General features: G+C 42.3%; 3 protein-coding genes across 8 annotated transcripts; 2 read left to right on the top strand and 1 right to left on the bottom strand.

Annotated features, from left to right (window-relative positions):
• The first annotated feature begins 13,396 nt into the window (after window positions 1–13,396).
• Window positions 13,397–86,765, top strand: RNF149 (ring finger protein 149). Its single transcript, XM_077482650.1, has 7 exons — window positions 13,397–14,029; window positions 52,320–52,570; window positions 54,817–54,885; window positions 63,590–63,672; window positions 65,170–65,266; window positions 78,211–78,406; window positions 83,629–86,765. The coding sequence occupies exons 1-7, from the start codon at window positions 13,597–13,599 to the stop codon at window positions 83,688–83,690; spliced, it is 1,191 nt and encodes a 396-aa protein (XP_077338776.1). The 5' UTR covers window positions 13,397–13,596; the 3' UTR covers window positions 83,691–86,765.
• Window positions 86,766–124,065: 37,300 nt separating this feature from the next.
• Window positions 124,066–160,410, bottom strand: CNOT11 (CCR4-NOT transcription complex subunit 11). 2 transcript variants are annotated; one of them, XM_077482648.1, is made up of 7 exons: window positions 159,951–160,409; window positions 148,407–148,571; window positions 147,831–147,983; window positions 147,398–147,600; window positions 146,040–146,242; window positions 134,680–134,776; window positions 124,066–126,132 (listed from the first exon to the last, which is right to left on the bottom strand). In XM_077482648.1, exons 1-7 carry the CDS (start codon window positions 160,264–160,266, stop codon window positions 125,935–125,937), a joined length of 1,335 nt encoding a protein of 444 aa, XP_077338774.1. In that variant the 5' UTR covers window positions 160,267–160,409; the 3' UTR covers window positions 124,066–125,934. The 2 variants fall into 2 exon arrangements, with proteins under 2 accessions (XP_077338774.1, XP_077338775.1); XM_077482649.1 differs by lacking the exon at window positions 134,680–134,776 and having other exon boundaries at window positions 125,947–126,132; window positions 159,951–160,410.
• Window positions 160,411–169,323: 8,913 nt separating this feature from the next.
• On the top strand, window positions 169,324–286,860 carry TBC1D8 (TBC1 domain family member 8). Of its 5 annotated transcripts, none has more exons than XM_077482643.1 (21): window positions 169,324–169,557; window positions 169,874–170,031; window positions 198,714–198,857; window positions 205,707–205,825; window positions 209,410–209,638; window positions 216,271–216,511; window positions 246,655–246,862; window positions 247,733–247,915; window positions 250,132–250,281; window positions 262,306–262,456; window positions 262,677–262,891; window positions 265,809–265,926; window positions 270,002–270,287; window positions 270,539–270,668; window positions 270,936–271,034; window positions 276,366–276,434; window positions 280,192–280,432; window positions 280,625–280,690; window positions 282,009–282,098; window positions 282,602–282,702; window positions 285,538–286,860. In XM_077482643.1, the coding sequence occupies exons 2-21, from the start codon at window positions 169,905–169,907 to the stop codon at window positions 285,979–285,981; spliced, it is 3,411 nt and encodes a 1,136-aa protein (XP_077338769.1). In that variant the 5' UTR covers window positions 169,324–169,557; window positions 169,874–169,904; the 3' UTR covers window positions 285,982–286,860. The 5 variants fall into 5 exon arrangements, with proteins under 5 accessions (XP_077338769.1, XP_077338771.1, XP_077338772.1 ...); XM_077482645.1 differs by having other exon boundaries at window positions 169,327–169,557; window positions 198,714–198,824; XM_077482646.1 differs by lacking the exon at window positions 205,707–205,825 and having other exon boundaries at window positions 169,327–169,557; window positions 198,714–198,824.
• Window positions 286,861–288,358: the final 1,498 nt, after the last annotated feature.

The raw sequence follows: 288,358 nt of genomic DNA, 5'->3' as shown, positions 1-288,358 counted from the left end.
AGGATCACAGATTTTGTCCAAATTGTACAAGGACTGTGATATGTTGATTTCCCAATTGCCCTGGTATGTTTTATTACAGTACAGTACTCTATATAAGCCTTTCTGCACCAGGGTTTCTCCAGAGGTTTATAGGAGTTCTTTAAGTAATCAACATCAGACTTTTAACCACTTGAGCTCCAGTAGATTTTACCCCCTTCATGACCAGGATATTTTTTGCAGTTTGGCATTGCTCCATTGCGTGGTCATGCAATCTTATACACAAACACAATTTATATTATTTATTTTTTTCATACAAATAGAGCTTTCTTTTGGTGGTATTTGATCACCACTGGGTTTTTTATTTTTGCAATATAAATGAAAAAAGGCCCAAAATATTGAAAAAAATAAAATATTTCTACTTTCTGCTATAAAACATATCCAATAAAAAAAAAGTCAAAAATCGAATATCTTCAAAAAATTGTCCAAAATGTATTCTGCTACATGTCTTTCGTAAGAAAAAAAAAAAATCCCAATAAGTGTATATTGATTAGTTTGCGTGAAAGTTATAGCGCCTACAAACTATAATATAGATACTGGAATTTTTATTTGTTTGATTTTTTTATACTACTAATGGCAGCAATCAGTGACTGTGCGGCAAGCAATCTGACACTAACTCATGCTGGGGGGAACTAACTGCCACTGTCATCTCCAATGACTAATACAGTGATCGGTGCTAAAAATATACACTATTACTGTACTAATGACTCTGGCTAGGAAGGGGTCAAGGGCGATCAAGGGATTGAATGTGGGCCTAACAATGTTTACTGTGTGTATTATGTAGTGTTTTACTAAGCGGATGATTATAAATCATTGGCTGCGATCTGTTGATCAGCTTGTGCTGCAAAGAATGGCAAAAGGTCTTCTGGGTATGTGCGTGGACCCGGCAGAAAGCAGCAATGTACAGGTACAGGATTGTGCCTGTACAAACCGACCTGCCTTTCACGACCTGCCTTTCACACTGGGGCGCTTTGAAGGCGCGACAGCTTTGCAGGCGCGACATCGCTAAAAAGAGCGCCTGCAAAGTGTCCTGAAAGAGCCGCTCCTCACACTTCAGAGGGCTTTCACACTGGAGCGGTGCACTGGCAGGACAGTAAAAAAAGTCCTGCTAGCAGCATCTTTGGAGCGGTGAAGGAGCGGTGTGTATACCGCTCCTGTGCATTGAAATTAATGGGACAGCACAGCTATACCACCGGCAAAGCGCTGCTGCAGCAGAGCTTTGAGGTGGTTTTAACCCTTTCTCGTCCTCTAGCAGGGGGTAAAACCGCCCCCGCTAGCGGCCGAATACCGCCGCTAAAACAGCGGTAAAGTGGCGCTAAAGATAGCAACATTTTACCACCGGCGCCCGCAACGCCCCAGTGTGAAAGGGGCCTTTGTCTTTTATACTGAGGCTGTTTTCAGGCATTTTAGCGCTAGAATAGCTAAAATGAGCGGCACTTTACCGTGAACTCACTGTGTGAAAGGGGTCTTAATATACTATGGCGGGTCGGCAAGCTGTTAAATGAGTAACCACTAATACCAATGAACTTTTGTAGCTATCTGTAATGGGAATTCTTCCCAATGACTACAAATGTAATGAGTATTTTTCCCACTGACCATTTGATGTACACTGAACTGTAGATATAGTATTTATTAGTTGACGCTCCCTGAGGCCAGAACATTGTTTCAAGGTTTCCCCCATGTTAAAAAAGTTGAGAAAGGCGTCTCCATATACTAATATTAGATTATTTTATTTTTTTCACTCTTTTTGTTTCATCTTTGTTTATAGGTAACTATGTATTATTTATTTTGTCTGTTTTCACACATGACCAAAGAAACAGACACCACTACATTAGAAAACCTGATTATCTAGTCTAGATGACAGATAAGCAGGTTGGAATTATAATTACAAGGGCTACCTGCATATTTTCTTTCAGGTACAGCAATGTATACAAAGGATTCCATGACCCTTCATGCAGCCTAGTGTTTTCATTCAGAGTAAACCACTAATAATCAAATTCCCAAAGGCGGGTCAATGTTCTAAACTAGTTATTCAGAATAAAGCTTTCAAGTCCATGGATGCCAACTTCAAGTCATTTACTAAACTGTATTATAATTTATTTATTTTTTTTAACAGAGATAAAATGTTTTATTTACTGTTAGGACCGGTTCACACTGCGGGCGATGCGAGGCGACACGACTTGCCTCGCCGCAATCTGACAAGTCGCCCCCGTTCTGTACAATGGAACCGTTCTGAGAGGAGCGACTCGAGTCGCTCCGACTCAGAAAAAAGGTTCCTGTACTACTTCTGGGCGACCTCGGGGCGACTTGCATTGACTTCTATACAGAAGTCATTTGCAAATCGCCGCTGAGGTCGCGGCAGGTCGCGGCAAGGCAAGTCGGTGTCGCCTCGCATCGCCCGCAGTGTGAACCGGCCCTTAAAATGTATGTATAAAATTGTTTTTTTATTGGATATAGTCAGAGAGAACTAAATTGTATCTCCAGACAAACTTTTGTTTTAGGTTTAAATGGCATAGAGAGAGGTGGACCCTCTGTTAAGTTTTCAACATTCCAAAAGTCAACATTTTGTTTCTCCTGAGGCTATTGTCACCATACCCCCAACTTTTTGAGCTAGGAATGAGGGACATCTATCAGCATCTATCAGCAAAAGTATGCAGGTATAGGACACACCCATGGCCGTGCCCCCTTAAAGGAGAATTGTACAAAAAATATGACAAGTGCTTTTTTTTACCACTACTATTCCTTTATATTGGCTTTTGGAATTTACAAATGCAGCAATTTCGAAAATAAGACAAAAAGTTCAGCACTGAGAAACACTTTTTCATAGATAAAAAGTGCATTTTATATACAGCTAAATAGATGACCAAAATGAGGGACAAATGAGGAGGAAAGAGGGACATTACTCCAAATCAAGGACAGTCCCTTGAAATCAGGGACAGTTGGGAGCTATGTTATCACTGAAACAGAAAAAAAGAGGGGAATCCCAAAATGTTCGAGTTGTCCCCACAACAAAAGGAAAAGAGAAATCCTCTAGTGGGGACGTTTGTTACAGAGGACAGTGGTCTAAAGCTGGCCATACACTAGTTCAGCAGGGGCTGTACGAATTTGAATCAGGGGTATGTGGCTTTAAAATTTTCCCTCATTTTCTTTCTTGGTGCCACCAGTAAAAAAGAGGTGTCAAGAGGAGTACTGAGGAGACAGACAGCAATACAAGGGTGTAAACCTCCCCCTTTTCCGATTAAAAAAAAAAAGATTTTGCTTAGAGATACAACTTTTAATGAATGATATAGCAAACAATAAACAATATGGTTAAAGAAAAATGGGAAAGACTTTTTTTGCTGTTTGTGTACCATTGACCAAAGACTTACCAAAGACTGGCACATGGAGAAAAATATGCCATTTCTATATCCTCACTAATTTAGTGTTAAATGTGCCAAACAATTAAAATTGTTGCATGACAATGTGTTCATTTGCTGAATGATAGTGGTGTGCTGGTTGTCCATACACATGCTCCTCACTGTCCACTCTTCACCATTGTGGAAATGGTGTACATTTTACAATTTTTTAACTTAGAACATTGGTACAAGTCCTTGATTATTTTGATGCTCTCTATTGGACAATAGAAACTGTTGCATATCTCTTTAAAGGCAATTTGGTGGGGCTGGCACAACAACACATTGCTATGTTATGGCTTGACCATTATACTATATCATCTTGGGCATCAATAACGATACTGCTACTGTTGGTTCCTTTATGTATTACTCTTGGCATTAGACTAATCATAAGAATGAAACCAAAACTGAAACTGTACTCATGCTGGAGAATTCAAATGCCCTGTACACACTGTCGGACTTTCTGATTGAAAATGTGCGATTGGATCGTGTTGTCGGAAAATCTGATCATGTGGGGGCTCCATCGGACGTTTTCCGTCGGAATTTCCGACACACAAAGTTTGAGAGCTGGATCTAAAATTTTCTGCCAACAAAATCCGATCGTTTAAATTCCGATTGTGTGTAGACAACTCTGACGGACAAAGTGCCACGCATGCTCAGAATAAATTACGAGACGAAAGCTATTGGCTACTGGCCTCTTTATAGTCCTGTCGTACGTGTTGTACGTCACCTCGTTCTGAAGAATCGGATTTTCCATGAACTTTGTGCGAACGTGTGTATGCAAGACAAGTTTGGGCCAAAATCCATTGGAAAAAATCTGACAGATTTTGTCGTCGGAAAGTCCGACCGTGTGTAAAAGGGCAATAGAGTGTCTATGACACCTGCACAACAAATATCAGAGACAGGTGCATGAATATATCGAGGGCATGGGGGGAGGGGGGGGCACTGAGGTCTGACAATCCTGTCCTGAGTGCATGTTCAGCCTTAGTAGCACCATGTCACTGGCTAGTTAGACCCCATCAGCTGTGAGTGTGACAACATAATAGCTGCTGGATGGGAAATTCCTTTGATTACCCATATATAGTCATTAAAAGGAATTTGGGTAATGATGCAATAAGCATCCTTAGCACTTTTTTCACATTCAGCTATAGGCCAGAAATCTCCAGGTCCACATCAATAGAAACACACAGCCCTATAGGCTAGGATGGCAAGGCATACCCCTGCTCCTCCTTCCTCCACCCTCCAAGCTAACAGGTTGTTTCCCGCGAAGACTGGAAGTTCAATGAAGCAGCACTGAGAGAGCAGTAGTCATGTGCAGTGAAATTTGTAAATTGCAATCGCTATGGTAGGAATGTTAACAGTTTACAGGAAATGTTTATTTTTTGTGCTCAATGTGTTAAACTAAAAAAACTCAACTTTAACAGGAGTAGGCTAGACATAATTGAAGTAAAATGTGGAAATGAATGTATTCTTTTACATTTCAAGATAGATACAGTTTAACTACTCCTCTATCAAGGTACATTCAAAAAAAAAAAAAAGGTAAGCAAGTTTTTAACATACTGTCACCAATCAGTATCCCTGATTGCTGTCACACCAGTCATATAATGACGCTGTACTGCACTGGTGACAGTATGTCAAAAAATTATAACTTAAAAAAGTGCCATTAATCTTACTATATACTTCAGAATGTCTACTTTCCAAAAAGGGGTAATTTGGGGGGGGGGGGGGGGTTTATCTGTACTTTCCTGCCATTTTAAGGCCTCAGGAAATGAGATAGGCCATCAGTACATCGGATCAATATACACTTACTGGGATTATTTTTTTTTTTTTAGCAAAGACATGTAGCAGATTACATTTTGGCCTACAGTAAATTTATGCCAAAATTAGATTTTATTGTTTTATAACAGAAAGTAGAAAATATTGTCTTTTTTCTATTAATATAGCAAAAAATAAAAAAGCCAGTAATGGTCAATTACCACCAAAGAAAGCTCTTTGTGTGAAAAAAAATGGTATAACTTTAATTTGGTTATATGGTTACATGACCGTGCAAATGTCAGTTAAAGTAGCACAGTGTTGGAATAGCAAAATATGGCCTGGTCATGAAGGGAGGTAAAACCTTATGGAGATCAAGTGGGTACATCAAGCTCACAATTGCAGCTAAATACTGGTTTTAAAGTGGAACTCCAACCAAAAGGGAAAGCTTCACTTGTCTGCCTCCTCTCCCTTCCCCATCCACATGGTACCTGGTTTTGACAGTTCGGCCCCCTCCTTTCCCCACAGCCTTCTGGGACTTCACAGGTTCTAGAAGACTGCAGCCCATTCACAAAGCACATCGCTCTTCAAGCATGCGCAGTAGGAAACCAGCTATGAAGCCACAAGGCTTCACTACCAGTTTCCCTTGGCCAAGAGAGTGGCACCAGCCCCCAATAGCCGACTGAAGAATCGGCTCAGGTGAGGACACCACTGGATGCCTGGACAGGTAAGTACCCTAATAATAAAAGTCAGCACCTACAAATACTTTTTTGGGGGGGGGCCTGAAGCTCCTCTTTAAGAGCCGGTGAAAGGCTTTCCAATAAAAGTGATTTGGAGCTTCTAGAGCCACTTGATCACTCTCCCACCCCTGTCAGGAGTGCCAGCAACACCCGTAGTGGTCTAATGACCCCAGAAGTGATGTGTATTATGTCAATTCTGGGCTTGCACTTGCCATTCCTCGGCTAGTGTATGATCTGTGTTTGAATATTTGCATTGGAGGGCAGGAGAGACATGGGGTGTCTAATAGATCTCCCAATGTCTCCGTAAACAGTAAGTATCATCTGCCCATGCTATCATATTGCTTGTTAGCTCCTGTGATAGCAAAAAGTCAATGTAAAAAAAAAAAAAAAAGGATTGTGTAGCATGGCCCCCTTGAGGACTGCTTGGATTTACCTGCTCATCTGCATCGCCATGACCATGTGAACATTCCAACCCACCTGACACTCTGGGTTCAGACATCCTTGTAACACCTTTGAGTGATAAGACAACTCTGAATATGTTTATATCCTGTTAATGTTTACTGGAATGCTTCAGATAAGATATAATTGTACAATAAGGGTAGTGGTTCAACAGCACAAGCTCAGTAGAATGATTCCCCGTGAAAAAGAGTTAAGACAGTTGGCAACAACAGGATACTATATATATATATATATATATATATATATATATATATATATATATATATATATATATATATATATGTATGTACAATGGACTACCACTTGAACATAGCCTAAAAGGATAAGCAAATATTCTGACAATACTTCTAAACAGAGAAAACTAGGCCGTCCCATTTAACCTTTTATCCTAATGAGAGATGAAGCTAAACAAGAATTGTATAAGGCCCCTTTACTGGCAGTCGGAGCTCATTAACTGTATACAATAAGGTGTAGTAACAGAGTGGTAGTATCTCTTACGCTTACTGCAGCCAAGAATGCTTGTATAAGTGTTCAAATAGAAGTTCAGTGAAGTGTTCCCAAAGTAAAGCTGTCTGTGCACAGTGTCCCAGTAAACAACCAAGGAAAGACTTGCAAAGGTGGGCAATTGCCCTCTCACTAATGACCAGGTCAATCAAGTGCCTTCCAAATAGCGACTCCCGAATGAACGTCCTGGCTGCAGACCCGCCTGTGATGATCACCCGTAGCGTGGGTTGCTGTATGGTCAAGCTGGTGCTGGTCAGATGTCCGATGAACATATATATAACTCAACATTATCAGATCCCTATTATTCTTCCCACAAATGAGGCCCGGGAAGCAAGAGACCCCGGGGCGGACTTCTGGTTTCTTTTATAGCCCTTCCCAGCAGTCTCCCTGATAATAGCAAAGATCCCTGGGATATGTGGTCCGGGTGTTAAGCCATGCAGGGGAATAGCCATCTGGCAGAACTACCAATCCCACAATTCCTTTGGTTAGGTTTACAAATATGATGTCAATTCAGTGTAACCGGGCACTAGAGGGATAACAAAATGTACAGATAGTGCAGGGAATAACTGTTTGTTGCAATTGTAGTCCATATTGCTACAATTGTATAAAATAAATAAAAATAATTTTAAAAATGTAAAGCACCCCTATGACCCCAAATTCACCCCATATAAAGAAAACGTAGTGTAGTGTGAGCATGTGCATGTGAATATCAGTTGTGCTGCACCTAGGAGGTACCATCGCAAAGTCATATTGTTGGAGTGAGAATAATAATTCTAGGGCGCTATTTCACAGTTACTGCTAAACCGATGACCTATAAATGATTTTAGGACTTGTTTACGCTTGTGATTGAGGAAGGTAAAGCCCCCCCCATTTTACCAACTCTCAGCCGCTCCCCCTGCTGCAGAGGCAGTGGGGGGGGGGCATATACATGCTGTAGCTGCAGCAGAAATGATGTGCTCAGTGGGCTGTACTGCCTGCTGAGCACAACCCAGTCAAGTCAATAAGGCTGCACTGCACTGTCCCGCAACCTCCTCATTGCATGTCAAATTCTGACCCGTAGTGATCTGCGTTCAGATCACACTTCAGAAAGCAAAGCCCTTAAAGGGGAAGTAAACCCTCCTGCAAAAAAATAAAAACACACCCTGCAAGATAAACCCTAGAGATAGTTGTATGTGAAAATCCCAGTAGATCAGCAGTTTTTTAAATACTTAGACCAACCACCTGTGTGGCACCAACAACCATGTTAAATCCCCTTTCTACCCCATTCTGATGCTCGGTTTGAACTTCAGCAAGTTATCTTTGCCACATATAGATGCCTAAATGCATTGAGTTGCTTCCATATGATTAGCAATTTGCATTACCAAGCAATTGAACAGGTGTACCTAATAAAGTGGCTGGCGGGTGTATATGTGATTTTGCACAGAATGACTGCTCTGTAGCGGTATAGCTGCCATGGGGCGGTTGGAAAGTTGTTAAAGAGAATAGAGACCACAGGAATGCACAGTTGGGATTATTGCGATTTCTCAGGCGTGCACAGTTGTGATTATTGTGATTCCACAGGTGTGCACAGTTGGGATTATTGCGATTCCTCAGGCGTGCACAGTTGGCAATTTCACAGGCATGCACAGTTGTGATATTGCGATTCCACAGGAGTGCACAGTTGTGATTATTGTGATTCCACAGGCGTGCACAGTTGTGATTATTGTGATTCCACAGGTGTGCACAGTTGTGATTATTGTGATTCCACAGGTCTGCACAGTTCGGATTATTGCGATTCTATAGGCGTGCACAGTTGTGATTCCACAGGCATGCACAGTTGTGATTATTGTCATTCCACAGGCGTGCACAGTTGTGATTATTGCGATTCCACGGTCATGCAGTTGTGATTATTGCGATTCCACGGTCGTGCAGTTGTGATTATTGCGATTCCACAGGCGTGCAGTTGTGATTATTGCGATTCGACGGGCGTGCACAGTTGCGATTCGACAGGCCTGCACGGTTTTAAGACTTGACATATTTGGTATTTATTTACTTGATGCAATCTCATCTTTTATATTTTACCAAACAATCTGGTATATTACTGTTTGTGTGCACTAAAATTAATTTTAGTGTATTTGTTCTTAAAGTGACTGTAAAGCTTACTTTATTAAAAAAAAATACTTACCTCCATCATACAGCTCGTTTTCCACAGACACGCTGTCTTCTGGGGTCCTCCAGCGGCTCTTTCCCACATCAATTAACCCCCTTGGAGAAGCGCTCTCCCGACGGGTTACCTTGGGGGCGCGCTCCTCAGTCCATCATTCGGCGTCCATAGCCGCTGAATGTATTACTCAGCCCCGCCCCCTGCATCATTGGATTTGATTGACAGCCAATGGTGGCGCTGCTATCAATCTATCCATTTAAGAGCCGAGAACCCCGGGCAGAGGAAGAGCGCATCCCCACCATGGGAAATTCCAGTGCTCAGGTAAGTAAAAGGGGGGTCCGGTCACTGCTAGATGTTTTTTCACCTTAATGAATAGGATAAAGGGTTAAAAAAAACGAGGGTTTACAACCTCTTTAAAAAATATGTGTTTGATAAATAGATGTGTAAATATTGTACGACATAAGAAATTGCAATTATAGCCATTTTCCTCTCCAGGGTCTCTGCTTTCAGAAAATATCTAGTTTTTGTGAGAGGGGTTACAGATTTAACCACTTAAGGACCGCCGTATTGCCATTGTACGTCATCACAATGGCACAGGCAGGCACAAGCACGTACATGTACGTGCCTGCCTTCCAGCGGGTGGGGGGTCCGATCGGACCCCCTCCCGCTGGATACGGCGGTCCGGATCGCTCCAGGAGTGATCCGTGATGAGGGGGTGGCCGTTGGTTTCTGGCCACCCCCTCTGGATCGCTCCTGGCCAATGACAAGCTTCCTCCCACTGTGTATTGTTTACACAGGAAGGAGGAAGTGATGTCATTCTCCTCGGGGCGGTCTTTTTGACCGGACTACGAGGAGAAGACTAAAAGTAAGTGCACCAAAACACTACACTGACACATAGGTACACAAACCCCCCCCCCCCCCCCGATCGCCCCCTGCCCCCCCCCCCCCCAGTCACAGTGACGTCACTGATTGCATTGATCATTTCTTTACTGATCACTGCATTCAGTGTCAGTTGTAACAGTTAAAACTGTCAGGGCAGTTAGTGTTAGCTCCAGGGTAGCCCCCTATCACCCCCCAATAAAGATTTAACCCCCTGATTGCCCCTAGAGTTAACCCTTTCACCCCCTTTTGCCAGTGTCACTAAGCGATCATTTTTCTGATCGCTGCATTAGTGTCGCTACTGTCGCTAGGTAGCTAGTTATTTTTTTAGGTTCACCGCCAGGTTTTTATATCGCTAGGTACCCCGATATACTACCCAATAATGGTTTTAGCCCCCTGATTGCCCCTAGTTAACCCTTTCACCCCCTTTTGCCAGTGTCACTAAGCGATCATTTTTCTGATCGCTGCATTAGTGTCGCTACTGTCGCTAGGTAGCTAGTTATTTTTTTAGGTTCACCGCCAGGTTTTTATATCGCTAGGTACCCCGATATACTACCCAATAATGGTTTTAGCCCCCTGATTGCCCCTAGTTAACCCTTTCACCCCCTTTTGCCAGTGTCACTAAGCGATCATTTTTCTGATCGCTGCATTAGTGTCGCTACTGTCGCTAGGTAGCTAGTTATTTTTTTAGGTTCACCGCCAGGTTTTTATATCGCTAGGTACCCCGATATACTACCCAATAATGGTTTTAACCCCCTGATTGCCCCTAGTTAACCCTTTCACCCCCTTTTGCCACTGTCACTAAGCGATCATTTTTCTGATCGCTGCATTAGTGTCGCTACTGTCGCTAGGTAGCTAGTTATTTTTTTAGGTTCACCGCCAGGTTTTTATAGCGCTAGGTACCCCGATATACTACCCAATAATGGTTTTAACCCCCTGATTGCCCCTAGTTAACCCTTTCACCCCCTTTTGCCACTGTCACTAAGCGATCATTTTTCTGATCGCTGCATTAGTGTCGCTACTGTCGCTAGGTAGCTAGTTATTTTTTTAGGTTCACCGCCTGGTTTTTATAGCGCTAGGTACCCTGATATACTACCCAATAATGGTTTTAACCCCCTGATTGCCCCTAGTTAACCCTTTCACCCCCTTTTGCCAGTGTCACTAAGCGATCATTTTTCTGATCGCTGCATTAGTGTCGCTACTGTCGCTAGGTAGCTAGTTATTTTTTTAGGTTCACCGCCAGGTTTTTATAGCGCTAGGTACCCCGATATACTACCCAATAATGGTTTTAACCCCCTGATTGCCCCTAGTTAACCCTTTCACCCCCTTTTGCCACTGTCACTAAGCAATCATTTTTCTGATCGCTGCATTAGTGTCGCTAGTGTCGCTAGGTAGCTAGTTATTTTTTTAGGTTCACCGCCAGGTTTTTATAGCGTTAGGTACCCCCATATACTACCCAATAATGGTTTTAACTCCCTGATTGCCCCTAGTTAACCCTTTCACCAGCGATCACAGTATAAGTGTCACTGGTGACGCTGGTTAGCCAGTTAGTTATTTAGGTTCCCCGTCAGGTTTTTATATAGCGCCAGGGACCCCCATATACTACCTAATAAAAATTTGAACCCCCTGATTGCCCCTAGTTAACCCTTTCACCACTGATCACCGTATAAGTGTTACGAGTGACTCTGGTTAGTTTGCTTTTTATAGCATCAGGGCACCCACCATTTATTAGTCAATAAAGGTTTAACCCCCTGATCACCCGGCGGGTGATATCAATTAGGTTTTAGGGTCAGGGTCTGCGTCGCCCCAGGCAACGCTAGGTTAGTGCCAGTACCGCTAACACCCACGTGCAAAGCATACACCTCCCGTAGTGGTATAGAATCTGAACAGATCAATATCTGATCTGATCAGATCTATACTAGCGTCCCCAGCAGTTCAGGGTTCCAAAAAAACGCATTGTTAGCGGGATCAGCCCAGATACCTGCTAGCACCTGTGTTTTGCCCCTCTGCCCAGCCCACCCAAGTGCAGTATCGATCGATCACTGTCACTTACAAAACACTAAACACATAACTGCAGCGATCGCAGAGTCAGGCCTGATCCCTGCGATCGCTAACAGTTTTTTTGGTAGCATTTTATATTTAAATCCGGAAGGCAGTGCTTGGTTTCGGGGTCCCGTACGTGGCTAGGCTCCCAAAAAGTCCCCCACATGTGGTATCCCTGTACTCGGGAGAAGAAGCAGAATTTATTTTGGGGTGTAATTTGACTTATGCCCATAGCATGTGTGAGCAATATATCATTTAGTGACAACTTTGTGCAAAAAAAAAAAAGTTTGTAATATTCCCGCAACTTGTGGCAAAATATAAAATATTCCATGGACTCAACATGCCTCTCAGTAAATAGCTTGGGGTGTCTACTTTCCAAAATGGGGTCATTTTGGGGGGTTTTGTGCTATTTTGGCATTTTATGGCCTTCGAAACTGTGATAGGTAGTGAGGAGTGAAATCAAAAATTTACACCCTTAGAAATCCTGAAGGTGGTGATTGGTTTTCGGGGTGCCGTGCGCGACTAGACTCCCAAAAAGTCCCACACATGTTGTATCCCCATACTCGGGAGAAGTAGCGAAATATATTTTGGGGTGCAATTCCACATATAACCATGGCATGTGTGAGCAATATATCATTTAGTGACAACTTTTTGTAAAAAAAATGTTTTTTGTCATTATTCAATCCCTTGGGACAAAAAAAAAAATATTCAATGGGCTCAACATACCCATCAGCAATTTCCTTGGGGTGTCTACTTTCCAAAATGGGGTCATTTGGGGGGGAGTTTGTACTGCCCTGCCATTTTAGCACCTCAAGAAATGAGATAGGCAGTCATAAATTAAAAGCTGTGTAAATTCCAGAAAATGTACTCTAGTTTGTAGACGCTATAACTTTTGCGCAAACCAAAAAATATACGCTTATTGACATTTTTTTTACTAAAGACATGTGGCTGAATAAATTTTGCCCTCAATGTATGACTAAAATGTAGTTTATTCGATTTTTCTTATAACAAAAAGAAGAAAATAACTTTTTTTTCAAAATTTTCGCTTTTTCCATTTATATCGCAAAAAATAAAAATCGCAGAGGCAATCAAATACCATCAAAATAAAGCTCTATTTGTGGGAAGAAAAGGACGCAAATTTCGTTTGGGTGCAATATTGCATGACCGCGCAGTTAGCAGTTAAAGCAGCGCAGTGCCAAATTGGAAAAAGACCTCTCGTCCTTAAGGTGTTTATTGGTCCGGGGCTGTAGTGGTTAAACACGTGTGCAGAAAGGAAAACATTGTCCCAGCAGAGAACTGGTTACATGTCACGTGAGGGCAGTGGAGGAATGCTGGCACTGTGTTTATGTGGTAAGTCCCGGAAGTCTTGCAGCAATACACATGATGACATAGACGTGTTGTGAAATGAGAGCGTGTTGACACAAGGAGGAAGGGGAGGAGCCAGCTGTGTAAGGGGGAAGTGGAATGATAGAGGCGGAGTGATGTTTGTTGTACCTGTCTGGGGAGAGCGGTGACAGGACGGAGATCGGAGCTAGCACTGGGTGGTAAAGGGGGTGAACAACACAGCGCCCCCCAGCGTGCGGAGACCCCCTTATGCCGGCTTGCCAGGAAGGGTCTGTGACAACCCTCGGCCAGCTATTGTGTGAGGATGTCCGGCTGGGTGGCTGTGTGCTGCCTGCTGTACTGTGCTGTATGGCCGGGCTCCTCAGCACACTCTCTGGAATGGTTCACTGCCCTGGTCCGTACGGAATACACCGAGCCTCTCACTAACAGCACGGTGCACGGATCCACCGAGAGCGGCCGCTATGGGGACAGCTCCCCCAAGGAGAGCGTACAGGGGCTGGTGGGTTTCCCTCGGGAGCCGGACCATGTGGAGGGCTGCCACCCCGATACCCACTACGTAGTGCCCGGGATGAGCCCCCGGGCCATGGAGGAGGGCGAGCCTTGGATAGCGCTGGTAGCCCGGGGAGGGTGTACCTTCAAGGACAAGGTAGTGAACGCTGCCCGCAGGAAGGCATCGGCTGTGGTCATCTACAACGAGGCCAAGAGCGGCAATGCCACCGTGCCCATGGCACACCTAGGTAAGACATGGCGCCCCGTGTGTGTGTGGGGAGGGGGGGGGGGGGGGGGTCTGACCTGTGTATGGACATACATATTGTTCACTTTATATTCACCCATAACATTCTGACAGCTAGTCAATAACATTGATTGTCTCATTACAATGACCTCTGAAAGTGGGGGGCAACAAGTGAACATGTTGTCCCTGAAGCTGATAAGCTGAAGCCATAAAAATGGGCATGTCTAGGGATTCCAGTGACTTGGACAGGCCAAATTGTTGTTAGATGTCAGTGCAACTCCAAAACTGCAGCTGTTGTTTGATGTTTCTGGTCTGCAGTGGTCAGGACTGACCAAAAGTGGTCCAAGGAAGGAGAATTGGCAACAGGGTAAAGGGCGGTCAAGGGCAGCCAAGGCCGATGGGGAGGAAAGGCTGGTCTGTATAGTCCAATCCAGTAGAACAATGGTCTCCAAACTGTGGCTCGTTGCTTGCTTTTGTCCATAACTTGCGGCATTATTCCCCCCCCTCCCCCCCCGTCGGCAACCAATGATGTGGCACTATTCCTTCCATTGATACCAACAATGGGTCTCTATTTCTTCCACTGACTCCAATGAAAATGAAGTGCTACTACCACAACTGATACCAATGATGGGGCACTATTAATCACATTACCATTAATGATTGTGCGGAACCCCCCCCCCCCCTCCCATTGATGCCACCAATGGAGCACCATTAATACCAATGGTGGGTGGGCATTTCGTCTCCCTGTTAAAGTCTTTGGGCATTCCTTTTAGTATATCCCCAGTGGATACAAATGATGGCACACTGTTCCTCCCATTGATACCAACAATGGGTCACTATTACTCCCCCTAATACCAATCGTGGGCAATTGTTTACTCCCACTGACGCCAGGACATTTTCTACTCCTATTTTGCACGGTCCAGTCCTCCTAATGTATGAAGGACAGTAAACTAGCCCTTTGTTTAGAAAGTTTGGTCCCCCAGAGGTGCTCTTCTTCTCAAGTGCCCCCATGGAGACCCGCATTGCCTGGGGGCATGCGCGCTCCTGAGTCCTGCTTCTGCGTCCATTGACACAGACAGCAAGACTCAGCCCCACCCCCTCGGCTCCCGTGTCACTGGCTTTGATTGACAGCAGTGGGAGCCAATGCTCTTGCTATCAATCCAGCCAATGAGGACCCGAGACAGTGGCTGGAGCTGCTTTACTAGTCCCCGTCATGGGAACAATCTGGTTCAAGTAAGTAAAAGGGGGGCTCTGGGGAGCTGCTGCATTCCAAAATGTTTTTCACCCTAATGCATTAAGGTGAAAAACCTCAAGGGTTTACAACCCCTTTAAGGTTTCTTGTCTGTCGCTTGGCAACTCAGTGTTTCGGCACCCTACATAAATTTTACATATGATTAAGGTCCGGAGACTGGCTAGGCCACTCCACGACTTTAATGGGCTTCTTCTTGAGCCACTCTTCTGTTGCCTTGGCGGTATGTTTTGGGTAATTGAAATGCTGGAAGACCCATCTTTAGTGTTCTGGTTGAGGGAAGAAGGTTTTACAATACATGGCCCGTCCATTGGCACCTCAATGTGGCAAAATCGGTCTGTACCTTTTTTCAGCAGAGAAACAGCCCCAAAGCATAATGTTTCCACCTCTGTGCTTGACTGTAGAAATTGTTTTCTTAGGATGTTCTTAGGGTCATAGTCTGCATTTCCAATGACAATGAGTTAATGCCAAAGAGCTCCATTTTGGGCTCATCTGACAACAGCACTTTCTCCCAATCCTTCTCTGAATCATTTAGATGTTCAATGACAAACCTCAGACAGGCCTGTACATATGCTTTCTTGAGGAGGGGTACCTTGCGGGCACTGCAGGATTTCAGTCCAAGGGAACATATTGTGTTACCAATGGTTTGTTTGGTGACTGTGGTCCCAACTGCCCTTGAGATCATTCACAAGCTCCTCCCATGTAGTTCTGGACTGATCCCTCATTTTTCTCATGATCACCCTTACCCCATGAGGCGAAATCTTGCATGAAGCTCCAGACCGAGGGTGATCTAGTTATTTTGTATTTCTTCCATTTACGAATAATCGCTCCTTCTCACCAAGCTTCTTGCTAATGGTATTGTAGCCCATTCCTGCATTGTGCAGGTCTACAATCTTCTCCCTGACATCCTTTGACAGCTCTTCGGTCTTGCCCATGATGGTGAGGTTTGAATGGGAGAAAGATTCTGTGGACAGGTGTCCTTTTTTTTTTTTTTTTTTTTTTTTTTATACACATAACGAGCTGTTGTCAGGAGCACCTTCTTAAGAGGGCTTTCACCGTTTTACCGGTGGATTTTACACCATTGTGTTTACATCTGACCACACATTAAACTACTTTTAGGCTAGGTTCACTCTAGCCCGTACAGTGACAAGTGTTCTGCAGTGGATCTCTTTTCATTGTGCAACAATTACAATGGGGCTAAATTTGACAGGTTAGTAAAGTGGTTGTAAAGGCTAAAAGTGTTTTTCTTTACTGCATTTAAAGCGGGAGTCCGCCGGGACTCCGCGTTTTTTTTTTTTTTTTTTTAAAAGCCAGCAGCTACAAATACTGCAGCTGCTGACTTTTAAAATAGTGACACTTACCTGTCCAGCGCGCCCGCGATGTCGGCACCCGAAGCCGATTTCTAGATAATCTCTCGGGTGCTGCCGCCGCCATCTTGGATATGGGAATCAGGAAATGAAGCCTTTCGCGAGTCGCGCTGCGCAATAAGGACGGTCCCTGCTGCCTTTGGGATCTGTGTGTTTCCTAGCAGGCAGCGGGGCACTTGCGGAAAGGGGCGGGCACTTGCGGAAAGGGGCGTAATCTACGCCCCTTTCCGCAGAGAGCTATCCCGGAAGTGGGTACAGATACCTGTACTGTACAGGTATCTGCACCCCCCCTCCCCCCTGAAAGGTGGCAATTGTGGCGCCGGAGGGGGGGAGGGTTCCGATGAGCGGAAGGTCCACTTTAGGGTGGACCTCCGCTTTAAATAAAAAAAGCTTCAACCCCCCCAATACTTACCTGAGCATGATCTTGATCCTGCCCTATGACCAGGAGCATGACTGTGTGCATCAACAGACACACAGCCTGGCCTGGGATCGATTTTTTTTTATTTTTTTTTTTTTTTTTTTATTTATTTTCCAGAATACAGTGGCCACAGTAGGAGATCAGTCCACCTGTCCTGTTTTTCTGGGATTGGGGTGACCGAAAAATCTTCCCCCATCCATACTAATCAGATCTTTATCAGTGCTGAAGGAGGAAGCTTTTGCATTGAGCTCAAAAAAGTGATCCAGGTACTGGAGGGGTGGAGGTACATTGTACCCAAGCTGTCCATCCCTCTGTGCATTGTACAGTAGGTGGGTAGTGTTAATGATCCTTCAGTTATTAGACAAGATCTGTTCTTGCAAGGTTTGTTTTAACTTTCTGTAGCGTGTTCCGTGACAGTATAGAGATACATTGTGGTGTGAGACTTTTCACAGACCTTAGTGGAAGTTAGCTCATAGTACTGAGTAATTGTGCTGCAATAGTGTCCCTTGTATAAGTAATGTGTGTGTTTTGTAGTCTCTGCTGTATACCTGATATACAGGGCACAGTACTGGTGTTCACTTGTACCCTTTGTTCATAGACAAGTAAATACTAATAGATAAATCTGGGATTAAGAAGAGAGACTAGCAAGCAGGATGTAAATTCCAGATTTGTCAAAGCTCATGTTTACTAATAACATGATTGATATTATTAGTAAAGTCAGATGTGTGTGTGTGTTGTTTTTGAAGTAGTGTTTACAATGAATGGGTTATAGACAGGTTAGATGGAAGCTTTTACTGTTATGGCTTTAACGTGGTTATATAGTCAATTTTTTTTACTTTTACCTACAGGAAAGCCTGTAATAAGGCTTACCTGTAGGTAAAAAAAATATTCCCCTCGGTATGCGCAGCTGACTGCAGCAGCGCATGCGCACAAGGGGATTCTCAACTGAAAGCCCGGCAGTCGTCGGACCCTGCCGGGATGAAATCTCCCACACGCATGCGTGGGAGTGACGATATTGCGGCTCCGGCCACTCACAGCGCCTGAGCCACGATACCCGGAAGAAACGCCGATGGAGCATGTCGGCTCCCTCGGCGTGGATCGGGCCAGATGTCGGGGCCTCGTTCTAAGGTAAGTATTTCATAATGAGCTAGTATGTGGTGCATACTAGCTCATTATGCCTTTTCCTTTGCAGGTGGCAAAAAAAACAACACATTAGCAGGTATACAACTCCTTGTTTTTAAGGCTATACTCCAGGTATGATCTTTGTTGCTCAGTTCCATTGGTCCAGTTTTTAGATGTAATGTAAGCATTTATTATATGCCATACCTGGGGTACCACTGGAAGCAGAGAATCCACATAGAAGTTGCCCCTACTACAGTAATCATCCTGGTCCTGTACTAGAAGCAATCTCTAATTTGGATGCGATGGATATTGGGACATCATTGCCCCTGCTTCTCCACCTCTTCCAATAAGAGAAAATATAAGGCATTCTATAAATGTTGCCTGCGCCAAGTAAAGCCACGAACACCCGACCGGACTTTTTGACAGCAAAGGTCTGACGGAATGAGTCCATCGGACAATTCGATCATGTGTGGGCTCCATCAGACCTTTTGCTTGCCAAAAATCTGGCGGACTTTAGAAAAAGAACATGTTTTAAATTTTCCCACCGGAACTCCGCCGGACCGAGAAATCCGTTCGTGTGTATGCTAGTCCAACGGACAAAACCGACGTTAGTGTAGCTACTGGCTGTGAACTTCCTTATTCTAGTCTAGTCGTACGTCATCAAGTTCAAACATAGTCCCTCAAAGTCCGGTTGTGTGTACAAGGCATTAGTGTCTCTCTGTGGTTACCATGCAGCAGGGAAGCTGCTTGATCTAGAACTTGCAAGAAAGGGTCATCGCTGTATTAGTGGTCATTACTACGATGGAGCATGCGAGGTAGTGATGTCATTGCTCAGCCATTCATCTCACCGAAGACTGTGAACCCGGAAAGACGAATGGAAGCACCTTCAGCGGTGACAGTGGAGGAATCCTAAATAGTAATTGGCAGCTGCAGCCAGCTGATTGAGAAAAATTATCCAACATGCCTGTTTGACAAAAGTAAATTTATTGATAAACTTCCATTGACCAGGCATGGTCACACATAAACTTTAATTTGGCTGGTCCCTGTTGAGCTGGCCAAATTTCAATCCATCTGTGGCCAGCTTTAAAATCCAAAACTAGCTGGAGGAGCCTGGAATTGCATCTGCAGTCCACTGATCTTGGTTGTAATGCTTTTCAGGCTCATTTACAAAAAAGAATAAATGCACTTTTTTGAATGGGGAAAAAAAAAAATGTGTGCAATTATTTGCAAAAGGTAGAGTTGGCTTTGAACTCTTCCTGCCGATAGTATGCATATATGCAACTTCACTGAACTGGGCTTTTTTTTTTCCTGGGGCCGCTTATATGCGTATCTGTCTTTGTGCTGGGAGCTTGTCGCACAGAGACTGGGAGCCCAGTCCAATAGTAACGTTCGGGACCCGAAACTCCTGGTTCTAGGTCACCTGATAGCCAATGAAAGGCTATCATAGTGATCAGTCTCTGTGAAGAATGCCCATGTGTTTTCGTTCTCTCTGAATGGAGGAGAGAGGTATATTGTGTGTCTCTCCCCGCAGGGAGGAAAAATAAGCAAAAAATACCTAGATCAAGGTTTGATCTATGTCTAGTATTTGGGTCAAAGGTCATGGCCAGTATATTTTGGGCGGGATTATTTTTTTAAATACGTGTCCATGTGTTTTTAGGTAGGATTAAAAAAAAGCAAAATGTGCATTTTCTGGGCTGTACTATGGGTACAGACAACAAGAAACACACATATGTGGTATTTGGATTGATCTCTGTTGTTGGGTTATGGTAGTAGCAAGAAAAAAAAGTGTGTATGTGTATATATATGTGTGTGTGTGTGTGTGTATGTATGTATATATATATATATATATATATATATATATATATATATATATATATATATATATATATATACATACATACATTTCTTACAATTTTATTATTTTTTTACAACTTTTGGGCCAGTTTTCCTTTGATAATGCACAAAAAAATTAACAATCTGGAGATATCCAATACCATTAACCACTAAATGAAAGCTCAATTTATCCTGAATAAAACAAGGTATGATCTGCCTGGATGCACAAATTTAGTTGAGGTGATCTGTGCGGTTTTATTAACACATTTCAAATTTGTAAAATTGTGCTTGGGCATTAACATTTGTTTTACCCTTAGGCAGGAAGGGGTTAAACTGTGTACACGGAGCAAAGCATGATGCACCTCTGCATTGTATTTTTGCAGCTATGATAGTGTTTTGTTTATGAAACACTGCTAACTCCAATTGAGGAACCTCAAACGGTTCTACGATGATAGTGCTATGTAAGAATAATAACCTTTTGGGGAAAAAAGGTCCTATACAAAACGGGGAATGTTTGTGTTCTTTAGGAAAAAAGTACCGTACTTGTTGAACTCTGGTCAGATGGCTGGCTGTGAACCTTTTGTGTGTGGTTTCTAGGACTATCCTGCGTTTAAAATAACTTGTGCCTCTGCCAGAAAAGGTAACTACAGCTATGTAATGAAGTTGCTTTAAGTGGTTGTAAACCCTTACAAACCACTTTGACCTACAGGTAAGCCTAGATTAAGGCTTACCTATAGGTCCAAGAAATATCTCCTAAACCTACACGGTTTAGGAGATATTTACCCGAAGACAGCGGCATGCAGGTGCGCTGGGGAGGCCGCAGATCGCGGCGATATGCCGCTCGTGTCAGCTCCCGTGTGCATGCGCGGCTCCGGCGAATCACAGCGCCGCAGCAGCAAGACCCGGAAGTCGCTACGGGATACATGGCAGCAGCAAAGAGGAAGATGGAGGACCGCTTCGTTCTCGGGTAAGTTATTCATAATGAGCTAGTATGCTATGCGTACTAGCTCATTATGCCTTTGCCTTACAGGGTGTTTTTTTTTTTTTTTTAATACATACACCTAGGCATAAGGCTTACCTGTAGGTAAAATGGATATCTCCCTGCATGCATCCGCTGACGTCAGAGGTGCATACGCTCTGAAGGTCCGGCGGATCATGGCAGAAATTCAGAGCTCCTTGCTGGAATGGAAGACTCCTGCACATGCGTGGGAGTGACGTTGTCGCGGCTCTGGCGATGCATACTAACTCATTATGCCTTTGCCTTACAGGTGTGTTTTGTTTTTGTAAGGGCATACAACCACTTTAACAAAATGTAAGCTAGGCTAGAATATCAGACTGTGAAATCGAGTGACACCAGACGGCTGGTCATTGTGTGTGGCAATCATTACTTAACCCTGTTTATATGTTCTGTTTGTTGGACCTTCTCCATAGAAAACAAAACTGCATATATGAATGTGTGTGTGTGTGTGTGTATGTATATATATGTATATATGTATATGTATATATATATATATATATATATATATATATATATATATATATATATATATATAGATTTGTTTGTCGTTTTTCGCTATAATTAGGAGGTCTGTCAAGTTGGTCTTGCAAAGCCATAATTTACGCTTTGCAGGCTGGAAACAAGAATGCTATTTTGTATTGCTGCATTGTGTTTCTGTAATTTTGTTGCCAAGAGACTTTTTTCACATTTGTGCAGTTTTAGATTGTCGTGCATTTAACGCTAGTAAAATGACAGGAGGCAATGGGGTTAGTTCACACACTGCACTTGAGTTCCAAAAACATAAAAGAAATCAATCTGTACATGCTACAGTTTGGCTTGGATTTCAAATGCCTTCAGACTCAAGGGGAAGAATGCCAATAAAAACACATGCATGATAATTTTTCAATGCATTTAAAATGCCAAATGGTGTATAAACACACACTGAAACTGCATGTGGTATACTGTGCCTTAGTCACCAATGATGTTACTAAATATCAGTGGAAAGGCAGATGATTATGTACATTCTTTTTTGGTTGGCAGCTGTCATTGGCTTTTACAAAATGACGGTCTGGTGCAGATTGAGTCGCTTAATGAGAACCGTGCATATCCTCTGTCTCATTAGACAATCCATGTTATCTGGTAGCCAAGGTACATATTATGGATGTTACCACAGTGTTTGTGTCGCACTGCAAAGCACTTTTTACTATACCCCCTCCATTCACACTAGTGTGACTCCAAAGTCGCGTGTTTTTTGAGTGTAAGTTTGTAATGCAACTTTGATGCAACTACACTCTCTGGCACTCAAGTCGCATCAAAATGTTCTAAGTCGCTGTGACTTTAAGTTGCGTAAATTTGAACAGGTTCCATTGCAATCAGTGGGCTGCAACTTGCCATGCGATTTATTTTTATTTTTTGTCCAAAGTCGCATGACAAATCACACAGGTGCGAACAGAAGCTAAGAAGATGAATTTGATTTAAAGTGATTGTAAAGTCTCTGCTTTTTTTTTTTTTCTATAAAAATAATAAACATGTTCTACTTGCTTGCCCTGTGTAGAGGTTTTGCACAGAGCAGCGCAGATCCCTCTCTTCAGTGCTCCTGGTCCCTCCCTCCTGTTGAGTGTCCCCACAGCTCCGTGTATTCAATCAGACATGGAGACTTGGTTCTGCCTTCTTGCGCTCCCCTCCCTCTCCCCTTATTGGCTAATAGACTTTGACAGCAGCCAGAGTCGATGGTGTTGCTATGTCTGGGAGAGTCAGGGATGGCCAAGGCCCTCATGGACATGGCTGGATAGAGATGGCTCTTGGGTAAGTATAAGAGGGGCTGCTGCACACAGAAGGCAGCCCCCCTTATGGGCCTGCAGAATTGAGTTGGTGCTATTGACTTCCTGCCTAGCCACATGGATTGGTTATGGGCTTACCAAAAGCTCCGGTAAGCTTGGATTTGACCGGAAAAGGAGAGTGGGGGGGGGGGGGGGTTGCACCCGGTGCTGAGTGCAACATTGCAACAGAAGTCAACCCTGCATCGGAGGTCTGCACGAATGCTAACATTTTATGTTGGGTGACAGGGGAGGGATTAGCTGCAGTACAGATGCACTTTAGTGTTAATTCCAGTTTTCTCACTGTGCTTACTTTTGATTTCCTGTACATGTCTTGAAGATGTTTTAATAAAGTTGCTCTTGAATGTGTTTGTTCACAAGGGAGATGGCAAACAAAGCAGTTTGGAAACTAACAAAAGAAAAGCAGTAAGGAAACATCTGTGTCATAGTTCCTTGACCTGAATTCATGGATGTAGACAGGATAAAATTCCTTCATCCAAAAATGAGTCCTTTGTTTTCTATCTGTACATTGGCTGGTCTCAGACTGATGGAGGTCTGCTTTGGGGCAGGCCAGTGTACAGGGAGAGCTGGCCTGGTCCCTGTACATGAAATGGCTTCCATGGAGTTAATAATTATAGGCATCCAGGGTAGGTAAGGACATGTCAAACAACCTACATGTCTTGGTTCTGACTGAGGCTGGTGAAATAATGTGCCCCACACTAGAGGTCACCTAATTATCGGAGTGGCCAATTTTATTATGACCGATATTTGAGAATTTTCGAAGAATCTGTATCGGTCAGAAACTTACCGCTTATTACCAACATTCTCCCTCTGCTGTGGCGGCCATCTTGTTGGGGCCTACTATGTTATCGGCCTGGGTAGAAGAAGGCTCAGGTGGTTTGCAGTGCACGGACTGCAGTTCTAGTGCTTCCGTGCACTGGGCCTGCAAACGTTCTGAGTCTGACCGAGTCCTAGCTTCTTCTACCCAGATGGGGCAAAGGCTCCCTCGCCTCAGACAGTGCTTGCCACGGAGCGGCGAAACTGGACCAAAGAGAACCCCCCCAGCCACAGCAGGGTGCACTGTGCCAGCCAGAATATCGACCTGAAAAGCGCTATTGATATCGGCCTTACAAAAACTATATCGGTTGACCCACCTATTCCACACTTTAATTGGTTGACAGATTTGCTGTATTAATCCACAAAGGACCAGTTACTTAAAGCGGACCTCCACCCTTAAGTGGAAGTTCCGCTCATCTGATCCAGGTATCTGCACCCACTTCTGGGACAAGCTAGCCGCAGATGCCCCGCCCCCCATTGTGTTCTGGGAAACGCACAGTTCCCAGGACACAGCGGGGACCAGTGGAGATGCACAGCGCGACTCGCGCATGCGCAGTAGGGAACCGGGCAGTGAAGCCGCAATGCTTCACTTCCCGATTCCCTGACAGAGGATGGCGGCGGGGGCAGCGGAGAGACTAGCGATTGCTCGTCATCTGCCGCCGACATCCCTGGACCCTGGAACAGGTAAGTGTCCATTTATTAAAAGTCAGCAGCTGCAATATTTGTAGCTGCTGGCTTTTAATATTTTTTTTTTTTTTTTTTAAAGGTGCAGCTCCTCTTTAATAAAAGTGTCTGCTGCTTAGGGCCCCATCAAATCTTTGTCCTGCAGGGAGGCACATAGGTTGGGGTGCTGTGATGCCATTAATGACTGGCACCTCAACACACTTCCAGAACACACTGCAGTGCAGAACAAGGCATAGTTCCTTGTGTGTTGCATTGCTATAAAGTACAAACCACACCTACATTTTTGTGTCTTGAGGTGCGTTGCTACCCATTCATTTTGAATGTACTGTCTAATACAGCAAGCTGCATCTGGTGTCAGCACATGAAGATACATGCACCTCACTGTATTGTGGTGTGAATGGACCCTTACTAAATGGGTCAGATATATATATATATATATATATATATATATATATATATATATATATATATATATATATATATATATATATATATATATATATATATATATATATATATATATATATATATAATTTATTTATTTATTTTTTTCTCTTCCCCAAAATCTGGAAATTTGTTATCTCCCTTGCTGGTTTGTGCTGTAGCTCAGGCCTATGCCATATGATCTTGGTAATTTCAGTGTTGTTCAATCGCATTTTTATTTTTGCTTTTGGGGATTGGGCCCCATAAGAAAAATACTATTGGGCCCTGTGCTTTCAAGTTATCCACCTGACTAAGCCCCTTATTTATTTTCCTTGTTGGTTAGGTGTAATTGACATCATGTACAGTTAGGTAATGTAAAAGGGGGTGGGCGGGTATCATTGGTGGAAGAGGACAAGGCATGCTACATGCACCTTTGTGTGCTTCAGTTAAGTGTTTTTGGTTGTGTGTAGTATGCCAAAGCTCTACGACAGATCAAAGGCCCATTCATCCTTAACACAATTTTGGTGTGTTCATGGCATGCCTCAGTGTGCCAATACCACCCAACAAAGCTGAAGTTTACTGATTGGGTCAGCCCTACAAAGTGCAAGATAAATGGTAGTGCCCTGCTAAGAAAGGGTTAAAGAATCATACATTTTTACCCAAGATGGTAAACTAGCCCCTTTTTTTTTATTTTTATATTATTGTGGTGGCTGAGGCTTATGCTGTATAGAGCACAGGGTTAAGTCACGGTTATAAATATACTTGTTTTCCACAGTGACAATGGGGTGGTGACCACAAACGCCTGCGTACTTCTTTCAGGAAACCCAATCTATAATGAATCTGAGGTGTACAGCATTGTTTGTTGAACCTTTTCTTAGTAACCTTCTGCACACACCAGAAATTATAGCTGCATGGAGTATCCATATCCTATATAAGGTAGTTGTCGTGTGTTTTATTTCAGTAGTTTTCTCCTGGCAGCTTGTACGGAACCTTAGGGAGGTGGTTGTTGGTGGTGACTGTATCTGTTATCAGACTGTGCAGTTCACCAGCTAACCATTCTGTCTCTGGAGAATCTATTCATATGATAGCTAGGATTGGGCTAATGCCGCTGTTTCCTTGTGTCATTGGATTTCAGCTTTGGATAACAGAACTGGGATCATAGCAGTTTCAGTGTCTGTCTTCGACACCAGTGTCAGGGATTCGCTTACCTGTACGCCTGCATGTGAACTCAATGGCAAATACCACTGTTAAAATATTTATTCAGCTGGCAGCAGGGATCACAGGGCTTTTATCCTGAATTTCAAATTCACAAGTGTTCTGTATATAAATGACACATGGGATGGGCATATATAACAAAACCTCTATAGTTGGGTCTTGTTGTACAGGTAAGATATTTACAAAACAAAAAGAGGGGGAAAACACTGCGCTCCCTATATAAGTGACAAAAATTGTGATCTAACACAAAACAGCAGCTAACATACAAACAAACTAAGTCAAAATAGCAAATGATAACAAACAATGTAGCGCTATAATATCAAAAAATGTAAAAAACCTAGATATAAATCACCAAATAATCTGGTAGTGAAATCAAACTTAAAAGGCCAGCATACTACATATCACATGTTGTGCAGTCCAGTAAAAAATAAAAAATAAATGTGCTAAAGTGAACTAACAGCATGAACATAAAGTCCAGCTATGACAAAATAATGTGAAACGTGAGTCCAGATATTCCGTTGGTATGAACTATGTATAGCCTTCCGTTCACAGCCAGAAATTATTATAGAAAACGGTGGATACCCTTAATGAAAGTGATGGACACAAACTACTATGTAGTAAATGTGTCATGCAGGCTTATGTGAGTCACACACCATTTGTATACATCAGGTCATGGATCACCAACCGAATAGTCGCTGCCCACTTCAGGATCGATACACCTCAGATCTCCAGGGGTTCTCAACTCTCTCTCAAAGATTCCGGTCCGCTAGGAGCTCGGAGCGGGTTCACCATAAACAAAGTAAGGACACAATGCCTCTCATAGTGAAAATCCACCATTGAAATCTTTTTTCCAAATGACATATAAAAAATAACATAAAAAATATCCAAAAAAAATCACGTGATCCAATAAAAAAGAATGATAAAAAGAGCAATATGGGGAGCAGGAAACGCTATCCCGACGCGTTTCGACTAATAAGCCTTCTACTGGGGCATGCCCCAGTAGAAGGTAAGATATTTGCCTGTTGTTCTCTGGCTCTCTGTAGCTCAACAGTAGCCCACTTACATGTCTGTGGGACCCCAGATTTTAGTTCAAATCTCAGGACAGTGCTGCAGCAATATTGTGGGAAATGGTGTAAACTGTAAAGCCTTATTTACACAGTATTTTAGTGCCAGCTGTTGCAGAAATCTCACAGGACCTACCATCCCATGGGATTAATGCAGGACTGTCCCAGGATTTGAACCAAATCCTGGTGCCCCATAGACGTACCCTATGTTCCAGTGCTTGAATACTCTAGCCAACCCCAGTAGTGATATCTGACAGTACAAGAGAGTGGAGAAAACCTATCCCTACTACCAGTTTCTGGTCATGTAACAATAACTTCTGACTCGGAGTCTCAAGTAAATCCTGGGATAGGTTCTTTTTATTTATTTAATATTTTTATTTTTTAAGCTCTGAGGCACCTTGTTTGGAGAATTGGAAGGGGCTGGGGACTTGTGGTCCTTTTTTATTGGTCATGTGTAAGTGGTTCACTGTTGGGGGTGGCATAATAATACATTCTGTTAATGGAATGGTAGTGGGGACCCCTAAAGAAAACAATGGGAGGAGAAACCAGGTTTTCATTGGCCAAACTTGACATACCACATGTTGTAAATTCTAAGATGTGGCACATAGTGGCCAATAATACAGATTTGTGCTGCAAGACATACTGAGCTGGGTACAGTTCAGACTCCTGGTGCCTAATGTGCAGCCCTTTGGTCCACATACAGCACTATGCAAATACCAGCAGTCAGTAGGGGAAGCCTACATTTGTGACCTAGCAGTTTTGAGCATGCATGTTTGCTTTACTGTACACACGATAGGACTTTGCTCCATCGGACTTATGTTGTCAAAAAAGTTTGTCCGTTCACACAGCCAACAAAAGTCAAAAAACCCGAAAAAGTTTGTCCGATGGTGCGTACACACGGTCGGATGTTGCTTCAAAACAGCTAATTTGCATGTTTGTTGTCAAAAAGTCAGATCGTGTGTACGTGCCTTTTACAATTTCAGAGCCAACACCCTTTCTACAGAAGTCCACGGGAAAGTTTGTATAAAGTCCGATCGTGTGTATGAGGCTTTAGTCAAACAGGGTGGATAAAAATCCTATATAAAAAAAAAAAATGTTTATTTATTTTTTTAAATCTGATTATTTTTATTTTACTAAAAATGCGTTTGGAGTAAAAATCTATCTAAAGATAGTTTTCTATTTAAGATGCATTAATTTACTTTATTTAGCATGAAATGGAGCTTTGTTATGTAGAATGAGGCTGTATATTCTGCAATATTTACATTTTTGGTAAAAATTTTCAATGAATCCAAGCTCTGCAAGCTTAGATAACATGCACTGCATTCATACAATTTCACAGTAACCATGAGATAAAACAAAGTTCAGGAATATTCCTTTATCCCATTGTTTTGCTAATCTATGTACACTACAAACTGTATTAATGTTTGAAGTGAAATGCATCTGTACCAGACTCTAAGTGTGAGGAGAAAGGGCAAGCAGTAAAAATGAAAGTGAAACCTTCTAAGCTGCTTATAAACCTTGTGATCTTTCTGCACATAGCTTGAAGTGCTTTATTCCTTCCTTGAGGAGCAAAATGGCAGCAGGCCATAAGAGATCCAGTTTGGGAATATTTACTAACCCAACAGTTTACGATTCTAAATCGGAAACCTTTTGTTTGCAAATATTAAAGATTCTAACTACCAGCAAGAATGAATCCTTACATTTAAAGAGCACCTGTCATTTCAGTTCCATCATGGCAGTGCCTGTTATTGGGCATCCACTCTCCTGCTGCTGCCGCCACAGCCCTCACCTTGTTTTGTCACTGCTGCATCACCAGCCATCCCATTAAAAAGAATAGGACTGTCAGTGAGTCAACAGCGGGTCAGAGGAGGAGCCGCTGTGGGACAGAGATGACAGTTCTTTTTAAAAAAATGATTTAAATCGAGTTGATTTAAATCAAGCCTTTTTACTAGTGATTTAAATCCAATCTACCTAGTCATTAAACTACAGATCACAGTGACTTTATGTGGCTATTTCACTCAGGTGTGGAACCAGATTAAGGATTATCATTTAGGGCAGGGATATGCAATTAGCAGACCTCCAGCTGTTGCAGAACTACAAGTCCCATGAGGCATAGCAAGACTGATGGCCACAAGCATGCAACTCAGAGGCATGATGGGATTTGTAGTTTTGCAACAGCTGGAGGTCCACTAATTGCATATCCCTGATTTAGGGTCTCGAATTATTTGCAGAAAAGCCGATTCAAGCGATCAACCTCTTAATTGTAAGCTAGCTGTCATATAACCGATACCTGTTCTTGGCCTTCCAGGTAATATTTGCTGATAGTCACACTCTCTAAGTTGTTACTCCTTCTTCTTTTTTTTTTTTTTTTTAAACCTTAGTGCACCATCGCTCCACAATAAGTCTTTGAGGCTTAGCCTCTCCTTACACATTACAATCTCTTTCAATCTTCAGATTTAAATTTGAATGTTAAGAGGCCCTGACATTTTAAAGTTTAAAGTCCATGCAAAAACTAAAACCCCTGCATCTATAGTCATCAACATTCTAACACTTAACCTCTCTAGCCCTGAAAATAAAACAAAAATCTGTATACATAAAAAAAAAAAAAAAATTCTGCAGGCGATCTGACCCGATCTCCAGCGGCAGAAGCTATGATCCCATGCCAAGCTGTTAGCCGCAACTTCGCTGTGTGGGCAGATGCAGAGGACACGTCCGTCAACGAAAGCCCCATAGGTAAACTCTATGGGTGACGTCCCTTACCATTCATTTTACAGCCGTTGTCGGACATGTACTCAGCAGAGCTTCTGCCGCTGGAGATTGAGTCGAATCACCTCACTCCAGCAATGCGGTTTCCAGGAGCTCCCTGCCAAATGTTGACACCTTCTTCCAGATTCTGATCTTTAGCCGTTATGATTGTCTGTGCCAAGATGACGTCATTCCAACACATACAGATGAAATAAAACCAGAAAATACTCCTATAAGAGAAGAAGCAGTGTATTCCATGTTTTGATAATGATCAATGATTTAATAAAGGGCTGTGCCCGAAACGCATTATAATGACTACAGACTTCCATCTACTCTACAACTGCATCCGCTTTCCATCCCAGGCCTCGCTGTGGTGAGTCGGTCCATCCTGGTCCGACATCGCTCCGCGTTGGTGATGTCCCATCCGGCGTGCCGCCTGACTGCACTATCCGGCAGTTTGGAGTCCTCTGCCTGGTCCATTGGGGGCCTCTATTGTGTGTTTGTTTTTTTTGTTTTTCTTTATTTTTTAATTCACATTGCCACAAATACAGTAGAAGAGTACACAAGACCAGGTACAATTCATTACATTGTTAAAAGCAGAAGTCAAACCAAAAGATCAGCAAAGGATAAGAACTTTGTTCAAAGTCAGGTACAGAACACACACACAATTATATCAAAGACACGTATCAAAAATGAGCATAATTAACAGGTATCCCCGACATTTGCCCAGCACCTGTGCAGGCTAGAGAGACAGTACTTGAAGTCCAAGCGGATCAAGCTTTGTCATACTTGCAAGGGCAGCCCCAAATGATATAGGTTAGCTTGTACATACCAAGGGTTGCATTCACCATTGGGGTTGAAAATGACCACTTCATCAAGATTTCCTTATTAGCATAAAAAATAATAAGCTATCAGCAACTTAGTAGTGTGAGAATGCTATTAATCATTTGGGATACCCAGTAGTTCTAATAATTAAATGAGCAGGATGGTCAGCTGTAACCTAAGGTTCATCACCACAAAGACCTCAGCCCAGTATTGTGCGACATAAGAACACTCCCAAAATATGTGTAAATAAAATCCAGGATAAAGTCCACAATGAGGGCAGATAGGATCTTTATCGGGAAAGATGCTATGCAACCTACTAGGGCTATAGTAAACCTGGTGTAAACATTTGACTTGAATCAACTTATTTTTGGAAGATATTACCAGTTTAGGACCCTGCTCTAAACAATCCTCCCAGTCCTCCTTATCCAAAGATAGAATATCACTCTCTACCTATATTCCCACAACTGTTCAATTTTGGGCAAATCAACAGCAATGAGAGCACCATACAGGGTTGAAAGGGGTTTACCCAGACCCCCGGGGGTCGACAGTTCCTCAATGGGATCTATCTTGAGGCTAGGCAACTCTGGAAATTGGGACCTGACAGAGTGATGAAGCTGGAAATAACTGAATCTCCAACCTGGTAGATGAAACCTTTGAGAAAAGGTCGACAAGGAACCCAAGGGCATAATGTCTTGTAGTGTCTCTCATTTTTTACAGTTTTTTACTTTTTTTTTTTTTTTTCTCCTGATTTTCTTCAGGATCTTTTCATACTTGGAGCAGAATGATTTCTTATAGCCCAAATATTTTTTGGGGGGAAAATTATTTTTATTCCATATTTTTATAATAGCCTCAATATTTTTGAATCCTGAAAATTCGAGTAGCCCTTCTACAGTTGGAGTTCATGGTAACTATGGTTAAGTTGTTGAACAAAAACATATTGATTTCATATTTCACATTATAATGTATGCCAAGTCCACTGTCTTACTGCTGAGTATTTCAAGATTTCCCATAATTCCTTGTGGTGAATTCCTTGTCATCCTTCCACCCTTTAAGGTTACTGAAACTTTTAATACATAGTCAAGGTTATTTTCAGCTACTGATTGCTAGTAGTTAAGCCATGTTCATTCTCTATGTACCGTATATACTCGAGTATAAGCCGAGATTTTCAGCCTCTTTTTTGAGGCTGAAAGTGCCCCCCTCGGCTTATACTCGAGTCATCGCTGTCTGCCCGCTCGATCAGCATGTCGAGCAGACAGACAGCGGCCATTCTATTCAAAAGCCGCGCCTCCGGCTCCGCCTTCGCCTGTGATAGGCGGAACACTGAATTTCCCAGCAGCCTGTGTTCCGCCTATCACGGACATCGTATCATCCTCGTACTACGGACGAGGATGATACGACGTCTGTGATAGGCGGAACACAGGCTGCTGGGAAATTCAGTGTTCCGCCTATCACAGGCGAAGGCGGCGGCGCAGCTTTTGAACTTTACAATGGCCGCCGACGAAGAGGGCACGGGACGGCACGGCACGGGACGGGACGGGACGGAGGCAAGGCACGACACGGGACGGATGCAAGGAGGCAAGGCACGGGACGGAGGCAAGGAGGCAAGGAGGCAAGGCACGGGACGGAGGCTCGGGACAAAGGTAGGCTGGACACACACACACACACACACACACACACACACACACACGGATGGAGACACACACAGGGATGGATGGATGGATGGAGACACACACACACAGGGATGGATGGATGGATGGATGGATGGAGACACACACACACAGGGATGGATGGATGGATGGACACACACACACACAGGGATGGATGGACGGACACACAGGGATGGACGGACACACAGGGATGGACGGACACACAGGGATGGACGGACACACAGGGATGGACGGACACACACACAGGGATGGACAGGCATGTCTCACCCTCGGCTTATACACGAGTCAATAAGTTTGCCAGTTTTTTTGGGGGTAAATTGGGGGCCTCGGCTTATATTCGGGTCGGCCTATACTCGAGTATATACGGTAATAATAATCCTGGGGAAGACTGAACACATAATTGAGGCACTTAGTCATAAAATCAAACCACTTAATGGTATCATATTAAAGTCACCCTTCTCTAAATATGAAATAAAGATTGTCAGCAAATGGCCCTAATAACCCTTATTTTACATTTCGACATAATAAATCAGTGTGTGGTCAAGAAGGTGTTCTGCTCTGACTTTACTGATGATCTTGGTGGCTGTTCATATCTAGAAAGTATTAAAAAATATGTACAATCTTCAATTTAAGCATTGACATAAGGGTTTATAGATTCCACACTTAAGCATTAATGCTACAATGATAAATCTTGAGCTTTATAATATAATACATGAAAACCCAGCTCCTGCTAAACTTTAGTGTATCTGCTGGGCAAATATATATATATATTTTTTTCCACAATTGTTACTTTCATACTGTATAATTGGCAATCCTTAGAACTCTTTGCTTCCCTCCACTTACCTGATGACTGATCCTGCTATCGTGGCTCATTTCTTCTCACTTCCTGTAAAGGACTGACGATGTTGAAAGACTCCTGATCAGATATTTCTTCTCCTTCTGATCAAATTTGGCACTACCTCCCCACAGTACCTGCTCTTTCGGACTATGTTGTCACATAGACATTGCGCTTCTCCTGATGTATGAGCGTTGTCACGGTGGGGAAAACACTGACAACACCTACTACTATGCAATAATTGTAGGGCTGCAACTAACGATTATTTCCATAATCGATTAGTTGGCCATTTTTATTTTTTCGATTAATCGTATAAAATCATTTAAATAAAAGCGATTTTTTTTTTTTTTTTTTTTTTTTTTTTTTTTTTTTTTTTCCCCCGTTTACTTAAAATGAGAAAACTGAGTGTTACACTCAAACTGCATCACAACATAACTATTAAAGTAAATTCCTCATTCATTACTGATAATGCAGTGAGGGGGCTGGACCTGAATGGTAGAGGGGACCGTACTGGAGGGAGGGTGTTTGGAAGAAGAACCGGACCAGAGGGGGTTGCGATAGAAAGGGAGTTTGGTTGGACAAAGAACCAGACCCAAAAGGGGGGAGTGGGCTGGGGCAAGGGACCGGACCAAAGCGGACTTGAGGAACCAGGCCGGAGTGTGGGAAGGAGAGGTGGCAGCTCCAGACCGGAGTGTGGGTTGGAGAGGTCTGTTTATGCTTCAAACTGACACCAATGATGGGGCACTATTCCCCCCCCCCCCCCCGAACACCAATGATAGGGCACTATTCCTCCTAGGAACACCAATAATGGGGCATTATTCCCCACCCCCCAGGAACATCAATGATGGGGCACTATCCCCCACCCAGGAACACCAATGATGGGGCACTAGTTCCCCCCCGGAACACCAATGATGTCATAGACTCTTTACCAAGATCGTAGTTGCGGGGTGTCGGACTGACACACTGCAACAACGATCGCCGCGATGCACGCCCCCGGGGGCGTGCAGCGGCTTAATGTCCTGACCACTTCATATGATGTCCGGTCGGGATATTAAAACCACTTTGCCGCCATCATTTTGCTATATGGCGGGCGGCAAGTGGTTAAAAGCGGGCTACTATTATGAAGAGACCATTGTTGGGTGAGAAAAAGGCATGTTACGGCCATTTTGGTTTGTGTGTGTGTGTGTTTTATTTTATTTATTTTTTTGTTCTTTCAGATGCTCCCATTAACCACTAGCTGACCAACGAACGACTATGTACGTTGGCACAATGGCATGGCTGGTTAAATGGATGTACAGGTACACCCCCTTTAAATCGCGGCATTGTGGTCGCGCGCCCACCACTTACCACAGGTCCCGCAGTCGTGTCACGGAGCAGAAGAACATGGCGATGCCTTTGTAAACTACTACTCCCTGTGATCGCTGTTGTTGCTAGCCAACACCCCCCCCCCCCCCAGTTAGAACACCTCCCTAGGACACGTTTAACCCCTTGATTGCCCCTTAGTGTTTAACCCCTTCCCTGCCAGTGTCATTTACACAGTAATCAGTGCATTTTTTATAGCACTGATCGCTGTATAAATTACAATGGTGTCAAAAGTGTCTGCCATAAAGTCAGTCATGATAAAAATCATTATATATATATATATATATTCTATATCAATTTTGTTTGGGTGCAATATCGCACGACCGCACAATTGTCAGTTAAAGCGACACAGTGCCAAATCGCAAAAAGTGGTCTGGTCAGTAAGGGGGTAAATCCTTCTGGGGCTAAGGTGGTAAAGAAGCTCCTATGCTTCTTTAGTGTAGCTAGAGCCTGCACATTGCTCAAATGTGACTGGGACTATACAATAAAATGTAAATCCAGTGTTGAGTCCTGACTTACTTCTGGAAAAGCACTTCAAATCAATCAGGAGTGCATGGGGCCTTAAAGAGGTACTAAAGCCAAAGTAAAAAATGACATATGTAACGCAGTCTGTTACTGACATTTTTATAGCAGTCCTTCCTGTAACTTTTTTGTTTTATTTGTTCATCCTGACAATAAGTAGGGTTTTTTTTATTTTTTTTATTGCTAAACAAATATAAGACCTAAAGTTTTAGAAAAAAAAAAGTTTTTCTTTTGTTTCTGTTATAAAATTCTGTAAAGTTGTGTTTTTTTTTTTTTTCTCTCTCCACTGGGCACTGATGGGTGGCATTGATAGGTGGCACTGATGGGCATTGATAGGTGGCACTTGGCACTGAAAGTCTGCACTGATACGTGGCACTGATATATGGCATTGATTAGGCTTCACTGATGGCACTGGCAGGCATTTGGGATGGGCACTGTTTGGCAGCTGCCTGGGCACTGATTGGCATTTCCCTGGTGGTCTAGGATGGCATACCTGGTGGTCCAGTGTGGTGGCAATACCTGTTGGGCATCCAAGTCGGGGCTGCACTGATAAACACTGTCAGACACGAGTGAGGAAAAGTCGATAAACAGCTCTATCTGTTTACATCGTGATCAGCAGTGATTGGACACAGCTGATCACATGGTAAAGAGCCTCTGTCAGAGGCTCTTTACCGAGATCGGTGTAGTGGTGTGTCAGACTGACACACTACTGATCGCTGCAATGCGCGCCCCCCATGGGCATTGGAGAGCGGTTGTTCTGGAGGGCCATCATAAGACGTCCACCCAGAACGAGAGCCATTCCTACCCAGCCGTCATTTGACGGCCGGCAGATGGGAAGGGGTTAAAGAGATGAGACAAACCATTTTACACTGAAGTGGTGCTTACAATGGTCATCTTTGTTTGTTTGTTCTAGTAATGACAGTGCAGTAAAACACCAGTCACTATAGTGTGAATTGACCCTAAAAAGTGTTGGATGCTATTTGGCTATAATTTGTTGGTCCATCTAACACTGCTGGTTCCAGACAATGCTGCTGTCCAAGAGTGTCTCTGTTGCTCCTCCCTAGAGCCGCAGGCTCACCAGCTGAAAATAAGAGAAATCTAAGAATGTATAACTGATGCAGCCAGCCACCACATCTAACAATTGGTAAGCTGCAATATATAATTTTTACCTTTTATGTTCTTGGATGGAAGCAGTTATACCAGGATCATAGCTGCAGGTAAAAGTAATCAGACTGGTTATACAGCTGCTTGATCCCTTTTACAGGGCTTGGAAGTGCTGCTGTTCATCCCTTGTGATGGCAATAAAGTTAAAAATTTACAAGGGGAAACAAAGTTGTGATCTGGTTTAACCAGCCCCCACTTCTAACATGGCAGCTTGAGGGGGTTGAGCACATGCTTCATTTTGCAGGGCTGCAGAAATTATACCCCTTCTCACAGGACTGCTGCCATCTCAACAGCCATGTAACTGAGCACAGTGATGCAGGCTTTTTCAAGATTAAGAACTGCTTTTCAGAGGGCATTTGACTTGTGGCTTGGAGGCAATGTTACCTGTGCACCGCCTGTCTTAACCCTTAAAAATTGATGCAAACCTGGCCTCAGGTGTAAAACGGGCCAGTCTCTGCACAGCTGCCTTTGTGCATTTGAAATATGCCTGAGGGCAGCCTTGATTGCCAAACGAACCTGGTAAAAAAAAAAAAAACTTTTCAGATTTGTGGAAGAGGACAAATACTTATCAGGACCTGGCTCCGATTTTTATTATAGCAGTACTAATGGATGGTAATAGACAATAATTTAGCTTTAATTTCCCAGAATGACATTTCAGAAGCCATCTTCATATCCATGTTTTTTCAGCTTGGTATAGTATTCGTAGCCATGTAAGCAGACGTAAAAGTGAATGTCAAAGAAAAGTAGAACGTTTTAATTCCCCCAGTGTTGTCTTATAAAAGAATATCCCCACTCAGATGAATATAAATAAAGGAGCAATCTTTTTTTTTTTTTTTTTTTTTAGCTCTGATCTGTTTTGATGTGCCAATTAAAAGGGGAGAATCACATGAATAAAGCTAAGCTGCAGGGCTGTGTTCTGCTTTTCTCACATTGGCTTTTGTTCCTAGAGCATTTTAGAACAGTCTGCTCCAAGGAGATTAGAAGGCACAGAAAAGAGTGACAACCTTGTGATTACAGTATCTGTAAGACTGGGTGGTACTATTAGAAAATAGTCTAGGCTGTTTACAACAATGCATGACTAGGCATGATGGGGATTGCAGTTCCTGAACAACTGGACGGCCATAGTTTTGAGACCCCTGATCTAGCTTGTGAGTACTCAACCTGTGGCCCTCCAGCCATTGCAAAACTACAAGTCCTATGAGGCATTGCAAGGCTGGCAGTTACAAGCATGAATCCCAAAGGCATGATGGGACTTGTAGTTCTGCAGCAGCTGGAGGGCCACAGGTTGAGCACCTATGATCTAGCTTTTTCCCTCGGTGTTGACTTTTTTTTTTTTTTTTATTGTTTATAGGAAATAGGAAAAGGCAGGTCCAAGATTTCACATCTACGTTGTACAATTGTTCACATAAACATGAAAGGTACATATGTAAGCCAGACTGAAAGTCAGTATTAAGGAAATTACAGGTCATTAAAACTTTACTGATATTAATTTCGCAATAGATATCACTCTTGTATCTCCAGGTGGGTATGTATATTAAAACAGCCCTATGGAAGGGGTATAGAACTACCTTTTCCCTATTTTTAAATGGTATAAAAGAGTGAGAAAAAATTAAGAATTAGAACTGCTAAGAGAAAAAGGGGGAGGTGAAAGATATAAAAAAAAAAGTGAGATGGGGTCAAGAGAGGGGATATTGGGGAGGCCAAGGAATACCATGGCTCCCCCTAAAGAAAGGATGCCAGTGGTAATGGGTTTTGGGCCTGTTATGGGCTCAGCAGGTCTTTCCCTTCATCAGAAAAAATGAATATATTCCAAAGTCTCCAAGTCTTGGAATAATTTTCCTGTTTGTGTTGTGCAGTTACAATCAAATCCTCCATTTTGTTAACTTCTTCCACCTTTTAAATCCAACAGCCTATAGTAGGGGGATTAGAGTTTTTCCAATTCAAGGGTATGCAGGATTTGGCAGCATTTAACAGGTGACATATTTTGCATTTGTTTTTTTTTATATATTTTCTCTGGAATGGACGACACATGCTACAAGAAGGCCGGGTTGTCCAGGATCTCAAAGTCAGTGAACTGAGTGATCCTCCGCACCTCCTTCCAGAAATTTTCAATTTTAGGGCAGGACCAAAAAATATGAAGAAGTGTTCCCTTTCCCTCCTGGCATGGCCAGCAGTGATCAGTGCTGGTAGGGGTGGAACTTATTTAAAAGGTATGGTGTGCCCTACCTCGTTAGGATTTTTTAATTGGTTTCTTGGGTTTTTGTGCAAATGAATTATTTAAGGGCGAACCTTATAATGTTGCATTTTTTGCTTTTATTGAGAAACTGCAGCGTAGATCTGTTTCCCAGTGTTTCAGATAGGGTAGACCTGGTTGTTCAATAGGACCGTTCAGTAGATTGTAGGCTTTGGAGAGGACCCTTGGTAGAGTTCCTTCCTTGCAATATTCTTCAAAAGTGGTCAACTGGCGACTAAAGCTTCCAGGGCTTGGTAGAGAAAGTAGGAAGTAGTGCAACTGTAAAGCTGTCCAAAAAGTAAGGCAAAAAGGCCTGTAGCAGCCATTAAAGTGGTTGTAAACTCTCCCCTACAACTTTGTCCAATGCAAATCGGCATAAAAAAACCCTTATGAACACTGCTTGTAGATATCTCCTTACTTAGTATTGTTGTAATCCTTTTTGTTCTTTAGAATGACGTCACTGATCTCCCCTGATTTATGGCACACTCTCTATGTGCTTGTCTATCTGTTATCAGGACTTCCTACTGCATAACACTGATCCCAGGAGGCTGCAGAATCCTTCAGAGCTGAAGCTGATAAGACTGACAAAGGCAAACATTAGACAATCGGCACAAGTAAATACTATGAACTAAAACAAGACAGCTATGAACAGTGAAGCAGGGTTGCCATAGAAATGTTGGAATGAGGAGGTGGCTTGGTTAACAGTACAGGAAGTGCTCAATGTAAGGGCAGAAAATCACTCCACTGTGGACTCAGAAAACAATACTTAAGATGGCGCTGCCTAACCCCTGGAAACAAGTTTTTTTTTTTTTTTTTAAAGTTTCTTTAATCAGTAAGTAATATGCGATTTGGGCTGGATTACAGTGGCTATAGTTTGATAATTACTTATTATAATGGACTAAATGAAAAGAAGCATCAGAGTGGGAGAGTTTACTTTAACTTACTTTTAAGGATGCAATGGAAAGCCAATTGCCATTCACCAAAAAAGGAGATACTTGGTGATGTCAGGATTGGAGCAAGTGCCGGAGTCGTCGATCATGGGAGCCTGGCAGGAATTGGGGTTCCCTAGTACTGAAAATAGGGGAGAGTCACACGTAGACAGAGAGGCTTGTGAGAGAAGTTATGAGCAAGTTCGCAGTGTAGGTCCGATCAGGGGTTGTAGTTTTAAGATACGTGGTAGGTCTTGATAACACCCAGGGGCTCCTTGTAATGAAATATCTGTTTGGGCTTGCTGGATTTGCGCCCAAAGTTTGTTTGTAGAGTGACTGTGCCAATCGATCGATCTACCAAGGAGAGTAGCCTGGTAATATTTCATCATGTCAGGCACTGCAAGGCCCCTGTATGTTTTAGGAAGTGATAATTGGAGTTGGGGAATACGAGGACGTTTATGTTCCTAGATGAACTTGAGGAAAAGGGAATAGACTTGTTTCAAGCATTACCGATCGTCATACCCCCACTTTTCTTTAAAGAGATTTACTTTGGTAAAATGTACATCTTGAGGAGGTTACACCTACTAAACCCACAAGTGCAAACCTTAATGCCATGCCTCTAGTAGGGAGCGTATTTTGGTCAGTAAGGGGGGAAGTTTAAGTCAAACCTTTGAGACAAGTCGGCACTAACCAACGTCCCCATGTATTTCAGGGCTGTATCCACCCATCAGAACCTAAAGTTCCACTTCAGGGTCCGAAGAAGGGGCGGGAGTATCTCAACTCCCGTGGCTTCCGACTTGCCGAAATGACTTGCCGAAATTAATTTTCAAATTGGAGATTTGGCCGTATACTTTATACTTTAAATTTCATGAAGGAGGTTCAGGAGGGACACCACTGGGTTCGTGATGGAAAAGAGCATATTGTCGGCATATGCCGATATTTTATGTTGTGAGTTCCCCAAAGTCAATCCCATGATATCTGAGTTTAAACTGATTTTACACAAAAAAGGTTCTAGAGAGAGTGCAATAAGCAGAGGGGATATAGGGAAAGATTTTGAGGACCCCATTAGCTTTCACCTGAGCCGCTATGGTAAAGTAAATACTGGCAATCCAGTGAATCATCTTATCACCTAGGCCGGTGATGGCGAACCTTGGCACCCCAGAAGCTTATAATATTGTAGGGTGAGGCCATCCGGCCCAGGGGCTTTCCTCGGATTGGATGAGTCAATTGCCTGTTGGACCTCCTCTAGGGTTATGTGGTTCTCTACCTTGTCTCCTATGTCAGCAGGTAGTTGAGAGAGTTTGGCTGAGATGATATAGTCAGCAAGTTGGGCCTCTGACAGGGATTGATCTGACAGATTATATAAGGAAGAATAGAAATCCCCAAACTCGCCTGAGATTTGTTTAGGTAATGTCACTTTTTTACCAGACCGGGATACAAGTTGAGGTATATATGAAGCCAATTTTTGGTCTCCCACTGTCTTAGCTAATACTTTGCCACACTTATCTCCCGATTCAAAGCATATCTTGTGGCATCTCTGTAACTCTGCCTTGGCTTTATATCTCAGCGGGTCTGTTACTTGACGGCGGAGAGCCATGAGATCTCTCTCCAGCTCCAGAGTAGGGTCCTGTTTATGCCGGAACTCGATGGTGTGGATTTCAGATAGAAGAGACGCAAGTTTTTCTATCCGTTGCTTTTTAATGCGTGCCCCATGCTTGATGCGTACTCCTCTGATTACCACTTTATGTGCTTCCCAGAGAATGCCTGATCACAGTCTTATTGGTAATTTGTTTGGAACTAATACTGCAATTCCCTGGTCACCTCCTCCAGAATCTCCGGAGTCTGGAGAAGACTCTCATTTAGTCTCCAGATTCGTATCCCAGAGGAGTGCACTTCCGAGAGAACATAAGTCAAAACTATAGAGGCATGGTCCAGCTACGTCATGTTACCTATAGCGGTATCTTTTATGGCGTGTAGTTGACCATGTGGGATCAGAAAGAAGTCTGTGCGAGTGTATACTTTATGAGAGGAAGAGAAAGTGTAGTCTCTTTCCCTTGAATGCTGCAAACGCCTCACATCCACAAGTTGCGCCTAAGATTTGTGCTACTCTTTCTGGAGCCAGGAGGGAAAGAGAAAACACCTAAGGTAGATTTAAGGGAACATTAAAATCGCCACCTAAAATCTGTTGGCCTGTAGCAAATGTTGTGAGCTTGTCTAGAGTATTTCTAATAAAGAGATCCTTACGATCGTTCGGAGCATATAAAGTTGCCAGAGTCACCTGTATTTCAGATCATGTACCAGCATACGTCTACAAAGTAGAGGGAGTGTCAGAAACCATGAACCAGGCCAAGACAGAAGTACAATTAAATCACACTTGTTTATTAATAAAAAATAAAAAGGTAAATAGAGTAAGAGTAGTCAAAGCATAGCCAGAGTACAGTAACCAGATCAAGTAGTTGGCCAGGCCAGTGATCAATAACCAGATTGGGTAATCAGCCAGGCCAGAAGTCAGGGATCCAAGTGGAGGAACCGCAAGCAGGATAAGGAGCCAGAAGGGATGTTAGCAAGCCAGTCTTTAACCTTTTCAATACCAGGCACTTACGGTAAACACCTTCCTGCCCAGACCAATTTTGAGCTTTCAGCGATGTCGCACTTTGACAATTGAGCGATCATGCTACACTGTACCCAAATGAAATTTTTATCATTTTTTCCCCCACAAATATAGCTTTCTTTTGGTGGTATTTGATCACCTCTACTGTTTTTTTATTTTTTAGTTTTTGCTAAACAAATAAAATACAGAAATATTTTTTTTTTTGTTTCAGTTTCAAAACTTTGTAAATAAGTTTTTTTTCTCCTTCACTGATGGGCACTGATAAGGCGGCACTGATGGACACAGATGAGGTGGCACTGATGAGGTGGCATTGATGGACACTGATATGTGGCACTGATAGGCGGCATTGAGGGGTGGCACTGATGGGCGACACGGATGGGCAGTGATGGGCGACACGGATGGGCACTGATAGGCGGCATTGTATTATACTGTACTAATGGATGTCAATCAGTGCCAAACAATAATGCATGCCAATCAGTGATGCCCATCGTGGGCACTGATTGGTATCCATTATGGGCACTGATTGGCATCCATTGTGGGCACTTGCTGGAATCCCTGGTGGTCTAGGGTGGCATACTTTGTGCTGGGCATGTCTGTGGTGTCCCTGGCGGTCCAGTGTGGGCATCCTGGAGGGGGGGGCTGCGCTGATAATCGATCAGCACAGACCCCCCCCCCCCCCATGTCAGAGGAGCAGCCGATTGGCTCTCTCCACTACTTGCGAGTGAGGAAAAGCCGATCACCGGCTCTTCCTATTTACACTGTGATCAGCCGTGCTTGGACACCGCTGAGCACGTGGTAAAGAGTCTCCGTCTTTAAAAAAAAAATTGTCACTTTTATTCCTATTTCAAGGAATGTAAACATCCCTTGTAATAGAAAAAGAAGCATGACAGAACCTCTTAAAGCGGTAGTAAACCCGCACATTTTTTTTTTTTTTTTTTTATAAACCTGCAAAGCAAAAGGCATAATGAGCTAGTGTGCATACTAGCATACTAGCTCATTATGAAATACTTACCTTAGAACGAGGCCCCGACATCTGGCCCGATCCACGCCGAGGGAGCTGACATGCTCCCTCGGCGTTTCTTCCGGGTATCGCGGCTCCGGCGCTGTGAGTGGCCGGAGCCGCGATATCGTCACTCCCGCGCTTGCGCGCGGGAGATTTCAGTCCGGCCGCTCGGCTGCTGCCGGATTTTGACGGCGAGAAACCCCTTGTGCGCATGCGCCGCTGCAGTCAGCGGCGCATACCGAGGGGAATATCTCCTAAACCGTACAGGTTTAGGAGATATTTTTTTTACCTACAGGTAAGCCTTATTATAGGCTTTCCTGTAGGTAAAAGTTAAAAATGTGGGTATACAACCACTTTAAATATGAGATCTGGGGTCAAAAAGACCTCAGGTCTCATTTTAACTAAAATGCAATAATAAAAGAGAAAAAAAGAAAAGTAATTTGAAAAAAATTTAAAATACGTTTTATTTCAAGGGCGTTTTTGGCCTCGTTTTCACAATTGTATGGAGATGAGCGGGGGCCATCTTCCCCTCACTCAGCTCCATACCTCATACGGAAGAGAACACGATCGTCTCTGCCGCTGCTGGCGGAGGGCACCAGAGAGCAGCTGGGGGGGGGGGGTTCTTGCTCTGCTGCCACCGATTTTAAAAGCTAGCTGCTGCCATACCGACGATACTCCACTTCAAAGTACCGCTGTATAATGACGGCGGGAGGTCGAGAAGTGGTTAATAAGAGGCACTTTAAATGATTGCAGGTGTTTACTGGCTCCTATTTAACATGATTTGTAGGTGATTGCTTAATTATGAACACAGCTACAATCCCCAGTTATAAGAAGGTGTGCACACAAAGGCATCATAACGTTTTATTTATTGCATCATAGAAAAGTTAAAAACGCCAATTGTTGCACTTACTGTTATACACCCAAATGTAGTGTTGTACATGGTTCATACATAAGATAACAGTATGTGCAAAATTTTTTTTTCTTTCTTTGATGTAATAACAATTTTTATGATTCCTTTTATATTTGATGTGGTACCTTTTTGAAAGTCCTGTGTAGTCTATTTTATAGGTATTTTGTTTGCATCGTATAACATAAAATGGGGAGTGAAAGACAATCGGCGCAGTCACTAGTAATGCAAAATACCATAAACTATCTGTGAAATATAAACCTAATGTACATAAATCGCAAACAGATCAACATGCTCACAAATCTGTTAATCCTTAGTTGCTGCCCAGCACCGTTAGGCGTTTTCACTCCATCCCTCTAAGATGTGATCAAAATAATAATGTAGCACAACTAAAACAGTCTGTTCAATAAATGAGTTCCAAATCATGAAACAAAAAGTCCTTAAATATGTATGTGTGGCCAACCACCAGTGAATTTCAGATACCACAGCCTTCTCCAACGTATCCCCCTACGTGTCGCATGCATAACACCCAGTGAACCAAATGTACTCACCTCCTGGACTGGACCTTAATCAATAGTCATGATCAAACGAACTTTTGCCTTGGGGCTATACTCCAACTGGATCCTGGCTCCCAGTAACAATCACAGGCCCCGACACATGGACTGGAGCTTCTGTTCAACCTTTTCCCTTCCATGTGACTTGTACTCCTGCAAAAGGAAGAAAAAAAACAATAGTGCTCTTCATATGTTTTAAAATCTCAAAGGGACACTCAAACAAATTCACTCTGCGCATAGTATAAAAGGAAGCTGAATTCTCACTGCAGGGTCTCCACATGGTGGCCTGAGGAAGCCTTTGGAGGTTTAACGCGTATAGCAACTAAGTCAAGTCTGTATATTTGATGCCACCAGCAGGCGGTGTGGAGAGTGAGAATGCAGTTGAATTTATACTATGCGCAGAACATGATACTGAGAGTGCATTTATTTGTGAGTGTCCTGTTTTTTTTTATAAAGTTTATTCAATTTTTTTTTTTTGTTCTTTGTATTATTTCCGATTTTTTTATTTTATTAGTTTATTTTTTTTTCTGATGTGATTCCTTTAAAGAACCTTTGAGAATAAAGGGCTGCAGATTTTTAGTACAACGTGGTTACTGGTCAAATGGTAGGAGTGGCCCTGCCATTTGGCAATCGGCTTGCTAAAGGATCCTGCATTAAAATGTTGTGAAAAGTAGTATGTACCTAAAAGTGATATAGATAGATATTATGCAATTTTTTTTTTTTGGTTGTTTTTTATCAACAAAACGAATTTTCAATACACACTGATATCAGATAAAAACTTGAAGGTATGAACTGGCTGATTATCATTGTCGTAATTTTATTTTCTGTCAAAGTCCTCAAAGTGTACATACTACTGTTTAAAAAACAAAATCAGCAGGAGAGAAGCTAGAAGCCCCCAGCAGCCACTTTTATCTCTAGGGAGACGATGCCAGTTAAAAAATAAAAATAAATAAAAAACAGTCCTGCCCATCTCTGCTGATACCCATATGTGTGAGTCCTGCCAGTTTAGGCCACATTGATTAACAATTCAAGTCTGTAGACATGCATAGCTAATTCATACCATGCAGTGGTACAACCCCAGACAACCCCAGACCGACAGAATGACACAACTTTAGGAGTTGTCAACAGCCTGGGTTCAGAGAAGGTGAGTTGAATGACTTTGAATCTAGACGTCATTCAGCTCGGAAGATGGGCTCTGATCCACGGAGCAGTGATTCTACAGGGGGAGGTGAGTATTGAAAAGCAGCTTTTTTTTATTTTTCTATAACTATGCTGGACACCTATTTTTTTACTTTTATTTATTTATTTTATTCTAGAGTTAGGCTTTCAAATGTAGCTAAAAGCAAAAGTGCTGATGTATTTTCCCTGCTTTTTTTTATTTTATTTATATATATATATATATATATATATATATATATATATATATATATATATATATATATATATATATATATATATATATATAAAAATTTATTTAAGCTATTTTTCTGTCATGCTCTTTAACAGCCAATCATGTTTTTAGCTTTCCAAGCACTGTGAAACAAGCCCTGAAATCAGATTATATTTTATGATGGCTATTTTTCGTAAATTTTAATTTTACTCATGGAATCCTTGTTTTGTTTGCTAATGTGTTTGTTTTCAGATATATAATGCCATATAGTGTATACGGTTTAAACAGCTGTGAATGAGTTAAAGCTCCCCTTATGGTATAATAAACGGACACCGCAATATGACGTTTTCCTGCTCTTTACGCACAGTGAGTGTCCCTGGGGGTTTGCTGACATAGTTTTGCCAAGAGAGGTTGAGTTAAGCTGTTCGTGTGCTCAGCTCTCTCCCAGCACCTGTCTGGACATCTGCCTTCTTCATGAGCCTGGCCTATATGGATGGAAGTATATGTATGCCTCATTTATTTAGAAGCACTGTATTTTTCCATTTGTACACTGTTGTTGCAGATTCATATTTTTTAGTAAATGGATTCCAGCTATCTTGGTGCTTTATTAGAATACGTTTAGTTAAACGTCCTAGGGCATTTTCCTCCCTTGAGGTTATGCCTGAGTTTGCAGTTCCTGCAGTGCATCAGCAATAAATAATTATTCTGTTGCCAGCTCTTGTGTTGCTAAACTCAACAAAACTTCCATTGTCTGTCAGATTAGAGGAACCTCGTGTTGTCTGGCCTGAAACACAGAGAACAAGTTGGCTTGGCTCATTTTCTTTTAAGGTACCAATTTTGGTGTTCATTGTAAGGGCATTAATAGCATGGTCATTAATTATCCAGGACTGGTCTGTTGTGGTATTTAACTTTTGGAGACTATATTTGGCAGCTTTACACATCTCAGTGTTGGCAGATGTGTGTTTTAAAAGCAGCATTGCTTAAACCCTTGAAGACGGGTCATTTTCTGGCACTTTTCGCTTCCATGTAGAAAACCTGTGTTTGTTTTTTTTTTTTTTTTTTTGTTTTGTTTTTCTTTTTGCTAGAAAGTGAGTTAGAACCCCAAATGTTAAACAGCAGAGGCCTTAGAGAATTAATTGGTGGGTTTTTCATTCTTTTTTTAATGTCACACGTTATTTGTGCAGATGCAGTTTTTAGAAAATTACACTTTTTTTTTTAATTTTAATGCAAAACAAAAAAACCATACAGAACCCATTTTTTGCTTGTACAATGTAAAAGATGTCACGCCAAGTAAATGGATACCAAACATATCACACTTTAAAATTGTGCCCGCACAACGGCAACAATTAACGTAAATTTCTTTATAGTACATCACAGGACACAGAGCCACAGTAATTACTGTATGGGTTATATGGCACCTTTAGGTGATGGATACTGGCACACCCTAGACAGGAAGTTCAATTCCCCATATAACCCCTCCACTTACTGGGAGTACATCAGTTTTTTTTTTCACCAGTGTCTAAGGTGTTGATCATGAGTAAAGATGTGCTGTGCTGAGCTCCACATATTCCTTGCTGGGGCAAGCCATGCAACGGGATCCATTCAAAGGTTTTTTTCTAGACCGAATTGAATAGTACCTTGGCCTCGTGTCCGAAGAAACAAGGTTTTATCTGTAACGCTTCTCTTTTTAGAGAGCTGGACCCCTGGATCCAGTATTGTTTTTTTTTTTCAGCCATATTCCTGGCGGGGTGCTTTTTACAGGCCCAGGGCTGTGGATCCCTCAATTAAAAAGGGGGCCCCAGTCCCTAAAGGTTTTTTAATGGAACACACCGTGAGAGCTGAAGCTTGGGTCTTTTACCACAGAACCCTGCAGCTGGATAAGTTAGGGGAGATTCCTAAGGAATTTTTCTAATTCTTGTGGGTATTTTGCCTTTAAAGTAAATGCTGTCATGCCTATAGTCACCACTGGGGGCTGTCAAGAATATGTACCATATTCCATGCTTGTCGGTCTCGCCTCTCTGTCAATCTGCATACTTCCTCCAGCCCAAGCCCCAAGTAAGATGCAGGGAAGGGTTTTTTTTTCCTTTTGGGAATGTTCCCCCACCTGAACAGCATCACCCCAGGAGGAAGAGGGAGCGTGGCTCAGTTGGCGGTGTGCCGCGCTGCTGCTGCCATTACGGCGGTCCTCCATCCGGTGGCTCTCCTCCACCCCAGCCCTCCTCCATATACGATCAGAGGTGGGTGGTCAGAGGAAAGGGGGGCAGAGCTTAGTGGCATCGGCGTGCTTCAGCCCCCACAACATAGTCTGTGTAGTTATAGAGTCCACTTTTTTTCAGGTGCATACAGAGCGGATGGGTCGCATGTGAGTGTTGATTGACACAGGCATTCCCAGGACACATTTACTTTGCATCAGGCTGAGCTTAATAGCAGCAGCAGTTGCTGGACTATTGCTCAGCAGTAGGTGCATTTTTTTGGCTTTACCTCTGCGTTTGTGCTCAGCACCATAACCAGAGGGAACGGTACATATACCACAAAAGATAAGGGCACAAAAGGGTCACCTTCAGGCCCTAAGGAGGACCCCCCCCCCCTCTGCAACACCACCCCCCCTGAAAAATCTAGGGAGATTGGTCAGGGTGAGCCATCGGGGTCATCAGGGGCTGCAATTGCTTCCGACACTTCAGTCCTTGTCTAGGTAACTGAGAGTTTTTTCCTCAACTATATCAGTGGATTGGAGGAAAAGTTAGTGACTTTAATAGCGAAGCTTCATACGATCATTAAAATGAACAGTGGCCGCGGTTGACGTCACGTGATCCCCATCCTACACCGATGAAGTCCTGCCCATTGGGACATAACGTATGGACGGAGATCAGGTGACGTCACCCGCGGCCACTGTTCATTTTAACGATCGTATGAAGCTTCGTTATTGTAAGTGTGTTTTTTATGTATATTCATCATTAAAACGTTTTTCTATGGAGAGCACTATGGCTTGTCTTTCTATCCACATGGTTTGAGGAAATGTGACTACTGCCATACAACTATCCAATGTGGGTACTCCACAAACTTGTCAGTTGATTTGACTCTGAGTGGGAGAAAGCTGTATCTTCGATTGTGAACCGGTCGGATATTATCTGTGAGGAGGAATGCAGCAATTGGACGAGTTGATAAGCATTCGCTGATATTAAGTGCATGTGACCCTCTGTAATTTAAAGGGTCCACACGATGAGGTAAGCAGCCAATTCTACCATTGGTGGGGGCCCCCCCCTGGCACCAAGTCACTTTATGCATGACCTGACTTTATACCACTGAAGATTTCTCACATGGATTATTTGACACATAAGCTATTTTGGACTTTTAATGAATTTTAATACGTTAGAAATTATTTTAGTTAGAGCGCTGTACCATCTGTTTGATATATTGTATTTTGGGATTTGGTAATTGACCCTTGGTGTTCAGCATCTTTCTGTAAAGGGGCTGTACTGCGCTGATTTTTTTTCTGTTTTTACATCCTAGAAAGTATGTCATAGGTAGAATCCTTGCCTTTCTGTAGATGGGGTTAGAGATGAATCTGGCCTTGAGTACTATCAAGGGCCAAGTCTCAGCCTTATCGGTATTGCTTCAACGTCCGCTTGCTTCGCATTCTTTGGTCCGAAGCTTTATACAGGGAATAACGCAGCTTAATCCACCAGTTAGAGCACTCCTGAACCCTTTTCTGGTAGCCTTTTTTTTCTGCAAGAATGGTATCAGAGTTGGCGGCTCTTTCTTGTAAAGAGCCATATTTAATAATTCGCAAGGATAGAATAGTATTGTGTCCTCATCCTAGCTTTCTGCCATAGTTGGTTTCAGGTTTTCACCTAAAACAGGATATTTATTACCTTCATTTTTTTCCAGAACCCTGTTCTAAGGAAGACAAGTCACTACATTCTTTGGATGTAGTGAGAGCAGTCAAAATCTATTGAAGATGACTGCTCAGGTTCACAAAACAGATGTTTTTGTTTGTGTTGCCTGAAGGTCCTAGGAAAGGACAGGCAGTGTTGTAATCCACGATTGCCAAATGGATTCGGCAAGTAATTATTCAAACTTATGGTTTGAAGAGGAACCTTCCACCTTTTCAAATCAAAGCGCACTCAACCATGCTGTTAGTGCTTCATGGGCAGTGCATCACCAAGCCTCCATAGCTAAAATCTGCAAGGCCGCAACTAGCAACTTGGTCTTCAGTCCATAGAATCTGGTGAATGTATCAGGTGGATGTAAGAAGGCATGAAAATATCAACTTTGGGCGCAGTGTACTGCAGGCAGCAGTATAGGTCCTCAGATCTGATTGCACCCTACTTTTTGTTTGTGTTCCCGCCCCTCAGGTGGCATTGCTCTGGACCATCCCATCCAGTAATTACTATGGCTCTGTGTCCCGTGATGTACGATAAAGAAAATGAGATTTTTTTATAACGGCTAACCTGTAAAATCCTTTTCTTGGACACAGAGGTCCCTCCCTTCTTTGGTTACACATGTATTGCTTTGCTACAACACTGAAGTACTCCCAATAAGGGGAGGGGTCATATGGGGAATTGAACTTCCTAACTAGAATGTGCCAGTGTCCATCACCTGAAGGTGCCATATAACCCATACAGTAATTACTGTGGCTCTGTGTCTTGTGATGTACTCCAAGAAAAGGATTTTACAGGTAATCTTTTTACTAGCCATAGGCGACGCTTTAAAAGCCTTTGCAGGTTATCACTTTAGTTGTACAGAAGGGGTCTAGTGCTAGAATTACTGGCCATGATCCAACGTTTGTGGCGATACCTCACATGTGTGGGATGATTGCGATTTGCGTGCATGAACGACGTGCACATTTTCCTTTTTTTTTTGTATTATATAACGCTTCAATGAATAGAATGCTTGAAGGTAAACCTTGAGCCTTTAAAACCACTTTAAACCCAAAAACATAAATGTAATCTTTGGCAGTTTACTAATCCTAAACTGTGGAGGCTTGCATTACTTTTCTAACAAAAAATGATAGAGCGTTTTCAAAAGATCTGTCGGATTTACCACTCAAAGGCTCCATGGGCTTAAAAAAACATCTGTTATCTCTGGAGTAAAAAACACTCATATAGAGCATTTTTTTGTACAAAGTTTAGTTGGGTTTTTTATGTGGTGTGTTTTTTTTTTTCTGCCTCCAAGATCCAATCGGAAACGCAAACCAGAAGGTTTTTTTTTTTTTTCCCTGCCTCGAAATGGTAAACTCAAAATATGCCTCTTAATGTCCTAATGTGCATGGACACATAGGATAACACTGAGCTGCTTCTACAGGCAGAACGCAAAACTCCTGAAGAAGCAACTTTTTGTTTAGCCAGCGTGCATGGAGCCAAAACTTATGCCGCGTACACACGGGCGGACTGTATGGCGTACTTGGTCCGTCGAAACACATTTCAGCGGACAGTCTGCTCGTGTGTGGGCTTCAGCGGACTTTTTCAGCGTGCAGTCTGGCGTACTAAGAATTTCGGATTTTTCGAAATTCTGTCCGTCGTACTTTGGTTTCAGCGGACAATCCGCTCGTCAGTATGCTAGTTCGACGGACTAAGAATGGCGCATGCCCAGAAAGGATTTACACGGCGGAAGGGTGCTTTGCTGTGTATTGGACTTCCTATTTATAGTCCCGTCGTACGTGCTGTACACGTCATCGCGCAAGCTTTCGACGGACTGTTTGTGCATCCGTGTGTGGTCAAGTCCGTTCAGTCGAAAGTACGACGGACTGTCCGTCGGATTGTATGACGAACTAAGTACGCCATACAGTCCGCCCGTGTGTACGCGGCATTAGGTGCAATGAAAAGTGTACAGGGGCTGGTTTTATAGAGTGTAGTATTCCCACAGCAAAGTGGGAAAATGTAAGCTTGTGGTTGTGATATTAGAATAGTTGGCTGGGATGTTATATCCCATGTATGTATGCATGTATGTTTGATAATCTGTATTATTGTTTCATTGTAGCTGCTTTCTAAAGTGTGACCACATTGATTTACTGCTGTGCAAAACAAATATGTCACTTAGGTTTGTGTGAGGCTTGCCGCCACTGCTGCACATGGCAACCATCAGTGGTTGAAATTCCTGGGTATTTGGTTATATTGATAAATAATAATGACATTAAAAGCTACACATGTTTTTGTTCAGAGCTAGTGGACTGGCTCTTTACAGAATAACTTCAAAGATATACTTTAATTAGAAGTACACTCTACACATGCAGTTGTTTTGTTTTTTGCTTTATTAAAATGTCTGCCTGTATATCTGGCTTTGTTGCCGTCTACCTAGGTTTTCATGTTAAATTTGTCATCGGCTTCCTCTGGAAACCAGAAGTACTCCTAATGTTTTCAATACTTTCATTTTACATGTTCTTTTACCCTTCTTTTTTTAAATAGACAAATTGCAAAAATGATGTTTATTTTATCTGTGGATCCAAGCACCATGAGTTGTATTGCAGTTCTTTGTGTTGGCTTTGACATTAATTGTGTCTTATTATTTGGTCATTTTTGCAGGAACTGGCAATACAGTCGTCATAATGGTTGGCTATCCTAAAGGCATGGATATTATGGAAGTTCTAAGACGACAAATTCCAGTGAAGATGATGATTACTGTAGGCACTCGCCATGTCCAAGAATTTATTAGTGGTCAGTCGGTAGTGTTCGTGGCTATTGCCTTCATCACCATGATGATCATATCCTTGGCCTGGCTCATTTTCTACTATATACAGCGTTTTTTGTATACAGGAGCTCAGTATGGAAATCAGGTGACTATGACTACTGATTTAACTTGTGTGTGTCTGTTAATGGTAAATGAGAAAGGTGCTATGTTACTGACGGTTTACATCATATTAGGGAGAGAACCATTGTGTAAGGCAGGGAGTATGGGATTGGAGCAAGTGCTACTTTTAAATAAAATGTGGCAGTAAAATGAATGCACTAGTATTGCTGATAGAGTAGAAAAGACAGGGAATGGGTGCATCATTGGAATCATGTAAGACTAGTTCTGAATAAACGCATCCAAACATGGAGTCCCATAACGAACTGACTGTGCTTGAATTTTAATGCTGCAAAGTGAAATGTTAACAACCAAGAATGAGATTCTTAATATATGTAAGATTTCAACGATAAACACTTTAACTAGGACATAGAAGGTTATTGACTAAAGGCAAATCCACTTTACACTACAAGTGCAAAGTGCATTTGGGAGTTCGTGTGCTGTAGATCCGAGGGGGACATGCAAGGAAAAAAAAGCATTTTAGCCTGCACGTGATTGGATAATAAAATCAGCAGAGCTTCCGCTCATTTCAGATCTACCCCTCAGATTTACAGCAACTGCACTTCCAAGTGCACTTTGCACTTGTAGTGCAAAGTGGATTTGCCTTTCGTAAATAACCCCCAAAGTGATGCTAGTGGTTAATGTAAAGATTCAGATCTACATTGCACATAAAACATTTTTATACAAATAATGAACCAAATGGAGGATAAGATATACTGTAACAATATGGTAGTACGCACGTATACCCTAGCAAGTGAACCTTGAATATATACTTATATGTTTGCTACTGTCTAGTGAGAGCACTAATATTAACTGTTGAGTTGCTCTTATCCAATGGGGTGGGTGGGCAGGGCCAATTAAAATCTCACATTTGCTGCAAACTGAATATGTAAGACAGGGCTCATTAGAATAAAAGATTAGAGACTATTCACCAAGCTTAGTAAATAAGTGGATTAAAAGCAAATTCATTATGTGCTAGGAAAACTCTTGAGTTTAAATATTTCCTTGCATTGCTGTAAGGAACAAGCCTTCACTCGATCCAGCAATCTGCCCTTCTGCAGCAGCTCTCTCCCTCCCTTCCTGTGGCAGCCATCATCTCCCACTGCTGTCGAACAATGCCAATGATGAGGGAGCTGGGCTGAGCCCCATTGTCTGTAGACGCAGACAGTCAGGCTCAGGAGCGAGCCTGCATGAGTGCCCCTATAGGAAGCGCCTTCCTATGGGGGCACTTGCAAAGAGGAGGCAGAAGTACCAGTGGGGGACACAAGAAGAGGAGGTTCGGGGTAGCTCCATTGCACAGAGGCACAAGTATAAACCAGTGTTTGTTTTTTTGTTTTTTTTGTTTTTTTACATTTTTCTTTAAATTTGCGTTTACAACCACTTTTAACATTTTAAAAGAGATTCTATTAGGATACTTTAGAGTAAGGCTGTTCAAAGGATTAGAAGTCTATTGTGTTCTAAATAGTTTGCTGTATTGAAAATGAAACATTTTGATTTGCTTGATCCTCTAAGAAATATACAAGTTTTGAATTTATTAAAGCAGCTGGGATTTATTGACTCTGTGATTTTTACTAAAGGATATTCATGAAAAGTATGAATTCACAGAATCAGACAGTTCACACATCTGCAATCTTTATCTTTTTAAAAGCCTCAGAAGTATTATATTGGGTCTCGACAGCTTTGAACGTTTCTCCCCTGCAGGAAAAGACAACATATACTCTCCTCTGCAGCAGCCTGTTTGTCCTACCTCTCCTCTATTCCAGTGCTGCAGACTTGGAAAGCCTCTTTAGCATGTGACTTTCAGATGCATGTGTCCCTCTCTGTGCACCGTTTTTTTCCTCTGACCCCCTACATCATTGCTGAGTCCTGTAGGGGGCGGGCAGAAAGAATCGGCTTGGCGTGGGGGACATGGGCATCCAAAACTCCTGGTCCAGGTATTGAATTTCTTAACAGGGCTGCAGTGCTGGAATGGAAGAGAGGTGGGAGAAAGGATTTACTTGCCCCTCTGGCATCTTCTATCTTTTCTTGCAGGGGAGTAAAACTGTAGAGACCAGTGTCTCTTAATGAAATAACCTCATACGGCAATCATTCTCCATCCTAATATCCAAAATTACTAAAATAGCATAACGTTATAAAAAGCTTGTTTTCTTAGCATCAAGCAGTGCTGTCTATATTTCTGAAGGTTGGCTTTTCGGTGTTAAATATTGATCCTTTTTTTCTCCTCTGCTTTTCAAGAGCAACCGCAAAGAAACCAAAAAAGCAATTAGCCAGCTACAGCTACACAGGGTGAAAAGAGGAGAAAAGGTAAATGGATTTTTTACTATACTTATCAAGTGATATTAAAGCGGTTTTCTCTGATGAATAACTTGGCCTGTATTTGCCCTCTAAGATCCTTGATTTTTATTTTATTTTTTCTGCTGACCAAGAAATGCAGTATGCAAGCTAAAACATCTTTTTACATTTACATTTTACATCAACTTTGTACTCCATTTGAGACATTTGTCTACAGGATGGACATTTTCCTGCTAACATTGCCTGCTTTAATTTGTCAAATATAGTATACATTTAGGGAAAAATGGATTTGATCAGCTGCTGATTTTGTACATTTGCCCACTGACAAAGAAATGATCAACAAAAAATACAGAAAAATGCATTTCAAAAAAGTTATAAATTGATTTGTATTTTAATCAGTGAAATAAGTATTTGACCACTTCGCAAAACCCTTGTTTGCAATCAGAGATCAGACGTTTCCTGTAGTTGGCCACCAGGTTTGCAAACATCTCGGGAGGGATTTTGTCCCACTCCTCTTTTCAGATTCTCTCCAAATCATTAAGGTTTCAAGGCTGTTTGTTAACTCGAACCTTAAGGCTCCCTCCATGAATGAAGCCCATTCCAGCCTTGTTTAGGTCTACAGTCTTGTCCCTGACATCCTTGGACAGCTCTTTGGTCTTGGCCATGGTGGGGGGATTGGAATCTGATTGCTTCTGTTTACAGGTGTCTTTATACAGGTAACAAGCTGAGATTAAGAGTACTCCCTTTAAGAGAGTGCTCCTAATCTCGGCTCATTAGCTGTATAGAAGACACCTGGGAGCCAGAAATCTTGCTGATTGATAGGGGATTAAATACTTATTTCACTCATTAAAACACAAATCAATGTAATATTTTTGAAATGCATTTTTCTGGATATTTTTAGATATATTAGATCAGCCTGGAAAGGCTGGAATTATGTGCTTGCAGAGTGTAAGCAAGTATCAAGATGGCACATTAAACCTCCATGACATTATACAACAGAGAATTATGTATAATGGCACTTTGTAAAGTAGTAAAAAAGGAATTTAATAATATGTGGCCTGTTCTGGTAGTTGATTCTGCCATCTCGGTCATGAAAACTATTACCTGTTAAATTCTATGTAACTGTTCACACTGTAAGTGTACTGCGATTTTTAAAGCCCTGCATGCTGCATCTTCGGTGCGATTTTTTTTTTTTTAAAAGAGCACCAAAAGGCACCTTCCATTGTAATTCAATAGGAAGGTGCATCGGTGTGAAAGAGCCCTTAAAGTGGTTGTAAAGCCACTATATTATGATGCTACTACCCCCTCTGCTAAACAGACATGCGCCCCACTGCATGTGTTTTATTAAAAAGATGTTGATTTCTACCTGATTTCAGAGCGGCTCCCAATGCTCATGTGATTCCTCGCTGCTCTCCTATGCTGTGCTGACAGCTCCAGCGGACGGAATTGAGAACTCTGGCTGATATCAGCCAGGAGGAGAGTGGCCAGCAGTCACGTGAGCTCCGGGAGGTGCTCTGAAATCGGGTAGAAATCGGTATCTTTTTTTTATGCAACACATGCAGTGGGTCACATGTCCTTATTTAACAGAGGGGATTGTATCATCAAAATATAGCTTTATTAGCAACAGGAGGGGAGGGGGCGGACACTGTCACAAGCTTACAGGCAGGGAGGGGGGATAGGAGGACAGAGGAGAGCTGCAGATAGCTGTGGATGACTGAAGCACGTAAACTGACAACGGTGTTGGGGCTTAGCAGCCATGATAAACTATGGTCAGTTTACAGGGGGGAGGGCAGAATCGGCCAGGTATTTCAGGTGATACAGGGGGCCATATTACACAGCACAAACACTGTATTTTTTTTAGGTTAACAAACGCTTTAAGCTGCACATAAGCACATCGGTGTGAAAGGGCCCTTTACACTTGCAGGCCCAGCTCTGCAACCAGCTTTTTCTGTCTGTCAAACTGCACTGTGGCAATGAACAACCAACACTATCCTGTATTACAGGACCATGCTCTATGTGAGCAATTACAATTGCCTTCAGTCTTGCTCTTTTTTGTGGATACCCTAGAACGGGGATCTCCAAACTATGGCCCTCCAGCTGTTGCAGAACTACACATCCCATTAGGCATTGTAAAACTCTGACATTCAGACATGACTAGGTATGATGCGAATTGTAGTTCCTGAACAACTGGAGGGCCATAGTTTGGAGATCCCTGCCCTAGAATATGTAATGGAACAATTTCCCAGGATGGTTCCAAACTCTGTTCACATGCACATGTGAAACTTGTGACTCAAAGCCTGGATTGCTAAAGTTGTCTGTAAGATGCCTTCTATGCGTGCCTTTTGAAGAAGGATTTCTTTTTGGTGAGGCACTTTACAAATCCATTCCCAGGTTGGAGGGTTCTACTTCCACAGCAAAAGATTCAAAAACTCCCATAGGGACTTTCTTTCCAGCAATTTCTGTGAAAAACTAGAATGTGGATTACCTAAGCTGCCACTGCCTGGATCAAGGGGAATGTGCCATTCACCCTGACCCCTTCCATTTGATATGTCAGAAATGGGGGATCCCGGATGTGGCTATCCTAGCTTCCAGATTCAACATCAAGCTTACCTGTTTGTGACCAGGACCAAGGATTCTCTAGCACTGTCACCAGATGTCTTTATATTCCCCTGGTCTCCATTTAAGCTAATCTATCCAGTGTGTGTTCTACCTCATCTAATTTCATAAAATTTAGCAAGAGTAGAAATGATTGTTATTGCACTAAACTGGCCCAGGAGAACCTGGTACACAGATGTACTCAGACCATTAGGAGGCAACCTATGGCCTTTCCCAAACAAGTCAGACTTGATGTCTTAGGGCCCTTTATTATATCCTGCTTCTTATTCACTAGCTTTAAAAGCATGGCTGTTAAAGCCCAGCTCTTAAAAGAGAAGTATGGCCAAATCTTTTTTGACCATACTTCTCTTGTGGGTCACAGGAATACATTTTACTTTTTGTTCTCAGTTGGTTATTGCCAACTATCAGATGATGAGGCAGAGCTGCTTCAGGCTCTGAAAGGATCTGGACAGTATTGTTGGGATCCATCCAGATGTCTGACAGCTGGCCCCATCTCTCAGCGTGCTTCTTAGAGTCAGAGCCGGCTGCATAGCCCTTTCCCTAGCCCCTCGCTCCAGAGAACACCCGTTGAATCCATAAGATCTATTCCCCTAAATATCTCACCTGCAAAGTGACCTTTTTGATTGGTGCTACTAGCCTTCAGTGCAAAGTATTTAGCACTAACCTTTAAACTGCCTGTACACTGGTACATTTTTAAACGCTCGTATGAAAACTCTTGTCAGTGCATTTGATGAGGCCAGCAGAGAATTGATAAATGGTGTGCAAAAGTACAGTGTACTTGAAAAATTTGTTTACCGTATTTTTCCGTGTATAAGACGCTACTTTATCCTTAAATTGTTAGCCTGAAATTCGAGCAGCGTCTTATACACGGTCAGTCAGCCTGGGAGAGAGCCGTGCGGGTGCCTAGATGGTCATAGCTTGTGAACGGCTTCCTCCAATCACGAGCCATATGTTAGTGACGTCAGCTGGAGGTAGAGGAGGAGGTGGAGAGTGCGCATATACGATCCCGTTCGACGTGGAGACTGCGCAGATGCAGAGAGCAGAGCGTTTTGAGCCCAAGATGTCACAGAATAATAAAAGTAAGAGACTGTCTTATTCTGCAAAATTAAAACTCAGTGTAGTTAGCTATGCAAAAGAGCATGGGAATAGAGCTGCAGAGAGACAGTTGACTGTGACTCAGAAGACAGCAATGATGCAAAAGAAGAATTCTATCTGGAACTAGTGATGAAGAAGAGAACATTGATGCAACAGAGGTTGAATAAAGTGATATGATGCATAATATACTGGTATGTAAAAGTTAATTACTAAATAAAACTGTGTTCTGTTTTACCTGTTTAAAATATGGATTTCTTAATTCTGGGTTGCAAAAGTGGGGGGCGTCTTATACGTGGGGGGCGTCTTATACATGGGGGCGTCTTATAGACGGAAAAATACGGTACTTTTAACAGTTGATTTTTCAATATGAAAATATTTTTTTCCCAAACTAAAAGACATTCATGCAAAATAATTTGTTCTAGGAAAGCATTTCCATCTTGCACCTTTCATTTTTTTCCATATCACTGTTGAAAACAAATGTCGTTTTGACCTCACTAACTATAACAAAATCAAAATTTCAAAAGAAAAAAATTTCAACCAAAAATTCTACTAGTGTTTGTCAAGCTTTACTGTAACACTTACAGAACATGTCCAATTTATTTACACAACATATACCATCACAAGCATTTAGGGGGGTTTGTGTTCCTTGCACTTGAATGAAAGTTGGTAAGTGAGTATTGGAGATTGGATTTCTACAATACACTACACAGTTTGGTGTACTAATGTGTTCTGCAGTACGGGTGCTAAATGAACCTAGGCAAACAGGTCTCCTTTCTTCTAGGCAGCTTCCACTTCTCGTCATCAAGGTCTTGTCCTCAGAAATATTTGCAGTGTGATCTGTGCAGATTATGACTTACTCCTGCTGATTTCAAACTTTCAGTCACTGGTGTTTATGTGAATGAATGAATGAATGAATGAAATACTTATATAGCGCACAATGCGAACTGAATCGCCTCTAGGCGCTGTGGCAAACTTTGATCATCTGCTAAAAGAGGAAGGTCTTGAGTTTTTTCCTAAAAGCCAGGTGATTTTCTTCCAGGCGGATGTTTATTGGTAGAGCATTCCATAGCCGAGGCCCTTGGACAGCGAATCTCCGATCCCCCTTGGATTTATACCGGGCTTTGGGCACGAGGAGGAGGTTTTTGTTGGCTGATCGAAGACTGCGGTTTGGTGTGTAATGATTTATTTTCTCCATTAGGTATTGCGGAGCTTCTCTATGCACGCATTTGTGGGTGAGGCAAAGGGTCTTGAACGTGATCCGATTTTTTACGGTTAGCCAATGTAAGCTCCTCAGTGAAGGAGAAATGGATTCCCAGGGTTTTTTTCCTGTTATCAGCCTTGCCGCCGTGTTTTGGATCAGTTGTAATCGCGCAAGTTGATATTGTGGTAATCCTATGTAAAGCGAGTTTGCGTAGTCCAGTCGTGAATTAATGATTGTTCCAACTACCACTGCTTTGTCATTCTTTGGGATAAAAGGGATGAGTCTGCGAAGCATGCGCAGCAGATGGTGAGATCGACTGACTACTGCTCCTATTTGCGCATCCATTGACATTTGTGCGTCTAAAATAACCCCGAGACTCTTGGCTTTGGTCTTTGGGGAGATAGTCTGCCCAAAGACGGTTGGTGGAGACCAGGAGGTTTTGGTTGCGGGCTTATGATTTGGGTGTAAGATAAGAAGCTCTGTCTTTGATTGGTTCAGCTGGAGGGAGTTGGTGGTCATCCAGTCCTCTATTGATTTGAGGCAGTTTTCAAGTTGTTGTTGGTGATCTTTTTTTCCATTGATCCGGAAATAAAGTTGCGTGTCGTCAGCGTAAGAGTGGATGCAGAGATCTGAGCATCTGATGATTTGAAGGAGTGGGCGAATGTAAATGTTGAAGAGAACGGGTGACAACGGAGAGCCTTGAGGGACTCCGCAGGTGACTGCCCGAGTTTCGGAGAGGAATTTTCCTAGTTTCACTGTCTGTGACCGATTTCCTAGGAAGGACGCGAACCAATGGAGATCTATGTCTTGGACTCCGGCTACTTCTGTGAGGCGGACGAGTAGAGTATTGTGATCTACTGTATCAAACGCTGCACTTAGGTCTAGCAGTACGAGGAGACACGGCTCTCCGTCATCTGCCGCTTCGAGGGCGTCATCCCAAATCTTGAGGAGAGCTGTTTCTGTTCCATGACCCGGGCGGAAGCCTGATTGCAGCGGGTCCAGGAGTTTGTGAGTATCCAGGTGAAGTTGTAGCTGATGTACTACAGCTTTCTCCATGATCTTAGAAATGGTGTTGAGGCTTGTAATTGGCCTACGGTTGTTTGGATCCTGAGGGTCCAGGTTTGGTTTCTTGAGTAGAGGTTTGACGATGCCTTGTTTGAGGATGCTGGGAACAATCCCTTCGTGGAATGATCGGTTTATGAGGTGGGTTATGGTTGGAGCCACGATGTCGGAGCATTCTTTCAGTAGTTTTGTGGGGATGATGTCAATAGGTGAGGTACTGTCACGCAGTTTATTAATGATGTTTTTTGCGGTGTCTACGGTAATTGGGGATAGTGAAAATTTTGGCGGTTGCGGTATGTTGGTGCGGACATCCTCTTTATGTATTTGCTGGCTGAGGTCGGATGTTTTCTTCTGACAAATTGTTTCCCTGATGGTTTTGACTTTATCGATGAAAAAATCTGACAGTTTGTCACAGTAATCCTGGGATTCGCTTTCTGGGGGTTCTAGGCACACCGGATTCATTGATTGATTAACCAGTTTAAACAGTTCCCGTGGTTGGTTTGCGGCCGTTGAGATTGTATATGAGAAGTGATCCTTTTTGGCTTTGAAGATTGCTTTCCGATAATTCTCTGTCAGACCTTTGTAGTTAAATAGGTTTTCCTCGGTGGGATTTCTTCTCCATGTTCTTTCCGCTCTTCTGCGTTCTTGCTTTAGTACGGAGATGGAGCTATTAAACCATCCAGCATTTTTCTTCCTGATGAGAGCCCTGCGTTTTGGTGCTATCGAGTCTGCTGATTGCAGTAATGCCTTGTTCAGGGAGTTGAGTGTTTCCTCCGTAGAGTGGTTTAAGGTTATTGTAGATATTTTTTTGGACAGAGTGGTTTTGAAGGCTTCGGAGTACAGTTTTTTATGCGATCTGGTCCAGTGCGTTGTTACAGGTTTCTGTTTTGCGTTGGTGATGTTGGTAGTGATTTTGAATTTGATGGCGTGGTGATCCGTCCATGGCAGAGTTATGTTGTCGCATATGTTGACGTCGATGTTCTGTTTGAAAATGAGGTCCAGGGTGTGTCCTGACCCATGCGTGGGAGTCTTTATCAGTTGCTGTAGACCCAGTTCTTCTAGTTGATTGATGCAGGCAGTCGCGATGGGGTCTTTAGGCTCATTTGCCCAAAGGTTGAAATCTCCGAGTGCCAGGAAATTTTTGAATTTTAGGGTGTGCATTGCAAAGATTTCCGTGAGGGGTGAAAGAAGATTGGACTTTGGTCCCGGTGGTCTGTAGCACAGTAGAATATGAGTGGTGTCATGGGGTGTTGGTTGAAAATGTAGCGTCAGGGTTTCCATAAAAGACACTGGGTTCTGAGATGATGGTTTAGTGAGATCCAGGTGACCTTTAAAGATCACTGCTAGGCCTCCTCCTTTTTTCCCTATCCGGTGTTCGGTTAGGATCCTGTAGTTTTCCGGCACCAATTCGGTGAGGATGGTGTTGCAGTCAGAGGTTAACCAGCTTTCGGTGATGAAGAGACAATCTACATTGTTCTCGATGATGAAGTCGTGTACTTCCAGTCTATGTTTGACTGCAGACCTGGCGTTAATCAAGGCGCAATCTAATTGTAGTGGTCGAGTAGATGTCTTCCTGTGGTTGGGAGCTGCTTGTCGTCCGGTTTTTAATAGTTGTTCTCTTTGAAGTATTTTTTGTATGGAAGATGGCAATGTGGTGTTGATGTTCCTTAGTCTGTGCAGAACTTCAGCTGAGTATTTGAAGTAGCACATGGTTTGTGGATGCTGTTGATGGTACTATGGGCCTAAGATTATGATCCTGATCAGGGTATTGATCCTGAGGTGGGGCTAGGTATCAGACTTGCCGCCGTGCTTGAGGCTATTAGCGCGCAAGTTGATCAGGGGATGCCTATATGGATGCGGAAGGAGTTGTTGTATTCGGTTGCTGGCTGTTCCAGCTGCCTTTACTTAAGGTGGAGGTCTCCGCTTAGAAAAGAAGTCTGGCTGTGATCTGGAATAGTCGTCCTAGGATAGCGTAAAAAATGGAAAGGAGGCCGGAGGTAGGGGTATGCTAACCTATGGTTGTTCCAGAGGAAGGCAAAAAACCCCCTGACAGTAGCAGCCAAATGCACCAGTGGGGCAAAAATTCCTTCCTGATCCCCGTAGGCGGTCGGACAGAGTCCCTGGAACAATCACTGGGGGGGGGGGGAGTGGAGGTGCGAGCTTACCTGGCTGCGGTTGTCCCTTTAAAACACTCTGATCCGGTGAATCTGGCTTGCTGTCAGCCTGACATTTCTGGAAAGCTGTCTGGTTGCCCCTTGCAGTGGGATCTTTAAAATGGAGGGGAGGATGGATGTAGGATAGAGGTTAGAGACTCCTGTCTTAACTCCTGTTTTCAACTCCTGGTTATTAACTCTCCACTTTAGTTCAAAAAAATCCACTTATGTTCAGAAAATCCACATGCAAGCCACAATCAGGGAGCAAGCTCAAGGGGGAGTTTGTATAACTACCTTTATACACCTGTGAACAATTAACCCCTCCCCTAATTTGGGAGGAAGAAAGAGGGGAAAAAAATGCTGTTTAAAAAGTGTCAGCAAAAAAGGTCTTTTAAAAACTGCTAGCAAATGTATCAAATAAAGGAGGGGAGAAAATAAAACACCCCCAAAAACAACACTTGCAAGCAGAAGCAGTCAAGCAGAAGCAGTCAAAGCACAACTCCTGGTTATTAACTCTCCACTGATGTGATGATCTATTGTTATTGATTTCCCTCCACTTATTGTTTTGTGTTTCCTTTCCTCAAACTAGGGTGTCGATATTGAGGCAGAGAATTGTGCAGTATGTATAGAAAACTACAAACCCAAAGATGTTGTGCGCATTCTTCCATGCAAGTATGTATTTTGTAGTTATGATTTAAGTGTTATGATCTGATCTCCTTTTTTTTTTTTTTTTTTTTTTTTTTTAACTGTTATCATCTAAACAGTCAATCTCTCTTTAATTTTGTTTTTTTTTAATTCTTTACTTACAAAGGGCATTGGTTGACAGTCATATTTTCAGTATCAAAGCAGCACAGAGGCAGCTGAGGGATACAATTAGAGATCAACTTGTACAACTATTACAGAGTTAGGAGTTTGACCCCTGATATTAGTTACCTACCAGTATGCAAGAAAGGTCAATGCCAGAAAAGCTTACTATCGTGTATGCATCCGATGCTGCAGCTGTCCCCTACAGGCTCCACACGGAGAAAAACCACTGATCACCCAGTTCTCAGGTCCTCTTTGAACAGAGAGTGTGACTTTCAGTCACTGCTCTGCCCCTCCAGTGCTTGCTGGAGCCCTGGGTTATGTAGAGGTTGAGCCAGCTGCTGGTAAGGTATCTGGCTGAAACATGACGTTATTGTCTGAATCCCTGCAGAGCATGGAGCGATAATGTGACGTCAACAGACAACAGACTTTAGCCTGGTGTCAGCTGAATATGGGTCACAGGAGTGCACTTAATTCTGTACTCCTGTGACCCATATTCAGAGAAGAACAGGTGAAGTATGGCCAAAGAGCTTTGGCCATATTTCTCCTTTTTAAACAGCAATTGAGAGGTATGAGCATAAGTTAGATCTGTATCGCATTCCTCAAGAAACCAGGTTTTATACTGTGTTTTACAGATATTTTGGATGTTTTGGAGCATCTAAACATAGAGTAAGATTGGTTGTCTGGTTTCTTCTATGGGCCCAATCTGCATTAACAGTAAAGTTTTTCTAATTCCTAAGATCAGATATGTCTCAGCAGAGTCATAAGGGCCTATGGGAAAAATAAATTGTGCAGTCTAATACAAATGTAGTTTTAGGAGATGTGCTTGAATAGGGGCTGTTCTAATCTACTGCATGTTAATCTAACCTTCTTTTTTTTTTTTTTTTTTTTTCTGACAATAATTCAAAAGAGATATGAAAATGATTTTATATATTCTATATGTTGTAATTGGCAATTGCCATACATGGGTGGATGTATTTAAATCCATACTGGGTTTGACTTTATCATAGTGGATAAGGTAAAATAGGAGGTTATCTATATTTCCAGACCATTGCAAATTTCAACTTGTTAAGAGTCTATTGAAGGGATATAGAATAGAAATGTATGTGTGAGGTGGAGAGAAATATATATATAATTATACATTTTATCTTTCTTTCTCTCTGTGTGTGTGTGTGTGTGTGTGTGTGTGTGTGATGAGTTGGCTGGAGGGGATGACCAAGGTGCCAGTCTGGACTGAAAATATTGGTATGGCGACTGCGTTGCATCCATATGAATCTGGAGAATGGGGCCTTCTTCAACCTGAGCCTAAGGCCAAAGATGAATGACCATATGATATCTGACACCTTTTGTTCCTTCTTTTCTCAGGCATATTTTCCACCGGTTATGTATAGACCCATGGCTACTTGAGCACAGAACATGTCCAATGTGTAAATTGGATGTTATTAAAGCGCTCGGATATTGGGTGAGTCAGAAATGCATTAGATCAGTATGTCTGATAATGGCAAACCCTTTTTTCCCTTTGATGCCTAATGTACAAGCCTGCAGTACTGTGCACCCTACAGTGAATGCAGAGTGCTGTCATGTTTTTTAGTAAGGTGCCACAATATTGCCATGACTGTATATTAGTGATTGATTATTATCCAGTAGGCAAAGTAAAATTTTAAGTTTTGAAAATTGTGCCCTTGTGTGTAAATGTGAGTGCCGGCACTTGTGCACATATAGCCACACACAACTTTTTCTGAAATGCATTACACTGCATTTGTGGCTCCTGGGTGCCATAACACTTGGTTGTATGCAAGACCCCTAAAGGCTCGTTCACACCAGAACGTGTTGTGGGATACCCACATTCCGTGCGTGTTACCAGCTCTGGGTTTAAACACACTGGGTAAGAGTTCTGCGGGTGTCTGTGTTTTCCTACCAATGCCCCAAACGTGTTTTACTGTACTGGATTGCATAGTAGCACTGTACCATGCGATCCGGTGCAATGCATTTTTGAAGAGTAGTGCATGCGCTACTTTTGGTGCGATCCATTGCAGTTTCGGCCTGTTTAAATAAATGAGGTGAAAATCGCACAGGAACGCATTCTGTTTGATTCAGGTGTGAACAGGCCCTAAATGTCCTGTGTGTTAATACATTTTATTATTGGCATAATGTTTACCTTAAATTAATTTTTGGGGATATACTGTATAAAGTGATAATAACAGAGCAGCTGTTTTGTTTGTTTGAAGAGGAGGTGCATTTTACAGCAGAACAGATATAATGCATTGATGGGAATTAACATTAAGGGTGGCTTCACACTTCCCCACTGTGCTTTTGTGTCGTTTTTTTTTGCGGGCTAGCAGTGCTTTCTCATAGATTGCTATGTAGTCCTGTGGTTTTGGTGTGGTTTTGATGTGGTTCTAGAAACTGCATCCTTCATCTTTGGTGCGCTATCTGAAACTGCACCATAACAGGACCTCTAGGCCCTAAGCACAGTGGGACTGGATCAAGGCAGTTTGAAGACAGTTACATGTGCTGTCAAATTTCCACATTTGTTCAATTCATACTTCTTTTATAGAAGAACATTTGTGTAAAATGAGAAGTTTGGGGTTCCAGAAAAACAAATATTGATAATTGCCTCCATGCTACAGTATCAGTGTGGTGCAGCAGCTGTCCTCTGCCAAGTGATCAGTTCTTGGTCAACTCTGAGCAGAGCCCAGTGACTATTGGTCACCGTCCTCCATTCTACCCCTTCAGCGTTTAATGCAATGCCTGGCTGGAGAGGAGGGCAGGCACCTCCTGGCTTCGGCTTTCAGCCGGATGGATCCCAATTTAATATGGTTGGCATTTTTACAGATTCTGGAGTACGTCTGTGATGTCAGCTTTAACCTACTGTCAGATGACTGGTTCAAAGGAGTGCAAAAGTAAGTGCACTCCTATGACTCACGAGAAGTATGGCCATATTTCTCTTTAGCAAGATCAAAATCCAACTACGGTAGATAAAATGAGTGGAAAAGGCTTTCCCTGTCCAATATTAATGCACTTACAAGTTTAAAATATTCATTTGGATCTACAGACACAGATAGGCACACAGACACACGACCCAAATTCCAGAAAATGTAAAATTTTGATTCATCTGCCAACAGAACAGTTTTACACTTTGCAACAGACTATTTTAAATGAGCTTTGACCTAGAGAAGACAGTGGTGTTTCAGGATCCTGTTCAGATATGGCTACTACTTTGCATGATAGTTTTAACTTGCATATAAATAATAAAGATAAGTCTTCAGTTTGTACAAAGTAGCTGAATTCCTGGAGTTAAAGCGGGGTTCCACCCTAAAGTGGAACCTCCGCTGATCGGAACCCTCCCCCTTCCGGTGTCACAATTGGCACCTTTCAGGGGGGAGGGGGGTGGAGATACCTGTCAAAGACAAGTATTTACACCCACTTCTGGGCATAGACTCCCGTGGGAGTCTGTCATTTCCTGTCCTGCCGCTCTGTCTGCTGGGACACACACAGGTCCCAGAGACAGCGCGGACAATTCCTATTGCGTTGCGCGACTCGCGCATGCGCAGTAGGGAACCGGGAAGTGAAGCCGATTCGCTTCACTTCCTGATTCCCTCACCTAGAATGGTGGCGGCAGCAGCCGAGAGCCGATCGATCGATCGGCCTCGGCTGCCGGCATCGCTGGACCCCGGGACAGGTGAGTGTCCATTTATTAAAAGTCAGCAGCTGTAGTATATTTATAGCTGATGGCTTTTAATTTTTTTTTTTGTAGGTGGAATCCCTCTTTAAAGCGGAATTCCATCCACATTTTTCACTCCTTACCATGCAGCACTAATGTGCATCCTTATCCACTTCAGCCCGGAAGATTTGGTTGCTCAATGATCAGGCCATTTTTTGCGATACAGCACTGTGTCGCTTTAACTGATGGTCGTACGACTCTATACCCAAATAAAATTGATATCCTTTTTTTCTTACAAATAGAGCTTTCTTTTGGTGGTATTTGTCACCTCTGTGGTTTTTATTTTTTTGCACTATAAACAAGAGTGACAATTTTGGAAAAAAAACACTATCTTTTACTTTTTGCTATAATAAATATCCTAAATAAAAACATTTTTCCCCCTCCGTTTAGGCCGATATGTACTCTAATACACATTTGGTAAAAAAAAATCGCACTAAGCATATATTGATTGGTTTGCATCTACAAAATAGGGGATAGATATATGGCATTTTTTTAGTGATGGTGTAATCAGCGATTTTTATTGGAACTGCCATATTACGGCGGACAGATCGAACACTTTTGACACATTTTTGGGATAAATACTATAAAAATGCACTGATTACTGTACAAATGTCGGTGGCAGGGAAGGGGTTGACACTAGGGGACGATCAAGTGGTTAACTGTGTTCCCTAGGCATGTTCTAACTGGGGGGGGGGGGAATGACTAGGAGGTGAGAGAGCTCGTCGTTCATAATTAGTGTGAACACAGTCTCCTCTCCCCTGAGTCAACCGGGATCTGTGTGTTTACACACAGATCCTGGTTCTCGCTCTGTCACGAACAATTGCGGATACCCAGCTGTCATAGCGCCCGCCGGGCAGTCGCATCAGCTCTGGCGGCAAGCCACAGGCACATGTGTGCCCCCTAGTGGTCAAAAGGTGAACCAACGTAAGGTAACGTTATTTCGCCCAGGGGAGCCAACCTACCACAGTACGACTGCAGCGGCTGGTCGGGAAGGGGTTAAGGGGCTTTTTCTGTTCACTTACCTGATTTAAGCCTATATCTAATTAACACTTCCTTCTTTAGCAGCTGCGGACATGGATGTAATTTCTGGTTTTGCATTGGCTCCTGGGAGTATTTCACATTGACATCTATGGAAATTCTTGGTCAGCTTGGCATGTCACAAGCACAATATCAGCAGGTGCATGCTAGGTAGCCAGCATGTATGGAATCCAGGAAGGAGGACACTGTGGCTTCAGATACTCTCCACACTGGAGATGACCACACTGTGCAGGAACTTTCCAAAGTAAAAAAACGATGCTGCACAAATAGAAAACTGGGCATAGTTTACAGCGCATACCTTTGTTACATTGCGCGAGGCATTAACAATCATATTTTGGCCGGAACTCTGCTTTAACCACCTCATTACCATGCTGTAGCTGAAAGGTGGCTACGTCGCGGCTCTCTAGTTCTGGGAGAGGGTCCATGGGTAGCCTCATCAGAGCACATCAGTGAAGAAAATTTACTTATTTGCTAGATTTTATAACCGAAACTAAGAAAAACATATATTTTGGTTAGAAAAAAACTTAAATACCCAGTGGTGATTAAATACCACCAAAAGAAAACTCAATCTGTCTCAAAAAAATTTCATTTGGGTACAGTGTTGCATGACCACACAATTGTCATTCAACGTGTGAGAGCACTGAAAGCTGAACATTGGCCTGGGCAGGAAGGAGGTGAAAGTGCTCGGTATTTAAGTTGCAAAAGTGATTGTAAAGGTTCCTTTGTTATTAAAAAAACGAAAAAATATATATACTCGCTTCCGTTGTGGCCCCAAACCTAGTCTTCTGGGGTCCCGTGGGGGCTCTCGCGGCTCCTCCCAACATCAGATAACCCCCTAGGAGAAGTGCTCCCCTGGGGGGTTACCTTGCTGGCACGCTCCCGAGTCCAGCATTTGTGTTCCTAGACACGAATGCTGGACTTGGCCCCACCTCCGGAGCTCGTGTCATTGTATTTGATTGACAGTAGCGGGAGTCAATGGCTGTGCTGCTATCAATCTATCCAATTAAGAGCTGGGACCCCGTGGAGAGAGGGAGAGCGCGTCTCCGCCAACAGAAATACGGGGCTCGGGTAAATAAAAAAGGGGGGGGGGGCTGCCAGGTGTTTTTTAAAGGGGTTGTAAACCCTCATGATTTTCACCTTAATGCATTCTATACATTAAGGTGAAAAAACATGAGGGCTTAAAACCCCTTTAACCGAATTAGTTGAAAAATGTTCTTCCTGCTCTTCCTTGTTAGTACCGTTTACTTTGTCAGCTTTTTGTTGCCCTGTCCCACATGTTGCTGCCAGCAATTTCAATATTGCCTTATTTTTTCTTTAAAATGGTACATTTTCTCAGTTTAACCACTTGGCGCCCAAGGTACATCCTGGGACATCCTTTACTTTCCGGGGTTATATCTGAATGATGCCTGAGGCTACAGACATCGTTTTCAGCCGGCGATTCCCTGCACCATAAGAACGATCATGGCAGCTGTTCTGCCGCTTGATCGTTCTTACGGGCGGCGGGAGGGAACTTCTCCTGCCGCCCTCCGGTGCTTCTACACAGACACAGCATCCGCCGGCCCCCGGATGGTGATCATAGAGATGATGGTCGCCGGAGTCTCTATGATCGTTTGGAGGCGGGGCGCGATGTTATGACGTCACGCCTAGCCTCTGCATTCAAATAATGGCGTTGCCTCGGCTCGGAAGCCGTGATCGTTTTTTTTTTTTTTGTTGTTGTTGTTTTGATTTTAGGCTTCCCAGCCTAGAGGTGAGTTGTGGGGTCTTATTGACCCTATATCTCACTGTAAATAGGTCCGATCATGCCATATTCCTATTACAAGGGATGTTTACATTCATTGTAATAGGAATAAAAGTAATAATTTTAGTTTGACACTTTTAAAAAAAAATTTACAAAAAAAATAAAAATAAAAAAAAATGTAAAGCGCCCCTGTCCCCGTGAGCTTGTATGCAGAAACGAACGCATACGTAAGTCCCGCCCACATTTGAAAACTGTGTTCAAACCACACATGTGAGGTATTGCCGCGAACGTTAGAGCGAGAGCAATAATTCTAGCCCTAGATCTCCTCTCTAACTGAAAACATGTAACCAGTAAAAAAAAAAATTAAAGCGTCGCCTATGGGTATTTTTAAATACCAACGTTTGGCGCCATTCCACGAGCGAATGCTATTTTGAAGCGTGACATGTTGGCGTATCATCATCTTTCACATTATGCAAAAAAACTTTATTTTTAAAGCATGAAACTGTTTTTTTTTTTTTTTTTTTGTTGAAAAAAAACGTGTTTTGAAAAATTGCTGTGCAAATACCGTGCGAGATAAAAAGTTGCAACAACCGCCATTGTATTCTCTAGTGTCTTTGCTAAAAAAACATATATAATGTTTGGGGGTTCTATGTAATTTTCTAGCAACATGTAGGAGAGAAATGTCAGAATTGACCTGGATGCAAAGTGGTTAAACATTTGATATGTTTTCTATCGTGAAAAAAATATGGGTTTGATTGTATCTGAGACCATATACTCACTGGTTGTCGTCTAGCTATGTACACCTTATGCAGCTGCACTTCCTTGAGTTCCTACACCATAAAGAAAAAACAAAATGGCTGATGGCCTTGCAAGGGCTTAGCCTGTGAGACCTTGAGACCTGGAAGTGAGGACAGCCGCGCTGCAAGCCAGGACAACACAGGAATGGTAACTCGGTCAGGCAAGTGTTTGGGGGTGGTATTGGAGTGTTTTTACCTTAATGCAGGGAATGCACTAAGGTGAAGAAGAAAAATGGTTTTCTCTAGGATCACTTTACACAGTACAATCTTGCACAACAATATATGTGCAATCAACTTGAGGTTTACAAAAACTATTTAAAAGGCGGATCTACCTAAACTATAGACCACCCCCGTAGCCTGAAATACAAAAAAAGGACATTTTGAGCAGTGCCTCACTTAGCATCGGTACTCGTCTTTTCTTTTTAAATCATCTTCCTTCATCCACGTTTCTTGGCACATTTTCAAATAGAAGAAAGGGATGTAGAATGTTGAGGCTTAGTCAGCATGTTTGTGCCTAAATAGTAAAACCTTTCATGAAGATCTGTCATTATAATGTTTCTATTACAGCTCTGTTCCCCTTGGGACAAAATACAAGTAGTACTTTTGTCTCACGTTGCTAAGTGCTTCCTAACCCTAGTTAAGAGGTCTGACCTGCCCCCCTCCCTTCCTGCAGTGGCTGATCCAACAACAGCTTTGATGGCTGCTTTTATAAGTGCTGCTTCTGTTGACTGTGAGCACTTTCCACAAACAAGCCACGGCAAGAGGAATGCAGAGAGGGGGAGGGTGTGTCCGTTTTTGCATCCCTGTGCTTGTCATGGGAAATTGCTCACAGCCGAGACGAGCTGCACTTATGAATCTGCCATCTTCTTCAAAGCTGTTCTCAGCTCAGCCATGGCGGGAGGGGTAGGGGACAAGTTGGATCTTTAAACTAGGGTTAGGCAGTCCGTACGCTGATAATTCAACCAGCAGGTTGAATGGGAAAAAAAGATTCCATTCACATATTCAATATGGATGGGGAATCCTTTAGAAGGGATGTGCTAGAACTGGAGAGAGTCCAAAGAAGGGCAACAAAATAAGGGGCCTGGACGACCTCAATTACAAGGATAGACTACAAGCACTAAATTTATTCTCGCTTGAGAAGAGACGCTTCAGAGGGAACATGAAATACCTCAATGGGGATCCTAACATGGGAAATAAACGATTCAGTCTCAGAGCATGTAAGAGGACACTGGGCCACAATGAGATTGGAGGAGAAGCGGTTTAACCTTAAACTGTGCAGAGGGTTTTTCACTGTCGGGGCAATAAGGCTGTGGAACTCTCTTACACAATTGGTGGTGGCAGCAAGGCGTATGGATATTTTTAAAAGACTCTTGGATGTGCATCTTAATGAATACAACATACAGGGATATGGGAAATAATTATAGACACGGACACACGTACACCTACACAGGTTGAACTGGATGGACTATTGTCTTTATTCAACCTTACCAATTACGTAACAGCAGAGAGCCTTCCCTGCTGTCAGAATACATTGATCAGTGTTGCCGGCTATAGTTGGTGGCACTGATCCTTCAGGAAAAAAACAGGCTGGTTGTACACATGTGTACAACCAGCCTGCCCATATATGGATCAAACATTTTGTAGTTCCTGCTGAACTGGCCAAATTTTGTTACATTTATGGCTGATTTTTAGGAAGCACTTGGCAGCATTGAAAAAATATTATATTTAACAAGGGTCGTCAACCCCTGGGCCGCGGCCCACTACCGGGCTGTAGAATCTTTGCAGCCGAGCCACGGCGGGCTGTAAGGCACCGGTGGATCAGAGAGGAAAGCAGGTGGGCGAATAAGAGAAGTGGGCAGGTGAGCAGAGATGACATCTCTCTCCGCCCATCTAGCATCACCACTCTTGAGCCCTCACAGCATACAGAATGTTGACAGTGCAGCGGGGAGCAGAGAGATGACATCATCTCTCCCTACCCGCCTAGCATCAGCCCTCACAGCATACAGAATGTCGGAGGTGCGGCACGGAGCAGAGAGATGGCATCTCTGCTCTCCTGCCCTCACTCAAGAAAAAACACTGAATCAGTGTCACCAATGCAGTGACAATCCTCATTTGGTGGCACTGGCAGGTGATGTGGCATTCCTCAACTGGTGGCAGGCGTGGAAAGTGGCATTCCTCATTTGGTGGCAGGCAAGCATGGCAAGTGGCATTCCTCATCTGGTGGCACAGGCAGGTGACCTTGCAAGTGGCATTCCTCCTCTGGTGACACAGGCAGGTGATATGGTATTCCTCATCTGGTGACACAGGCAGGTGATGTGGCAAGTGGTATTCCTCATCTGGTGGCACAGGCAGGTGACGTGGCAAGTGGCATTCCTCAACTGCTGGCAGGCAGCGTGGCAAGTGACATTCCTCATCTGGTGGCAGGCAAGCGTAGCAAGTGACATTCCTCATCTGGTGGCAGGTGACGTGGAAAGTGACACACGCAGGGCTCCCACTGATTCTGCATTATGGTGAGTTGAACTATTTCATTTATATTACAATGTAATATAAGAAATGGTGCACTTCTATCATTCTGACACCATACGAACCATGGTGTCGTTATGATTGAAGTACCATCAGCAGAACACCAGCTATTGGCTGGATAAATTGCCCGCGAAATTCACTTAAGTGCGTTTGGGTACATCATACCCCCTCTCCCCTCGCATAGCCTTGGCACAATTTTCTTCCACGCAGCTGGTCCCCAGGGCCAAAAAGGTTGGGGACCACTGATATATAACATACAATTACAGCGCTCACAATAACGTCACAAGTGAATCAAAATAGTAATTCACAAGAAACCTCAAATGTGAAAAACGTCCATGTACTGTATATTATGCAAAGGTGTTCCAGTCAATAAAGTGCCATTGTGCTCCAAACTTCTGTGTGCACCACACACCCCTCCTGTGTCCCCACTCACTAGAGGGAATGGACTTCTAGGGGTCGTTCAAGCTAAAATGCTGGCCATACGTGGCAATTCACAGAAGGGTCCAAGATTCTTCCCCAGATTGTCCAACGCATTTTGATTCACTCGTGATGTTATTGTGAGCGCTGTAATTATATGTTATATATAAACATTTTTCTTTCATTCAAGTGAATAGCACTTTGTGTACAGCAGCTGCAATCACTATTATATATTTTTTAGTTAATATTGTTTACTTCCAGCGAAAGTGTATGTATGTGTACAAGTAGTACTTTGCCCAACGAGATAGAGATGGAGATTATATATATATATATATATATATATATATATATATATATATATATATATATATATATATATATATATATATATATAATTACAAAAAAATGCAGCGTTGGCCAAAGAATTACTTGTACTTTGTCCTGTAGTAGACAGGAGTGTAACAAATGATAGATTTTTAAAATGCCACAAAAGCAAATTTTCCTAATATATCAATTTGCATGATGGATATTCACCAGAGAAGCAGGCCTTGCGTTCGCCATACATAAATCGCCAGCAAAGCAAATTTTGCCTTTCCTTATTGCTGTAGCTGTACAATTTGGCATCTGATGGTTCTTCTCCATGTGTTTTCCAGAAAATGGAACACATGGTCTGTGGTATAATAGAGCTTGTGAACATTAAAAAAAATGAGGTCTCCCTTCATTAAATCCCTGGTTTGTTTGCTTCCAGGTAAAATCAACTACCATCTGTGCTGATGATTTTAGTGAAATAGCTGTGGTTGAGAAAGTTGTTTGAAGTGAGATTTCATGAAGGGATTAAACCAGGCAATTCTTGCTCAGGAAACCCTTCTAGACTCTGAAGAGCATCTGTTCATTGTTCATCGGGGCCTTTGTATTCCTTCCCCTCCAGCAATGGCAAGCACACAGCAGTTCATTAGAACTCCAGCACACCTTTCCTCTTACTGTGATCACATTATCACAAGGTCACAATCTTACAACTTGTTACATGGAAACCACAATAAACAGTACCTAGCTTTCTTAAATATCTTGGATGGATTTATTTTTTGTATGTTTTTTGTTAAAAAGAATTTCTAGCCACACTGATTGTATCATGCATTTATGCATTCAAGTCATTTTTTGCATAACTGGCTCCTGCACAGATTATTATATAGTTGATGATGATGGTCAAGTTTTATGCCCTAGAATTCACACAGGAATCGATGCTTTTCCTGCATTTGTTCTTCCTTTTTTTAAATTTTTTATTCTGTTAAATATGTAATAGAAAGTGTTTTGTATCTAAAGGTGATAAGGGCACAGAAAAAACTTTTTCGTCCTGCTAGAAGTTTTGTGAGGTGTTCTCTAGTCCTAACCCCTTTGTAACTGAGGGTAAAAAAAAACGTAAAGTGGTTCTAAAGCCTCAACGTTTTTTACTTTAATGCATTAAGGTAAAAAACCTTCTGTGCTGCAGGAGTTCCCCCTATGCTTACCTGAGCCGGATACAGCGGCATGCAAAAGAGCAGTGGCTCTCGCTGCTTTTTCCCTCCTCATTGGGCAAATTTATAGCAGCTTGAGCCATTGGTTCCCGCTCCTGTCAATCGGCTCCAGTGACGGGGACGGGGAGCAGAGGTAAGTCTGTCTGTGTCAATGGATGCAGCAACAGGGCTCAGGAGTGAGCAAGCACGGGTTCCCCCAGGGAAAGTGGTTTTCCCTGGGGGCACTCGGTGAGAAAGAGGGGCCTGGAACACTGGTTGGGGGACCCCAGATAAGGAGGATTGGGCTGCTCTGTGCAAAACCATTGCACAGAGCAGTTAAGTATAAAATGTTTGTTAGTTTTTCAATTTTTTTGTCTTTTTTTTTTTTTTTTTTGTTTTAAGCTAAAATAAGGTTTAATATCACTTTAACGCCCAGACCCAATTTTGACATTTTAGTAAGACTATACATATGATTGCAACTACTTTGTGTATCCCGGTGGGATTATACCTTGTGTTTTTGTTTTTTTTTGTTCTCAAGACAAATTGGGCTTTCATTTGGTGGTAAAGTGTAATGGATATCTGCTGATTTTTTTAATTTTTTTTAATTTTATTTTTTTATCAAAGAACTGGCCCAAAATATAAAATTTATATATAATATATATATTTTTTTTATATTTAGCTGTATATTTCTTGCTACTACCATAAACTACTACCAAAGAACAACCCAAAATACCCTATCATACCAATACCACATGAAGCGCTGCGTAAATTGATTCGTCTTCGTCGTCGTCTTCTTCGTCGTCTTCTTCTTTTTCGTCTTCTTCGTCGTCTTCGTCGTCTTCCTTTCTTTCTTTCCTCCTCCTAACACACTTTTGCATGTTTACATCTTTCTTCCCTGCAAAGAGCGAAAGATGCAATCTATCTCTATGTAGAAGAGAGAGAAAACACATGGGCAGGCTGCACAGTGATCACTGTGATAGCCAATCAGGGTCTCAATTGTTGGTAGGAGACTTCAGGCTCCCTGTGCTGGGAACATGCTCACAGCACACTCACAACACACATGCTGCACCCAGGTTTAAAGCTTCCCTCCTGGATGCTACATATATATGTTACTGTGTTATGGGGTTAGCACACTTCTGTTCTAGGATGACAACCCTGCTCTTCCAAAAATACAGTGCTGTGTTAGTTTTCACTCTAAGAAGTGTGTTGCTGGTAGGATAACCTGTTGACAGTTGTTAAAGGAACAATGCTGGAAAAAAAATACTGCAGCCATCCCATGCAAGGACTGGTAAGAAGCAATATATTACATTACATTTTTGGATTTAGATACTTAAAGGAATTTGGATAGGAAACCTGACAAAGGCAGACAATAATATTTGTCTAAAGCTTAGATTGCAAAAAATGCATCTCTGTGAGAGGAGAACCACTCTGGCTGATACTATAGTTATCTATGTGTTGTTAAGATGGGATTTTATTTATTTCTTGAGGGCTACACCAGTGCATGTATGCAGCTCTTGCGTGTTGGGGGTAATTTATTGTATCTGGAGCAAACAGAATCTGTAGCTGCTGTTCGTGGCAACCAATCTGCTTCTGTCTTCAACTTGTTCAGTCAAGTTTTGAAAATGAGCGATAAAAACGAACTGGTTGCTGTGCCCCATCTATTCCAGATGCTGGCTGCCCCAGTTTTGATAAATTCCCCTCCTTGTGTTTCGAAAGATATATGGGTGGCTGTGGTTACAAATTACAGGCTTCATACAGCAGGGGAGGAGAAATCTTGGATAGTTCAAATTGTCGCCAAACTGTATTGGTTGCTTGAAGTGGTTGTAAACCTCAGACATGAAATATGAACAAAGCGTACCCCTCTATAGTGTGTGCTTGTCTCAATTAAGAACACTAAGTGTAATTTCTGTCTGCTGCTTTGTTCCTCTATGGGTATGAGTAATTTCTGACAAGTTTTCCTGACACCAAGAGAAAAATGGTGATGGGGAGGGATCTTCAGCAGATTGAAAGCTTCAGTTTTGTACATGTGTGAATTTGGGGGGTGTCCCTTCCCTCCAATCAGCCCTTTGAGCTCTACCGAGTGTAATTTCAGCTCTCCGCCCCGTTGTCCTGACAGCTCAGACAAGCTTTATAAATTCCACACTTTGAACAGATGTAGAGAGGAGAAGACTGCAGATAAACTGGTAAAATTTATGTAGGAGGATTTGTTCCATCTTTGTATCACCTGAGACCAGTCGCTTCACTGGCTATATGCAAGGGTTTACAACCACTTTGCATGGAAATTCAAGAGTTTGGCTTCTCCAGGATGGTAAATATTTACTTTTATTTTCTGTTGTGCTTGAAGAGCAGTGTTTCGTAATGTTCAGAATTGCCTGTGGGAAGCAGTACCAGATTTATATATGTGCAAATCAGGTGAGAGATGAGTGATTACATCCTCTTTTACAGCATAACTCCAGCCAAAATGTTTTTACTTTGTTTTGGATAGAGCCAAGAAGTTTTAAAATCTCAGTCAAATCTGTATTGCTGTCCATGTAATTTAACTATGCTGCAGCTCTGTTTTCTACTTCTGTGTGCAGAGATACTGATGTAACATAAGACTGTGCAATCGATATGTAAGCCTTAAATCTGATATATATTTCTGTAGCAAGTTTAATAAATCTCTAAAAAAAATTATTACAGGTGGAGCCTGAAGAACCTCTGGAAATCCCTGTCCCTGAATCCATTGCTGGCAGCAGCCTCTCAGTGGGGACTTTAAGTTTTGCCCAAGAGGAGAACCGAAGTGAAATAAACAACTTGCCTACTTCTTCGACAGGTGACACTCTACAGCAGTGTAGTAGTGCCAAGGAGGATGCAGAGGAGACTACGGCATTGCTTGGTGAGTGCTTGGCTCCTGGCAACCCAGTGTTGTGTGTGTGTGTGTGTGTGTGTGTGTGTGTGTGTGTGTTTTTATATCCAACCAACATTTTCTATTAGGCTTAAATCGTCATCCTATGCAATAATCACTACTAACTACTTGTCAAACTGTCGTCATCCATACTTTACTGATCAATGCAACTATCCTTTAATAGCTATTACATGGGCAGGAAGTCTTAGTCATCAGCTGTATTCACAATACAGCACTTAACATGGCCATCTAGCAATGGTAAATGAAGGATCAGCAATCATGTGACCACTGTCATTGGCGGTCACACTGGTCACACTGGTCACATGATCTGAGCTGGTCCTGCTGACTATCAATCATTAGTCTGGACTTAGTGCTGTCTGTGACAGTTCAGTAAGAACTCTCAGCACAGAATAATTGGCTGCACAGCAATGCCTATCTGCAGCATCTAGGCTTTTAAAGCCCATTGTTTTGCTGCTGCACGTATGTGTTTTGCAGGCAGCAACAGGTTAAGTGGGGTTGTAAACCTTCTTTTATTTATATAAAAAACAAAACAAAAAAACAAACATGCCTATACTTACCTGTACAGGTAAGATCCTCCTCTTCTGGTGTGCCTTGCCGATGGTCCAGGCCCATCCTCATCGAGTGCCCCCACAGAAAGCTGCTTTCCATGGGGGGGGGGGGCCCATGCGGGCTCGCTCTCGAGTGCTGCTGCGTCTCTGGAAACAGCTCTCGTGTCACTGGATTAGATTGCTCCCACTGCTATCGCTTGTGCACATCGCTGGCTCTCAAACAATACACTATAGCTCAAACAATAGTATAGTGAAAGAAAAAACGCACCCCTTATCCATGACACTGAACACATCTGGTGTGGTGGAAGATTGCTTCAAGTCATTTCAAGATTACCTGTTCACCTTTGGAGTATAATCACTTGGATGTTTTAATTAATTTAATTAATGACAGACTTGAGTTTGAATTTTATGGACACTATTATTGATCACTTTTCTCACAGGGTGATTATTTAGGTTTATTCATTTAGTTGTGATTATTAGCGCTACTATTTTATTAATTTGAAATCGCACATTAATACACTATAGCTGGCTGATTCAGCAGGGGCTGATTTTCGATCAGTGTGTGGCTTTCCCCACTTAACAGCAAATTTCTCGATCAGCTGCTGCTAAGCAAATTCTGACAGTGGGTGCAGGATTCACCAGTGGATGGATGTTTTCAATGTTCTATGAAGTGAAAAAAACAAAACAAATCTGTATGGAAATATTTCCCTCTGTACACATTGTTTATATTCTTTGTGGTTGCTTGGTTTTAGGTGGTAATCACTTGCTTGGGTTGGAAAAATCTTAATATATGTTTTGTGCATAACTGGTGGTGTGTTTTTTATTTTAAGGATTTGTAGAGACAACTAACTGAGCAAAGACATCTGCTTATAATTTATTCAGTTCCCTGACAGAACAGCTTTTGAAGTTAAATTGTGAAATTTTGATCCTAGCTCCCTTACAAAACAACTTTCAGCATGTTTTAAAAATTTAGAATTGACCATATGTCCCCTGCTAGGAACACTTTGAAAACCTCCAGTAGATTTACTGAAGAGTGGTTTGACAAAGAGCTCACTATAAATGTTCCCTCCTAGAGGGGAAATTGGTGGATGCCTACGAATGTGTTGCAATAGCTCATACTATCCATGTTCTGTTAAAATAAAATGTGCTAGGGCCAAGTCATTATGAAATTACAAGTAATGGCTCACATCCCACAAAGGCTGCTTAGCAGTCTTAAAGCCCAACTCCAAGGATTAGACAAAATCAACCCTTGCAGTGGCCCCACCCACCCCAACCCTCCTTTTCATCCTCCCCAACCCTCCTTTTCATCCTCCCCAACCCTCCTTTTCATCCTCCCCAACCCTCCTTTTCATCCTCCCCCCAACCCTCCTTTTCATCCTCCCCCCAACCCTCCTTTTCATCCTCCCCCCAACCCTCCTTTTCATCCTCCCCCCAACCCTCCTTTTCATCCTCCCCCCAACCCTCCTTTTCATCCTCCCCCCAACCCTCCTTTTCATCCTCCCCCCAACCCTCCTTTTCATCCTCCCCCCCAACCCTCCTTTTCATCCTCCCCCAACCCTCCTCCTTTTGATCCTCCCCCAACCCTCCTCCTTTTGATCCTCCCCCAACCCTCCTCCTTTTGATCCTCCCCCAACCCTCCTCCTTTTGATCCTCCCCCAACCCTCCTCCTTTTGATCCTCCCCCAACCCTCCTCCTTTTGATCCTCCCCCAACCCTCCTCCTTTTGATCCTCCCCCAACCCTCCTCCTTTTGATCCTCCCCCAACCCTCCTCCTTTTGATCCTCCCCTACGCTCCTCCACCCCACCTTTACCCCTGTGGAACCAGCCTGTCAGATTTTCCCTGCTCGATCAGAGCCGTCCACAATAAACATCAGTGCTGATCAGTGTATTCGGATAGTGAGGAAGTCTCCCCATGTCAGAATACAATGGCTCAGCAGGAAGGATTTCCCCCATCTCCCGCCAATGTGTGGATGAGGGAAAAAAAGTCAGCAGGAGGCAGAGAAGCAGTGGTACAGTAAAGAGCCCTGCAGGAGGGGTGTCAGCAGGAGGCAGAGCAGTAGATTGATTTTCAGTGAAGAGCTGTGCATGGGAGTGTGTCAGCAGAAGTGTGACCACTGGATTACAGGCAGACTGTGCTCCCAAGTAGGAAGCAAAGAAGCTAACTGACCATGTGGATGGATGTGCTTCCATACCTGGTGTTGTCAAATTAAAATAGGAAAGCGTAGGGCCTGGCAGGATCACCAGGCATTTCGCACAAACTAAGCAATTCAAAGAGAACAGGATACGTTCTACTATAAGTACATTTTAATACACATCTATAAAAGAAATCTGAAATCTGATTGGTAACTGCCAATATATTACATTTTTATTTTTAGGTTTAAAGTGGTTGTAAAGGGAATTTAAAAAAATAACTAAAAATAAATAACAAACCTGTTATACTTGCCTCCACTGTGCAGCTTGTTTTGCACAGAGTGGCCCAGAACCTGGTCTTCTAGGGTCCCTCGGCGGCTGTCTTGGCTCCCCCCCCCCCCCCCCCCCGCAAGTACTTCTCACATTCATGCGAGCTCCCTTGCATGGTGAGAAGTACTTGCGGGTGCACTCCGTGATACAGCTGGCGGCTATAGCCGCTCACTGTATCACTTGGCCCCACCCCTGGCACGCCGCGTCATTGGATGTGATCGACAGCAGCGCGAGCCAATGGCTGCACCGCTTTCAATCCATCCACTCTAGCCAATCAATGGGCAGGCTGAGCGGCGAAGATTATGTTTGAGGTGAGCGCGGGACTTTTCGAGGGGTCAGGTAAGTAAAACGGGGGGGCTGGGGGACGCCGGCACTGTCAGATGTTTTTTCACCTTAATGCATAGAATGCATTAAGGTGAAAAAATGTTTACCTTTACAACCCCTTTTAATACTGCTTTCATTCCGTTTATGTTTCTATTTACTTAAAATTATTTACAAGAATATTTTTTTTTATCTTGCCATACTTTGGCCTGATGTTATGATATGTTAATTGTTTGCCATATATGGTTGGTTGGTTGGCATGGGTAGCGTAGCATACAGTTTTCTGTGTTGTGTATGTAATTGCACATGCAACAGTTAAGCAATGCATGTAATTGAAACAAAGTTTCTTGAGTTTATTTTCCAGGAAAACATGTCCTGAATATTATTACACTTAAAGTGGTTATAAACTCTTACAGATCACTTTTCACAGGTGAGCCTATAATAAGGCTTACCTGTAGCTACCCAGGTTATCTCCTAAACATGCACGGTTTAGGAGATATCCACTGTATTTGCATGTGCCGATGTCATTGGCACATGTGTACTGAAGCAGTGGCATGTACGTGCCGATGCTTCAGTGAGTGTGCCGTCACTGGGGGCTCCCGCGCGCATGCACAGGTGTTGTGTCATTGCGGCTCCAGCCAATCACAGCGTCGGACCCGTGATACCCGGAAGTAACCCCCGTGAGTGATGTCACTGGCCGGTGCTGTGTACTGGCACCGCAGCGTGGGCTTCGATCTCAGGTGAGTATTACATAATGAGCTAGTATGCTATGCATACTAGCTCATTATACCTTTGTCTTGCAGGTGTTAGTTTTTTTTTGTTTTTTTCTTCCTTTTTTTCAAAGTGGGTTTATAACCAGTTTAAGGCCTCATGCAGAAATCTTACCTTGAGGGCCTTTGTCCTTGGGAGAATAAGACCCTAAGGGCTAGTGCTGGTCAGTGCCCTGTCCAACTCGGTCAGCTTCTCATAGTTTTACAGGCTGCCAGCAGCAGGCTGGATGGTGCACCTGTGACATCTACCTGCACCTAAACTTTGGATCCTCATGTAGACCTAAAATGTACAACCATGTCCAAAAGTTTTGAGAATGACACAAATATGAATTTTCTTTATCGTACATCACATTCATGTTTGGGGTTGCTTCAAAGCCAAGGGAGTGGGCTCAATCACAATTTTTCCTGAGAACACAGCCATTAATAAAGAAGGGTACAAAAACATCCTCCGAGCAACTTCTACCAACCATCCAAGAACAGTTTGGTGAAGAACAATGTCTTTTCCAGCATGATGGAGCACCTTGTCATAAAACAAAAGTGATTGGGAAACAAAACATTGAATCTTTGGGTCCATGGCCAGGAAACTCCTGAGACCTTCATCCCATTGAGAACTTGTGGTCAACCCTCAAGCGATGGGTGAACAAAAAAAAAAACTCCACAAATTCTGAGGAACTCCAAGTATTGATTATGCAAGAATGCGCTGCCATGAGTCAGGATGTGGCCCAAAAGTTGATTAACAGCATGCCAGGGAAAATTGCAGAGGTCTTGTAGGAAAAAAAAAAAAGGGTCAACACTGCAAATATTTACTTTTTGCCTAAACCTAATGTAATTGTCAATAATTGTCAAACTGCCTTTGACACTTATGCAACACTTGTAATTATACTTCCGTATACCATACTAACATCTGCCAAAAAGTTTTAAAAACACTGAAGTAGCAGACTTTGTGAAAATTTATATTTGTGTCATTCTCAAAACTTTTGGCCACGGCTGTAGTGATGAGACCTCAGGTTCTCGGGCTGTGAATGTTGAATTGGTGAATGTATTGGGATTGGTGTAGAAAAATTTGTATAACGTAACTGTTTCTTCCTCTGCAGATGATCCTGGCACCGAGGATACGGGGGAACAGACACAGAATTCTGGAAGCTCTTCTCACTAGCCTTCCTCACCTAGGACCTTTCAAGACTGTGCTAGAACTTGTTTCTAATTTTACGGGTTTAAACAAGCCATGAACAGTTGGTTTAATGAGAGGAGGATGGCAAGCCTACAACCTCCTGATGCATATCCTCTGTTTTCTTAATATTCAAACCCTTTCCCCAAGAAATGCATATGGCACTTGTTACATGTTCGTTTTAAGGTCAAATGATGACACGTTAATATGCAGATCAGTCTCTGATTACACAGGGGTAATCATTGGATTTAGTGCTTCTTTTGGAGGTAATATATATATTTTGGCTGAAATCTGGAATCTATATTATTTTGTACTGGACTGTAGCAGCATGGACGTTGGTTATGTTTACGTTAAAGGCTGCTCTTGCCTCCTCTTACATGTATTCATGAAAACATGAACAAAGACACATGTAAAGCACTTATTAGAGGGGAAGTTACCTGTGTTCTGGTACTTTAATCCTCTAACATTTTGTTCATGATGGCGCTGATTCTGGATGTCTGCCTCAGGAATCTGTATAGACTGCAGCAATGAACAAGTTTTGTTACTTGTGATCCACCTTCCGGTCTGGACCCCTACAGCGAGGAACAAGTTCTCTTCTGCTGGATTCCACTCAGGAATCCAGGCCCCCCTGCAGAGATAATGCTTTGTTTTGGATTCAGCTCAGGAATCTGTGTGATTGCAGTGATTAAGAGGTTCTGTTGTAGTGGATAAACCTGTAACATTACAGCACTGCCCAGCTTTCTGTGGATATGCTCATAACTCACTGATTATTTATAGGTTTCATTCATTACATGAGGGCATATTTATAAAGACCTGTCTAATCTAGGCACATTTTTGTAGCACATTCTCTGGTAACATTTAGCGCACCTATAATTTGACGAATGTGTTAGAAAATGTTTTTAATGGCAAATAATTAAATGTACAGTAGAGATCGTTTTCAAATGGCACAGGCTAGAGCAAGTTCTGTTTTAGTTCAGTATAATTATTATCTGGCCTTGGAAATTGCCCCTTATGTTTGAGATTTTATAAGATAATTTTTACATTTTACAAACTGGAATATGAATTTAAATAGTACCATTAATTCATAATGGTTTATGATACTAAAAACCTTTTTTACATTTTTTATTTTGTTATTACAGGTATTTATATAACAATTTGCGCAGTGCTTTACATACTGCCCATTCACATCAGTCCCCGCGCTCAAGGAGCTTACAATTTTTGTCTCGAATACACTCAGACATATACTAGGCCCAGGGAGAGTATGCAAGTACTGTGTATTAATACAAATTGCGTGTCAAATCAAAAACATTAAAATGGTTTTATTTTGTATTATGTAGAAGTGCACTGTATTCTTGTTGCCCTATATTTACACATTCCTCAATATGCATTGGTCATCTCATGCAGCAGTTATAAAATGCAGGGTTCTTTGTGGCCTAAGCAATGTTATTTATGCAATTGGTAATGGCACCTCTGTTTTTTTTTTTTGTTTTTTTTTTATTGCTTTAACTTGCTCTGAGAACATGTGTAACATGTATTCTTTAATTTAAAAAGATGTTTCAGAATCTTATCCAAAATCATCCTAGAGATGCGGAGCTGACTGAAGCCAATAAATCTAAATTTGACATTCCCTGCAAAGTTCAAAATCTACAAACAAAGGCAATGCCCTATTCCTATACATCTGTAGCTCTAGATCCTCTCTGACAAAGTCTAAAATGTCCTTGGTTGTAGGACAGGAGTGCTGATGCCCTTTGCACTAGTTAAGAATCGGATGCCTTGTCTTGAGAAAAAGCACACTCTTCAAGTAGATGAGACTATCTGAGCCTAAAGCCTGAATATCAGCCGGCTCAACAGAAACAGTCTGACATTCAGCCCGTGTGTAAATCAGCCTGTCTGACAGAGGCTGGCTGAATGTCCAGCTTCTGTCAATCGGGCATGCTGGAAAACCAGCATCTGATCGGCGCTGGCAGCCAATGAGCTGCGAGTGTTGACCTGTGTGTTCTGGTGGGGCACAACCAAAATAAATATCTGCCGATCGGCTCCCGATCACTGCTCTTGGCCAATGATTGAGAGCACTGACCAAAGTGTTCTGGCAGGGAGCAATTCCCCTGTCAGAACACAATAGCTCAGCGGGATGATGGCTGTACTAACATCAGTTTTTTGTTTGCTTTCTTTGGGGGGGAGGGTGTGTTTCAACCCTTGGCTGAAGGGGAAAAAAAACATAGTGTGTCTACCAGGCTTTACTGAGGATAACGTAACCTGGCTTCTGCCCGGAGACACCTCTTCACCAATTTCACTGAAAAAGCAGCATATCGTTGGATATGATAACCATCTTTGAGCTTTTAAAGAGCCTGCTACACCAATGAATTGCCTAGTAACATCTGTTTGAACATTATGGATAGCAGGTTCATATGCTTGCATTGACAGCGTTTATACTGTCAAGCTTTGAAATGTCTTTTAAAATGTAATTTCAGCTAAGCGAATGTACAAGACGAAAGGTTGCATTTGCCACTTTAAAACTAAGGTGAATAGTACAGTAAGCACCTTTTTCCATGAAATGACAGATGTTGGTGAACGTAGAGCACATGTACAGTATCCTTGAAACCCTTACAGGGAACCTGTACTGGGTGAAATGCAAAGGCAGACCTTCTGAGAACACTATTCACCTGGATGCCTCTGACGTCAATATCTCTAGACACTGACCCGGAACAGATGCAGAGAAGAGGGTCATATTGAACCCAGGAAACCTAATCTCCATCACTGTTTCAGGTTAGTGTAGCAAAGTGTTGAAGCCATGAGACTGGTATTTTCAGATGGGAAATGAACAAGACTTCCATATTTTCTCATTGCAGGTTTCATTTGACGCCTAATTCCATTCTAGAACTAGGGTGAATATGTGGTGAATGTCTTTATAAATATGCCCTTTAGTCTGACCAAAGGCTGCTGATTTTTTTTTCCTTCCTTGTTTACATTTAGACTTAAAGCAAATAACATAATTATAGCGTTATGTACTGTGCTGAGTATATACATAAGAGGAATTAAAGCCTTTTTAATGGGTTTAATAAATCTAAAGTGTGTTTTTTATTTTATTTTTTGTAACTTATTTAAGCTCTAGTCTGCATACCTGTCATCAATGAAAGGATTTTCTGATTTTGTGTCTACTGAAGTCTTTTGTTTATGTCAGTTCCTACAGGATTTGTGTCACTTTCCCTCTGTGGGTACCCTTGCTTTCAATGATCTATTTCTTCTGTACAGCATGTGTTGCAAATTTCTAGACTCATGAATATCATTTTGTTCTTTATGGGAGATTGTCCTGTATTTCCTATCATGGCGGCTACAAAGAATTATTCTCTATAATATTACAGCACTTAAGCTTGACTAGAGCTGCACGATTTATTGTTAAAAAAATCGTGATCTCGATTCAACCCCCCCATGCGATCCTAATCCAGCATTTCCATGATTCATGTAACAAATGCAGAGCAGTTCCCTGCTCACAGCTGTAAAACAAAAAAACATAGCACAACATTGGTCAGTGCTGAAAGAGATAAAAAATAAACATTGTAAATCTCTGTTCATTTACAAATCAAAAGAATGCTCTTTGGTCTGTAAATGTGGTCGGTTTAACCACTTAATGTATAAGCCTTTTTCTGACACTTGATGCTTACAAGTGTTTTTGCTAGAAAATTACCCCCAAACCATTATATATATATATATATATATATATATATATATATATATATATATATATATATATATATATATATAATATATAATATATAAATTTATTTTAGCAGAGACCCTAGAGAATAAAATGATGGGCATTGCAATATTTTATGTCACACTGTATTTCCACAGTGGTCTTTCAATATAATATTTTGGGAAAAAATACACTTCAATGAATTAAACAAAAAACAGTAACGTTAGCCCAATTGTTATGTATAATGTAGAAGATGATGTTATGCCGAGAATTGTGATCTTTAGTCTAAGCAAGAAAAATTGTGATTCTCATTTTATCCAGAATCATGTAGGTCTATGCTTGACTGCTGAAATTCTAGCACTGTTGCATGGGGTGAGTCATTAATTATTTCTGATGACCCTATAAATTGTTGGGAGAACCAAGGGTAGGCAAGTTTATCAGATTTTTCCCTGTGAGCAAATGTCTTGTTTCAGCCTGCTATGTGGAAAATGAAATAATGAGATGTGTGGCACATGTGCTAAAGTTGGCATTGTGGAAGCATAATGGATGTGTGAATAATTACTGCGCTATCCCCAAAAAAACTAAAAAAAAAAGCAGCTACATAAAAATGTGAAAACCATAAAGGATCAAAATGGTGAAAAATGTAGTGCTAACCAGTGTACACAAATATGATATGTGTAAAATAATACATAAAAAGAATAATGGAAAAAACTCAAAAGTCCATCTGTGAACAGTTGTGATTGACCAAAAGTAAACCTCTAACACTGAATAATAATGTGAAAAAGGTATGCAATAATATCCAACATAACCAGCAGTGTAGAACGAAAACTCAAACGTCCAACACCAGATGATGGAAATTCAAAAAGTGGAGTGGAAGTGAGACTCTGTCCACTAAAGAAACATCAAGAATGGTAAATCATCAACAGCAAAATAAGATATGAATGCTCTTACCGGGACAGGTGGACTCCAATTTCAGCGACAGAGTCATACAGGCAGTCTGCCGCAAATGGCAGATATATGGAACTCAAGATGATTGGGACCTCTAGGATGGGATCCAGGGGAACCGTGAGTAGCCTCCAAGCCGACCTCCAATCCAAAGACTGTCAAGGCTGGATCTTGATGGTAGGTTCAAAAGGATAGCACACCCACTTGCATCCGGATGGTATGTGGAAAAAAATTGCTAAGAATCCCTGTTTCTGGTATGGATTTAGTAACAGTTCTTCCATGAACGGGACATGTCTCAGTTTCTCTCTCTTCACTTCCTCCTTTTGGGGTTTCCAACATCTATGCAGTAGCTTCCCATAATAGGAAGTTGCAGATTCATATGTTTGGGAACCGCAAGTGATTCTGACCTGAATAAAACCGCATTGCTGTTCAAATCACATGCGATTGTGCAGCAGTGCAATTTGAGCAATTAATTTTGTGTGGTTTGAATTGCACCGCACTGTACCAAAATAGTGCAGGACTTTTTTTTTTTTTTTTTTTGCTACACTACAATTAGATCACATTGGTGTGATCCGTTTCTGCAAACTGCACTGCATTTAATAGGGGTGCACCGAATGGGTTTTTTGGTGCCGAAACCAATACCGAAAATGAAAAATACACTAGGCCAACAACTGATACTGACACACATTTAAAAAAATATATATATATTTATACAGGAGATGGTCAGAGACTGGGGACGTGGTACAGGAGATGGTCAGAGACTGGGGACGTGGTACAGGAGGTGTCCCACATTGCAGCCAGGGTGCCCCTTTGCAGCCAGTCTGTGAAGGGAAGAGAGCCACCTCCGCCGCCTGTTTGATCACAGCGCCGGGAACATCACAGCTTTCATTTCAATAGCTGTGTGTTCCCGGCCGCGCCGTCACACACAGCCCCTCCCCCCTTGTCCGGGCACTTTGATAGACAGATCATCCGTCCAATCCTGCGGGTGATCTGTCTATCAAAGTGCCCGGACAAGGGGGAGGGGCTGTGTGTGACGGCGCGGCCGGGAACGCACAGCTATGGAAATGAAAGATGGGGGTGGAGCCCCGCCCCATCCAGGTCACGCCCCATTATCGGCCGTTTTTCTCTTTCGGGAAATTGCCGAAAAGGGCATTTTCGGCCGATATGTTTCGGCGGCCGAAATTTCAGAGCATCCCTAGCATTTAACAATGATTTAACATCCATAACACCCAGCCACATCAGTTTGCATTAACGTGGTGCGATGTCGACATGGTGCGAGAAACGTACAGAAATCGCTGCAAATTCTACACCAGTGCAAACCGGGCCAAAGGTCTTCTAAAATGGGTGTGTTAGTTTTTATAGCCTGTGGGTGGAGACTATGCGGGTGGGTTACTCCTTGTGCTATTTACTTAGCAAAACTTCATCCCCCAGCCTTTTAAACTCCCATCATTGAATATTATGCAGGCCATAACATTAAAGCCTGATTCCAGCCAAAACATTATTTATTTCTTTTGTTTTAAATAGCAATATTTACTGATTTCTCTAGTCTATCAAGTTTTTATTTATTATGTGGATATTTCATCACACTTGTCCAAAGAAATGAAGTAAGCGGTAGTCACCAGGACTGAAAGATTGTAATCGCCTGACGGATCCTAACGCTTTTAATTTCATTTTATTTTACTGAAAAATGTGTTTAATTGTAGTCCATGCCCAAACTGAAGAGATTTCCCTCTAGTTCATGTACTAAGTGGAAATGAGGTGAATTGGCATCAGACTACAGGACCAATCTCCACTGGGCTTGACCCCCACCCCCATCATGTTTATAGAGTGTTATAGCAGTTGCCCCGAAAAAGCCAGTCAGGCACTTCCTGTATGGATAAATTTCCCATAAGAAGATACCTGCCATGCCCTGTAAAACATCCACAATGATAAAAAAAATCCCAACTATGTGCTACATAAAACTCGGGCTTCAAAATGATATTTTCTCTGTCAAATAACCCTTTGCAATATGTGTTCATTAATCATAGGAATGTTGCAAGCCAGCACAGCCTATTGCTATTCCAAATCATTTCATTTCACATTTATTATCTTGTAATCACACAGGGCAGGTCCAGTATTAGTCATTTTATTAAGCGTGCTTAGGAAGTGATAGAACTTATTTTGAATGCAGCTAATTTTATAGTCATTTCTGAAGCAGATCACAACATGCCTCCAGCCACTGTTAAAATAAAATAAAGATAAATAAAATGATTTGCTGTAATTGGCTTTCTTGGAATCTTTCATTGACAGTCTGGAATTTATAGTCCCAATTTGCCTAAGTGGTTCTGTAAAGCTTTCCCCTACCTCTGGTTTAATTAAAGAGTTTGTAACCCTAAAAGGAAAAAAAAAATTGGATCCTGTTCCTTTAAAGTATGTGATACAGCACAGTGCTTGTGCTATGTAATTTGCCCCCCCCCCTGTATCACCTGGCTGATACTGCCCCCTGTAAACTGACCATGGTTTATCATGGCTTCTGAGCCCTGACACCATGGTCAGCTTATGTGCCTCTGTCATCTGCAGCTCACCTGTCTCTCCTTCAATGAGATTTGAAAAAGAACATTGATCAAAATTAGGGAACACTTTCAGATACCCTCCCAGTTATTGCTGTTAATCTAGCACCTTGTGCTAATTTCTTTAATTATCTGACTAAGCCTATTTTAACTGGCAGCCTAACTTTCACTGACTTTGTAAGATGGTGAGCCATTCTAAAGTGACTGAAACCCTCCGGCAGCAGGTTGTCCACATAAAGGCCAAAGGGATGACCCTTTCAGCCATAGCAAGTGAAGTTTTTCATTCCAAATCAATGTGATTTCTAGAATATTGCCTCTTTGCAACATCACAAACGTATTCAAGCCCCCAAAAAAGGCTGGTCGTCTATGAAAGTCAAATTCAAGAGCAGACAGGATCCTGTGGAGAATCTTAATGGGCAATCTGTTCAACACTGCAGCTGCGATTGCTTGCCGCTTCAGCGCTGAACAGAGCAAGACCCCATACACACTATACAACTTATGTTGTCTAATTTCCTTTAGACCTCATATTATATGGTTTTTGGTAAATCTAAGAGAAAAGATCTAAAGAAAATTGTATAGTGTGTATTTAGCTTTAGGATCTGTCTCGTGGCTTAAGAGAATTTGGACTGAAACCCCACTCTGCAATGACCATAGCTCATTAGCATAAATAATCAAAGAGCTAGACTAAGGTTTGCTGAGAAGCAGGTTGTGTGGACAGAGAACTGGTCCAAAGTTCACTTTAGTAATGAAAGCAATTTTTATTTGGGTCCGATGGGAAACATTGTTCGTCACCAATCTGTTGAAAGACTGAACCCAAAGTGTGTAAAGAAGCCAGTAAAAGGTGGAGAGGGAAGTGTCATGGTTTGGGGTGAATGCAAATGTTTATCAGAACCTTCTTTGACAACTCCGAACAGGCCTCACCATGGTGATCAAAGAAGTTGAGTACACGTGCTCCGCGTCATATCCAGAGGTTGTTTTTGGAAAATAGACGTATGAATGGAAAAAATTATACCGCGCTGGGGAAAAAACGTGAAAACAAATAAAATAAACTATATATAAAACAGGCAGCAGCAATGAATGTGATATAACACCCAACAGAAATACAGAAATAAAAAACTGCGCCAACCCTCTACCTAATTGAATAACAGAAAAATAGTGTCAGAATATGTGAGTAATTATCATTAAATAATTATAACAATCAAATAAACACCTTAAGTGCATAAAAAACACAACAATACATAAAGGAATGAAAATATCACAAACAAAAATCCAATCATAAAAAGTTCATATGTGAGTCCAGATAGGCGTTTGTGACACCACAGTGATTCAACACAATCCGAAAGCGCATAAAGTGCCCGTCACCGTATATTGAATGCGCTTACCAGAAAATAAGTAAATTAGGGCGTTTGTATATAGTCGATGGGTCCCATCAAAAGATATCCTCCTTTTTAGTGGGTCAGCTCTCCATCTCCTAATAGTACTCTCCGGATATTAATCTACTCCGTGGTCCCAATAGGGAGCTCAGTAATCCCCAAAAAAGAAAGGAACTAACATAGCATAATATCGTAGGGATAATTTATTGAGAGTAAAAAGTAGCACAATTACATGTGGATAGAAAAAGTACAGCGTATAGAAACAGTACATAAAAAGCCGGCCGGCAAACAGGAGCCCGTCCTCCTCTCCTACAACGTGGTGGCGTCACTGCGTGCCTTCCCAGACGCGTTTCGTCATACCTGACGTTGTCAATGGGGAACGGGCAGCGCAGTGACGCTCCGCCTAATAAAGATAATGAAGCGTACCAAGCCTCGTTCTGAGATGCGGGACTAGGTCGTGATACGCCATTATAGGTAATGGCAAATAGCCCTGAAACAGGCACAGTCTGTCCGCTGCTAATAATGCAGCGAAACAGCTTGTAATATAAATCCCTAACTTCCTAAACAATAGTAGTATCGTTAGGATGTGTCTAGTGGTCAAGAACGAAAAAAGGCTTGCACAGAGTAAAAATGACATTAAGTTAAAACCCATGCATGTTAGTGCGCCGCAGGTGCAAAATAAATGTTGCATCAACCCCGCACCCCCTCCCGATATATAAAAAGAGAGAAAACCTGATCATAAAAGAAGTTAACCTAATAATGAAATAAGCAGCATCTTGTCCTATAAAGGAATCAGTGCAAAAAACATAATGAATGTCATATGTCCAGCCTCTATATATCAATGGTCACCAGAAATTATAGGTAGCAAAAAATCGCATTAATTAAAGGATCTTTTTACTATATATTGGCCAGAGAGAATACTATTGAAAATGTTCCATACGTATAGATTTGACAAAATAATCGCATGAAATTAATCCATGCGTATAAATCTAACCCCATAATCGCATAGGGACAATATCTCGATTTATATCCAAGATTCTATCAGAAAAAAGAGATCCGAAAATCCAAAACCAGAAAAATTAAAAAATATAGAATAAAAAATATAAAATATAAAATATATAATACATAATATATAATATATAAAAAATAGAAAATAGAAAATGAATATGCATGCATGTGTAATGAAAGTTTCATACATATCTAGATTCTATAGCCCAGTCCAACATCTCAAAACCGGCAAGGCCAAAAACTATATAGTAATACATATGAGAGACAAATTTAACCCATATGGTACAGAAAAAATATATATATATACATAAATAGAACACCCAACCCAAATACCTGAAGTGAAAAATGAAAATGAATTAGGAATTGTCAATGAAGGCATTGACATCAGTGTCAATATTAAGTCCAAAAGGGACATAGGTTTTAAGGCGATGGACCCAAGACATCTCAAGTTTTGAAATTTCCCTCACTAAAGAGCTACCCCGCCAGTGAGGCTTGTATTTGTCAATCCCCAAAAAAAGGGTCTTAGAGGGGTCTTTATTGTGGAATCTCAAGTAGTGCTTAGACACAGAGTGGTTGGGAAAACCAATGATGATGTTAGTTATATGTTCATTGAGTCTCACCTGTAGGGGGCGTTTTGTGCGTCCCACATATTGCAACCCGCAAGGGCATTGCAACATATAGACCACTCCCGTGGTGACACATGTAATGCACGGTTTGATACTATGGTCTAATCCAGTGGCCGTACTCTGAAAAGTGGTGGTCCGTCTCTGATGGCAGGAATTCAAAGAACAGACCCTACATTTTCCGCATTTATAAAATCCGGTAAGTTGATCGAAAAAACCCCTACCCTTAGTGGGAGGGTCAACAACGTTTGGTGCTAGACGGTTACGTACTGACGATGCCCCTCTAAACACCACTTGAGGTTTCTCACTGATCACATTTTTCAATGTGGCATCGCTACTGACAATGTGCCAATGTTTGTTTATCAATTTTTTTATACTCTTCTGTTGAAGAGAGTAAGTAGTTATAAAGGGGACTTTTCCCTGGAAATCATTTACACGTGGACCCCTTTCAACCAACAGATCACCACGATCAATGTTGGTCACTTCATTGAGGGTCTTAGTCAAAAACTCTTGTTGGTATCCCTTTTCTAAAAATCTAGAGGTAAGTACTTCAGCCTGTACCCGAAATTCCTCTACTCTAGAGCAATTTCGTCTCAGTCTGATATATTGACTTTTAGGGACTGCTTTAAGCCAGGGAATATGATGGCAACTATCAATAGGAATGAAAGAATTCCTATCCGTGTCTTTAAAGAATGTCGAAGTGACAAAACGGTCCTCTACCACTGAAATATTCAGGTCCAGAAAATTGATTCTTACCTGGCTCAACTCATAACTAAGACGTATGCCCCTTTCATTGTTATTCAAGGATTCCAAAAAATTCCTCAAATCTCCCTCTTGGCCATTCCAAAGGAGGAGGATGTCATCTATATACCTGGCCCACAATCCAATCTGAGGTATACTGTGGGCATAGATGACATCCTCCTCCCACTTAGCCATAAAGAGATTAGCCAAGCTGGGGGCATATTTAGCCCCCATAGCTACACCCATGGTCTGTCTGTAGTACTGGCTCCCAAACCAAAAGTAGTTATGGGAAGCCGCAAACTGCAGGAGAGACATGAGGAAAGATACCTGCTGGGTAGAAAGCCTAGGATCTCTATCTAGATAGGAATGAACTGCCGCAAATCCCAGGTTATGCGGAATGCTCGTATACAGGGAGGCCACATCTGCCGTGACCATCCATGTATCGGGCCCCGCAGACAAATTTTCTAGAAGGTTAATGACATGCCTTGTGTCCTTAACATAAGAGGGGGTCTTTTGGACCAGAGGCTGTAAATATGAATCAATGTATCTGCCCACCCGGGAAGTGATGGAATCAATACCACTAATGATGGGTCTTCCCGGGGGGCAGACAGGGTTCTTGTGTATTTTTGGCAGATAGTACAGGATCGGTGTACGTGGAGCCCTAGGGATCAAGAAATGGCTCTCTTTATTATTCAAAAAACCCGCTACCTGCCCTGCCCTAATTAACTTTTCCAATTCCTTTGTATAGGTAAATTTTGGATCAGAGGGTAATTTGATGTAAGTATTGGTATCACCCAAAATTCTATTGATTTCAGCCTCATAATCAACCCGATCCAATACTACAATGGCGCCGCCCTTGTCGGCTGGCCTAATGACAAGATCTTTATTCTCACAAAGAGAGTCCAAACCTTCTTGCAATTCCCTTTTCATTTTACATCTTTTCACTTCTAATGCGTCTAAATCTCTTAAGACGACATCCCTAAAAACACGTAATGCGGCAGGAAGAGTGCCGGGAGGGTTAAAAAGTGAGGCGTTAGCCAAGCCCGAGTGTACAACCTGCGGAACTTCATTATTTGATGTATTCAGATTATATGTGTTAGATGATCCCATCATATATCTTTTAATATTGATCTTCCTCACAAACTTATGTACATCCATATAAGTTTGGAATTTATTTAATTTAGCTGGGGGTACATACTTTAAACCTTTATCAAGAATTAGTTGTTCTGACTCTGACAAAGTTTTTGAGCTCAAATTAAAGATACCCTTACCGATTACATTCTGGGCCTTTTTAATTGTTCGGGCTCTCCTCCCCCCTCTGGTTCCTCTCCTCTTTCTCCCAATCTTTTGATGCCTTGTGTGGGTTTGGGAAAACCCCAACTGGTGGGTGCATTTAGGCCCAAAGGGCCTTCAATCAGTTGTTCATTAGTAGGAACCCGATAGGGTTTAGTTCTTAAAGGTTCCTGGACTGGGACAAAGGAGGCTTGCGGATTGCCATCGGTCACAGGGGCGTTGAGGTCTCTTAGTGGAAAAAAGGAGTTCCCAGTAGGAATACCATAATCCCACTCAGAATATCCTCCCATATTATAATATGGAGAGGGATTGTGATCCCAATAATTACCCGTATTAGACGTATGAATGCTGCAGAGGTTGAAGGGGTTGGGGGGTCAGCCTATTAGTATTCAGACCATACCCCGCACACTGCATCAAATTTGGTCTGCGTGGCTGTCGTCCCAGAAGGAAGTCTCTTCTAAAGATGATACACAAGAAAGCCTGCAAACAATTTGCTGAAGACAAGCAGACTAAAGCCCCATACACACGATCAGATTTTCTGCTGATTTTTGTCTTCAGATTTATCAAAACCATGTAGTACAAGGGCCTGCCTGATTGCATACAAATTGAAACTTAAGGTTTGACCTCATATTCTATGGTTTTGGTAAATCTGAAGAAAAAACACATTGTCAGATGTTCTGATTATGGGGCTTTAGTGCATGGATTACTGGAACTGTGGTCTGATAAAACCAAGATAAATTTATCTGGTTCAGATGGTGTCAGGCGTGTCTGGCGGCAACCAGGTGCGGAGTACAAAGACAAGTGTGACTTGCCTATAACCAAGCATGATGGTGGGAGTGTCATGGTCTGGGGCTGCATGAGTGATGCATGAGGTCCCTCCATTGGATAGTGTCCACCCTGTACTGCGCAGGTGCAGCGCTTGCACAGTATGGAGGACAAACGAGACGCCGAAAGTCTCGGTAGATTAACAGCTGTTCCTCAGCGCCTGCGCACTTAATACTACATTGTGTCACACGCTCCCGATGCTTGTGGGGATGGATTTGTCAAACGGGTGTATCTTTGGGGGGCGTGTTTACAGAACTGGTCGGTTTAGCAATGTTGATGGGCGGGTTTGGTGGATTGTACAATTGAACTAGCAGCCCTTATCACCGCCCCATCTCTGGCCATTGTGTAGGCACACAGCCCCTTGCAGAGTTGTAGGAGCATCAGTAGCGTGTGACAGAATAGTATTAAGTGGCCAGGCACCGTGTAGAGCTGATGAACAGCTGTTAGGATTCGCAGTCTTTTGGCGTCTCGTTTTTCCTCCGTACTGCCCAAGTGCAGTACAGGGTGGACACTATCCGAGGGGGGACATTTCTCAACAGGACACCAGCACTGGGGAGCTACAGTTCATTGAGGGAACCATGAATGCCAACATTTACTGTGACATACTGAAGCAGAGCATGATCACCTCCTTTGGAAACTGGGCCGCAGGGCAGTATTCCAACATAATGACCCCAAACACCTCCAAGATGACCACTGCCTTGATAAAGAAGCTCTATACTGTGATTTTTTTTTTTTTATATACACATACATATATATATATATATATATATACACATACACACACTGGGGGAAATAATTATTATTTGATCCCCTGCAGCTTTTGCAAGTTTGCCCACTTACAAAGTAATGAAGGGTCTATAATTGTTATCATAGGTGTATTTTAAATGATAGACAGAATATCAACAAAAAATCCAGAAAAAAAAACATGATACAAATGTTAGAAATTGAGTTGCAGTTCAATGAGTAAAATAAGTATTTGATCCCCCTACTAGCCAATAGTAATTCTGGCTTCCACAGACTGGCTACAGTATGTGGTACACAGATTAGCCCTGTCAATTTAATAAGGTGTTCCTAACCACAATTTGTTATGTGTATAAAAGACACCTTTCCACAGAATCTTTCTTTCATTCAAACCTCACCCTCATAGGCAAGACCAAAGTGCTGTCAAAGGATGTCAAGGACAAGATTGTAGACCTGCACAACGCCTGGAATAGGCTACAAGACCATCAGCAAGAAGCTTGGTTAAAAGGAGACAACTGTTGGAGCGATTATTTGCAAATTAAAGAAATACAAAATAACCATCAATCATCCCTAGTCTGGCGCTCCATGCAAGATTTCACCTCTTGGGATAAGGATGATCGTGATAAAAGTGAGGGATCAAGATGGCACATGTACAAAAATGTCCAAAATATCTTGGTATGCTGACGCCTTAAAGCCGCATACACACGTTCGGAATTTCTGACGGGAAATGTATGATGACAGATTGTTGGTGGAAAATCCATTGGACAGATGTTGGATGGCAAGCTTTAAAATTTTCTGCAGACACATTTCTGTTATCGGATTTTCTGAGCGTGTGTACACAAGTCTATCGGACCAAAGTACAAACACACATGCTCGGAAGCAAGGACGAGACAGAAGCGATCGGTGTTGTAAACTAGCGTTTGTAATGCAGAATTAACATTCGTGATGTGGCAAATCATGAAATCTCGAAATGCAGCACACATTCTCTTCTTCTTTAATGGGATAATAATGAAGCTGCTTTGCTGATGATACTGATGGAGTTATTGTAAACAAATGTCCAAAGGCTTTTTTTTCTAGTGATATCAAGAATAATATTATTATGCTTGTTATTTTTTTTATTGGGCAAGTTACCACAACACCATTATCCCGTAGTTTTTAAGATCAAAGATTCAGATGTTGGTGTCCCTTGTTAATTTTACATTGGGAGTAGGCAGTTACATTTAAAAAAAATACAAACTGTCATTTGAAGTAAAACACATAGCCAAGTATTATTCTCCACATTTTTTTTTTATTGTGCATTAAAAAAAGAAAACAAAATAAAATTATACATGCTATCTGCCATTAGAACTTAACCAAAAAGTGCATTCTGTGCATCCAAAAATATAGAAAATATAACAAATCAAATCATTGTTATTCAACCAAAAAATAAAATAAAAGCCTCATGCATGTTTCCTGCTTCTTAATATAGGGGGTCAACAATCCCAAGAGATGGTGAAAACAGGGGTCCGTCATCTGAAAATAATTCTGAAAATTATCTGGATTATACTCCTGGAGCTCCCACAGCAAAGACATATGACATAAATGGTCACTAATTAATAAAGCAACCAATTTTTGGTCCAAGAAATCCTCCTCCTCCTGTTCCTGGACTGCACTTCAAAGCAATAACTCCAAGGCCAATAATAAATAACACATTATCTCCTCTGATTCCGCAGCATGACTGGTTGACGATCGTCCTTTCAGAAACTAACTGAAAAGCGCAAAATGAAAAGCTTGAATCAACACTCACTTAACTTCTACTAACACAAAATTAGCAGAAGGAGCACAAAGGGTAGTGCCTGACAATTGAACTTCCTCTTTTTCGGCTCGTGGTATGTCACTACGTTTGTTTTTATTGGCTGACAATTGTGTACCATTTGTATGCAAAACAAAATCCAGGCACATGCCTTCAGACAAAAGTCTGAGGTTTTTGTCTGTGGAAAATCCGATCGTGTGTACGAGGCTTAAGGGTTCCCTTCACTGGAACTAAAGCCTCATACACACGATAGGACTTTGTACAAACTTTCACTTGGATTTTTGTCGGCCCTGAACTTGTATTGCATACACACAGCAGGACTTTTTCAGCCAACTTTCACCAAATCATGTGTTTTTTCTGCTCTTTACCGCCACCTTTGGTCAACTTCTGTATTGTTGTCTGATCTTTTGCATTGGTTCTGAGCATGCCTGTTTGTACTTTGTACAAAAGTCCTATGGTTTTCTGTACACACGATCAGACTTTGCTCCATCGGACTTTTGTTGCCAGAAAGTTTGTCCGTTCGCACAGCCAACAAAAGTCGGATGAAAACCAAAAAAGTTTGTGCGATGGAGCGTACACACGGTCGGATGTTGCTCCAAAACAGCTAATTTGCATGTTTGTTGTCAAAAAGTCTGATCAGGTGTATGGGCCTTAAGAGTTCAAGCCCAACCCCTGAAAAACAACCCCACACCTTAATCCCCCCTCCATCAAATAATTTTAACCATTGCACAAATCAAGATCTATATAGATATGGATGAGTTTAGGGTGGAAGAACTTAACTGGCCTACACAGAGTCCTCCTGACCTCAACTGGATAGAACACCTTTGGGATGAATTAGAGCGAAGACTGCATGCCAGGCCTTCTCGCCCACATCAGTGCCTGACCTCACAAATGCGCTTCTGGAAGAATGGTCAAGCATTCCCATAGACACACTCCTAAACCTTGAGGACAGCTTCCCAGAAGAGTTGAAGCTGCTATAGCTGCAAAGGGTGGGCCAATTCAATATTGAACCCTATGGCCTAAGACTGGGATGCCATTAAAGTGTGTGTGTGTGTGTGTGTGTGTGTGTGTGTGTGTGTGTGTGTGTGTGTGTGTGTGTGTGTGTGTGTGTGTATAAAAAGGCAGGTGTTCCAATACTTTTGGTAATATAGCAAAATATATTGAGCTGTTATGGATAATCCCTGCAAAGGCAGAGGCTAGAAAGAATAATTAGTAGTTGTTCTTGAAAAAGCATAGCCATAAGATTTACTAGTGACTAATAAGGGTGGGTACCGCCACAAAAAATACTTACCGTATGTGCTGTATGCTTGATCTGCTCAGGCTGTTTTCTTAGAGTGTTGTTGACATTAAAGGAGCTGGGAGTCATTCATAGTAATTCCTGTTGGGAGATTACAGCCATTTTTCAGTTTGGATAGGAGTATTAAATAAACACTTCAATATTATAATTTTGCGCAGAGAGAGTTTTATTTGCTACATTGTGACCTAACTTAACCACTTCCTGACCAGAGCGTTTTTTGCGATTCGGCACTGCGTCGATTTAACTGACAATTGCGCGGTCATGCGGCGTGGCTCCCAAACCAAATTGACGTACTTTTTTCCCACAAATAGAGCTTTCTTTTGGTTTTTATTTTTTGTGCTATTAACAAAAAACAGCGACAATTTTGAAACAACACGTTATTTTTTTACTTTTTGCTATAATAAATATCAAAAAAAAAAATTATATATAAAGTTGTGCTAAAGTCACATGAAAAATGAAAGTGAAAAGTCCAATACAAATTATTGAGATTAAAAATCAAAAAACATCCTATGTAGAGTTCAATGAAGAAAAAAGGAGTCTTTTTGTAATAAGGGACTCTTTGTTTCCACGAAAAACCAATGAATAGAAAAATCAATCCTTTTTACGAATTCAGTGTAATCTTCTTACAAATCCAAAGTTGAAAAAAGTTTGACCCTTACCACAATGGGTGGACTCCCAGTCAATGGAGTCGTTAGCGCGAGCAGACAGCCCTCTGCGGGGTTCTTTTGCGTGTAATTCGTTCCCTTATGGTACTAAACGTATAGATAGATGTGGATCATTCGGAAGTGATCGGCATAGGTTACGACAATTCCGTACGTCCTACTTCCCTTCTCGAACACCGTAGGCAGTGGTAATCCGATCTCTCTGTGCGTCTGGAGTTTGTTTATAGCTCCCCAGCGAATCCTCCGATGTCAGAGTTTTACAATACGCAAACCTGTGGTAAAACACAAACTACTCGGGCCTCTCGGCCACGAGTAGAAGGAAGGGGAAAACAAAGAAGGACTCCGATCGTGAAAGTACCGTTTGGCAAGCGACAATTTTATAAAAAATGTAAAAAAATTTTTTTTGAACATACAGCAGACCAATGACCGAATAGGTCCGATTCTAGAGGAAACTTATAGTATACAATAGACCAAAGGTACGACCGAATCGGTCTAACTCTAACACATGAAAAAAATATATATGCATAAAAAACGGTTAAAAATAAGAACAAATATACACCCGTGCTAGGGAATATTCTAAGCGTGGTGGTATCAGCACAAACAGCCCGACATGTTTCCTAAAAACTTACATCCTCCTGGGGCACAGGTGATATGCTGATCCATCACGTCTAAATAGCGTTACGATTATACCAAGCCTCGATTGCGTTCGAAAGAGGGGAGGGTCGGCATTCCGGCCGAACCAAGCCTCACTTCCGGACGGTAACCATTTTTTCGAAGGCTATGAAACAAATCCCTCGTCCTACAAACCATTGGTCCCGCCCAGGTCGCCATTTTCATGGAGACCAAAACACGGTCCAGGTCCGGAACGAAGTGTTAAGATTAAAACAAACCTCGATTACATTCGAAAGAGGTGGAGGTCACCATTCCGGCCAAACCAAACCTCACTTCCGAACGGCTAATTTTTTCTCAAAGGATATAGAAATGAATCGAATCCCGCATCTCTCAAACCATTGGTCCCGCCCCGGTCTCCATTTTCGTGGAGACCAAACGCGGCCCGGGTCTGGAACAAAGCCTAAGCTCGAGCTCTATTTTCATATAAATTGAACCTACACATGAACTGCACACCTCTAATTAGAAAGCACATATCGAAGAGTGTATAACTACTCCTATTCGAATGGCCCACGGTGTCCAGTTCATATTTAGGAAATCATTTTTCTAAATAAAATCTAAATAAAAGGAAGTGGTCTGTCCCCATTTAGTTCAAAAATGAAAGGAGACCCAAAAAATGATAAATAAAAAAATAAAAAATGAAAAAAAGTACCTATAAGGCATACCCTATCTATGTTATATATCAATTGTAATTCATACCCCTCATACATTATCTATAAAAGCATTAATTTCTATATCTACATTGAGTCCAAAAGGTTTAAGGCTCTTAATTTTATATATCCAACTCATTTCGAGTTTTGAAATTGCCCTCTTTTTAGGACCTCCTCTCCAAGGTAGCTGTAATTTATCGATTCTCAGGAGGGATGTCCCCCTAGGGTCACGATCATGTACTTCCAAGTAATGTTTTGAAACCGGGTGTCCTTTAAAACCCCTTCTAATGTTACCCAAATGTTCGCCCAACCTCACCTGGAGGGGGCGTAATGTGCGACCCACATAGTGGAGCCCACAGGGACAAGTTAGGAGATATACCACTCCCTCTGTAGAGCAGGTTATAAATGTTTTAATAGGGAAGATTTGTTTAGTACTTCCTGAATCCTGAACAAAATTCTGTTTTCTTTATCTTTATATTATTAATGGAACATACACAGCATTTATTACATTTAAAAAACCCTATCAGATTCTGAAAGAACATAGGTTTAATTGTCAGGGGATCGCACACATTAGGTGCGATTTTTTGTCTAATAGATGGCACACCCCTAAACACCACCTGTGGTCTCTCTGGGAGAAATGAACCCAGAATTTGGTCATTTTTAATTATATGCCAGTGCTTACGCACAATCTTCTTGACCGAAAAGTGTTGTTGAGAGAATCCAGTAACAAATGGGCACTGGAAATTGCTGTTAATACTATTCCCCTCCACCTCAGTTCTCTCTTTAAGTAAGAGGCTACGGTCAATCTCTCGTACCTCCCTCAATTTTTCTTTTAAATCTCGTTCTTCATAGCCTTTGGCCAATAATCTCTCTACAAGGACCCCGGCCTGTATATCAAAATCTTCCTCCCAGGAGCAGTTACGCCTCATCCTTGTAGAGAGATTATTGGCCAAAGGCTATGAAGAAAGGCTATGAAGAACGAGATTTAAAAGAAAAATTGAGGGAGGTACGAGAGATTGACCGTAGCTTACAACTTACAACTTACAACTTTGGATTTGTAAGAAGATTACACTGAATTCGTAAAAAGGATTGATTTTTCTATTCATTGGTTTTTCGTGGAAACAAAGAGTCCCTTATTACAAAAAGACTCCTTTTTTCTTCATTGAACTCTACATAGGATGTTTTTTGATTTTTAATCTCAATAATTTGTATTGGACTTTTCACTTTCATTTTTCATGTGACTTTAGCGCAACTTTATATATCATTTTTTTTTTAGTTTCTTCATATCTTGATATTAGATGGTTGTAGTTGCAGCTTTTAGGTTTACCCCAAGCGCGATATTTTTCTTTTGTTTTTTATAATAAATATCCCCCAAAAATATATAAAAAAAAATTTTTTCCTCAGTTTAGGCCAATACATATTCTTCTATATATTTTTGGTAAAAAAATAAAATAAAAATCGCAATAAGCATTTATTGATTGGTTTGCGCAAAAGTTATAGCGTCTACAAAATAGGGGATAGTTTTATGCCATTTTTATTAATATATTTTTTTTTTTACTAGTAATGGCGGCGATCAGTGATTTTTATCGTGACTGCGACATTATGGCGGGCACATCAGACAATTTTGACACATTTTTGGGACCATTGGCATTAATACAGCGATCGATGCTATAAAATTGCATTGATTACTGTAAAAATGTCACTGGCAGTGAAGGGGTTAACCACTAGGGGCAAGGAGGGGTTAAGTGTATCCTAGGGGCGTGTTTCTAACTGTCTGGGGGCGTGGCTGTGTGACACCACACTGATCGCTGCTCCCGATGACAGGGAGCAGACGATCAGTGTCCTGTCATTGGGCAGAATGGGGTGATGCTGTTTACATCGGCATCGCCCCGTTCTTGAGCTCCGTGATACGATTGCTGGTATCCCCACTGCGATCAAGTCTGCAGGCATGGTCACTTTGCCCAGCCGTGCCATTGTACCCACGTATAAGTACAGGAGCCGGTCGGGAACTGGATAATTAAGTTAAAGCTTTCTGACTAGAATCTCTTGACTAAGTCACCGAACTATAAATAATTACATGCAACCGGGAAAAAAAATGAGCTAAAACTTCATAATCAACATCAAAATAACAACCTAGGCCTCATGCACATTGCTGCTCCTAAATTGATGTTTTTGGGGCTTTTGGCATTTTTTGCCTATAGCCCTGCATGCACCTTGATAAAAGCCTATGGGCACAATTAACTAAGCAATGTTTTACCGCACCTGAGTATATGGTAAAATAATGCACAGCTTCTTTACGGAGGCGCGCATCGTGGCAATCGTGGCTGTGTCGTGTTGCTAGGACGTGGTGCAACCTCGATCTCTGTAAAGAGCCCTTTAACCATGTGATTGGGTGTGTCCAATCACAGCCACATGTAAACACGGAAATGCTGATAATCGGCTCTCATCGCCTCCACACTGACATTGTGTGGTGAGGAGAGCCGATCAGTGGCATCTGCTCACAGGGGACATGGAGACATGTAATCAGGTCACTGATCATCAGTGCCCTGATTACAATAAAGCGCCACCAGTGCCAGTAATCAGTGCCCACAATTGCCACCAATCAGTGTCCATTAGTGATGCCTATCAGTGCCGCATATCATTAATGACAATCACTGACTATCCGTGCCGCCCACCAGTGCCACATATCAATATCACCTATTAGTGCCCATAAGTGAAGGAGAAAAATTACTTTTTTTTTTTCAAATGTATTTTTCTGTTTTTAAATAAAAAAAAACAGCAGTGATTGAATACCACCAAAAGAAAGCTATATTTGTGTAAAGAAAATGATAAAAAATTTGCATGGTTACTGTGTAGCATGACCCCACAATTGTCATTCAAGTGTGACAGCGCTGAAAGCTGAAAATTTGACTGGGCAGGAAGGGGGGGGGGGGGTGGTCTGGGGAAGTGCCCTGTAGGCAAGTGGTTAATTACCGTGTGAAACGGTGAGGTAAGTTATCGTGAGATTATCGCATACCGTGCATCACCTAGATCAGTGATGGTGAACCTTGGCACTCCAAATGTTTTGGAACTACATTTCCCATGATGCTCATGCACTCTGTAGTGTAGTTGAGCATCATGGGAAATGTAGTTCCAAACCATCTGGGCTGCCAAGGTTTGCCATCACTGGCCTAGATAGTGAAACATTTAATTAGTTGTTTTAATCTGTTGCTGTCTGCCCTATAGCCAAATGACGACTACAGGGTGGGATTATTTTGACAGGAGGGTGTCTATCGACCTCCTTCTATGATTGGGTACGCGCTCTGTGATTGCAGCTGATCACGGATGTCAACACAAGCCGGTTATCAGATTTTTTTCTCCTGAAGCTTACAGCAAAAGAAGAAAGCGGATAATCGGCTTGTGTTAAAGGGACATCGGCACTGATTATCAGTGCAGTCCCAACAGTGCCCACCAGTGCTGCCTATCAGTACCCATCAGTGCAGCTTCATCAGCAAAGGAGAAAAATTTCCTGTTTGCAAAATTTTATAACAAACTATGAAAATGTATTTTATTTTATTTTCAAAATTTTCTGTCTTTTTTTGTTTGTTTAGCAAAAAAAAAAAAAAAAACAAGTGGTGATTAAATACCAACAAAAGAAAGCTAAATTTCTGTTAAAAAAAAATGGATAACAATGTTGTTTGGGTAAAGTGTTGCATGACCGCGCAATTGTCATTCAAAATGTGACAGTGCTGAAAATTGCCTGGGCAGGAAGGGGGTAAAAGTGCTCAGTAGGCAACTGGTTAAAGAGAAAGTACACAGGACATAAGCATAAAAACACATGAAAAGTACAGGCATCTTACCCACCAGATATTTTTTGCGTTTCAAAGTTCTCATAGATTTGGAATTGGTGCAAGATGCGGGCATCCTGCACAGATCCCGGGAATCCAGATATGCTAAAAAGATGGCGCAAAAAAAAAGCAATGTGCGTACAGTCAATTGCACCTAGCACATTTGGTATTCCAGCAATATGATAAAGAGTCTAGAATTCTAGAAAAAAAATGTATATTGTGCTGCTATTGCATGGAAACCGTGCAGCACATTGGTGAGCAGACAGGAAAAAGAGGCCTGCAAAATTCCCACTATCTCGCCAGCTACCATCTGATAGTACCCTATGAGCTGGGTATACAGCTCCATTATTAGTGCCTTGGATAAAGAACTTCGGCAGGATATCAGCATCTGTGTATTTATTCAGGAATGTGTGCTCCTTAAAGCATCTCCTCATCCTCTGCATTACTTTATATTCCAGAAGACTGGATTCAAAGGTCTCCATCCTCTGTGTTATGGAGTCTGTCAGCCAAAGTGGAATCTAGCTGCCACTTGCTCCATCTCGCACTTTCCACTGACTTTTTTAAAACATCATCACTGAGCTCCTACCCTGGATATGACCATTACCATACTTACCATAGTTATCACAAGCTGGGACCACTAATTCACCCCTTTATGGCGATTGTATGCAAATATGTGTTCTCGGCTTGAAGGGGTTATACCGGGGTGATGCCCCTGCGGTTGGCTTTTTAGTGAAAACAACCGATGCTGCTAAAAGCAGCTCAGCTGTTATCTAAGGAGCTGGTGGGGACGTTCGCCGCCTGGCTGAAGACCCGAATGAAGCTGAAAATTGGCTTCAACCGGGTCTCCTGTCTAGTAATCCGGAAGCATGTCATGACATCACTTCTGGTTTACTTGGCTGCAAATGGCGCCAATTTAAAAAAAAAAAACCCTAGACTTCAAAACGCAGTTTTTGGCATTTTGAATACTTTTAAGTGCAAAGGAGGGATTTGGGTTTTCATAGACCCCAAGTCCCTCCATAAAGTGTACCTGTCATTGACTATTACTGTCACAAGGGGTGTTTACATTCCTTGTGACAATAAAAAAAAATTCAGATAATTTTTAATGCTAAGAGACAGTGTAAAAATAATAAAATATCTAAAAAATTTAAAGAGCCCCATCCTTCAGTGCACACAGTAGCAAACGCATAAGTAGGTCACGCCCGCAAATGTAAACTATTCAAATTACGCATGTGAGGTATCGCCGCAATTGTTAGAGTGAGAGCAATAATTCTAGCACAGGACCTCCTCTGTAACTCTAAACTGGTAACCTGCAGACATTTTTAAAACGTCGCCTATGGAGATTTTTAAGTACCGTAGTTTGTCACCATTCTACAAGTATGCGAAATTTCAAAGCATGACATTTTAAGTTATCTATTTACTCAGCGTAACATCATCTTTCATATTATACAAAAAAAAATGGGCTAACTTTACTGTTTTTTTTTTTTTTTTTATTCATGAAAGTGTCTTTTTTTCCCCAAAAAAATGCATTTAAAAGATTGCTGTTCAAATACCGCGTGACATAAAAAATTTGTAACGATCGCCATTTTATTCTCTAGGGTCTTTGCTAATATATATATATATATATATATATATATATATATATATATATATATATATATATATATATATAAATAAAATGTTTGGGGGGTTTTAAGTAATTTCGTAGCAAAAAATACAGATTTTAACTTGTAAGCAACAAATGTCAGAAAGGCTTATGCATGAAAGGGTTATTTATTACTGCATACAGTTTTTTATTTTATTTCCTTCTGTGAATTGACGCCTTTTATGCAGTATTTACCGAGCGTTTTTGTTGTTTGCACTAAATACCGCATACAAGAAATAGTGAATTTACATTTTCACTATTGCATGCATTAAGTGGTCACGTGACCGTCTTAATGCATGTGATAAGCTTTAGTAAATTGTGCCATATGTCTCCATGCACGCACACGTTTTTAGACCCCTTTCACACTGAGGCAGTTTCCAGGAGTTTTAGCGCTAGAAATAGCACCTGAAAACTGCCTCTCATGCCTCCCCGCCTTGGGGCGGCGCAGGGCGGTGCACTTGCGGCACAGGAAAATAAGTCCTGCAAGCAGCATCTTTGGGGCGGTATAGGAGCGCTGTATACAGTGCTCCTACACTGCCCCTGACCATTGGGATGAATAGGCAGAGCTTCTGAAGTGCCTGTAAAGCTCTTCCAAAGCACCGCAACGGTTGTAACCCTTTCTTCGGCCGATAACGGCCGCAACGCGCCGCTTAGGCATCGGTAAAGCGGATCTGCCTCCCCAGTGTGAAAGCAGCCTTAGAGGCAGTCAAAGATGGAGAGGAGATTTTGGGCATAAAAGCGCCTAGGTGCGTTTAAGATTTCAGCGTTTAATTTCAATGGCCAGAGCAAACTAAAATTCTGTCCAATGAAATAAATGCCCAAACACTGCTAAACTCAGCTAAACTGGTTTGAAAAAAAATGCAGCTTAGGTGAGTTCTTAACGCTGTCAGGACAAACAGCATTTACAATAAACCAGTTTGCATGAGGCCTAAAAGTGGAGTTAAAGTAAAAAAAAGTTAACATTTAGTGCAGGTTTACGGCTACCCAGTGCTGCTGCTACTTGATGATAGATACTTACTAGAACATGGTGCAGCATCATTGACTTTCCTTCACTTCGGCATATTTGGTGCTGTTTAGGGATCCAGCCCAGTACAGCAAAGATGGCATGTGAAAACAGTCACTGCACGGGCAATGCTCCAGGTATATTTGTGTGTCTGCCTGTTATTTAACCACCTGCCTGCAGGGCACCTATCCCCCCTTCCTGCCCAGGCTAATTTTCAGGTTTCAGTGCTGTCACACTTTGAATGACAATTGTGCGGTCATGCAACGCTGTACCCAAATTATTATTTATTTTCCCCACGAATAGAGCTTTCTTTTGGTGGTATTTAATCACCGCCGTTTTTTTTTTTTTTTTAATTCTTGCTAAAAAAATAAAAAATAAAGTTTTTTTTCTTAGTTTCTGGCAGAAAATTTTGTAATTTTTCTCCTTCACTGATGTGCGCTGATGAGGTAGCACTGATATGCAGCACTTATGGCCAATGATAGATGTCACTGAAAGGCAGCAATGACTTGCATCATGGGTAGGCACTGTTGTGCCCCGATGATTTCCACAGGTCTCCCATGTGAGGTGATGCTGCGTATTGGCTGTCCTCTCCTCACACTGTCAGGCACTTCCGTGTATACATGTGATTGGATACAGCCGATCACATGGGTAAAGAGCCACATCATTGGCTCTTTACTGAGATTGGGGTCTTTAAATTCTACTTTAATGAATTGCAGCAGTGGAGCTTAACCCTTTTTTCAAAGCCACTGAAGGCCCCTTTTACACTGGGCTGTCCGTGTCTGGACTCTGCTTCTCAGTAGGGATCGATCCGTTGATCCCCGTTGTGCCTGGCGGATGACAGGTCTGTCTCCGCTCACAGTGGAGAGACGGACCTGTCAGAGCTCAGCTCTCCTCTATGGGGGATTGGATGAAAACAGACCGCCTGTGTGAAAGGGGCCTTAAAGGAAAACCGTTGTGTAAAAATATTTGAGGCTGCCTCTGCCCTTTCCTTCTTAAAATAACCTAGCTGCCATTCACACTAACTTTCCTAAAGCAATTTTCTTTGGCTTGTTTCCCCTGCTGATCTGGCCAGTAAGGCTGGATTCACACCTATGCAGTTTTAGTGCATTTTGCAGATTTGCACTACAGAATTTGTTCCATAGGAAACAATGTTAACTGGACTGTAGTGCAAATCTGCTAAATGCAAAAAGCACTAAAAATGCATAGGTGTGAATCCAGCCTAACACACCTCTGGTATTAGAGTGCTCCCACCCTGGGAGAAGGCGCACAGGGGGCACCTTTGGACAGCAGCATTGTCAGTGTAGGGGGAGGGGAGTGCTAAATGTATTGGCAGATTTAGATACATTAACAAGCCAAACTCCAGCTCACACTGCAGTTACAGCAGTTTTTTTTTCCTTTTGGGAAAAAAGTTTTACATAAAAGGTGATCATTGTAAGCACCCTTGGCAGTGGGAAACGGTCTCAACACTCTGAACTTATTTTGTTGAAAACACCTGACTTACTGGCTGGATCACCAGATAAAAATAAAGGGAATGGGAGAAGGAATGTTTAGATGTACCCGATTTGATAAAGCAGACTCACTAATGCCGGCCATACACGGTTCGAATTTTGAAAGAATTCTCCTTTGAAAATCGTATCTAAGAATTTTCATACGAATTTCGCGCAATTAGTGGGCTGCAGCCGATTTTCATGTGGAAATCAAATTTGAGGAATCGGACATGTCAGACATTTTTGGAAAAACAAATGATTTTCTAATCAATGATGGGAGAAGTGTGCGAGAAACGTAATAAGAAAAAAAATGCGCATTTGCAAGAAAAGAAAATTTACGGCGAGAAAAGAAGATTCCTGGCCACGGAAATTCTTTTCTGTAGCAACATGAGGTGAAATTGAAGGCTTGGCAGCCGAATTTTGAACATCAATGGTGGCACCATCGGATCCCAAAAGAAACAAAAAAACTTTCTGATTTTGAAAAGAAAATTTGTTCAAAATTCGACCATGTATGGCCTTCATTATATGACGCAGGTCAGCTCATTCCTGCAAATCGCCGTAGCTGTACGGGCGGTCCCTTTAACAGCTACAGCGCCTGCGGCCCATAATCGCTCCTTAGAGACAGAACAGGGATCTGTCAATGTAAACAAACAGATCCCCGTTCTGTCAGGGGAGTTCAGAGTAAGCTGTTTCTAGTGATTAGGAACAGCAATCTCTCTGTACTCCCTCCTCCCCCTCCAGTTAGAAACAACTCCCAGGGAACACATTTAACCCCTTGATGGCTCCCTTCCCTGCCGGTGGCAATTATACAGTAATCAGTGCATTTTTATAGCAATGATCGCTGTATAAATGTCAATGGTCCCAAAAAAAAAAAAAAGTGTCCGATCAATCCGCCGCAATGAGTAAAACCAGAGTAAGCCCCCGTACACACGGTCTGAAATTCCGACCACAAAATCCGTTGGATTTTTTCAGACGGATTTTGTCCGATCGTTCGGAACGTGATGACGTTAGTTTGTTCCGATGGGACTACGTTCAGGCTAGTAGCCAATAGCTTTGCTCTCGTACTTTAATCTGAGCATGCGTGGCACTTTGTCCGATTGTAATTCTCTATAAATTATCGGAAAAAGTCAGATTGGTTTTTGTTGTCGGAAAATTTGAGATCCTTCTCTCAAATTTTTTACATCAGAGTTACCGACGGAAAAAGTCAGATAGAGCCCACACACAATCGGATTTTGTGACTAAATAATCCGGTCGGATCTTTTCCGTCGGAATTTCCAACCGTGTGTACGGGGTATTAGACTTACTGGTAACTCTGTTTTTAGGAGTCATCCAGGACAGCAGAGACAGACTCCACCTCCAAAGGCAGGAAACACAAATAGTTAAGTCTTTAAAGGGCGGCCACCATCCCCCTTCCTCATCCTTTCAATCAAGAACTTCCCCGAAACGGCTTCTGAAACAACAGAAAAACCCTCATCCAAGGTTGTAACAGCATACAGGGAGGGAATCCCTGCTGTCCTGGACGACTGCTAGAAGCAGAGTTACCAGTAAGTCTAAAGGCCCGTACACACGGTTGGATTTTTTGACAACAAACATGCAAATTAGCTGTTTTGGAGCAACATCCGACTGTGTGTACGCTCCATCAGACAAACTTTTTCTGTTTTCATCTGACTTTTGTTGGCTGTGCGAACGGACAAACTTTCTGGCAACAAAAGTCCGATGGAGCAAAGTCCGACCGTGTGTACGCAAAAGCATCAGACTTTTGTACAAGGTACAAACACGCATGCTCAGAACCAATGCAAAAGATCAGACTACAATACAGAAGTTGACCAAAGGTGGCGCTGGAGTCATTGAACGTCCTCTTTTGAAGTGGCGTCAGTACGTTGTGACGTCACTACGTTCGTGTTTGTTGTCAAAAAGTCCGACCGTGTGTATGCAATACAAACTTGTGGACCACGCCCTTTGTACAAAAGTCCACGGAAAAGTTTGTACAAAGTCCGACCGTGTGTATGAGGCTTAACTCTGGTTTTCTTTGGTGTCTGGCAATTTCTCTTTAATCCTCTCCTGGACAGACTGGGGGGGACTACCGCCTGGAGGGCCTTCCTCCCAAACACTTGATCTTGTGCTGAGAGAAGGTCCAGTTTATAATGTTTAATGAACATCGAGTAGCTTGACTATGTTGCTGCTCGGCAGATTTGTTCTGGTGTTGCCCCAGCTCACTCCACCCAAGAAGCAGACAGCACCTGTGTAGAGTGAGCCATCAGGGAAAAGGCACCCTTTCTTCAGAGTTTTATAATCTTCCATAATTGCCTGTTTAATCCAATGGGCGATTGTGCTCTTTGAAGATTGACACCCCACATTTTTACCCGAATGTACAATAAATAGGGCATTCGATTTTCTGAGGCCTTTAGATAATTCTAAATAACGCAAGACACAGGCCCTCACATCCAGTTGGTGGGATTCTGCTTCTTTAGGATTGGTTAGAGTACTACAGAAGGCGGGCACCACAATCTCCTAGTCCCTATGAAATTTAGAGGCCACCTTCGGCAAGAAACCTGAATCTATACGAATTATCAACCTGTCTTTAAAGATTTGCAGGAATGGTTCTTTAACCCCTTCCCAACCAGCCGACACAGTTATACTGCGGCAGGGTGTCTCCCCTGGGGGAAGCGTTATAGCTATACGTCGGCTCATCCTTTGACCACTAGGGGATGCGTGCCTGCGGCGTGGCTACAGAGTCGATGTGTGTGCCTGGCAGTCGCGATGACCGCTGGGTACCCGTGACTGCTCCACACAGAGACAGAACGGAGATTTGTCAATGTAAACAGACGGATCTCCGTGCTGTCAGGGGTGAGGAGAGCAATCTGTTGTTCATACAAAGTATGAACAACAATTGCTCTCCTCACCCAGGCAGTCCCATCCACCCACAATTAGAATCACTCCCTAGGTAACACAGTTAACCCCTTTCCCTTCCAGTGATATTTAGACAGAATCAGTGCATTTTTATAGCACTGATTGCTGTATAAATGCCAACAGATATATATTTTTTTAAATTGTCACTCATTTTTTGTTTATAGCGCAAAAAATAAAAACCGCAGCGATGATCAAATACCACCACCACCAATACCACCACCATTGTTTGGGTACAATGTCGCACGACCACGCAATTGTCAGTTAAAGCAAGTGCTGAAGTGGTTAATAGAAAGTTCTTGCCGTTTGCTAATGCGTCGGGCTGTCAAAATCGCAAGCAGAAAGGCTGTCTCGAAAGTAACCCACTTTAAGGACAGATCTTCCTCTGGTGGACGTTTTGTCCACCCTTGCAAAATAATTTCAAAATCCCACTTTGGCAGGACCCTGAATGGAATCGCCCTAATTCTGGATAACCCTTTGAAGAACCTGCCAACTAGTGGGTCTAAAGCCAGGGGTTTTAGAAAGGTACTGATGGGCAGCCCTTGGTCCGCTCCATCTTGTAAAAATTCCAAGACGGCCAGAATACTTGACACCTTCCTGGTGTCCATGAACAAAAAACCTTCCAAAATGTAAAATAAATTGCTTAGGTCACCTTTTTTCTACTGGAAAGGATTGTATTAACCACTTTATCTGAAAACCCCTTAGCCTTCAGGAGACTTTCTTCAGACACCATGCAACAGCTTTAGGACTATCTAACTTTGGCACAAGGACCGGCCCCTGCAACAACTTCCCTTTTGGGAAGTTCCCTCTCGGGCAATACGATGGGAGGCTCCACTGCGAGGCGCAGCAGCGTGGAACACCAGGCCCTCTATGGCCAATATGGAACCACTATAATCGTGTGTTCTTGAATAAATTTCCTTTATTTTGAATGGGGGAAAGGCATAGCATAGGCGAAACGCCCACGTCTGAGCCAGGGCATCTATCCCCTTGGCTCCTTTGTCCCACTCTCATAAAAAGTATATTGGGACTTTGGCATTCGATTTGTTAGCGAATAAATCTACCTATGGAAGGTCCCATTTTCCTGCAATTAGCTGAAAGATGTCACCGTTCAGAGACCATTCTGCTTCGGAGACCTGGTGGTGAGTTAAAAAGTCCACCAGATGGTTGTCCACCCCCTTCAGGTGGGCTGCCGAGAATAAGCTCAGGTTGATCTCGGCCCAAGCAAAAAATAAGGATTTTACGGTGAGTACAAAAATCCTTTCTCTGTAGTTCACTGACTGACACAGCTCCTTTACTTAGACCATCGGGTTGTTACGCCACCTTCAGGAGAGGACTAGGCAGAACACGTTAACGTACAAAATAAAATAACTTTCCAGTTCCACCCAAGGGGCGGTCCCTTCAGTAACAACCCCCCAGTCTGCATCCTCAGTATGTCAACAAGCAGTATAACATAAAAAAAAAAAAAAATAGGAGGGGAGGGTGCTGCGTCAGTGAACTACAGAGAAAAGGATTTTACAGTGAGTATAAAAATCCTATTTTGTCTTACGTTCACTGACTGACGCAGCTACTTTACTTAGACCAGGGGTGTCCAAACTTTTTTCAAAGAGGGCCAGATTTGATGAAGTGAACATGCTTGAGGGCCAAACAATTTGTCTGACATTCTTTAAACCATTAAAATTCAGTCTAAAGGCCCGTACACACGGTCGGACTTTTTGACAACAAACATGCAAATTAGCTGTTTTGGAGCAACATCCGACTGTGTGTACGCTCCATCGGACAAACTTTTTCTGTTTTCATCGGACTTTTGTTGGCTCTGCGAACGGACAAACTTTTTGACAACAGAAGTCCGATGGAGCAAAGTCCGACCGTGTGTATGCAAAAGCATCGGACTTTTGTACAAGGTACAAACACGCATGCTCAGAACCATTGCAAACGATCAGACTACAATACAGAAGTTGACCAAAGGTGGCGCTGGAGTCATTGAACGTCCTCTTTTGAAGCGGCGTCAGTACGTTGTGACGTCATTACGTTCGTGTTTGTTGTCAAAAAGTCCGACCGTGTGTATGCAATACAAACTTGTGGACAACACACTTTGTACAAAAGTCCACGGAAAAGTTTGTACAAGTCCGACCGTGTGTATGGGGCTTAAGTGTGTTCATTCGAGCACTAATACACGGCCCAACAAGAATTCTCTTGCCTTTGTGCTGTGTGTGCTGAATAGATGAGCTTGCGGGTGTGTTATTTGGATATACCGTATTCAATAACTTAACTTTAAAAAGAAAGTCTCAGGGAAAAAAATAAAATTTTACATTTTAAATAAAAAACTGTGAAGCAAAATAAGGGTCAGTGCCCATCTGCAGCCCCCACCGTATTGCCATGAATGCAGACTCGCCATTGCCATCAATGCAGCCTGATTCATGTCCTCTGCAGTCTTGGAGGAGACGGGGGGGGTGGGATGAGCACCGACAGACATACAAGAGAAACAACTGTTTTTATCGACTGCCTCTTTAATTGAAAGACCCGCCTCCTGTGATGGACAAAACAGTTGTCCAATGGCAGCGCAGGAGACGGGACTTCCTTTTACACAGGACGCTGTGTAAACAGGAAATACTCCTGTATCCATGGCACTCATCCCACCCCCTCCATGGCAGCCAGCATATCTATCTTTTGTGGCCCCTGGCACTTGGGGATTCGGTGGGAACCACAAAAGATATACATGTCAACATTACCAGGCGGGCTGTCCGAAACCGGAACGCGGGCCGGACTTTGGACATGCCTGACTTAGACCATTGGGACGTCCGCAAGCAGTGTAAAAAAAACAAAAAAACACGAGGGGTGGGAAACATAAAAATATATAAAATTCACCCACAAAAGGAATGTGGGAAACAGCATAAATGCTTCACCCACAGAGTGTGGGAAACACCACCTTATCTAACCGCATCAGAACTTGCAGTAACAATGCAACAGTGCATTTACTTAAAAAGGTAACTGTGTTTCTTGTCAAAAACCCAGAAAAAAATTAAGTGCAATTGCAAATTACACGGCCGCCTGCAAAACTTTGCGGCCAAAACAGGCATCAGCCTTGTAGAATTTTGTAAAGGTGTGAACAGACGACCAAGTAGCCGCTTTACACACTTGTGCGACAGACACTTGATATCGGAAGGCCCAAGAAGTTCCAATTGCCCTGGTGGAATGGGCCATGACCGGAAAGGGGGGCACCTGTCCCTTCAAGGCGTAGGCCTGTACCACTAACTATCTGATCCACCTGGAGATGGTGGCTGATGAGACCGCCATGCCTTTTTTCGGACCAGCCACTGAAACAGAGTCTGACAGGCAGCCGTGGCAGATAAATACACCCTTAGGGCCCAGACCACATCCAGGAAATGGAGGGCCACCTCCTTAGGATGTGTTGGTTTAGGACACAGAGATGGTAACACAAAGTCTTCATTGATGTGGAACGCCGAAACCACCTTCGGCAGAAAAGAAGGTTGCGGACGCAACACCACCTTAGCCTTATGGATAACCAGATAAGGCGACTTGCCAGGCCGCCAGTTCCAAAACCCTCCTGGCCGATGTAACGGCCACTAGAAAGACCACTTTCTGGAAAAGATTCAACAGGTGAATTTATCTGCTATTTTGAAACGGCGGTTTCTGAAGCGCCGATAACACCAGGTTCAGATCCCATGGGGGTAGCGGTGGACGCACTGGAGGAACTACATGCCGAACACCCTGAAAAAAGGTGCTCACTAAGGAGCGAGACGCCAGGGGTCGTTAAAAAAATAAAATAAAAGACAGCCAAGGCTGATATTTGTCCTTTTATGGTGCTTAAAGCCAATTTCTGGTCTACTCCCCGCTGTAGAAACAGCAGGATCCTGGATATAGAATAGGAGCGCAAATGCCACCCTTTCTCCTCACACATGGAGATGTAGGCCTTCCAGGTACGATGATATATCTTCCGAGAAGAAGATTTCCATGCTCTCAACATAGTTGTAATCACAGAGTCCTTAGCACCTGGCTCTCAATAGCCATGCCGTTAAAACCAGCGATGGTAAAGCAGTATGGAGAATGTGACCTTGAGACAGAAGGTCCTTTCGTAACGGCAGTCGCCAGGGGGCATCCGCCACCAGGCGCACTAGGTCTGCGTACCAGGGATGCTGGGGCCAATCTGGGGCAATCCAGTATTACTGGAATCCCCTCGGCCTCCACTCTGCGGAGCAGACTTGGTAGCAGCTTTAGCGGAGGAAAGGCATAGATCAGCTGGTACTGACTCCACGGGGCCACCATCGTGTCTGCCCAAGGGTCTCTTGTCCTGGACACGAATCTCGGCACCTTCTGATTGAGACGGGAGACCAGAAGATCCACGTCTGGTGTGTCCCATCGCAGGCACAGTAGCCTGAACACCTCTGAATGCAACACCCATTCTCCTGGGTCCAGCATCTGGCGACTTAGGTAGTCCGCCTGCCAGTTCTCCACTCTCGGGATGTAAATGGCCAATAGGGCCGGTACATGTCGCTCAGCCCACTGAAGGATGCGAGCGACCTCCTGTGCGGCGGCCGAGCTTCTTGTTCCTCCTTGATGATCGATATATGCCACTGCCGTGGCGTTGTCTGACTGGATTCCGATCAGACACCCTTGAAGTCTTATCGACCATGTGGCGAGACATAGCCTGATCACTTGCAGCTCGAACACATTGATCGGCGACTTGGATTCCTCCTCCGACCAGAGGCCCTGGGTCGACTGAACTCCCAGTACTCCACCCCAGCCAGTTAGGCTGGCACCCGTTGTGATCACTGTCCAATTCAGAGGTAAGAACGACTTCCCAGACCGAAGTGCCGGGGATCTCAGCCACCAGAGCAGGGAGTCCCTGACTAACTGGCTCACCTGAATGTTATGTGTTGTTAAGATCTCCTTCTGCAAGACTCCGGTGAGAAACTGGGCCTACGGTACTGCTTTGAAGGAAGCCACCATGAGTCCCAGGACTCGCATGCAGAAGCGTAGCGATGACCAACTGCGGTTCATTAACAGTTTTATCATGGCTCTGCAGCTTGTTTGAAGGGAGAAAAACTCGCTTCCATGGAGTCCAGCAGTAAACCTAGGTACTCCAAGAGCTGAGTCGGTGCAATCACTGACTTTTTAAGGTTCAACAGCCACCCGAATTCCTGCAGGGTCTGCATGGTGAACGCCACATCCTCCTCTAATTCTAAGGTGGAAGATGCTCTCAGGAGGAGATCGTCTAGGTAACCTACGATTGCGATCCCGCATTGTTGCAGCAACGCCAAAACCGGAGCCAATACCTTGGTAAAGACTCGGGGGGCTGATGCCAAAACAAAAGGGAGAGTCACAAACTGGTAGTGGGCTTCCCCAACTGCAAATCGCAGAAACTTCTGATGCTGTAGGCATATGGGTATGTGCAGGTATGGATCCTGGATGTCCAAAGACGCCAGTCCCCTTGATGGAGTACAGCGACTACTGAGCGAAACGATTCCATTCTGAACCTCTATACTTTTACAAAGTAATTGAGGGCTTTCAAGTCCAAGATTGGATGTACCCCTTCCTTTTTGGGGACTACAGTTTGGAGTAGAACCCCTGGAATCTTTCCAGCTCCGGAACAGGTACCATCACCCCGTGACAGGTTCCTTACCGCCCCCCCATTAGGGCCTCCCGGCAACCCGGGGGTACGGGTATGCTGGAGGGGAAGAATCTGTTTGGTGGCCAAGAGAGAAACTATCTTGTAGCCAGAGGAAGTCAGATCACAGACCAATTGGTCGGACAGCCGAGAGGCCCACCGGGCTGCAAACTCCTGAAGGTGACCCCTCTCCCCACCCGTGTGGTGGGCGGGGGCAAACCTGCATGCGGTAGCACTTTTGCTCACGGTTCCAGGGACGCTTTTGTCCTTCAGGAGGTGGTCCTCTCAGGCTGGGGACGTTTAGCCAAAGCCCCGGGTGGACAAAAAAGCAGTTTGTGAGTGGAAAATGAGGGCCCTTGCCTACGGCGTGGCTCCTTAGCGTTCCTGGCCTGTAGGAGTAAGGTACTCTTACCGCCTGTGGCATTTTTAATAATGTCATCCAATGAGGCTCCAAAGAGCCGCTCACCAAAGGAAGGGTAAATCCGTCAGGGCTTTTTTTAGATGCCTGGTCAGCCGACCAGCATTTTAGCCAAATCAGGCGCCTCAGCACCACTGCTGACACTGAAGCCCTGGATAACAGTGGGAGGGTATCCAGGGCCACGTCACAAACGTACTTAAGGCCTTGCACGAACTGGACTGCTAGTTCCACACAGACGGAGAAGCCTGTTCACCCAATTTGCGGTGCAAAAGTTTTGCTCACTCAGTAAGTGTCTGTGACACAAGTGCGGATGCCAGTACTGGTCACATTGCTGACCCCACAACCGTAAACAAGGAATGAGCCACTGCCTCGGCCTTCCTGTCCATAGGGTCCTTAAAGCCAGGAGTCCCCTCTACTGGGATCGTGGTTACTTTGTTTAACCTGGATACTGGGGGGTCCACAACCGGAGGAGCCGGCCATTTTTTGAGAAGGCTCTCCTCAAAGGGGTGGGGTGGGTGTCAGGGGCCGCTTTTTATTACCTTTGCAGATAGGCACAGGGAGAGGAGCGAGGGATGTGAGGGACCCCCAGAGAGCTGTACTTACCAGTCCTGACGAGCTGGGGAACATTCCATCACAGGCCCACTCTCCGATCAGTACGGGGTGGCTGCTGGCTGGGCACACTCAGATCAAGGGAAGCCATAAAGTAATTGGGGGGAGGATTGACTTTGCCGTAAAAATTGTCTCCATCTGAAACTCCATGTAGACTTTCAATTTCGAATTAGGCAGAATTTGCCTGATGGTTTCTATACCACGAAAACGTCCGAATAGAAACCCAGATTTGTCTCTTGCTGTTGTACTGGAACGAGCACCCCCTGGTCTATCAGGTTGCCAATTTGAGATAGAAGTGCTGCCCCCTTCTGAGGATCCCTGGAAGGGGAGCGTTCTTGTGGGTGGAGTACCCTTGAACTTAATTCGGTACCCCTTCCTGATTATCCCCCCGAATGAATCCATTGGGGGAAAAATGTTTCCCACTGTGGGAGGAACTGCCCCAAATCTCCCTCCCACCGGGACCATATCATTGGTGTTTTTTTGAGGAGAGGAAAAGGAGGATACCCCCCTTCTGTTTCCCCTCCCCCACTGTTTTTTTTAGTGGTTGTTTTAATGGCCTGCTCCTGCAGCCTTTGAGGGCAAAAAAAAAAAAAAACCCGGAAAAGCCTTCTTATCAGCAGTCCGATCTGAGACCTTATTTAGGTCCTTCCAGAACAAAAGATCCCCCTCAAATGGAATGTCAGTCTTATTTTTGAGGCCGGTGTCTTATCATATAAGGTCCCCCATCAGATAGCGTCCGCTGTGTACTGCGCATGCGCAGTACACAGCAACACAGATTCTGAAAATAGCCGAGGATGAACGGCGCCTGCGCACTGAGTCCAGGTTCTAGCCCCACCATCGAAGTGGACATAGAGTAGGAATAAAAAAGAGCTGAGCGCAGCGAGGGGCCATCTAATTTTCACAACCCTATGTCCGCTTGGATGGTGGGGCTACCACCTCCACTCACGGCACAGGCGCCGTTCATCTTCGGAAATTTTACAAAGCTTCTTCTGCCCCGTACTGCGCATGCAGGACGCTATATGATGGCCGGACTGAATATGCCAGAACACTGGATCCCCAGACCAAGATTTCAGCAACAGAGCCTGGCGAAAGGAGTTAACCAAGGCTGCGGCTTTAGCCGAAAGCTTGATAGACTCTGCTGAGGCATCTGCAGCATAGCCTGCCACCTTTTGTAGCACAGGCAGAGTCCAGGATTTCCTTCCTTGAAATTGCTCCTTCCAAGTGTGCCTGCAGTTGGTCTAATCAGACCTCCAAATTGCAGACCACTATCGATGTAGCCATTGCTGGCTTTAAGTTAGTATATACAAGTATTATGGCGCTCATAAAATGATCTCTTTATTAACACCTCAATCCTTTTGTCCATGGGTTCCTTAAGGACCCCCCATGTCCTCAAACGCAAGGTCAGTTGAAAAAGCGGTGTCCAACTTTGGAACACACAGGAGGGGTCCTCGTTAAAGGGGAACCTCCTTTTTAAGCTTTTGGGGGGGAAACCCCCCAAAAATCTCAGGCTCCACCCACTCTTTTTTTGATGGATTATGATAAGGTGTTGTGTACCGGGAATACCCTGCCTTGGTCTTCCTTCAGGGTCTGGTACATTTGGTCATGAAAGGACAGAGAAACCTGTTCTTCCTTAATCTCCAGGGTTTCATAGATCACCCCAGCAAGGAATCCACCTCCTCAAGCGAGAGCCTGTATCTAGGCAATTTTGTCCCTTGTTTCGGTATACTTTTGGATGAGGCTGCTTCACTCAGCTTCTCCAAAGAATCTGAATCTTCCTCTTCCGTTCCACCACCCTCCTCTGGGGCTGTAATGAGAGGTACTTCAATTGACCGTTTTGGGGTCTCAAGGCTCGACAGCATTAACTTAATTGCCTTTATTTCCTTCTTCACACCAAGATTAAGCCTTTACATGCCCCCGTTGCCTTTTTGTAGACTAGTTTATCTATACGTGGCTTGCAGAGCAGTTTATTCCAACCCTCTTTAAACTTGGTCATGCAACAAGGGCACTTCTTCCCTCCCAACTTCTGATTCTTTGGGCTCAGCCTAGAACAGGAGGGGGGGGACATTGTCAAACACCCTCCTTTCCTGGGTGTACCATCACCAACACCACAGTGCTAGCCCAGCAGCCATAATTGTATTCTCAAGGCCCCCTAAGGCCTGATCCAATGCAAGAGACAGATACCTAGGGACCCTTAGGCTAAGACACCCCTGTGTTTGCATGAGCTGGGCTGGCACCACTGCCACTCTGTGCCGCTTCCATGGATGTGTCCTTTTGTAACATTGTGCCGCTGCACTTGTAACCAGGCCCCGGAACACCAGCAGCTCGTGGCTGGCATTTTAATCAACCGCCAGGGATCAATCGTCCTCGTTCGCTGTGGGACCCCGAACCAAAATCTGTGTGCCGGAAGACCCCCACCACCCTCCAGTACTCCAAAGGTCGGAACTCAATGCTCGCACCCCCGCACTGCTCTCATAGTAAAAGCCACTGGCTCCGGTCCGGCAGAGGAATCGCCCCAGACCGGTGCGGCGGACGTCCAGCCTTCCCTGGGCTTTTTCTGGGGAAGTGCTGGTACCAGCTTCCACTGGAGCCTGACCAAGGGCCCATGCACGCTCCCCCTTCTAGACATCCTTGGCTCAGGGGAAACAGAGCTCCGTAACCTGCTCCTCCTCTGGTGGAGGAAACACAAAAGACTGAGGAAGGAAGACTTAACTATTTGCGCTTCCTGCCTCCGGAGGTGGAGCCCGTCTCTACTGGGCTGTCCCGGACAGACGACTGGAGAAAAAAATGCTACAGATTACAGTGTTTTCATGACCTGTCAAGAAATAGGAATGCATCAGATCACATGTAATGCATGTATACATTAATATACAGGATTTATAGTGTTAACAGTTTGCACAGCGCTTTACAACATAAGGGGAGCCAGTACAGATACAATACAATACAGGAGGAACGTCAAGATGAAGTCGTTAGTGCTGAAAGTAGATTTAGCTCCCATTGCATAACAGTTTCTCAGAAGATTGTTATCCTTCGTGTACAACATCCAGTGTTACTAAACCCACAACAGTAAAATCAGCCTGTTTATGCAGTAAAGCATGCTTGTTATACTCACTTTGGTACCCAAGGGATTAATCCTCTGCATTGTATAAAAACCCTGTTGTCTCTGAACCCCCCCCTCCCCTCCTTCTTCCACAGCCCCCAAACCATAGAATAGAGGCTAAGAGACAAGCTGCAGATACTCAGTTCTGTGTGCGTTACTAGAGTTTTTTTTTTAGTTTATTGGCAGTGCATGTACTCAGCCCAGGGCCAATCAGTATTGTCCAGAGGGTCAGGGGTCCTGGATCCTTCTAGGACAGTCAGAGCAGAAGGAAAAAAACTCCTCGTACAAGCTTTAACCAGACACTGATAGAAGTCATACAACTGATGTAAAGTATTTAGCAGTTTATATTTCCTAAAATAAATTGCATTTCCATATTCTGTATGCTGTGGGAGACCAGATATAGGGAATGCAGGGTCCTTTGTTTAGTAACACTTTAAACAAAAAAGAAACCATGCTGAATAGCTTATCATATCTGCTGGACTCGCTCTGTAATACTGAAGATGCTTTATAGCTTATCCAAACAGATTCAGTTTAATGCACCCATAACATACGCCAGCATTTGAGAGGGGAAAAAAAGTTATATCAGTTACATTATTCTAATTATAAGAAAATATGTTAAAAGCAGATGGACAACATGGGAGGTGTGAATGTTTATGGAAACACCCTATTCTAAAACCACATGGTGCCAACAAATCTGCAACTGTTCTGGACCTTTGCCTGGATTGTGCTGCTCACTGTAGAGGTAATCTTGATACTCTCTTCTCTTACTCTGGTATTTTAGCAATGACGTCTGACGAAACTCAAACTAGTACTATGTAAGCTTAGTGCAGCAAATAAGGCAGTCTACATACACATACAGCAGACAAAATAAAATAGCACGCAATGTAATTTAGACAGTATATATTTTCTGATTTTAATATTTGTACATTAAAAAATGCTATTAAATTTAGCTGAACAACAAGTCAAATATTGCTAGAATATAGTCCAGAAGGCAATAATTTACAAGCACAGTGATAACTGCCTAATGTTTACAATATGATATGCATGAACAACATATTCACTACTGCAACATTCATAAATATCTAGCATCAGATTCATGAATGATCACCACCCACCCCTGGCCCTTCTGAACTATTCTGTATTAAACCCCTTCACCCAACCCAAGGTGTTTACATCCCACAGTAACACAGCCTTTTCCAGTAGAAATCCCTCAGCAGTGTCTGCACCTGCTCAGTAAGTCCTCAAAGACTTGTATAGGGCTGTACTCAGAGTCTCAAATAAAGAAGAGTATTTCTGCCACAGATGCTGTGGTACTGAGGCAAGTAAGGAAGTGGGTCAGGGTGCTGAGCGATTAGCATTAATTTTGTCCTATAATGTAGCAAAGCGCAAACACATTTGGCAGCCAGTCATCTCATATGATCATATATGTTTTTTGTTAATGGAGTGACATTTGATAGATTTCTATCAAATCTCTACATCACTACTGTCTCTATTGCTTGTTAAAGCAAACCTGTACAAAGAAAATATGTAGGCTGCCATTGACCTCACTCTGAACATGTTTCCTGGCTTTAATATTTTGGAGTTATAGACCCAAAAAGATGGTCAAATAAAGCCAAGTGTGGGTATTATCCTGAATCAAATGGGTCAGTGTAACAGAAAGGCATGTAATATTTTGGTATAAATTAAGGTAAGTACTAGCAGCCTACATATTAGCCTCCTTCTGAAAGTACAGATTACCCAGAAATAAGCCAGAGTACTTTCTAAGCAGTGGCTTGAAGAAATTACCAATAATGTTTCTAGTAGCTGACTTCATTCATTGTTAATATAACAATGACTGCAGAAGACAATACATTACATGTAGAGCAGGTAGTCTGCAAAAGCTATAACCCTCAGTTAGCAGTGATCAGTGTCTTGATAAGAACTAGCACAAAAAATGTTTAAAATATGTACATATTGCATATTTACAGGCTGTCGAATGACAGCCCATACAGAAGCTTTCATTGACAATACCACTTACTGAAAAATTGACAGTAAGATGATCTGTTGTACATAAAGCACTCCATCATACATCGCTTAGAGACAGAAGCTCCTCCACAGGTAAATAGATTACAATCTCAGAGAATCCACCATCTTATGCTTTAAATCAAGCCACCAGCAGCTCTAAATTATATAGTGGGAGCAGAAACCAGCACAGCTTGGAGTCTGTAGGAAACCTCCTCTCAAGGTTGTCATCTATATAGACTGGAACTTGCAAGACTACAGAATACCTCAGGCACTGAGAGATCAAAGCACAAACCATGTAGAAGAAAAAACGGACTAGAAGTAAATAAGCTGCCTTATAAAACAGCTCAGTTTTACAGGTGCTTTAATAAGATCACAAAATATTAACCTTCACAGAACAAGGCCCGTTTTATTTGTTTACAAATGCTGAACTGAAGCACATTTACAAAATGCACATGGTAATAGCTTTTAAAAACCATCCAGAGGCAGAAATTATCTCTATGGATAATATTTTTGCAATAAGTTAAATTGTACAGTTGAGGACCAAAATCAGATCAATCCACTGATATCCATTGAGTGGAGCTGAGCTAAGAAATAAATGAATATACTAGTAGTAGTATACATTGGCCACAATATGCTTCTAGGATAGTCCAGAATGTGGAGTATACTTGGCAACTTAAAAAAAAAAAAAAAAAAAAAAAAAAAGCCATTATGTACAAGGCAAAAAATGTCCTTGGGTAGTGTACCATTTGTTTATTTCACAGGTTTGGCCTCCTGTGGATTTTCTCCAGTATCCAAAGTCTTCAGGAGTCGGAAAAGGCCGGCTGCTTCTCGTATTCTGCTGAACTCTATACAGAAAGCCTGCACCTCTATAAACAAGTCCTGGACATTGATAATTTTGTTTCTAATCAACGACTGTAGAAAGACGCAAACCAGTCTGACCAAGCGATTCTGCAAAAAGACAAAGAACACGAAATAAGCCATACAAAACCTCATTATTAAAGACAAGCAATACCGAACATACAAGGAAGCAATGCCTTTATGGAATGACCATTTGAAAAAGAGTAAAAAACAGAAAAGCAATAGCAATACTTTTTTTTTGTTTGTTTGTTTTTTTACCACTTAAAGTGTTACTAAACCCAGGACCCTGCATTCACTATATCTGGTCTCCTACAGTACACAGAACATGAAAGGCAATCATTTTAGTAAATATAAACTGCTAAATACCTTTTCTCATCAGCAATATATAGGAGTCTTGTGACTTCTATCAGTGTTCAGGCTGAGCACTGGTTAAAGCCTGTAGGAGGAGTTTATGACTGTCCTATGAGGCTGCAGGACCCCTGACCCTCTGCCTCCCAGGGCTCTGTTCTATCAGCAGATGGATTGGGGACAGTGGAAGGAGAGGATCAGACAGGATCAAAAAGTATTTTTACGAAATGCAGGATTAACCCCTTAGGTTTCACAGCGAGTACAACAAGCATATTTTACCATACATACAGATTGATTTTTACTGTTGTGGGTTTAGCAACACTTAAAAAAAAAAGTGTATGCAAAAGTCAAAATTTAGGTTCTATGGTCAAAGTATACATTTTATATAACATCATTGAAAAAGCAATAAACAATAGCTCTTTTTGATAATCCAATATCGGCTCACTTGACAAATCTTTCAGTTTGTGAGCTCTGCCTGCCAGTTGATCATCTCTTCCAACAACTTCCTGGATTCCCTGCATGCTTTGCAGCTTCTCCTCTGCTGGTTCACTTTCAAATTTTAAGAACTACATATCCCATGGTATCTTGCTTCCTGAAAACAGGGATTTCTGCACCGACTCCACCTGCTGAAACCCCTCCTCCAAGCACCCCTGTAGTTCAGACAGCAGGCTTTGTAAAATGTGTGACACAGCAGTGCCTACTCACAGGTTATAGTGAATATGTGTCGCAGAATACAAAAAAGTAAGTGTGTGGGGATCTTCATAAAGTAAGCTGACAAACTTAAAGATCATTCTGATTAAGAGCAGTAGGCTAGAAATAATACGTGGAAATTGAACATTATAAGATTTAATTCTGGGTAATCGTTAGCTTTGGATAGTTAAGTTTTGAAAAGAAGAGGGAAGCTTTCTTGATGTCAGTGCCCCTGCTAGGGAGAATCACATCTGACAAATGTCATCAAGAAGGGAAATCCAAAAATGTCTCACAGAAATATGTGAGGCAAAATCAGCCAATGTGAACACCTGTTTCTGTGACAACTCCAAGACCCCTTTCACACTGGGGCTGCATTAGCGCTAGCTTGTTTTAGCGCTGTTTAACCACATGCCGACCAGAGCACGGCGATATACGTCAGCACAGGTGGGCTAATGGGTGAACAGGTATGTCCCTTTCAAGATGCAGCATTGTGGGCATGCCCGCCGCGTGCTCCGCAACCACAGGTCCGCGATCATGTCACCAAGCAGAAGGACAGAGAGATGCCTGTGTAAACAAGTGTCTAAAGTGTCCTCCGTAATGTTGCATTCACGATAAAAAAATAATAATTTTTTTAAATAAAAATGCCATAAAACTATCCCCTATTTTGTAGACTCTATAAAACGGCCTAAACTCAGAAAAGTATATATATATATATATATATACACACACACACATATATTATATATATATATATATATATATATATATATATATATATATATATATATATATATATATATATATATATATATATATATATATATATATATATATATACACACATACATACATATACACATATATATGCGCATTTCAAAATTGTTGCTCTTTTTGTTTATAGTGCAAAAAATAGAAACTGCAGAGGTGATCAAATACCACCAAAAGAAAGCTCTATTTGTGGGAGAAAAAAGGACATCAATTTTGTTTGGGTGCAACGTCGCGCGACTGCGCAATTGTCAGTTAAAACAACGCAGTGCCGAATCGCAAAAAGTGCTCTGGTCGGGAAGGGGGTAAATCCTTCCAGGGCTTAAGTGGTTAAGCTGCGTTTTTCACCCCAAAGGTCGTGATAAAAATGGCTATATTGCACTGCATATTCATTTCAATGGGAAGAGTATTTCGGGAGCGTTGTATACAGCTCTCCCAAACCTCTGCTTGCAGAACTGTGCCTAATGTCGCCGCAAGCGCACCACCCCAGTGTGTAAAAATGTTAGTGTTACCATACGTTAAATAAAAGTATACAATTATCTTGATTATGTATTCTAATAAATACATTTCTTACTGTAAAATTTTGATCTTCCTTAAATCGTCCGTTTCCATCATTAATGTGGGCATATGCAGCCCAATCGTGATTCCTTCCTGAAATGTGCATGGAGAGGTGTATGCTGGTTACCCAGCATGCACCTTTCGATCTCGCGATGGCCGTAGCGCCAATTTTTTGTAATGTAGCCACAACGGGCAGCAACGGAGGAAGGTCCCACCCCAGTGTTATGACAACATAACGTGATAACATGCCCTCGGCGCTGCCCACTGACTCCTGGGAAATGACAGACATCTCCCAGAAGCAGATTACAAGGGACCCCCTAGCAACAGACAAGAAAAAAAATAATAATTCCACGGGTTATTTAGATTTAATGCAGCACAATAGTGGGCAAAAAAAAAAAAAAAAAAGTGCCTGGAACGCCACTTTAAAGTGGTTCACAAAAACAAAAAAAAAAACCCCTGCAAGACAAAAGGCATAATGAGCTAGTATGCATAGCTCATTATGAATTACTTACCTGAGATCGAAGTTCCTGCAGCTGTCACCGCTTCGGCGGCCAACATTGCTCCCAGAGTTACGTCTGGGTATCAAGGGATCCGGCGCTGATTGGCCAGAGCCGCGATGAGGTCACTCCCGCAAATGCGCACTGGAGCCGCTGGTAACGGCACACTCACTGAAGCAACGGCATGTACGATGACATTGGCACATGCAAATACAGGGGATATCTCCTAAACCGCTCAGGTTTAGAAGATATGCGGGGTAGCTACAAGTAAGCCTTATTATAGGCTTACCTGTAGAAAAAAAAAAAAAATGGAATTACGTACCGGTAATGTCCTTTTCCAGGAGTCTTTCAGGACAGCCACCTTAGAGAGACACCGGCTCCTCCCCTCTGAGGAAACACCGCCTTCATTTTCATGATTTAAGCCTCCTCCTCCCTTCGTTCCTCAGTTCTTCCAGAGTACCTCCGGCCAACTGGGGAGACACAAGAACACGTCAAACAAATAAACTTTTTAAGTCTTACCTGACGGCCTCATGTAATGAGTTCCCGATGATCTGCAAACAATTTGGGTGGGAACCGGTGCTGTCCTGAAAGACTCCTGGAAAAGGACATTACCGGTACGTAATTCCATTTTTCCCCAATCGTCTTTCAGGACAGCCACCTTAGAGAGGATAAGCGAGTATATTACCTTAGGGTGGGACCACTGCCTGCAGTACTATACGGCCAAAGGCTTGGTCTTTGGCTGACAGAAGATCCAGTCTATAATGTTTCACAAACGTAGAAACACTGGACCACGTTGCAGCACTACAGATCTGTGCAGGAGATGCCCTAGCCCACTCTGCCTGAGAAGATGCTACCGCCCCGGCTGAGTGTGCTCTAACCCCAACTGGAGGATCTAACCCCCCTGTCACGTAAGCCTGTCCAATGGCTAACCTTAACCATCTAGCTATCGTACGTTTAGAGGCTTTGGAACCCTTCCTAGCCCCAGAAAACAACACAAAAAGTGAATCAGATTTCTTGAACTGACCTTGTGCAATCCAAATAATGAAGAACACATCTTTTAACATCTAATCTGTGACACATGTGTTCCTGTTCTCTTACTGGATTCGAACAGAAAGTAGGTAGCACAATCTCCTGTATTCTTATGGAAACTAGAGGCTACCTTAGGTAAAAAAAAGGTGCCCTAATAGAAAGGGCTTCGAGTTCACTTACTCTCCTTGCTGTAGTGATTGCCACCAAAAATACAGTTTTGAGAGTGATCAATTTTAACGAGCAAGGTTCTAACGGCTCAAAAGGTTCCCCTGTGAGAACCTGTAAAACCAAAGCCAGATCCCGACTAGGAAGGGGGCGACCAAAGGCCTGGTCTTCGCCTACTTAAGGTTCTGAAGAACCTTACTATACCAAGGACTGACATTAGATGTCTATCCAGAAATACGCTTGAAACGGATACCTGACTCTCCAATGTTTCGGGGCTAACCTTTTATCTGCCCCTGACTGCAGGACCTCTAGAACGGCCCCCGAGCTGTGCTCATTGAAGGAGTTCTCTGAGCACCAGTTATTGAACCGCTTCTATACCTTCAGGAAAATGGTCTGAGCTTCCATTTACCTGCAATTCAAAAGAGTGGCTACTAACAGTCTGAGACCCCTTTGCCGTTCGGTAATTCCTCAGTAGCCAAGCTGCAAGGTTCCACCTGGGGACAGCAGATTGGACACCGGGAAAAAACCCCGGGGAGTTCCACTGACAGGGCCTTCAGAATGGAGAACCACGGCCTCCTGGGCCAATGAGGTGCGATTAGACAGAGATGGTAATCTCCACCTGAAACTTCCTTAACTCTGCAGGAATCAGGACGGGAATCAGGACGGGAAGGGGGAAAGCATAGCACCTAGAGAAACCCTAAGTCTGTGCTTAGTGCGTCTGCTTCCGACATCCCATCTCCCCTGCTCATAGAACAGGAGATGGCTTCTTTCGCGTTTTCCCTTGGGGCAAAAGAAGTCTATCGAAGGAATCCCCCTCCACCGGGTGATCACTTCGAAAACGTCCTGTTTGAGAACCTGGTTGCTCTCTCCCCGCGTTCTCCCTCCAATTTTGAGGGTCTCTTTGACTCCTTCCTCCTTGGATATTGGCCAAATCCACTCTAGGCCTTGTGATAAACATGCTCCCCTATCCCACCAAAGGGACTTTAAAATACGGGCTGTGTAGTATTATCTCAATGGTCTAAGTCGGCTATTCACTGCTACCTTGACAGCACAGGACTGTCAGCTGTGACCTTTGCCATTCGGTGATCAGTCGTGAGCCACCGTGCTAAGGCTAGCAACGGACACCCTCGTGATTTGGCACAGGGTGGACTAGAACTCAGACACACGCAATCCAACCGCAGACTGCGCCTTTGGGAGACGGCGCGCATTGTCACACGCCACCGCTCCTGGCTTCTTTACCTGAGTTAGAACCGAAACCAAAAGAGTCCTAAGACCCTCTACTGTGGCCCCAAACCTTCAAGATGGATAGTTTGCAGAGGACGGTAACGCAACCCCGTCCACTGAACAGCTAGGAGCGTGGAAGTCAGAAAGCTCAACCTGACCCTCTTCACCCAGGAAGGTGACCCCTTGGGAAGAAGTTTAAGATGAGTTTCCCTAGGTTCAGAGGCCAACCCAAGCTCACTAATAGGTCCCTTGTAAGCTATGGATCCCCGTTCAACTGCGCCAGAGAAGGGACAAACAGGAGAAGATCGTCGAGATACACGATCACAGAGACTACCCTGAGACGCAGGAAGGACAGAACCTCTACCATCGCTTTGGTGAAGATACGAGGGAGAAGGGGATAGCCCAAAGGGGAGTGCTTTAAACTGAAGGTGTAGCACCCCTACAGAGGTTATTACTGCCAGCATGAGGAAACGCTGGTGGTTCTCTGCGATGGGAATATGCAGGTATGCATCCTTACTATCGATGCCCTGAAACAGTTTTGGTGGAAGAGGTGCCCTCACCCCGTGACTAAAACCAACCAAAAGCTTCTGTAGGTGACCAAGACACCCAGATTATTCAGGTTCAGGATGAGCCTGAACTTTTCCGAAGGCTTGTGAACCATAAAAGAGAGGATAGAAGCCTTGCCTGTTTAACCTGCTGGGACCTTTGTTACCACTTCCTATTCCTCTAACTCCTGCAGAGGAAAGAAAGGCACATCTTGTCAGCTCAGTGACAAGGAGTCTCAAAAGGGGGAAGCTCTGAAAACTCCACACGGTAACCTCTTTTGATGATCCCCAACACAAACTGATTGGAGGTGATCGTCTCCCACTTGGGGAGGAAGGACCCTTTTTAACTGCTCCCCCTATTTTATCTTAAGGGGAAAGGCCTCTTTCTTATAAGCCGTGCGATAGCACTGCTTCAAGACCTGGCCCAAACAGCAGGTCTCCCCTAAAGAGGAATTCCACCGAGCTTTGATCTGGACGCCCTGTCCCTCTGCCATGTCTACAGCCTTAAGGCTCTCCAGGCTGAGTTGGTCAGAGCCGAGGACCTTGCATACAATCGAATGGATTGAGCCGAAGCATCCGCAGAGTATGCCAACGCCTAAAGCAGCACGGGAAAAGGAGGATAGAAAGACTCCTCTGCCGTCATTGCTTCATCTGGATAAGCCAATACTTTGTACTACGAGCCACCACTGTGGCTGCTATGGCAGGCTTAGAGATTTCCTTATGGTAAATCTTCAAACCATAGGGTCTGAAAGTACCCCCATGTCCCCAGGGACAGGTCAGTATGCCTGGACATCTGAGAAAAGGCCGCATCTAATCTGGGGGATTTTATTCCAGATGAGAACCTCCTCTTCCACCCAAGGAAACCTTGATTTAATGCACCAGAAAAGAAAAGCTTTCTATCTGGATCCTGCCATCCTTGATGGCATCGATCAAGACGTCATGACCCGGGAACACCCGCTCCCCCTAGGCCCTAGTACATCTGATAGTGGGGTGACAGTGCCTGCTAAGTGACTTGGAAAGCCCTCAAGAGCCTTTCCATCTCATCCAGGGGAAGTTTATACCGTGAGGTTCTTTTGGGTTCCCCATCCAAGTCCTCACCCTCAGTCTCCCTCTGGGAGTCTGAGACGGCCCTGTCAACTTCTTCCTCAACTTCCCTCTGGAACCCTCTGGATTCTCCCTAACCTGTGGGAGGAAAAACCATTGGGTTAGGTGGAACACTCTGCTGTGCTGGTGAAAAGAGTGCTCTGGAGCTGAGGGCATTGAAAACTTCACAGAAGCCGCCAGATCTGCACCCTGTTCTGCTGCCTGCTTTCTAATGGCACCCAAACAGAGCTACGGACTGAGCTATCCAGGCCTTTAATACACTCCTAACAAAGTGCCTTGAACCAGGAATTCCCCAAAGAGGCTCTACATGAAGGACACTTCCTCCAAGAACCAAGGGGGACCTGCTTAAGTCTTTCTGAGATACCGAAGCAAAAGAGAGAGAGCAGCATAAACTTTAAAAAGAAAAGAAACACCAGCACTACTTAAGAGGACCACCGGGAGTGCCCAGGATCAAACTCCGCCTGGATCCCCGACGCACTGCCCTTCCCCCCGACCACCTAGGGGGAAAACACACCAGCGGAGCTACTGGTTATAAGGTAAGGGAACCCCTCTCCAGGGCTATTACCTTTGAGTGGCTGGTGCTGATATCTCCAGGAGTTCTTGAAGCCTCTGCTTCGGACATTCTCCCGTTGAGGAAGCTTGGTACGAACGTGCCTCCAACAGCTACCTGTGCAACTGTAGAAAGAGGCTGCACCAGCCGAACGCTAGGTTCCCCTTCACGTGCCGCGTCCGGAACCGGAAGACGCGGATCGAACGAAGGGGTCCGCCCCCACCGGAACTGACGTCGCCCGCCTACCGGTCCGGCTTCCAGCTCCCAGCCGGCTGTATACACAGGGGGGCCCTGGACGCCTTCGTTTAGCGCCCCACTGGGCGAAACGCAGGGATGAACCTCCCCAAAACTTCTTGCTTTCCCCAAGCGAAGATTGGAGTGCGTGTAAAGGTCAGTCGGGTGTTCAGCTTCCCCAGCCGACCGGACTGTTTGCTCCGTTGAAACACCCACGGGTGAATGAACGGACGACCCCATAAACTTCCTGCTTCCCCAAGCGAAATTTAGGGTATATGGACAGTACGAACACTTCAGCTCCCCGCCGATAGGACTGTCCCGGACCGACCGATAAATGGTCGGATAGCCGAATGGGGCCGGGGCTCCGCTCGGATAGCTTCAGTTTCACCAACCGAATTCAGCTTTCAGGTTCCTTGGCGATGTCTCCCCGCCGGAGGAAACACCATAACTGAGGAACGAAGGGAGGAGGAGGCTTAAATCATGAAAATGAAGGCGGTGTTTCCTCAGAGGGGAGGAGCCGGTGTCTCTCTAAGGTGGCTGTCCTGAAAGACGATTGGGGAAAAAAGTGTTGTAAGGGTTTAAAACCACTTTAAGACGAGGCAAGATTAAATGTTGCAGTGGTGACAAATGTCTGGAGAGTTTTTCTCTAAGTTACCATTAGAAAAAAAAAAAAAAGAAAAAAAAAAAAATTTGAATTTTTAAAATGGTGTCTCCAGGAAAGAACATGAAGAAAGCAAAAGCAGCTCATGTTGTTTTCAGAGCGCTAGTTGTTGAGCTACAGGAGACTGAGCGTTCATATGTGAATGCCCAATCATTTACAATTACATGGACTTTTGTTTGCCAAGTTTTGGAGTTTTGGAGCTTTGAGCTTCCAGCTGAAAAAAAGCTCAGGTGCGATTGGGGCCTTACATTCACAGAAAACACCTACCTGCATATATTTGTCCTTAATTTGCTCACAGGTGGATATGCAATTTGATATATAAAGGTGAATAAATTCAGGAGGAAGATCAACTGCAGTTGTTAGCCTGCAGAATAAAACAAGAAGATAGGATTAAAATGGATGCATTAAGAAAGCCACCAGTATGATAAACAGAACTAAACAAATGATGAGGGGAATGGATGGCCAGTTGTTAAAGTGGTTTTAAACCTAAGACATGAAATATTAACAAAGCAAACATCGCATGATTGATGTTATAGTTAAATGAGAAATTAGAATCTATACTGTCTGATTCTCATGACCAGTTTCTGCATGTTTGGCAGCCCTGGATAACCTATGTCCATAGGACATTTTTCAGGTGCATGGTCTTCCGCGACCACTCCTTTTTCCTCTTTCCTTTCCCCACCATTCCTCTCTTTTTCCTGCATCTTTAACCTCCTACTTATCTTGGGAGGTATTCTTTATACTATACATTTTCATATACCTTAGTCCAGTGGTTCTCAACTCCAACAGGCCATGTTTGCATATTTTCCTTAATTGTGCACAGGTGCTTTAAATCAGAGTCAATGGCTTGGTATTTTGGACAGCCATTTTATCTAATGCCGCGTACACACATAGCAGACTATCCGGCGGACTTAGTCTGGCAGACTTTCCGAACGAGCTACCTGCTCACACACGGTACTTTTGCGGCGGACTAATACGGCGTACTAATACGGCGTACTAAGTCTGCCGGACTATCCGCCGTACTTTTGAAATGAACGGACTCGCCCACACAGGCGGAAGAAAGTCCGCTCATTTTGAGCGCATCTCCAGGTAGCCGGGACCAGCGAAGGAGGCGTTGCTGGCCCCGTCACCTGGTATGGACTTAAAGGGGAATCCCTACGCCGAAAAATCGGCATGGCCCCCCCCATATCAGACCCTTATCCGAGGTACATTGTACCCCATACTCATTCACATAGGGTGGGGTGGGGGGCCGGGATCCGGGGGCCCCCTTATTCCGATAAGCCCCCCGCCCGCAGACCCCGACAACCAACAGCCAGGGTTGTCGGGAAGAGGCCCTTGTCCTCATCAACATGGGGACAAGGTGCTTTGGGGTGGGGGGGGGGCCGCGCAGCTTCCCCAAGGCACCCCCCATGTTGAGGGCACGCGGCCTGGTATGGCTCAGGAGGGGGGCCTCACTCGTCCCCATCCCCTTTCCTGGCCGGCTGGGTAGCGTGCTCGGATATGAGTCTGATATGGATCTAGGGGGGACCCCCACACCGATTTTTTGGCGTAGGGATTCCCCTTTAAGTCCATACCAGGTGACGGGGCCAGCGACGTCTCCTTCGCTAGCCTCAAAATGAGCGGACTTTTCTCCGGACGGGAAAAGTCCGTTCATTTCAAAAGTAGAGGTCGACCGATATGGGTTTTTCTCTGGCCGATGCCGATATTTAGAAATCATGGCGGCCGATAGCCGATATATGATGCCGATTTTTTTGGGCCGATATGTTAGGCCGATTTTATTTTATTTATTTATTTTTTTCCTTTTTTATTTATTATTATTTTTTTTTAATCCCCCTTGATTTAACACACCTTTCCCACTGGGGTGTTTTTCAGGCGCTTTTGGGCTAAAAATAGAGCCTGTAAAGTGCCTGCAAAATGGCTCCCCTGCAGTCTGTGTGAAAGACAGAGTGCTTTCACACTGAGGCGATGCGCAGGATCTTAAAAAAAAGTCCTGCAAGCAGCATGTTTGGAGTGGTGTATACCGCTCCTCCACCACTCCTGCCCATTGATATGAATGGGCACCACTGTCGAAGCGCATGCAATGCGATTTGGCAGCAGTGCTTCATGGGCTCATTTAACCTCTTCCTTGGCCGCTAGCTGGGTTATATGTGCCCCACTAGCAGCCAAATAGCACCGCTAAAATGATTGTAAAGAGCCGCTAAAACTTGCGTTTTACCATCAATGCCTGCCCGCTCCAGTGTGAAAGCAGCCTTCATAAGCGATACAGAAAATTTCTTACATTTAAACATTTATTAAAAAAACAAAACTTCCAATCAGTTTACTTGTATGTATGATTTAGATTAAAAAAAAAAAAAAAAAAAAAAAAACAACCTATATATTAAATGAAAACAGGTAGTCAAAACTTTTGGACGAAAAAAAAAAAAAAAAATGGGCTAACTTTACTGTTTTTATTTTATTTTTTAAATAGTGTATTTTTTTTCCCAAAAAAAAATGCATTTGAAAGACCTCTGTGCAAATGCCGTGTGACATAAAATATTGCAACAACCGCTATTTTATTCCCTAGGATCTCTGCTAAAAAAATATATATAATTTTTGGGGGGTCTAAGTGATTTTCTGGCAGAAAATACAGGATTTTTACTTGTAAGCAACAAGTGTCAGAAAAGATTTAGTCTTTAAATGGTTAAACTGAGAACTTCTACACATGGAGATGATTTCATTCATTCAAGTGTAAACATTGTATCTTTCTGTTCTTTTCTTGGCAGCCTGCCCAGAGAGGAGGAAAAGTCTTTGGAGGACTCAGGCAACTTACACTGACTTCTATTACAGAAGTCATTTCCAAGTCCGCTGTAGTTCTAAATCGGCTTTTTATCAGCACAATCGGCCGATGCCGATTAATTAAAAAACGGCAAATATCGGCCGATATATCGGTCGACCTCTATTCAAAGGTACGGCGGACTGGCACACACACGGCCGTTCTGTCCACCGAAATGCGAGTCCAGCGGACAGATTGGAGTGCAAAAATACTTTGGGTAAAAAAAAAAAAAAAAGTCCGCCGGAGTCTACACACGGGCGGATTGTCAGGCGGACTTGAGTCCGCCGTACTTTTCCACCAGATTGTTTGATCGTGTGTACGAGGCATAAGAGATATTCCCAATACAGGGCCTGATAGGGGAACTCAAGGACTGAGGTGGAGAACCAATGACATTCTTCCGATTCAATAACAGAGAGCATGTTGTACATCCCAGGCTTTCTCCACAGTTCCTGGGAGGTATGGCCACCATAGATTTTCCTTTTTGTTTTTGGTTACTGGCAATAACATTTGAGCATCGCATTTATAAAGTGGATTCATTTAATGATTTCATGCTTTACTTATCGCAACTTTCTTTTATCCTCCTGTATTTTGGAGCCATTATCCGATTAATGTGCACTCCGGATAATTTTCCCAATCAGTTGGCTCTGTACAGTTGTGCTCATAAGTTTACATATCCTGACAGAATTTATGATTTCTTGGCCATTTTTCAGAGAATATGAATGATAAACACAAAAACATAACTGTCACTCATGATTAGTGTTTGGCTGAAACCATTTATTATCAAATCAACTTTGTTTACTCTTTAAATCATAATGGCAATAGAAACTACCCAAATGACCCTGATCAAAAGTTTACATACCCTGGTGATTTTGGCCTGATAACATGCACACAAGTTGACACAAAGGGGTGTGTGTGTGTGTGTGTGTGTGTGTGTGTGTGTGTGTGTGTGTGTGTGTGTGTGTGTGTTATATATACACACACACACACACACACACACACACACACATATATATACACATATTGTATGTATATGTGTAATATAAATTTTATATATATATAGATATAGATATCCAGGGAATTAAGAATGCCAATTAGCAGTGTTCAAACTAATCAGGAAATGGAAATGAGGGGTTCCATTGAAACCAAACCACGGTCAGGTAGACCAACTAAAATTTCAGCCACAACTGCCAGGAAAATAGTTTGGGATGCAAAGAAAAACCCAGAAATAACTTCAGGTGAAATGTGCAAAAATCCTACCAAGCAGTGTAGAATGAGCGGCGCTAAATACTGAGTGAATATGCCAATAATACACACTCTCAACTCAAATGTATCCAATAAAGTATACACATAACATAGATAACATTGTTGTTGAAGTGAATAATTGCAACAAATGATATGAATGAATAAATAGTGTCCAGTTTTTAAACACAAAAATTCCAACATTCATTAGATGGTGACCAGTGAATTATAATTTTAATTGACTTCCAGGAACAGGAACTGTGCAGCACAGCCCAGAAGAGTTGAGGTGCTCTGGGCTGTGCTGCACAGTGTGTAAAGAGGATTAATCGGGAGCTGTGCATTTGCCTCTGACAGGCACCTGAAGATCTAGTGGGGTGCTGTGCTGCACAGTGGTGTAGTGGTTAGCACTCTCACCTAGCAGTAAGAAGGGTCAAATCCCAACCACGACACTACCTGCCTGGAGTCTGCATGTTTTCCCTGTGCCTGCGTGGGTTTCCTCCCACAATCTAAAGACATGCAGGTAGGTTAATTGGCTTCTGTCCAAAACTGGCCCTAGTATATGAATGAGGACCTTGGATTGTGGGCTCCTTGAGGGTACGGACCAATGTGAGTGCAACGTACAGGGATAGGAACAATTGTAGACACTCACTCAGGTTGAACTGAATGGGCTGGTGTCTTTATTCAACCTTACTAACCATGAAACCATCTGTCACGCTTCATCCCTGTGAAAAGAGGGTTTAAGCGTCTATAGCCAAACACGGCAGTGTGAGGCATAAACAGCTGTTGAGTGTGTGCACATAAGGGGATTGAAGTCACAGTCAGGGCAGTGTGGTGGCGGAGTGTTCCTGGAAATATTTATGAATTATAATTGATTCACTGGTCACCATCTAATGAACATTGGACTTTTTGTGTTCAAGAACTGGACACTTTATATATTTATTCATTCATATAATTTGTTGCAATTATTCACTTCACAGGGTGTTGCTATTATAGATTAAAGTGGTAACAATCAATGTTATTATTGTTATGCGTATACTTGGATACACTTGAGCTGAGAGTGTGTATTTGCATATTCACCGAGTATTTAGCACCGCTCATTCTACAATGCTTGGTAGGATTTTTGCACACCATCACTTAATTGTCTTTATATATTCTTTTTTGGGTAATGTTTGGCCCATACGGTGGTTGCAGCACCATTGGCCATTATTTATTCATATTCCATTGGAGCGCAGGATTAACCGTTCTATTTATCTATTAAAAAGAGGTGGATCGCTGATGTTTTGGGGATGGGTGAGCTACAAAAAGGTACAGGAAATTAAATCAAAATTGATAGCAGTATGAATGCAGTATGTTATCAAAAAATACTGGAGGAACATTTGCACTCATCAGCCAGGAAGCTGCACATGGGACGTACTTGGACATTCCAACATGACAATGATCCAAAACACAAGGCCAAGTCAACCTGTCAGTGGCTACAGCAGAATAAAGTAAAGGTTCTGGAGTGGCCACCTCAGCCTCCTGACCTCAATAATCATTGAGCCACTCTGGAGAGATCTCAAAAACGTGTGATAATGCAAGATAGCCAAAGAATTTACAGGAACTGGAGGCTTTTGCCAAGAGGAATGGGCAGATTTACCATCTGGGAAGATAAAGAGCCTCACCCACAAATGACTTCAAGCTGTCATTGATGTTAAAGAGGGCAATACACTTTATTAAGAACTGGGATATGTAAACTTTTGATCAGGGTCATTTGTGTAGTTTCTGCTGCGATTATGATTTTAAAAGAGTAAACACAGTTGATTGATAATAAATGGTTTCAGCTAAACACTAACCATGAGAGAAAGAAAAGTTTGTGTTATTCATATTCTCTGAAAAATGGCCAAGAAATCATAACATTATGTAAACTTATGAGCACAACTGTATATGCCTTTACAATCTTAATAAAAACCCTTTGTAAGAAATATGAACAAAGCATATACCACTATAGTGTTTACCTTTCTCAATTATGACTGCCTAAGGCGACCTGGACACGACCGCTGTGGCGATTTGCAAAACGACTTCTATATAGAAGTCAATGCAAGTCGCCCCCAAAGTCCTACAGGAACCTTTTTCTAAGTCAGAGCGACTTGTGTCGCTCTGATTAGAATGGTTCCATTGTACAGAACGGGGCACTACTTGCCAGGCGGCTAAGTCGTCTGACAAGTCGTCCCAGTGTGAACTGACCCTTACAGACCACTTTGACCTACAGGCAAGCCTAGATTAAGGCTTACATGTAGGTTCATGAAATATCTCCTAAATCTCTGCGGTTTAGGAAATATTTGCAAAAAGACAAGCACCGCTGTCTACGGCGCATGTGCCGTAGACAGCGGCACGCAGGTGCACTGAGCAAGCCGCTGCTACCAGTGATATGCAGTTAGTGGCGGCTCCCGTGCGCATGCGCGGGAGCGATGTCATCGCTGCTCCAGTGCTGTGAGTGGCTGGAGCAAAAATATCCGGAAGAAGATGGACGCATTGTGCTACAGGGGACAGCGGTGACATCGCTGGCTCCTGGGTCAGGTAAGTGACACATAATGGGCTACTATGCGATGCATACTAACCCATTATGCTTTACCTTTGCATGGAGACAACGAGGATGTAAACCCATCAGGGTTCACTTCCTCTTCAATAGAACCAAGTGTCAGTTGTTTTAGCTGCTCCGTTTCTTTGCCATCGACATTAATCCCTTTTGACGTTTTTCTAACACCAAGCGAAAAAAAATTTAAATAAATTATAGGGAAGGAAGAGCTGATTGACAAATTGAAAACCTCAGCTCAGGGGGAGGGGGGGAGTTGTCCCTACCCTTCAATCAGCTCAGACCTCTCCACACTGGGCTCTGCAGTATCATATCAGCTTTCCACTCCCTTTTCTCTGACTGCTCATACAGACTATATAAATGCTGGACTTTAATCAGAGAAGACAGTAGATCAACAGGTACAACTTTATGCAAGAGGATTTGCTTTATCTCTGTGCATCACCTTCACTGGATGGAGATAGAGATTGTATGTACGTGTGTGTGTGTGTGTGTGTGTGTGTATACACATACATACACATATATATTATCGATTAATCGGCCGATTATTTTTCGATTAATCGGATAAAATCATATTATTAAAAAAAAGAAAAAAAAAAAACGCACAATATGAAAAATAAACGCACAATGTAAAAATGAATCAATTATCAAATGTTGATCTATAAATTAGACCACGTGATGAATATATATCTCAGAGTGCACAATGACTAAATAAAAAAGCCAATACTATTAAAAATATATATATATATATATATATATATATATGAAAGAACGCTTGTCACAATTGAATTTAAATTGTGCAGATACAATAATGCAAATATTAGTCCTCTAATTAACAAGATTTGCACATTGCACAGATTTTACAAAAACACACCCACTAATTTCATTTTAATTTTTGTATATTTTACATTTCCTGGGGTTATAAAACATCAGAGTAGAGCGCTTTTACTACCTGTATTTATAACATTGGTATACTGTTCCAACTTTTTGTTGCGAGCCTGGGGTAGTGGCAGCCCTCTTATATCCACCATTCTTTTGCAGCTTATCCATAGCGCAAACCCCCTTTTTTCTGTTATTATCTGTCCAACTCCGCCCGCCCGCAAGTCTCCGCCCGCTTCAGTCCATACTTTCTCTGCCGCTAAAGAAATATCCTGCGCATGCGCTGTTAATAGCATTGAAGTGGCGCATGCGCGGTAAAGGGCCGCCGTCAGCTGTTTCAGTGACGGTGTAGTGTCATATTTTGCTGCCTATCACAGAATGCTACGGAAGTGACGTTGCCGCCAGAAATTGCGTACTGCGCATAGCGTTCCAAACACTCGCGCCGTGCGTTCCAACATAGTTTCGGCAATACGGTTCAGCGAAACCATCACATAATGTTACGGAAGTGACGTTACAGACAACACAAACACTGGGCCGTGCGTTACAACACTAATACTTCCCTTGTTACCTAGTATCATTATTTACCAACCATGCTGAGCTACGTGCCGTGTTAGGTTCTGCATTGCTGGGACTTGTAGTGCCTATCCTGAGCTACATGCTTCAATGTTCAGTGTCCTCATCCTTATCCCCGTGCTTCAATGTTCAGTGTCCTCATCCCTATCCCCGGGCTTCAATGTTCAGTGTCCTCATCCCTATCCCCCTGCTTCGATGAGGACACTGAACATTGAAGCTCGGGGATAGGGATGAGGACACTGAACATTGAAGCACAGGGATAAGGATGAGGACACTGAACATTGAAGCACAGGGATAAGGATGAGGACACTGAACATTGAAGCATGTAGCTCAGGATAGGCACTACAAGTCCCAGCAATGCAGAACCTAACACGGCACGTAGCTCAGCATGGTTGGTAAATAATGATACTAGGTAACAAGGGAAGTATTAGTGTTGTAACGCACGGCCCAGTGTTTGTGTTGTCTGTAACGTCACTTCCGTAACATTATGTGATGGTTTCGCTGAACAGTATTGCTGAAACTATGTTGGAACGCACGGCACGAGTGTTTGGAACGCTATGCGCAGTACGCAATTTCTGGCGGCAACGTCACTTCCGTAGCATTCTGTGATGGGCAGCAAAATATGACACTACACAACGGAGCCGCACCGGAAGTGACGGGGTTACAATACAACACCGCCGCCGGGTGTGCCAAGATGGCCGCCAGCTCCGGAGCTAGGCCGAAGCCGCGGCCTTTCCTAAGGCCGCAGCCACGGACCGCTCCGCGGATCGCATGGTGCGGACCGACTAATCGATAATGAAAATCGTTGACAACGATTTTCATTATCGATGATGTCGATTAATCGTTTCAGCCCTAATTATATTATTATATATATATATACATACATATACACACATATACATATACACACACACACACACACACATACAGTATTTATCGGCGTATAACACGCACTTTTTTCCCCCCTTAAAATCAGGGGAAGTCGTGGATGCGTGTTATACGCCAATCCCCACTGTCTGCGAGTCAAAAATACAGAGCCGATTGCTCGGCTCCGCTCGTAGTCCCGCCTCCCTGCCGTTTCTCTAGCGAGCACTGCCGAAAAAGACAGAGCCGACTGTACTGTGTACTCGGCTTGCAGTCTCGCCCATACTGGGCGGGACTGCGAGCGGAGCCCAGCCGAATACACAGTCAGACGGCTCGGTCTTTTCCGGCAGCGCTCGCTAGAGAAACAGCAGGGAGGCGGGACTACGAGCGGAGCCGAGCAAGTCGGCTCAGTCTTTTTTGGCAGCGCTCGCTCGGTCTGTCTCGGCGGCGGAAAATTTAAACTTGGGCAAGCTGCAAATGACACTGCAAAGCTGCAAACAGCGCTGGGCAAGCTGCAAATGGCACTGATCATTCTGCAAAGATGGACAAGGCTGCAGATGCACACTGATAAGGCTGCATTGACTGCCATTTAAATGCAAGTTTTTTTTCCCTTAAAACTTCCCTCCTAAAACTTTTTCCTTAAAATGCCCTCCTAAACTTGGGGTGCGTGTTATACCCCGAGATTATATATATATATATATATATATATATATATATATATATATATATATATATATATATATATATATATATATATATATATATATATATATATATATTTTTTTTTTTTTTTTTTTACACACACACATACATATACACACACACACACACTTTAAAGGAAAACTTGCCCCAAGGAAATGCTTCAGTCGGTGACCTGGAACAAGGGTTTCCACTACACACTGACCTTACTGATATGCCTGCTTATTCCAGGTTAACTCATATTTCGCACAATACAAGCTTCTGGTAAAGCCAAGTTCTAGGCATAATTTTTTTTTTTTTATAATATTCTGATAAACAGGACCTTTAACATGCGTCTAACCTGCAAGCTGGTCCTTTTCAGGTGCCAAAGCTGCAGGAACGTAGCCCATGAGAAGTCCTTTAGACTGAGTTGGTAGACAGAGTTATGGAGAAGCACAGGCATTCTAGTCAGCATTCCTTCTCTACATGCATGTGGATATATCCCTTGCATGGCCACGTTCATAGAGTCTTGGATGAAACTTAAAAGTGGTTCTAAAGGCTGAAGGTTTTTTGCCTGCATGCAGTCTATGCAGTCTATGCAAGGTAAAAAAAAAAAAAAAAAAAAAAAAAAAACAAAACACACACACAACACCCACGCACACCTTCAATGTGCAGCACCCTACCCACCCACACACACGGCTTCGGAGCGAGAAGGCAGTTTGCTCTGGGGGCACTCAGCAGGGGGGGGGGGCCCCCAAGGAGTGCCGGCGGAGGACACAAGAGGAGAAGGAGGATCTGAGCTGCTTTGTGCAAAACCATTGCACAGAGCAGGTAAGTATAACATTTTTTATTTTTTTTTAAATAACAAACAACCCGAGCCTTTGGTGTCACTTTAAAGAACCTGAGTTTGTCCAACCTACTGAATCTAGCAAATTACCAGAAGGTAGCAATGGGGAAAGGTCATACTTAGTCCTCTCCACTAAAGCAATGCCCACCCACACGATTTCAGTTCCCAGATGTGTAAATATTATAGCAACAGTAAGGAATTTAATTGACAAAAATCAGCCACAACAAAGATAAGCCAATAAACCACTTGCCGCCCGCCATATAGCAATATGAAGTCAGCAAAGTGGTTGAGATAGCCTGACCGGACGTCATATGATGTCACCAGGATATCAAGCAGCTGTACGCCCCTAGGGGGCACGCATCACGGCGATTGTTGTTGTGGTGTGTCAGTCTGACACACCACAACTTCCGATCTAGGTAAAGAGTCTCTGACAGAGACTCTTTACCATGTGATCAGCTGTGTCCAATCACAGTTGATCACAATGTAAACAGGAAGAGCCGTTGCTCGGCTTTTTCCTCACTCGCATCTGACAGATGCAAGTAGAGAAGAGCCGATCGGCTGCTCTCCTGACGGGGGGGGGGGGTGGAGGGGGGTCTGTGCTGATTGTTTTATCAGCACAGTCCCCCCTCGAATGCCTGCCCAGGACCACCAGGGATGCCACGCTAGACCACCAGGCCATCAGTGCCCAGGCAGCTGCCAATCAGTGCCATTGAATAATGCCTGCCAGTGATACCCATCAGTGAAATCCAGTGCCAGTCATCAGTGCAGCCTTTTGGTGCCCATCAGTGCAGCCTATCAGTGCCTATCATCAGTGTCACCTCATTGGTACCACCTTACCAGTGCAGCTCATCAGTGCCCATCATTGAAGGAGAAAACGTATTAACAATATTTCTAACAAAAAACTTTTTTTCCCCCTCAAAATTTGCAATATTTTCTTATTCGTTTAGCAAAAAATAAAAACCGCAGAGGTGATGAAATAACACCAAAAGAAAGCTCTATTTGTGGGAACAAAATTCTAAAAGTTTAGTTTGGGTACAGTGTAGCATGACCGTGCAATTGTCATTTAAAAAGTGACAGCACTGAAAGCTGAAAATTGGCCTGGGCAGGAAGGTACAAAAGTGCCCTGTATTGAAGTGGTTAAAAAAATAAATACTGATATAACTCACCGATTAACTACTTCCATTGAATGTAACGACATGTCCATGTTGACCAGAACAGAGAAATACTCTGTAATCTGACTTGACTGCATCAGCTTTAACAACATTTCAATTGCAACCAAGGGATTGTTTTCTACCAGGTCTGGAAGCTTGGCAGGAGTGAGGCCAATGTGATAAACCAGCTTAGGGTCTTTTTCTAACTCTGCAAGGAGCTGAGGGAAAGAACAATTAATTGTTTAATAAGTAAATTGGTTTTGTTTAAGCATAACATTGGAATTTCAAAAGGAAAAAAAAAACAAAGAAAAAAAAAAAAAGGTAAAATTTCGCCTGCAAAGTTACGGACACACAATGTATGTGAACCAAAGTAGGTTTGCAGGAATCTGGCCTAAAAAGATTTGTAAACTGGCCTGGTGAGTGCTGCAATACTACTAAAAGACAGTGGGTAAGAAAGAATTGGAAAAAAAAAAATAAAAAAAAAAAAAAAAGCTCAAAAATCACCCTTATCATTACAAACAGATACTTTTGTCAAAGTATTAGGCTGGGTTCATACTGATGCAGCCATGGTGCATCCCTGTTCGCCGATTCAGCTGCGACTCAGGTCTGAATTTTTGCCTGAATTCACACCGGAAACAGAGTCAAAGACGCACAGGATCCTTTTCCAATGTGGATCGTGGCCGCCCAGGAGCTGTGTGAACCGCCTCCATTGAGAGCCGGTCACACTTTCCTGTCATGCGAATTGGATGCGGGGAAAACCGCATCCAATTTGAATCAATGTGAACCCAGCCTTGGAGACTGAAGTTCTTCCCATCTAGTTCTATGCTAATATATAGTAAAACAGGGTTACACAATCCATGTCTAGACAGACCATATCTACTATATCTCATCTAAAGTGGCCTCTTATTGCAGTAGTGATACTTTCTTGCTTAGCTCCATAATGGCTAAGGGAGGCAAAACTGAGAACACCAGAGAAATAAGAAGATAATGGGTTGTTCTATCAGTCTGCATTTAACCAAAATGCAATTCTGTGTATAATAACCTTTACAATTAAGCCCAGTGATTCCTTGGAGACCTTTATCACCTGCACACAGCCGTTGTACCAAGATCAACTTGTTTGATAGCAATTCAGAGATCTACCCAGTGTGACTTTCTCTGCAGTGCACCCATCTAAGCTTGGTGGAAAAAGATGCTCTATAGCCATGGCTCAGAATGTTTTAACCAACCACTGGGTGAATAAACTTGCCTTGGATCAACGCAACATCAAAAGCCAGAAGCTAGAAGCAAAGCCAAAGCAAAGTAGAAAGACACTGCAAAAAATCTATTACACAGACAATGAAATCTTATCTATAAATAATATAGGAAGCAAATACCTGTGTCTGCTGAGGAGAGGACAGTGGACTTTTAAATGCCTTGGCCATGATGCGCTTAATTTCTACACCAGTGCTGTTCTTTACACACATTGATTTGTCCCATTTGATGGCATGATCAGGTTCAATGGGATTCAACCAAGCAAGCTCATCGTCGCAGATGTGTAAAGGAGGAGGGGGACGTATAAATTCTGGACGGAAGTGGCCTAAAAGAAAAAAAAAAAAAATAATAATTAATGAGCTACACTGAGAAACTTACCAATATAATAAAGAAATACAAAGCCCAAAACTATTAAAGATATCCAAAAATTGTATGACTTTATTTTGCACATTTCAGTAAAAGAAAATGCATTTTATTCTCATAACTTATATCACTCAATGACCACACAATGATATCCAAAACATGGTCACTGTGATATGAAAAAAAGTTACATACTTTCAATTGGTGGCTTTGGACCACTGACCAAAGCTTCGGTAATTTGAGAAGCAACAGAACTGTCGAAACCAGAATTGGAGGAGTCTGGATCAGGATCACTTAGGATGCTTGGGAAACTGGCCTTACTCTGAGTTGGAAGTTCAGACTGCCGTTCTATAAAAAAAAAAAAAAAAAAATATCATAAAAAAAAAAAAAAAAAGTATATATATATATTATATATATATATATATATATATTAAATTTTTTTTAAATAATAATAAAATTATATACACACACACTCAAAGTCATCATCAGGAAAAGTATGGGCTCATTTAAATCATTGAGCAATTTGTTTACTTTTAAAAAAGGAATTTGATAGTTATTCAGAGCCACTGTCATATTTACCTCTTTTTATTTCTCTAATAAAGAAAAGAAATAAGACGTACTCAGTATGAGTGTAACCTCTACGAGTTACAACACTGAGGTACAGAATTAAACTAGAACAATCTGCAATTTATATCAGAACCCATCAAGTGCTCTCCTTTCAAACTGGTGGTTTAGTAGCGTAAAATGCTAAGAGTGGCACATGCTTCTTACCTGCTAGCGCTAACTGAAGTCCACTTATGTCTACTGGCTGCGCCAAGTTTGCTACATCAATGACAGCAATCTGTCTAGGTGTCTTTTTAAATAATTCTCTAGGTGGTGCCAACATCAACTGAGAAAGGAAGAATTTTTCAGGTGGTGTAATTGCTGGCAGAAAACCTGCAGAAAGAAGACATTTCTCATTATTAAACAATGTTCAACCCTTATGGATAACAGTTTTACAAAACAGGATAAAAAGATTTCAGATGCAAGAAATATCAGAAACAATCTGGGTATCGTTAACAAAATTGTCTGCATTATAGCATTATCAAATCACTAAATATTACCACAATTGGAAGCCATTACACCGATCCCATCATTTAAACTAAATGCCGGTTTCTACTTTCCTGGAGAAAGTGGGAAACTTCTTTAGGGTCCTTTCATGGGCTTGTCTGCTTACTCAGCGGGGGATCGATCTGCTGATCCCCGCTGAGTAGGCGAATGACAGGTCCTTCTCCACTCACTGTGCTGAGATGGACCCGTCAGTGCCCTGCTCTCCTCTATGGGGAGACCGGATGAAAAAACGGACCACCTGTCCATTTTCATCCGATCAACAGAGGAAAAAACAGGGTTGCCATCCACCTGGATTTCACACACAGTATCGGATAGCAGAAGACACGTCACCGATGACATCCGCCACTCCATAGGCGTGAATGGAGGCTCCTATCAGGTCCGTCTAAAAAAAAACGACAGGCGGACCCGATTGGAAAGCCTGTATGAAAGGGGCCTTAGCCTGAAACAACCTTAGAATCCTGGAGCAGCTGTGACAAAGAAAGCCAAGCAACTCAAAGTTCAAAATAAAAAGGGTCTCAAACGCCTCAAAAAGTCCAGTGCATTTAGCCCCAAAGCACAAGTTCTTGTTCTATATTCCATTTCAAAAAATGAAAAGCCCCCATATAAAAGATTGAGGCAGGTATTGGTTGTGTCTAATAGACGATGTTCGCATTTTGCTAATAAACTGCCTACAAATGACAACAGAACAGTGGTTGTCAAATTAAGAGGTATAAGAGGGTCTCAGCCACGACCCCGATCACCACCAAAGGGATGTCCATAAATGTTCAGTATATGTAATGTTAAGGAGCCCCGTCAGAAACTGCAGACATAAATGGAGATGGTTAGATGCTGGGGACATGATTCGGGTTTGGTTGGAGACATGCTGCAGAAGACAAAGATGACTGGGGATGCGTGACCCGTTCACAAATTCAATTCGTCCCTTCCATTACAGACTGCACAACAAGTACCATAGGGTTGCATGTGACACTTGGGCATTAAAGTGCCACTAGGGTAAAATCAAAAATGATGCATTACTATATAGTCTGCCACTGGCAACGCCCCTTCCCCCAAAATTAGGTTTATTACCAGTTCATCTTGTCAGTGTTAGGCCCCTTTCACACGGGACGGATCAGTAATGATCCGCTCGCTCAGCGGGGATCCCTCCGTTGTCCCCGCTAAACCGGCGGCGGACAGGGCGGTCCCGGCACACTGTACAGGGACCACCCTGTCAGCTCTCCGCTCTCCTCTATGGGGGATCAGATGAGCATGGACCGTCTGTCCGTGTTCATCCGATCCGCTCTGCAGACGGATAGAAAAATAGGATTTTCCTCCGTCTGCAGAATCGGACAATAGCAGAGGCGGACAATAGCGGGTGTCTGCGGATGTTCATCCACAGACACCCGCTATCCCATAGGGATGCATGTATGTCCGTATTTCATCCGCAAACGGATGGATGAATTACGGACATAATGTCCACATGTGTGAAAGGGGCCTTATTTTTCAACTTCCTTTAACAGATCAAGAGGTTTAAAAGTGCTAGTTAGAGGGATGAGACAAACCATTTAACACTGACAAGTAAAGCTGCACGTTTCTGGCTAAAATGAGAACCACAATATTTTTGCTTAGAATAAAGATCACGATCCTCACGGCATAACATTATCTTTCATATTATACAAATAAATTGCTAACTTTACGGTTTCGTTTTTTTAAATTCATTAAAGTGTATTTTTTCCCCCAAAAAACTGTGTTTGAGAGATCGCTGCGCAAATAATGTGAATATACACACACATTTTTTGAAAAAAAAAAAAAAAAAAAAATTTCAATAAGTATAGTATAGTATATTGATTGGTTTGAGCAAAAGTTATAGTCTACAAAATAAGGGATAGATTTATGGCATTTTTCTTACTATATATTTTTTTTTTTTATTACTTATGGCGGTGATCTGTGATTTTAATTGGGATTGTGGTGGACAGATCGGACACTTCACACTATTTTGGGACCATTGACATTTATACAGCCATCAGAACTAAAAACAGCCACTGATTACTGTGCCAATGTTACTGGCAGGGAAGGGGTTAAACACTAGGGGGCGATCAAAGGGACCCGCGATTACGAAGGGACGTATGGGTACGCCCTTTTGTGCACCTGTACCATTCTGCCAACGTAAATGTGGCGGTTGGGAAGCAGTTAAATGGTTAAATTGACCTCATTTACAGAAAGAATTTCATCCCTTTGATCTAAAAGAATTATATGTTACAATGTTTCTGAGAAACTTGGCAGGCTGCCCGTTTTTTTTTAAATCAAAGAAATTCTTTAAGATCAGGAGGATGTTAGAATCGGGATCTTGATTCTTTAACGATTAATCGTGCAGCTCTACTGACAATGGTGTTTATATATATTATATACACACACACACACACACACACACATATCCACAATATACTGTATTACTTTTTTTGGTTTTGATACCCTTTAGAAGACTTTAAAATAGTGGAACAAATCAGTATAGGCATCTTTGAACTGACACCAATGCCAGTATTAGTGCCAATGCTTAGCATTTGCACACGTACTCGTGCAAATTCTCCGATACTAAGACCAATACCTTTTTTGCAATTCCATTGCGACTTGCACTGACTTTGGTTAAATGACGACGCAATGAAATCAGAGGTCCAAATCGCACTGATCTGAAGTAGTGTGTGTGTGTGTGTGTGTGTGTGTGTGTGTGTGTGTGTGTGTGTGTGTGTGTGTGTGTGTGTGTGTATATATATATATATATAGCATGGCACTTAAAATAGGTATCGATTAGCGGTGCAACGGATCAAAAACCTCACGGATCGGATCGTTCCTCGGATCAGAGTCACAGATTGGATCATTTTTCGGATCAGCAAATAATTTGCAAAAACCTGTGAAAATTCCATCACCATATAGTCCCACTGTAATATACATACTGTAATATTGGCCGAGCATGGCCGAGTATCGCTGAGCATGGCTGGGTATGGCAGAGTATGGAGGGATGGCTGTAACTGCACTTGTCACAGAGCAGCGCTGTGGGCTCTACAGATGAGCTCCGACGGGTGCACCAAGATGGCCGCCGCTTCGGAACTAGGCCGATGCCGCGGTCTAAGTCGCTTTCCTAAGGCCGAGAGCGTGGAGCGCGCCGATCCGAACGGGGTGACGATCCATTGCACCCCTAGTATCGATAATTGGTATCGGCGAGTACTTGAACTGCATGTGGGATGTTAGTTCAACTTTTTATATTTTGCTGAAAAGGTGAACCACCAAAGAACTCAAAATAAATTCTCCTGCTCCTGATGATTGCATCGATACCACATATAGTTATTTGTACCCTTAGTAGGGCCCAGAAACAAGAGTGCTACGTTTTTTTTTTAGCCTACCTCAACACACTAACACTTAGAGCACTTTCACACTGAGGTGGTGGTGGCTGTAGCAGTAAAGTGCAACTAGTTTTAGCATCGCTTTACCACTGTTTAAGCAACACGATTTTAACCCCCCCCCCCCCCTGCACTACTAATCCGCCCCAAAGATGCTGCTTGCAAAACGTTTAACATCCCGCAGGCGCACCATTCCAGTGAGAGAGCACTCAGGCTTTCACATGGGAGTGACCATAGAACTGCACGATTAATCATGAAGAATCATTATTGCAATTTCTTTTCCCCGTTGCGATCAAGAAAAAAGTATTTCCCGATTCTTTCTATGCAGAGAATTCTCTCTCCTCTGCTAAAGCCGACAGCCATCTACTCTGCAGGCGCTATTTTTAAAACGCTTGTAAAGCATTTCGGTGTGGCAGGGATGGCGTCTATGGACACCATCCTGGCAACTAAGGCCCGCTCTGCAGCCATCTTTCAGCTATTGCGTGGGCGCCAAGTAGTTAACACACCTATAGCATTTATGACATATTTTCAACACATTTTTGTTGCGTTTTTTAAGCGTTGATAAAGCATCAACAATGCTTGTTAAATGCCCATGAAAACCAAAAACATTTACCGGTAACTGTATTTCCAAGAATCTTTCAGGACAACTACTTGAGATAATTGGCTCTGCCTTTAACAGTAACCACAAACCAGAAAGATAAAAAAAAATAAAAAAATAAAAAAAACACACACAAACACAAACTCCTCCTTTCCCCTAATCCACTAATGCAACTATTCCAAACATCATTGCTTTAAAAAATAAATAAAAAATAGATTCACCTTTCATAGCATGTTAAGCCCATATTTAAGGTGTAACATGTTACTAAATCATCTACTGACCCAATCCCCCCATTGTGACAGCGGGCAGGGGTTCTTCTCCTCGCACCCATTGTCACATTTCAAAAACAGCGCCATTCATTCTCAGAGTTCTGTGAATGAATGAACTACAACTACTGTCAGCCAATGCAATTGACAGCTTGCAGTTCTTAAAGAGGAAGTAAACCCTGATGAGTTTACTTCCTCTTCCATTCCCTGCAAAGGCAAAGCATAATGGACTACTATGCATCGCATAGTAGCCCATTATGTGTCACTTACCTGGCACAGGAGCCAGCGAAGTCGCCGCTGTCCCCTGTAGTCCGCCGCATCCATCTTGTTGGTGGGGTCTCGCAGCTCTGCCGCTGTCATTCGGCGAAGCCGCGATGACGTCACTCCTGCGCATGCGCACGGGAGCCGACACGCGCGGCAGCTCCATCGCTGAGAATGCCGCGCTCAGTGCGCCTGCGCGCCGCTGTCTACGGCGCATGCGCCGTAGACAGCGGTGCCTGTTTTTGGTCAAATATCTCCTAAACCATATAGGTTTAGGAGATATTGCATGGACCTACAGGTAAGCCTTAATCTAGGCTTACCTTACCTGTAGGTCAAAGTGGTTTGTAAGGGTTTACAACCACTTTAACTAGCACTGAACTCGTTTTTTGAGCTCCCTGTAATTCAGTAATTGCCTGCCCATATCAGAGATATGGGCAGACAGCTCTACTGACAGTCATCTGGAACCTGGCATTGCACCCTCAATCTGCCAATTGGGGGTGCAAGGCTTTACAGACTCCCAATAAAAAAATATATATATAAAATGCACATTTTTTTACCTGTGAAAGCCTTTAAATCAAAAACATGCGAGTGGGAATATGGACATTGTCCTGGAAGGTTCTCGGAAACACCATTACCGCTAAGTGCAATCATGGTTTTCCCAAATGATCCTCCAGGACAGCTACTTAAAAGGATAAACAAGTAAACACACCTTGTTAGGAGTGGTGGGGAGGGGCCGGATCACTATACAAGACAAGAGGTTTGATGCATCTTTGTCAATCAAATTTCCAGAAAACCGAGAAAGGGCTACCACCTGCACTGTATAGGTACTGGGCAACAAAATATTTTTAGCTCCTGGAGCTAATGCAGAACTGTAGGAATGAAGTATGAATGTGTACCAATTTTTTTTTGGATGGAATAAAAACACCTTCCAAACTTTAGTGTATAGTTTTCGGATATTCACTTTACAGCTAAGGAGAAATGCATTAATACCCCTTTCTGAACATCCCTCTTTCCTCAAAAATCCTACGCTCAGCCTCCAGGACATCAGGTGGAAGACCCGAGAATTGAGATGGAACACCAGTAGTGAAGTGTGTGTGTGTGTGTATAATATATCCCTGGGACTTCCAGTCTAGCGCTGGTGCAGGTGAAAGCTAAGGGCAAATTCACACTATGGACAGCACTTTACCTCTCTGGCAGCTGTCCATTCCCAACTGTGATAGGGGGCACCGTGATGCGCGATTCAGCGCATCACACACACCGTGGCATGGGGTTTCTATACAGTGAGCTGTGATAAAATGCTAAATATACTGACCCTGATCTTTGACCACAACCCTGACCTAGAACAATCCTTGAGGCTACAACGGAGATTCCTGCTGTGGCTTTGAACAACCACCGGCCCCACTCACTATGACGTGTCATCGGCAGACACAGCTTTTTGCAGCTCTTTGCAAGGCCCCAGCAATTACCTGCGGTGATCGATACTGAAAGCACTTAGTATGCATCCAGGAGCGATCACTGCAGGTAATCTCTGGCTGTGCAAACAGCAGCAGCCATCTGTTACTATAGTGAATGGAGCTGGCAGCTGCTCCTAGCCCAAAATGTGTTTCCTGCTGCTACTATTCGCGTCAGCCCTAAGGCTGCATTCATACCTGGGCATTTCAAATGGCACAACGCGAAGCTTGACGTCCAAAAATAGATACTGAACTTTTTATGGGCAACAAGTTTCACATAATGCAGTTTGCTGCAATTGCAGTGTGACAGTGTGTATATATAGCAGTAAATCTGTTATAGGGTGGCTGGCAAGTGGCTAAAAATGTGTGTGTAATATAATATATATATATATATATATAAATAAATATATAATGTATTACACACACACACACACATTTTTAGCCACTTGCCAGCCACCCTATAACAGATTTACTGATATATACATACACACACACACACACACACACACACACAATTCTGCACTTCTGGGTAGGGGGCGCACACGCTGCTTCTGCTGTGATCAGTCACAGCAGCAGCCAATCAGCAGGTGCTGGCCAATGGATGTCCACTGAGGAGACACACTGGACGGAGCTCTGCATATGTAAACAATGCAGAGCTCCATCCTGTCAGTGGGGATGTGCTGGATTTTATTTCCCTGCAAAGGGAATAAAATCCAGCATGTCCCTTAGTAAAAACACCACACTGTGTACACAAAAACACTAGTAAGGCACTCAGGTAACCCCTTGATTGCCCTCGATGTTTAACCCCCTTCCCAGCCGTGTCATTAGTACAGTGACGGTGAAAATTTTTGCCACTGAGCATTGTATTAATGTCACAAAGTGTCTAAAGTGTCAGATTGTCAACCGCATCATTGCAGTCCTGTAGATCGCTGAGTGCCACCATCACTAGTGTATATAAAAAAAAAAAAAAAAAATTCTGGTTCATATTTTTAGTAAAAAAAAAAACAAAAAAAAAAAATAGGTGTATATTGTTTTTTGCTAATTTTATAGCATCTACAAAGTGTGTGTGTGTGTGTATATTTTTTTTTTACAACTTTTATTGGATGGGTTCAATAACAGAAAGTAATAAATGTTGTTTTTTTTTGTTTGTTTGTTTATAGCACAAAAAATAAATGCAGGGGTGATCAAATGCTACCAAAAGAAAACTATTTGGGGATGGGGGGAAATAATAATATAAAAAAAAAAAAAAAAAACATGTACGCACACACACACTCAGAGGTGGGCTATAAAGTGACCTGCCACCATGACAGCCAATCAGAGGCTATTGCAATAATCAGGTAAATGGGAACTTGCTTCAATGACAGCTGAAAGAGTGCTGTGCAGTGCCCACTAAGCACAAACACAGATATGCAAATATGTACAATATGTATACCCTGTTTATGTGTAGGTTTCCTCCCATACGCCAAAGACATGCTGGTAGGTTCACCGACTCTTGTCTAAATTGGCCCCATTATGTGTATGAATGAATTAGGGCTGCAACTAACGATTATTTTCATAATCGATTAGTTGGCCGATTATTGTTTCGATTAATAACCTTAAAAAAATAAAATAAAAAAGTGTGGCGTATAATTTAGTTACTATGTCAATTAAAAAAAAAAAAAAAAGGCATTTTATTCTTGTCTCAGTGGTAAATATAACTAACCAACCTTATGGTTAGGGAGCAAAATATCTAATCCATTGAGAATAACAGACATAAGAGATATACTGTATATACTATTAATGGAGATATACCGTATATACTATTAGAGGGTGAATCAGGTAAATCTCAGACTCATAGAGATTTATTTTTATTTTTTTATTAAAAACAAAGAAGATGTAATTTTAAGAACTTTCGTTCTATTTTCTAATCGTTAGTGGGGTCAAATGGATGCTCATTTTTAACCTCAGTGACGGGAAAATTTGGAAATAGAAAACTGCTTGGTCAAAGAAATTTTCAGACAGTGTATGTGATTTTCATTCAGAGATTACATTCATTTTAAAAACAATGTTAAAAACAAGTGAGAATTTCAAAACATTCTTTCATTCAGCGAATGTACAAAGATTTTTTGTCTGAATATTCTCGTCTGAAAATGGATCCATGTAACCAGCATAAGGCTCGGTACACACCTATGCAGTTTGCGTTTGATCTGTTTCTGCTGTGCGTTTTGATTTTTGCACACGTGATTTTGCTGCGATTTGCGTGTTTGCATTTTTTTTTGGCCAATTTGTTGGTGGGAAGAATAAAAAACATAAATTGCTGCAAAAACACATTACATGCTTCTCTGCAGCTTCTCTATTGAAGTATATTGAACCAAAAAAAAAGCACCGTTTTGCATGAACGTGTCCCATAGGAAATCATGTGAATGAACTGTAGTGCGTTTCTGCAAAAACACATAGATGTGAACCAGGTCTAAGACGTTTAGTAACATAATGGGGTTAAAAAAACTAAAAAACTAAAAATGATCCCTTTTATAGCACAAAAAAAAAAAAAAAGCAAATAATCACTATTGTAAGGGCTTCATTTTTTTTACTGTAGAACTGTGAAAGTAATATTTACAGTAGCGATTATTTGTGCTTTTTGTACTAAAAAGGGCTCCTTTTTTTTAACCCCATTATGTTACTGGCCGATTAGTGGATTAATATTTTCATAATCGATTAGTTGTTTCAGCCCTAGAATTAATGCGAGTTAGGGACCTTAGGTTGTAAGCTCCTTGAGGGCAGGGACTGATGTGAACGTACAATGTATACATGTAAATGCGTAAATTGACAGCACTATAAAAGTACCTGTAATAAATAAATGTGACCTCATGGATAGAGGCCTACATGGCACAGGAAGGGGTTAACTCAAAATCAATAACAAAAACTGTATTCTATTGCAGCTTACTGGTCCTTAAAGTGGTTGTAAACCCTTACAACACACTTTGACCTACAGGTAAGCCTAGATTAACCACTTGAGATTCGCGCTATAGTCAATTGACTGCTACAGCGCGGATCTCCTTTTCCGGGACTACGTCTATTGACGTTGTCCCGTGTACGAGCGGCCTGCGCGCCCCCTGAGGGGCGCGCGCGCCACGCTCTGTGATCGGCGAGTCCATGAGACTCGCCTGCTCACCGATCCGTGCAAGGGGTCGATTCCGACCCCTTATCACGTGATCAGCTGTCAGCCAATGACAGCTGATCATGTGATATAACGGAGCTGGTAATAGGCTATTATTCCTCCTCGTGCTGACAGCGCGAGGAGAAAAAAAAAAAAGCCGATCAGTCCCGATCAAGGCCAGCCCTGCTAGCGACCACCTGCCCCCTGCCAGTGCCCACCTGCCCCCCGTCAGTGCCACCCAGCAGTGCCCACAGTGCCACCCAGCAGTGCCCACAGTGCCACCCAGCAGTGCCCACAGTGCCACCCAGCAGTGCCCACAGTGCCACCCAGCAGTGCCCACAATCTGCCTCAAAGGTGCTGCACCCCAGTGCCGCCCATCAGTGCCCAGCAGTGCCGCCCATCAGTGCCACCTATCAGAGCCACCTATCAGTGCCCATCCGTGCCATCTTATCTGTGCCCATCTTTGCCCATCAGTGCCGCCTTAACTATGCCCATCTGTGCCCACCAGTGCAGCCCATCAGTGCCCACCAGTGCAGCCCATCAGTGCCCACCAGTGCAGCCCATCAGTGCCCACCAATGCAGCCCATCAGTGCCGCCTAATCAGCGCACTTCAATGAAGGAGAAAAATGACCCGTTTGCAAAATTTTATAACAAACTATTAAAACATGATTTTATTTTTTTTTGCATCTTTTTTTGTTTGTTTAGCAAAAAATAAAACTCCGAGCTGTAATTAAATACCACCAAAAGAAAGCTCTATTTGCGGGAAAAAAATGATAAAAATTTCATTTGGGTACAGTGTTGTATGCCCGCGCAATTGTCATTCAAAGTGCATCAGCGCTGAAAGCTGAAAATTGGTCTGGGACTGAGGGGGGTTTAAGTGCCCAGTAAGCAAGTGGTTAAGGCTTACCTGTAGGTCCAAGAAATATCTCCAAAACCTACACGGTTGAGGAGAGATTTGCCGAAAGACAGGCACCGAGTGCAGCACCGTCAATGGCGAATATGCCGCACGTGGCGGCTCCCGTGCGCATGCACGGGAATGACGTCATCGTGGCTTCGCCGAATGACAGTGGCGGGACAGCAAGACCCACCGAGCAGATGGATGCGCCAGACTACAGGGGACAGCGGTGACTTTGCTGGCTCCTGTGTCAGGTAAGTGACACATAATGGACTACTACGCGATGCATAGTAGTCCATTATGCTTTACCTTTGCAGGGAATGAAAGAGGAAGTAAACTCATCAGGGTTTACTTCCTCTTTAAATGTGGCGGCTGCATTCGTTTTTTTTTTCTCTTTCTTAAACAGGAAGTAAACCCTGATGGGTTTCTTCCTCTGACGTTCCCTGCAAAGTAAAAGCATAATGGGCTAGTATGCATCGCAATCGAAGCCCGCGATGTCCCCGCATCCATCTTCTGTCCTCTTCCTTCCGGGGCGTGGACTCCGGCTCTGTGACTGGCTGGAGCCACGTGATGTCACTCCCACGCATGCACGCGGGAGCCGTCAGTCACGACACACACACAAGTGAAGAAACGGCACGGAGGTCCGTTTCTTTACAGCGCAAGCACCGATGACATCAATCGGCGCACTACAAGGGAAATATCTCCTAAATGGTGCACGTTTGGGAGATATTTGCACTACTTATAGGCAAGCCTTATTCTAGGTTTACCTACAGGTAAACGTGACACAGGAGGGTTTACAACCACTTTAAAGACTAATAATATTTTTCGTAAAAACAGAAAATACCTGTTGATCTTGCCAGAAACTTGGTGTTCTTGTCACTTCTTGTAAGCTGATCAAATATGGTTATTATTGATCGCATATAAACTACTAATGCCTCCCCCATGCATTGGAGATGGAGAGGAGGGCATGTTTGTAGCTGGAATCAGGAGAGCAGCCTAGGGAGACAACATTCCATAGATGCAGCAGTGTTGTCACCCCAGACAGGAAATGTCTTACTGGCAGGATCTCCTGGTGTAAATAAAATAAAGATGTAAAGGAATGCTGGGAATCTGCAACATCTGACAATCCAGATGGGGTGTTTGTAAACATTGCTCTGCTGCCTGGAGGGATCTGATAGGAATTCTTAAAGGGGGAGATGACATTAGAGTGTGAGCTGTGTGCCTCACCTGACAGCAGCCTCTCGGCCTCCTCCCCGGCAGGGGGGTTGAGCAGATGGGCGAAGATGGCGGCAAAGGGGTTGGCGGCGAGGGGCTCGGTACGGTACATCTCCCAGAGCAGGTAGAGGGCGGTGAGGCGCTGCGGGGAGGTGGGCAGGAGGTCCGGCTGCTGCAGGAGCATCACCAGCACCGAGCCCACCCGGAAATGGTCGGCCTTGGTGAAGTAGTGGTGGAAGGCGGTGGACAGGCCCTCGAACGTGTTGCTGCAGGCCTCCTCCGTCAGGATGCCCAGGAGGTTGGACAGCTCCTTCCCGCCGAGACTCATCGTGAGGCCACCGCCGACCGATACAGCGAACACCGCTAACCCGTCTCTTCTCACATGGGACCGGGAATACTACTAGACGGCGATACTGTTAGTGACCGCACGGCAATGTCCTTGTCAATAAAGCTTGTTTTGACGAAATAGCCGGCAGTAACGTAAGCCAAGGCAAACCCCGGCGTGCGCGCTCATGAGCCACACAGCAGCTTATAAAACGCATGCGCGAGGAGAAAAAGGAACGCGCGCCTGAATAGGATGTTATGGTTTGTGTAGCTGGTTGTATAGGGGAGGTGTGCGACCTGTCTAGGAGCAGGGACAGCTTTCAGTCCACAATTGCTTGCACTCTGTTAGTTACCAGGACAAAGAAGACTCAAGCACCTGACGACTGCATAACACACTTGTACTGCGGCAAAGTGGCTTTATTGCATACATCCCAACTTTTTGAGGGACAACTATAAGCAAAAGTATGCAGACACAGGACATGCCCACTTAAAAGGAGAATTTTACAAAAAACAACATTGGTTAAACCCACAAGTGCTTCTTTAAATTAATTTTTTACCACTACTATTCCTTTATACTGGCTTTTGGAAATTACAAATGCAGCATAGTTTGTAGACACAATAACTCTTGCGCAAACCAATCAATATATGTTTATTGGGATTTTTTCTTATCAAAAATATGTATCAGAATATATATTGGTCTAAATTGATGAAGAAATTTGATTTTACATTTTTTTTTTAATTGGACATGTTTTATAGCAGAAAGTTAAAAAAAAAAAAAAGTAATTTTTTTTTTTCAAAATTGTTGCTTTTTTGTTTATAGCGCAAAAAATAAAAAACGAAAGGTTGATCAAATACCACCAAAGGAAAGCTCTATTTGTGGGTAAAAAAAATGACATCAATTGTATTTGGATACATCGTCGCACAACCGCGCAATTGTCAGTTAGGCCGGGTTCACACTATAGCGATGCGGGAATGCCGCGAATCCGCGGCGTTTACCCGCATCGCACACCTCCCGCCGGCAGTTCACACTGCCCTATGCAGACGGCTGGGAGTGTCAATGTTATGTTAATGACACCCCCAGATCCGTCGGCATATCGCAGTGCGATCTGCCGACTCGCACAGGAATCGGATCGCATGGTGTGAACCCCCATGCGATCCGATTCTGTTGCGGACCCAAAAAAGGGTCCTGTGCGAGTTTGCTGCGGGAGCGCTGCGAATTCAGCCATACTATCTGTATGGCTGAACTCGCATCGCTACGGAGATCGGATGTGATTTGCTGTGCGAATCACATCCGGATCTCCCCCCGCAGCGGTGTGAACCGGGCCTTAAAAGGGGTAAAACCTTCCGGGCTGAAGAGGTTAAAGGAGTACTAATACCTAGTGTATTCTAACAGAATGTAGGTTAAATCAGCACATCGCACTAAGGCTTCATTTATAAGACTGTGACGAAGCGCATGGTCACGTGTGCGTTCCAGCAACAGCACGAGCTAACCCCACACCACCATCTCCATAGGGACTGATTCGACAAGCCTGCTTCTCAATTTACTCACAGGCCACCATAGCCAGTAAACTTGACATATGACCGGATGCCTAGAGCATAGACGCTCTATACCAGATTACCACTGCAAAACGCTGACGGACATTATCTGCAGCCATCCATACGCTGACACAGCATCTACAGGTTGGCCCAAGGGGGGGGAATGGACCTCATGTATCATGGCCCTCTTAGCCTCTACCCTGGAGTCAGTGGTGTATTTTGGTTTTGTGCTGTCCTAGGCAAGACTAAAATATCGGGCGCCCCCCCCCATCTAAATTTGTGTCCCACCCCAGTCGTGGTATACCGTTCTGGTCTCAGTGTCTGAGAGGGAAGCTGCAGCCATTCACAGTGAACAGCTGTGACTTCCTTCTCAGACCCTGAGACATGGTTTGCCCAAGTGCCATATATAGAATTACTGCCCATGATCTGATGTTTGCGGTGATGCCTCACATGTGTGGGACAATCACTGTTTGTGTGCGTGCGGGACAAACACATGCGTTCGCTTTTGCGCTGGAAGATGAGGGCACTTTCAATTTTTTTTTCTTTATTATTAATTTACTTTATTTTTTTGTATTTTTACACTGTTGCTTTAATTTTTTTTATCACTTTTATTCCTGTCACCAGGAATGTAAACATCCTGGTGACAGCAATAGGCATGTGACAGGTACTCTTTATGGATAGATCTGGGGATCTGTAAGAGCCTAAATCCCTCTTTTTCACTTAAAAGCATTCAAAACACCAAGATCAGTGTTTTTGAATGCTTTATATGTGTAAAAACTGGCACCAGTTGTTTCCGAGTAAACTGGAAGTGATGTCATGTTATTGCTTCTGGTTTACTGTTATGAACATCTGATAAAAGTTGGTGGGACAGGAGAGCTCGAGAAAGTCACTGAAGGCGGCGGGAGGGGGGACATCTCCTCCTGCTGCTTGTAATAGCAATCATGTGGCTAGTAAGATGTTTGGATTGCTATTACAAGACAGCCAACCTCCGGCTCTAAAAAATGATACCAGGGTGATGCCTGCATCTGCAGGTATTATCCCAGTACAACCACAAATGGACAGGCAACGCCCCCTGAAAAATGCTGCCCAAGGCCAACGCCTTGCGTTAGATACAATACATTCTTGTCCATGGGACATCTTCAGACCCATTGCCTAAACAAAATAATTTAGCCAAAGAAGCTCCTCCTTCACGCATCAAGAGATGCTCAAATTGCTAACGCTCAAATTTTCTCTATGGACTGGTTGAAGGTTGTTGTAGATGCAAAGTGATATTAGACCCTAATTCTTTGCTATTTTTACTGCTGACAATTACCATCTGTGCTACTTCTCAATCTGTTAAAGTTTTTCTTACTTAATAATGTGGTACTCATAGCTTTGTCCCTGCTTTCCTAGGTAAGGGTACCTCCTTCACTTAAAAGGTCCTTTTGAGGAGTCCTACAGCTGAGACGAAGGGAACTGAGACTGCCCTCCCCTGCTCGAGCCGAGGGGAACCGAAAGAGAACAGCCGAGCCCAGGGAAACCGAAAGAGCCAAGCCCGCCCAAGTCGGGGGGAGCTAAGACTGCCCCCCCCCCCATCTGAACACAGCCGAGCCTACCCAACTCAAGTACAGCTGATCCAAGACCACCTTTTCCAGTAACTTTTTACTGCTTTATGGGGTACCAGTCCCTCCCCCTGGCCAAGTACACTCCTTAACTGGTGTCAGTCACTGCCCAGTTCACCCTATAGCCATCGGGGACTGTATTTGTGCAGGAGCGAGGACTAAGGAGGAGATGGAGGGCTTTTTTTTTGTGGGGGGGGCGGCTTTTTTGCCACGCCCCTCAAAGTGCCACCCTAGGCCTGCGCCTTGTCAGCCTAGGCCAGTGATGGCGAACCTTGGCACTCCAGATGTTTTGGAACTACATTTCCCATGATGCTCCACTACATTGCAGTGTGCATGAGCATCATGGGAAATGTAGTTCCAAAACATCTGGGGTGCCAAGGTTCGCCATCACTGGCCTAGGCCAAGACAGCACTGCCTGGAGTGGCGAGAGCCTTCGGGGAAACAACATATTTTTCATCCCCTCTATCTCCTGTTGATACAGAGTGGATGTGGCCAGCCAATTCATGCTGTACGGGACACCCCCTATGTGAATGAGACCTAAATGATGCTTTCAGCAAAGGCCAGAATAACTCACTTTCTGACAATTTTGCAGTTAGGAAGCAAGAGCAGCTTTTATGGAATCAGCCAAACACGGAAGGAAGGTGGCTTAGTGATTAGCACCCCTGCTTTGCAGCACTGGGGTCCTCAGTTTAACCACTTCAATACCAGGCACTCCCCCCCCCCCCTACCCCCGTCCTGCCCAGGACAGTTTTCAGCTTTCAGTGCTGTCGCACTTTGAAAGACAATTGCACGGTCATGCAATACTGTACCCAAACAAAATTTTTGTCATTTTCTTTCCACAAATAGAGCTTGCTTTTAGTAGTATTTGATCACCTCTGCAGTTTTTATTTTTTGTGCTATAGACAAAAAAAGACCAACAATTTTGAAAGAAAAAACTGATGGGCATAGATAGCACTGGTTAGGCAGCACTGATGAGGAGCTACTGACAGGCATTACTGAGTGGCATCCGAAGGGCATTGACAGGCATTACTGATGGGACACTGATTGGCACTGTTGTGGGCACTGACTTCCATTTTTACCGACACTGGCAAGCGTTCTTTGTGGGGCACAGGCTGGCCAGGACACTAACTAAACAAAATTTGCATGTGTTTCCTCCCATACTGCACTGTTTTCTTTTTAGGCTTGCTTTCCTTTATTTTCACCTGGTGATCAAGCTTCTAAGTTTTTTTTTTTCAAAAGAACAAGCTCTCCAGCAGAATTAATCCATAACAGAGATGAGGCAAACCATTTAACACCAGCAAGGGTGCTTACAATGTTAAGTTTTTAGCCTTTGTCCCAAAAGAAAAACACTGAAACAAATTATAAAGTATTGACTGGAGTTTAGCTTCAATGTGTTTGTATTTCTGCTAGTCCATCTAACATTAACCTTCCACTACCAGTCATGGTGAACTTCGCACCTCAGATGACTTGGAACTACATTTCCCAGGATGCTCAACTACACTGCAGAGTCCATGAGCATCATGGGAAATGTAGTTCCAAAACATCTGGGGTGCCAAGGTTCGACATCACTGACTGCCAATGCTGTTGTCCAAAGGAGCTACCCGTGCTCCTTCATCCATTCATAACTCTGGTAGGGAAACCTAATAAAGTGAAACCTACTGACAACAGTGAGTAACTATGAACCCACTGAGCTTAGGGAGAAACCAAGTGCACAACTATACTAATCAAAACTGGGTTAACTACCACCCAGTCAAAAAAATATATATTTTCCTATCACTTGTTCAAGTACAATTTACCGTTTTCCTTTTGCTGCCAGAGCCATTTTTTTAATTTTGCACCTTTTTTGAAGCTGATCTGACCTGATACCACACTGAGCTGTCAGCTGCGGCTTCGCTGTGGAGGTGGGTGCAAAGGACACATCTGACAATGGAATCCCCATAGTAAGTCTATGGATGACGTCACTCCCCATTCATTTCACAGTCATTGTCGGTCATGTCATCTGCAGAGCTTCTGCTGCTGGAGATCGGATTGGCTTCAGAAAAGGTACATTATCTCACAAAAGTGAGTACACCCCTCACATTTTTGTAAATATTTTATTATATCTTTTCATGTGACAGCACTGAAGAAATTACACTTTGCTACAATGTAAAGTAGTGAGTATGGCAGTGTGAATTTGCTGTCCCCTCAAAATAACGTAACACACAGCCATTAATGTCTAAACCGCTGGTAACAAAAGTGAGTACACCCCTAAGTGAAAATATTTAAATTGGGCCCAAAATATTTTGTGTGGTCACCATTATTTTCCAGCACTGCCTTTACCCTCTTGGGCATGGACTTCACCAGAGCTTCACAGGTTGCCACTGGAGTCCTCTTCCACTCCTCCATGACGACACAATGGAGCTGGTGGATGTTAGAGACTTTGTGCTCCTCCACCTTCGGTTTGAGGATTCCCCACAGATGCTCAATAGGGTTTAGGTCTGGAGACATGCTTGGCCACTCCATCACCTTTACCCTCTTCTTTAGCAAGGCAGTGGTTGTCTTGGAGGTGTGTTTGGGGTCATTATCATGTTGGAATACTGCCCTGTGGCCCAGTCACCGAAGCAAGGGGATCATGCTCTGCTTCAGTATGTCACGGTACATGCTGGCATTCATGGTTCCCTCATTGAACTGTAGGTCCCCAGTGCCGGCAGCACTCATGCAGCCCCAGACCATGACACTCCCACCACCATGCCTGACTGTGGGCAAGACGCACTTGTCTTTGTACTCCTCACCTGGTTGCCGCCACACACACTTGACCCCATCTAAACTAAGTTTATATTGGTCTCATCAAACCACAAGACATGGATCCAGCAATCTATGTCCTTAGTCTGCTGCTCTTTAGCAAATTGCGGGCTTTCTTGTACATCATCTTTAGAAGAGGCTTCCTTCTGGGATGACAGCCATGCAGACCAATTTGATTCAGTGTGTGGCGTATGGTCTGAGCACTAACAAGCTGACCCCCAACCCCTCCAACCTCTACAGCAATGCTGGCAGCACTCATATGTCTATTTCCCAAAGACAACCTCTGGATATGACGCTAAGCACATGCACTCAACTTCTTTGGTTGACCATGGCGAGGCCTGTTCTGAGTGGAACCTGTCCTTTTAAACTGCTGTATGGTCTCAGCGACCATGCTGCAGCTCAGTTTCTGGATCTTGTCAATCTTCTTATAGCCTAGGCCAGTGATGGCGAACCTTGGCACCCCTGATGTTTTGGAACTACATTTCCCATGATGCTCAAGGACTCTGCAGTGTGGTTGAGCATCATGGGAAATGTAGTTCCAAAACATCTGGAGTGCCAAGGTTCGCCATCACTGGCCTAGGCCATCTTTATGTAGAGCAGTGTTTCTCAATTCCAGTCCTCATGGCCCACTAACAGGTCATGTTTTCAGGATTTCCCTCAGATGAAACAGCTGGGGTAATTACTAAGGCAGTGAAACTGATCAAATCACCTGTGCAAAATAATGGAAAGCCTGAAAACATGACCTGTTAGTGGGCCATGAGGACTGGAATTGAGAAACACTGATGTAGAGCAACAATTCTTTTTTTCAGATCCTCAGAGTTTTTTTGAAATGAAGTGCCATGTTGAACTTCTAATGACCAGTATGAGAGAGAGCGATAACACCAAATGTAACACACCTGCTCTCCATTCACACCTGGGACCTTGTAATACTAATGTGTCACATGACATTGGGGAGGAAAAATGGCTAATTGGGCCCAATTTGGACATTTTCACTTAGAGGTGTACTCACTTTTGTTGCCAGCGGTTTAGACCTTAAAGTGGTTGTAAACCCTTTTTGGTGACTTTTATAGGATAAGGCTTACCAATAGGCAGTGGAAAAATCTCCTAAACGTGTACTGTTTACGAGATATTTCACTTGTAGTGCGCCTATGTTATCATTGGCGCATGCGCTGTGAAGAGACGGACCACAGTGCCGTTTCTTCCCCCAACGTGTGCCGTGACTGACGGGTCCCGTGTGTATGTGCGAGAGTAATGTCTCGCGACTCTGGCTAGTCACAGAGCCGGAGTCCGTGGCCCTGGAAGGAAGAGGGGCGAAGATGAACGCGGCCTGCTCAGGGGACAGCACAGGCTTAGTTTGAAGGTAATTTCCATCTTCCTGCTCAGCGGGGATCGACGGAGGAAAATGTAAACAAAAACAATGTGTGTAAAAAGAAAAAAAGTAGGTAGATTAGGGTCTGAGCTAGATCAGTGTCAGAGTTAGGGTTAGGGTCAGGGTCAATGGTCAATAGCAAAATGCACACTATTGTTTCTGAGTACTAACAAGAAATAACATGTATGTGGTATAGCTGCACTTGCCAAGAGCAGGAGAGTTTATTATGGTGATAGATTATGGTAATAGCAAGAAATATATATTATATACAATTTTTTGCTGCATAGTCTGTTACTTTTATATGTGGCCGGAGTTCAGCTTTAGGGCTGAATGCTCGTAAATATAAATGAAAAGAATTGTGAATGGTCATCTTTGAAACTCAAGACCCAGACTATGTATATCTCATACCAGATGGGCCACTGGAAAAGTTGGAAATCACTGAAATAGTCAGCGCAACTATAGTGGTAGCTGTCATCTTCTGGGTCCTGTGTCAGTGGCTTCTTTTTTGATTACGGAAGGGCACTCGCTTGGCACTGCTGCTATTCATTTTTCAATTAATATAAGGCGATATCTGATTGGATGGTGGGGGGCAGTGACATCGAGTATTTATTAAAAATAAAATAAAAGGTGGCTGATCTCCCAGGGAATGAGGTGAAGCCTTGTCTACCATAATAGTACATGGGTCTGAGCTGATCTCCCTAGGAATAAGAAGCTTCATTCAATAATAATACATGGCTGTAGGCTGATTTCCCTGGGAATGAGAAGCCTCATCTACAATAATAGGACATGGGTCCAGGCTGATCTCCCTAGGAATGAGGAGAAGCCTTATCTACAATGATAGAACATGGCTCTGAGCTGATCTCACTGTGAATGAGGAGAAGCCTCATCTACAATATGGGTCTGAGTTGATCTCCCTCGGAGGCTGGGAATGAGGAGAGGCGTCATACAATAATAGTACATGGCTGTAGGCTGATCTCCCTGGGAATGAGAAGCCTCATCTCCGATAATAGCACATGGGTCTAGGCTGATAGAAATGAGGAGAAGCCTTATCTACAATGATAGAACATGGCTCTGGGCTGATCTCCCTGGGAATGAGGAGAAGCCTCATCTACAATATAAGTACATGGGTCTGAGTTGATCTTCCTGGGAATGAGGAGAAGCCTCATCTACAATAATAGGACATGGGTCCAGGCTGATCTCCCTAGGAATGAGGAGAAGCCTTATCTACAATGATAGAACATGGCTCTGAGCTGATCTCACTGTGAATGAGGAGAAGCCTCATCTACAATATGGGTCTGAGTTGATCTCCCTCGGAGGCTGGGAATGAGGAGAGGCGTCATACAATAATAGTACATGGCTGTAGGCTGATCTCCCTGGGAATGAGAAGCCTCATCTCCGATAATAGCACATGGGTCTAGGCTGATAGAAATGAGGAGAAGCCTTATCTACAATGATAGAACATGGCTCTGGGCTGATCTCCCTGGGAATGAGGAGAAGCCTCATCTACAATATAAGTACATGGGTCTGAGTTGATCTTCCTGGGAATGAGGAGAAGCCTCATCTACAATATTAGTACATGGGTCTGTGCTGATCTCCCTATGAATGAGGAGAAGCCTCATCGATAATAGTACATGGATCTGAGCTGATCGCCTTAGGAATGAGAAGCCTCATATACAATAATAGTACATGGGTCTGAGCTGATCTCCCTAGGAATGAGGAGAAGCCTCATCTACAATCATAGTACATGGGTCTGAGCTGATCTCCCTAGGAATGAGGAGAAGCCTCATCTACAATCATAGTACATGGGTCTGAGCTGAACTCCCTGGGAATGAAGAGAAGCCGAGCAGTGATTGCAGGAGGGTGTTGTGTGTGGATGAGGCAGGACGAGGAAGGATGTACGGGGCTGGCTGGGATGAACTTCCTCTCTGGATGCCGGAACTGTTATGTGCTGTGAGTGAGGCAGAGACAACAAGCCAGATCCGGGCTGTGTGCATGTCAGAAGGAGCAGGTGAGAAGCCGTTGATCGATGCGGCAGGAGTCATGTATGAGGAGATCGGCAGGGAGGGGAGGTGGTATGATGACAAAGGAGGAAGCACACATCTCTCGGCTAGCACGATGAGGGAAAGTAAGGATCGTACGGCGGCGGACTGAGGTGCCATCTCTGGCCACCTGAACACAGCCTGTGACAGGGAGGACAGCCCTTCCTCCGCCGCCGTATGATCACAATAGGGCTGTGCGGGCTCCGATCATCAAGGAACACTCCCCTATCCTCTCCGATGGTAACCGTTCCGGGCTGTGCTCTCACCATGGTGTCCCCTGTGCAGGCATGAAGCGGCTGTGACACGGGCGGTCAGGATGTGGCTGAAGCCTGAAGAGGTTCTGCTGAAGAACGCGCTGCGGTTGTGGGTCACACACAAGTCCAACCAGTACTTCATCCTACAGCGCCGCCGAGGACATGGGGACAGCGCGGCCAAGTTTACCGGTAAGTCCAACATAGGCCGGACACATAGGAACTTCCTCACTATTCCCAGGAGGGGGTCACCTCACTACTAGGAGGGGGTACACCTCACAACTGCACCTCACTACTAGGAGGGAGTACACCTCACAACTGCACCTCACTACTAGGAGGGGGTACACCTCACAACTGCACCTCACTACTAGGAGGGGGTACACCTCACAACTGCACCTCACTACTAGGAGGGGGGTACACCTCACAACTGCACCTCACTACTAGGAGGGAGTACACCTCACAACTGCACTTCAGGGGTTCACCTCACAACTGCACCTCACAACTAGGAGGGGGTCACCTCACACCTGCACCTCACTACTAGGAGGGGGTACACCTGACAACTGCACCTCACTACTAGGAGGGGGTCACCTCACACCTGCACCTCACTACTAGGAGGGGGTACACCTGACAACTGCACCTCACTACTAGGAGGGGGTCACCTCACATCTGCACCTCACTACTAGGAGGTGGTACACCTGACAACTGCGCCTCATTACTACTAGGAAGGAATTTACCTGACAACACCTCACTACTCCTAGGAGGGGGTACAGAGGATAACTGCACCTCGGGGTACACCTGACCACTGAACCTCACTACTCCTAGGAGGGGGTACACCTGACATCTGCACCTCATTTTTGATACAAACTCTACTCCTAGGAGAGGGTACACCTAAGAACTTTACCTCAGGTCTGATAAAATCTTCTCTCACTACTCCCAGGAGATGGTACACTTTAGAGAGTGAGCTTCTAACCCCAGTTTGTTCAATTAAGCTTTGGAAATAAAACCTTTCCAGCTTTAGTAAATAAACCTCATTGTGTACTTAAAAGTGGGGTATGCCTGTATACCTGAGAATTGCACCTCATGTGCTCTGTGTATACAGATATTTCATGTCCTGAGAGTACTGCACACATATCTGTCAGCACACAAATGTAGGTAGAACTGACACAGGCGGATTTCATGCATTTCCAACCATTGGACTTCCTCCTACACCTAATACACACAGCTTCTGACAACCCAGAGACTTTGGTACCTGTCTTATTCCTTTAAAGGGCTCATTCACGCAAGCCATGACATACATGTGTTTATAGGACTTTGTCCAAGGCATATAATCATGTTAAAGCCTGAAGTACACAAGTGTTTATCCCCTCAGTGCCAATTCCCAATAGTTTCAGGTGCCCGGGAAGCTCTACTACCAGCGGCCTGAGGTATTCAGAGAATATAGACCTAATGTGAGGGCCACTTGTTACAGCTTCCATCTGAAATGTATTTCACCTTGGCGTATTTCAACTGCATGCTGCTACTGGGCCTCCCAGGAACCCATAAAAATGTCCATTTTAAACAATTACGGACCAAACCACCTGTGTGCATGTAGTCTAAATGGTATAATTCACACTTTTTACGTGCATTTACTTTCGATTTGTTTAGCGGAACCCAATGGCATGTGCTTGAATATATACAGTATGTAGAACATGGTATTGGTAAAATCAAGGCAGGTCCATTGACAGCTTGTAAATACCTTTTTTGATTAGTGTCAGAGTTGGTCATGTGATCTTTCGTTGTCTTTTATTAGTTCTGTGCGCAACATGTGTTGGTCATATGATTGGCCCAACGCTGAACCCCCCCCCCCCGCTCATCTGGCCCAACGCTGAACCCCCCCCCCCGCTCATCTGGCCCAACGCTGAACCCCCCCCCGCTCATCTGGCCCAACGCTGAACCCCCCCCCCGCTCATCTGGCCCAACGCTGAACCCCCCCCCCGCTCATCTGGCCCAACGCTGAACCCCCCCCCGCTCATCTGGCCCAACGCTGAACCCCCCCCGCTCATCTGGCCCAACGCTGAACCCCCCCCGCTCATCTGGCCCAACGCTGAACCCCCCCCGCTCATCTGGCCCAACGCTGAACCCCCCCCGCTCATCTGGCCCAACGCTGAACCCCCCCCCGCTCATCTGGCCCAACGCTGAACCCCCTTTTCATTTCTTCCACCACTGTACCTCCCTGCACAGGAAAATTATGATTTTCTTTTTTCAAATTTTTCACAAATTTCTGAAAAGTGTAGCATGCGTTTGTATTCAGCCCCCCTGAGTCGATACTTGGTAGAACCACCTTTCCCTGCAATTAAAGTCTTTTTAGGATGTTTCTACCAGCTTTGCACATCTGGAGAGTGACATTTGCCCATTGTTCTTTGCAAAATAGCTCAAGCTCTGTCAGATTGGATGGAGAGCGTCTGTGAATAGCAATTTTCAAGTCTTGCCACAGATTTTCAATTGGATTTAGGTCTGGATTTGGACTGGGCCATTCTAACACATGATTATGCTTTCATCTAAACCATTCCATTGTAGCTCTGGCTGTATGTTTAGGGTCATTGACCTGCTAAAAGGTGAACCTTCACCCCAGTCTTAAGTCTTTTGCAGACTGTAACATGTTTTATTCTAAGATTGCCTTGTATTTGGCTCTATCCATCTTCCCATCAACTGTAACCAACTTCGCTGCTGAAGAAAAGCATCCACACAACATGATGCTGCCACCACCATGTTTCACAGTGGGGATGGTGTGTTCAGGGTGATGTGCAGTGTTAGTTTTCCGGCACACATAGCATTTTGCTTTTAGGTCAAAAGTTCAATTTTGTCTCATCTGACCAGAACACCTTCTTCCACATGTTTGCTGTGTCCCTCACATGGCTTCTAACAAACTGCAAACTGGACTTCTTATGGCTTTCTTTCAACAAGGGCTTTCTTTCCACTTTTCCATAAAGGTCAGATTTGTGGAGTGCACAACAGTTGTCCTGTGGACAGATTCTCCCACCTGAGCTGTGGTTCTCTGCAGCTCCTCCAGAGTTACCATGGGCCTCTTGGCTGCTTCTTTGATTAATGCTTTCCTTGCCTTGCCTGTCAGTTTAGGTGGACGGCCATGTCTTGGTAGGTCTGCAGTTGTGCCATACTCTTTCCATTTTCGGATGATGGATTGAACAGTGCTCCGTGAGATGTTCAAAGCTTGGGATATTTTTTTATAATCTAACCCTGCTTTATACTTCTCCACAACTTTATCCCTGACCTGTCTGGTGTGTTCCTTGGCTTTCATGATTCTGTTTGTTCACTAAAGTTCTCTAACAAACCTCTGAGGGCTTCACAGAACAGCTGTATTTATACTGTGAATAAATTACACATAGGATAACTTTATTTACTAATTAGGTGACTTTTGAAGGCAATTGGTTCCACTGGGTTTTAGTTAGGGGTATCCGAGTAAAGAGGGCTGAATACAAATGCACACCACACTTTTCACATATTTATTTGTAAAAAAAAATGTAAAAACCATTCATTATTTTCCTTCCACTTCACAATTATGTGTCACTTTGTGTTGGTCTATCACATAAAATCCCAATAAAATACATTTACTTTTTTGGTTGTAACATGACTAAATGTGGAACATTTCAAGGTGTATGAATACTTTAAGCCACTGTATAATGCTTTATTCAATAGCACATCCTTTATAGGATTTATTTATTTATTTTTTATTTAAGACTAGCCCTACATATAGATTTTTTTTTTTTCTTGTTCAGTCCATAGGCGGGGTGGGTCTTCAAAAAATTTCCACACTTCCTCAAACTAAGTTAAATATATAAAAGTGCAGAAACTTTTTGAAGACCCCTCATACTCCTCCTTTCTCACTAAAGCGCATAGATGGAGGCATCTCCTCTACCCTTCTATTGTATTTGGACAGCTGCATAACAACGGAGGTCTGAATACCTGAACAGTGACTGCATCTGATCATATTGATAACTAGAGACTTGTGATTTAATGTCTCAGGTGTACACATACTGTAGGTGGTAGAAGGACTGTATCTTTTATGTAGCAGGCTGAGCGCTCCGTAGTACCATGTATCTGGATGTTGTATTGCTCTAAATGATTCGGAACACCCCAGGTCTCAGCAGTTTACTTGTCATATGCTGTGCTAAAATGAGGAAGATCACAGAGGAAAGTAGTCAATATGAAAGTCACTGTTTTTGCACTAGAACTCAATTTTTTTGTATGCAACAACCTTATCGGTAACAAGTTGTGGGGCATTTGTTAATGTCACATCACAAGTCATATTTGTCTATGGAAGCTGTGGTGAAGATGTCATGGGTTCCTTCAGAATAACTCCATAACATCATGTTTTTGTCTTGAGGGCATAGCATTTCTTTCTTTTCATGAAAGCTGTAAATTATAGCTGGGAATGATTTCTAAATGCGTTGAGATGTTTTTATTTGGTGTTATAATTTTTGATATCGTTGCATTTTTGTTTCCTGTAGACAGCATGTTTGTATGTTTATGGCACAGACTAAGCGGGTTTACCTTATCTTTCTTTTCCATCCCACATTGGGCTAAGTATTTGGCTTTCCTTGATCAGTCCCAGGCATGCAGACAGAAGTACTGGAAAGGAATGCTACCTTGTAGGTGGAACAGTTTTTTGTTTTACTTTTGGATTAACGCAAACCAGTATTGTGTGTTTTAGCTTCAAGGGACTACATTTCTGCAAGCTGTTTTTTTTTTTTTTTTTTTTTTTTTTATATTATTGGACTTCTCCCTGCCCCGTCTGTTTTTTTAAAAAAAATGAAGCGCCCTTGTTGATTATGATTTATTTATTTATTTATTTTTCCTGCATATTTCCAGTGTTTTTAATCACGTATGATCTACTACAGCCCTTCGCACCCACTCGGCCTTTCCACTGCTCCTTTAATGGGATGTAGTAGAGTCTGTAACCAATGGGAAGATTTGAGGGGTCGGAGGGTTCAAGATCGGCTTTTCAGAAAAAGTTTACATTTGCCCTGAATTACCTTGATCACTGGATCTGCTGATGACTTAAAATGTAATATTCGCTGGGTTTGTCACAGAAGCACTGATTAAGAGTTTTTTTTTTTTTTTTTATTTATTTATTTTTTTTATTTATTTTATTATTTTTTTTTTTTTGGGAGAGTGCATGTGGCCAATTAGCCAATTGGCCAATTAGCACTGTCCAGACAGAAAGTCAGGGGTCCTGCAGCCTCATAGGACAGTCAGAGAAGGAAAACACTTCACTTCCTACAAGCTTTAACCAGTGCTCAGCCGGACACTGATAGAATTCATAAGACTGCTATATACTGCTGATGAGGAAAGGTATTTAGTAGTTTTTATTTACTAAATTCATTAATTGCATTCCCATGTTCTGTGTACAGGCAGTCCCCGAGTTACGAACAGGTTGGGGACTGCCTGTTTGTTCTTAAGTCGGATTTGTTTGTAATTCGGATGGCGTTTTCCGATGTTTTCTGCTGTTTTCCGATGTGCCCGCCGGGGCCACCTGCCGTTCGTAACTAGGAGTAGTTTGTAAGTCGGAGGTTTGTAACTCGGGGACCTCCTGTACTGTAGGAGACCAGATATAGTGAGTGCAGGGTCCTGGGTTTAGTAACACTTTAAGCCAGGGGTAGGCAACCTCAGCCCTCCAGCTGTGGGGAAACTACAAATCCCATCATGACTCTGTCTCTAGAAGCAATACCAGTGATTGTTAGGGTCTTGCAATGTCTCATGGGACTTGTAGTTTCTAAACAGCTGGAGGGCCGAGGTTGCCTACCTCTGCTTTAAGCAGTCCCCAAAGCTAGGGATAGGAGAGTTATGTACTGCTTCTATTTGACTCTGTTAATAAATTTTTAACCTCTTAAGGCCGGGTTCACACCGCTGCGATGCGGGAATGCCGCGAATCCGCGGCGTTTTCCCGCATCGCACACCTCCCGCCGGCAGTTCACACTGCCCTATGCGGACGGCTGGGAGTGTCAATGATATGTTAATGACACCCCCAGATCAGTCCGCATATCTCAGTGCGATCTGCCGACTCGCACAGGAATCTGATCGCATGGTGTGAACCCCCATGTGATCTGATTATGCTGCGGACCAAAAAAAGGGTCCCGTGCGAGTTTGCTGCGGGAGCGATGCGAATTCAGCCATACTATCTGTATGGCTGAACTCGCATCGCTACGGAGATCGGATGTGATTTGCGGTGCGAATCACATCCGGATCTCCCCCTGCAGCAGTGTGAACCCAGCCTAAAAGAGCATGATTTAACTTTGAAACTCATGGGTTCCCTGTGTGTCACATTAATGTAGTAGAACAGATATTGTAAGAACCACATAAGATGCTTTTTCAGGACATCATTGTGCCAATTCTTCGGTGGCATATGGTTCATGTTAGCGTAAGCAAATGGCTACATGTACCATTGAAATACATATTTGTGAACTATGGCATTTGACAAAAAAAAAACTTTACATTTTGTTCAGCCAGCTTCGGAATCAAGATATTCCTGCCAGACACCATGGTCAGGTCCTGATCATGTACGGTTCACCACTGAGATCCAAGAAGAATATAGGTCAAAGACTGTGATTGGATAGTCAAAGAAAAACAGCTGTTCACTTGCCTCCAATCAGCACATTCCATTGATTAGAATTACAGCAATACAGTCAAGCTTGATTGGACTATAGTGCTGCTCCTTCCCCAACCAGTCTGAATGCAGATGTGCACATGGTTATGGCAGATGTACTATTTACAAATATTTCAAAGTATTTTTAACGGAAAAGGTATCTGTGTTAAAAAGTTTTCCTCTCTAACTACTAGGGATCGACCAATATCGTTTTGTTTTGGTGCCAATACGATACAGATATTTCAGCCACCTCTCAGGCCAATGGCTAATATTGTGTGCTGATATTCTGTACATTAAAAAAAAAAAAAAAAATTGTACCCTTTTTTTTTTTTATCACTTTTATTGCTGTCACAAGGAATGTTAACGTCCCTTGTGACAGTAATAGGCAGGGACAGGTACTCTATATGGAGGGATCGTGGATCTATAAGACTCCAAACCCCTCCTCCACACTTGAAAGTATTCAAAGCATCTAGATCTGCGTTTTTGAATACTTTATATAATTTTTAAAACTGGTGCTTTTAAGATGCCAGTAATCCGGGAAGTGATGTCATGACATCACTTCTGGGTTAATATATCCAAGACCTGAACAAAGCATCGGCTTTATTCAGGTCTTCGGCCAGCCGGCGGATGTGCCGGATGGTTGCTTGGGCCTCCCGTTGGGACGGGAGAGCCCTGGTGGGAGGAGAGGACGTCCCCTCCATCTGCTTGTAATAACAGCCGAGAGGCTGCTGAGCCGCATCGGTTTTTATTACAGAAAAGCCGACTGTCCCCTCTAAAGAGCGGTACCGGGGTGATGCTTGCAGCTGCAGGCATCACCCTGGTAAAAGCCCTTGAAGCAATATCGGGTAAGTTTGTGCCCAATACTTAAAAAAAAAAAAGTGATTATTGGCAAACGATAATCGGCCTCACTGATAATTGGACGATCCCTACTAACTATACTTGCGTTTTCAGAGCCCATTCACACCAGATGCATTGGGCTGCACTGGGGATCCTTTCCTAATACAGTCATAAACAAAATGCCTTGTTCTCTCTCATGACAGTTCACACCACTGCCCTGTGGTGGTGTGTGCTGAAAAAAGTATTGGCATGTACGTTTTTTCAACACAGCATGGTTCAATGCAATCCACAGCATCACACTTCACTGCAGCCAATAGGACTGAATGAAACGTCACTTTGCAACATTACAATAAAGTTCTAACCAAAAACAAGGTTACAGCGTGACATGCTGTTTACGTTAGTATGTTGCTGTTGGCAATGAAAGCGTTATCTGATTGGTGTTCAGGGCTATGCTCGGGTAACCCATAAAAAAACATAATTTTATTCTACAGCTATATTAATATTGTTCAGCTTATGCTAGGGAAACTCTACAAGGAATGTAAAACTTCTGTGTGATGAAGAATTCTTCTGTATGTTCAGAGTGCAGACCCTCAGTCAGCTGCTTTATAGCAACAGTAAGACATGTTTCACATAAGCATTGACGAGCTGCACCATTTGGTCTCCTAAAAATTAATTGAATTTTAATAGTTATAGATCGATAATGGAGATGCTCATAATAATGTGAATGGCTAATTTAAAATCTCATCTCGTTATACCTTTATCAGCTCAGCCACATGCGTATGCCAACCCATATGTCATCTTCTAAAACTGGATGTTCTGCTATCTGTAGAATGCTATATACAAGTGGAGTATATTTTCATTAGAAGTCAACCATCATTACTGGATTTTTCTTATGATAATTTTTTCCTTAGAGTGGTTGTAAACGTCAGACATGAAATATGAACAAAACAGATCCCTCTATGCATAAGTGTAATTTCTGTTTGCTGCTTTGTTTCTTTGCTAGGGATGAACTCGGACGTGTTCACATGGTCCATGTGCTGAGCCCTCCAGGAAGTCGGCACAGCTCTGCACTAATCACAGGCAGTTAGACATCGCCCGATCTCTGCAGCCACGCATCGGGGCAAGGCCTCACTACCTGTGATTAGCACAGCGCTGCGCCGACTTCCTGGCAGACTCTGCACGTGGACCATGTGAACACGCCTGAGCTCATCAGTTTTCTTTGCTATGAATCACTTCTGACGAGTTTTACTGAAACCAAGAGAATAAAAAAGGTGACCGGGAGGGATCTCCAGCTGATTGACAGCCTCAGTTCTGTTCCTGTGTGAAGAGGGGTGTGTCCCTTCCTCCAATCGGTTCTGAGTTCTCCTCACTGATGTAACTTCAGCTTTCTGCCCCCTGCTTTTTTAGAGGCTTTTTTAGAGCCTCTTTTAGAGCCTTTTTAGATCCTGTGTAAATTCTGTAGTTTGGGTTTAGGGGAAAGACAGCTGCAGATAGACACACACATATGTAACAAATCTTCCTGCATAAGTTGTATATCAGCTGAGACCAGTCGCTGGGTATATGTAAGTGTAGTGCCGGCTCCTGACGAGCACGAGCTATATGTTTTTTTTTCAAATTAATAGTCCTAAGGCACAGTTGGGTTTTGGGGTTAATTATGCCAAATTATGGTGTCATTACCAGTCTAGCTGGATTGCACTGGGTTCTCCTTGGCCACAGGTGTCGCTGTCACCGCTGGCAAGTGTGAGAACGCAGTTTAGCTAGGCGTATTGCGTGCCTTTCTTTCTCGGAATCAGCCCAGTGGGTGTGTCATCTTGCTGTGCATTCTGGGAGAGGGTATTTAAGGTACTGACATCACGTGCTTCTGGGTTCCAGTCCAGAAGATCTTTCTGTCTGCTTGGTCCTGGTCCTCCTGTCCAGCCCCCATGGCCCTCATGGCCTGGGGTGCGGATCCATCCAATTCTGAGTCTTGGGGCTGGATAGCCCGAGACGAAGTAACTGAGAGGAGGATTCAAATGTGGTCCAGTGCCGTCTCGCCTGAGGAAAGGCCCAGCAACTGGAGAAGCATCCAGGGGAGGACTCTTCGGGAGAAGGCCATGCACAAGGCTAGCTTGTCAGAAGGAGCCTGGAGGCTCAGTTGAAGGACACTAAATGGATCTACACTCATACGGTATCGCTGGACAGACTGCGAGATACTGGTACTGTATGATAGCTCTCTAAGTTTACTTACGTCCCTCAGTTACATCCAAGTCTGTGGCAGAGACTTTGTTCAAGTGTTCTACATTCAAGTCAGTGGGAGAGACTTTGCTTTACTTAAACAATCGGCTGCTAGGCCTAGTGAGAGGAGACCTATCTAGTAGTGGTGAAAATCCAGTTGTGAAACAGTAATTCTCTGGATTTCTATTGTGGGAGACTTCCTATTTTTTGCAGTTCCAAAAAAAGGTACCTGAACTTCCTTCCTAACCCTCTACTTTTCATTAAGAGACTGTGTTATCTTTTAAATAAATATCCCAAAAAGAGGATCCAGTGTCAGTTTCTGCAATTCTTTGGGCCGTCTACCATGGGAAACCCCTAGACGCACACGAGGTCAAGAAGGTAATGCTAAGCCCAGCAAAACCAGCAGCTCCTTCGTGGGTTAGTGCTACATAAGGGTTTACAATCACTTTAAACACGTTTTCCTCATGCCAAATAAGTTGTTCACTGTCATTCCACGTACACACGACCAGACTTGCCAGCAGAATAGGTTAGACGGAATCATTCCGTCGGATAGTCCGATCGTGTGTGGGATAATCCGTTCGTTTTTCTTAATAAAATTCAGACTGACCTAGAAATAGAACATGTTTCAAATCTGTCCGACGGATTCAATTCCTATCGGGAAAACCACTTGTCTCTATGCTGGTCCGACAGACCAAATACGACTCAAGGGATGCTATTGGCTACTGGCTGATGCACTTCCTTTTCTAGTCCCATCGTACGTCATCACGTTCAAAACAAACAGACTTTCGTGTGTGGGCAAGTCCATTAGTTCGGAAGTCAGTCGGACCTTTTCTCCTGGAAAGTCCATTCGTGTGTACGCGGCATAACACTTCTATAGGATCACTATGTATACCAGGCGCAGGCATTCCTCTGAGATTTTGGTCCATAGTGACATGATAGCATCACGTAGTTGATGCAGATTTTTCGGCTGCACATGCATGATGTGAATCTTCCATTCCATGACATTCCAAAGGTGCTCTATTGGATTGAGATTTGGTGACTGTGGAGGCAATTGGAGTACAGTGAACTCATTGTCATGTTCAAGAAACCATTTTGACATTATTTATAGTTGTTTACACCAAATTCTGACCCTACCATCTAAATGTCACAGCTGAAATTGAGACTCCTCAGACCAGGCAACCTTTTTCCAATCTTCTATTGTCCAATTTTGGTGAGCCTTTGCGAATTGTACCATAAGTTTCCTGTTCTTAACTAACAGGAGTGGCACCCTGTGTGGTCTTCTGCTGCTGTAATTAATCTGCTTCAAGGTTCGATGTGTTGTGCGTTCAGAGATGGTATTCTGCATACCTTGGTTGTAATGAGTGGTTATTTGTGTTGCTGTTGCCTTTCTATCATCTTGAACCAGCCTGCTCATTCTCCTCTGACCTCAACAAAGCAAGTAACTGCCACTTACTGGATATTTTCTCTTTTTTGGACCATTCTCTGTAAACCCTAGAGATGGCTTTGCGTGAAAATCCACACTGCTATTTGAAGTGTCATTCAAATGAATGCCATCTGGAATGCGAGTCCCACGTTTTTGTCATTTACACCTCGGCGCTGTCAAATCGCGGGCAGATTCGCGAGATTCAAAACGCTGTAGTGTGAATGCAGCCTTACAGTACAAGCATATTGTTTTATGACCTTCAGCTATGTTTTATTTTTAATGGCGGGCAGACAAGGTGACTTCATTTGTTTTCTGCGAGATATGCTGGGCTGCCTTTGGCTACTTTCTGTGACTAGAACTGCATAGCAAATTGACATCAGTAATGTGCAGCCAAGAGTGGAGATCTGGGATCTCTAACGAGATTTCTGATGCAGGCCTTATCCGCATTACTGTGGCCAGTATTGTATTTTATGAGTCATTTTATTAAGATTATGGCTTCTTTTTTATTAGGGTGAAAGAACAGAGCGCAGTTCGTATTTTTTAATACTCTTTTTATCTGAGCGTGGCTGTGACTTTTTCCGGTGCTCTGATTATTAACAGTGTGTGGCTAGGGAGGTGAACGCTGCAGTCTTGCTTAGAGGGATGGATGATAGACACAAGGTTTAAAGGAAATTCACCTTTTTATAGGAAAAGTCTATAGCCAAAGTACTTTATAATGTTTTCTTTTAAGTCCTGTAGACATTCCAATCTATACAAGTAGTATATTAAGGTTTTTATTAACATTGTTTTTCTCTTTACTCTGTGTTAAGCTAGAGAGTGCTTTATGCAACTACATGAACCCTTCCATATCTTTTTAAATAGAACAAATAAATGGTAGTTGGCTATATTAGGTGTGTGACCCAAAGCACCTGTACCTTGACTTTCATCTTTGTACACACATTATTGTTGCTGTTCATAATAAGACCTCATGCACCCTGGGCCTAAGAAAATTCTTTTCTGTAGCAACATGAGGTGAAATTGAAGGCTTGGTCGGCCGAATTTCGAAAATCAAAGGTGGCACCATCGGATCACAAAAAAAAAATGAACTTTCTGATTTTGAAAAGAAAATTCGTTCAAAATTCGACCGGCCATACACGGTTGAATTTTGAATGAATTTTCTATTCAAAATCAGAAAGTTCATTTTTTTTATTTATTTTTTGTGATCCGATGATGCCACCATTGATTTTCGAAATTCGACCGACCAAGCCTTCAATTTCACCTCATGTTGCTACAGAAAAGAATTTTCATGGCCGGGAATTTTTTCTCTCCATAAATTTTCTTTTCTTATTACATTTCTCGCACGATTTTCCCATCATTGATTGGAATATTGTTTGTTTTTCCAAAAAATTTCCAACATGTCCGATTCCTCAAATTTGATTTCCGCACGAAAATCGGCTGTTGCTGCAGCCCACTATTGGTGCGAGATTCATACGAAAATTCTTAGATACGATTTTCGAAAGAAAATTAATTCCGAAATTCGAACTGTGTATGGCCGGCATAACACTTCTTTTCTTTTACAGGTGTTTTGGCGTTTTTTGTTTTGAGCCTGTGAAGGCCCATACACACGACCAGACTTTTTGATCACAAACATGCAAATTGGCTGTTTCTAAGGCAACAGCCGACCGTGTGTACGCTCCATCGGACAAACTTTTTTGGTTTTCATCTGACTTTTGTTGGCTGCGTGAACGGACAAACTTTTCAGCAACAAAGGTCCGATGGAGCAAAGTCCGATTGTGTGTACAGAAAACCATAGGACATGCTCAGAACCAATAGAAAAGATCAGGCAACAAAATAGAAGTTGACCAAAGGTGGCGATAAAGAGCAGAAAAACCACGTGATTTTGTGAAAATTGGCTGAAAAAGTTCTGCCATGTGTATGCAATACAAGTTCATGGCCGACGCCCTTTGTACAAAAATCCACGGGAAAGTTTGTACAGTCCGATCGTGTGTATGAGGCTTTAGAGCACCTCCTATGTTAGCCTATGTGTCCATACACACATAGACATTTACAAGCTAAAAAAAAAAAAACATCACTAACATTCAGGAGAGGAGCTGTTGAGCAGAAAAAAAGTTGAGGCTTTTAAATGCGCTTAAATTCTAGCTGCGTTTTAGTACTTGGGCGTTCAATTTATTCCATTTGACAAAGTAAATAAATATTTTGGCAAATGAAATCCATTAATGCTCAAATGCTTGATGCGCCCAAAAGTGTTTGTCTAGGTCCACATCTATGCGGATGTGTTTTTCAGGCAGGTTTTTCAGTGCATTTTTAAACCAGCGGTTTTTTTATGCTATTTTGCAGTTTTCATGCATTTTGTGTGTTATGTATTTTTTTTTCTCTCTTTAAACGCACTGTAAAACACACTGGGGGTTATTTACGAAAAGCAAATCCACTTTGCACTACAAGTGCACTTGGAAGTGCAGTCACTGTAGATCTGAGAGGGACATGCAAGGAAAATAAACAGCATTTTAGCTTGCACATGATTGGATGATAAAATCAGCAGAGCTTCCACTCATTTCAGAGCTTCCTTTCAGATCTACAGCGACTGCACTTGCAGTGCACTTGTAGTGCAAAGTGGATTTGCCTTTCGTGAATAACCCCCACTGTATATAGCTGGTTGCTAAGGCCGCATCCTTGGCAACCGATGAGTCATCAGCTGAAAGATGAATGTAAAAAAATAAATTTGGCGGCAAAAAAAAAAAAAAAAAAGGAGCAGGGTTCCCCTCCCCAAAATCCATACCAGACCCTTATCCAAGCATGCCGTCTGGCAGGTCAGGAAAAGGAGGAGACAAGCAAGCTCTGCGCTCCCCCAATCCAAAGCACTTTGCCCCCTTGTTGAGGACAAGGGCCTCTTCCCAACAACCCTAGCCGATGGTTGTCCGGGCTTATTGGTATCTGGAAGCCCCCCTTTAGGAAGGGGGCCCCCAGATCCCTGCCCCCCAATGTGAATGGGTATCAGATGCATCGTACCCCTCCCATTCACCAAAAAAGCAGTGGAAGACAGCTTGAGGAGGAGACGGGTAGAGAAGACAGAGCTAATAATAAAGGAATTGTCAAAAAAACAGCTCTAGTGTTTATTACATTTCACTGCTTTTTTTGGTGAATGGGTAGGGGTACAATGTACCCGATACCTTATCACATGGTGGGGGGGGGGCGAGGTATCTGAGGGCCCCCTTCTTAAAGGGGGGTTTCCAGATTCTGATAAGCCCCCCGCCTGCAGACTCCGACAACCACCAGCTAGGGTTGTCAGGAAGAGGCCCTTGTCCTCATCAACATGGTGCTTTGGGGTGGGGGGTCGCAGGGCACCCACACCCCCACATGTTGAGGGCATGCCTGTCTGGTATAGTCCTGGGGGGGGGGGGGGGGGTCGCTGGTCCCCTTCCTTTCCTGACCTGCCGGGTGGCATGCTTGGCCAAAACGAGCTTTGGCTGTACTTCTCCTTTAAAGGTCTTGAGGATATGTGATATGTCCGTGTAGAGATGTTGTCACCACTGGAAAGCAAGTGTAGGTATGCATTATGATTGTTTATGGTGCATGCACACAAATGCTGCTTTTGTATTCATCATAGATAATGACACAAGATACGCTTAGTGCATCATTTTACAGATACACATTGTATTTGTCATGTAGAATGGGCTTTATGGAAAGCCCCTTGAATACCAATTGAAAAAATGAGTAATTTAAAGAGTAGAGATGTAGAATTCGGCATTTCTGCTGATTATTTCTTTGGTTTGTGTGCTTTGTTTTATTTAATGTCTTAATGCATTTGTAAGATAAGTAAGAAAACCGATAAATGTTTTGCATTAGATCATTGCCATTCGTTTTTGTTAGAGACATTACTTTATAATCTCTTTTATTATATCAACAGTCTGAAAGAGTAATTATTCTCAGAATTTGCCACTTTGTTTCTGGGTGGGGATTTTGGAGGAAGTAGTGGTGCACAAATAAAGTATTGTAAATAAACTACAAAAGCATAAACACAGCAACCAGATAATAAGGAATGATGATGATAATAATAATAAGATAATAAGGAATATTTATCAAAATAATTGTATAAGTAAAATGTCTATTCTGTTATATTTAGAAATGCATTCCCTTCACACTCGCCTTGTTTATAAAGCACATGCACAGGTCAGGTTTTGTTTTAGTTTTGGATAGAGAGGTGAAGAGCTTAGATCAGTGGTTGTCCATCTATAAGCTAAAGGGGGCCTCAAATGCACTCCCTGACAACAAAGGGCTGCACATAATGTTAAACATATGTAATGCTTGAGAGGACTGTCAGAAATGGAAGACTTAAGACCCCTTTCACACTGGGGTGTTTTTCAGGCGTTTTTTCAGGCGCTTTAGTGCTTGAAAAAAGCCTCATCTGCAATCTAAATGTGAAAGCCCGAGTGCTTTCACACTGAGATCCATTGTACACTGGGTCGTTTTTCAGGTGCTTTAGCTTTAAAAAAAAAGTGGCTGAAAGAAGCTGTAACTGCAATCCCAATGTGAAAGCCTGAGTGCTTTCACACTGAGGCACTGCGCTGGCAGGGCGTCAAAAAAAGTCCTGTAAGCAGCTTCTTTGCAGCGCTTTTGGAGCGATGAATACACCGCTTCCAAAGCGCCCCTTTCCATTGAAATCAGTGGGAAGCACCTGCAAAGCGCTTTTGGCAGCGGCTCTTTGTGGGCAATTTTAACTCTTTATTTGGCCACTAGCAGGGGTTAAAAGCGCCCCACTAGCGCTCGAAAAACACTTGTCCAGTGCCGCTAGTTTAAGCGGCGCTTTACAAGCGTTTTTTGGGTGCTGGCAGTGTGAAAGGGCTCTTAAAGCACTTGGGCTTTCACATTGGGATTGCAAATGAGGCTTCTTTCAAGCGCTTTACATGTGCTTTTTTTTTTTTTTTTTTAACGCTAAAGCGCCTGAAAAACGCCCCAGTGTGAAAGGGGTCTAATCGAGAAAACTAGGGATATACTGCAGAAGACAATACGATACTGGGAACATGTTACCAGAGACTAGTAGAGATCAATGCTCTTACCCTAATCAATGTTCCCACTACAGACTGCTGAGGTCCAAGGGCCGCACATCACATACCAAAGGGCCACAGGTTGGGCACCAGGGTCTTAGAACATCTGACAGGGTATTTTGCTAATCCGGTTTGTCTTGTAGTGCACTGGGACAAATGATGGTAAATTTTAAATTGTACGGTTGTCACTCGAAAAAGGGTAGATGGGGAAAACTTCCAAAAGAAACACCACATGGTGACAGCTGTGTAATAGATTATTTCTTCCCACTTCTCGAATTTGATACTTTAACTTTAACAGGACAGGTACTTCTGGTAAACAGGGCCATGCCACCAATGAGAATGCAGGGTTGGAGTGACACTGAGGCACCATATTGGACACTCCATTCTAATAAGCCTAATAAAACCCCAGGCTGTTACTAAGCTCTTTGCCCGGCTGCTGTGCCTGTCACAGTTATCACGCCTCTTCAGTAATGGGGAGCCTGTTGACAGGTTCAGTGTCGCTGAGCATTGCTGCCGGCCATTGCACCTGCCGCAGTTGTTGAACAGCCTTTTCACTCAGTAACACTGAGCCTGCACTTTTCAAAGGCTCTGTCCCAATGAAAGCAATGAAAACAAAGTACGTGCAGCCCAAATGCTGCCTGCCCAGCATACCAGGCATGCGAACGGGTCAGCTTCTGTTTCTTTTAGCATTGGTGATGGTGGGGGGGTTCTAGAGAGGTGATAAAAGGGTCACCAAAAAAGGGTTACCACTCCCAAAGAATTGTTGCTTGATGCTTATGGGCAATAGTCTCTAGTGCCCAGGTGCTGTCAAATATTGAGGTTTATGTGTAATCTTGCTGGGGAGCAAGGAAGGTGCCATCAGCTTAAAGGATCCTATTGATCCCTGACCTGTTATCAATGTATGCAGGTATGTACAATGAGGGTAAAAAAGTATTTGCTCCCCTGCTGATTTTGTACATTTGCCCACTGACAAAGAAATGATCAGTCTATAATTTTAATGGTAGGTTTATTTTAATAGTGAGAGACAGAAAAACTAATTTAAAAAAACGTAACAATTGATTTGCATTTTAATGAGTGAAAAAAGTATTTGCAAAAGATGACTTAGTACTTGGTGGCTAAACCCTTGTTGGCAATCAGAGGTCAGATATTTCTTGTAGTTTGCACACATCTCAGGAGGGATTTTGTTCCACTCCTCTTTGCAGATCCTCTCCAAGTCATTAAGGTTTCGAGGCTAATGTTTGGTAACTCAAACCTTCAGCTCCCTCCACATATTTTTAATGGGATTAAGGTCTGGAGACTGGCTAGGCCACTTCAGTACCTTAACCACTTCAATACTGGGCACTCCCCCCCCCCCCCCCCCCCATTCCTTCCAAGGCCAATTCAGAAATGCCACAAATTGCGGGACGTCCTTGCAATACCTCTTACTTTGAATAACACCTTAATCGCTGCGATTGTCGCTCGACAAATTGCTGTAATATCGCGGGAGGTCAGTTTCCCAAAAGTCGTTTTGGACTTCTTTGGGGGCATCAGGCATCCTGCGATTTGCAGCGTTTCCAAATTACGGGCCGAATTGCATCGATTCTGCCTGCAAAACAGAACGCCATGATGTGAATGGAGCCTTTACTACCAGCTCTCCACTTATAATTTTCTCTCCCTCTCCCTCTCCTCCCCCAAGTGCTTTCTAAACATAAACTCCTGAAGCTGTAAAATGCTTGTAATACACTTCTAAAACGCTTTAAATAAGCTTGTAAAAAGCTGCAGAAAAAGCTTAAAAAACGCCAGTAAATCGATACGCTTGGGTCTGAATGGAGCCTAATGCCCCGTACACACGATCGGATTTTCCGCCAACAAATGTTGGATGTGAGCTTGTTGGCGGAAAGTCCAACCGTGTGTATACTCCATCAAATATTGTCTGACTTTACGCCAACAAATGTTGGCTAGCAGGTTCACAAATTTTCCACCAACAAACTTTTGTTGTCGGAATTTCTGATTGTGTGTACAAATGTCCACGCATGCTCAGAAGCAGAAGTGGCCGGTCTTGTAAACTAGCGTTCGTAATGGAGAATTAACATTCGTGACGTGGCAAATTAGGAAATCTCCAAATGCAGCGCACATTCTCTTCTTCTTTAATGGGGTAATAATGAAGCTGCTTTGCTGGTGATACTGATGGAGTTATTGCAAACAAATTTTCAAAGGCTTCTTTTTTTTTTTTTTCAAGTGATATCAAGAATAATAATAATAATAGCTCTAAATGAAAAACACAAAAAGAAAAGCGCGAATCAACACTTGCCAAACTTCTACTAACACAAAATTAGCAGATGGAGCCCAAAGGGTGGCGCTAAAGAGCTGAAAAACCACATAGTACGTCACTATGTTCGAAATTGTTGGCCAACATTTGTGTGACCGTGTGTATGCAAGACAACAAGTTGAAGCCAACAACCTTCGAACCAAAATCCACAGTTTTGTTGCTGGAAAGTCCGATCGTGTGTACGGAGCATTAGACTCAGACCAGTATTCATATCATAAAGGTTCATATGTTTGCTTAAAGAGAAGATCATACAGTGCTTAGGTTTTCCAAACAAATTTTCATCATTTGTCTACATTAGGGATCGACCGATTATCAGTGGCTGATATCCACTTTTTTTGAAGAACCGCCATAAACATACCCGATATTACTAATGTTGCTTCAAGGGGTTTTACTGGGGTAATGCTTGCAGCTGCAGGCATCACCCCGGTACCGTTCTTTAGAGCGGACGGTCGGCATTATTGTGATAACAACCGCTCAGCTATCATTACAAGCAGCCCTTCTCGCCGCTCACCTGGCCTCTCCCATCCCACCAGGAGGCCTGAGCAACCAGCCGCCCATCCGCTGGCTTGCCGAACAAAGCATCGGCCTTGTTTGGGTCTCGGATCCAGTAACCCAGAAGTGATGTCATGACTTTCCACATTACTGGCATTTTAAAAGCGCCAGTTTTAAAAAATAAAAAGTATTCAAAAATGCTGATCTTGACGTTTTGAATACTTTCAAGTGCAGAGGAGGGGTTTGGGGTCTTATAGACCCCCGATCCCTCTGTAAAGAGTACCTGCCCCTGCCTATTGCTGTCACAAGGGATGTTTACATTCCTTGTGACAGCAATAACGGTGATTTAAAAAAAAGTGTAAATTTTTTTTTTTTTAATGTACAGAATATCAGCACACGATATCAGCCTGAGAGGTGGCCGAAATATTGGTATCGTATCGGCACCGAAAAAGATGGCGGAAAATCCCTAGTCTTGATAAAAACAGATTCACACTAGTGTACTAATAATTAAATGTAAAGTTCATTAATTTTGCTTTCATTCATTGTGAAAGGAAGGGACAGGCTCTCAGATGTTAGTACAGATCACTAGTGGTGCAGCGGAATGAAAATTCCAGTACTGAAACCGAAAATTCAGGATGTTCTTGGCTGAAGACAGAAAGCGAAATGGACAGTTTTTAAAATTTTTTTTTTTTTTTACATTTAATATGGCTGGCGTTTTTGAATATTGAAGTCAATTGCCCGCGAGTTTGCATTGGCGCCAATGGGACACAATTTTGCATGACGTCGGTGGGATGCAGCATGCCATTATCTGCACTTTTTTTTTTTTTTTCTTTTTTTTTTTTAACGCAGATTACCCTATTTTCGACTGATCGTTTTCAGCGGCCGATATATCGGTGCATCCCTACTTTTTTTTTTGCGATCACTGCAATTTCTCTGTACACTATGTCCATAAACCAAACCAACCAACACCTCCCTGTGTTTTTGTTTTAAAATAATGCTGTAGGAGAGTGCATAAGGGTTAGAGTCTCTATCAGGTTTTCATTGCTACCTGTGCCCTTGCTGGGACTATTCCCTTCAAAGGAAGTTATGGGAAATCCTTACAACAGGAACACAGACAAAAACTAAAATATATTTTTAGTAAAATGGAGAAGAGTTAGTTTCCGCCCTGCTTCCTTTTTTCTTGTACAAGCATTAACAGGATAGGAATTAATGGAAAATCTCCCTCGCTGAGTGACAGAGAAAAATCCTGACATAAGTTTTGACTCATTAACCATTCCAGAATGGAGAAAATTGTAAGAGCTATTGAAGAACTCCTTTCACTTCAGTTTTGATGAAACCTATTATTGAAACAAGCCTGGCTGGTTTCTGCCCTCCACAGCATTCTGGGTCCACATTTCCTATATATCATCCTCTAAGTACTTGATCTTCCTCCTGCACACATACCCGGCTACATGTTATTTTTCACGTTATACTGTGATTTAGCTACCTGTGACTTTCATCACTTGCCTGCAAATGCCAGCTTACACTATTTCTTCTACTCGGTGACTGTAATGTTCATCTATAACAGAAAATGTGTGTATCAATGGTGGTATTGATTGCCATCCAACATCTAAGTCATGATGAAGAAGACTGATTGACCTGACAAAAGACTCCCGTGCATTTTCAAGCCCCTGCACTTTTTTGACACAAATGCTTTTTTTAAAATTGTGATTTATTTAACTACTTCTGGACCAAGCCTATTTCTGAGACTTGTTGGTTACAAGTTAAAATCTGTATTTTTTTGCTAGAAAATTACTTAGAACCCCCAAACATTATATCCCTTTTTTTATTTTTAAAGCAGAGACCCTAGAGAATAAAATGGAGATCATTGCAATACTTTTTCACACTGTATTTTTTACAAAAAAATGCGTTTAAGACCGCTGTCTTACAAACACATTTTTTTGGGGGGGGATACACTTTTTTAAATTAAAAAATAAGAAAACAGTAAATTTAGCCCAATTTTTTTTCTATAATGTGAAAGATAATGTTATGCCGAGTAAATTCATACCTAACGTGTTACGTTTCAAAACTGCGCCTGCTCATGGAATGGTGACGAACTTTTCGTACTTAAAAATCTCCATAGGCGACGTTTACAAATTTCTACAGGTTACCAGTTTTGAGTTGCAGAGGAGGTCTATATCTAGAATTATTGCCCTTGCTCTAACAATTGTGGCAATACCTTCACATGTGTGATTGAACACTGTTTATATATGTGGGCACGACTTGCGTATGGGCTCGTTTCTGCACGCAAGCTCGGAGGGATGGGTTGTGTGTATATATATATATATATATATGTATGTATGTATGTATGTATGTATGTATGTATGTATGTATGTATGTATGTATGTGTGTGTGTGTGTGTGTGTGTGTGTGTATGTATGTGTGTGTGTATATATATATATATATATATATATATATATTATAGAGAGAGAGAAAATATTAGAAAAAATATAATTTTTTTTTTCTTATTGTTACACTGTCTCTTTAAAAAAAAAATTTTTTTATCACTTTTATTCCTATTACAAGGAATGTAAACATGCCTTGTGATAGAAATAAGCAGGACAGGGCTGCTTTAATGTGAGATGTAGGGTAAAAAAATGGGCCCTTTAAGGCCGCAGGGTGGAAGTGCCGTTTAATGTCGCTCCAGTCCTCCAAGGGCATAGAGTCAAATAAGGGCATAGAGTTGCATCTTGTCCTCACTCGACTTACTGCCCATCCGTCCTGGGGATTGTTTCCTTCCACTGACACCAATTTTAATAAAAATACAACACTATGGTATCTTTATCTTGACTCCCGTGGGTTCCCTCTTCTATATGACCATCTCATTGTCACAAAGGAACTAATTGGAGTTGCCTACCAGGGGAATCCCAGCTTTTTGTGATATAAGTTCATTGTGACCTACCTGTAACAAAGAGTCAAACGCCTCTGGTGAGTGTACATTCACTTTTATCATTCATTATTTAATTATTTCAATTTTCTATTTGTATGCATGGATTTATAAGTTCTATATATCACTAATTTGTAACAATCACATGTCAGCACCATCCTTTTACTATTTATACCATTTGGAGGTGTTCTCATTCACTTTTAAAGGGGCAGCCACATTGATTTGCTATATTTATTTCATTTTAAATTCTAGTTTATTAAGGTTGCCACACACTGGTATTGTTTTGGGTCCCATGTATGCATTGTAATATGCATGCAGACAATTGTATTTGGTGGCATGCTATATAAAGCCACTCCCAACCCCCACCCCACCCCCCAAAAAAAGTTGTTCCTAAAGTAGAATGAGGAAGTTACAAAACACAAATTTTCCTGTAAAGAATGGTGTAAACAAACATCTAATTTCTGCTGCTAAAATAGTAGCAGTCTCTGCACACTATAAGCTACAAGATGCCTGAAAAACACTCATAATATTGTGGCGGCTTTTAGCAGCAGTTCGGAGCTTTCAGCCTTTTTTTTTTTCAGCTGGGAAATTGCTCTCAAAGACACACACAAAGTTTTTGTTTTCCAGCTCATAGAAGCTTCAAAAACTTTTCTAGACTAAAATAGCGTGCAACACTGTTTGCTTCTAGAAGCAGGAAAAAAAACGCTCAAAAGCTGCTGCTAGGAGCGTTTTTTTAAGTTGGTGTGCAATGGAAATGCAAAACCGTCCCCTTCCTGCTGTCATTTATTATAATTTAGGACTTGAGAAACACAACTGCAGCTTTTTTTTTCCTGTACTGTGCATTTTCTGCGCATTGTACTGTAGTAAGGTAGACCCCATCTTGTGACTATATTTTATAATTCTCTTAGTTCAATAGGAGTTATTGGCAGAGACTCCCCTAATCCCAGCCAGGCATGCAGTGTGGCCGATCCTCCTTCAATCTGCAAACTCTAGAAATATTACTACATAGCAAATGTCCCATTTACTAAATTATTATTGAAATATACGTGGTGTATTTTCATAAAAAGGAGTGGATTTGTGCAGTAGTGAGGAGGAAAAAATATATTTGATGCTTTGTTTTTGGAGTGGACCATAGAGGAGACTAAAGCAGTCCTGCCTGGGGCCTTGCATATGCTCCATTATCTTGATATAGCAACAGACATCACTGGTTAGTCATGTGGCAGGCCAACTCCAGGCTGATTAGGTTTCTCTGTATATTAGAAAACCTCTTCCAGTATAATTTACACACGGCTGAAAATAGTTGTCTGGTGGACTTCACACATAGCTTGGATCCTGATTGTGAATTTACCGGATTGCAGAAGCTCAGTGTAAAATATTGAGACTATGTGTTTATTTATATAAATACATATACATTTACAATTTGTATATTGTGCAAAACACTTTTTAGAAAACACTGAACCATAGGTATGTCTTCTTCTTTTTTTTTTTTTTTTTTTTTTTTTAATTGTGAAGTAATCATGCAGGTACTATCATTATGTATGTTTGCTATTACTTTAGAAAAAGGGAAACTGACAAAATATTGATGATCTCCATCTGCCTGCTGGAAGATTAGGCATAGTAGCAGAGGGTCTTTATCTTCATGCTCTTAGCTTGTGGCTTCTTTTAGGTGTTTTCCACAATTTAAATATGAACTGGTAGGTTACTTTTCTACCACTTAACTTTTTGCACTGTGTGCTATGTGTTTGTATGAATCTAGTGTAGCGCTACCCTCCTAGGAGCCACTTGAATTTGTTCAGGCCTTTACTCTGCCCTTTAAACCCTGAAAATCCTCTCAGCCCCTGCTGGCACACCTAGCAATAGGGTTAGTGGAATAGCACAATAAATGACACACCGACACACTTCAAACTGTGTAGCTCTCTCAGATTTACTTAGTCAAGAGAAGAGATATTAAAATAGCCAAGACTCGGTTGAAACAATTCTGAAAGCAGATAGATAACACTTAGCAACAACAAGTAATTGATACCAATGTGTACAGTAATAAACGGATTCCTCAAGCAAGCTATTGATTGCTGTAGGTATTACTTTGACTAAAGGGGAACCCCAGGCCGGCCTATAGTATCTTTTATCCTAATGAGACAATGTACTATAGCTACTAGAGACGTGTCCCTTTTTAAGAGTAATGAACAGCGATGTAATGATGCAAGGCCTTGCTACTGTCTTCATCAGCAGGTTGGAGCTCTTAACACCAGAATCCCTTAATGTGGCAAAGCAATAGTGGGCACAATAAAGTGGCTGATTCAGTCTTATAGAAATCCTCTATGTAATCCAGGCAGTGTTGTCTGTGCACAGTATTCAAAGTGTATTATTAATAGCGGATTGTGAAATTTGTAGGTAAATACTCTCTCACCAATACAGTAAAATTTCAACAATCTCACAGAGGATAATCAACCGATTCTGCTTGCTGCAGACGAACAGAGGTGACAATCGGCCTGCTGCTTCAGCGATGCAGCAGGATCCTTTACGTTCTGCTCTTCTGCCAATTGTCCTAGTAGCGGGTGATGCCCCGACCCTCTGGGGCTGGAGCTGTAACCTGTGCACTGCATGGTAGGCCGTGGTCTCCTCACACAGCAACGAGACTGTGCTCACACAATGGGATCCAGGAAGCAAGAGAGTGTGGGCCTGGTCAGCAGAACCCTTTATTGTCTCTCCCACAATTCTCCGCTGGAGCAGATGGCTTGCTTGGATGTGTAGTCCATGGTCAGTTCTCAAGATCCGCAATGTCTGTTCTGAAAACTACAGCTCCCACAATGCTTTTCTTTAGGCTCAAAAATGTGATGTCAGTAATCCAAGCCCAGCACTAGGGGGATACAGAACAGTCTGGGACAGCAGGAGACAAGTCTGAAAAATCAGGTGCTGTAATTTTCCCCCGGCTACATTAGTTTACAGCAAGGCTACAGATGTCCCTTTTAAACGCAAGATCAAGTGTTTTAAATCTGAACTCCATTTTTGTATAGAAAAGGTATTTATTTGTATTAGGGAAAAATTATAAATCATGAAATGTGTGCTTAGCTACAGCTTGGAATTTCTATGCACAGTGCTGTCAGGCTAACGTTGGAAGCTTCATAACAGGAGGATGATGGTTTACTTCATCATTGTGCTGCTACTTCATTATGCCTTCACGTGCATGGAGAGGGGGCGAGGGGTAGGTGGTCACAGAGAGGGCAGGACCTGGCTATTGTCTTGTTGCCTGTCTCACAAGACTTGCTAATCGGTATCCAAAATCCAGATATGTAAGACACATTCATTTATTTGAAATGCGTATTTAGCTGTTGTCTGGAGTTAAGATTAAATGTCCCCACAGTGGATTGCTTTGTTTGCACTACAGTGGTTTTCTGACTAGAACTCAGTAAATCTGTGGATTGTACCGCGGCATATTTTGTATAATCTGATTATGCTGTATAGTCATGTTTGTGTTTAAGGTTTAGGAGTTGATCTCTTCCTTAGGCTGTAATGGGACAAGGAAGTGCTTGGGCATTTTTAAGGTGATAAGGTAAACCTGTAGTGTGACTCAAACACACACAAACAGTCTGTATTATGACAATTTGGCTCCCCAGATCACTACTTATGTTATCAGAAAAACCTGAAACTCCAGGTATGGGGAAAAATGTGCTCTGCTTCCTATTCCCACATTCAAACAATGGCATAGTGTTGCCAACCGTCAGTATTTTTACTGCCAGCCAGTAAAAATCGGGCACTTTTCTCCTGCCAGTGACAGGAAAAGATTGACAGTAAAAAAGATGACTGTGACGCTCGGTTCAGAACTGCAAATGCACAGTTCCGGTCCGGAGCCGGCCGAGACCGCTACAGTGTGCCTGCTACAGTGTGTTCGCGCTGTGCCGGCGTGGTCCTGGTGGAGGTGGTGCCTGAGTGTGTCGTGTGATGTCCTAGTGCAAGGGAGCCAAGCAGAGTGGCCAGAGCCTTATGTTTGGGTCTGCGGGACAGAAGCAAGGCAAGCCGCAAGCGGGACTGTCAGTGCTGTGTGGATTGAAGGGGCCACCTGGTGTCGAGAGAGACTGTCACTGTGACTCAGGAGGGGACGTGTTGGGTCGGTTAGGTGTCATCGTCATCTGTGCTGCTGTATACTGCTGTCCATTCTAAGTTCTTGCCCTTCTGAGTCCTGTACCCGAGCTACTTACTTTATCAAAAATAAAATAAATATATTTTTGTCTCTACCTTTAATCATGTTGCTAATTGCATATTGTACTTGTTTGCAGCTTAAATATTGAAATTTGCACTTAAAACTGTAATTTGTAACTTTTGGAAATGCCAGTAAATTTTTGTGTCAGTAAAATTCAATCTGGTAGGTTGGCAACACTGGAATGGCACTAGGGAAGCAAGGAAGACTTGTTTAACTGCTTCCTGACAGTGACAGCCTCACACAGATATACTGTGGCAGAAGGGCACATACAGGCAAATTAACATACCTGTATGTTACCCTTTAATAGGCGGCTTGAGGGCCCGCGCTCCCGCCAGGAGCTCTGTAGCCCGCGGGCATGCCCACGATTGTCTCGCAATGATGAACAACAGGTAGATGCTAATGTAAACAAGCATCTCCCTGTTCTAATGACACTGTCACTGATCAGCACAGCCCCCCCCCCCCCCACAGTTAGTATCACTCCCTAGGACACTCTTAACCCCCTACAGCGCCATCTAGTGGTTAACCCCTTCGCTGCTAGTGACATTTTTACAGTAATTAATGCAATTTTTTAGCACTGATCACTGTATTAATGGCAATAATCCCAAAAGTATCAAAATTGTCCGATGTCTCTGCCATAATGTCGCAGTCACCATAAAAATCGATGATCAACGCCATTACTAGTAACACATTTTTTTTTTTTTATAAACATGCTATAAAACTATCCCCTATTTTGTAGACGCTATAACTTTTGCACCAAACAATCAAACGCTTATTGTGATATTTTTCTTTACCAAAAATATGTAAAAGAATACGTATCGGCCTAAACTCAGGGAAAAAAAATGATGTATTTTTTGGGGATATTTATTGTAGCAAAAAGTTAAAAAAATTTTGTTTATAGCGCAAAAAAATAAAAACCGCAGAGCCACTGGCTGAAAGCGCTGATGGGGAGTCAGTCGGCTGCTGGTTTTCCAGCATGCTCATCCCACAGAAGCCGGCCTGACTGACATGCATACGAGCCAAATGTCGGACATTTTTCTTTTTAACCAGCAAATGTCTCCCAACATTCAGCCAGTGTGTACCCGGCTTTAGGGGCATATATATGAAGCAGTAAATCTGACAGTCCTCAAACAAATACTGCAGGTGAACCCTCCTGCTACATGTGTTTTAAATGACAGTGATTGATTCAGCGTTGGTGAATATCTGGTGAACATCCTCCTGCAAAGTCTCAAGCTACCTCATTTTAAATAATTTTAAACCGCACACATCAAAAATACATAGCCTTTCCATAAAGTGTCTAATCCCCTGGGGTCAATGAGCTAATATTGATCATTTAAAAACAAAGAACAATGAAATCTGATTACGGTAGCTCTGCATGTTGGATATCTTGTTCAAATTTGCATTTTAGGGGAAAAAAAAAATCTATCTCTATCTCTCTATCTATCTCTCTATCTATCTCTCTATCTATCTCTCTATCTATCTCTCTATCTATCTCTCTATCTATCTCTCTATCTATCTCTATCTATCTATCTCTCTATCTATCTCTATCTATCTATCTCTATCTATTTATCTCTATCTATCTATCTCTATCTATCTATCTATCTCTATCTCTATCTCTCTATCTATCTCTATCTATCTCTCTATCTATCTATCTATCTATCTATCTATCTATAATATAATCTCTGAGGAAAGGCACTAGCAATATAGCCCGAAACTGTAACTATATAATGGAATGTTTTTGATACGTTTTATTTGTATGTTTTTCATTTCAATAAATTTTTGTGCCGCAATCCACTGAGCGTTCTTTCTATATATGACCATTTGGTCCCTTTCACACTGAAACATTTTTCAGGTGCTAAAAATAGCGCCTGAGAAAAAACCTCACTCCTTTCACTCCAGTGTGAAAGCCCGAGGGCTTTCACACTGGAGCGGTGCGCTGGTAGGACAGTAAAAAAAAGTCCTGCTAGCAGCATCTTTGGAGCAGTGAAGGAGCGGTGCATTCACCGCTCCTACCCATTGAAATCAATGGGGCATCGCCGGTTATACCGCCGACAAAGCGCTGCTGCAGCGGCGCTTTGTGGGCGATTTTCACCCTTTTTTGGCCGCTACCGGGGGTTAAAACTGCCCCGCTAGTGGCCGAATACCGCCAGTAAAGCGGCACTAAAAATAGCGCCGCTTTACCGCCTACGCCCGCAATGTCCCAGTGTGAAAGGGGCCTAAGGGATGGTCTGGTTGCATTGCACTGTGAGATTGCTGATGTACCCATTTTTATAAATAAATAAAAACGAATTTTTCTTGTGTGTCTTATCCGTTGCATGTCTTCTAAGTATTTTTTTTTAGGAATTCCTTATGATAATTAGTACACTAATAAAGCCAGTGCTTATTTCTGTCTTGGTTATAAATACTGTTTTAGTGTAATGAAATGCGCATGCTAGTGTTTAAAAATGACAGCTGCAGCCGCCTTGTTTGCAATTTGATCATCTAAAACAATGAAGCACTTATTAGATACCATCTAAATCTACACTTATTAGGCATATTCAATCATCTGCACCTGTTGTAACAAAGCAGTTTGCTGTAGCATGCATGTTTATAAGGAATAGTACTTTGAGGAATACATAAATAGAATAGATCTATTTCGGTAAGAGGAGGGTGACTCCCTTGCGTCACAGAAGGAAATGAATGGGTTTCAATATAGGCTGGCAGTTACTAGAGTTTTAAAATTTAAGATGACAAGTAGACTAAAATGACATTTTAGGAAATATACCATTTTTAAAACGTAATCCTGTTTGCTTTACAGGTCGTCTGGTGGGTGCCCTGGATGCCGTGTTGGATTCCAGTGCCCGTGTTGCCCCATTCCGGATATTGCTTCAGGTCCCTGGATGTCAAGTTTACTCGAGCATTGCTTGTGGTGAGTCAGAGATGTACTGGGCCCTAGCAATTGGTGAGTTTTCAGAACCAGGATTCAAAACGTGCTGTGTGTCTGCATGGCCATGGATGTTAAGGTAACTGGAAATAACATTGCTGTGCAGTGACTCAACACTAATTACTTCATTCACTAATACCGAAGGTTGCTCAAAGTCTGGAAAAATGCAATTTGTAGAAGACAATAGACATGCTTTTATTGTGTGGTAAAAATATGAAAAACCACCTCAGAATAGTGGAAGGTGTTGCATTGCTAATCATATAAAGAGATGTACAATATTCGGTGTATTTGATGAATGCATTTTTTTAAGCTCTTTTTTTTTTAAATGATAGCTGGGGCTACTGCATTTATCTATTAAAGTACAAAGGTTATGAAAAATATAATTTTCAGTACTAGGGTTTTAGTGTTGTATTTTAATAAGTTAACCTAAGAATTGCCAGTTAATAGACTTGGCTGCTTAAAGTGTATGTACACTTTTGCTGTCAAATTTTACTTATGCTCTGTGAATAGGAACACACAAAAAACATATCTAACATCATTTTAAAACTTTTTCTTACCTTTTCTAGTTTTTTTTTTTTTTTTTGAAGCAGGATTATACATAGGACTCTACAGGCAGCATGAAACTGTTCAAAATGGCTTCCAACGTCAGAGGACTGATGTAGGAACACTTTTTATTTATTTTTTTTTATTTATTTTTTGTGCATTAAAATGTAATATACCACCCAAGCCTTGAGATTTTGAAAACTTTGTGAAGATAGACATTTTGCACATCTACTTTACTGATAATCAAGATCTGCCAGCACAGTTATGGTAAACCTAAATCTCCGTAGCCTGCTCTTTAAGATTATGCAGAAGGAAAAAGCTAGGGAAGATTTTTTTTTTTTAACTTGTTTCTACCCATGCTTTAACCCAAAGATGGCAACTCCTGGGAGGACCACCATGGATGTCCTTTCATGTGCGCGCCTCCCACTTGCCCCCTGGGGCACGCAATGTGAGTGCTCTGTGACCACTGTGTCCTTTGGACACAACTGAGGACAGATCGGAGTATAAAGCCGATCACAGCTACCCTTTACCATGTGGTCAGCTGTGTCCAGTCACAGCTGGTCACATGTAAACCGACTTGCCAGTTATCGGTATTCCTTTCCTAACACACCGATAGCATGGAGAGTTAATAACTGGAAAGTCTGAGAGGGAACAGTGAGTACATTGTTTACACTGATTATCAGGGCATTGATGATCAGTGCAGCCTCATCGGTGCACAGCAGAGAAGAAAAATGACATTTTATAGCAGAAACTAAGAAAAACTTTGTTTGTTTTTTTTCACAATTTTCTTCTTTTTTTTTTTTTGTTTAGCAATAAATAAACCCAAAAGAAAGCTCAATCTGTTTTAAAAAAATGATAAAAATGTCATTTTGGGTACAGTGTTGCATGACCATGCAATTGTCATTAAGGCTGTGTTTACACCGCAGTATTGAGCGGCTCACAGCAGGGGTCCAGTGTGTCTGAATTCAGACCTGGACGGACCAAGAGCCACTCTGGAGATGTGTGAACTGGCTCCATAGTGAGCCAGCCACAATCTCCTGACATGCGAATTGGATGCAAGGAAACCTGCATCCAATTCGCAATAGTATGAATTCAACCTCAAAGTTCAACAGCACTAAAAATAGGCGTGGACATAAAGTGGGTGAAAGTGCCCAGTAGGCAAGTGGTTAAGGATAAAAAAATAAAAGTTATAAAAAAGGTAAGCAGGGAACTTTGTAATTTATTTTTGTTAAGTTATACTATGAGAATTTGAACATGTAACAAATAGAAAGTAGGTGTTATTTCAATTTGGCTGCAAAAGTGGTAATACACTTTAAAGTGACACTGTCATCAGAAAAGAAAATTAACTTTTCTTTGAGAACGCTAGTTCTCTAGATGTTATCCTGTTTTTTGGCATCAATGATTTCCGAGTCTCTGACGAAACAAGTGTGGCGAAGGTTCTGAAACTTTTCTGACATTCATTTACAGCATGCTTGTTTGTGTCTCTAGATGACAGGTGCTGCATGCAGATGGCACATTCATGCAGCTGCCTGGACACAGCCACTTGTCCTAATGCGACAGCATGCAGGCCCGGATGAGCTGCCCCGATTGCACGCTGTCTGTGTCGGGACCGCTCCCCACACGCCCGTCGCATTAGGATGAACTGCTATATCCGTCAGACACCGCATCAGGGACACATACACATTCAGCCCATTTATGGTGTAAGGGCTAGAGATGCAAAAGCAAACGGCCCCTTTATGGTATTCAGACCTCAGCATCTGTATGAACGAGGCCTCAGTGATACAAAAGTATTTTCACCAGACCATAGTGGGCCAGCAATGGCTACATTACTACATAATCAAAAATGGCTATATCATTAGGTAGCCTTGCTTATCCAGATATTTTGTTTGACTGTGGAAAGAAACCACACTGAAGTTGTGTACAAGCATTCTGTCTACCCAGATTACCCAGAAGGATCCTAACACTTGTCTGGCTATATCCTTTTCTTTTCTCTAGAATTGATGACATTCATTGTGTTTTGTTCAAAGATTTTCCTGTTTGGAAAATTCTTAGCCAGTTGGCCGCCTGTCTGGAAATATACTATGTGGGACTCGTGTATCTCTGATTGTCTAAATGTCTTTTGCTATTGGATGTCTTCCAACGAATAACGTGCAATAGGTTATAAGGGCCTGTTTGGGGGGAAAAAGATGACTGTTAGCATTACCTAAAATATTTTACTTAGATATGAAAAATCCTTTAGATGTGTTTATTGCCATTTGCAGTGTTTCTAGAGCGCATGATCCCAATCTGCTTAGTGTGTGAGTAGTCCAATGTATGAAAAAGCCTTTATTAGTAAGTGTTCAGAAGTTTAACCACTTCACGCCCAGGCCAATTCTGACATTTCTCTCCTACATGTAAAATTACATAGAACCCCCAAACATTATATATGTTTTTTTAGCAAAGACTCTAGAGAATACAATGGTGATCGTTGCTTCTGTGTGCGAGCTCACGGGGACAGGGGCGCTTTACTTTTTTTTTTCTTGTTAATTTTATTTTTATTTTTTTAGTTTGACACTTAGGAATAAAAGTCATAAAAATTTTTTTTTTATTACAAGGAATGTAAACATCCATTGTAATAGGAATATGGCACGATCGGACATATTTACAGTGAGATATAGGGTCAATAAGACCCCATATCTCACCTCTAGGCCGGGAAAAAAAAAAAAACGATCCTGGCTTCCCTGCCAAATCGGTGCCGTTAATTTGAATACCGAGGCCGGGAGTGACGTCATAACATCGCGCCCGGCCTCCGAGCGATCATAGAGACTCCGGGGACGATCTGGTCCGCTGGAAATTTCTATGGTAACTGGCAGGGGCCGGCAGATCCGGTCACCGACTCACCGATGGAAGCGGTGAGTCGGTACAAGCACCGGAAGGGCGGTGGGAGGGTGGGAGCGTCCCTTCCCGCCGACCGTAAGAACGATCAAGCGGTGGAACAGCCGCTATGATCGTTCTTATGGTGCAGGGAATCGCCAGCTGAAAACGATGTTTGTGGCCTCAGGCATCATTCAGATATAACCACCGAAAGCCCATGACGTCAATAGACGTAGTATGGGCGCCAAGTGGTTAATAAAAGTGTGTAATATTCAGTAGAGAACTTTTTTCATGGCTTTTTTTGCCTATGAGAAGTAAGTAAGTAAGTAACGGGCAGGTTATTTACAAGCTGAAGAGGTGACCACACTCCAGTCTTCAGAAGTATGAATGCTTTAATCGTAAAAATCCACATATTACATCAATAGACCACGATACAACAAGACTATAGCAGCAAGGTTAACATGTTTTACAAACCAAATTGCTCGATCATAACCTTGGTTACGATTAAGTGATTTGGTTCATGAAACAACAATGCTGCTATAGTCTTGTTGTATTGTGGTCTATTGATGTAATGCGTGGATTTTTTTTTATTTTTTATTTTTTTTTACGATTAAAACATTCATACTTCTGAAGATTGGAGTGCAGACACCTTTTTTGCACGTACTTTGACAGTCTTTCAGTTCACAGATTGGACCAGCACAAGATCTTCAGTACAGCTATTGTGTGTTATTTCCAAGCTGAGTTTGCTAGGATGCTACTGTGAGAGGCCTCTGAGAGAGGACAGAGCTACGTAAGGCTCCCGGGCCATTGTTGGAGAATGGCTGTTCTACCTCTATATTTATGATTGGTTGAGATTAAATCCTTACCAATCATGCTAAAGTAAAATGGTTTTATACTTCTTTGTCAATGGTGAGGAATCGCATTGCTACATTTCAGAATAATGTATTGGTTGTGTCTCTCTTTGCTCTGTTTTTACAACTTTAAAATCTTCTGAAATGCAGATCTAAGTTGTCATAAACCATTTTATTGTGTGATGGCCTTGCTAGCTGTACTTTGTTGCAGTACATTTGCATAATCTGATAAATTCCCGAAACCAGTTCCCCATTAGTGCTAATGACCCCTAACATTCTCAAACCTTTTTATTAAGGCATCTGCAGACTAAACTAGTAGGTTGGACTGACTTGCTCCTCAATATTATATTCATATCCACGCTTAAGTTGGTTCCAGATTAGTTAGATAGTTTTTTCATTTTAATGTACCAATATACCATTAATGTACCTCTGTTTCTGCAAAATAAAAGCTTTCTTTGATTTTTAGAACAAGGCCTTGTGTGTGCCCCTGGTGTGTTCCATAGAAAAGTTCATGATTTTCTAGTATGTAGATTTGAGAATTGACCACCAGTAAGCCTAGTTTCACACTGATGCAGGTTGGAAATCATGCGCGTTCAGATGAACTTGCACGATTTAAAAACGGCAGTGCAGTCCAACTTTGATTTGACGGACATCTGTGCTTGTTCATGCACCCGCCTATTCAAATTGCCGCAAAGTCGCCAAAAGTAGTACAGGAACTACTTTTGGGAATACGTGCGGTGTTGCACACATTCAGACGGTGCCGCTGGCAGCAATAGCCGCTGATTAGACATGCGATTAAACATGCCAAATTGGCCCAATGTGAACGTGTGCTTAGACACAGCACTTCACCAGTTGACCTCATTGGTACATACATCCCCTGCATCCCTCCAGGCGTGCATTTGCCTGGCCTGTCAGTGTAGGCTGCCACAGCTGCTGTGTTTGCACGGCATCCACGGCGTGCCTCCAGACGGACCTGAGCCGCATGTTAAATACTCTGGGGCTGCATGCAGGCTGTGGGTTGGACACCCCTGATGTAGTGCAATATGTGTACAATTTCCTTTAGTTTTATCAAAACTATGGAGTAGGTGGTCAGGGAGGCCCTTGCACTACATCAGGGGTGTCCAACCCACGGGCTGCATTTGGCACCAGAGAGTTTAGCTTACTGCTGGGCCCATCTAGAGGGACGCTGGGGACCTGCAAACATAGCGGCTGTGGCAACCTACATTGACAAGCCAGGCAAATGCATGCCTGGAGGGATGCCGTGCAAACATAGTTGATGGGTGAAGGGTGTGTGCTAAATGTCAGGTGGTGAACTGCTTACTGTGTCCTTACTGGTTTTCATTTCCCAAATCTACATACCAGGAATTCATGAACTTTTCTATGTAACACACCAGGTGCTCAGGTAAGGCCTTGTTCTAAAAATCAAGAAAGCTTTTATTTTTCTGCAACAGAGGTTTGCTAATGAAAATTAGTAGATAGGGGAGCTGGAATTTAGAAACAAAAAAGTCAACCTAGCCTTGCCATTTTATTGTAATGACAAATACAATCTAAAGAACATTTTAGCTTGTTTGTGATCAGCTTTTAGGCTGCATTCACACCTGAGCGTAGCGTTTTCAAGTGTTTTTTTTACCGCGATTAGCCGCAGGGCAAAAGGTCACCAATGTTAAAAGAAGAAAAACTCCCATATTATATCTCTTTTAAGACTCTGCAAGTGCAGAAAAATACCCGTTGATCTGCCAGAAATGCAGTTTGCTCTTAAAGCTGGCCATACGTGGATCGAACTCTGGTTCAGCAAAGAGCAGCCGAAAGTTGATCCATTTATGGCCACTGTGGTTAAACAGAAGTTGATCTACCAATTAATGTCTGTTAGACTGCCCTGTTGGGAAATTTACAGTCGATCGGTGGCACAGGCTATAGACTGCAGTGCTGATCTGTGTAATCTGATGGTCCAGAAGTCTCCCCGCTGTCTGCATACAAAGAAACAGCGGTGAGGAATCCCCCATCCCCCATCCACCACAAATTTGTGGATGGCAAAATCGGGTCAGTTTTAAAAAAAAAAAATTATTTCTTTTTTTATTCAACCCGCTGGTTGAACAAAAAAAAAAAAAATCTATCTCCGCTATGGCCAGCCTTAAGCCTGTTGTGGGCTGACAATTCATAGCACTGTGTTGGACTGAGTGGTGTCATCCCTGCCTAATTGTTTTTTATTAAACTACTCAAACCCGCCCCCATCCTATTTCCAATAACATAGACACTAATTGTTCTGTGGTCCACGATAAGAGCATGGAGGGCTAATTATCCCCCTTGAGAAAACATAGCAAGTGAACACAAGAAATAGGTTGGTGCTAAATATCAGACAGGATCAACAGGTGATTTTTAGGAGACCAAACCGTAGCAAATATTAAACTTTCATTGATGGGCTTACATAGACCTTGAATACATGCTGCTTATTCATCACAGTGTAGTAACCCATAGCGGCCAATCGTATTTTAGTGTACTCCGAGTTTGTATGCTTAGCACATTGCACTACACATCCCATAATCGTGTTTCTGATGTTGGTACATTTTCATATAGGCCATATGTCAATACTAGGAACCAAGCCTGTGTTTTATCATACCAGGGGCCACAATGGAGGAGATCACACAGCACTGGGACTGGCTGGAACAGAACTTGCTTCACACTTTGTCAGTGTTTGACAACAAAGATGACATAGCTAATTTTGTAAAGGGAAAAGTAAAGGTAGGGTTTATCTCTGTCTGTCTATCTGTCTAGAGAATTGTCTGTCTTTCTGTCTCTCCATAGAGAGAAATGTAACCCTTATATATGGGCATATAATTGGCAATATAGGTTATTTGAGAGGTAACTCTTCATTTTCATTTTGTTCTTTCATGACTGGAGTCTTTGTTTTCCATACACAGCTAAGGAGAAAGTTATTAATGATTAAGCTGTACTTGCAATACTGAGCTTCGTTTTTAGACACTACCCCACTTAGAAACTGTTATTTTATAGTGGTGGTTGTGCGATTATAAAAATAAGGCACATTTGATGAAAGGTTGTAGGATTGCTCTTATATTTTTTTCAAGCTGTGAATTTGCAGACACTTTAAATCCGTTTTAATCCCAAAAGCAAATATAAATGATTTTTATACACGATTTAGATAGCGCTAACAGTTTGCACATCGCTTTACAAAATGAAGGCAGACGTTACAATATCATTTGGTACAAGAGGAATCAGAGGACCCTGCTCAGTAGAGCTTACAATCTAAGGACTCGTGTACACGCAGACTAGGTTGACTGCCGGCGTCAAAACGTTCTTATCCTGAACGCGATGTTTCCAGGCTCAGGAGAGGGAGGTTGAACCTCCCCTAACTGCAGGAGCTTCTAAACTCTTGTAAAAGCCTATGTGGACATGGATACATAGGCTTTTATGGAGTCGAATTTAGGAGCTTTGGCAAAAAAAAAAGCCAAAAGCTCTTAAACTCAAGCCTAAGAGAGAGGGTCAAGTGATATAAAAAGGAATAACTTTGGGAGATGGGCTGAAGGATAAAATAAAAACACAGTAGATTAGTTAGAAGCAGGATAGGCTTCTTTAAAGCAAAGGGTTTTCAGGGATCATCTACAAAAGAATAGATTAGGAGATAGTAGGACAGCTTAGGGTAGGGAGCTCCAAAGGATGGGAGAAGCTCAGGAGAAGTCTTGGAGGCGAGCATGGGAGGAGGTGACAAGGGAGCAAGAGAGTAGGAGATCTTGAGAGGACCGAATAGAGGTTTGGTTGATATTTTGAGACCAGGTTAGTGATGTAGCTGGGGGGTAGAGTTGTGGGATGACTTTCTAAGTCGTTGTTAGTAGAGAGAGATGACCAGGGAGTGAAATACAAGCTTTGTGGTGTCATTGGTTAAAAAGGGGTTCTGGAGATTTTGCGGAGGTTGAGGTGGCATGATTTGGACAGGGATTGGATGTGGGTCTGAAAGAACAGTTCAGAGTCCAGGGTTGTAGGAAAGGTTGTAGGAAAGAAAATCGCTTTATTTCACCCACAACACAGTCAGTGTTGATGGGGGAATCCCCCCATGGAACGATTGTGTTCTGGCAGGGCAGGGTATTTAACCGTCCCTGCTGGGACAACGCTAGCGGCTGGCAATAATCGCATGTAAAAATCTGACATGCTGGTTGTACTAAAGTCAATTGATGGATCGACTTGGGTTCAATACATGGATCAAGTCTAAGGCCAGTCCCTGTTGAATCGGCCGAGATTCACACCATCTATGGTCTGCTTTATACAAGCTGAATCTCATGTGAAACAGGCCTGTGTGTATCTAAATATGCTAGTACATCTAATACTCCCCTCCCCCAGACTGACAATGCTGCTGTCCAAAGGTGCCCCAGCGCTCCTTCATTCAGAGCGGGGGCACTCTAACACAGGAGGTGATTTACTGGCCAGATCACCAGGTGAAAAGGGAAAAAAAAACTAAAAGAAAACAAATGCAGCCACCACATCTAATGATAGGTAAGTTTGAAATATATTACAATTGATTTTGAATTTTATACTGCTTTTATTGTCTGATAGAGGTTCAATGTATAGAGTGCAAATGATCTATTGCCAATAACATCTGATGGCATATTTTAAGACTATTTCCTGAACAATGAAAAAAAGTTCAGTGTTCATGTGATTACTCAATATTTCTTTGGAATAACACCTTGCTTCAAAGCAACATTGAGGCTAGATATTTTTCAAACAAACCAAAGTGTAGCGCTTAACAAAGTTATGAATAGTCTAGTTAGTGCATCATCATACAGTTTAACCAAAACACCTTAAGTGTGACAATTCTTGAAAACTTGCATAGAAATAAAAAGTACAGTCCAAACGAATAAAAATAAATTAAAAGTCTCTATGTGAGGAGTTGATCCAGTCCAAACGTGAAATACAGGTCACCATCCACCTTCTTAAATGAGACTAGCATGCAGGCACCCTGTGATGTTCCCGTCACCTTTAGAATTAAAGGCTTACCGGATAGTATGGATCCAAACGAATCTATATTCGAAGGATCATACAAGCTTATGACTTAGAAGCCAAAATTTGCAGGTGTAGATTTTCAAGGAAGTATCAACTCAGACTCCTCATAAAGTTGTCCCAACTAGTAGTTAAATCCACATCAGTATACTCCAGCTCAAAATGTTGAACTCATACAAAGGAAAAATAAGGAGCCACAATAGTGTAAATCCGTTTAAGAGAAAAAAAATTTAATAAAAAAGTAATGAACTCACATGTAACCAAAGAAATCAAGCGCTTAATCCATAAAAACAGTGCTACAGCAGTAGTCCCGACGCGTTTCGTCCTCTACAGACGTCATCTGGGGTAGATGACGTCTGTAGAGGACGAAACGCGTCGGGACTACTGCTGTAGCACTGTTTTTATGGATTAAGCGCTTGATTTCTTTGGTTACATGTGAGTTCATTACTTTTTTATTAAATTTTTTTTCTCTTAAACGGATTTACACTATTGTGGCTCCTTATTTTTCCTTTGTATGAGTTCAACATTTTGAGCTGGAGTATACTGATGTGGATTTAACTACTAGTTGGGACAACTTTATGAGGAGTCTGAGTTGATACTTCCTTGAAAATCTACACCTGCAAATTTTGGCTTCTAAGTCATAAGCTTGTATGATCCTTCGAATATAGATTCGTTTGGATCCATACTATCCGGTAAGCCTTTAATTCTAAAGGTGACGGGAACATCACAGGGTGCCTGCATGCTAGTCTCATTTAAGAAGGTGGATGGTGACCTGTATTTCACGTTTGGACTGGATCAACTCCTCACATAGAGACTTTTAATTTATTTTTATTCGTTTGGACTGTACTTTTTATTTCTATGCAAGTTTTCAAGAATTGTCACACTTAAGGTGTTTTGGTTAAACTGTATGATGATGCACTAACTAGACTATTCATAACTTTGTTAAGCGCTACACTTTGGTTTGTTTTATTATTCACTGTTTTATCCTTGTGATTGTGTTAGCAGCTTTCTTTCTTTTTTGGATAGCGCAGTGTCACAGGGAAAGTTTTTTGGTCTAGATATTTTTCAACTTCCTATTGTTTTCTATATAGCACACAGGGAAGGCAAAACAACAAATGCATGCAGGCTGTCAAAAGCAGCTTTCCTAAAGTAAAAATTTCCCAACTTTATTTTAGTTAAAATGGTGCTTGAGCTGGAAGGAACAGTGCTGGTGGTTCAGGTTTTATTGAATTGTTAGGTCTTATAGATGCTAAATAGCTTAATTTGTTTGTTACAAATCTGATGTACATCACATTTTTTTTGTTGATTTTGCATAGGGTCTCATTGCCGAGGAAGCTAGCAGTAGGGTGGCTGAACAGGAGGAAGATCCTGAAAAGTTCCGTGAGGGTTTGGTGAGGTTTGAGAGCAGATTCAACTTTCCAGAGGCAGAGAAGCTGGTGACCTTTTATTCATGCTGCTGTTGGAAAGGCCGAGTGCCACGCCAGGGCTGGCTGTACCTAAGCATCAACCACATATGTTTCTACTCCTTCTTTCTGGGAAAAGAATGTAAGCAACTGATAAAATATATTTATAAATAATATAAATATATTAATATATATTTGTGTAAAAAGCACTTGCTTTTTGTTTTATGACAGTAGTGTATAGTCCTGCAGAACATAAGATATTTTCAATGACAATTGCTTCCAAGGCAAACCTTGGCTTGATATATGGCTCCATGTGCAATTTAGAGTTTTTGTGGTGTAGTGCATCATCTATTGATCATGTCTGTAAGACTTTGTGTAAGTATTGACCTATGCGCTGTGATATATTATTATTTTATTACTAAGCTATAAAGCAGGTTTTACTTCCTCAAATGCAATAAAATGTCGTGGGTGCTGGCTGCATGACAAAAACTGCAAACCGGTAAGTTTTAAAAAAAAATGTATTCCAGCGAGCTGTTTTTATATTAGAAAATGTTCAAATCAAATACACTGTTAGCTGGACAAGCACACATGGGATACTGGCAAAGAAGAGTGAGTTTTCACATACAAATACGTTTCCTGGCATCCAAGGAGTATGACTGCAATTTCATATAGCCCTGTGTGTCATATATCAATATGTATACTAGTAACCTGTGAACAGGCTATGTCCAGTTTCTTTTAATGTGCTTAGTGGTAAATGTATTTCTTATAGAATTCAGAAGAATTCTTGCAGTCATGCTGTTTTTTTTTAACAAATGATCACTCGTGTAAATACCAAAATTTTAAAGAGAAGTAGGGCTTTCTGAAAAAAAAAACATTTATACTCCCCTCTCTCCCCCTACAATGAGAACTAGGCGATCAAACATCACTGATTGCTTAGTTCCCCCCATGTGCTCTGAACAGAGAGCCAGGATTGTCAGTCTCCGGCTCTCTGCTCTTGCCCCTTGGGTTGTGGAGGGGTCAGAGTGGCTGGCTGAGCCAAGTGCCGATCCAGACTTCTGGGTGTATCCCGAAGCACCCAGATCCTGTATTCAGCTGAAAACTGGTCACAGGAGTGCAGAACTAACTGCACTCCTGTGATCCATAGGAGAAATATAGCCCAAAAGGCTTTGGCTGTACTTCTCATTTAAATCGCCTAGAGAGATGACCATACACCAACACACCTGACTGCTCTATGTGAGTATAGGGAAGCCAGTTTGTAGCCCTATGGCAAAATGTGAATCTCCCAAACAATACCTCCTAAGAAGAAAAAAAAATGGGGGAGGGTGAGCAAATTAATCCGTCACTTTTGTGAACAATACATTGAAGCTGGTCCTCCAAGGCTGCAAACAAGCTGTATAACCTGCAATGGGGTTGTACTTTACAAAGGAAAAGAGGTGCAAGGCTACTTCTAAAGCTGGCCATACATAAATTGAAACTCAGCCGGCTCACCAGGAACCAGACAAATTTTGATCCTTGTGTGGCTGTTTCTGTTCGCAAATCAATCTATTAACTTCTCACAAACAGGACTGCTGGAAAATTCAGGTTGATTTGTGTATTCTGATAGGGGGGAAGGCAGAGGAGTTTTCCCGCACTCAGAATACAGTGGCGTGGTGGGAAGAATGTGGGAATTGGTGTGGGTTGGGGAATAGGTTCAGTTTTTTCATTCAGCTGCCTAGATGAACAAAAAAACTGAACTGTGTATGGGCAGCTTAAGAATATCAATTTCATCAATGCAGTGTAAGGTTCCATGGATTACCGGCATGCAAGCATTTAATGAGTGTATTTAGGTTGAGAGTCTTCCCAAGTTGATGGATGTAGCTCTAAAAGTCTTCTCCAAGCACATCCATCTATTCATTATTAATCAAACATCAATATCAAGGGAGGGTTAAGGTGTTGGATAGTATGTATTTACTTCATTGCAAGTAGCGCTTTGTGTTTAAAGCCCATACGGCTGGCAGCTACTGAGCACTGGTGATGGCTATCCAGAGGAAAACTTTAACTGCTTAGAAAAAAATGTGTATTTAATAAAAACCTCACTGTGCTTTGAAATGGACCCCTACTCAGGTGTCATTGGAGTTATGTGAAAGCCTTGCATGATTACACTGTGGACAGTAGTTACTGTACTGCTGCCCCTTGCTTTTTCAGCCAGTTCATGTTTGGCTGTATTGAATGGCTATAGGAGTTAATGTGTGCAAATTATAGCAAAGTTTCATGAGTATAAGGGATCGCATGTGGTCCCCCAAACATTGGTGGTGGATTGGGCTGCTGTAGTGCTGTTAAGTCTGTGTGTCAATTTTGAATCAAATCTTTATTGAAACTTAAAGAATTTCAAGTTATGGGAATTTGTAGCCATTCTAATAGACATGACCACTCCACACATATTTGGAGTGCAATGTGAATATTTGTCTGAGTGAAGTTACAAGAATTTCCAGTACCTCATGTAATTGAAATGTTTTTTTTTTTTTTTAATCTTTTATTTCAGGTACTTGTATAGTGCTGTCAATTTACACAGCGCTTTACATATACATTGTAGATTCTCATCATCAGTCTCTGCCCTCAAGGAGCTTACAAAATAAGTTTCCTAGCTCATATTCATACACCCCATACACATACTAGGAACAATTTAGACAGGAGATAATTATCATACCAGCGTGTCTTTGGAGTGTAGGAGGAAACCGGAGTACCTGGAGGAAATCCATGCAGGCACGGCACGGGGAGAACATGCAAACTCCAGGAAGTTGATTTACAATTTAGCGTTTATTGCATTTTATGGTGTATTTTCTTGCTCTCTCCTTCAATAATTTCTCTGAAGTGTTTAGCATATACATTCTTTCTGAAGTAGCATTTACTGGGTTGTTGCTCTATAAAAAAAAATCTGGCACAAGAGCAGGTCTGCCCTAGCTGACGATTTGCTTGACAGTTTTCATACAATAACATCCATTCATTGAGGTATTCAGCTGTCCTTTGTTCTTTATGTTTGAGGGAGAGGCCCTGAAGTGCTGTGTTTAGTATCTCCTTTTTAGAAAGCAGTAGAACCTGTTTTTGTATTTTTTTTTTTGTTCTTGGAAGCTTGGAACTTTATGGCATGCAGGGATCTTTTTTTTTTTTTTTTTTTTTTACCTGGAATGGACAGAACATTACGTTAAAGAAAAAACATTTATATACGTGAGTCTGAAATATAGTTACATAGGTAGGTTGAAAAGACACAAGTCCATCTAGTTCAAACAAAGAAAAAAAATAGAACCCCATATACACAATCCTTCGCCCACAGTTGATCCACATGAAGGCTAAAAACCCCAGTAAAGCATGATTCAATTTGCTACAGCAGGGGGGAAAATTCCTTCCTGATCCCCTGAGAGGCAATCGGATTTTCCCTGGATCAACTTTACCTATAAATGTTAGTACCCAGTTATATTATGTACATTTAGGAAAGAATCCAGGCTTTTTTTTTTTTTTTTTTTTTTTTTTTTTTAAGTAATCTACTGAGTTGGTCAGAACCACCTCTGGAGGGAGTCTATTCCTCATTTTTACAGCTCTTACTGTGAAGAAACCTTTCCGTATTTGGAGATGATATCTTTTTTTCTCTAGATGTAAAGAGTGCCCCCTTGTCCTCCTGTGATGACCTTAAAGTGAATAACTCAACACCAAGTTCACTATATGGTCCACTTATGTATTTGTCCATGATGCTCATATCCCCCTTAATCTCCTTTTCTCGAGAGAGAATAAATTAAATTCTTCTAATCTTTCCTCAAAGCTGAGCTCCTCCATGCCTCTTATGAGTTTGGTTGCCCTTCTCTGCACTTTCTCCAGTTCACTGATATCCTTTTTGAGAACTGGTGCCCAAAACTGAACTGCATATTCCAGATGAGGTCTTACTAATGATTTGTACAGGGGATAAGAAAAGACAAGAAAAGATGTATGAATTGTGTGTGTTGGAGGGTTTCTTTATAACAAAAATGATATCCACTAATATACATTGCTTGCAGTTTATAGAAATACAAACTGTTTTACTTTCTTCCAGCCTTTCCTCTAGACCTAAACTGAACAGGGCAAAAGATATAAAAATGTAGGTTCCCTCAGACAAAAATTATGTGGTAACATATGGTAAAATGCAAATCAAGCCATCTTGAAATGCACCCATTGCACTATTACAGTAGTGAGAAATGCACCCACACTTAAGCACATCACAACGCATATTTCTGGTCATGCTTTGCCGCATTAGAAAACAAATGGGGTCATGTCTTTTTTTTTTTTTTTTTTTTTTTTTTTTTTTTTTTTTTTTTTCAAAGCCAATCTCTGGGCAAAGATATCTTGCCTCCTAGTCTGTCCTTCCTACTCACTTGTCACCCGTTCAGCAGTTATTAAAACCAAACTCAAAGAAACCTGTGTGCAGCTCCCCCCTCAGCCCACCTAATATTTACCTGAGCCCATCTTGATCCAGTGATGTTACACAAGAGACTCGGCTCCCCGGGACTCTCTCTCCTCATTGGCTGAGACAGCAGTGACATGCCAATGCCTCCTGCTGCTGTCAAAGTCAGTGAGCCAATGAGGAGAGGGAGGGGGTGGGCCAGGCCACAGCTCCATGTCTGAATGGACACGGGGAGCTGCGGCTTGACAAAGGTGCTCCCATAGCAAGCTGCTTGCTGTGGGGGTACAAAACAGGAGGGAGAGGCCAGTAGCTCCAAAGTGGGATCCGAGAAGAGGAGGATCTTTGCTGCTCTGTGCAAAACCATTACACAGAGCAAGTAGGTATAATATGTTTGTTTTTTGTTTTTTTTTGTTTTTTAAATCAGGAAAATGTTTATTGTATTAAACAAATAACATTACATTCTAAAAAATAAAGTGCACTAAAGTTTTACATCCATTTACATAACAAAAAGCAGTAGTTACATAGACAGTGTCAAATATAGGTGCTATGCATATCAAAAGCTTCGGACACATAAACAACCTCTGTTACCCCAGTTCCTGTGGGCTAAGGGCCGGTTCACACTGCAGGCGAGGCGAGGCGACTCCGACTTGCCTCGCCGCGACCTACAGCGGCCTCGGCGGCGACTTGCAAATGACTTCTGTATAGAAGTCAATGCAAGTCGCCCCGAGGTCGCCCGAAAGTAGTATAGGAACCTTTTTTCTGAGTCGGAGCGACTCGAGTCGCTCCTCTCAGAACGGTTCCATTGTACAGAATGGGGGCGACTTGCGGGAGCGAGGCGAGGCGAGTCGTGTCGCCTCGCATCGCCCGCTGTGTGAACCGGCCCTTAGGCCAGGGGTAGCCAGGCACACTCCCCACAGCTTATGTTTATTATTTAAAAAAACAAAAACAAGTATCAAGTACAAGTACTTTAGTATCACTTTCAGGTCAAAAATCTTTTAATAGTAGCATGTCCCCCAGCTGCTTAATACTTACCTGAGCCCGATCTAAATCCAGTGCTGTGCACGTCTGCAGCAGCGCTTCTCCCCTCTCCCCTGTCTCACAGGCTTGGCTGAGAGCAGCACACCCATTGGCTCCTACTGCTGTTAGTCAAAAGCTGCAAGCAGAGAGTAGAGGACAGGGTAGAGCTCTGCTTTGTGTCTTAATAGACGCAAACAGCCAGGCTCGGGAATGAGCATGCACGAGTGCCCCCCAAAAGAAGCCGATTCCTACCGGGGCACTCAGAAAGGGGGAGGAACCAGGAGTGCCAGTGCAGAATTCCAGAAGAGGATTGGGGCTGCTCTGTTCAAAACCATTGCACAGAGCAGGTAAGTATAACATGTTTATTATTTTAAGAAAATAAAAAAGAAAGCTTTACAATAACTTTAACTGCATTTAGCTGTCTGACTGGAGTTTCACTTTATTTATTAAAAAAATTACCTAAACAATGTATGAACTGTAAAAGTAAAAATGAAATGGCCAAAAACATAGTGTTAGGATGCAGAGGATTTTTTATGACCAAACATTACATTTTATTATTGCTACCCTAAAAAAAAAAGGCAGTTTTCTTTACTCTGTCATGTTCATAATTTTTTTACAAACCATATCTGACATTAATGTATTTTTTTGTATCAATAATGTTGGCTAAAGTGCTGTGTGGTCCATCTGTTTATGTATTCAGGTGCAGCAGCGGTCAGGAAATATCATCTATGCAGTCTTTGGCTGCTTAAGAAAGACTGGCATGGTTAGCTGAATAATGCATATTTTCCATGTGTATTGCTTAAAAAGCTAAAATTCAGAAAAAAAAGCCTAGGCCTCTTTCACACTGACGTCCCGTTCAGGCCCGCCTGTCAGTTTTTCAGGCGGACCTGAACGGGTGCTCCATAGAGGTCTATGGAGCGTCGGATGTCAGCGGTGACATGTCCGCTGACATCCGACCCGCTCCGATCCGAAAAAGTGTAACGGAGGAAAAAGCTATTTTTCCATCCGTCTGCGGATCGGATCGGGTGACGACGGGCACTGCGGTCCGTCGTCATCCGATCTCCCATAGGGGAGAGCGGCGCTGTGACAGGTCCGTCCCTGCGCAGTGTGCAGAGACGGAGCTGTCATCTCCCTGCTCAGCGGGGATCGGCGGAGTGATCCCCGCTGAGCAAACGGACATCCACGGGGCGGATCAGAACTGATCCGCCCCGTGTGACCCTAATTCCATTTTCACAAGTTGGTTTTGTTGTAGTTTACTGTCTAGAACATGTTTCACAGTTGTATGACACAAAGTGAATTTGTACAGTGCACCAATCATGTTTTATTTTTTGTTTTGTTTTTTTACTAAGTGAAAATAACGATCCCTTGGGTTGAGGTCCAGAAACTTGAAAGGACATCCAATGTTTTAATGGCAGACATCATTGTGGTCCATGCACGAGGAAAGGAGCGAGAGTTTTCCATGTTCCTTGAGATCGGTGAAGTATTTCAAATAATGGAGCAGCTTGCCGATGTGACGGTCAGAAGACTGTTGGATAATGAAGTATTTGAACTGGACCCAAATTTGCAACAGTCCACACAAATAACAAAGAGGTATTTTTTTTTCCTTGAGTGATGCTGTGGCATAACATAGCCTAGAGCTCCTAGAGAAGTGCTTTGATGACAGTAGAATTTACAACTGTAAGATGTATTGTAAAAAGGATAAAGAATATGACTCAGATGGCAGGTCTCTTAGAGCAGCGTTCGCCAACCAGTGGTCCGCGGACCACTGATGGTTCATGAGAAAATGTTGGTGGGTCCCAGGGGTTCTGCTGCAAATCAACATTGTGGCGGATGTATAGCATACAATGTTGTTTCTAGTGTTTTTCTCAATGCGTGCTGACAGTCAATACTTTCAGCACACATTAATGCACATTAATTAATGCCTCCCATTGTAGTTCCGACTCCTCTGAACTCAGAGGGAGGTGCTGGGAGTAGTGCAAAGAGCAGGAGGCGAAGAAGGGGACTTATAATGGCAGCGTCGTCGGATTGTGGGAGGCAGTACAGAGCTTGAACACATGGCTGAATAAGGAGATGAGATCCAATGATGAGTCTGTGTAAGACAGCAGTGTGATGTAGAGTGCAGAGAGGGGGGAGTGCGCTGGAGCATTGTGTGTGTATAAGGCAGCAGTGTGGTCCGGGGGGGGGGGGACAAAGAGCTGGGGCATTGTATGTAAAATTCATGTTAGTGGTCCTTGGTATTCAAAATTTTGAGTTTAGTGGTCCGAAAGGTTGGTAACCACTGCCCTAGAGTAAATAATATAGTTAGTAGATCTTGAAAACGGGCACAGCCCATGAGTTTTAACATACACCTAGACATAAGGGCAGTTAAGAAATTAGATTGCTGAAAGATCCTTATATAAATGACCTTTCAAACACAGTACACATGTTTAATCATGTTTTTTGGACTGAGTAAATATCCCTGATGTGAACTTATTATTGTGAAAAATTGCATTCGACCATATAGGAAAAATGTATTCTAAACCCCCCCCCCCCCCCCCATAGAAATTAGCTTATTATCATCCAATTTGGTCAGTAACAATTGGATTGCATCTGTATACACTGTAACTTTTGTAGATATTCCCTGGCCAGTTGACCTAGGAGGGAAAAACTGCATCATCCAAAATAATTTTTTCCCAAATAATTTCCATAGTTTCCTCAAGATAAGGTCATCTCCGGGGCAGTCTGCTTATTGCATAAAATGCACATTAAGCCAGATTGATTAGTCTAATGCAGGGGTGCCCAACCAGTGGCCCGCGGAGCCCTCTGAAGTGGCCCTCGACCTCCTTCTGTGGGATGGCAGATTCGCAAGCCCGGATCATGGGTTGCAGACCCACCATCCCAGAGCATTTGTGTTGTTAATGAAGCCGGCAAAGCAAGAAGTTGTGGAGCAGAGCTGTATAAGCTGATGCTTCCTGTATAGCGCCGTTTCTTGCCACAGGCGGAGTGATGCCAAATGCACTCTGCTGGGGACAGTAACAGCAGGCGATACCTGAATGGAAGACTGTTATTAAAGGTCAGTTTATTACTAAAATTGCAGTGTATACATGGGCATATGCATTAGTGTGAAAGGCCCCTTTCACACAATCGGTCTAACTCAATCGGACCCTCCATTCACTCTATGAAACAGAAGATGTAAACAGATTTGTGTCCTTTTATACCCGCCTACCTCCAATCTGATTTGCAAAAAAGACAAACAAAAAAAACAAAAAACAGAAGGGGATCAATCCCCTTCCATCAGGGTGGATCGGAGGACCCATAGAGTAGAGTGGGCTGTGTCCGGTTACCAAGTCGCTTAAGTGGCCCTCGCTCTTCAAAAGGTTGGGCACCCCTGGTCTAATGGAAGAATGTTTGGTAAGGAAAATCTTTTGGCCTTTGCATCTTCTGGTGACCTTAATATATTTGGCCTGGGAAGCACCTAATGCATAGTGTTTGAATCACTGAGATGTCCCCTTCAGAAGGCCCTCTATTTTATGGGTCTTAGGGAATGTCTGCTTTACCAGACAACTTAACCCATGGATCCAAGGCAAATTTTGTAATGCATGTATCTCCTAGGTTGGTTTTTACATTATTAGAAACCACTAAAGAAAGCCATGTGTTGTATATGCAACTAATATTAACAGATCGGCCTGTCTGTGTCCTCGCCTATATCTGAAAAGTGAATTCATGCTTTTTCATTTCACGTTTTTACATGTTAGTCTTTCTATTACATACATACCACTCAACAGCAAATGGTAACGTGTGATAGACTGCTGCAGTGTAGAGCAGAGGAAAGCCCTCGAAGACAGGCTGGTCATTTAATCCAGTATAAAACTTGTCCTCTGAGGATGCCTTTTAGTGGCATTCGGGACCTGCTTCTATTGCATGATCACATGCTGTTCACACATACTGAAAGGCTGCATTGTGTAATACCTACTGATCCAGACAAGACAGGTATAAGTCCATTTATCTTTTTGGGAATTACCCATCGGGGCCGAATTATTGGGTACTACGATCCCTATAGAATGCAATGGATTGGTTTGACAGCCTCAGACCAATAGACATAATCTCCTTTAAAATTGAATTGCTAGGGTGTGAGATATAGGGGTTAATTTACTAAAACTAGATCTGGTGCCTCTGTGCTTCTTACTTCAGCTTGTTCAATTGAAGTGCAATGCCTCGTACACATGATCGGAATTCTCATCGGAAAAAGCTCTGATGGTTTTCCCGACGGAATTCCACTCAAGCTGTCTTGCCTACACACAGTCTCACCAAATTCCGATCGTTTAGAATGCGGTGACGTACAACACGTACGACGGGACTAGAAAAAGGAAGTTCAATAGCCAGTAGCCAATAGCTTCCATCTCGTAGTTGAATCTGAGCATGCGTGATTTTTGTCATGTCGGAATTGCATACACACAATCGGAATTTCCGAAAGTTTTTTTCCGTCTGGAAAATTGAGAACATGCTATAAATTTTTGGCTGGCGGAAATTCGGACAGCTAAATTCCAATGGAGCATACACACGGTCGCATTTTTCTGATGAAAAGCTCTCATTGGTCTTTTTCTGGCCAGAATTCCGATCGTGTATACGTGGCATAAGTTCATCTTTACAGAAAATCTGACCTTACACTTAACACCTCCCCACCACCCCTGTCCCACCCATGTGATGGTGCTGACCAATTTGAATCACTCTGGTCCATACTGGCTAAGCAATATGTATAGGAGATTAAGCCGCTGGGATTTTGAATCTCCAGACTGGTAAAGCGGCATGCCCGCGTCTGGATTGCAGAACTCCAGTACATCGGGACCGGGGGAGATGGGGTCCAGTGTAAGGTCACACATTTTCTCTAAAGGTGAACTTGCACTTTAACCTTTGGAAGCTAATTGGTTTCTATTCTGAGCTGAGCCAGATTTTGCACTCTCCAGTCTTAGTAAATCAACCCCATAGAATCTTGGTCAGTGAGGTATTTGCTAAATTCTCCAGGAGAGATTGCTGCTCTGCTTGTGCTTTCAGCAAAAAAACTTGGTTACAGGAGGTAAAATGCATGAAATGCTGAATCATGTGATTTGTGGAACTTTTATCTTTAGATGATTAAGTTATGAAAAATTTAAGGAACAAGTGATCATCTCACCTGGCTTAAAGTGATTGTAAACGATCACCGAAGCGAGAAAATGTACCCTTTAAAAAAATAAGGTAATTTTGAAATCGATGGAAGCAGCACATCTCTAAAAGTTGGGGCAGGGCCATGCATACCATGTGTAGCGTCCCCTCTTCTTTTAAAAACACTCTGTAAATGTTTGGCAACTGAGGAGACCGGTTGCTGGAGTTTTGATAGAGGAATGTTGGCTCATTCATGTTTGTAGGATTCCAACCGCCCAACAGTCCTAGGTCATCTTTGTTGAATTTTTCATTTCAAGCTGCACCAAATATTTCAGTTGGTGAAAGGTCTGAACTGCAGTCAGGCCAGTTAAGTACTCGGACTCTTCTGCTGTGAAGCCATTATGTTGCGGTTTAGCATTGTCCTGCTGAAAAATGCAAGGCCTTCCCTGAAAAAGGCCTCATCTGGATGGAAGCATATGCTGCTCTAAAACCTGGATATATCTTTCAGCATTGATGTTGTCTTTCCAGATGTGTAAGCTGTCCATTCTATATGCACTAATGCACCCCGTTACCATTGGAGATGCATGTTTTTAAACTGAGCACTGATAACAAGCCAGAATGTCCCTCTCCTCTTTATTCCAGAGGACATGGCACCCATTGTTGTCAAATTTCAATTCGCCCGACCATAGAACAGTTTTCAACTTTGCAACAGACCATTTTAAATAAGCTTTGGCCCAGGAAAGACAGCAGCATTTTTGGATCATGTTCAGATATGGCATTTTCTTTGCATGATAGAGCTTTAACTTGTTGTTTGTGATTTGTAATTTGTGTTGGCACAGCAAACTCTGTTCACAGATGGTGAACACACACTTATCAGGAACAATGAATTCTTGGGGTCTTTAAACCCCTTTACAACCACTTTATACTACAAGCAAACCTATAATTAGTCTTTCCTGTAGCTACACTGGTTATCTCCTAAACCTGCACGGTTAAGGAGATATATATATATATATATATATATATCACTGTATTTGCATGTGTCGACATCATTGGCACATGCACACTTAAGCAAACTGAAGCAACAGCATGTTCGTGCCGTTGCTTCAGTTGTACTGTGCCGTTACCTGCGGCTCTCGCGTGCATCCCGGCTGTGGTCATTCACAGCCCTGGAGCCACGATACCCGGAAGTAACCCCCCGGGGTGAGATGTCCGCCGCTGGAGGTGGCGAACGAGGACTTCTGCGGGGGCTTCGATCTCAGGTAAGTAATTCCTAATGAGCTACTATGCCTTTTGTCTTACAGGTTTTCTTTTTTTTCTTTATTTTTTTTTTTTTAAAGGGTTTACAACCACATTAAACCCATGCATGTACCAGGTTTCTGAAGCCTGAATTTTTTTAGAGGGAAAGGTGTTGGAGAGATACAGTATATTCCCATGGAAAATATTTCCTACATATTTCCCCAAGTTGTTCCTATAGTGAGATGTGTCTTAAGATGCATGATTTCCATCAGAACACCATGGGAGTAGATGTAATGGAACAGTAGCAGCAGCCTGTTCAATCCTCACCCAGTGTTTACTGAGGCCATGGTGACTTCAGTCTATCACCAGAGTAAGGCTGAAAAGCTGCTGTGAAGTAAATCGTGATGTGTGGAAATGCAGGGCGCCATCTGTCCTTTAGTCAGAAAATATTACTTTTAAGGTCTCATGCACATTGGACGTTATAAAAACGGCAGTAGTGTTAGCTGTAGAATGAGTTTTGCAGCTTTTTTGCAGTAGTATTTTTTTAGCTATTGAGTTTTTTTAGCTTTTTTTTTTAACAAAACTATACTCCCACGTAATCTTATGGCTCAGAAACACTGATAAACGCCAAATAGACAAGACTCCTCTTAAAATGTGCTATATAGTTGGATAGTTAGTCCGGTTGAAAAAAGACACAAGTCCATATAGTTCAACCAAAAAATAAATAAATCATACAATCCCATATACACAATCCTTCAGCCACAGTTGATCCAGAGAAAGGCGAAATTCCTTCCCGATCCTCCAAGAGGCAATCAGATTTTCCCATGATCAACTATACCTTTAAATGTTAGTACCTAGCTATATTATGTACAATAAGGAAAGAATTCAGGCCTTTTTTTAAAGCAATCTACTGAGCTGGCCAGAACCACCTCTGGAGGGAGTCTTACACATTTTCACAGCTCTTACTGTGAAGAAACCTTTCTGTATTTGGAGCTGAAATCTTTTTTCCTCTAGATGTAAAGAGTGCCCCTTTTGGCCTCTGTGATCAGCTTAAAGTGAATAACTGAACACCAAGTTCACTATATGGACCTATAAATAATAGATGCAAAACTTTGACACTCTGAATAAGTAACAAACAGCAAATCGGCGCTCCCTTCGGTATAGCAAAAACTAAAAAACTGACTGGTTATTATATGGTCACCACCATACATGCAAAAATAGTAAACAGGTATAGAAAGATTAGAATTGCTGAACACATGCATAACATTGTTGTTGGTTTTAAGGACCATAATGTATCCCTTCATTTTAAGTTGCATCATGGCCAAGATCCATCTGGCCTCTTATTTTGGGGTATATATCATATTAAACCAGCATGGAGGGGCTGTAATTTTGGTGCGGGAGCTCTCAAAAAGAGAAACCCAATTGATTTTTCTGACTGATACACTCAGCCCGAAAGGGCTGATTATAGAACTTGATTTAAATTGCATTAGAAGTGATTATTAATTGTAGTACAATTTTGGGTATAATTGTATACAAGTATACTGGTCAGAAGAATCAAATAACGTTTGAAGGTTTACTAAATATTTTTTTACCTTCTATAGCATCATAGTTAGGCCCTGATATGAAATATGGAGTTAAGGGAAAAATATGTTTCTGCATGTCTGTGCTTTTGAAATTTAAATTTTTTTTTTTTACATTTCTTTTTATTAATTTTTAAAAAAGTATATTTTTTTTAAATGTAATAATTTTATGTAGAGAACTCAGGTTCCTCCATATTGAGTTGTATCTATGGGTTTATTCACATATAAAAAGTTGTTTGGTTTGTAATGGGGTGATGTTAGTCCCAACCGTAGTCACAGTAATACACCTATTAACAAACATTTTAATCTGTTTTTTATTTTTATTATATTTCTCGAGTCTAGAGTTGTATTAATTTAGTCTTTTATATATATATGGTTCACATGAATTTTGGAAACCTGATGATCATGTATGTGTATATAGATAGAGATGTGTATATATGTGTGTGTAAATGGGTGTGTGTGTGTATATATATATATATATATATATATATGTGTGTGTGTGTGTGTGTGTGTGTATGTATGTATGTATGTATGTATGTATGTGTGTGTGTATATATATATATATATATATATATATATATATATATATATATATACACACACACATATATCTCTGATAGAATATTAGCTAAACGGTTTTATTAAGTATAATTGCGATTGCATAATGTGTTTATATATACATATATATAGTAAAGATCTATAGCTCAATGTCATTGGTATTCACTTATTAGCATGATATTGACAGTAACGCTATCCGATAAACTGCTATTGCTGTGCACCTTAAGCAAATGACGGCTGTGGGCGTGTAGTTGGTTAATTCCAATTGCATGCCTCATAGATGAATACCAGGACGCCATGCCGTAAGACCACGCACTTTGATAAAGTCGTAATGACAAAATGTGTCAGAGCGTAGTGTGATCTTACGGCGACCGGAAACCACGTCACGACGCTGTGTGTTCCAGGACCCAGAGAGCTGAATCGGAAGGAGGAAGTGTTGGACGCCGAGATCATTACGATCTCCACAGGAATACACTCTGTCTATTCAGCCTTTGAGGAGAGCTGTTAGTTTAAGCTCGTTTACAATTGACCTTGAGCTATATGATCACTGCTGAACTGGCACAGTGACATTGAAAATTGGATTTTACTGAGGTATTTAAATAGTTAAACAGGACTATACTATGTTGTCTTTTTTCCATGCTCTTGGATTTTGGAGTTGCCTATAAAGACATCCCATAGAGAGTATTTGGAGTAAACCTACTGCTGGATGCTGTTTGAGGCCTGTTAACCTCCAGGCTCTGGTGCGTTTGAACACCTTGAGGGTGTGTGGAACACATGGTGGAAGAAATTTTTGGTGAAAGGTGCACTCATTGATCGATAAATCTACTGTATATACCATCTGTGTTTACTAGAGACTTTTTTCACCTATCATCATCCGTTTATATACCGGTTTACTATTTTTGCGTGTATGGTGGTGACCAAATACTAGCCAGTCAGTTTTTTTAGTTTTTGCTATACTGAAGGGAGCGCCGCTTTGGTGTTTGTTACTCATTCAGAGTTTCAAATTTTTACATCTATTATTTATATGTACAACTTTTTTTTAAGTGGGCGTTGATCGAAAATGGTATTTTATCTTATTAATTCCTTTTATATCTGTTTATTTCCTGTGTGGAAGCTACCTATTATTCCATAGCGCTGAGATAGGAGGAGTGGGTTTTTTTTCTTTCTTTTTTTTAATATCACTGTATGGACCACTTGTATATTTATACATGTTGATCATTTCCCCCCTTAAAGCGGAGCTCCATCGTATTTTCAATGTTTTGCTCAATCAAATGCCATGAATGTGTTTTTAACTAAATGGATTTTTTTTTTTTTTTTTGCACCTTTTTTTTTTAATGTCCTTCTTTGCTTCCTGTCTCTCTTATCTGCGGATGTGGGCGGGTCAACTGCAGCTATTTCATCATTTCCTTTTTACCTGCAATGACTCCTGGGAGCTCCTGTCATTATTCCCAATCATGTCATGTCATTGCCAATGCCTGCCGCGAGATCTCGCGGGATTTCAATAGAGCCGTGCCGCTGCTGTGAGCTGGTGTCCTGTCGAATACTATCCCGTCGGGTTAGTGCATGCGCAGTATGGATGGTAAGCAGTTTGCAAAAGTATCCGAAGATGAGCGGCGAACGGCGCTCCGATTACTGCACACGTGTGAGATCAGGGATACGGGAGGTGCATGCTGGACCATTAGACGCACAGTGTCCCGGAAGAGGATGCCTGTGAGCTTAACATGCCCACAGGCAAAATGACAACCGTCAGCATACACTTTTATAACTTTATTTTTGTGGTGAAAACGGACTGCAGAATGCTTTTTAAAATTATCAAGTGAGTTATATCTTTACATATATTAATCATTGTCACGATGCAAAAAAAAAAAACGGAGACAGTGAAACCCCGCTTTAATCTCCTCTTTTCAAGAGAGAATAAATTCAATTCATCTAATGTATCCTCATAGCTGATCTCCTCCATCCCTTTGATCAGTTTGGTTGCACTTTGCGCCTTCTCCAGTTCCCTGATATTTTTTTTGAGAACTGGTGCCCAAAACTGAATTGCATATTTCAGATGAGGTCTTACTAATGATTTGTACAGGGGCAAAATGATATCTCTCTCTCCACAGTCCATACCTTGCTAAATACAAGAAAGGACTTTGGTTGTTTTGGAAACCATAGCTTGGCATTACATTCTATTATTAAGCTTATGATCTACCAAAACCCCTAAATCATACTTTACTATGGATTCCCCCAGTTGTACTCCCCCCCTAGTATGTATGATGCATGCATATTCTTAGCCTCAGTGCATAACTATACATTTATTAACATTAAACCTCATTTGCCACATAATTGCTGTCAGGACTCATGAAATAAACGGATACAGAAAATGATAAAATTGATTAAGGCCCCTTTCACACATGCTGATGGTATGTCCGTATTTCATCCATCCGTTTGCGGATGAAATACGGACATCCATTTATCCCTATGGGATAGCGGGTGTCTGCGGATGAGCATCCGCAGACACCCGATTTCGTCCGCCTCCTCAACAGTCCGATTCTGCAGACGGAGGAAAATCCTATTTTTCTATCCGTTTGCAGAGCGGATCGGACGAACACGGACACACGGTCCGTGCTCGTCCGATCCCCATAGAGGAGAGCGGAGTGCTGACAGGGCGGTCCCCGCACATTGTGCGGAGACCGCCCTGTCCGCAGCCAGCTCAGCGGGGACAACGGAGCGATCCCCGCTGAGCGAGCGGATCTTCACGGGGCGGATCATTACTGATCCGCCCCGTGTGAAAGAGGCCTAAATGAACCAGGCAGTTTAAATAGCCGGAAGGGGCTGGCTGTGGGCTTGACTGACGAGCAGGAGATGATTAACAGGTGAGCCACTGTGGAATGATGAGTACTGGCAATTGACCGACAGCTGAGCAGAGAAAGAAGGGCTGAGAGCCCAGCCCTGACATTTGCCCAATTAAACAGTGCAGTGAGGTCGGCTTGTAAGTTGGAGACATCCTGTAAGGACTTTATTCCATTGCATAGTTTTGGTGTCATTTGCAAAGACTGAAATGGTACTTATAATCCCAAACCCTATATAATTTATAAAGATGTTAAAAAGTAAGGGTCCCAAACTGAACCTTGGGGTACACCACTGATAACCTTTGACCATTCAGAGTAAGAATCATTAACCACTACTCTCTGAATTGGGTCTTTTAGCCAGTTTTCTATCTGTTTACAAACTGATCTTTCCAAGTATGTAGACTTTAGCCATGTGTCGGGAACTGTGTCAAAGCTTTTGCGAAATCCAAGTATACCACGTCCAAAGCAACCCCTCTTTCCAAGGTTTTAATTACCTCCTCATAAAAAGAAATCAGGTTTGTTTGACAACTTCTGTCTTTCATGAACCCATGCTGCCTGTTGCTTAAAATATTTTTTTCCAGCAAGAACTCATGTATGTGGGCGGCACAGTGTTGTAGTGGTTAGCACTCTCGCCTAGCAGTAAAAAGGGTCACTGGTTCAAATCCCAACCATGACACTACCTGCCTGAAGTTTGCATGTTCTCCCTGTGCCTGCGTGGGTTTCCTCTCACACTCCAAAGACATGCTGGTACATTAATTGGCCTCTGTCCAAAATTGGCCCTAGTATATGAATGGGGACCTTGGATTGTGGGCTCCTTGAGAGTAGGGACCAATGTGAGTGTACAATGTACAGGGATAGGGACAATTGTAGACACTCGGGTTGAACTGGATGGATGGATGGTGTCTTTATTCAATCTTACGAACTATGTAATCCCTTGATGCCTTTTTAAATATGGGCAACGCATTGGCCCTACGCCACTCCAGTGGTATCATTCCAGTCGTTAATGTGTCTCTAAAAATTAGAAACAATGGCATTGAAATGATAAAGCTCAATTCTTTTATGATCCGTGGGTGGATGCCATCTGGGCTAGGTGCTTTTTTCCACCTTTATTCTGTCTAAATATTTCTGGACCATATCACTTTTGAGTCATTGTAGATCATTTGGGGCTGTGTCACTACCACCCCCATTATGGACATGAGCTCCCTCATGCTCCTTTATATTTTATTTGTCCAGTCTAGATTATTTTGTAAAGGGCCTACATGACCTGACATTTTTACTATTCATATATTTGAAGAATTGTTTGGGTTTGTCCTACTATCTTTTGCAATCTGTTCGTTTTAAATTTTTGCGTCCATGATTTACTTTTTACATATTCTGTTATAGTCTTTGTAACATTCAAACGGCAACAGTGTTCCGCCATTGTTATATTTTTAAAAAGCTCTTTTCTTATTATTTATACCTTTTTTAACTTTGGCCGTGAGCCACATAGGTTTTATTTTTAGCCTTTTAAACGTATTACCCATGAGAATATACTTTGCAGTGAGCTCACAGTGTTTTTTGTAAAATTTCCATTTCTGTTCATCAATGTCAATATTCCCTCCCAGTCTAAGTCCTGGAGAGCAGCCCTCATCCTTGGAAAATTTGCTCTCTTAAAGTGAAGTGTTGTTATCTTACCCGTATGTGTTTGTTGCTTACAGCTAACATTAAATGAAATCATGTTATGGTCACTGCTACTCAGATATTCTTTTATATGAGTATTGGTAATAAGCTCTGAATGGTATGAGATTACCAGGTCCAGCAAAGTGTCATTCCTAGTCGGGTCCTCAATAAACTGGACCATAAAAATGTCTTGTAATACAGTGGTACAGTTATCAACCCTGTCCTCAGGGCCCCCTAACAGGCCAGGTTTTATGTATTACCTTGAGGAGATGCAGACTAGAATACTGCAATCACTGAGCAGCAATTGATATCACCTGTGATTTAATTCAGCTATCTTGCAAACCTGGCCTGTTAGTGGGCCCTGAGGACAGGGTTGATGACCACTGTTGTAATAGGTTAGTCCTGGACCGTTTTTTTTTTTTTCCTGACGGAAAATACCCCTGCCAAAAAATGCTGATAACAGCCTATGTGTGCATGGACACATAGGATAACGTGCTGGGGAGTTTACTGGCTGCAGAAAAAAAAGTCTGAAGCCAAAAGCAGCAGCTGTAAAAACCTCCATTGTGGATGAGGCTTGCGTCTCAAGGATTTCTGGCCCATAATAAGTGGAGAAATATGGCATTCATATCTTTTAGGAACTCTTTAGGGATATAAACCAGAAGTGTCTGCATAAGGTTCAGTATCTGAGGTAGTATATTCATCTATAATATGATACACCAAACCACAAAAAGTGGCCTAAATGCCATTTCCTTGATTTTTGTGGGGAGTTGACTGCATAGGTGTTATATAAGTCTCTGGGCATATCCATTCCTAAATTATATTGCTGTATCTAACCATTTAAAGGGAAAGTTTCTTCCCATTGTGCCATGATCGTGGCGAGGGGGAAATATTAAGGGCTTCTGAATTCTCATAGGTAATTTGGATGTTTAACTAGGAAGATAAATAGAAAATTCTGCTTGGAGATTAGGGAGTGAAGTGGAGGGGTTAGTTGGGAAGAACAGTAGACCATTACTATGGCATGTACCAGCTAATGGTCCTGTTCTGTCCTGATTAGCCCCCATTCTGTGAAGAAAAGGTTCAAGATACACTGCTGTTTTTACACTTGCATAGCAGGATAGGTGAGGGAGGGGGTTCAAGCATTTTAACACAAATTGTTCTTAGCCTTATCTTCCGTTTTAATTTGTAAAATTGTTAAACAGAATTACACATTTGTTTGTGGCAAGTGAGACAAACGTGTTTAAAAAGCATATTTTCTGTTTTCTGACACTTCTGTTCTAAGGTCAGCTACTTGATATAATTTTTTTCTGGTGTATATTTGTGCAAAGTTTAAGGAACTTTGCTGGCTGGCATTACTGCCTAAAATAATTTGGTGGTAAGTTGATGTCAATTTTAGTTAAGAGAAGTATGGGATTTGTTTTTCTTTCCTAGCTGGATGCAGCATTGGTCCGATGATTCATCTGTCCCCCCCCGCCAGCTCTAACACAACCGAGCAATTAAATACTGCTGATTGCTCACACTCTGTGAGGAGAGAGCCGGTGACTGTCAGTCACCGGCTCTCTGCTCCCCCCCCCCCCCCCACACTCGCTGGCATGTTGGGCTGTGGAGGGGGTGCGAACAGCCAGCTCAGGCTATCAGCAGTTCGCTGAGAAGCTGAGCCGGGTGCTGGTTCAGGCATGTGGGCGGATCCTGAACAAATGGTCACGATCTTTCCACGCCTGGACCAGCTCTGTGACATCAGCCGTCAGTGGATTTCAGCCCGCTGTCTGCTGGAAACGGATCACAGGAGTGGAAAACGAACTGCGCCCCTGTGATCCATAGAAGTACAGTCAAATGAGTATTTTTGGCTGTACTTCTCCTTTTAAACCAGTATATTGTAAGACTTTACAAGTAGCCCCTAGGGAATTAAGTGCATTCGTACAAATTATTTCAGGCAGTGACATGGTTACCTCCTTAGCAGTAATGCGATGGGTTCATTTTAACCACATGCCTGATCGAGCCATAGCCAAAAGACGGCTACAGCGCGGTCAGCTTATTCTGGGAGGGCGTCCATGGACGTCCTCAAGAGTTGCACGCACTCGGGAATGTCTTTGACCGTTGGGTCCTCCGGACCTGGCGCATAACGCAACGGGGTAAAGGGCCAATGACAGCGGCCCTTTACCACGTAATCGCTCTGACCAGTGACGGATTGATCACTTGTCAACAAACCGGAGCCTGTCCAGTGCAGCTCCTCCCCCTCTCCTCGCACACTGTACCAAGAGGCAGCCGGGTGCAGCAGCGCTGTGGGCTGTCTCTGGAGTGCCCACAGTGCTGATCTGTGCACATCCTTGCTGCATACCTGGCCTATCCATGCTCCACATGTGCCCATCTATACTTCATCCATGCTCCATCCATCCCTGGCTCATCCATGCTCAATCTGCTTCATCCATCCCTTGCTCATCCACGCTTCATCTATCCCTTGCTCGTCCACGCTTCATCCATCTCTTGCTCGTCCACGCTTCATCCATCCCTTGCTCTTCCACGCTTCATCCAGCTCGTCCACGCTTCATCCATCCCTTGCTCTTCCACGCTTCATCCATCTCTTGCTCGTCCACGCTTCATCCATCTCTTGCTCGTCCACGCTTCATCCATCCCTGGCTCGCCCACGCTTCATCCATCCCTGGCTCGCCCACGCTTCATCCATCCCTGGCTCGCCCACGCTTCATCCATCCCTGGCTCGTCCACGCTTCATCCATCCCTGGCTCGTCCACGCTTCATCCATCCCTGGCTCGTCCACGCTTCATCCATCCCTGGCTCGTCCACGCTTCATCCATCCCTGGCTCGTCCACGCTTCATCCATCCCTGGCTCGTCCACGCTTCATCCATCCCTGGCTCGTCCACGCTTCATCCATCCCTGGCTCGTCCACGCTTCATCCATCCCTTGCTCGTCCACGCTTCATCCATCCCTTGCTCGTCCGCGCTTCATCCATCCCTGGCTCGTCCGCGCTTCATCCATCCCTGGCTCGTCCGCGCTTCATCCATCCCTGGCTCGTCCGCGCTTCATCCATCCCTGGCTCGTCCGCGCTTCATCCATCCCTGGCTCGTCCGCGCTTCATCCATCCCTGGCTCGTCCGCGCTTCATCCATCCCTGGCTCGTCCGCGCTTCATCCATCCCTGGCTCGTCCGCGCTTCATCCATCCCTGGCTCGTCCGCGCTTCATCCATCCCTGGCTCGTCCGCGCTTCATCCATCCCTGGCTCGTCCGCGCTTCATCCATCCCTGGCTCGTCCGCGCTTCATCCATCCCTGGCTCGTCCGCGCTTCATCCATCCCTGGCTCGTCCGCGCTTCATCCATCCCTGGCTCGTCCGCGCTTCATCCATCCCTGGCTCGTCCGCGCTTCATCCATCCCTGGCTCGTCCGCGCTTCATCCATCCCTGGCTCGTCCGCGCTTCATCCATCCCTGGCTCGTCCGCGCTTCATCCATCCCTGGCTCGTCCGCGCTTCATCCATCCCTGGCTCGTCCGCGCTTCATCCATCCCTGGCTCGTCCGCGCTTCATCCATCCCTGGCTCGTCCGCGCTTCATCCATCCCTGGCTCGTCCGCGCTTCATCCATCCCTGGCTCGTCCGCGCTTCATCCATCCCTGGCTCGTCCGCGCTTCATCCATCCCTGGCTCGTCCGCGCTTCATCCATCCCTGGCTCGTCCGCGCTTCATCCATCCCTGGCTCGTCCGCGCTTCATCCATCCCTGGCTCGTCCGCGCTTCATCCATCCCTTGCTCATCCGCGCTCCATTCGTCCCTGGCTCATCCCTGGCATCCCTGGCTCGTCCGCGCTCCATTCGTCCCTGGCTCATCCCTGGCATCCCTGGCTCGTCCGCGCTCCATTCGTCCCTGGCTCATCCCTGGCATCCCTGGCTCGTCCGCGCTCCATTCGTCCCTGGCTCGTCCGCGCTCCATTCGTCCCTGGCTCGTCCGCGCTCCATTCGTCCCTGGCTCGTCCGCGCTCCATTCGTCCCTGGCTCGTCCGCGCTCCATTCGTCCCTGGCTCGTCCACACTCCATTCGTCCCTGGATCATCCTTACTCATCTATGCCCATGCATGGCTCATTCATGTTCATCCATGCCTCATCTGTGCTCATCCATGCCACATCCTTGCTACCACAGTGCCTATCAGTGAATCACAAAAGTGTAATAGGTAGTCAAATTAGATTTGAAATGTATGTCCCTGATGGTGCTCCCTGCATGTTGGGCCACTTTATGTGGCCAGGCTATGGAAAAGTCTCCTACATGTGGTATTGCCATACTCAGGAGTAGCAGAATATATATTGAGGTGTAATTGTTGCTATGTACATGCTATGTGTTAGAAATATCTTATAAATGGACAACTTTCTGTAAAAAAATAAAATAGTGTTTTAATTTTCTTTCCACGTTTTCCCAAAACTTGTGGGAAAAAATGACATGTTCAAAAGACTCATTATGCCTTATAGAATTTACGTTGGCGTGTTTACTTTCCAAAATGGGGTCCTTTTTTGGACGCTTCAATTGTCCTGGTGCTCCAGGGCCTTCAAAAGTGTAAAAGGTAGTCAAAAAATGAAATGTGTAATTTATGTCCCTAGAGCGTCTGACATTGCTCCCTGCATGTTAGGCTTCTGTATGTGGCCAGGCTGTGTAAAAGTCTCACACGTGTGGTATCGCCATACTCAGGAGGAGTAGTAGAATGTGTTTTGGAGTATTATTTGTTGTATGCATATGCTGTGTGAGAGAAATAACCTGTTAATATGACAATTCTGTGGGGGGAATAAAAAAAAGAAAATCTTCATGTTTCAAAGAATTGTGGGAAAAAATTACAACTTCAAAAAACTCACAATACCTCTTACTAAATACCTTTTTTACTGGTTTATTGCTTACTTTCCAAAAATGGGTCATTTGGGGTGGGGGGTGGGGGGATGGTATTTGTACTTTCCTGGCTTTTTAGTGTCTCAAGAAATGAGATAGGCCATTCATCAGGTGTGATCAGGTGAGATCAATTTTCAATGATTGGCACCATAGCTTGTAGACTCAACTTTCACATAGACAAAATAATATATACTGATTTGGGTTATTTTTACCAAAGATATGTGGCCGTATACAATTATAATATAATTATAATATAATAATAATAATACAATTTGATAAATTTTAAAACCAAACTGAGAAGAAAAATGTTTACTGTTTACAAATCTTTTGGTCTCTTTTCATTTATAGCACACAAAAAAAAACCCCTGTGGTGATCACATACCAACAAAAAAAATCCTATGGGTAGCATGTTGCCTGACTGAGTAATTGTCATTCAAAATGTGAGAGCACTGAAAGCTGAAAATTGGTCTGGTTAGTTAGGGGGTTTAAGTGCCCAGTGGTCAAGTGGTTAAAGCAACCATTTGTATCAACATCATGTATCCTCCTTCAGTGTATACTTATGTTTACTGTTAAGTAAATGGTGTAGCAAAGCACAGCCCCGTCAGTTTGTGAAATAATTTATCAATACTGATCAATTTGTTTGTGTATGTGTTATTGAGCTGTGTAGTCTTTTTCTGGTGTTCAGTTTGTCTGAAAGACTTCCTGTGATTGCTCTTCCCAGCAATCCAATTCTGTACACACATAAATATTTAAAGCATCTATCTTTATTAGTCATTAAAAATATTCTTCAAGCACAGCACATGAGTACAAAATAATTATGGCTAATAGGCATCCTGCTGCTTATTGACTTTCCATCCTCTCGTTTTTTTTCTTCTCTTTAATCTCAGATTGATATTACATGGTACATCTGGGTCAGGATTTGCAAATGGACTAAAGTGGTATAATGAAGTTTGATGTAGTGCAAAAAGAGTGTGCTAATGTTTTCCAGTCTGTAATGGCCTCTGCATACTTGTAACACTTTCTACTCTGGAATACATTATGTGGCACTTTTTGATTAAGCAAACCATCAGGCAAAAAAAAGCAAATGCATAAAGTTGTAATCATATACAATAGTACTTGTACTATGTAGAATTGAGTAAAACTGAGACTTTTTGGTTTACAGAAAGTTGTGGAAAACATCTGGATATTTTGGCAAAATTTACCATTTTGGTTAATTGTGCATTGGAGTTAAGGTGAAAGGCTAAATTTAAAGTAACTAAAGGTAAAAACTTTTTTTTGCCCATGGATTAGAACACTGTCAGGTTTTTATTGCTGTCTGTGCTGCTATTAGTGATATTCACATTATCTGGTTGTCCTGTTTACCGTTATCATTAATGTGGAAGTAAAAAAAAAAAAAGTCCCAAGTTTTGTGTTGTCCTCAAAACAGTTATAGCGGAATTCTTGCAATAGAGACACTAGTTCTGGTGACCCGAGGGGCCCTCAGAAATTCCTTTAATGTAATGCCTTTTTTTAATGCCAATTTTTACCTTTTAATTCTACTTTAAGGTGGTTTTTAAAGGTTCAGGTAACTTCAAAAGGGGATGTGGGTGGAAGGAAGGGGTCAGAGAGGCCTTTGAAGTGGTTTTAGAGCCTATACATTTTTTACCCTAATGCATTCTCTGCATTAAGGTAAAAAATAATCCTGTACCTGTATTGCCCCCTCATCCCTCTTCTACTTACCTGAGTCCTCAGTCGATCCAAAGCTGTGCCTGGCTCCAGCCTCTCTCACCTCTCTAACAGGCATTGCTGAGGCAGTGGGGGCCATTGTCTCTCTCTGCTGTCAGTCAAATCCTGTGATAAGGGAACGGGGGAGGGGGGGTGAGGCCAAGCCTCGCTGTCTTTGTCTATGGACGCAGCCAGCGTGGCTCAGGATCAACCCCGCAGGTGTGCCACCATAGGAAGGGGCCTCCTATGTGGCAAACCGAAGAGGAAACAAAAGCACCAGTGGGGGACAGCAAAAGAGGAGGATCCGGGCTGCTCTTTGCATTTTTATTACGTAGAGCAGGTAATTATAACATGTTTGTTAATTTTTTTAATTAGATTTTACAGTCACTTTAATTTTATAAGAGATACAGGGTTTAAAGTGGTTGTAAAGGCACAATGTCTTTTACCTTTATGCATTCTGTCCAAGAAGGTAAAAAACCTTCTATATGCAGCAGTCTTCCCCCCCCCCCCCCCCCCAATACTTGCCTGAACCCCATCTCGTTCCAGCAATGTCCAGGAAAGCCTTGCCTCTCCGGGGACTTGCATGCCTGATTTGCTTTTGGCAGCAGTGGGAGCCATTGGCTTAGGCGGGCCGAATATCGGGGCAGCATCGGCCGGTTCAATAGAAACCTGTGGTTACGACAGCTGGTCCAACGGAAGCCGATTGGTCGGCTGGCTTATGTTGAAGGGGCATGGCTGAAAAGATCTGTTTGACTCCCGGAGTGTTCTGGTGGGGGGGGGGGGGGCAGTCCCCCTATCTGAACACAATAGCTCAGCGGGGGCAATCACCGTACTAACATCGGATTGCTAGTACAGTGGCTCCACTTTAGAGTTTTATTTATTTTCATTCAGCCCGCTGGGTTGAATGAAAATTTTTTTTTTTTGTATGGAACAGGCGTTAAAGTTAAAGTTGGTTTGAGTTCAGGGTTGGCTTTAGTGTTACAATTGTGGTTAGTGTTGTAGTTTAGCTTTAGGCCTTATTCACATGGCCGTAAACAATGTACCAATGCTATTACAGGTTTTCTAGGAGAAAAGTTCCTGCGAAATGATCAGTAAAATATTTGCATATATGTGCTTATAGGTGGAAGCGCATGTTCTTAGATGCAGATTTTTGGATTCTGTATTACATATCTGAAAGCAGTTAATGTTTATGCACCTGTGTGAATGGCTCTATTGAGAACAATACAGATCTGTGATTAAACATTGGTATATGCACTTTTTTACGGCCGTGTGAATAAAGCCTTAAAGTCGGCATTTGTTTATTTTTTTATAAAAATTTTGCCTAAGCAGGTAATATTTTAGTCCAATTTTTAGCAAATAAAAATTGGTAACTTCACAGCAAAATAATCTCTATTTGTTTGCTTTCATTTGCTTAAATTCTTGTATGTCTTCTCCGTTTATAATCTGGCCTCTGGTTGACAGGGCTGAAAGATGTTATTTTAAAGCGGGGTTCCACACTAAAGTGGAAATTCCGCTGATCGGAACCCTCCCCCCCTCCGGTGTCACAATTGGCACCTTTCAGGGGGCAGGGGGGTGCAGATACCTGTCAAAGACAGGTATTTACAACCACTTCTGGGCATAGACTCCCACAGGAGTCTATGCCTCTTCCTGTCCCTGCGCGCTGTCTGCTGGGACACACACGGGTCCCAGAGACAGCACGGACACTTCCTATTGCGCTGCGCGACTCGCGCATGCGCAGTAGGGAACCGGGAAGTGAAGCCGCTTCGCTTCACTTCCTGATTCCCTCACCCAGAATGGTGGCGGCAGCAGCCGAGAGCCGAGCGAATGATCGGCCTCGGCTGCCGGCATCGCTGGACCCCGGGACAGGTGAGTGTCCATTTATTAAAAATCAGCAGCTGCAGTATTTGTAGCTGCTGGCTTATAATATTTTTTTCCGCAGTGCAGTCCCGCTTTAAAGGCCAAGTACATTTTTCATAATGTTACATGTTACACCCGTATCCTGGGTGTAACATGTTACTAAATGAGCAGCCCCCACGCACCCATCCCCCCTTCTGAGCCCCCATTGTGACAGTGGGACGGGGATCTTCTCCCCGCACCCGCTGTCAAAAATGTTACATTCTCTGAGTTCTGAGAATGGGAGAACTACCGCTATCATCAGCCATTGCAGCTGATGACTTGTAGTTCTCAATAAACTGCCAGTGCACTGATGCATGCTCCTAGGTAGTTCATTGATTCTTTCTGTCATTTAGTAACTGCCTGCCCGTACAAGGTACGGGTAGATAGCTACACTGGCAGTCTGCAGGAGCCTTGCATAAGTTCCTACGATCTGCTGATCATGGGTACAGTGCTTTACAGGCTCTTGAAAAAATAATTACATTAATTTTTTTTACCTGTTAACTTGGCCTTTAAGTCATACTTGTAGCATTACTTCAATATCCAAAACCATCACCACATAACCGCTTTACGACTGCCCCCGCGCACATATACTGCGCCAGGGCGGCCGCCCTGCACTGGATTACGTACCTAGTATGTGATCCATGTGCCGGAATAGAGCATGCCCCTGCGCCGCCCCAGGCTATGCTGCAATTGGCTGCAGCACTAACCAATCAGCAGTTGCTGGCCGCTGATCGCCGACACTTGACGATGGGTCCCAGATGTGGTGACCAAAGAGAGCCATTTGTAGGTATACAAACACAGGGCTCTCTTCTGGCAGGAGCAATATGCTTCAAAGGAGGAAAAAAACAGCACATTGCTTAGTAAAAGCAGCACACACAGTAACACATGTTGGCCACACATTTAACCCCTTGATCACCCTAGATGTTATCCTCTTCCCTGCCAGTGTCATTAGTACAGTAACCATGCGTATTTTTAGCACTGATCACTTTATTGGTGTCGCTGGTTCCCCAAAAAGTGTCAAAAGTGTAAGTTAGGTGTCCAATTTGTCCACAATATCGTAGTCCCATTATAAGTCGCTGATCGCCGCCATTACTAGTAAAAGAATGAAAAAAAAAATTCCATAAATATATCCCATAGCTTGTAGATGCTATAACTTGCGCAAACCAGTCAATATATGCTTGGGATTTTTATTGGGATTTTTTTTTACCACAAATATGTAGCAGAATACATATTAGCCTAAATTGATGAAGAAATGTAAAAAAAAATTTTAACATTTTTTTTTTTATTATTGAATGTTTTATAGCAGAAAGTAAAAAATATTGTTTAAAAAAAAAAAAATGGTCGTCGTCTTTTCTTTATAGCACAAAAAAGAAAGAAAAAGTTCTATTTATGGGAAAAAAAGGACATACATTTGGGTACATCGTCGCCTGACCATGCCAGTTAAAGTAACGCCGTGCCATATTGCAAAAAATGGCCTGGTCATGAAAAGGGGGTAAACCCTCCATAGCTGAAGTGGTTAAAATCCTCATGTTAGCAGTCCTCATGTTTAATCTGTTTACAATTGTAGTTTTACTTGCATGGCCGTGATGTAGGTGCCCACTCAGTCCTTACCTGAACATTGAGTTGACTTGTAAGATGGTACAAAGTACCAAGGGAAGTATTAAATACTTGTTTGTTTTTGTCTCCGTGGGTACGTTGATGCTTATTTTAAATATGAGTCTAGATATGTGCCCCTAGTAGATATTTCTGCAGTGTATACAGTGCATTCAAAAAGTATTCTCAGCACTTCAATTTTTTCAAATTTTTTTTTTTTATGTTACAGCCTTATTCCAAAATGGATTAAATTCATTATTTTTCTCAAAATTCTACAAACAATACATAATAACAGCGCCAACCCTATAGTAAAAAATGTCAAAAAGTAATATCAAAATGAATAGACATTGACCTTAAATAATTATCACAATGAAAAAACACCTTAAGTGCATAAAAAACAAAACAATGTGTAAAGTGAAAAAAATATAAATCAAAGTCCATTCAAGGAAAGTTCCTGTGTGGATCCAAATAAGAGTTGGTGTCACCACGGTGATTTAAACACGATCCAAAAACTCATAAAAGTGCCCGTCACCGTACAATGAATGTGCTTACCAGAAAAATAAGCAATTTGGGCGTTTGTAAATAATCGATGGGTCCCGTCAAAAGATATCCTCCTTTTAAATGGGTCAAATCTCCATCTCCCAATAATGCCCTCCAGATATTAATGTGCCTCGTGGAGCTCAGTGATTCCCGAAAAAGAAAGGGGCTTACTGTCCTCCATCCATTATTTCAAACGTATCTATTACTTCTGTTTTACGTCCTTACAGACTGTAGGCCTGTGCCATGGCCTACAGTCTGTAAGGACGTAAAACAGAAGTAATAGATACGTTTGAAATAATGGATGGAGGACAGTAAGCCCCTTTCTTTTTCGGGAATCACTGAGCTCCACGAGGCACATTAATATCTGGAGGGCATTATTGGGAGATGGAGATTTGACCCATTTAAAAGGAGGATATCTTTTGACGGGACCCATCGATTATTTACAAACGCCCAAATTGCTTATTTTTCTGGTAAGCACATTCATTGTACGGTGACGGGCACTTTTATGAGTTTTTGGATCGTGTTTAAATCACCGTGGTGACACCAACTCTTATTTGGATCCACACAGGAACTTTCCTTGAATGGACTTTGATTTATATTTTTTTCACTTTACACATTGTTTTGTTTTTTATGCACTTAAGGTGTTTTTTCATTGTGATAATTATTTAAGGTCAATGTCTATTCATTTTGATATTACTTTTTGACATTTTTTACTATAGGGTTGGCGCAGTTTTTTATTTTTGCATATTTGTTTGGTGTTATATCACATCTATTGCTGCTGCCTGTTTCACATTTAGTTTATTTGCTTTCATGTTTCTTTCCTAGCGCGGAATAATTTTTTCCAAATACATAATAACACCATGAAAGATGTTTGTTTGAAATCTTTGCAAATTTATAAAAAAAAAAAAATCACATGTACATATGTATTCACAGCCTTTGCCATGACTCGATTGGAGGCCACCTGTGGCAAATTCAGCTGATTGGACATTATTTGGAAAGGTGCACACCTGTCTATATAAGGTCCCACAGTTAAAAGTGCATGTCAAAGCACAAAGCAAGCCATGAAGTCCAAGGAATTTTCTGTAGACCTCCGAGACCGGATTGTATCGAGGCACAGAAAAAAAATCTGCAGCATTGAAGTTCCCAATAAGCACAGTGGCCTCCATCATTCGTAAATGGAAAAAGTTTGGAACCACCAGGACTCTTCGTAGAGCGGGCTGCCTGGCCAAACTGAGCAATCGGGGAAGAAAAGCCTTAGTCAGAGAGGTGACAACCCGATGGTCAATCTGACAGAGCTCCATCATTTCTCTGTAGAGAGAGAGGAGAATCTCCCAAAAGAACTGGGAGACCAGTCACAATCAAGTGAAAGATAATTGCAGCAAAGTACAGAAACATTATTGATGAAAACCTGCTCCAGAGCGATGGGGCTTGAGATGTCCTGCAAAGAAGAATGGGAGAAACTGCCCAAAAATAGGTGTGCTAAGCTTGTAGCATCATACTCAAAGACTTGAGGCTGTAACTGGTGCCGAAGGTGCTTCAACAAAGTATTGTATAAAGGCTGTGAATACTTATGTACATGCGATTTATTTTTAATAAATTTGCAAAGATTTAAAACAAACTTTTTTCACTTTGTGATTTTGGGGTATTTGTAGAATTTTGAGTAAAATAATTAATTGAATCCATTTTGGAATAAGACTGTAACATAACAAAATATGGAAAAAGTGAAGCACTGTGAATACTTCCTGTATGCACTGTATGAACAAAGCACTATAGAGAGGAGAAAATGATAAGTTGAACTCCCAGCAAAGCCCACGGTATAGTACATGCCCCAATGAAAAAGTAGCACGTAGGTATTCACTTTAAATTTGTCTAATTTCCATAGCAAATGTACATGTAAACCGCTAACACCCTTTGTAAAGAGAGGATCAGCCATTAGTTGTTAAGGCTGGGTTCACACTGCTGCGGGGGGGAGATCCGGATGTGATTCGCACCGCACTGCAGTGCAAATCACATCGGATCTCTGTAGCGATGCGAGTTCAGCCATACAGATAGTATGGCTGAATTCGCATCGCTCCCGCAGCAAACTCGCACGGGACCCTTTTTTTGGTCCGCAGCAGAATCGGATCGCATGGGTGTTCACACCATGCGATCCGATTCCTGTGCGAGTGTGCAGATCGCACTGCGATATGCGGACGGATCTGGGGGTGTCATTAAGATTTCATTGACACTCCCAGCATTCCGCATAGGGCAGTGTGAACTGCCGGCGGGAGTCATGCGATGCGGGAAAACGCCGCGGATTCGCGGCGTTCCCGCATCGCTATAGTGTGAACCCAGCCTAAAACTTGAACTATTCAACTTCATTGACAAACATAGCAAATATGTTTTATAATAATGTCGTATTGAATCTTTTGTTGGGCTGCGTGTTCAGTAATGTACTGCTTTTAGTGTTTTCCTAAGTGCTGCAGCAAGGGTTACAATGCCCAAGCTCTCTAGGAAGTGTTGTACATTGGAGCAGTGTGTGGTGGAGGAGGGATATTTTAACTGTGCTGCAGCACTTGGAAACATCCAAAAGAGCATGGTGTTACTGTATATAAATCATGCCTAACTGCATTACAATGATACATATAGAGGGTTCAATTGGGATTTTTTTTTTCTTCTTCTCTCTTCCATTCTCCTTTGGATTAATAATTATTAGGCCCCTTTCACACGGGACGGATCCATAATGATCCGCCCTGTGATGATCCGCTTGCTCAGTGGGGTTCGCTCCGTTTATCCCCGCTGAGCAGGCGGATGACGGGGTGGTCCCTGCACACTGTGCAGGGACCACCCTGTCAGATCTCCGCTCTCCTCTATGGGGGATCGGATGAACACGGACCGTGTTCATCTGATCCACTCTGCAGACCGATAGAAAAATAGGATTTTCCTCCGTCTGCAGAATCGGACGATTGCGGAGACGGATGATATAGGGTGTCCGCGGATGTTCATCCGCAGACACCTGCTATCCCATAGGAATGCATGTATGTCCGTATTTCACCCGCAGACGGATGAATGAAATACGGACATACTGTCCGCATGTGTGAAAGGGGCCTTATATTGGATTTTGCAACCTTAGTATTATATTTTTGGTTCAATGTGTATGATGTCTTGTTGTGTCTTGTTCTCTTTGTTATTAAGAAATGTAACCACTTGCCTACTGGGCACTTAAACCCCCCTCCTGCCCAGACTAATTTTCAGCTTTCGGTGCTCTCACACTTTGACAATTACTGTAATTCATGTAATACTGTACCCAAATTTTTTGTCCTTTTTTTCATACAAATAGAGCTTTCTTTTGGTGGTATTTGATCACCTCTGGGTTTATTTATTTTTTGCGCTATAAATGAAAAAAGACTGCAAATTGTGGAAAAAAATGCATTTTTCTTTGTTTCTGTGATAAAATTTTGCCAATTATTAACTTTTCTTCATACATTTTGGCCACAATTTATACTGCTAAGTATCTTTGGTAAAAATAACCAAAATTAGTGGATATTATTTGGTCTTTGTGAAAGTTAGAAAGTCTAGAATCTGTGGTGCAAACCATAAAAAAAAAAAATTGATCACATCTGATCTACTGGTGATCTCATTTCTTGTGACCCTAACAAGGAAAGCCAGGAAAGTACAAATACCCCCCAAATGACCCCTTTTTTGAAAGTAGACATTCCAAGGTATTTAGTAAGATGCATGGTGAGGTTTTTGATGTCATTTTTTTTCCCACAATTCTTTGCAAAATGAAGATTTTTTTTATTTTTTCCACAAAATTGTCATTGTAATTTGGTTATTTCCCCCGACGAGCAGGGAGGAAGTATACAGGAGGACATCCATTGATGCCCTCCCGGCAATTAAGTGCCACACTGTAGCCGTCTTTCAGCTATAGCACGGGTGCGTAGTGGTTAATAAAAATACTTGTTAAAAAAAAAAAATCACAGCAGATGTCATTTCAATCAGTTTATTAACTGAGTATATTGTCAAAAGCAAAACAGGAGGCCTCATGTACACTGCTGCTGGTAAACGGGCAGTTGGGCGTTTTTTTTTTTTTTTGTAGCTGCCCCTGAACTCTCCTCTGTTATCTTATCAGTACATGTACAAGGGTCGTTTATAGTAGTTTCTAAGCAGTTGAATTTAGAAGCATTTTGTGGAAAGCAAAAAAAATGCGCTCAGGGTGGTTGTTCAGAGGCATTTGAAGCGCTAAATGCCTCTAACAGCTTGTAAACGCGGTAACTCGCATTTAGCCACGTTCTTTTTACAGGCATTTTTTAATGGAGCTACATTTTGAACTATTTTTAAAAAAAACTTCTAAACGCAAAACGCATGTAAACGTCAGTTACTATCTGCCAAGTTAAATCATTCAGGAGAGATTTCAAAACACCCCCTGTACATTAAGCCTAATACCGCGTACAGACGAAAGGACATTCCGACAATAAAACTGGATTTTTTTCCAATAATGGATGTTGGCTCAAACTTGTTTGGCATACACACGGTCACACAAATGTTGTCGGAAGTGCCAAACGTCAAGAACACGGTGACGTACAACACGTACGACGAGCCGAGAAAAAAGGGCTCTTCTGCTTTATTCCGAGCATGCATGAACTTTTGTGCGTCGGAATTGTGTACACACGCTCGGCATTTCCAACAAGTTTTGTTGTCTGAAAATTGGAGAACCAGCTCTCAAATATTTGTTGTCGGAAAATCTGACAGCAAATGTTCGATGGCGCATACACACGATTGGAATTTCCAACAAGCTCACATTAACGTTTGTCGTCGGAAATTCAGATCGTCTGTATGCAGCATTTGAGTCACAAATCACAGAACGTTCGCTTTTATGGTATCTTTAGATCCCATTTTAGAACACTCTCTTCTGGCAGATGCACAGTCAGTTCATTACAGTTAGAAAATCTAGAGTGACTTGCCACGTGTACAGTACCTGGATAAAAGACTATGCAGGCTATAGTCTATCAGGTGTGAGTGCATCTGCATGCACAGTGTAACAAAGACTTTTGGAGGATGGCCTGGTGTCAAGAAGGGCAGCAAAGATGCCACTTCTCAGCCAATGCTGAGGACTGGGGTAAAGTCATTTTCTCTGATGAATCCCCTCTCCGATTGTTTGGGGCATCTGGAAAATTAAAAGAAAAGATGAGTGCTACCATCAGTCCTGTGTCATGCAGTAAACAGTAAAGCATCCGGAGACCATTCATGTGTGGGGTTGTTTCTTAGCCAAGGGAGTGGGCCCACTCATAATTTTGCCTAAGAACACAGCCATGAATAAAAAATGGTACAAAAACATCCCCCAAGAGCAACTTCACCCGGCCATCCAAGAACAGTTTGGTTACGAACAGTGCCTTTTCCAGCATGATGAAGCACCTTGCCATAAGGCAAAAACGATAACTAAGTGACTTGCGGAACAAAACATCGAAATTTTGTGTCCATGGACAGGAAGCTCCCCATTGAGAACTGGTGGTCAATCCTCAAGAGGCGGATGAACAAAAACATAACCCCACAAATTCTGACTAACTCCGACCATTGATTATGCAAGAATGGGCTGCCATCAGTCAGGATATAGCCCACAATTTGATGCCAGGGTGAATTGCAGAGGTCTTGAAAAAGAAGGGTCAACATTGCAAATATTGACTCTTTGCATAAACGTAATGTATTTGTCAATAAAAGCATTTTATGAAATGCTTGTAATTATACTTCAGCATACAATAGTAACATCTGACAAAAAGATTGAAAAACACTGAAGCAGCAGACTTTGTTAAAATTTATATTTTTGTCATTCTCAAAATGTTTTGGCCACAGCTGTAAGCATCACGGTGCAAAGTGTTTAATTGTAATTGGTGATGATGCTTCGTTTTAATATTAAAATAGCTGATGGTGAAAAAAGGTAGAAGGCATGGCCCTTAATTGTTTTTAATAACATCGGGCATGTTTATTAGAGCACCTGACAAAAGAATCTTGCAATTTAATTTTTCCTTGGTGCAAAGACAGTTTGCTTTAGAAATAAGTTTTTCTTTTAGGAGCTTTACTTCAGGGGCAAAATTCTCTTTAGTAGGTTTTGATCCTACTGTGTTCAGACGACTTCTGCTTCCACAGTTATTTCCTGACTAGTAGGGCGCAGTGTAAACATTGGCTTAGTCAAAAGGAACATGTAGCTGTGCCTATTCAAAGTTCTGGTCACCTTGTATTGTATATATTGTACTACTTGATGGAAGGAATGAAAGTCAGCCACAGTGGTGCAGTTCTAAAGGACTACTGACAAATTCATGTTGTTTTTTTTTTTCTTTTCTTGTTTTAGTAATGACTTCTTTTTTTAATAATTCATATTTTAATTCACAAATTTGTACCATGAAATCCACTCTGCAAACAACATTTTATTTAATTCTAAAATTTGTTCTTATTAACTATATATAGGGGGTATAGTTAAAGTGGATCTGAGTAGATAAAACTAAACATGATAACAAAACACACACACACAAGCACAGGCAGCTATATTTACAGTGTATGATGGCTTGATTTTTCCTGGAAAAATCTAAAATAATCCTGGCCCCTCACTGGTCCTTTTATTTAAATTTGCTTATAGTATCCACTGCCTGTATTGTTGGATCTATTGATTTTGCTTTTTTTAACTGTGCATTTTGACTGAATATAACAGCTGAATAAGTATTTTATTTTAATATGCTTGGCTTTAATTGCCCAAGTTGGCGACAGGTATGATTTAACCACTTGAAGACTTTTGGCTTAGGAGATAAAAACCTAAAAAGAACTTTAAGATAGTTTCTAGGGCTACTCTCTTAAGCCCTGTTTTCTCTTCTATTATCATCCATTCCCAGCTGTCAAAATTACAGCCAGTATTTGCTATGTAGCACATTGCAGGAGTGGTAGTCAAAATGCAGTATAAAACGACCCTCGCAGATAGCCCTTCCAAATACAGCCTACTTATAGAAATGAATGGGGTGGCAGTGTACCCACACTAAGAAGAAGAGCCAGCAGGGACATTTACTGTACAAAGACTTGTTCTTCAACCCGCATATAGCTGAATGCACTGTATTGCATTTATGCTTGCCAAGCAAGTAAATCAATGTATTAGCTGATGAGACTAATGCCCACTGGTGTAATGGTAAATGTATTCAAGAGATATACTGGCCCTCATTTTTGTCTAATTAGTTTCTTTTGCATGCAAATAAAAATCTGACTGGTCATGTTGTAAAACGCTGTTGTAAAGCAAGTGGTTTGACCCTATATAAATCGTGTATAATAATCTGGTTGGATGCTGTGGGGCAGTTCAGACTAAATCTGTATGCACACTATACAACTTTTTTGTTTTTTGATGTCTTTCAACTATGTAATGCAAGGGCCTGCCTGATTGCACACAAATTTAAAGTGTTTGAGTTTGAGTCATATTATATGGTTTGGGAAAGTTGTATAGTGTGTATCTAGCTTAAATTCCTCTCAGACACTTTTAAAGATTACAACCAATGTGACTGTGAAACATTTGTGTACTTTATATACATACATTCTTTAGCATGTGGAATGCAATGTTTTTAATCCATAACGCTCCTACTGTAGGGAGGAAATAGACTTTATTGTACAGCATTGGTTCCCTGTCTGTTAGGTCAGTATTACTGAATGCCTAATGATTCTGTATTCTGATCTATTGTTTAAAAACACAAAAAACAAGTAATGTTTTTCAGAACTGGGTATTCTATTTGATATATAAAAGTGTATTTGCACACTTTGTTGATACTGCTTGTATTCTAGTGAATGAGACTGTCTAGAAAGGTCCATGCATGCTGGGCTTAAAAAAATGCTTTTTGTTTTGACAGAAAGAAATGCTCATATTGAGCATTTTTGTACAGGTGTTTAGGAGCGTTTAGCGTTTTTTTTAAAGCTAGAAAACTGCTCTCAAAAACACAGGACACAAGGACCTAATGTGCATGGACACATAGGATAACATTAGCCACTTCTACAGGCAAAACACTAAACTCCTATAGAAGCGGCATTTTTTTTTATTTTTTTTTAAGCCAGTGTGCATGGAAACTAAGACTGATTGGTTTGCTTAGAAAGCATGTGTGTGAAGCATAGGGCAGTCTTAAACTTTATTTCTATTTAAAGGGATCTTAAAGCAAGAGCACAAAAGGAGTTTTTTCGGGCCCTGTTCAAACTGCCAAGAAAAGAGAAGCTATATGACGTTGTGGAGTGTTCGCTTTGGACTCCCTTTAGCCGATGCCATACCCCAGGCAGTATATATGCTTCTGACAGCTACCTCTGCTTTGCCAGCAAAGAAGATGGATTATGTAATGTTATTATTCCTTTGAAGGAGGTAAGCGTTGAATAAAGAAAAACCCAATAGACAATCAGATTGTGATGTGGAAATGTTGCATGTATATATGCTCAAAGCGTGTCAGCTCGCAAACTGTGCATGCGCACAGGAGTCCCATCGTCATGGCACAGATAGGGTGTTGTAAATGTATTCTGGGCTGTGCATGTGTGACATGTATGACAGATAGTCTCAACCACTTCTGGATCAAGCCTATTTCTGACATTTGTTGTTTACAAGTTAAAATTAGTACTTTTTGCTAGAAAATTACTTGGAACCCCCAAACATTTATTATATATATATATATATATATATATATAATATATAAATATATATATATATATATATATATAATTGTGGGAGTAAAGCTTTGCTAAAAAAAAGCTGCAAAACTCATTCTACAGCTAAGGCTACCAGTCAGACACCTGTTGAGTGGAGATCAATGGACAGATTCCCCACTGAGCAGACAAACTCCAGTGGAGCCTGCTCTGTGAGTAAGGGGTGTTAAAGCAGTGAATGTGACATTCACTTTTTGGTGCACATGTAGTTTAAATAACAGGAAATTATTTATCTGCTGTAAATGTTTGGGGAATGTCACATTTAGCTTTATAAGTTGTTGTGGCATTCACTGCAGGTCAATCTTCCTGGTGCAAGTGTTTTAATATACAGTGAACGATTCACCACCATTGAACGTTTAATGAATATCATGGCAACTGCTGTGTATATATACAGTATATGCCCCTTAGTGTTCGTAAATATGTATGCGTGTATATATAGTATATCACCAAAGATTTTGCTAATGATTTGCTTAAGTGAAAGAAATCCAATATCCTGCATGACTTCCTACATCTGAATACCATTTACTTATTCCAGGTAGTGAGCGTGGAGAAGATGGAGGACACCAGCCTTCTGCCTAATCCCATTATTATCAGCATAAGGCAACAGATGGCTTTTCAGTTTATTGAGCTGAAAGACCGTGAGAGTCTGGTTAATGGTTTACTCCTCAGGCTTGAACAGGTCAACTCCAACACAGTGTCCACAAAAAACAGAGATATGGTACAGTATATCAATAGATTTGTGTATGCTACTGCATAAAAAAGTCAGTCTTGTTTTCCAGCCATAGCAGGAGAGAAGCCCAGACTGTGTGTGCTATATGTCCACATCATGTACAACTATAAACAGAATATGTATTTGTGGATTTTATGTGGACATATAGAAGAGAAACTAAGTGCAATGAAAACAAGTTCACATGTGGACTCGACACATGTGAACACCTTGAAAAATCCAAGAAGAGTGGAAAATTGTCCGTCACCTAGACATACTTCAAGTGGAAAATTGTCAGCCGTAGATCACTGCACTCACTCTTCGGGTATTTAGACAGCCGTTGGCACTGTGGCTGTCTAAATATAATATTTTTAGTGCAGATTTCTTAATGCTGTTTAAGGGAGAAATCCGCAAGTGTATGGCTAGGATTAGAATGTTTCCTTAGGGACTGATGTGCATGAGTAGAACACTGTAGACTCTATAAATGACTAAGATAAATAGATTGATAACAATAAGAAATGCGGTTTTGATGTATTTGTAATCCTCTGGTTATGTTAAAGTAACGTATAATGAGAAGAATAGAAAATATATGCTTGCATGTGATTTTCGGCTCTCTAGAAAAACTGTCAGTTTTGTTCTGTTTGCTGTGTAACAAGAGTACACACACATTTTTAGGCCATTGAACAGTTTATTATTTGGGCTGCTTATTCTTTGTATGATAAACATTTGCATTTGCTGTTTCCATGAGCACAATGATGATGGGCTTTTATTTGTTTTTTTTCCCCCCATAGCAATTTTTTTTTTTTAGCATTTTTTCTTGTGTGAAAGCCTAACTGTGGCTAGAATATAAGCATTATTACATGATTATGTTGTATTTTTAGGCCTCTTACATTTATTAGTGCTCATGCACACTGGGCTTAAATTTTTTTTCACTTTTACAGGCGTTTGGCAATCTTCTTTCAACCTGTAAATGCACCTCTGTTAGCTTATTTGTCCATACACATATTAGACGTCTACAAGCTAAAAAAAAAAAAAAATACAAAAAAAAAAACACCAGGAGAGGAGAGAATAGCAGAAAAACGTGCCTAAATGCGTCTAGCATTTGGGGGTTAATGCATTCCAATGGCCAGAGTAAATTAATATTCTGGCCAATGCAATCCATTAACACTCAAACACTTGACGTGCTTGAACGCATGTGTAATACGCAATTTTGAAAGACACAATATTTTGTACTTAAATATCCCCAATTTTTTTTTTTAAAAAGACAATTTTTTTTCCCCTCCGTTTAGGCCGATATGTATTCTACATATTTTTGGTAATAAAAATCGCAATAAGCTTATATTGATTGGCTTGCACAAAAGTTATAGCAGCTACAAAATAGGGGAAAGATTTATGGCATTTTTATAATTTTTTTTTTAACTAGTAATGGCGATGATCAAATATTTTTATCAGGACTGCGACATGGCAGACAAATCAGACACTTTTGACACATTTTTGGGACCATTACCATTTATTCACTGCCAGGGACGGGGTTAACACTAGGGGGGCAATCAAGGAGTTAACTGTGTTCCCTAGGTAGTAATTATAACTGTGGAGGGAGGGGATTGACTGGGTGAGGAGAGCGTTCGTTCATACTTGGTATGAACAACAGATCTAGCAACCTCTGGAGAAACCCATGAAACCCTGGTTGAGAAACCCTGCTCTAAGGCCTCATGCACAAAGTGCATCTATCTAGACCCCCCTGGCAGGAGAAAATCTATTTAACCCCTTCCCAACCAGCCGCCGCAGTTGTACTGCGGCAGGTCGGTTCCCCTGGGCTATCCGGCATAACTGTATGTTGGTTCTCCGTTTGACCACTAGGGGGTGCAACGCCAGAGCCGAAGCGTGTGCCCAGAGGTCGCGATTGCTCTACACAGAGATAGAACGGAGATCTGTCAATGTAAACAGACAGATCTCCATGCTGATCTCAATGCTGTCAGGGGTGAGGAGAGCAATCGTTCATACTTTATATGAACAACAATTCTTTAATGACCACAAGTGTAAGGAGCATTCTTCCCACTGACCATCACATTGATTCAAATGAGTAGATACAGTAATTTTTAGCAGGGGTTCCCTTCTACCAGAATGTTATTTTAAGGGTTCCTGTGTGTTCATGAGGTTGAGAGGGGCTGCCTTTAGAGTTTCCTCTCTAACATATTTTGTAAGCTCAAATTTGTATTTCTAACCAGGTTTTCAGTACGGAAGGCTTTGGCAACATGAACATTATGGTAAACTCAAACTTGGAAAGTGGAAATGAGAAGGAGAAGTTGTCAACAAATGGAGAAGCTTTTATGACTACTTTTCATCACACAGGAACCGAGAGCCCCAACACTGAACTGGTACTGAACTACTACTTCACAGTAGCCTTTTGTGATGCAAGTAGGAACTGGTCTGAAGCAGAGTATGATTGTCTAGATTTACTGATTTTGTCCTTTCATGTACTACATATTATAGATTGTTTTATACATGAAACAATAGGAAATTATAGTGTTTAATACTCTGTACAATGTAGCCTATTGTTTATACGTGTTTACAGTTTCACAATGTTAAGCATTTAAACCTCCCTTTTAGTGTGTTCTCAATGTAGCTTTGGGACTTCAATGCTATTAATATTAAAGTGATAGTAAAGGCATTTAAAAAAAAACAAAAAAAAAAAACAAACATGTCATACCTGCTCTGTGCAGTGGTTTTGCATAGAACAGCCCCGATCATCCTCTTCTCGGGTCTCCTGCCTGTTGAGTGCCCCCAGAGCAAATGGCTTGCTATGGGAGCACCCAAGCAGGCTCACTGCTGAGCCGCTGCTCTGCGTGTTCGTTCTCACACAGAGCTGTGACTCAGCCCTGCCCCCTCTCGCTCCTCATTGGCTCACTGCCTGTGATTGACAGCAGCGGGGGCCAACAGCTCTTGCTGCCTGAGCCAATGAGGAGGCAGAATCCCTGGATTGTGATGGGACTTAGCTTAATATTAGGCGAAAGAGGGAAGGGGGCTCTCAGTGGATCAAAAAATTGTAGTGTGGTGGTCTCATCCCTGATACATTTTAAGCAAAAAAATCTCCCTATATAAATGGGATTATAAGTGACCACCAACACCACACACAAATCAAAAACATGAATATTTTATTAACAAATACAGAACAAAAGATACACATAAATACATTAAAACCAGAGGGACTACTAAGCAAACAGTGTCCCAATGGTGTAGCAAAATGTTATAAACACATAATTACATAAAAAAAAAAAAACAACCAATAAATATGAATCTACTCTAAGCTGATGCGTTTCTAGTTTCTGAAAACTTTCCTCAGGGGTGAAGAGCAAAAAGTTGGGTGGTAAGTTGATAATTCTGAGATATTAAATCAAAGATGGATGTATTGGGACCATTACATACAAATGCCTGTCATTGGTTTGTGTGGCTTTGTCCCAGACTGGTATTTGGCCATGACTACTTCCCTTTTGGTCCACCCTTCCTAATCTTCTGTGTAAAGAAAGAACGGGTTGCACAAAACTGTAGGTGCCTCAATTCTCGTATACAAAAGGTTATACTCAAAATAAGCAAAAAGCCTCAATAGGCTCAAGATTTGCAAAGAGAATGTGCCCGCAGAAGAGACTGAAGCCAGGGGCTCTGCAATGCGGCCCATAGATTAATTGACCTATAAAGAGAAATAGAAGTCGCAGAGTGTTTCCATGTATGTGGCAAAGGGATGTAGATTGGCTTGCTGCACAGAGAAGGTTTTTTATCATCATGCATAGAATTCATGATGGTAAAAACCTTGAGCCTTTAGAACCACTTTATTGGTATAGGTCTGGTGTCGACTTGTACCTAAAGCTGAAGTTTAAAGAGGAAGTAAACCCTGATGGGTTTACTTCCTCTTTTTTTCCCTGCAAAGGTAAAGCATAATGGACTACTATGCATTGCATAGTAGCTCATTATGTGTCACTTACCTGACACAGGAGCCAGCGAAGTCGCCGCTGATCCCTGTAGTCCGCCGCATCCATGTTGCTGGTGGCGTCTCGCAGCTCCGACGAATCACAGCGGCGAAGCCGCGATGACGTCACTCCCGCGCATGCGCACGGGAGTCGCGTCTCGCAGCTCCGCCGCTGCCACTCGGCGAAGCCGCGATGACGTCACTCCCGCGCATGCGCACGGGAGTCGACAAATTTGGCAAATCCATTCATGGATTTGCCGCATTTAGTGCGCCTGCGCGCCGCTGTCTACGGCGCATGCGCCGTAGACAGCGGTGCCCATTTTCGGGCAAATATCTCCTAAACCATATAGGTTTAGGAGATATTGCTTGGACCTACAGGTAAGCCTTAATCTAGGCTTACCTGTAGGTCCAAGTTGTTTGGAAGGGTTTACTTCCTCTTTAATGATTTCATTTATTTATTTTTAAACAGCACCAGGAATGGTACTTACCATGAAGTAAGTGTTTGCCATGTCCTGGTGGCTATTGTTCTAGGTTGAAATCTGAAGTCTTTTGACCTTGGATACTCTCACAGTATGAGTGGCTGCAGCTGTGATAGGCACTAGTCAAGTGCCCACAATGCCCACAATGAAAGCGCTCGGTAAATGGAGGAAGCAGTCCTTTCATTCATGCACCAGTTCTCCATTCGAAGAATGCTTATAAACAAAAATTCTGTAAACTTCAGCTTTCATTAATGAATGTATAAAAACTTACTTCCTGTATGTCATGGGAGTGTCTACTCTTATTTTGTATTTATTAACATGAGTTACATGACAGTCTTAAAAAAATGTCTCATTATTAAATCAACATTTGTCATAGTCACAGTCTCTGGATGAGCACATTACCACAAAAGGTCAGAACTTGATTTGCATCCCTTAAAATGTATGCCTGGGCAAAAAATGTTAAATGAAATAAAAAGCGCTTATGAAAAAAAACCAGTACCTGGTAATCCTGCTATTAATTTAATCAACTTCTGACTTCCAATAGTAAGATGACAAACCGGCCTCTGCTGTATTGAAACCCCAGTTAGCGCTGTCACACCTGCCCAGTTCTATACTGCCCCTTACTCATCTCCATAACATAGGTAGGAGGTGTTCTGTAGTCCAGCAGGATAGAGCTCAGGCAAGGCTGCTTGTGGTTTCAGAGCAGAATAGGCAAAGTGCACAGGAAGTTAGGAGCTTATTGGACCAACAGATATTTTTCTTTTCTGTACTTGCGGCATTTTTAAAGGGATAAACCATAGGAAACATTTGTATATATACTTGTAGATATACTAAAAAAGGTTTTGTTGTAATTTATTTTGCATGTATGTTTATTTTAAGATGATCTGCAAAGAGGGGATCTTAAAAGAAACCCTGTGAGGCACCCTGGAAAGAGAAGTGTGGATAGAAAGAAAGAAACATTTTAATTTCTTCTTTTTTTGTGAATCCTGTTTTAGTTTGCGGACTATCAAACTCCACTTATTCACTACACACATTTTTAGATCGATACTTCACTATAGAATTATTACCAAGTTGTTTGCTTTTTTGATCGATAGAAGTATTTACCGAATGTGGAATTTCTTTGTTTTAGAATGCTTTCAATACCTATATGGTACTTTGCTAATTTGAAGCAGGGCTCAAATCTTTGTGGCAACAGATTGCAGATTTGCAGCTTGACATGAAGCAAATGATTTGTTTTTCTGACATCCTGAAGCAGTGGTGATAAAATCTGGATATACTCGTTTCCCCAGCATAGCAGATGATTGGTGGGAGTTGTGTGTCGTCTGTGGGTCAGGAATGTTTTATTGTGCACAATGCACATCGTCCTACACTCGCTGAAACAAAAGCTCAGGCTGTGTACGTCAGTAAATACATTTCATTATTGTTTTTCCATTTGTCAGATGGACAATTACATCCACCTTGGCCTGATTTTACTTTATCAAAGTATGGAAGTATGCTTGCTATTTCAGCCATCTACTAACATAGAGTAGTCTCCTTTCTTTCCCTGCATGTCTGCAGTGTTGCTTCATCTAAAGTAGCAGACTTGGTCCACCTAGACATCAAGAACTGCTCTGAGGGTCCTGCTGCTGCTAATGAAGATGTTGAGGGGACCCCACTGCTGTATCTCACATAAGTTTTTTTTTTATACATTTTTTTTTTAATTGTAACTAATGTTTTTAGTCACCTTAAAGTGGAACTGCATTCTAAAAGTGAAGTTCTGCTTTAACACCTCCTTCTCCCCTCCTCTGCCACTCCCACTTTTGGAGTTTTCTTTCTTTAGGGTGTGTGGGGAGATCTGAGGGAATGGGTAACTAATTTTAGCTGATACCCACTCCCACTTCTGCTTTGACCGCCTAGGAGATTGGAATAGAAGTTCTCCCACAGTCCCCACCCGCAACCTTCTGGTACACGTCACAGGTCCCAGAAATTTACGGGCCCATTCACAAAGTGCAGTGCAGCTTGTGCATGTGCAGTGAGAAGCTGGCTGTGAAGCCACAAGGAGTCACAGCTGGCTTCCCTCTGTAAACATGCCAGCACCAGGGATCCGAAGACCAGCAAATCGGCTCGGGTGAGGATGGCACTGGATCCTTGAACAGGTAAGTGTCCTTTTTTAATAGTCGGTTGCCATGTTATTTGTAGCTGCTAACTTTAATGGATAAGTTCACTTTAAAAAAAATAAATGCAAATTTTTTTTGCAGGTAAAAAAAAAAGTGTATGTAATATAAATATTTTTTTTATAAAGCATTGCACCAGCAATCAGCAAATCGCTGGTGCCATGCAGGTCACTTGTAGACCTGTCGGTGCATCTGTGTGCCCGTACAGGCAATCAGATACACTGATAAGAAGAATCAGTTAACTACCACGGTCCTCCACAGAGCGGTGGTAGTTCATTGAGAACTACAAACTGACAGCCGCAAAGGGTGTCGGGGCTTGTATTTCGTTCACACACAGAGCCACGCTGATTTCAAAAAGTGACCGCTAGTACTGGGAGATGCTCCCAATACTTCTGTCACAGGGAGTGTGGGGATCAGACCCCTTTAACTGCTTCAGCCCTGGAAGATTTTACCCCTTTCCTGACCAGAGCACTTTTTGCGGTTCGGCACTGTACGGCGCTTTAACTGACAATTGCGTGGTCGTATGACGTTGCATCTAAACAAAATTGACATCTTTTTTTCCCACAAATAGAGCTTTCTTTTGGTGGTATTTGATCACCTCTGTGGTTTTTATTTTTTGTGCTATAAAAAAAAAGCGAAAAATTAAAAAAAAAAAAAAACTTTTTAGCTTTTTGCTAGAATATCCCCCAAAAATTTATAAAACAACTATATTTTTTTCCTCAGTTTAGGCCGATATGTGTTCTTCTACATATTTTTGGTTAAAAAAAAATCGCAATAAGTGTATATTTATTGGTTTGCGCAAAAGTTATAGCATCTACAAAATAGGGGATAGTGTTGGAATTTTTATTATAAATTTATTTTTTACTAGTAATGTCGGCAGTCTGCGTTTTTTATCGGAACTGTGACATTGTGGCGGACATGTCGGACATTTTTGTAACCATTGGCATTTTTACAGCGATCTGTGCAATAAAAATGCATTGATTACTGTAAAAATGTTACTGGCAATGAAGGGGTTAATCACTAGGGGGATGATCAAGGGGTTGTGTTCCCTAGTGTGTGTTCTAACTGAAGGAGGGAGAGGACTGTGTAGGGGAAGAGATAGATCGCTGTTCATAATCTGTATGAACAGACGATCTGTCACTTCTCCCCTCAGAGAATCGGAAAGTGTGTGTTTGCACACACACAGATCCCAGTTCTCCGTGTGCCCCGAGCGACTCGCATCGGATCCGTTGGCGAGCTAGTGGCCACAGAGCGAAGCAACATTACATAACGTTGTTTTGCCCAGCTGTGCCATTCTGCCGCAGTACAACTGTGGCGGCTGGTCCGCAAGTGGTTAATGTACTTTAAATGTAAACTCAACATTTCATATGCCTGATATGTGGCTGATATACCATGTACTTGTATGAGAAAGTATCCTGTTCTGTTTGTATTGCTTCCTTTGAGTGAAATACCTGGTGTTTCCTACCAGTCCCTCTTTCCTATTGAAAACTGACCACTCTAAACATAAAGGTTTTTCTAGCTGTGCTGGGAACTCAGCCTGCTGTTCGCCAGTGATTGCACTTGTTTTTCTAAATCCCCTCTGTAAATTAGTTTTTACTAGGTGATTCTCCTGGTATTACATTTCCTGTAACAGCTGTCTAGCAAAAGCGGAATTTGAAGGATTGAGACAAACCATGATGCTTACAATGGTCAGCTTTTATGCATTTATTTAATGCCTTTTATCTAAAAAGGAAAACAGTTGCTGTAACTACTTAAAAGTGTTAACTGCAGTGCCAACATCAGCCCATATTGTGTTTGAATATTCAGACTAACAATAACATTGGATAAGTTCGGAACATCAAAAGATTTCCACATACTGGATATTGTAATCCTTGCTGCTATGAGTATATGGGCTACTATTGTTCTAAATGTTAGAGGGTAGGTGTCGAGATTTATTCCTAATAGGGCCATAGCAGGAGTGAGATTACTTAAGTTACCAGTGAGATCCACTATGAATGTGGAGATGGCTTTCCAGAAACTATGTACATTTTTACAGCTCCCTAGGGTGTGGTATAGGTTTCCTATTTATTCATTGTACCTCCAACATAACGGTGAGGAGGAGGGGTACATTTTCGATGATCTGTATGGAGTCAAATACCATCTATTTAGGATTGTTTGAGAATTATCCCAATAATCTGTACAAGAGAAAGCCTTCCTAAATATTAAGATTGCTTTCCTCCATTGGTCTCCTGAGAAATTCTGCAATAAATCTGTTTTCCATTTAAGCATGTGGGGATTTTTTATACTGGGGGGGGGGGGGGGGGGGGTGTGATGCAGACAGGAGGTCATAGAATAGGGATGCAGACAGGAGGTCATAGAATATGGAAATTTCCCTTTTCCTCTTGTTCTCTACGATTAGTTAGATATTGCCAAATAACTGTAGGGATCATTATATTATCGGGCATGAAGTTCTTTAAGCAAGAGCATCTTACAATTTTACCTGACACTAATTACTTGTATCGCGAAGGCAAGTCTTTATACATGTTATATCCTTGTGTAATCCAGTTTTTTTTGAAGATACAATAGTCTAGTATTTTTACAGGCAATAGTAGTGCATCATTTTTGTCCCAGATTTTAGTTTTTGACAGGATGTGTTTCCATGCCATCAGAGTGGCTTTAATACTAAATAGGTTGGAAATAAACATTTTTTTAATGATCAAATGGCTAGCCCAAAGACAGTACATACATATCGTGTCCTAAAGTTACTTCTATTTCAATGTCCATGGTTTGTCCTCCGAAGAGGAAAATCAATACTTCATTTGATCTAGTAATGAGTCGTAAGTAGTAATTTCTAACATCTGGTAGTCCCATTCCTCCTTCCAATTTGGTGGAAGTGAGTATAGAGCATGCCACTCTGGGTTTTTTTACCATTCCAGATTACGTTTTCAAGTTTCGTATTAATCTACATAAAACATTTTTGTTAGGAGCTACAATAGGGAGGGAACGAAAATAATACAGGGTTTTGGGTAGTGTTTGTATTTTAAATGCTGCTATTTTCCCTACCCATGTAAGTTGTGTTTTCAAAATATTTTGTAGGTCTTTGTGAATTAGTTCTAGAAGTATGGGGAAATTGACCTCATATAATTTGAAGGTTGGGTAGGCAAGTTTAATTCCTAAATACGATAAAGATGTTCCATCCCAATTAAAACAATATCTTTCACGCAGATTATTGGTTAGGTCAGTAGTTTGGTTCATTGGTAGTACATGACACTTGTTTTGATTGATTTTGTAGTAAGACACATTCCCATACCATTCTAGTAGTTTTTGTGCAGCAGGTAATGAGGTATCAGGGTTAGTTATTGATGGGATAATATCATCCGCAAATAGGCCAATTTTGTTTTATATTGTCCTATTTTTATACCTTTTTAATATCTGGGTTTATACGTATAAATTCCGCTAATGGTTTAATTGCCAATGAAAAATAAGGAGTATAAAGGGCACCCCTGTCTAGTCCCATTACTTAAATTGAATCTTCTAGAGACAATACCTGAGGTGAATACGCTGGCTGAGGGTTATGTGTAGAGTGACATGATAGCCAAGTGTATAAATCCATTAATTCCAAATTATATTAGTGATTTGGCAAGCTTGGATGATCCACACTAGAGCTTCTAATTATCTAAAGAACTGTAACTTGTAACTGATCTCTTCCATATTGAATATAACAGCTTAAAGGGGTTGTAAAGGTAAATGTTTTTTCACCTTAATGCATTCCAATGACGCAGCGCGCCGGGGGGCGGGGCCTTGTGATACAGCGAGCGGCTATAGCCGCCGGCTGTATCACGGGAGCGCGCCCGCAGTGCTTCTCACCAATGCGAGGGAGCTCGCATTAACGTGAGAAGCACCTGCGGGAGGAAGCAGAGACAGCCGCCGAGGGACCCCAGAAGAGCAGGTTCGGGGCCACTCTGTGCAAAACGAGCTGCACAGTGGAGGTAAGTATGACATGTTTGTTATTTTAAAAAAATAAAAATTTTTACTTTACAACCCCTTTAAAGTGGTTGTAAACCCTTACAAACCACTTTGACCTACAGGTAAGCCTAGGTTAAGGCTTACCTGTAGGTCCAAGAAATATCTCCTGAACCTACACGGTTTTGGAGATATTTGCCGAAAGACAGGCACCGCTGTGTACGGCGCATGCGCCGTAGACAGCGGTGCGCAGGTGCACTGAGCACGCCGCAGTTAACGGTGATATGCTGTGAGTGGCGGCTCCCGTGTGCATGCGCTGGAGTGACAGCATCGTGGCTCCGACGAATGATAGCGAGACCCACCAAGAAGATTGAGGCTCCGGACTACAGGGGACAGCGGTGACTTCGCTGGCTCCTGTGTCAGGTAAGTGACACATAATGGACTACTATGCAATGCATAGTAGTCCATTATGCTTTACCTTTGCAGGGAATCAAAGAGGAAGTAAACCCATTAAACCCATTTTGTTTAATTACAGTACCTTTTGGATATACGTATTTTTTAACGTATGCTAATAAGAAACTGTTAGTGAATCATTAACTGTCGCTCTTGTTTTTGAAGAAATAAAAACAATTTAAAGAGAAAAAAAGTGTTAACTGGAGTTGGGCTTTAAATTGGTGGTGACTTACATGAAGTCCATCTAACTGCCCTTTCCGGACAGTGCTGCTCTCTGAGGAGGTGTCTGTTGCACCACCATTAAAAGACAAGTATGTTTGTTGTTCTTTTTCCAGAATCATACTTCCCTAGGTGGATGCAGCATCGGTCCGATGTTGCATCTGTCTCCCGCCGCTTCTGCACTGAAAACCAAGCGATCAAACATCGCCGATGGCTCGTTCCGAGCAGAGAGCTGCCGACTGTCAATCAGCAGCTCTCCACTCTGCCCCCCCCCCCCCCCACACTCACTGAGCTATGGTGGGGCTAGGAGTGGCTGTCTCAGCGGCTCGCTGGGAGGCTGAGACGAGTGTCGGTCCTGGCTGATCCAGACTTTATTGTCGTGATGACATGGTACCTGGACTGATTCCTGTGACCCATGGGAGAAGTCTAGCCAAACGAGTTCAGGCTGGACTTCTCCTTTAAGAGGTGCCACTTTAAGACAGGAATTATGCTACTGGGCAGGTCACCGGGTTAAAATAAAAAACAGAAAATTAATGCAGTCATGGCAGCCAAGGATTTGCAAGCATCACATTTTTGTTTTTTGTTTTTGATCTGCTTCAAGTCAATCACTTTATGCTGCATTCAATGTACTTTATTGCTTTGAAGCCTTTTCTTATTTATATAACCATCATGTTTACAAGCTTGCTCCTTCATTTATTTGTTATTTGAATTTATATATCTGTATATTAGCCAGTAGAGGATAGGTAATCTCTTTAGCTGTTAAGATATTAACCACAACTTGATTTGAATTTTAAGAAAGAGAGCAGTAAAGCTTAATCATTGTGTAGCACTGCAAACAGAACAGGAAGCTGAGCCTGAGTATGTAATAAACACATGTACCTGTCTTTCTATACATATATAATTACACATTGTACATAGAAAAAGATTTCTAAAATAATCCATTGATAAGACTATTTACATCATCCATCTCACTCCAAATAAATAGACCGTGGATACAAAAAATAATCACCCCTTTTTAAAATCACATTTTGTTGCTTTGCACCAACATGCCATAAAAAAATTAAAACCATTGAAAAACAGATTCACTGAGTTGGAAAAAGGATCACCCCCCCCCCCCCCCCATGTCAGTATTTTGTTTAACCGCCGTTTGCTTTAATTACAGCCTTTATTCTGTTGGGATATGTCTCTATTAACTTTGCACAGCTAGACTTTGCAATATTTGCTCACTCTTCTTCTTAAATTTTATGGTGACCATTTGTGGACTGCAGTCTTCAAATTATTCCACAGATTTTAAGGGGGTTTAAGTCTGGGATCTGACTAGGCAATGCAAGAACATTCACCTTTTTCTCCTTCAACCACTGTGTGGTAATTTTTGCTGTGTCCTTTGGTAAACCACCTTCTCATTGGCAATGTTCTGGCAGAGGGCAGCAGATTTTCCTCAAGAACTTGATGGTATTTTGCTCCATCCATTTCCCCATCTATCCTGACAATTGCTACAGTTTTGCTGCAGAGAAACACCCCATAAAAGGATATTACTACCTCCATGCATTACTGTAGGAATGATATTATTTGGATGGTGAGCTATATTGAATTTCCACCACGTTTGGTGTTGAGGCCATATAATTAAATTTCAGTCTCATCAGGCCATAACACCTTTTTCATGTGGCCTCAGAATCTTTAAGGTGCATTTTGGCAAAGCTCAGTCGTGACTGCATGCGGTCTGTCTTGAGGAGTGGCTTTTTTCTTGCAACCCTCCCATACAAGCCACATTTGTGGAGAATTTGTGATTTTGTTGTCACGTGCACTCAATGACCACTCTTTGTCATACATTCCTGCAACTACCTCAGAGCTGCTGTAGGCCTCTTGGTAGCCTCTCTGACCAGTTTTTCCCTGGCCCTTTCATCCAGTTTGGAGCAATGTCCTGATCCAGGGAAGGTCTTTGTTGTACCAAATACCTTTCACTTCTTAAAGTGGTTGTAAACCCTTACAAACCACTTTGACCTACAGGTAAGCCTAGATTAAGGCTTACCTGTAGGTCCAAGAAATATCTCCTAAACCTATACGGTTTAGGAGATATTTACCTGAAGACAGCCACCGCTGTCTATGGCACATGTGCCGTACACAACGGCGCGCAGGCGCACTGGGTAAGCCGCATATCGCAGCGATATGCCGCGAGTGTCGGCTCCCGTGCGCATGCGCGACGTCATCATTGCTCCGGCGAATCACAGCGCCGGAGCAGCGAGACCCACAGAGACCCACCAAGAAGATGGACGCTCGGAATATGCTGCGAGTGGCGGCTCCCATGCGTGGAAGTAACATCATCGTGGCTCCGACGAATGATAGCGAGACCCACACAAGAAGATTGAGGCTCCGGACTACAGGGGACATCGGTGACTTTGCTGGCTCCTGTGTCAGGTAAGTGACACATAATGGACTACTATGCGATGCATAGTAGTCCATTATGCTTTACCTTTGCAGGGAATCAAAGAGGAAGTAAACCCATCAGGGTTTACTTCCTCTTTAATAATAGACTTCACTGTGCTTCTAGGCATTAATAAAGCCTTTGAATTTTGTTGGTATCCATCTCCTGACTTGTGCCTGTCCACAACTTTATCCCGGAGATCTTTTGACAGTGCCTTGCCACCCATAGTTGATTGTTTGGTTCATTTGCACTATCAGGGACTGAAATGCTCCAGGAAAGCTCTTTTCATGCTGAGCTAATTAAAATGTCCACAGCTGATCACAGTTGAAAGTAAGATGGCTTTCTGTGCCATAGAGAAGGTAATTAACTACACCTGATTTTTAGAAGGGGGGGGGTTGATCCTTTTTACAAATCAGTGATTCTGTTTTTTTTCCGACATGTTGGTGTTATATATTTCACTTGGATGTTAGAAGATGCAATGTGTAAATACAGCTGGATAAAACAAAAACAGTGGGGGGGGGGGGGGGTGAATATTTTCTATACCTACTAACTCATACACCAAATGAATTGGCAGTTAACTTTCTTCATGACTGAAAAAGCTGTTCTATGGTCATATACAGAAAATAGTTGGATATGTGGAATTTTAGGTTCAGATAATGGATGCTGCACTTAATGATCATCTAATGTAATAATGGCTGCAGAGGGAACCATAATTACAGAGATAATATTATAACATGAATTGATGTATTCTGCTTTATTTTTCATTTCAGACTCGGGAACAGATAAAAGAGCGTTTGTGGACGGATCATTTTGCTGAGTATGGAAGAACTGTTTGCATGTTTCGTACAGAAAAGATCCGAAAGCTTGTTGCTATGGGAATACCCGAATCCTTGCGAGGGGAACTGTGGCTCATCTTCTCAGGTGACTCACATAACACCTAAGTTATAAAAAGAAGTGTGAGTTATTTGATTGCTGTTTGTAAAACCGTACAAATAAGTGAAAGACATATGCTGACAAAATGTCATCTTTACAGTATGTTCCAAATATAACAAAACATAATATTAAAGGAAGTCACGAGTAAATGGTAATCTTTGGTTATGGTAATCTAATGGTAGTCTTTTTTTTTTTTTTTTTCTACTAGATGCAGTAACAGACCTTGCCACTCACCCAGGGTACTACAACAGACTGGTGGAGGAATCAATGGGCAGGTGCTGCATGGTGACTGATGAGATAGAACGTGATCTCCATCGTTCGCTTCCAGAGCATCCAGCCTTCCAGAATGAAACTGGCATTGCTGCTCTCAGGAGAGTACTCACTGCATATGCCAACAGGAACCCCAAAATAGGATACTGTCAGGTGATGCATTGCATTGGAATGAACATTTGTTTGGTATAAAGGAATGGCTTTTAAATTAAGGCAGTAAAAACAATCTTATTTAAGCATCAATTTAAATACAACTAGAGATTTAGCTACCCACTTAAAGTGGTTGTAAAGGCAGAAGGTTTTGTTTATCATAATGCATTCTTTGCATTAAGATAAAAAGCCCTCTGTGTGCAGCAGCCCTTCTCAGCCTCAATACTTACCAGAGCCCCATCTTGATCCAGCGATGTTGCACAAGAGACTCGGATGTCCGGGACTCTAGCTCCTCATTGGCTGAGAAAGCAGCGAAGTGCCACCGGCTCCCACTGCTGTTAGTCAAAGTCAATGAGCCAATGAGAGAGAGGGGGCAGGGCCAGGCCGCGGCTCCGTGTTTGAATGGACACACTCAGCAGCGGCTCAGGTGCCTCCATAGCAAGCTGCTTGCTGTGGGGGCACCCAACAGGAAGAAGGGGCCAGGAACGTCGAAGAGGAGGATCTGGGCTGCTCTGTGCAAAGCCACTGTACAGAGTAGGTAAGTATGACATATTTATTATTTTGTAACCAAAATAAAAGTGTCACTTTAGTATCACTTTAACCACTTGCCACCCGCCCACCTTCAAATGATGGAGGGAAGGTGCATCTCTCGTTCTGGGTGGACGTTATATGACGCACCCGAAAATCTGAACCATGTTGCTAGGGCACGGCGTGACCCTGATCTCTGTAAAGGGCTGCTGATACGGCTCTTTAACCATGTGATCGGCTGTGTCCAATTACAGTTGGTCATCTGTAAATGCAGGAAGATCCGGTAATCGGCTTATATCGCCTCACACTGACAGTGTGCGGCTAGGAGAGCCGATCAGCAGCATCTCCTTGCAGGAGACAACAGGGCATGTAATCAGGGCACTGATCATCAGTGCCCTGACTACAGTAAATCCCCAGAAGTGCCCATGAGTGCCACCAATCAGTGCCCATCAGTGACACAAATCAGTGCTGCCTATCCGTGCTGCCTATCAGTGCCGCATAATAGTGCCTCCTCATCAGTACCCATCAGTGCCGCCTCCTCAGTGCACATCAGTGAAAGAGAAAAATTACTTATTTACAACATTTACTGATAGAAACTTAGAATTTGTTTTATTTTTTTTCAAAATTCTCAGCCTTTTTTTTTTTTTTTTTAGTAAAAAATAAAAAACCCAGCAGTGATTAAATACCACCAAAAGAAAGCTCTATTTGTGTGAAGAAAAGTATTAAAAATTAATTTGGGTACAGTGTTGCATGACTGTGCATTTGTCATTCAAAGTGCAACAGCGCTGAAAGCTTAAAATTGTCCTGGGCATGAAGGGGGGTATAAGTCCCCTGTATTGAGGTGGTTATACTTGAGCTTATCTCAGGCAGCTTGGTTCTCTGATAAATTTGGCTGCAAGTGCATATAGCCAAATCTTTATAATCCAATCGGTGAGCTTCATTGCCTGGATTATTAATGAGACCAAAGAAAATTTAGGGTAACCATAGACAGTTCGATTCTCGGCCAGTTCAGCAGGAACAGGTCGAGATTCGAACTGTGTATGGCCAGCTTTACAGAAAGCCTCTTTCCTGCACCTGCAGTTATTGTTTAATTGTTTTATTGTTTTATCACCGTATATGTCTCAACTGAATAAAATATAATCATTGGCTTGGAAGGTTAGGGCTGTCTGTACACAAACTGATTTCGTTACATGATTAGCATATAAAATAAATTAAAGCGGAGGTCCACCCTAAAGTGGACCTCCGCTCATCGGAACCCTCCCCCCCTCCGGCGCCACAATTGGCACCTTTCAGGGGGGAGGGGGGTGCAGATACCTGTACAGTACAGGTATTCTGCACCCACTTCCGGGATAGCTCTCTGCGGAAAGGGGCGTAGATTACGCCCCTTTCCGCAAGTGCCCCGCTGCCTGCTGGGAAACACACAGATCCCAGAGGCAGCGGGGACCGTCCTTATTGCGCAGCGCGATTCGCGCATGCGCAGTAGGGAACTGGGAAATGAAGCCGAAAGGCTCCATTTCCTGATTCCCATACCCAAGATGGCGGCGGCAGCACCCGACAGACGATCTAGAGATCGGCTTCGGGTGCCGACATCGCGGGCGCGCTGGACAGGTAAGTGTCACTATTTTAAAAGTCAGCAGCTGCAGTATTTGTAGCTGCTGGCTTTTAAAAAAAAAAAAAAAAAAAACGCGGAGTCCCGGCGGACTCCCGCTTTAAAGGGTTAGTTCACCTTTACAAAAAAATGCTTATGCAGATAAATGGTGTCTGTAGATAAAACTGTGCAGCTCTGACTAAAGTTGAATAATGCCCTTGCTATAGGTGTAAGCCATTTACATGCTTCCCCGAAGCCAGGTGGTCCATTTCCATCTGACACCCCATAGAGGACACAGGATCATTGGCGAGATCCCCTGCTAAGTGGGCGGATCTGCTGACGGACTCTGCCAATGTGAAAGGAGTCTAAAAAGTAAGAGCTAAGATTTCAGTGCCCCATTTTGAGCTTTGAAGATTAATTTCTCAACAATGCCTATAGGTTACATGAAGGTTTGGTTTAAAAGTGCTTTTATCACTTGTACAGTATATGTGAGTACTTTAGTTGTGTAGTTCAGGCTTCAAATGCTGCAGGCTTATTCTGGTCTCAGAAAGTAAAAGCAGTCGGGGAACTAGCATTTTCAGGAAGAAATTAGCAATGTTAACCCATGTATTTCTTTCATGACAAGTTTCATTTAACTGAGCTATTCAGCATAATTGTTGTCCTTTTGTGAAATACAATATTAACTTGTTACCAGTCAAAACTCCCATATTTATGTGTTTTATATGCTTATTTTCGTTTTTATTTCTTGTACATTTATCTTACCCTGCAATTAACCTTTCCCTCTATATCATCTTCCCATATTAGTCTATGAATATCCTGACTTCAGTTTTACTTCTGTATGCCAAAGAGGAAGAGGCATTTTGGCTGTTGGTTGCTGTGTGTGAAAGGATGCTGCCTGATTACTTTAATCATAGGGTCCTTGGTGAGTTCATGCTTTTGACTGATGGGACCCTGCCATATTCTGGTTAACCAGAAAATTAACCTATATTTGTTTTCTTTTTAATATCTCTTGCATCAGCTTTGGAAACCATGATTAGCTGATTACAAATGCAGAACTTTTATTACTGTGATATGAAAAACATTTTCCCAGTTGTAGCTGTATTGCATTATGAAATGAATGTTAAAGTGTATGTCTGGGCAAGATAAAAACATATATATTACATCTCTAAATTACATGCACGTTTAGTTAATGTGTTATCTCTTTAGAACTGGTGCATGTATGGGAAAATAACCATTGATCCTGCCAGAAACCCAGTGTGCTCCAGTGCACTAAAACCCCATGCAGTGTTATCAGCCCTGCCTGAGTTCTCCCCTGCTGGACTGCAGAACTACTCCTCCTCTCATCTCTGAAAGATGTAGAATAAGGCCATTTCTAGGGCAACCATTAGTCTTCCAGCTGATGTTCTTCAGAGGGGCCACTCAGCATACACAAAGACATGCTTTAACAAGGCTATCTAATACTGCACATGTATTCAATAGATCATGTCAGCTATCCATACATAAATGGTCTAAGAATTGACATGTTTTTAGAGCCAGTGCAGGATAGCCCTGTACTTAAAAATTAGCTTCTTCCTGGTAAGAGGTACACAGTGTTAGTAAAAGCAGATCTTTAAGATTTACCTAAGTTGCTATTACTCATTGTGAAACTATTTAGGGGAATCCTGTATTTAAGCATAGCTGCATAATCTAGCTGAGCAATGGTTGTTTTCCAGTCAAATGCTTAAAAAAATGCTAAAAATATTGTATTTTAGTAATAATTTATAGCAAAAAATGTATAGCATTTAGTAACTTGGCTCTAAAAGAAAAGTGTTTCTATTACTGTTCCATTGCTATCCTGGAGTTAAGCTTTCCCCTATAGCTACGGTCACATTACTTACCTGTAATGAAGCTTGTCTCACATTGTGCAAACTTCTACTTTGTGTAGAAATCTTCCCTGCCAAGATGACAATCCTCTTCCTGTCGCTGAATTTTTGACACGGCGTGGGTTAATAACTTTGGGTCTTCGGGCTGAACTGCATTCAAAGCAGTCCAACAGGGAGTCGCCCCTTCCTCATTTTTCAACCATTAAGAAAAACCCATGAATTGTTTACAGTGTGTAATGGTGTAATTTCTGAAATGGGGAGAGCGGGATGAATGACAGGATTCTCTCATACATTCAGAGATCTGTTACAATCAGTGTTAAAAATTCTTATCAATGGATTAGAGGGAAGGAGGAGGTTGGTTCTCTGTCTCAGTATTGAATGTAGTTCAGCTTGATTATGCAAAGATTATTAACCCCTTCTGTGACGGACTGAGCACACTGCCAATTTGATTTCTACACAAAGCAGCAGCAATCTGCAATACTTGGGGCATACTTCATTATGGGTAATTGATGTGACCGCAGCTATAGAGGAACTATATTTTTTCACTAAACTCATCTTTAGCCCTCGTTCACATTGAACACGGCTTTGAAATCGTGACACTTTATCTGAAATCTCACAATTTTAAAGCCGCATTTCAGTGAATCTTCGGGTCCGACTTAAGATATCTGTGCAGCTTCATGCACAGATGTCTATTGAAGTCACACCCGAAGTCGCTAAAAGATGTGCAGGAACTACTTTTACAAAAGTCGGTGTAGCACTGATTGGAACGGCACCATTGCTGGCAATAGGCTGCAATTTGACTTGCAATTTGACAGGTCAAATTGCATGACTAATTGTTCCAATGTGAACTACGGCTTAAAGTCCAAACGCCATACTTACCTAAAACTACCCTGTTCACAGGGTGACAGTGCAGCTGCAAAAAGAACAGTGTTTTCTCCCTGTTAAAGGAAGTTGAAAAAATAAAGGGTTTACTGTATTGGTAGGATCAACAGATACAGTTGTGCTCATAAGCTTACATACCCTGGCAGAATTTGATTTCTTTTTTTCAGAGAATATGAATAACACAAACTTTTCTTTCACTCATGGTTAGTGTTTGGCTGAAGCCATTTATTGTCAATCAACTGTGTTTACTCTTTTTAAATCATAATGGCAAAAGAAACTACCCAAATGACCCTGATCAGAAGTTTATATACCCCAGTTCTTAATACCGTGTATTGCCCCCTTTAACATCAGTGGCAGCTTGAAGTCTTTTGTGGTATTTGTGGATGAGGCTCTTCATCTTCTCAGATGGTAAAGCTGCCCATTCCTCTTGGCAAAAATCCTCCAGTTCCTGTAAATTCTTGGGCTGTCTTGCATGAACTGCACGTTTGAGATCTCGCCAGAGTGGCTCAATGATATTGAGGTCAGGAGATGGAGATGGCCACTCCAGAACCTTCACTTTATTCTGCTATAGCCAATGACAGGTCAACCTGGCCTTGTGTTTTGGATCATTATCATATTGGAATGTCCAAGTACATCCCATGTGCAGCTTCCTGGCTGATGAATGCAAATGTTCCTCCAGTATTTTTTGATAACATACTGTAATCATCTTGCCAACAATTTTGACCAAATTTCCTGTGCCTTTTGTAGCTCACATATCCCCAAAACATCAGCGATCCACCTCCGTACCTTTCATCATAGGCCTTGTTGACTCCTCTCCAAATGTACAGTTTATGGTTGTGGCCAAAAAGCTACATTTTGGACTCATCCCTCCAAATGACTTTGTGCCAGAATATTTGAGGGTTGTCTCTGTGCTGTTTGGCATATTTTAAGTGGAATACTTTGTGGCATTTGCGTAGTAATGGCTTTCTTCTTGCTACTCGACCATGCAACCAATCTGTCTTCAAGTGCCTCTTCATTGTGCATCTTGAAACAGCCACACCACATGTTTTCAGAGAGTCCTGTATTTCACCTGAAGTTATTTGTGGTTTTTTCTTTGCATCCCGTACAATTTTCCTGACAGTTGTGGCTGAAATTTTAGTTGGTCTACCTGAACGTGGTTTGATTTCAACGGAACCCCTCATTTTCCACTTCTTGATTAGAGTTTGAACACTGCTGATTGCCAGTCTCAATTCCTTGAAAATCTTTTTATATCCCTTTCCTCTTTTGTACAGTTCATTCCCTTTCCCGCAGATCCTTTGACAATTCTTTTTCTTTTCCCATGACTTAGAATCCAGAAATGTCAGTGCAGCACTGGATAAAAGATGCACAGGTTTGTCAGGAGTCCAGAAACTCATTGACCTTTTATACACACACTAATTATAAGCAAACTTATCACAGGTGAGGATGGTTACATTTAATAGCCATTCAAACCCATTTGTGTCAACTTTTGTGTATGTTATCAGGCCAAAATCACCAGGGTATGTAAACTTATGATCAGGGTCATTTGGGTAGTTTCTGTTGCCATTATGATTTTAAAAAAAGCAAACACAATTGACTGATAATAAATAGCTTCAGCCAAACACTAACCACGAGTGAAAAAATGTTTTTGTGTGCAGGCGCCTCTTCCTTTGCACTAAAGTGCACTAAAATTAATTCCTAACCATGAGCTTCATTTATTGGTCTCTTTCAGTTTGTTAAATATACTATTAAAAGCATTTTGTTATATCTGTTCAATAAGTGCAAAAAATACAAGTTGATCATTTTCAAAAATCTATCACAAGTTCCCTGTTCACACAGTTTTATCAGCCCTGTTTATTTCACCTCTGTGAATTACAGAACACCATGTAATTTAGAGTGCTTTGTAGTCCTAACGCTTTTCCTATACTAGGGTGACACTGCTCTTCCATATACATCGGTATAGTGGGTAAGTGTTAACACCCTAGGGTAGGAAGTGTTGTTGGACAGATCACCAGTTGAAAATAAGAGAAAAAAAGCCAGAAAATAAAAAACAAATGCAGTTTTCAGATATAACTAGTAAGCTGCAATATAAATATAAAGTTCCCATTTAGCTGCGTTCATTGGAAGTGTAATTTACGGTACGTTAAAATGTCATCAACAATAGACCATTGAAAATAGTGTAGAGGCTCAGAGAATTTTTACATTGTTCTGGATGAGTTTGAAGCCTGATTGATGGATGTTTCTTTTTCTTGGCAGGAGCCCAGGTTGACCAGTCTGTCTTTGAAGAACTAATACAAGAGAAACTTCCTGAGCTGGCTGAGCATATAACGGACTTATCCACACTGGCTTCCATATCTTTGTCATGGTTTCTCACCTTATTCATCAGTATTATGCCCCTGCAGAGCGCTGTGAACGTTGTGGATTGTTTCTTCTTTGATGGCATTAAAGCCATTTTCCAGATCGGATTGGCTGTTCTAGATGCTACCGCTGTCGAGTTGTGCAACAGCAAAGATGATGGGCAAGCCTTAATGATCTTAAGCAGGTTGTTTATTCTGCTACCCCTTTTCACTCCCTCATTTCCACTTATTAACTGATAAAATGCAGTAATAGTTATTTATGTAGCAAAATTATGCATACACCATGTCTACATTACTGATATGTGTCGTTATATGGACTGTGCCCATAGTAAGCTAGCCAAGACAGGTTTCAGAATCTAAAAGAAATTTCAAATGTGCCTTAATATCTCTGTCAATGGACAGACGACTCACTAACAATATATGTACTTCTTTGAAGATTTTTAGAGCATGTCAGGAACCAGGAGAGTCCCTTGCCACAGATTGGAAACTGGCATAGTGTGCTAAACAATGAGCAGGAGGCCTATCCAATTACAGAAATTGCAGATTTAATACGAGATTCATATGAGGTATGTGTTTTGGGTCATAAAAACTGTAAAAAAAAAAATAAAGAAAATAAAAAAGTCATCCGTTGAAAGCAAAGGTGATTTTGTATCTCATGTATCCATTGATGGTAAAACTTCATCTGCCAGGGAGTAATCGATATATGCCTGGAAGTCATTTTTATTTTTGCTAGGGACTTGTCCTATACAGATAAAAACCCACATGTACATAATAATTTGTAACATTTAACAACTAGTTCAAACATTCTTATAGATTTACTTGTTCGTTTACAGAAATTTGGCAACAATTCTGTGGAACAAATTGAGAGCTTGCGTTGTAAGCATAGGATCCGTGTACTCCAAAACCACGAGGACACTACAAAGCAGAATGTTGTAAGTATGCTGCTGTGTAATATTTTATCCATCTGTCCATCTTTTAACAATGCATCACATCCTGGGCCTCAGCCTCATTAAAGGAGAAGGTCACTTTTTAGAAAAAAAATTATAAATGCACATTTTTTTTGCAGGTACACAAAAATGTGCATTTATTTTTTTGGAGCCTGTAAAGCATGGCACCAGCGATCAGCAGATCACTGGTGCCATGCAGATGCCCTCCAGATCTGTCAGAGTATCTGTGTGCCTGTACATCCCATATGGGCAAGCAGATACAATCTGACCGGAAGAATCCATGAGTCAGCACGGCACTCCACAGGGCTGTTAGTTCATTGAGAACTACAAGCCGACAGCCAATTGATACGTTTGTTGGCTCTGTAGCGCTACCTTTTTCCTTCCGTTTAAACTAGTATAGTCTAAATTCCTGCCATATTTAGGGTGTAACATGCAAAATGTTCAGCATGCACCCACTCTCCCCCTGCTGATTGCAGGTGCAATGCTCTGCAGGCTCCTTGGTAAAAAAACAAAAATAAATGCACATATTTTTTACCTGCACAAAATGTGCACCTATTTTTTTTTTCAGAAGGTGAACTTAATCTTTTAATATATTTATTTCTAAAGGCAATACAAAAAAGGACAAAAAGACCAAAAATGTCACTTTACTGATGTGTGCTGATGAGGCTGCACTTATGGGCACTGATTGGTGGCACTGGGGTTTTCCTGTAATCAGGGCACTGATGATCAGTGCCCTGATTCCCTGCCCAGGTCTCCCCTGCGAGTAGATGCTGCTCATCGACACTCCTCGCCACACACACTGTCAGTGTGAGGCAAGGAGTGCCTATTCACGGCACTTCCATGTTTACATTTGACCAGCTATGATTGGACACAGCGATCACATGGTTAAAGAGCCGCGGCTCTTTACACAGATCGCGGTCGTGCCGCGTGTCCTAGCAACACGGCACGGTCACGACCGCTGCGCTATGCTCCCCTGCGGAGCATGCAACAGCGGCCGTTCTGGCGCACTGTCATATGATGTCCACCTAGTACGAGAGCCGCACCGTGCCTCTGTCATTTCACTGTGGGCGGGCAGCAAGCTGTAAATGTGTTGGTGTGCCATTGAAAATGAATGGTGTAGTAATGCACTAAAGCATACTCACAGGCCACTTTATTAGATACTCCTGTTCAATTGCTTGGTAACGCAAATTGCTAATCCGTCAATCACATGGTAGCAACTTAATGCATTTAGTCATCTAGACGTGGTGAAAACAAATTGCTAAAGTTAAAACCGAGTATCCGAATGGGTGAAAAAGAGGATTTAAGTGATTTTGAACGTAGCATATTGTTGGTGCCATAAGGATTAGTCTGAGTATTTAAAAAACTGCTGATCTACTGGGATTTTGACTCGCAACCATCTCTAGGGTTTACAGAGAATGGTCTGAAGAAGAGAAAATATCCAGTGAGTGGCAGTTGTGTAGATGAAAATGCCTTGTTGAGGTCAGAGGAGAATGGGCAGATGGTTTGAAATGATAGAAAGCAACAGTAATTCAAACAATCCACTAGTTACATATATGCAGAATACCATTTCTGAATGCGCAACACATCAACTTGAAGAAGATGGGCTACAGCAGCAGAAAACAACACCGAATGCCACTCGTGTCAGATAAAAACAGGAAACTGAGGCTACAATGCACACAGGCTCGCCAAAATTGGATAATTAAAGATTGGAAAAACATTGCCTGGTCTGTTGTCTCAAATTCAGCTGCCACATTCAGTTGGTAGAGTCAGAATTTGGTATAAACATGCAAGCACGGATCCATCCTGCCTTGTATCGACGGTTCAGGCTGGTGGTGGTGGTGTAATGGTGTGGGGGATATTTTTGTGGCACACTTTGGGCCCCTTAGTACCAATTGAGGATTGTTTAAACGCCACGGCCTACCTGAGCATTGTTGCTGACCATGTCTATCCCTTTATCTTCTGATGACTACTTCCAGCAGGATAATGCACCATGTCACAAAGCTCAAATCCTCTCTTGAGCATGAAAATTAGTTCTGTACTCCAATGGCCTCCACAGTCACCAGATCTCAATCCAATAGAGCAGGGTTTCTCAACCCATGGTTTGTGTACCCCTGGGGATATGTGCACCAGGGGCAGGTCGCCCAGTTCTGTGTCTTCCGAGTCCCCCCCCCCCCCACACACACATACAGTCCCCGGCGGCTTGCTGTAGCGCGGCACTGTGGTACCAATGCGGGAATCGGTCTGCCCCGTGAGTGGGAGGGAGGGGGCAGTCAGGCCGGTGGCAGCTGCTCGGGGTCACTGCCCAGGGCTGACTGCTGCAGTATGTGTTTTGAGTGTGTTGGTGAGTAGGTTGGTGTTGGTGAGTAGGTCAGTAGGCTGCCCTGGGTCATCTCATCACCCGACTCCTCCCCCTCTCCAGTGCTGCTCGGATCTCCTGCCATGTATAAAGAACCCATCCAGATGATGCCTGCTGTGACTCCCTGATCTCCTCTCCACTCTGCAATCCTGCACATAGCCAGCACACTGCAGGCAAAAAAAGTGAGTGCTGCCCGTCACTTTCCCATCTCCCTGTGTCTGCTCAGGAACTACACATCCCAGCATGCCCACCTATCAATGCAGCCTCATGAGTGCCACCTATCAGTGCTGTCTATCAGGCCCCCCTATCAGTGCTGCCTCATGATTGCCCCCCCATCAATGCCACCTATTGGTGCAGCCTCATCAGTGTCTTTCTCGAGACAGGAGTACTTAGGGATTTATTTTTTAGACCTGCAGGGGTACTTCACCGTAAAAGGTTGAGAAACACTTCAATAGAGCACAATTGGAATGTGCTGGGATGGAAGATTGGCATTATAGATGTACAGATGACAAATCTGCAGCAACTGCGTGATGCTATCATGTCAATATGGACCAAAATCTCTGAGGAATGTTTCCAACATCTTGTTGAATCTATGTCACGAACAGTTAAGGCAGTTCTGAAGACAAAAGGGGGTCCAACCCGGTACTAGGAAGGTGTACCATATAAAGTGGCCGGTGCGTGTATATGGTACATTAAAGTGCTTTGTGGTATGGTGGTTTGCACATCCTGTCAGGAAATTGTCAGACCCATTTTGGTGGACATTGCAGACCAAGATTTTCTTGTAGCCAACTTACAGTCTTGCTAAACCAAAGCTTTATTGAAAACCTGTAATTATGGAAAAATTTAAGCTGCCATTGCAGTTGGTTTTTAAGGAACTACTTTGCCTAAATAAAGTTATTCTTAATAAAGCCCAACACCATATCCTCCCTAATCCAACAATCTATCCTCACTAGCACTCAGAGGGTGAGGGGATTTATTAAAGGACAGCTTTGCTAAAGGTAACAATGTGGTTTTTAAAAACCATGTTGGCTATTTCAGCTTTTTATATTTCCAAAATCATAGAATCCCTTTAATCTTTTAGTGCACAGTTGATTTCAGAGTAGTGTGGGTTGCCGTGGCCCCTGCCATACCACTCCAAAGCATTAGTGATCACATTCTTTTCTTTCTTCTTCCCCCAAGCATGCCTTTGGTGATTGAAGCCAAAGAGTTCAACTTTTTTGTTAGAGTACAGCACTTGATTTCAAAATGCCGTTGGCATATATAACACTTGTGCTGCTTGCTGTAGGCATTGTTATTTGTGATTAGCTCATTGCTCAGATTTGTTCTATTAACTCTTTCATGTAGATCATATTTAAGTAAGCAGTGGATTATTACTATGACAGCTAAACCTTACTTTACCGATATAGGGCTTTTGCCTTGCCTATGTGACCAGAGTGCAAGCAGTTCTATTGAAATGTTTTGTTTCTCTCCATGTATTGGCATTTCTCAATGAAATCCCTAATAGTATAAATGATATAGTAAAATAAGAAAACATTTAAATATTGTTATATAGCTTTTCTCTGCTTTGAAGTGACTCCTACAATGCAGGAGAAGGCTGTAAAAGGGAATTGTATGTTAAAAAAATAAAATATTTAACTGATTCTCATTCAGCAGCCCAGAAAAGCCTATGGCCCAGAGGTGTTAACACCATGCATTCAGAAGTACCTCTTTTTATCAAACCAAGATAAGCCATGATATTGACCATCGTGGCTTCTCTCTACTGTGCAGCAGTTTATGCAGCTGTGATAAGGAGCAAAGATGCTGTTTTCCATTTTTCATCACTGCACAAGGAGAAATGGCCATTTTATAAAGGTGTGATGAAAGCACCTGACTGGTCAGTTGTGTAAATTATTTACCTTCTCTTCACCTCAGAGGTGGCGATAAGGGATGATCTCAGGTGTGCTCCAATCCTCGACCAAACCCATCTGAGGTGTGTGTGTGTATAATAAATGTGTGTGTGTGTGTGTATGTATGTATGTATGTATATGTGTGTGTGTGTGTGTGTATATATATATATATATATATATATATATATATATATATATATATATACGCACACACATGCGCGCGCGCACACACGCTTGCGGGTCCACCCTTAAAATCACCATGCCTTAAAGTCGGGGACCTTTACTACTTAAGAAAAAAATAATAATAATTTAGTGCTTAGGAAATAGTGGTCCTTCTATTCCCTAGGGTCTAGTATGCGTATATTTCCACACCAAATCAACAGTATATTCCCATCCCACATATGTTCCTACATATGAAGGTGATAAAAATAACAAAAATATTGCAGAAGGACCATGCATGTATAATTTTATTACCCTGTTCCTGAGTCAATTTGTATAGCCATAAATACACTTGGTTACAAGTGCAAATGTCTTGATATAAATGAAAACACAATTATTCGTGCATGGTCCCTCTCCATTAAGTTTTTTTTTTTTTTTCTTTCTTTTTTAACTTTTTTGGATGAATGGACTGCCCTACCGCTATGCATGGTAACAACAATGCACATACGGTGGTGCATTGCACAGATGTGAACCCAGCCTTATTAATCCTAGTACCATGGACTACAAAGGACCCCAGGCACTACAAATGACCTGCCACAGGCCCTTTTGCGGGTTACCATACATGCCTAGACCATAGAGTGTCTCTAGACATGGCTGATTAAAATTATAGCTGTCCCTTGTACATGTGCAGTAATTCTTCTTTTATTGTCCTGGCTTTGATTAATGTGTTGCCTACAGAGAGTTACTACAGTTTGCATTTCGTTATTGCTATTTGCACTGTTTTTATTGAAAAGGCAAATGGCCCAAGTAGTTGCCTATATCTCTAACTATTAAAATCATGTAATTTGCTAATTCAATAATCTTTGATTACTTATGAATGTTGATCTCACCCTAGCTTTTTTTTTTACTGTTTAGCTTAGAGTTGTTGCACCAGATGTTTCATTTCCTCATGAAGATTTAGAAGATCTGTATGACTTGTTTAAGGTGAGACAGCAGGAAACGTAATCCTGTTAGATGGTTCGCAAATGAGTACTCAGTGTTTTATGTACTATTATGCAGGTTCAATGTGTAGTATGGATAGTTTCAGCACAGACATGCATGAATAATATCACATTTTATTCTTTTTATATGTATGTACACCATAAATTTGTAACGTGTAAGAAATTGAAAGTGGACCCCCTCACATTTTCCTCTTTAAAAACTGGCCACACTAGGTAAAAATATGTAGCTAAACAAGTGCTATTTGTACATTGTATTTTTCACACCATCTATTGTGTCCTCACCCCCACTGTGCTTCTTCCCTGTTCCTTGTGTTGGCCCACCTCATGTTTGTGCCTCAGCTTGCAGTATTGTGTTATCCCCCCTATACATTGTAAAGCGATGCGTAAACAGTTGGCACTATATAAATTGTGTATAATAATAATACTGCACATGCATGAATTGGAATGCATGCCGTCATTACATGATCAACAAAAATATGCTTCCTCAAAGATCTGTGAGGTTTTATTCTTTTTTGTTTTCTAACCAACAGATGAGTGTAATGTAGTGGGGAGCATACACCAGATTAGGCACATAATGTCATGTGTTTCATCTCACAAATGCTTAGTGTGATTTAATGTGGAGCTAGACTCCCTGCAGCAACTTCTTTTATTTTATCCCTCCCCCCTCCCTCCCTATTACACCAATTTTTATTGTATTTCTTCTTCTTTTACATGGGCCAGGCCTGGGATTGCTACATCACAGCTATCCAAGGGTACGAAGCCACATGTGCAGGGAATTTGTGCACGTGTGCACAAACGCCACCAGGAGTGTAATGGCAGTCTGACAGAAGCTGGCAATTCTTCTGCATGTGCACAATATATGCTGCCAGTCTCTGTCAGGTCCTAAGTACCTGGAAGACAACAGCTGTACATATGCACACCTGCAGGAGCTTTTATGATGGTGGCGCAAAAGAGGGGCGGGGGAGGCAATTCATGTGGCGGTTTATTTCTACTTTAACATTATAAGCTGGTATCTGTGCAACCTGATTCAATTTCAAACAAAATGTTTGGAGAATGATTATTATGCCAGACATACATAAACAAAGAAAATTTGGATTCAGTTCTCTTTTACAGTATAGTTGATGCAAATGTTCATAACATATTAAAGTGATTTTACACCCCCTGCTCTTTTGCAGCGGGTGCCTTTTGCTGAGATTTTCTCCAGAGATATTTTGGATCATGCTCAGTTATCGGTTGCAATTCAACTATCCAGGTATTGGATCATGGACCCAGGGATTCTGGATTCCCTGTCAGAAGCCCTGTGTAATGTTTGATTGCAGAATGAGGAGTCTACTGGCCCCCTGATGATTTGGGATGCTTTTAAATCATGGCTTAGAGGGGAATACACCTCTCGGATAGCTGCAATAAGAAGGAAGTCTCTGAAGCAATTAAAGGAACAAGCACGTCAGAGGCTACGTATGTTGTGAATCCTCACCACTAGAGGCTCTGGTGAACATCTGCTGGGTCTTAGACTCCGCGCCCTAGGGAATCTTACGCTCTAACCCCAGTGGGATCCATGTTGGTGTTCCAGTGGCCCTGCCTTCCTTTACCACCCAGACTCCCATCCGCAGTAGCCAGCCATAGGGTCAACTACTTTGCAGTGCACTCCTGACCCCAACGGTGTGCATCTGTCACTTGGCCTCAGGTGGCCTGACATATGGTTATGGGACAGGAAGTAAAAGGAAATCTCCCCAAAATGACAAAAAAAAAAACCTGAAAGGGGCGATCTCCCTTCCTTACTCTATCCAAAATGAATTAAATCTGAAACCACACTTTTATGTCCATAACAACCATGGAATATACATATTTATCAACACAACCCCTGTTGGTAATACCCGAAAGAAGGTTGCATTTGCCCATCAGCATGAGTCCATTCCAACTAACACAGGCTTTAGGGTAATGAAGAACACTCAGGTTAGGGAGTAGATGATTCTGGTGTGGTAATACACCCCAGCTGTTCTGTCTCTCTATAGTGCTATAATATGTATTTTCAGTCTTCCCTCAGTTCTCTGCTCCTATTGAAATCAGAGATCTTGCATCGGCACCTAATAACCTGACACAAACATCAGAGAGAAATACAGGTGATGGAACCAATTTTTAGATGAGTGGAGAGAAGGCTCTGATGTTGGTAACATCAAAGCAGAACTCCATTCAAACAGACAGAAGCACATTTTTAATACAGATATGTTTACTGATTTATCTTCAAAAGGATTGGTTTGTGAAGCCTCTGCCACACTGCATATACTGGAAGCAGACAAATGTATTTCCTGAGTTAGCAATGCAGCTACTTATCACACCTCTGCCTACAGCATGCTCACTAGACATAAATCCTCATCATTCTCATCACCTCTGTCCGGGGAACAGAAGGTGAGCCAGGTTGTAGCAGAGCGTTCTTGGTTGTGCATTGTGCCAAGGGTGTGTACACGATTACAGTGAAACGGAAAAGAATTACAAATTCTTTGGCTGACAAACCTGTATACATTTCAAATGTGTATTTATGTATTTGCTTGGTGTTCCATTTTAATGCCCTGTCCTCAGCTTTCAAGATGTCGTCCTTCTCTGGTTCTCAAGATTGTTGTGTGGATTTCACGTTTAATGTGGAATATTGGTGTTTTATGCAATTTCTTTTTGCTTTGTAAAGAACAATATTTCATTTAAGTGAGTGATCATGTTCTGAATTGTTACACAATAAACCTCTAGCAGAAATAGCAATATCCGCCAACCAAATCAATAATTTAATTCAAAACTATGGAACACATACAAATATAAAAACTCTACCACTCCAAAAATCATTAAATGTTATTAAATAAACTCAAGGTACACATCATTATTTGACTAGACTCTCTTAGCACCCCGCACAGATGGAGCCATGTACCATGTGATGGCATATGCCTTTTCTGGGCCCGCTGCCCCTCGGCAACGCTATACAGGCTATGATCTATCTGATGAGGGACATGCACCCTAAATGCTTGTTTTTAGTGGTGCAGGGGTGAATTTTGGACCTTGCTGTCCCATTTCTATACTTTATCACCCCTGGTACTTGATCTATATTACTGTTACTGTAGGTGCATTTTCTTTGCATTTTATCAAGCATAAACTATTATGTCACCATGGAAGGCTTTCCCCTGTTTTCTGTCTGAGCTTACTTGTATACCTCAGACTGCTCTCTGGGCACATTGGAGTCATCCTAGGGACAACATAGGACATTGGACCCAATAGACCATCCAACCATGGGAGATACAAGCACCGTTGACTCGCTTGTTCATGCAAGTTGGTCCTGTCTCTCTGGTGAGTGTGGGAGAAGTCTGGGGGTGGTGGGGAATCACTTGGGAGTGAACACCACACACAGATATAAAGAATCATTATCCAGCACATGTGTACATGTGGGGTGCATACCAGCACATTATACTGAGCATTGGAAGTGTGGGCTTTCATATGAATTGTGGATTTCTTTAAAAAAATTCATTACGTTTTGGAGTGGTAGAGTGTTTATAATATTATGTTTTTCAGTTTTGGATTAATTTGATAGATTTGGTTGGGCGGATAGTGCGGTTCCTGCTAGAGGTTTATTGTTTAATCTTAAACTTGCTTTTTGCAATCTTGTGACAGCAGCTATCTAAAACATTTATAAGGTGGAAGTCTTTCCACGTAACACATGAATTGGAATTCATTATGTTTTGTATTGTGTTTTTTTTTTTCAGCGGGAACATTTCATCTGCTGTTATTGGGAAGAGATGTCTTTGTCGCTGGCACGCCATGACCCCAGCAGACCCTATGCAGAACAGTACAAAATTGACAGTCGGCAGTTTGTGACGCTGTTCAGACTATGTTCACCCTGGGCATGGGGTCCACAAATAGAGGTTCTAGCTACAAGGATGTTCCGTCTGCTTGATGAAAACCAGGACCAGCTCATTGAGTTCAAGTCGTTTGCATGGTGTTTAGGTGAATAAAATAAAAATATTTAAGAATACCAATAGTTCCCTAGGTCTACCAGGTTACTCTATAGTGGTCTGTGTGTATGTGTTGCGCAATTTGTTGTGTAATAAACCTGGAATTTTGTAAGTCCTATACGTTTTGCGATTGTGTACTTCAAAACAATAAGAAATGCAGCAAAAATGTTGTTTTATTCTTCAGATATCATATACAATGGTGAGATGAATGAAAAGATCAAACTGTTGTACCGACTTCATATACCACCAGGTAAGTTATTTTTTTTCAGATATTGGGATCATACATATGCAATCTGCACCTGATTTTGAAAATTTGATTAAATATGGTTAGCGTAGAGCCATAGGCAACATGGATAACACCTGATTAGCTGCTAAAAGTAACTAAAACTATTTAATAAATAAATTTCCCATTCCTTTCCTCGCATACCACTGACCATGCATGTTTTCAGCTGGTGCTCATTTGTAACCCTTGTTCTTGTATGCAGAGTACAGGTCCTATTGGAGGGTGCTGTTGTTGTTTAGGGGTTGTTGTTTAGAAGACCCTGCTGTCGGACAGCCAGTAGGAAATGTTCACATCATGCAGGTAGTATTGTGGTCACGCAAAGGGCCTACCTTCTGGGCATAGAACATATTCATGGGTAGAATATCACTTGACTATGAATTGGGGTATTTAGTTGCATTTAGGTATGTTTTTTATGCCAGCAATTGGCTGGAAGGAGATGGGTTGTGTGTGGGGTGCAGCCTGGGGAGTAGCTTTAACCTCCAAAGAGACCTTTAATTAAACTATTGTTCAGCAAAAGGAAGTCAGAAATGGTGTTTTAGTCTCATGAAAGATGACTGAGGTTTGTTTGCTATGTTTCACTGCACATTTCTCCTTCTGCAGATTACAAAAACTTATTTTCTTTGATCTTTTAGTGGACCTTTCTATCGTAACTGTGTATACAGTAATTGATGTTTCGATTTAGAGCAACGTGGTAACCTTTTTTAACATAAGGATTGTATTTGGGAATTGTGTACTACACAGGAACACATACCCTGGAATCCATAAAGACTGGTGCAGGCAGATTTTGCAAAAATGTCTTTCATATATTCTAAAAGTGGTGAAGAATGTGCCAGATTCTTATACCTGTCTCGAACTTGTTCTTGAATTTGGCTCATGCTTTGTCAGTTTTTCTCTCTGTATGCCAAAGGAGAGTTGGTCTTAATTTGCACAACTTTTACATTTGGTGCATTCAATGTGACACAATGTAAACGTGGTGCATTTTAAAACTACCTGAATTTGGTGCATGAGTCACTGTCGGAACCAAAAGTGTTGTAAATGCTGTGTGAATTTGGCGTAATACATTAAGAAGAGTAGTGAACGGCAGGAAAGTGGTGCAGCAGCATCATTGTATTCCCCCCCTATAGTGTTTGGACAGTTTATCTACTTTGGCTGAGTATAACTACATATACATGTTTGCTCATCAACAGTTTTAGCCTGTTTCTGTAATGTAGACTTGTATATTTTTCCTTCAAAAAATGTAATTTGTGATTTGCTTTGTGATAAAACATGAAATATTTTTAATTAGCTCTTACAGAGAATGATCATGACTGCCAGTCACCACTAAAAGGACCACTTCTGTCTACTACAAGACCACTGAAGCTTACAAAAGCAAATGGTATGTTTCTTCACATTTTACAGTGTATTCACATATTCAGGGGGAGATGCAGCATGTGGCAGCAAAGATCAGTTTCAACCAGCTTTTTATAGCAAAAAAAAAGGCATAGACTAGTTTAATATTTGAATTATTGGTTTAATTTGCCAAAGATTGCCTTATATATGCCCAATATATGACCACCATTTGAACTAGAGGGGTCCCTCAAACAGAAAGGGCTGTTGTTTTTCTGAGATCACATTGGAGTTATGCTGTGTGGCCAGTGCAGGTGGACATATTGCTGCCTAGCCGTTCATCTTTAGTTAGAAATGGTTTTATACACCTGTATCCATTGTATACAAGACCCTTCTTTTGAGTATAGTTTATGCATCAGTCAGCATGAACTATACACCCATGTTATAATACAATGTTCCTTCTGAATAGAATCCACAAATTGCATCATAATACTGATTAGGTTTACATTTGGTAGATTTTGCATGGAATTATATAGAATATTCTTTTTGCAGGAGAGGAAAAAGACTACCAGAAGCAACTAAAGCAGATGCTTAAAGACTTGGCCAGAGAGAAGGAAAAGAACACAGAAAAGGAAATACCCAAAATGACCCAGGTAACAGAACCTTTGTTGTTTTGTTTTTTTAATGTCTGTGTCCTTGGTAGAGAGATTAACTTTCACCCTTCATTCATAGATGAACAAATGAACAAAAGCAACGTATCTCATAGGGAATTATAGAGTTATAGCTGACAGGTTTTTGTTTGTCTTTGTACTTTTTATAAATAAAGAAAGGGATAAAGGGATAAATGTTTTTTTTGCGACAGCAGCACAAAAAAAACTCTGGGGCAATGATACAGGGGCATCAGCTCTACTATCCTCGAACTTACATTATTATGTTGTCTGGGGGTCAAATCTGGGTAGCCTCTATCTGAGGTTTCTCACAGAGGTATTTTTGCAACGGATTACCCCATAATAGGACATAATAAAATATGCATATACATCCATATAGCAGGAAGGAAAACTCCCATATCTTCTTATATCAATGTGTTTACCCAGTGACATTTGTGGACTATCTGTCATTTTGCACAGGAGCAACTCTATTTTGACATTTACACCTGTTATATTATACAAAGCAATTCCTGGTTGCCATTTCATCAGCTGGTAATTGCTGGCAATAGTTGCAAGGTGGAAAGGAGATAAACAAAGGCAGCACATCCTAGAAACTTTAAAGTCGAAGTACACTTTTTTGTAGAAAATAAATAAATAAATAAATGCACATTCATTTTGAAGGTAAAAAAAATGTGTTTTATTATTTTTTTACACTGCAACCTATAAAGCATTGCACATCAGTAGATCGTGGGTGCAATGTCAGGCTCTTGCAGGCACTCAGTACAGCTGTCTGCCCATACCTCCTGTAAGGGCAGACAGGTACTAAAATGCAGGAAGAATCAAACTACAAGGATGCTCACCAGCACCCTCGCAATTCATTGAGAACTACAAGCCATCTGCCGTGGTGGGAGATAGGACTTGTAGTTTATTCACAGAACTCAATGAATGAATGATATGGCTGTGTGGGCAGAGCCTCACATAGCCCTGCTGTTTTTAAAAAGTGACAACGAGTGCAGTGAAAAGAACCACCACCCTCTGTCACAGGTGGGTGGGGGGAGGCGAGGTCGGCTGCTCCAAAGTAACATGTTACACCTTAAATACAGGTTTTAACATGTTACAAAAGGTGAACTTATCCTTTAAAGTTTTTTTAGGACGTCTTCTATGTTCAAAATTCTCAAGTGGTTCAACAACATCTTCTGAACTATTAAGTAACCCTGGAGCCTGCTCAGAACCTATCATTAAAGTTGCAGCTTCGAATTAGTGTTGCCTCACTATGAATATAACTAAGGTATGGGATAGATGCCATCATCATAATGTAGTAATAGAAAGGGAAATGAGTTTGTAGAGGCTACTCCAAAATATGAATGCCCTATAACGCCTGTGATGGTTGAGGACTATCTCGGTACCCAATAAGTTAGGCAAATATAAGTAAAAATGTACACATTTATTAAAGGCAGCAAGTATAAAATACAAAAACAACAAAGCGATGAATAGAATTGTTGAATGTAATTAAATAAATTAAACAAGTGATAGGTATAACACCCATCTGATAAATGGAGACACAATGATGTAATGGCAAACGTTGTCCTCTACATGTTTCGTGATAAGGGAGGGGCCAGAATATTATACATCTAAAGAAAAATAATCTCATAATTACAGGATCAAACAAATACACAAATAACAAAGTAGCAGAGCTGTCAATAAATGATTTAAACATGGAGTGGTACAAACAAATTAACGAGACTTGCCACTGAGAGCCCATGTGGGCATCGAACGGCATTGAAGACACCCTACTCTGGGTGTCTCACCCTGGGGCGGACAGAGGAGGCTGTAAGTGTTGGAAGGACAAAGTTGCAGCTTCATAATGTAGGCATATCCAGTTTAGCTCTTTGGCCATACTACGTACCTCCAAAGAGTGAACCTTTAATCACAATCCGATGGCTACAGTAGCAGCCATCTAGCTTGTGGGGGTTTTGTTTAGCCGGCTTCAAAGTGAAAGTGATGCAGCAGCTCCAGAGCAGCTTATCACTTTCACAGAGCCTCACCACACTTGTCGCATGTTGCCACAAACATCAGAGTGAGAACAATAATTATAGCACTAGGGCTCCTAGTTGACTCTAAACTGCTGATCTATAAATGCTTTTAAAGGGTCACCGATAGTGATTTTTGGTGATATCACCACTAAATTCTAAGACATGGAATGTTTGGAATCTATTTACTCGCTGCAATCTCATCTTTTCTATTTTAACCAACAATGGGTAATTATATGGTGTGTTTTTGCACTAAAATTCATTTTATTATATTTTTTGCTGAAAATTTGCGTTGATCAAACAGTTGCGCATATATCATTTGACATAAAAATTTGCAACGGTCAACTTTTTTTTTCTAAAGGGCCTTTGCTTTCAGAAAATATATAATGTTCTGGAGGTTCAAGTAATTTTATTGCCAAAAATGTTAATTATTACATGTATGCATCAAAAAAAAAATTGCTCTGGAGCGGAATTGGATATAAAAGATTCACATACAGAGAGCTGCACACAGAGCCTGATTGAACCTCTCTGTGTCCAGGACTGCTCTTGTGCGATCAAGTCATAAAGTTGTTGGGAATTTGTTACAAAGAAATTCTTAGAGCTACCAGGGCTAGCAGTGAATTTATATGCAATGAGACTGAATAGGTTTAAGTTGTATGACTTAAATTGATATGTATCAGGTAAATGAGAGATTAGAAACCTCCAACCATTTTTCTTTGTAACAGATTGTCTTAATGTATGAGTGTTTTTTTTTTTTTTTCTTTTTTTTTGGTCAATTATTACATTAAATCATATTGTACCTTTTTTCCAGAGAGAATTTATACAATTCTGCAAAACCTTATATAGCCTGTTTCACGAAGACCCAGAGGAGAATGATCTGTACCAAGCCATTGCCACAGTGACAACCCTGTTACTTCAGATTGGAGAGGTTGGGCAGCGCAGCATTAGTATCAGTTCAGGAAGTGCCTCCGATGAAGTTTTTGATTCAGAGAATGGTGCCTGCTCCTCAGATCAAGACTGTGTTTTCTCTGAGACTGCTAGCACTCCATCACATCCTACTCCATCCCTGTCACTAAGTGAAGCAGATTGGGTGGTGTCCTTTGAACACATACTGGCATCTCTTCTGACAGAGCAATCACTGGTGATTTTTTTTGAGAAGCCGTTGGAACTGAAACCAAAGTTAGAAAGTGCAAAGAGCAATCCGTACAGCCTCAAAATGAATGGGACATGCCAGCAGCCATCCATGTTATGCTGAACAAAGGGCTATGCCTGTCTCCTGTATTTATAAGGCTCTGAGCAGCTAGCATGATGGAAACTTTTGTGCTCTCTCTTTCAGCAATTATTTATGTAGTGTGTTTGTCCTTCTCACCAATATGGTTCAGCAATATCTGATATAATTGCTGCCTAAAGGAGTTGTCTGCAAAAGCAACAGTCAATTTCAGATTCCATTTCTCGCAGTATCCCGACGCCTTTGATATGTCAAGATGAAGGTCTGTCCACATGAAAAGGAACAGAGATAATTGGATCTGGCTTGAAGTAGGATGAAAATTGTTACTGGATTGTAGAAGATTCCTTTAACTCCTCAGTCATATAAGCCATATATATGTCAGCCTATATGGTGATGAGTGTCGTTTTTTAAAGGTTTATTGTATTTGCTTTATATGCAGTAAGCATACACTCCAATACTCTGGAACACTGTATTTTATATTGAAAATAGGCACATAACACAGATATGGCAATATGGCATTCTGTATTGTTGGGTTACCAAAGCGCACTGGACGGTTTTTCAATCTTGTACTACCAGTACTTTCTCCTGATGCATCTCTCTGTATGAAGCCTACTGTAGGTTCTCTGCGGCCCCTGCTACTTCCAGGCAACAAGCTGTCCCGTTTCAAGGAGTATCTGGCATGCCAAACATTCAGGGGTATAGCTGGGGGTTATGTCCAATGTTCTTTGTTTTGTATGTGAGTTTTGTGTTTGCACTAATAATAATGTTTCAATGCTGGAAATTGAAACTTTTATTCTGTTTGATTTGCATTGGAATTCATGTTAAAAATGTCAAGTTGACTTACCTTGTGCTTTTTGTGTTGGTCTGTGAGAATCTGCACTTTTCAATAAACAAGTTTTTATTATGCTTTGCCAAAAATAATTATTTGATTAAAGCTATGTATATTGACATTGAATGAAGGAGATTCACCCTGGAAAGCACTCTGCAGCTAACTTTTACCAGAATAGGGTCTGGAAACCACCCCACAAGCAAACCCAGGCTATTCCCACAACATCCAGCCCAGCCAAACGCATAACTCCAAAAGCCAAGCTGAGGACAATCGAGCTGAATAGCTGCAATCAAATAGACAAAACTCTAACAGCAACATCAAGAAGAGTCTTGATTGAAGAAAAAAAATTTGTGTATGCATGCAAAGCATGTAAGCTCCTTGAGAGCTGGGACTAATGTGAATATACAATATGCAATGCAGCGAGTAAATTTGTGGCAATCTATAAATATCTGTAATAAATAAGGTGCTAGCATAAAAATAGGTTAGTCTTCAACATAGACAAGCTGAAAAAAGACGCATGTTAAAAATAGTTGTAAAAAGTCAGGCGTAGAGTGCAAATTGCAGGTATACACAACCTTTTCAATGAAAGCCTATCACAGTTTCAGAATTTAACCACTTCAGCCCCAGAGGATTTTACCCCCTTCCTGACTAGAGCACTTTTTGCGATTCGGCACTGCGGCGCTTTAACTGACAATTGCACGGTCGTGCGACGTACCCAAACAACATTGATGTTCTTTTTTCCCCACAAATAGAGCTTTCTTTTGGTGGTATTTGATTGCCTCTGTGGTTTTTATCTTTTGCGCTATAAACAAAAAAAAAGAGGGACAATTTTGAAAAAAATTCTATATTGTTTAATTTTTGCTATAATATCCCCCAAAAATATATAAAAACATTTTTTTCCTCAGTTTAGGCCGATATGTATTCTTCTACATATATTTGGTAACAAAAAAAAAAAAGAAATCGCAATAAGTGTGTGATTGGTTTGCACAAAATTTATAGCGTCTACAAAATAGATCGTTTTATGGCATTTTTTTTTTATTAGTAATGGCAGCGATCTGCGATTTTTATTGGGACTGCGACATTATGGCTGACACATCGGACATTTTTTGACACTATTTTGGGACCATTGTAATTTTATACGGCGATCAATGCTATAAAAATGCATTGATTACTGTGTAAATTACACTGGCAGTGAAGGGGTTAACCACTAGGGGGCAGTGAAGAGGTTAAGTGTGTCCTAGGGAGTGATTCTAACTGTTAGGGGGCTGGACTTCAACACACAGGGCAGTGATCACAGTTCTCGACATAGGCATTGCTAGGGGGTGGCTATTGATGCTGGAGCCCATATCCCCGAGTCTCAGCAGGTTGTGGCTGAGGCGGGTGGCATTGGAGGTGGAGAGACAAGCGGGGGGGACGAGCAGAGATGACATTATCTCCCTACGCCCACCCGTCACCACTCTTCCATCCTCCCAGCCGGGCCACTACATGGACCAGTGCTGCCTGACTGGCATGGCAAGTGACAATCTGCAAATGGTGGCAAGGAACAATCTGCAATATGTGGCAAGTGACGTGGCA

This window comes from Lithobates pipiens, unplaced genomic scaffold (assembly GCF_037356315.1).
Source record: "Lithobates pipiens isolate NorthernLeopardFrog02 unplaced genomic scaffold, aLitPip1_a1.2 Scaffold_16, whole genome shotgun sequence".
Classification (NCBI taxonomy): Eukaryota; Metazoa; Chordata; class Amphibia; order Anura; family Ranidae; genus Lithobates; species Lithobates pipiens.
The sequence above is the reverse complement of the archived record's forward strand: the minus strand, read 5'-3'. Positions and strand labels throughout refer to the sequence as shown.

Bases quoted from the DNA above. Each gene is read 5' to 3' on its own strand.
- CNOT11 (XM_077482648.1), bottom strand. From the start codon at position 160,266: ATGAGTCTCGGCGGGAAGGAGCTGTCCAACCTCCTGGGCATCCTGACG. The intron at 146,243-147,397 runs GTATTTGCTTCC...TCTTTCCCTCAG, and splicing joins CCTCTCCTCAGCAGACACAG to CTCCTTGCAGAGTTAGAAAA. The intron at 134,777-146,039 runs GTGAGTTATATC...TTTATTCTGCAG, and splicing joins TCAATGGAAGTAGTTAATCG to GCTAACAACTGCAGTTGATC.
- TBC1D8 (XM_077482643.1), top strand. From the start codon at position 169,905: ATGTGGCTGAAGCCTGAAGAGGTTCTGCTGAAGAACGCGCTGCGGTTG. The intron at 265,927-270,001 runs GTGAGTTCATGC...TTTTCTTGGCAG, and splicing joins CTTTAATCATAGGGTCCTTG to GAGCCCAGGTTGACCAGTCT. The intron at 270,288-270,538 runs GTTGTTTATTCT...ACTTCTTTGAAG, and splicing joins GCCTTAATGATCTTAAGCAG to ATTTTTAGAGCATGTCAGGA.
- RNF149 (XM_077482650.1), top strand. From the start codon at position 13,597: ATGTCCGGCTGGGTGGCTGTGTGCTGCCTGCTGTACTGTGCTGTATGG. The intron at 52,571-54,816 runs GTGACTATGACT...CTGCTTTTCAAG, and splicing joins GAGCTCAGTATGGAAATCAG to AGCAACCGCAAAGAAACCAA. The intron at 65,267-78,210 runs GTGAGTCAGAAA...AAATTATTACAG, and splicing joins TTAAAGCGCTCGGATATTGG to GTGGAGCCTGAAGAACCTCT.